The sequence below is a fragment of the Leiobunum rupestre genome, chromosome 10 (genome assembly GCF_980474605.1).
Source record: "Leiobunum rupestre chromosome 10, qqLeiRupe1.1.hap1, whole genome shotgun sequence".
Classification (NCBI taxonomy): domain Eukaryota; kingdom Metazoa; phylum Arthropoda; class Arachnida; order Opiliones; family Sclerosomatidae; genus Leiobunum; species Leiobunum rupestre.
Window position 1 is genome coordinate 30556331 of NC_143393.1, and position 265327 is coordinate 30821657.

General features: G+C 35.5%; 6 protein-coding genes and 2 long non-coding RNA genes across 13 annotated transcripts; 4 read left to right on the forward strand and 4 right to left on the reverse strand.

Annotated features, from left to right (window-relative positions):
- Nucleotides 1-22222: 22222 nt before the first annotated feature.
- Nucleotides 22223-72951, reverse strand: Wdr24 (WD repeat domain 24). 5 transcript variants are annotated; one of them, XM_090162048.1, is made up of 14 exons: nt 72869-72951; nt 66223-66329; nt 63025-63141; nt 60293-60515; nt 56433-56649; nt 51361-51562; nt 50333-50646; nt 48965-49178; nt 45760-45981; nt 37559-37621; nt 34210-34568; nt 33741-33843; nt 33433-33622; nt 22223-22459 (listed from the first exon to the last, which is right to left on the reverse strand). In XM_090162048.1, exons 2-14 carry the CDS (start codon nt 66317-66319, stop codon nt 22324-22326), a joined length of 2457 nt encoding a protein of 818 aa, XP_090018174.1. In that variant the 5' UTR covers nt 66320-66329; nt 72869-72951; the 3' UTR covers nt 22223-22323. The 5 variants fall into 5 exon arrangements, with proteins under 5 accessions (XP_090018174.1, XP_090018177.1, XP_090018175.1 ...); XM_090162051.1 differs by lacking the exon at nt 72869-72951 and adding an exon at nt 72354-72372; XM_090162049.1 differs by lacking the exon at nt 72869-72951 and adding an exon at nt 71764-72081.
- An 898-nt stretch (nt 72952-73849) lies between these two features.
- Rala (Ras-like protein A) lies at nt 73850-139326 on the forward strand. 2 transcript variants are annotated; one of them, XM_090160659.1, is made up of 5 exons: nt 73850-74073; nt 103646-103826; nt 133663-133871; nt 136829-137000; nt 138569-139326. In XM_090160659.1, exons 2-5 carry the CDS (start codon nt 103722-103724, stop codon nt 138677-138679), a joined length of 597 nt encoding a protein of 198 aa, XP_090016785.1. In that variant the 5' UTR covers nt 73850-74073; nt 103646-103721; the 3' UTR covers nt 138680-139326. The 2 variants fall into 2 exon arrangements, with proteins under 2 accessions (XP_090016785.1, XP_090016784.1); XM_090160658.1 differs by lacking the exon at nt 73850-74073 and having other exon boundaries at nt 103407-103826.
- Nucleotides 110537-111858, reverse strand: LOC149925364 (uncharacterized). Its single transcript, XM_090160820.1, has 3 exons — nt 111648-111858; nt 111131-111502; nt 110537-111069 (listed from the first exon to the last, which is right to left on the reverse strand). The coding sequence occupies exons 1-3, from the start codon at nt 111856-111858 to the stop codon at nt 110990-110992; spliced, it is 663 nt and encodes a 220-aa protein (XP_090016946.1). The 3' UTR covers nt 110537-110989.
- On the reverse strand, nt 114191-114648 carry LOC149925365 (uncharacterized). The gene is made up of 3 exons (XR_016476819.1): nt 114566-114648; nt 114341-114500; nt 114191-114251 (listed from the first exon to the last, which is right to left on the reverse strand). It is a non-coding gene; the product is annotated as an uncharacterized LOC149925365 (long non-coding RNA).
- Nucleotides 139327-146192: 6866 nt separating the features above from the next.
- Nucleotides 146193-162647, reverse strand: LOC149925366 (uncharacterized). Its single transcript, XM_090161735.1, has 18 exons — nt 161442-162647; nt 161281-161352; nt 159268-159360; nt 159105-159200; nt 158911-159033; nt 158775-158849; nt 158394-158444; nt 158278-158322; nt 156615-158225; nt 152085-152420; nt 151933-152016; nt 149420-149500; nt 149258-149353; nt 149086-149187; nt 148946-149020; nt 147954-148004; nt 147839-147883; nt 146193-147777 (listed from the first exon to the last, which is right to left on the reverse strand). Exons 1-18 carry the CDS (start codon nt 161773-161775, stop codon nt 146345-146347), a joined length of 4803 nt encoding a protein of 1600 aa, XP_090017861.1. The 5' UTR covers nt 161776-162647; the 3' UTR covers nt 146193-146344.
- Nucleotides 162648-235896: 73249 nt separating this feature from the next.
- On the forward strand, nt 235897-236841 carry LOC149925367 (uncharacterized). Its single transcript, XM_090161736.1, has one exon. It carries the CDS (start codon nt 235897-235899, stop codon nt 236839-236841), a length of 945 nt encoding a protein of 314 aa, XP_090017862.1.
- A 7099-nt stretch (nt 236842-243940) lies between these two features.
- On the forward strand, nt 243941-249237 carry LOC149925368 (uncharacterized). The gene is made up of 2 exons (XM_090161737.1): nt 243941-244661; nt 244718-249237. Exons 1-2 carry the CDS (start codon nt 243941-243943, stop codon nt 249235-249237), a joined length of 5241 nt encoding a protein of 1746 aa, XP_090017863.1.
- Nucleotides 249238-263176: 13939 nt separating this feature from the next.
- Nucleotides 263177-263936, forward strand: LOC149925369 (uncharacterized). The gene is made up of 3 exons (XR_016477097.1): nt 263177-263198; nt 263518-263622; nt 263709-263936. It is a non-coding gene; the product is annotated as an uncharacterized LOC149925369 (long non-coding RNA).
- Nucleotides 263937-265327: the final 1391 nt, after the last annotated feature.

Consider the following 265327-nt stretch of genomic DNA (forward strand, 5'->3'; position numbering starts at 1 on the left):
TTGTGATTTTATATAGAATCTTTCCGACTATATTTATGTATAAGAATTGTATTTTACCGTATTTAAAATATAGGTAAGTTGTTTTTATCGTATTTTTACCTATATTTACACATTGAAATTGTTATTATTTCAATTGGAATATCATTTTCGGCTCATCTTACACAATAGGTATATATAAATTTATAAGGTCCTCATACGGAATCACGTGTACAATTACAATACTTGACAAAGATACGTTTCTCATACTAAAACTTGAGAAAGATACGTTTCTCATACTAAAACTTGAGATATTTATTTTAACAAAATGCTTGTGATGTTGGCTAAAGCACTACTTTGGTATATAGGCACTTAATGATATTAAATGGAGTTTATAATTAATTTGATTCACTTAAACAAAACTCTTGTGACGTAGTAGAGAGAACGGTCTTTCAGACGACCTAAATTTTAGCATTTCTGAACTTTTTATATTAATTATGTTTTATTACTTATAACCATATGGATTTCAATACATTTGAAGAAGCGGGTAAAATAGTGGAAGAGTATAATGAGACGTGGTTAGATGTGCAAGACATAAGAAAGCATTTGGAAGAAATGGAAAAGCATATTGAAGAGTGGAAATTTAAGCTTGATGAAGCTAGTCAAATAGAAATTGTACTGATAAATAAAGTTAAAGATATAAAAACAGATATAATTGGATTGAAAATATTTGGAAGAGAGCAGAAAACTAGAAAGCGTGTATACAAAAGGTTCTTTTAAACGTAACTTAGTACATTAATTAAGTATTTTTAAATATTTGAATATCGGAATTGTATTTTGTTGCATTAAACGTATTGAACGCAGAGTATATACATATATATATATTTGTACATTGGAATGTAATTTAACGTATTCTTATAGCCATTTGAAATGAGCTAGTCGAGAGCTTTTTTATTTTCATTAACCCCTCACACGTCTTGTAACCAAAAATGGACCAAAACGGACCGAAAGTACCCTGGGCAATCCGCGCCTCCCAGGTAATCCACGCACGCGCGCGCGAACACTATCTTCCCGCCTAGGTTATCACTTTTTACATCATTTCAACTTATTCCGTACGATAAAACGTGATAAGATATACGTTTAAGTGTCAAAAAAAATTCTACGTTACTTTAACAACGAATATTCCATGACGTCAAAACACTCCCGCAAAGTACTTAACGATTCTATCTTATTGATTAAAATAGACACTTAATGACATTGAATGTTGTTTAAAATTAATTTCATTCTTCTTTAACAACGAATGTTCCATTACGTCAAAACACTCTTAAATTCAAATTAACCGCGCCTCCCGGGTAATCCGCGCGCGCCGCCTAGGTTATCACTTTTTACATCATTTCATCTTATTACGTACGATAAAACTGGATAAGATATACGTTCAAGTGTATTTCGAGATAAGCGGAGATAAATGAACAAGCTGGCCTGAACCCAATATGTTGATATACGAAAAAACAAATCGTCGCGAGAAATATCATAAATACATTGACTTTTTGACGATTTTACCCCCATTTCACCCCTTAAATCCCGTATCCTGACGATCCCGACGATCCCGTACCCGGGATCGGCGTCTCGCCCTCACTTTCCTTCTACTCCTATAAAATCGCTTAGAAGTATAGACATAACATGTGCACAATGTGTATTCTTACCACTGCACCTGGAATTCCTGAAAAAAATTTATATTTGAAAATGGGTTGAAAAGTCAGGGAATTTTAAAATTTAGTATAAAAGTCGGAAAATTTTAAAATATAGTATAAAACTCTAGTAATTTTGAAAATTAGTATTAACGTCCATGCAACATTGTTACGTATCTAGAGGTCTACAGGAAGGTAAGCGTTCGAAACCTTGCATCGAAAGAAATATTAATTGTAACGCTAGTGTTTAATCTAGACAGAACTCAATATTTCAGCTACTGGTGATAAGCTAGTAGTATTATATTATTTCGCTGACCGATAGGTAGGTTAAGCCACACCGCGAAGAAGTGTGGGAGGAACTTGAAAGAGCTTAAGGCTACACAGTACAAAGCTACGTGTACCCTCTCGCAAGTTTCCTCTTTACTTTTCCGAGGAGTGGCTACAACTGTCTATCAACAAAGAAAACGCGTTTTTGATCTGAATTTAAAAAATACGATCCCAGCTTGTTGCACTGGGTGAAATCTGGGAACGCCTCCATCCGCGTTGAAATTGTAAGTTCTTTCCGCACTGGTTAACGGGGTTTTCCTACGAGTTATTCAGTCTCCCCTTTCCATATAAACTTTTTGAGGTTAACGGTAATAGTTTGTGTAGGTACAATGTAGCTCGCGTGGCATGAAAGGCTTATCATCTCTCTTTTACGCGTTGTATCCCTGGTGCCTTCGGTGTTATTTAAAATTTGGTGTTCATCGAAAACGTTACTTAAAAACTGGAATATAATAATTTTCGATTGAGCCAAGAATGTATTTACTTATGATTAGGGAGAATGACAACGTTGAGGTGGTTCGCGTCCAGTTAAACAACGAAGCCGAAGAGATATTGGGCCGATATAAATTATTAAGGGGCAGCAGCTTACTTATCGATCCTTAGTGTACTGATTGGTAGCAACGCTAAAAATCATCGTACAATAATTATTCTTCTTAATTTTAAATAAATTAATTGAGCATCCGAAAATACTATTGAAAAGTTATTATTACAGAGAGTTCTTTTTACGATACTGGAAAATTGTGACATTGCGAACCTTCCAGAGGGCGAACTGTTGAATTTCGGTACTTGGACTCGTGGGAAACGTTTTGAAGCATCACACCGTCTTTAATTTAGCAACTATTTAAGGAATGTGACCAAAAGCCATACAAATTCAAGGTAAAATGTGCCGAATACTTCATCCCTACTAACCAATATTTCCTGTCTAAATGGTTAATTGTAAAAAGTAGAGTGGTTCCAACAAAGGACACCGCGACTAATATGATAATTCTGGACGCTTAAGAAAATTTAAATGTTTAAGATTACTGTAAAAACGAGCAGTGGTACCGCCAGCGGTTGGCACAAGTAGGCACATGCCTACGTTGAAAAATTTCGGGCCTACTTTTTGGGCCTCCAAATTTTGAAATAGAGCTGTATGGGCTACTAATATTTGAACCATTTACAACTATTTACAAGTAATTATTTATTTGTTCAAAATTATCCCTCCCCAGGTAGCACAATCACGTACATATTACGTGTTTTATCGAGGTTTCTAAAACTTATACGAAACACGTTTGGTAAAAGATGATCATGTCACCAGTTAGCACGTTTTTCACCACGTAGCTTTTACATTTAGATTAAAAAAGCGCCTATTAAGTTCAAATAGCATTAAGTTTGAAAACAATAACAGTGTTTTTTATTTAAATTATACCGTATTAATCAGCAATTTTGCGTGTATTCAGGAGTTATTTTTTGTGTGTATTTAGCGGTTAGTTTCCGTGAATTCAGGAATTATTTCGCGTACATTAATTTCTTTTTTTTGTGTGTCAATCGGTTATTTTTCGTTGGTCAATCGGTTATTTTGCATGCATTAATTGTTTATTTTATGAACATAAATTGGTTATTTTGTTTGCTTTCATTGGTTATTTTATGTGCATTAATAAGTTAGTTTCCGTGCATTAGTTGCCTCTTTTGGTTGCATTAATTGGTTATTTTGTGTATATTAATTGTTTGATTTGGGTACATTAATTGGTTATTTTGTGTGCAGTCATTTGTTATTTTGCGTGCATACATTAGTTGGTTTTTGTGCAATACTTGGCTAGTTTGGGTGCATTTATTGATTATTTTTTAATTATGTGATGAAACGTTACACATTACACGATGAGTTTTCGTTTAATACTAGATAGATTAAAATTTTTGGGACACAATTCACTTATTGGTTTTGTGTTATATTAATAAATACATTTTTCAATAGTGCCTATCTTAACTTTCATTCTCTCTAGGACTAGAATGCATAAGACGCGGTAAAAGATAGTTTATTGAATATCAAAAACATATGACTAAGTAATAATTTCCACCTCTTCAATGCAGTATTTCTTCAACAGATCTCCATTCCCTACAGTTCTGCCCAATTATCTTACAAAATGTGAAGGACATACGCCACGAAATTATATATTACAATTTAAGATATACTTATAGTTAATTTCATTAAATTAATGAATAGACCTCAGAAAATAATCTTTCAAAAATATATTTATAAATCGCTTTTGAAATCTTGAAATTGAGACCTTTTCAGCGTTTGAAAGTATAATATTTTCTAATGTCAATAAACAAATACCCGAAGAATTATGTAAAATTGATATAAATGGGGTAGAAATCAAAAAGGTATCAAAATATAAGTATCTAGGAATTTGGTTGGATCAAAGGTTATCCTGGACTGACCATATAAACTCGATATGCAAAAAATTAGCCTATTCTTCTTATTTAATTAGAAAATGTAAACAATTTTTCCCAAGAAGAATATTGTTTGATCTTTATTACTCGTTTTTCTTCTCGTATATTACTTATTGCACGGTTACATGGGCAAACACCACGAAAAATAATCTAGATAAAATTAAAATACTACAGAAACGAACCCTAAGATCAATTTTCAATATGAAATGGAATGCCCCAACTAAAGAATTGTATAATAAAAGTAAAATTTTAAATATTCACCAAGTTTATGAATACTCATGTATAAATTTCATCTATAAAACTATAACTAACGGTCCAAATTATTTATTTGAGTTAAAACATAATAAAACCGTGACTAGACTAGACGACTTCATTAGACCTCCTAAATGTAATATCTCTAAAAAAATTAACTCTGTATTTTACTTTGGAGTAAAACTTTACAACCAAATACGCATTGACCTAACAAAAAGCAAAACTTATCAGGCAGTAAAACGTTTAATCAAGTCAAATGTCTTAAAAAATGTATAAATATTTTTTTTTAAATAACACTGTCTTAAGTAAAAGGAATTTTTCGGAGTGTTCTTTTCTGTATAATTGTTTTTTGATATATATTATCGGTGTATTCATCAAAATGTTGTAATTTTTTCTGTTGTAATTTGTTTATTTTTTATTTTTATTTTGTTAATTGATTTTTTATATTCATGTTATAGATTTTTTATATTCATGTTATAGATTTTTTATATTCATGTTATAGATTTTTTATATTCATGTTATAGATTTTTTATATTCATGTTATAGATTTAAATGTATACCGGAGGGCTATAAATCGCTAGTCGACTTTGCCCTCCACTCCACTTTAATAACTCATTGAATAATAAAAATTAAACATTAAAAAAAAATGAAACCATCCTTCGGAACACTACGCCATAAATAAAAAACCGCTTTATATACCAAAAAAAGCTTAATACATGCAAAATAATAGATTCGAAATAATCTCTTCGTGCACGCAAAATAAGTGCTTATTACTCTAAAAATAACCTCTTATGGTATGCCAAATATCCGCTTAATACACGAAAACTAACAACATAATTTACGCCAAATAACCTATAAATACACGGAAAATATCGCTTAATACAAGGAAAATAAAAAATAAGTTAACGCAAAATAACGAAATAGTTCACGCAAAATAACGAATTAATGCACGGCAAATATCCCTAACTACGTGAAAAATAACCAATTAATGCATGCAAAATATCCAATTAGTGCACGAAAAAGAAGCGTTTGACACGAAAAATATAAAAAAATGTACTCGAAATAATATCTTAGTGCATGAAATTTAACCGGTAAATACAAGAAAAATAACTCCTTACTACACGCCAAATACCAGCTTAATACCGTATGATTTAATGTAATTTAAACTTAATAAGCGCATTGTACAATCGGTAAGTACGCATAATTTAACACTTAAAAATACCTGGTGAAATTAAAGAGCGGGTAAGGAAGGTGATAAAAATTTTGAGTAGTCAAAGTTACGCCCAAGGGAGGGTTTTTAAAAGGAACCATTCACCTCAATTACCAATCTACTGATATATTTTGCAATTATATCCGGTATAGCAGGAGCACATGTAAATCAGGCATATATTTACGTAAGCACAACGTAAAGCTTAACACTTTTCCAACCTAGTTATTTATCTACTATTTATATACGAAAAAACTACCTGTCTGTCAATCTAGTGATATATTAACCAAATCTATACGTAGGAAACACGTGTAGCGTAACACATGACTGAATAAGTGTCTTATATACTAACTTAACACGTTGAAACGACGTATATATTTTACTCAACACGGAATATAAACGATGAATACTAAATATCAACCTAATATACACGTGCTCGTGCTACCTGGGTCGTGGGCCCAACCCAGTTTTATTTCTGTAGTGGATTTGTTTACGTCGTTGGAGGGACACCCGCAACGCACCCCTTAAAATCTTTTGAAGTCCCGTATTTTAAAAATGGTCACTCTTTAGGAGCGGCAACGTATCTACAGATTTCAAAGCAATACAGTTAATAGAGTCCCAGAAAGATCGGGGTTATGATATCATTCTCAAAATGCCACAAAGCCGCAACACTAGGCGGTGGGGTGAGAAAAAAGGCCTTAATTTTTATAGTAATAGTTTTGATTCCATACAGTTATAGCTTTGCAAAATATATGGTTGAAAACAGATAACCCGAGGAAGCCATTGAGTGTCGCGGGTATGTTTCTTTATGAAATAGCTTCAGAAACTAGCCGTTCTTGCCTTTGGCTTTAAAAATATTTGGCGCCACTGTACAGGGAAATTTAAAAATTGAAGGGGTCTTCCATAAATATTGCTTTGCAGGTTATATTCCCTTTAAACTATCCTTAAAGCCATTTTAATGGAAACCGTTCCTATTTGTGAAGCTACAGTAGCTAGCTTAGATGTTAGAAGGTCTGAACGGTTTGACTTAATTTGGAATTAAGCTGAAAAGTTGCCAGAATCTTCCAGGGGCGAACCGTTAAATTTGTGGCCCTAGACTAACACTATTTGCGACATCTCCAATGAACTCAAGTGTTTCAATACTTTAAAGATATAAACTGTTAAATAAGACGTGTGAGGGGTTAATGAAAATAAAAAAGCTCTCGACTAGCTTATTTCAAATGGATATACGAATTCGTTAAATTACATTCCGATATACAAATATATATACTTGACGTTCAATACGTTTAGATAGCTTCCCAAATGTAAATATAGGTAGTAAATACTAAAAAAAACCTTTTACTCTACGTTCACTACGTTAAAATATATTTCAATACGCAAATATAGGTGGAAAGATATTACAAAAACACCTTAACTTGGCGTGCAATACGTTAAAATACTTTTCCAATACGCAAATATAGGTAAAAAGATACTATTTAAACATCTTAACTCTACTTTAAATCGGATAAAATATATTTCAGATATGCAAATACATAGAAAAATACTACAAAAACATCTAAACTCTACTTTTAATGCAACAAAATACAATTCCAATATTCAAATATTTAATTAATGTACTAAGTTACGTTTAAAAGAACCTTTTGTAAACACGAATTCATCCAATTGTTAAACATAGATTCCAGATTAGATGGTGTATGTAAGATTGGTAAGACTCTTGTCAGAAAGATGAATTCTGCTTTTAATACGTTAAAATACATTTCCAATATTTAAATATAGGTAGAAAAATACTACTTAAATCCCTTTTTAAATTTGGTAAAATACATTTCGGATATGTAAAAAAGTAGAATAACACTATAAAAATTCATTTTTTCTACTTTTAATACGGCAAAACACAACTCTGATACACAAATATATACAGAAAATACAAAAAAAAAACTCTTTACTCTACTCTAATAAAGAGTAAAACATATGTTCAGAGTCGGCTTGATTACTAAAGAGAATAACACAGACGTTTCCGGTGTAGTAACGTAGGAAGAAAAATACTACAACACGTTAAAGTATATTTCCGAATTGCCAATATAAGTAGTAAAATACTGCAAAATCTCTATACTCTACCTTCAATACGTTAAATTACATTCCAATATGTAAATATAGGAGGAAAAACACTACAAAAACATCTTTTCTTCGCGTTCAATATGTTAAAATAGATTTCTGAAATGCAAATATATGTAGTAAATACTACAAAAGCCTCTAACTCTACGTTCAATACGTTAAAATAATGGCATGCCTCCGATCGAAGAGTCCAATATCTGAAATATATTTTATCCGATTTAACACACACAAAAAATGATAATAACGAACTCCAAAATACAGATGATGGAAGAAAAATAATCTCAAACAGTGGGTCCATAAAAGTTTATTTTAATATAATTTATACATAAATTTTGTTTTGGAGTACAAATAAGAGTAGTAACCATTTACTTATTAACAAAGTTAAAGTTTTATCAAAAAGTAAGAGTTGATCTTCATAAATATTTGTAATATTTAGGTAATATAGTAATTCGACCTACGTGACTTCGGTATAAAGGTGTTTAATGATATTCAAATGGAATTTAAAATTATCCCTACCTATTCTATTTAGCTTTGTGACGTATTTTATTTTAGTTTTCTTTAAAATTAATCCTACCTATTCTATTTAGCTTTGTGACGTAGTTTACTATTTTTTTTAAATTATTAATTTTCTTATTTCCGATATGTAAATAGGTGGAAACATACTGCAATAAAATCTCTTTTTCTACTTTTAATATGGTAAAATTCAATTCCAATATGTAAATATAGGTTTTTTTGCAGTATGTTTCCACCTATTTACATATCGGAAATAGATTTGATTGGATTTTAAGTAGAGTAAAGATGTTTCTTGAGTGTAGGCTAAAAAAATATTTATGAATAAATTATATTAAAATAAACTTTGTCGCCCTTAATTTTAAGACGTTAAATGAGGATTACATAGTATTGTGAATGTTAAGACGGGGTAGAGAAGTGGGTGGAAATTTAGTACAGTCAAACGTAGGTCCAAGAGGGGGTCTAGACCCGGAATCCCCCCCTTTGCCTACGACACCAAGTTAACTGATCGAAAATTTAACGTATTCCTGGTTAGTCCCGTTAGTTAACTTTCTTCATAACCTTTTTGGGGTATGGGCACTGAAATTAAGAGAGGGTTGCATCCAGACACCCAAATCGCGAACCGGGGAGTCAGCTTTAGCAGGTATTAATCCATCCATGATATAATTAGATATCCGATTTTATCCCCTAATGGTTTACAATGTTTTCGCCACATTGAATAGCACTTCGTGGTCGGCTGCCCATAGAGTTGGAAGTGCATTTGATCTTGAATTGTGGCAACTAGGGAGGCAAGCTTGGAGTCATCTGCAGATAGGTATGTACGAGTGTCCTGGAGTTAAAGGGACTTTCAAGGTAGCAGTGAGGGGTCAAGAGTCGATTCAAAAAACGTCATCAGAGTGTAACTTTGCAGATGCGACGAACGTCGAACGAATGACGTATTTTAAATGAACTTCAACCCCCCCCCCCCCCCCACAACCCTCACTTGAAAGTCCCTTTAAGGAAGATGCATATCGAAATGGGTCCAAACAGACTCCCCTGAGGTACACCACTCACAAGGAGACGACCCGAGGTGATAATCACCGATTTGGTTCAAAGTCGGGTATAATGTACACCTCCATGTACCTTAAAAAAACTTGCAAGGGAAAAGTTGCGACGGGCTTTCGTTTTGCCATGGCAACCGAAAACGTTTTTGACAACATGATTTGGAATTATTTCCATTGAAAATAACATGGGAATCTGAAGTATTTTAAGGGTTCTCAAATTGACCAAATTGCATTTAACTTGATTAAATTTAATTTTTAAAATGAATTTAAATGTTCAATATTTTTATTTTATTAAAAGGTTTTACAGGGGGACCTTTAAAATCCTTCAGATTCCCAGGTTAATTTCAATGGAAAAATCCCAATCATGTTGTCAAAAACGTTTTTGGTTGCCATGGCAAAATGAAAGCCCGTCGCAACTTTTCCCTTGCAGGTTTTTTAAGGTACATGGAGGTGTACACTATACCCGAGTTTGAACAAAATCGGTGATTATCACCTCGGGTCGTCTCCTTGTCAGTGGAGCAGTGATGGGCGCGCTGTTCTCATTTGGAGCGAAATGGAGCGATAAAATATCTTTTTAAAAGAGTGCAAAACGGAAATGAAAGGAACGAAACTTTTTCCGCTTAAGAAGAGCGAAATTTTTATCGCTCAAAAAACGGCAAACATTTTCTCGCTCAAATATTAATAGGAGTGCGAGCTGTTCGGTTCTTTAACAAAAGTGCCCATCACTGCAGTGGAGTAATTGACTCTGAAGTTCTGCTAATGGGGTCAAAATAGTGATTCCGGGCAGTTATGAAATTCATAAGCCATTTGAGGACCTTTCATTCTAGCACTCTGAAAGGCCGATATGAGTCCCTGATGTGGAATGGTGTTCAGTGCTTTGCTAAAATCGAGGTAAATTGCATCAACTGTCTTTCCTTCGTCCAATCGGTTGTTGCAGACAGCAGATTACTGGTGCATGACCTCTTAGAACGAAATCCATTTCGGGAGAGATGTAAACGCTCCGCACAGGCCCCATGGTCGATTTATGGATTAATAAAAATAGGCAATTGCCTATGGCCCGCATTTTTCGGTAGGCCCGGTTTCGAATGTTAAGTTTATTTTCAGTTTACTTCGAAAAAATATCTACCTAGCGTCCGGAAATCTGCTAACACTAGCCTCCGCTACACGTGCCAGCTAGCTTGTTAATAGTACGATGTTAGTTATTTGAACCATAGACAAATAAAAGATTCTCCAGGACAACTATAATTTTCAAAACGCGTCTTCTCAACGTAACCTTCGACTACTAGCGCCACCTTTGGAAAAAATGGTGAAAGCGTAGAATTACGTCACTTTGGGTACAACTTACGTCACAGACTTTTTAGATAATTTTTAAACTGACGAATACCGAACGGAAAAACCAGCCGGATATTGTACCCAATTCCGGTTCATCCCCTTCCCCACCCTCAAGTGTAGGGTTACATTGTGAAGACGACAATATTAGTACGGGGTAAAGCACGGGATTGCTGTCCTGGATAATCTTTTATAGGTCTATGTTTGAACTATTCCGTACTCCAAATTTATGTGTCGGGGTGATAGTGGCACATTTCCCAAAGAGTGGTAAAACGTACCACTCAACATAATAATAATAATAATAATAATAATAATAAAGTAAACATCTGTGATATTGACCCAGGCTGATAACCCATATGAATACTAATTTACACTAATTTACTCAAAAAAAATTTCCAGATTGCACCAAGCTATTTCCAAGGTAAAATCTTATACTGCTTTGAACTTGTAAAGTGTTAATTTCCCCTTGTAATTATATAATTGTGCAAACCCCTGAATTATACATACTTCCCCGCCTCCAAAAGCTACCATTGTCAAAAATGACCCAAAGACTCTTCAAATTCCTTAAAAAAAAAAAACCGCACACGTAATAATGTTTCTTTCTTCCACCATTTGTAAAACTTCATTGTAAAATAATAATAATAATAATAATAATAATAATAATAATAATAATAATAATCAGCTAGGCTAATACCCAAGGCACCACCTTAGGCCTAAGTCATCAAGTGACTTTTAAAGCCCTTAATTCAGGTGGCCGGGTTACAATGCGTAGGAGGGTGGTGGCCAGCCCATCATGCCACGCGAGCCAACAGCTCCCTACACTAACTATTACCGTTAACCTCAACAAGCTTTTGTGGAAGAGAAAACCGAAGAGCTCGTGGGAAAACCCCTTAAACCTAAGAGATAATTATATATATTATAACGGTTCCTGCTTCCGAATCCAATATCACTACGTCATATAATTTCGGAGAGTAGCACCGTTACAACTTTATTAAACGTAGGTTATTACATTTCCATTCTTTTAAAAAAAAATAGATCAAAATTGACAAATGAAATGAATTTTATGATATTTTGATGAATTTTGGTCAATTTGATCAAAATATGTAAAAATTGATCAATTGTTATTTTCAATGAGAAAATATACGTACTGGGTTGTCAAAAACATTTTCGGTTGCCATGGCAAAACTAATGCCCATTGCATTTTTCCCCTTGGTGAAATTTCATGTTACCATAAGGTCTACATACCCACCTGGGTCAATCCATGTCAAATCACCCAAGGTCCCCACGCTACCCCCTCGATTTTAGTGAAACTCTCACCAAATTTAATTCCCGCCTGTTTAGTACGAAATCCAAAATTTCAGCTCTGTATTCAATATAGCTCTGGAGTTACTGGTTTTGAAATTTACCCCTGCCAGAGTCCACAAATAAGGTGTCATAATTGAAAATAAATGAGTAATTTATTTTATAAAAATTTTCAAAGATGCTTGATAAATCACGGTTTTTGTTCGACAGATTTATTTAAACAATTTCCCAATTCCGAACAGTAGATATTATATTGTTAATTATGACTTGTAGTAGGTAAAAAAGGGTCGGGAAACACGAAAATAGAACTAAAATTAAAAAATGACGTCACGGTGTGAAAATACGAAACTTTAATTATTGGCTTTTTTTGAAAATTGCAAAATCGAAGCCGTCTTTGGTGGCGATTTCGGGTTGGTGAGAAACTAAAATTGCAAAAAACTGTAATACCACTGGAAAGATAAGGGTTTCATATAAAACATATCAAAAATTCATTTTGTGTTTACAACTCCTTGATACTTTAAATAACTTTTAAAATAGCGGTAAAAATCTCTATATTTATGTGATAAGTGTCAGCCCTAGAACCGCTTTGGAAACATGCTACTCAATTCGCAACTAAAATCAGGCACCCTCGTTACTGATTTGCTTTTGGTTATTGTGGCGTTAACGTAAATTACAGTTACTTTTAATCAGTATGTTCATAAGTTACATAATAAGCATAAGTATGACATAGAATGATATCGGTTAATGACAGTCTCTCACAAAGTGGTTGCGTATATAATCAGCGTAACCTGAGGATTTGTAAAATGAAATTCGACACTGCCTATCCTTTTGTAGCATTATATATCAGCCAAAACATATTTAGATCTCAAATTCGAATGTAAGTTCCGTCATAAACAAAATGAATGCATATAATGCTATTGAAAAATTCAGTCCTTACCCGGTAATGATGTATATGGTCATAGAAAAATCAGATTTATCCTTAAATAATTAAGAGTTAGGAGAACAGGTGGTTTCGTACTTGTGTATATGATGTTACTTATGGTATTTTTATATAATAAGTATAATTTAGGTTAAAGTTGATTTAGAATAGTGCCCTTCTATTCTACAACACATTTCTGGCCCATTTTTAAATTTGTGTATTCCGTTCCTTTAGTACACATTGCCAGCAATTGATGGCTGTTAATTCGCTTTTCGTTTCAGGTCGCTGGAAGGTGCTGCCATCTAGAAGTACTTTATTTTTTTTTATTAGATAGAGTCCAAACTCGCTTAATAAGCATGGCTTACGTTTATGCTACGCACTCTTATTCAATCTTAACTATCCTACTAACATGGCTTAAGTTTATGTTATGCACTCTTATTCAATCTGAACTACCCTACTAGCATATGCAAACGGTTCTGCGATTAGCACAAGTAGATTATATTTAAAGCAAGTGGCGGCTTGACGTGAAGTAGCTCTTTTCTCAATAGATGTCGCTAGCGTCGAAATTAAAAAGGCGGTACTGATAAGTACCCCTCTCGATGATTGGATTGCTTGTAAATTGGTCAATAACATAAATTATAGCAATTATAAACAAAATTGTTAGATGGGATATATAATTTAGATTAAAGTTCACAAAATAGAGATAAGTTGTATAACTATAATACTCTACAATGACTTTCTGACGACGGTATTTTTTAGCTATTTCGAATTTGAGCTTCCTTTGCCATAAATAGATGGCACCACGCTCTCCAGTAAAGTCACGTTTTTCAAAGAATTGGCTAAGATTCCTGGCCATCTCTAATAACAGGGGCCTTTTCATAATACAGGTGGCAATGATATAACCGCCGGCGTTGTTAAAGACCCTGAACTAACTTCGAAGAAGACTGCCATCTGATACTACTAAGTAAAACGACAAGATTTATTCAATATTATTATTCATTGACAGAAGATGACAAAATAATATTACTTTCAAGGGTATACATAAATGACCAAAATGTACAAGAAATTAAATTAAAGGAACAGAATACACAAAATAAAAATGGGCTACGCGCTTTAGTTGAAATTTAATCAGATTCTACTGCTGCTAATCGCAGAACCGTTAGCGGGTGCTAGTAGGATAGTTCAGATTGAATAAGAGTGCTTTAGCAATGTTAAAGCGAGTACCGGCTCAAATTAAAAAAAAAACTATCAGAAGGCTCTTTTAGGTGGAAACACCTTCCAGCGACTTGAAACGAAAGGCGAATTAACAACCATCTACTGCTGGCAATGTGTACTTAAGGATCTAAATGTGTTGTAGAATAGAATGGCACTATTCTAAATCAACTTTAACCTAAATTATACTTAATATATAAAAATAACATAAGTAACATATATAATGCCACAAAAGGATAGGTAATAGTTAGTGTAGGGAGCTGTTGACTCGATCGCGTGGCTTGCAGGGCTTGCCACCAGCCTCCTACGCATTGTAACCTGAATTAATGGCTTCAAAGATCGCTTGATGACTTAGGCCTAAGGTGGTGCCTCGGGTATTAGCCTAGCTGATATTATTATTTTTTATTAGGCAGTGTCGAATTTCGTTTTACAAGTCCTCAGGTTACGCTGCTTATATACGCAACCACTTTGTGAGAGACTGTCATTAACCGATATCATTCAGTGTCATACTTATGCTTATTATGTAACTTATGAACATACTGATTAAAAGTAACTGTAGTTTACGTTAACGCCACAATAACCAAAAGCAAATCAGTAACGAGGGTGCCTGATTTTAGTTGCGAATTGAGTAGCATGTTTCCAAAGCGGTTCTAGGGCTGACACTTATCACATAAATATAGAGATTTTTACCACTATTTTAGAAGTTATTTAAAGTATCAAGGAGTTGTAAACACAAAATGAATTTTTGATATGTTTTATATGAAACCCTTATCTTTCCAGTGGTATTACAGTTTTTTGCAATTTTAGTTTCTCACCAACCCGAAATCGCCACCAAAGACGGCTTCGATTTTGCAATTTTCAAAAAAAGCCAATAATTAAAGTTTCGCATTTTCACACCGTGACGTCATTTTTTAATTTTAGTTCTATTTTCGTGTTTCCCGACCCTTTTTTACCTACTACAAGTCATAATTAACAATATAATATCTACTGTTCGGAATTGGGAAATTGTTTAAATAAATCTGTCGAACAAAAACCGTGATTTATCAAGCATCTTTGAAAATTTTTATAAAATAAATTACTCATTTATTTTCAATTATAACACCTTATTTGTGGACTCTGGCAACTGTTTTATCAAAATAAAAAAAATCATTCTGGAAAGCGAAGCCGTTCCTGAAATATAATTCGTTAAAAATGGGATTTTTGAAAGGTTTGAAATTTCGACCGCGTCCAGGGGTAAATTTCAAAACCAGTATCTCAAGAGCTATATTGAATACAGAGCTGAAATTTTGGAGTTCATACTAAACAGGCGGGAATTAAATTTGGTGAGAGTTTCACTAAAATCGGAGGGGGTAGCGTGGGGACCTTGGGTGATTTGACATGGATTGACCCATCTAGTTTCAACAAAATCGGTCATTATCACCTCGGGTAGTCCCATCGTAAGTGATTTGTATACCCCCGTACCGTAGTGAAGCGACAGTGTGTCAGAATTTAAAGCCCGGTGTACCTAGTAACAGAGACCAAACCACCGGAGGTCTATCATCATAGTGCCCTACGCCAGCGTCCACAAGCCCGAACAGGTGACAAATATAGCATAGGTAGTAGTACCCTACTACTGATGGTCGCACCTTTGACGCAAGCCACTCAACCCAGCAGAAGGTGCAACAATGGGACGACCAACCCTCACTTCGCACACAGCAGTGGGATTAAGAGTGGATGCTATGGCAACTCCAGCCTACCTACATAGGTAAAGAGTCATACCCTTTGGAGAGAGCTCCTAAAGGGGAACGACGGGCACAGCTGGCACCGGAGATCCCGGTGTGCCCCAAAAGGCCGGGAAACAGGACCATTGCGCCTCATACGGAGATCCGCCGCCCCACAGCAGGCTATCCAATCCGCCGAGACGGCCAGTTTGCACGGACCCTCTCCGTTAGCCTGAGCCGAAGCTCAGTTTCCAGCCCAAACCTGACCGAAGTCGGAGGTGGAGATAGGACCATTTGATCAGAGCTAACATCTCCCAGTGCACCACCGCCCTTATGGGTTACATTGAGTGTCTGTTTTATACTCCTGTTCCACGGAAAAACTATAAAAGCTTCCATACTACAGGAGTTATAAATTAATGTAAGGAGAAGCACAAAGGCCAAAAAAACGGCATAATGAGAAGTACAGAAAAGAAAAATAGGAAAGAGAGCCAGAAAGGCCGAAAAGGAAGGGTCGAAAGGACCCAGGTACAAATAGGGAAACTAGAGCAAAGGATTGGAGATAAAATGAGTAAAGAACGGGTTAGTACAAAGCGGAAGTGAGGGTACCAATAGTGGAGGGGTTACACAGAAAGCTCCACATATCCGGTACGTTGCTTACGTAGTTCCAACTCCCTCTTGTAGAGGGGACCATTCGGGTCGATGGATTTATGACCAGTTTTGAAAGAAGTACCACGAGTCGTATTATTAAGATGGCACGCCCTACAACATCTAGTTGCGGCCTTAAACTGTTGGTAACCATGCTCATCACCACATGAAGTACACTCTGTTAAATAAGTCTTCGGCCGTTAAGATAATGGCACTTATTTGCGATTATCTCAAAAACTATGAATGATAGCAAGTTGACACCAATTTTATTTTTAATATTTTACTAATATCTTTCATACCTATGTCTTGATTCACGTGTAGCATTTCCATAACCGCCGGAAACGCCAAATATCGTTTTTGACAACTTTTCTAATAATGATGTTACGCGCCTGAAACCTGCATTATTGGATTCACAAGGGTCGATTCATATTTAGAAAGTGTCATTGTTATCCGGTTACGTCGAATGGCTGCTAAGATATGGCCTATCGAACATTCGGGCCTCATTCGGAAAATTCTAAAATGCTCGAGGCGACCGATAAATAATATCTTATTGTTGAGGAAAAAAACCGCTTTCGTCGTTTTATTGCGGGTAACACAATAAGCATATATTGATTTAACTAGTTGTTGGAACGCTGTGGTTATATGCCGGATTAATAATATTGATTCATTAGGCATTTTAGAATTTTCCGAATGAGACCCGAATTTTCGATAGGCCATATCTTAGCAGCCGTTCAACGTAGCCGGATAACAATGACACTTTCTAAACATGAATCGACCCTTGTGAATCCGAAAATGCAGGGGCGTAGCATCATTATTAAAAAAGTTGTCAAAAACGTTATTTGGCGTTTCCGGCGGTTATGGAAATGCTACACGTGAATCAAGGTATGAAAGATATTAGTAAAATATTAAAAATAAAATTGGTTTCAACTTGCTATCATTCATAGTTTTTGAGATAACCGCAAATAAGTGCCAAAATCCCAACGGCCGAAGACTTATTTAACAGAGTGTACATAATTGAGCTGGTGCGGTACAAGTTTTTTGTGTATGCCCCAAGAGGCAACATTTGAAGCAACGAGGTACAAAAAAGTACTCTTTCTGAGGGCACATAGTCCAATCAATATGGATCTTGCGCAGTACCATTAGGGTCTTATAAAGTGCCGGAGAGCACTCAAAGACCCAATTCTTAGTACCATTGCGACCTTGCAGGCAAAACGTGGCCTCAAGGTCCGAATCAACGTACGACAAGTCGTTTTGATCAAGGATAAGGGAACTGACGTTCTCCTTTTTAATTGTCTCATCAACCCCAAATATTATTATTTTGGGGCGTGCCAAAGTCGGGTTACTAGTCTTGACAGTTTTAGTCAACTTTTTAGACTTAGAAATGGCAGTTTGCAGCTTGGTGGCGTCCTCTGCCGTGGGGCAGCGGACCACCAAACCAGTACGTCGAGGACGAATGGACTGGACAGCAATGCGGTGCTTCCAAGGAACGATCTCGGTACAAAGTGACTTCTTTAGGTCAGCAGTCGAAAGTTTGGCGTCCGTGGCTTTCACCAGGAGCACATTTTCGTTAGGAAGTAAACGAGGCTGACGGGCCTTTGGCCGAACAGAAGAAGAAGGAGTAGTACCAGAGGAGCCCGATGAAGGGGCCCCTTTACGTTTCGCAATGTCGGAAAAACGTGGTTGGGCTGTTAATAATTTGTCCACGAAGGACACATTTTCTACATTCTGAGCCGACAGGGCTGCAATTTTGCATTCCTGCTCAGCTATCAAGTCAGACATAGAGTTAAACGTGGCGCGCACCTCACGACGAAAGTCGATCGTGATGCGGCCATCTCTTTGTTCTAAAAGGAGGTCGAACGATTCCCGAAGGATCGCCAACCGTTCAAGATTGGATTGCTCCAAAGGAGCAGTAGGTACATCAGCGCCTGGCGCCGTGGGTATCAACTCGGAGATAGATGGGTTAAGAGTTTCAGTATCCATGTTTGAGAAGTGAATAATTTCATCCGCCCCGCTCTCCACCCACCATGGAGCCCAACAAGGGAATCTAGCATTGCTAGACCAGAGTTACGGGACGGATATACCCGGACCCGACTAACAATAAAGTAGCCGGAGCCCAGTTGACCTAGTCCCGAGGGACAGCCGATTGATTGATATCGGCCAATACCAACCACCTGTCTACCCCGGATTCGGAGGCCAAAGCAGTGTATTGTCTAGGGACCGTTGGGCCTTGAGTGACCGCAACTGCATCCTTTGACACAACCAACATGACCCCCCTCACCCAGGCTACAGGACGCCACCCACGGCCAACACGCGGGACTAGTTTTACGCCGGACCATAGTCGAGGTCCGCAACCTCAACGGAGGCGGCCACATTCGGTCGGTTGCCTCGACGGCGAACTGTCTGGTATGGGAAACCCTATCCAGCATAGCGCGCCGCGTCAACGACAACCTTAAGCCCCCACACACAAGGCGTGACCATTAGCGGATCAGGTCGCATTTAGTCTCAGGTTCAAGGAACACATCAGACAACTGGCGTTCGAAGACCCACCAATAGCATCAGCTTAGCCCGAAACCACTCAAGCCCCCTCACCACGACAAGGAACGACCCTTAAGGGGGCCTTATGGGTTACAATAGCGGGACCCCGACTCCCCATTTAGTGAAGCAACGTTGAAGTAGACGTTGACGGGTCGCGCGAGGTAAAAGTTGCCCGCCCCGCCACCCGTGCCCTCCGTCAAGCAAGCGCCACGGATTACGTCACTTAAACGCGTCATAGTTCGATGCTATCGGAGACTCTTCACTGAAAACGGGTCAATTCTGCATCCCGAAGCTTTAATTGGGGACACCAGGCGGAGTACCGAAAAAAAGGGACAGTTCCTTTCAAAACGGGTAGTGTGGTGACGTTAGTCATGCCTTTTTTTTACTTTTTTTAATTATTTTTTTTGGGCTTCCGTTTGAATCTCCATCTATATTATGATAAGGGACTTGCAACGGACCACGGGATATTTAAAAACCCCGTCAGTTGTAATATCATATTTATATACAGGGTCTTTTTTTTTGCTCGGAAAAGTGTTTTTTTTCAAAAACTATTTATAGTACCGATTTCAAATTTGGAAGGTCAATTCTCTATACCGGGGGACATCAGTTTGAGAAATTTGAGCGTTTTCGGTAATGTTTTTCACCAATTTTGAAAAATTATTTTTCGACCACTAGGTGCGAGATAAAAAATTTCTATTATAAAGTTGTAGGCCGTCATCGAAAACCCTTAAAAATTGTTCACTCGACGAAAAACAATTTATTTATCAGTGAAAATTCAAGCTTGAAAAATTTACAAGTTGGTGAAGCCAAATTACGATTGTTTGAAACGATAATTGAAACCGAATTACCTAATCCAGTTGAAACTTTGGTTAAAAAAACGACCGGATTTAAAAAACACGAGGCTATAGGTCAATCCTAAACATGCATTGGGTATTTAAAGGAAAACTTTGGGAGATTATTATCAGTGTTTGATAATATTTCGAACAATGCCTCGTTATTCAGTAGCTGAGCGTACCGAGATAGTTGCCATTTACTATGGAGAAGCAGCGCAAAACCTTAGAAGAGTGACTGAAATCTTCGCAGAAAGACATCCAAATGGAGCACCATCTGTAAATACAGTAAGACGAGCAATTCACGATTTCAATCAATTTGGTAACTTGCAACCTAGGTTTCGCGGATTGGGTCAACCGGATTTAGACTTCGAGAACAATGTACTCGCGTACTTTGTGACATATCCTCGTCACAGTTGCGCTAACGCCGCTGCTGATTTGGGTTGTTCTGCAAATCGTGTGTGGAAAATTCTTCGTAAGAATCGCTATCACCCATACAGAGCTACGCTCCACCAAGGACTAATTGACGGAGACCATCAAAGACGTTATGAATTTAGCAACTGGTTACTAAATGCTGTCCAAGAAGATAGACAATTTTTGCGCCATGTTTTGTTCTCCGACGAAGCGTCATCTTCTAGAGATGGGCCCTTTAATCTTCAAAACAGCCATCTTTGGTCTGACATCAACCCACATTGGGGTTTTGAATATCATCACCAGGTTCAATTTGAACGGGTCAATGTTTGGGTTGGACTTGTTGGAAACCGTTTGATTGGTCCCTTTTTCCTGCCGACGAACCTCAACGGCCAAAGGTATTTACATTTTCTACAGAACGAACTGAGTGACGCAATCGACGACCTTCCATTGGCTGAAAGACGTCAGTTGTGGTTTCAGCAAGATGGCGCCCCTCCGCATTTTTCCCGGCAAGTAACTGAGCACCTCAACAACGAGTTTCCTGAAAGGTGGATGGGGAGAAATGGTCCAGTGCATTGGCCAGCAAGGTCACCTGACCTAACACCGCTGGATTATTTTCTCTGGGGATTCGTTAAAGCAAAGGTATACGCCACGCCCATTGAAACTAGGGAGGAACTCATTAGACGAATAATCAGTGCTTGCCGAGACGTCACACCAGAAATGGTAGAGAAAGCGTTTGAGAACTTAATTGTCCGCGCACAAACCTGTGTTGCAGCCAATGGTGATATTATTGAAAATGTTTTGTAAAAATTTATGTGAATAAAATATCTGCATTTAAAAACCAAACGTGTACATTTTTTCAAGTGTGAAAACTCTACTACGTTTGTATTAGACTTGTTCCCTTTTCAATTATCGTTTCAAACAATCGTAATTTGGCTTCACCAACTTGTAAATTTTTCAAGCTCGAATTTTCACTGAAAAATAAGTTGTTTTTCGTCGAGTGAACAATTTTTAAGGGTTTTCGATGACGGCCTACAACTTTATAATAGAAATTTTTTATCTCGCACCTAGTGGTCGAAAAATAATTTTTCAAAATTGGTGAAAAACATTACCGAAAACGCTCAAATTTCTCAAACTGATGTCCCCCGGTATAGAGAATTGACCTTCCAAATTTGAAATCGGTACTATAAATAGTTTTTGAAAAAAAACACTTTTCCGAGCAAAAAAAAAGACCCTGTATATTTTATTGCGCTGGAATTAATACAATTATAAAAGTTTCTTTTAACCTCAGCGCATGTTTCCATATCAGAGTGACTGAGAAAAATCACATCACCTTTGGCAGGAGTTGAACTAACAACCTTTGGGTTACCATCCCAGCGCCATTAGCATTGGACTACCTACTTCTCCAGTCTAAGATCTAACACAACTGCAACAAACTACCAAATCACCAACCCAAGCGGTGCTTCCCTTTTATAATCTTATTTTCCAACAGGGACCCCACTACAGTTGTCTGTGGCGCCATCTACATAAGGCACATTATTTAAAGAATGACTTTGGGGAAAAAAAATCACCTACTAGAAGTAACCCCTGTTACCCCTCATAGTTGTGACTTAGCAGCTTTGGTTGGCACCACTATGTGACATGAAATGTAACACAGACAGCGGCTCTTAATTTATAATTTAGTAACTCTAGGCCTACACTTCTTCATGCACAGTTTTTTGTAATCTTAACTGAAAAATCACAGTGTGTAATATTTTCATAAAAGTAATTTATTATAACTACATATTTGTATGTAAGTTTTAAATTTTACAGGAACAGGTACTTTACTATGTTTGATTTCATTACTATAGTAATATAATAATTATATTCACATGACAGTTATATTCATTACTATAATTCTAGGTATATTCACATTTATGTCCACAGCCAGTCGGACAAGATGAATGGGTATATAACCAATCTTGCATATGCTGTAAATGCCCCCCGTGTGAGCACCCCTGACACCACACAAATACTCCACGCACAACTTCATGACTGTCAAAAAAAAGATAAATTTCATCATTAGTATGCAAATGTTAATATGTCAGAGATATTAAAAAAAATCATTATAAATGCCCAATGGAAGGGTTGGTCTAAATTTTAAACGAGTATTTAAGTTTATTATTTTTGATTTTATAGCATAATATATTTTATCTCTTAGGGGTGTCGAATATCAATTTTTGACTACCAAGTCGAGATCGAGTTTTGAAAAAATTTCTTATTGAGTTCGAGTTTGAAAAACCAAACGAGTTTTAAATTAACCCCTTTTCTAAGCCTCGAGCCCTTAACGAGTTTTAAAATTCTGTAATATTATTTAATTTCTAAGCACTATTTTCAAGTTACATTATGCTTATACCTTCCCTAACTTTTGACTGATTGATCATACAATCTCAGAGTTGTTTAGGGCCCTAGCTCTTGAACAACAAGGAACAAAAAAAAACAGTTTTAAAATTCTGAACGACTTTCCATTAAATTAAGTTAAATCACTTCATCACTTTTATCCATGATTGAAATAATAATTATTATATTAAAGTTGACAAATTGGAAGAAATATTAACTTTTATTTTGTAATGAAATTAATCAGAATTGACGAAATGACAATCGACGGAGTTCGCGTTGTATTTTATTTTATTTCTGAAACCAAAGGTAAAACTTAAAATGACACAACCAATGCTAGCTGTTTTAAACATCACAAGACAATTCAAAATTTGAAATCTGTCACATAATCCAATGAAAAGCAGTAGCATAGAAAGGTTTTTGGTGAGCCCTAATTGGTGGAGGAGTTATGACGTAATATTTTTGAAACTCGATAAGAAGAACGAAAGCTCAGCGAATTTTTCCAATTTTGATCCGAGTACTTGAACCTGATTCGAGCACTAAACTCTGTAATAACTCGAAATCGATTTAAGCGAGTGCTCGCACACCCCTACTCCTTGTCGAATTGAGTAAAAAATCATAATATTTCACATGATTGCAATAATATTTAAAATTAAAATAGCTTTTATAGGTACAAGCAACAAAAAAGGTTTGAATGCACACTTTGTTCGTAATATGCATGTTAGTTTTTATCAGTATTTATTTATTTATGTATTGATGACAAAAAAAAATTGCTCAATAAGCCTCACGTGGGCTTTTGTTTGAGCATCGCTACCGAAAGACGCAAAAAAAAGACGAAACAAACGACTATAATAAATAAGTAAATTTGAAAATAGAAGTTGAGAGTTGTCATATGCCCTTTAATATAACTACGTATGGCGCATGACGTCATTGGTCATGTGACCCAATATTGTTTTTGGTTTTAGTTCAATAAGAAAACTCTCTCTCACTGTGCCTCTCTAAGACATGAGTAATGTTTATATCTATGTATAACTAGTTTTAACTTTAAGTATTTTATTAAACCTTTTTTTTTGTAATAGTTAAATCATTAGTTTTTATTTCGCTTAACGTCAATTGCAACAAAAGCCAAGTAACGCGAGAGGAATCTTTAAAATGAAAAAAGGCAGAGACGTGGCGGCGAAACGTGTGGCGTTTGGGGAGAGAAACAATCTCTTGGGGAAGGGAATTCCAGTCATTACTAACACTACAGGAAAAATAATTTAGACGTTGAGCGGAACGAACTCGGGACTTGGGACTTGGAGAGTTTGAGAGGAACTAAGAGAGAAGATATCGTCAAAATATTTAGTTAAGTTATTATAGAAAAAATCATGAAGCAAACAGAGATCATTAACACGGTGTCGAAGATGTACAGGATCGATGCGAAGGTACTGCAATCGAGAGGGGGCAGGGAGATAAGAAATTTTGCGAGTTAGCTTAGCGAAGGCATTTGGAGCATTGGAGACGAGGGCGCCAGATTGGGGAACAGAAATCCAAGTGGGGGAGAATAAGGGAATTATATAGGGTACGAATTAGCCTAGGATAGCGGAGGAAAATATTGCGACGGACAACACCAGTAATAGAGAGAATTTTCTTAGAAATTTTGTTAGCGTGAGTCGATAATTTTAGAGAAGGATCCACAATAATGCCTAAATCGCGCTCAGAGAGAGTGGTGTTAATTGGGGCATCCCTAATAAAATATATGTGATTGGGGTAATTCCTTCCTAAGTGTAAAACGAAGCATTTGTCGGTGTTGAAAGATAACCCCTTCGAGTCAGTCCAGATAACAACAGAGGTAAGGTTAGATTGAAGACACAGACAGTCGGGAGAGGATTTGATACAATAACATGACGTGAGAATAGAAAGCTGTAGGGTTGACCTTTACAAGACTGGAAAGAGCTGCCTCAGATTTTAAGGATTTTACTGTGTCAACGACGTCCCAGAGGTCATCTAGGGATAGTAGCACTTTGACTTTGAATTTCCACAGCTGATAGTTGATACTGTTCAACTTCGTTACTGATAGTTTTGCATCTCCGCCAGTAGCCATTCTGTTGCTTAAAACAAGTTGGAGAGGGGGGAGACTAAACTACCAAACTAAAGACAACTCAAATCAGACGCAGTGTTGAACTGTAAACTGGGCCCATAACCTGAAGGATTTTACTAGGCTTACACTAAACAGAGTAAAATATTAGATTAACATGACGAACTCTTTATTCTGGAGTGAATAATAAAACAAGGTTTGACCTTATATATACATAGGATAAAAAACAAATTAGAAAATTAAGTATTCAATAGATAACGAAGATATATTTTAGATGGTTTGTTTTACGGACGCTGGCGCTCCTACGCCAACAAGATTTTATCCTCAAATTACGCAAGTGGTTAGTGTGGCCGTTGCGAGCCTTACGGTAAGAGGCAACAGGTCCAGAGATAACTGACTGGGAAGCATGTCGTTTTTTAGATTGATTTAGGCGACACCAGGCAATAGATTTAGCTTTTCTGCTTAAGGCAGAGCGGCGGTTAGGGTTACTATTACGATGCTTCGGCTTACTAAATGGTATAAAGGACGAAATCCCAGCAGTTAAGAGGGAATGAAAGGCAACCCAAGAGTCAAGGCAGTGGCGTACCGTACACGGGGTTTGCCAGATAGGTTTCCCTGGGCCCCCGACCTTTTGGGGGCCCCATCGCGATCGCGAACAAGAAGGGGTGGCCAGGGTGGGAAATGGGGAATCACGGCCAGTGGCAAAAAATTACGATATAAATAATTATTTCAACTATTCCATAATTTCATCTAAAATAAAAGTTTATAATTAAAAAAATGGGATTCAACGGCCCATGAATTTAAAAGCAGTAGGTTTAGCCATTGAGTTGGGAACATTAATCTAGAGATCCAATCAATTCATATTCTGCACCCCGCGAACCAAGTTTGGAAAATTACGAATGAGTCGTCTGATCTAAAATGATGAGAAAACTTTTTGATGTGGTGATCTTAAATTTATTTCAGGCAAACGTGATATTGGCCAAACGGGTAGAATGATAAAGTTTTCACGTCATTATAGAGCAGACGGCAGTCGCGGCACATTTGAATTTTTCAAAACTTATTTCATGAAATACCGAAATTCGAAGTTCTGATTGTACCTCTAGATTAATATTCCCAACTCAATATGTTTAGCAGACGACTTGTTGTCCAATTTCCTAAAAGCAGATGAATATACTTCTAATCTAAAACTCAAACGTCTTTGTCCCACTCGATGGTCATCAAGGGATGATTCGTTACTAGCCGTCAGGTTCCGAGGGTATTGTACTCTCCCGAGGGCACCGATCTGCGGCTGGACGTGTCCCGGCCCTGTGGGGAACAAGCACAGAGCCCGCCTTCGCCCATCTTGCCGCTAAGGTTGAAACTAGCCTCATAGTGTCTCGTTTGGACAGGGCAACGACAGCTTCCCAGGTGGAGGCCCATCTTTGTAAGGCCGGTCTCCATCCCTTAGCTGTGGTGGAAATCCCCCGAGAGGACCGCTGTGGCTTCACTTCCTACAAAGTTGATCTTCCTGGGCACCAAGCTCACCAGGCTTTGCAACCTGCTATCTGGGCGAGAGGCATCACTGTGGCGCTGCTACACCTACTACCCTGGCACTCACCACCACTCCTGACCCAACTGCGGTCTGACGCGATGTGAGTGGCCGGCGGATCCTATACTCGAGTCTGAACTCAATATGCAACAAGATCCACGCCCTCCAGGCCTATGTTGACACTCACAGACCCTTCGTGATTGCAATCTCCGAGACCAAGGCTGATGCCTCTATATCTTCTTCCGAACTATTTGGCCCAAACTTTACCGTCTATCGTAAAGACAGAAACAAGCACGGAGGGGGTGTCTGCCTTGCCATTGACAACGACTACAAGTCCTTTCCACTGGACCTAAACACCACTTTTGAGGCGGTAGCGGCGAGAGTAAATATTGGCTCCTCCTGTCTGTGTATCTGCTGTGTCTACCGATCCCCCACGGCGACGGCCGCATCCACCAAAAAACTTAATGCACTAATCACTCGACTGGCCTCCATCTCGTCTGACCTTCTACTATTGGGAGACTTCAACTTCCCTAGCATCAACTGGGGCTCCCTTACCAGCCCCTCCTCTGTTGCATCGGCCTTCATCGACGCCACGCTCGCTGCAAGCCTCACGCAATGCGTTGAGGACACAACTAGGGACACTACTGCGGGTGGGAATTTGCTCGATCTTGTCCTTGTTTCTGATACTGACCTTATTGGCCCAATCAATCATCTCCCTGGCGGCCTGGCCTCGCGGACCATGACTTCCTCCTGTTCACCGTGCGGCGAGTGCGTCCCCAACACCGCTCTACTCCGCGTATCGTACCGAATTTCAACAAGGCCGATTTTGCTGTCCTTTCGGCGGAGCTGTCCCTAATCGCTCCCCCCGATGTCATCTCCGTTCGCTGTGTGTGGGACGTCATCAAAGGCGCGATTGAAAAGGTAGTGACAGATCACGTCCCCAAGAAGAAACTCTCCTCAAGGCGGAACCTTCCTTGGGTAGGACAGTCCCTCAAACACCTCATCCGTATGACCAAGCGCCGCTATAATCGTGCCCGTCTCCATCCCTCGGCTACTAACCAACGGAAATTCGTTAGCCACCGCGCGATCATAAAATACGCCATCCGGGCTGCCCGCACGCACCACATGGACTGTGTTGCCTCCGACATCTCAGAAAACAGGCGCCAATTTTACCAACTTGTGGCCCAAAAATTTAAGTCGCACGGGATTCCCGATCTCACCTACAAAGACAAGGTCATCTCTCGACCAGAGGAGAAGGCGAGCCTCCTGGCTGTCACCTTCCAACGAACCTTCCCAGTGCACCACCTCTCATCGGTCCCCCTCCTACCTCAGAGGGCTCCTACAATGGCGCCTATTATCTTCTCTAAACCTGGTGTCAAGAGGCTGCTGCTGAAGGTAAAGCCATTTAAAGCGGCTGGCCCTGACTGTGTTCCGGCGATAGTGTTGAAAAACTGTGCCGAGGTCCTAGCCGCCCCCCTAACTTACCTCTTCCAACTGTCCTATGATGAGGGGATTATCCCTGACGACTGGAGTTCGGCTAACATCACTCCAGTACCGAATGGAGGCGACAAATCAGACCCTTCGGAGTATCGCCCTATTGCACTTCTCTCGCAGGTGCTTAAGCTAGATGAACATATCGCTACCATCACAGCCCACCTCGCCACTAACGAGGTCCTGAAGCAGTACCAACATGGTTTCAGGAGGGCGTACAGTACGGAATCCCAACTCCTCTGCTGTATGGAGGAATGGTCTGCTGGCCTCGAAAACTCTGGCAGAGTCGATATCATATTCTTGGATTTCCGGAAAGCCTTCGACTCTGTGCCCCACGAACTCCTCAAGACGAAACTTCACTCCTACGGCATAAGGGGCAAGACATTAAACTGGCTGGCCGCGTACCTGGAGACCCGCCGGTTCCGAGTAGTGATTCCGGGCGGTACTTCTGAGTGGCTTCCTGCTCCATCGGGTGTCCCCCAGGGCTCGGTCCTTGGCCCACTCCTATTTGTGGTACATATTAACGACATTGGGGACAATGTCGCCTCAACTTTGTTTATCTTCGCTGACGATGTGGCCCTATCCAGAACTATTTATACCACTCTCGACGTGACACTTCTACAGGAGAACCTCAACCGCATTCAGGACTGGAGTGAACAATGGAAGCTCCCACTGAATGCGTCCAAATGCGCCGTGTTGTCACTGCACCGATCTGGGCAGCCAGCTATAATTCCCGCTTACACTCTGGACGGCTCCTCGCTGACGGTCGTCCCCACGCATAAGTACCTAGTAGTCACGATCACCGATTCTCTAGAATATTCTACCCATATTGACCAAGTCACATCTCGAGCTGCGCGGGATCTCGGATTTGTGCGCAGGCATCTCTCGCACTGCTCCTTCTCCACCAAAGCCTTGGCTATAAAAACTTACGTCCTGCCCATCCTCGAGTATTGCTCCCCGGTTTGGTCACCACACACTGCGAGCGGCACGCACGCGCTGGAGCGCATTCAACGGCGAGCTTTCCGTTTCGCGGTCAACGTCGGATTTTCCTGGAGTGTGATCATGACCAGGGTTATGAAAAACTTTCGGTGGGATACGTTGGCTTGTCGTCGTCGGGTGAAACGCCTCACCCTAGTGAATAGCGTTATACATCGCTCAAACGGCGCCCTGGCCCCACTAACCTCTGCCATCTCGGCATGGCGCCGGGCCCCCCAGGGTGAAAAAGCAGTTTCGTACATCCTCCCTGGCCTTCGCCTCTCCGTCCGGAAACATTCCCTTCTCCCGTCTTCTCTCCGCGATTGGAACTCTCTCCCTGACTTTCTCAAAGTCGTACCTAGTCCCAAACAATTCAGGAAGGCCCTTACGACTTACCTAGACCTCTTTGTCTAGTCTCTAGCGGCTCTTTATTGGAACACTGTATAGCGTTCCTGTTTATATTCTAATTCCATATATCTATGTTACATATTTATGCGGTTTTTAAATTCTCTGTCTATCTGCTTATATATTTTTTTCCCGACCTTCTCGTATGCATTCGGTATAGTGATTCTTGTATATACCTATTGTTTGTATTACTGTGTCTTGACGTGATGGGTTTCGACCTTTTGTTGGGCAATAAAAAGAACTTAAGAACTTAAGAAAAGATATTTTGCGAGCGTTATTAAAAATTATTTTAACTGGTAAATCTCAATCTGAACAAAACGAGGCTCAATATATGAGAAAGGAAATGGAAACATTTTAGTTTGTACTGCAAGTGGTTTTACACTCAAACATTTTGACGTCTCAAAAGCTCTTCAAAATTCAGACATCGACCTTTACAAGCCAATTCGTTGCTGTTGCAAGCCCAACAAGAATTGACTGAATATCGAAACAATTTCCAAAACGCAAAGGAATCTGCAACAGAGTTAAGTCTTGACTGGGGGTTGAAGTTCGAGTTTTGCCGCAAACGCACAAAAAAAACTAAAAAATTCTTCGATGAATTATGCGAAGATGAAAGACTAACGGATGGAGAGACAAAATTTCGCATTAATGTGTTCAACATATGCCTAGATGTCGTTTGTAACCAATTGAAGAACCGATTCGCAAGTTTGAGTGATGTCATTAATAATTTTAGAGTGATTCAACCTCAAGAACTGGTAAAAATGTCGGATAACGATTTATACAAGGAAGCTCAAAAACTCGTCGAAAACTATTCTGATGACATTAGTGAAAAATTACCAGAACAATTAATAACACTCCGTTCATGTCTTAAAAAAAATATAACTGGACTTAGCTCAGTGAAACGACTAGCTGATCTTTTGTGAGTTGTAACCTTACAGTTGCAACAGCAGAGCGGTCATTTTCAAAATTGAAAATAATTAAAAATTATTTACGGAATAGTATGGGCCAAGAACGCTAAAGCAGCTTAAGTCTGTTGTCAATTGAACATGAAATCACCAATAGCTTACGAAATAACCTAGACCAAATTATAAAAACCTTCGCTTAACCAAAACTTAGTCGCAAAAAAACATTTCATTTTCAAAGATTTGTGTAGTAATAATTTTAAATCTGAATCGTTTAGAATTTAGTAATAAACTGAATTGTTTAAGTGGACCCTAATGGGTAGGTTTTAAAAACACGTAGGGGGGGGGGCTTTTTAGCGTTCAACCCTGGGCCCCACGTCAATTCGTTACGCCACTGCAACAAGGGAATTACGGGAAAACGTCAGAGACCAATCAATACGTGAAAGAAAGTCATTAAAAGCGTCATAGTTCCCTTTGTAGAAATTAGGTTTAGGTCTAAAAATGGGAGCCATACAAAGCAAAGCACAATTTAAGAAACTAATACCGTGGTCACTAGTACCCAAAGGAGAAAAAAAGATAAATGTTTGAAACCAGACCGGGGTCAGAGGAAAAAATTAAATAAAGAATATTTTCGCGGCACAGTGCACCGCCAGATCTAGTTGGGAAATTAACAAACTGGGAGAGGGAGGAATCAGTTATACAATCAAGAAAGAGTTTCGTTTGGGCACAGGCACCTACACGCGGAAAATTCTTAAGCCAGTCTATAGAGGGATAATTAAAGTCTCCTAAGAGTAATAAACTATAACGTTTCGCGTCACAATCAGAACAAAGAGCAGAGATTAAAGAAATAACATACGCGTGGTTGGGATAATGAGCATTATTTGAACAATATATAACGCAAATAACAATAGTTAAATCGGAGGTTACGACCTGGACCGCAACAGATTCGACACCATAGAGATCAGTGCCCATTGAACAGTCAATAGCAATATCATGAAAGTTAAAAGGCCGAACCCCATGAGGGCAACGAACACCCCCAATGGGGTCTTTAACACGATCGTGGAGAAACAGCAAGAAACCTGGTATGTTTAGTTCAACGCAAGAAATGACTTTGTTCCACCAAGTTTCGTTAATAGAGAAATTCTAAATTTTAGGACCAGCGAGTTAAGTTCATCAATTTTATAAGCCGATAAACCAGCAGCATTACAAAAGAGAGCATTAGAGACTCTAGGGGAAGTATCAGGGGGCAAACCTGAAGAAGGAGGAGAAAAACTAGCTATATGTTTTACTACGCTTTGTAATAAATATGACGTCATGAACTATTTGGGGCTTGGCCGACTTGTTTTTGGCGCGCATGGTTTTTGTCTTACTACTTGTCACTCACTCTCCTGCTTAGTGCGATAGCATACAGTTTTTTTTATACTACTAATAAAATAATTACTTTGTTCAAATAACAGTTGAATGCTTTATTGTAACCTATAAGCTGAATTTCCCTTACAAAACCTAAAACAGCGTCGGAGGTCCGAGGGTATAAAGAGGACAGTTGGTCCGTTAAACATTGAACGTAGGTGGGTCGACAAGGACGAAAGGCCACATGGGGATAGTTCAAAGTTGAGTTGGCTGGAGTTCCGAGAGCAGCGAGGGAAGGGGAACATCATGCACTGTATGAAGAGGCACCGTAGTAAGGAAATGATCCTGGTGAGTTCTGGAGAGGAGGTGGCGGAAAACGTGGGAAATCGGTATAGCCGGACGAAGCTATTAATACCACGCTGAGAGAGAAATCTAGCAACGTCAGCATGATCACCAGCGGAAGAGGATTCCCGGAATCCGAAGGGAAGTACGTTATGCCAGCGCGAAACGGCCAAGGCAGATTCACTGCAGGCAGTGTCAATGGCGGGAGAAATCATGGATGAAGACTTGGAAATCATTTCAGCCACTTTGGTCTTGGAGAACAATGTTGATTCCAGTTTTTTAAAAGAGTCCCGTTGAGTTAGAACAGGGATTAATTTACTTAAAACATCGTCAGCGATAGACGAGGCTTGTTGGTGAAGTAATGTAGTCAACGCTGCGTGGCGAGAGTCCAATTCAATCCTTACACTTGTAGTTTCGGCAGAAATCAAGACAGATAGGTTATTGATTTCAGTCTTGTTGGAATTTTCAACGACAGTAAATTTAGATTGGAGATCAACCACCGAGGAGTTACATCGGGAGATTTCATCATTAGTGCCGCGCAAAGTAGTTTCTAGTGCGAGGAGCCTGCTATTAGCAGATTGTTCTGAGTGGCGCAGGGATGTGTTATCCGATTTGAGGAGATCGAATTATTTCTGGAGCGTAGATTGAGTATGCTACCCTAAGCCTAAATTTAATTAAAGAAATATACTTGTATATAAATATGCTAGGTCTAACGCAGAAAAAGAATTCAAAACGAAATTGAAAAAATAGCGCGATAAAAAAATTTCATACAACTGCACGCATCAATTTTAAGCTTTCTTTCTGTGGTAACTCATAATTGCTTATCAGATCAAAGATTATAGGAACAATCAACTCTTAATGTTCTTTGTAATTTGTAACTAATAACTTTTCCGACTATTCCAACTATAGAAGATTACAGGGTGTTCCAAAATCCAAAAATAACCAGACAACTGATTAAAACCAGACAACTCTGAGAAGATGCATCACTGAATATTATATTAGTTATTAATATAGTTCTAGGTATCATACTAGAAATATTATTATGAGGCAATAGTACTTGTGGAAAAAATCCACATTTGTTTGCTCAAAAATTAAATAATTGAAAAAAATTTCACACCAAAAATAAATACATAAGAACTAATTGGAAAAACAAGGATAAGAGAAATGAACTTATTATAATGAGAGCAAAAATAATATAGACCTCTTACCCTAGATTTCAAAAACAGAGCTTTGCAATTACCCACTTCAGGCATAAGACCTTTAAAAAATCTGGCTTCATCACTTGCTGTAATAAGCTATAGTATGTTACCATCAGTGGCGTAACTAGGAACTCCGGCCCCCCCCCCCACGAAAAACAACTCGGGGCCCTTTTAAATAGCACCGATTTTAATCATAAACGTTTCCCCCCCCCCGCGCCGCGGGGTCTGCGGGAGCGCTATTTACGCCACTGGTTACCATCGTAAATTTTTCGGAGTTCCAGCTAGAAATGGGTAAATGCTGCTGATCCACCAGGCATACTGCCTCTATAAATGTAATGGAGTGATTACTCAAACAAAGTTCTTACCACACACTGCACTGAGCTGGGAATTTTTTACAATTTTGGCAAAAGAAACCACGATTTAAAGGTTTCTTGCAAGAAGCACACTGAGCTTGAATGACAGTAGATTGCTGGTTCAAACTATTAACAACTGGAATACAGCTCATTTGAATCACAGTGTTTGCAACATTCCACAGCTGGAACTGGTGTAAGAGATCTGTAAAGAAAAAGCTCTTAAACCTTAGAAATTCATTTAAGATAAATATGAAAAACAGTTGGGTACCATATTTAATAAAATAACCATAATTATTATGTAATGAAACAATCAATATTACCTATATATGAAGTTAGCCAGTGCTCTTGTATCACATCATCAATATTCTTCACAATTTTTTCACCTAACACAATTAGAGCAGACACAGCTGTTTGAACATCACCCTAAAAAAGAAATCCATATCAGGTCATTTGATGTTAAAATTGGATTCCCAAAGTTTCAGACTATCAATTAAATTACTTTTAAATTTATAATTTTCATTAGATTTTTGGGCAATTGTGGTTATTCAATTTTGCTATTATTTTTGTGACTAAGCCAACCAAAAATTTAAAAATGGGGTTGGATCTGAACCCAAAAAAAAGTAATAATAATTAGCTAGACTAACAAAATTTCCATTTGTGGTACTTAAAACTGTAGAGTAAGCTTTGAATTGAAATTTATTGAAATGCATAGTAGCACCTGATAGAAAATTTGGCGAAGGAAGGCCTCACTTTGAACTTAAAAAAAAAATAAAAAGTTGATAAATTTACCTTATCAGCAAAGAAAAATAACATTTCTTTTATTTTGTCTGAAGAATTCCAATCTGGAACTGCGAGAAGGGATGATGAAGTTAGGAACTTTGAATGTTCTTCAATATCACTGGAGGTTCCATTTTCACCATCTAGTTCTTCTTCGTCATAACTTGCAGGTGAACTTGGAACGTTTGCAATGTCTGATGGTGGCGAACAATCTCTAATTGCATGGCGAGGTTGAAAAGCCTCAGTTGGAAGATCCCAATCATGACCATTTTCCATTTGAGGTAATAGAGGATTAAATTCAAAAACTGCTAAATTATCAGTATCACCATCTCCAAAAAAGAAATCCCCTTGTACAGTGCTTGAACCCATACCTATTAAATAAAAAAAATTATATTAATTTTCATTGCAAATAATTAGAGCATTTTTGCTTAAAGGCAGACATGCAAAAATACAAGCTGCAGCAATGGGAAAATTAGGGGAAGCATTAATTTTTGCAAAAACAATACATTTATTGGAGGCACTGTTGTTATTCAACAAAATGTTGTAGTCCAGCTGTAGGCTTCTTAATCACTGTCAAAAATAGTTTATCTAACAATACCAAACCGAAACCTAATTTGAAAAAATTGTTTATTTTAAAATATTTTGAAATATAGATTGTAGATAAAATGTACTACACAATTTTTAGACATTGTATGCTTTCAAGTAATTAGATAGAAACTACCGTAATTAAAGAAAGGTCTGCTAATAAATGCTAAAGGATGAAATATAAAAATTTAGCTCCTCTTTTTTTTGAGCACCCTAGGTAACCCCTCCGGGGTGAAGTGAACTACAGCGGCCTCATTGAATTTTATATTAATTTTGGTTGCGCCTGATAGACCTTGTCACGAAGATGCCGAGGGTATTTTTTATTTTGGCCGCAAATTATTATTTATAATTGTTTAATTTAATTTTAAATTTCTAATTTTTGGGCATTTTCACGTGTTTTGTAGTATTTATTTCCGTCGTGTGTTCGCCGCATAGAAATCTCATAGGTAACTAGATAATAATCCTCCTTGGATCCGCTACTATAGCGGGAGATAGGTGACGTCATTCTCTCTGGTGACATTAAATTCTTGGCAGAACCACTCTTTGAGCTCTGATTGGCTGAGATCTGGCTATCGTCTGCCACGGCGTTTGGCCCATTTGCCAGTTACACGGCAGCATTCTAGTTACCTATGAGATTTCTATGGTTCGCCGACACCACAATTTCGGTGTCCTAACGAATTCCACGTGATATTCTATTTTTTTATAACATCAATTACAGTTGTTCATTTTCTCGGTGTTTTGTATTTTTGGGCCACAAAGTGATATTCCCGTACTTTATCAAATCTATTACAGTTTTTGTTCATTTTCTAGGTGTTTTCTATTTTTGGGCCACTTTTTTTCTGGTTGAGATTTAAAGTATATACTTGATGCGTAAGGTTTGGTACTGTCCTCTAGGTCGCGGCGTTATAGATGGCCCATCGCTTTTTTTAGTATGGAGTTGGGGAGGCGCTGCGCGCCCCCAGCGCTTGAGCGAAGTGAGTGCGCGGCGCCGTCAGGCGCCAATACGGGGAATCTCAAAGTGTGTCAGGCGCCAATACGGGGAGTTTACTAACGTCTTTTACGTGTTTTGGAAGTAATTATCTTCGTCGGAATGGGGCTGGGGCGTGTCAAAAAAGTGGTGTCGACGGATACACGACGAAAATATTTTTTAGAAAAACGTTACAAAACTCCTAAAATGACGCCTTTTTTAAAAGGTAAGTTGATTAAAAAAGTTATCATTTGCGGCCGCAAAAAAAATTGGTTTAGTAATCTACGCGTCAAAAAAAATACAAAAACACGGTAATTCCCTAAAATTACTAAATTTTTAAAATTAAGTTAATTAATTAAATTATCATTTGCGGCCCAAAAAAAATAATTTCGTAATCTACGCGTCAAGTGCTACAATCTCCGCCACAAAAAATACAAAAACACGGTAATTCCCTAAAATTACTAAATTTTTAAAATAAAGTTAATTAATTTAATTATAATTTGCGGCACAAAAAAAAATAGTTTCGTAATCTCCGCGTCAAGTCATGGAAAGCTACATTCTCCACCAAAAAAAAAACGAAATTACATGAGGCCGCTGTAGTGCAATTTTGCCCAATATTGGTAGGTAAATTAAGCAAACAGGTTAAACTGGCCCTACTCACAAGGCAGTACCTGAGGTGTTTACTGCCGATTTTGTTCAAAGTCGGACGTAATGTAGACCTATATGAGATATGAAATTTCCCAAATGTAGACGTTGCACTACCCTTTCGATTTGCCATGGCAACAGAAAATGTTTTTGACCACTTAAAACAAAAATAAGATTTTTTCCTTATTTTACCCAAAAATTCTTACAATTTTACCCCAAAAATGTACCAATTTAAATGAAATTTACCCAAATGTGGTCCAAATTACCCATTTTATGATTCTCAATTTTTTTTAAATTGAGATTTTTTTGTTTCAAGTGTTCAAAAACATTTTCGGTTGCCATATGGCAAATTGAATGGGTAGAGCAACGTCTCCTTTTGGGAAGTTTAATATCTCTACATTACGCCCGACTTCGAACAAAATCAGCCATAAACACCTCGGGTACTCTCCTTGTCAGTGGGACTGGTGGTTTGGAACTATCAGGGTTTGAGTTGGCGAAAAATAAAATTTAAAACTCCCTAAAACATTGTTGGTAGAACAAGTTCCATATCTCTTAGGGAGAAGACTCAGTCTGTTTATGTTAATATTACATTAATAGATCACGTACCCTGTCACCATCTCCAAAAAATTACCTTGGATAAACCACATAAGAAGATATACCCACATACATATTCAAATTATAATCACCAGTTAACATTAACCATTGGCCAAATTCTTAGGTTTCCGCTCAAAGAGATGACGATAGCTTTAGGGGTTAATACATGGGAACCAGATAATACAGTGGACTTCATTTGAAATCAGAGCACACTTTGTATACTTACCTCGAATCTATAGCATGGTCTAATTTGGATTAGAAGCCTAATTAGGCAACATTTCTATTAAAGCAAAGCCAGGAAGTGAAAAACTAATACAATGACTGTTTTTCATGGTGAAAAGCCAAAGGAAACATGGCACATTTCATAGCTAGAAACCAACACTGTCAGTTTCATATATTGTCTTTTGTTTTTATCCAATTTTATAATCTTCAAATATGTCAAGTATGTATAGTATAATATAGCACAGCGATATAAGCACTTTTTTTTTAATTTATGTAAAAAAAGTACACGAATAAACAAAAACAAAAATGGTTTTGGGGAAAAAGAAAAAATTAAAACAAAAAACTTGCCAGTATTTACTCGTCCAATACTAAATAGACTACTGGTGCCCTGATAATGTGTTGTCCTCTTTTCTAAAAGTCAAAATAATTTGAAATCTAACTAGGATACTGCTACAAGTAGTAGACCACCTAATTTTTTTTTTCCAAAATTTATGCCATCCGAATCAATTAGAGCTATTAAGTTAAAAAATAAAATGAGGTGCCCCTAATAGGTTTATCATTTTTATGGTAACAATATCAAGAGCCAGATATTCTGGCAAGTCTCTACAGAAAGTTGGAGTTAGTACAGTTATTCTATTCTGGTTAGGTTGTATCAGAAACCAGGATTTCATATCTCTACTTGGAATGCTTATCGCGGCAGATTTTCGTCTCGACTGAGTTTTTTTGACGTCACTATCACTATGTTAACTTAACAAACAACAACGTGAGAGGAGAGTTTGTTGTAGATGGGTTCAATAAATATAACTTCTTTATGAATAATGAGTAGTTTATTTATTTAATTAGTTAAATTAGGCATAGTTAATAATATACATTTTACATACAGTAGAGTGAACGATATAATGGCTTGGTCAGGAGTAAGACCACAAAAGAAAAATAAGAAAGGGGACGCTATGATTTTTACAGGGTTGCCAACCACTAATACTAAATATTTCCCCAATGACGTTATGGCATAGATATATTAACATTATCACACTCCCCCTCTATGACATATCAATTTGAAGTCAAATTCGTAAATTTAATAGTGTTAAACAATGACGGAAAAGAGATTTAGTTAAGGTTTTCGTAAAAAATCTGCAGCATTGTCAACTGATCTCACATAACTCACATTACATATCTTGTCATCAAATACTTTTTCACAGATGAATCGATACCGAATGTCGATATGTTTTGAACGGTGATTCTCACGGTTATTTTTAGCAAGGGCAATAGCCGATTGATTGTCACACAATACCAAAGGTTTAGTACAATTTATATTAAAATCTTTAAGATTATTAAGAATTGGCTCGAGCCATAACAGTTCAGTTAGTGCATATGTTAGCGCTACATATTCAGCCTCAGCTGTCGACTGTGCAATAGATTGTTGTTGTACCGATCTCCATGAAATTGGTGTTGAACCCATGTAGACCACAAATCCGCAATGAGAGTGTCTACTGTCTATATCCGCACCCCAATCGCTGTCACTATAGAGAATCAGTTGCGGATTATCAATATGATTATAAATCAGTCCGTAGTTTGCTGTATTCAGTACATATCGCAACAGTTGTTGCAACCGAAACCAATGAACACGACCAGGGTTAGCATTAAATTGTGATAATTTGATGACTGAATAGAGAATGTCTGGCCGAGTGCGTTGCGCTATAAATAATAAACATCCAATAAGTGCTCGATAAGGAATGTCTTGCATATCTCTTTTGTCTTCTTCTGTCGTTGGACAGTCCTTCTTTGTTAAAACCGTATTCTGTACCATCGGTAGACTGATGGACTTAAATTCCGTAATACCAAATCGTTTGCCGACGTCATTGATGTACTCAGTCTGATGCATTTTTAGTGTCCCATCATCTCGGAAGTCAAACATGACCCCAAGTAATTTCTTGAGTGGACCAAGATGTTTCAATGAATACTTTGTTGATAATAACTTGTATGCGTCCTGTATCCCTCCTGCGGTTTTAGCGAGAACAACAAGGTCGTCAACATAAACTAAAACTATCAAGCTGAGGGGTTTAAAGTAAACGCAATTCGTGCCATACAGTTTGAAGAAACCCAGTTCCTTGAAACTATTGTCCAGTTCTTTAAACCATTGCCGGCCACTTTGAGGTAAACCATAGAGCGCCCTTTTTAATTTCAAGCAATTGTGAACTGGATCTACTTTTTCATACCCCGGAATCTGTCGCATGTATACATTGTCTTCCAATGTCCCATATAGATATGCGTTAGTAACGTCCATATGTCCATGTGCCCAACCGAAACAAACCACGAACAGTGATATAAAGAGACGTATGAGTGAAAAATTTATGACGGGTGAAAATGCCTCTTCATAGTCTATACCAGGGATCTGGCCATATCCCTGGGCTACTATGCGTGCCTTAAAGCGAATTATTTCTCCTACCGAATTCTTCTTCAGGGCATACACCCATCGACATCCAATAATTCTCTCATTTGGTTTTTGAACCACTTCTGTCACTTGCCTGTCTTCTAACACCTCCATTTCTTTGTCCATCGCTTGCTTCCACTCGCGGTGTTGTGGTGAATGTATCGCTTCATCATACGACTGTGGTATCTTGACCTCAGTACAATGAGATTCGAAAATTTCAGATACATCCTGTTCTGTTATAGAAGTGATCAGTGAAGATGGTGTCAGTGTCTCCCTTGTGGAGAAATCAAACCCAAATCGTAATTCAGGTTCTTTTCCTCAAGATATTTCCGCACATCTGGTTTTGATCGCATTTGTACTCCATCCGGATCGTAATAATATATGTCTTTGCGACCAGCTGTTGCTCCGGTTTTTCGTGTTCTCAGTTGTCTTGTCCAACCGACTGGTAGACCGATAACCTCTTGAGTGTCGGGTCGTACAAAATTTGGTGGTCCAGCCGTTTCGTCACGCAGGATTTCCATTTGTATAGGTTCTGTTGCCTGAGCCATTTCCTGAGGTGGGTTGTCTTCAGTAATATCGTGTGTCGGTGTTGTGACTTCTCCACCAACACTCTCTTCCGCTGCCCAAAACATGACTTCTCTATCGTGATGAGCCACACTGACATTCTCCACCCCCAGTTTATGTTCTGCGAACTTGACGTGCTTTGTCTCCTTCACTTCGTTGGTATCTGGGAACCATATTCTGTACCCGTGTGTGTTCTTGGCGTAACCAACAAGTATACCTAGTTTTGCTCGACCATGCAGTTTGCTCTGTTGACGCTGTGATGGAATATGCATAAATACCAGACAACCTATGCGTCTCAGGAACCTTGCACTCGGTTTCTTTTCGCACCATAATTCAAGGGGCACGGTCTTTCCTAGTTTGGCATGTCAGGTACGGTTTCGGAGAACAACCGCAGTATAAAGTAACTCACCCCATAACGAATGAGGTAATTTACTGTCGTCCAGTAGCGCCCGGATTATAAATCAGTCCGTAGTTTGCTGTATTCAGTACATATCGCAACAGTTGTTGCAACCGAAACCAATGAACACGACCAGGGTTAGCATTAAATTGTGATAATTTGATGACTGAATAGAGAATGTCTGGCCGAGTGCGTTGCGCTATAAATAATAAACATCCAATAAGTGCTCGATAAGGAATGTCTTGCATATCTCTTTTGTCTTCTTCTGTCGTTGGACAGTCCTTCTTTGTTAAAACCGTATTCTGTACCATCGGTAGACTGATGGACTTAAATTCCGTAATACCAAATCGTTTGCCGACGTCATTGATGTACTCAGTCTGATGCATTTTTAGTGTCCCATCATCTCGGAAGTCAAACATGACCCCAAGTAATTTCTTGAGTGGACCAAGATGTTTCAATGAATACTTTGTTGATAATAACTTGTATGCGTCCTGTATCCCTCCTGCGGTTTTAGCGAGAACAACAAGGTCGTCAACATAAACTAAAACTATCAAGCTGAGGGGTTTAAAGTAAACGCAATTCGTGCCATACAGTTTGAAGAAACCCAGTTCCTTGAAACTATTGTCCAGTTCTTTAAACCATTGCCGGCCACTTTGAGGTAAACCATAGAGCGCCCTTTTTAATTTCAAGCAATTGTGAACTGGATCTACTTTTTCATACCCCGGAATCTGTCGCATGTATACATTGTCTTCCAATGTCCCATATAGATATGCGTTAGTAACGTCCATATGTCCATGTGCCCAACCGAAACAAACCACGAACAGTGATATAAAGAGACGTATGAGTGAAAAATTTATGACGGGTGAAAATGCCTCTTCATAGTCTATACCAGGGATCTGGCCATATCCCTGGGCTACTATGCGTGCCTTAAAGCGAATTATTTCTCCTACCGAATTCTTCTTCAGGGCATACACCCATCGACATCCAATAATTCTCTCATTTGGTTTTTGAACCACTTCTGTCACTTGCCTGTCTTCTAACACCTCCATTTCTTTGTCCATCGCTTGCTTCCACTCGCGGTGTTGTGGTGAATGTATCGCTTCATCATACGACTGTGGTATCTTGACCTCAGTACAATGAGATTCGAAAATTTCAGATACATCCTGTTCTGTTATAGAAGTGATCAGTGAAGATGGTGTCAGTGTCTCCCTTGTGGAGAAATCAAACCCAAATCGTAATTCAGGTTCTTTTCCTCAAGATATTTCCGCACATCTGGTTTTGATCGCATTTGTACTCCATCCGGATCGTAATAATATATGTCTTTGCGACCAGCTGTTGCTCCGGTTTTTCGTGTTCTCAGTTGTCTTGTCCAACCGACTGGTAGACCGATAACCTCTTGAGTGTCGGGTCGTACAAAATTTGGTGGTCCAGCCGTTTCGTCACGCAGGATTTCCATTTGTATAGGTTCTGTTGCCTGAGCCATTTCCTGAGGTGGGTTGTCTTCAGTAATATCGTGTGTCGGTGTTGTGACTTCTCCACCAACACTCTCTTCCGCTGCCCAAAACATGACTTCTCTATCGTGATGAGCCACACTGACATTCTCCACCCCCAGTTTATGTTCTGCGAACTTGACGTGCTTTGTCTCCTTCACTTCGTTGGTATCTGGGAACCATATTCTGTACCCGTGTGTGTTCTTGGCGTAACCAACAAGTATACCTAGTTTTGCTCGACCATGCAGTTTGCTCTGTTGACGCTGTGATGGAATATGCATAAATACCAGACAACCTATGCGTCTCAGGAACCTTGCACTCGGTTTCTTTTCCCACCATAATTCAAGGGGCACGGTCTTTCCTAGTTTGGCATGTCAGGTACGGTTTCGGAGAACAACCGCAGTATAAAATAACTCACCCCATAACGAATGAGGTAATTTACTGTCGTCCAGTAGCGCCCGGACTGTATTCAAGTGTTCTATTCAAGCGTTCGGCTACGCCATTCATTTGCGGCGAATAAACATTGGTACGCTCATGCTTAATACCATTTTCGTTGCAATATTTGGTAAACTGACCTGAACAATACTCCATACCATTGTCAGTTCGCAGGGCTTTAATGGTTCTCCTAGTCTGTTTTTCGACATCTGCCTTATACACCTTGAAAATATCAAAGACCTCACTTTTATTTTTCATAGTATAAAGTTTCATATAACGACTGTTGTCATCAATAAAAGTGACATAATATCTAGCTCCCCCTATCGAGGGAATCGGAGCTGGCCCCCAGACATCAGAATGGACCAATTCTAATATCTCTTTACTACGTATAGTCTTCATAGGTGGATACGTACTACGTGTACTCTTCGCTATTTGACATGATATACAAACATCCAAACTCCCTGTTTTACAGTCCAGCCCCTCTAACATTTGGTGTGCAATCATGAAATTCATATCTTCTTCATTAATGTGGCCGAGACGCTTGTGCCACAGATCTCGACCTCCTATAATATAATCATAAACAGACGATGTATGAGTTTCGAGAACTGAGTCTTTTTCCTCTGTTTCCTGTCCTTGTTCCAGTACGTGCGCTTTGACTGTATAGAAATTGTCTTTTGATAGTTGTGCCTTAAAAGCTAAGTTCCCTTTAGGAAAATAGACAGTGATACAGGCATGTTCTACGATGGCTTTGTAACCAGCCTGGTCTAACAATCTTCAAGAGAGTAAATTACGGTGCATCCCCGGTGTATATATAACACCCTTTAACTGGAAAATGTTACCTCCATCCTCATCCATCTTCAACCAAATATCTCCCTGGCCTTCCACTCTCGATTTGCCTTCACCCACGATTGCGTCTGTATTCAATTCTGAATAGTTTTCAAACCAGTGCCGTTGGTTACAAAAATGGTGAGTGGCTGCAGTGTCAATGATCCAATTACTTGACATCGTCGTAGTTGACATAAATGCTGAAGCAATAAAAGCTCCTCTTTCGGGTTTCTTTGGGTCTTTATTTTGCGATTGTTGCGTTGCCTTCTTTCAACATTGACTTTCCCGATGACCCCATACATGGCAGAAATGACATTTCCCTTTGAAATATCTATTATCTTTTGTCTTCCCATCTGCCCGTTGATTACGTATCTGCACGGCATATGCATTCGCTGCTTGCACCACCGTCGCTCCTTTTAGAGTTGTTTGACGACCATATTCTGCAGTCAATTGATTTCTGATAGTAGTAGAGACAAACTTCGTGTCATCAGCATCGTAGATGATAGACACCAGACTCTGATAAGTTTCCGGCAATGACCCAATGAGTTGGTATGAAACATCTTTATCGGTTACTGTTTCGCCAGCCTCCTCTAACTGTCTCTTGGCATAATTGATACGTCCTATGAAGGCCGGCATACATTCTCCTTCTTCATATTCTATGTTATAGAAAAGTTTCCTTAGTGTCCCAATGCGGGCACGAGATGATGGTTCATACGCCTTTCGTAGGGCTTCCCACATCCCTTCGGGTGTTGTCTCGCCATCAACTATACTCCTCACAGTGGGGTTTAAACCAAGCCCAATAGTGGCATACGCCTTTGATTTTCGAAGGTTATAGGCAGGTGGGACTTCAGTTTGGTTTACTATCTCCCATACACCTTGCCCTCTAAGAACCATCTCCATTTCATAGCGCCGATTTCTGTAGTTACTTGAGTCTAATTTCTCAACTTGGCCTTGAAACGATACTGCTCCTCCATCCGCCATTATGTCGATGACGTTCAATGCTAAGCCTAATTTAACCCTAATTCGATCCCCAGCAGAGATGCCATTTGTTGTAGATGGGTTCAATAAATATAACTTCTTTATGAATAATGAGTAGTTTATTTATTTAATTAGTTAAATTAGGCATAGTTAATAATATACATTTTACATACAGTAGAGTGAACGATATAATGGCTTGGTCAGGACATGGGCCAAATAATGATAAATCATTATTTGGCCCATGGTCAGGAGTAAGACCACAAAAGAAAAATAAGAAAGGGGACGCTATGATTTTTACAGGGTTGCCAACCACTAATACTAAATATTTCCCCAATGACGTTATGGCATAGATATATTAACATTATCACAGAGTTAACAAATGGAAATTTTTCTCCCATAGGCCGTCAGAGTGATCTTACCATACACGATACGGCAGGATAAGCATTCCAAGTAGAGGTATGGATTCCTGCAGAAACTTATTGCAAGAAAAACATTTATTTGGGTGGAAAACAAAGATAATAAAAAATTTTAGAAAATAATTTTGTTTTCTTTATGCGTATATATATATGTCTGATTGCATGTTTTGATGGTAGATTACCTAATTTCATGTTTTCAGGCCCTGAAAAAGTCTACAAGCCCGGTACAATAAAGGCCCATAACATTGTCATTCACCAGCATACCCCCCTTTAGAAATATCAGTTCAAAAGGACCACAAAAACATTTTGTACTGAGTCCCAAAAGTCTCTGCACTGTCCTGGATATTTTTGCTGTGTGGAGTTCTGTTGGTTGACTTATGGTTTGAAAAAAGACTGCAGTAGCCTCTATTATGGAAGTGGTTTTTTTGCTTCTGTCATTCATATGATTGGTCCAATTAAGATTCTGGAACTAACTTATATCATACCAAATTAATTACCGCAAACCCTTCAATGAACACAAAAGTTGTATAATACACCCCACCTCTTAAGTTTCTATATTTCTTCAATAACTGGTGCCCAATATATTTCCAATCAAAAATTATTTGAGATATTGGCACAAGTAACTTGGAACTAATGGTTTACTTAATTTTCCAAAAGTTTCCCAATTGCATTCCAATAGACAAAGGTCCATTAGATTAAAATTAATGGAAAAATAGTAAAATATTAAAGGGGCACCTCAAACTCGGGTAGTTTCATGCTGTTTATCAAATAACAAAGAACTAGGCAGAGGCGTGCCGAGGGTATATGGTGCCTGGTTTAAAATTTTATAAATACAAAAAAATATATAAATAGCTTTGATATTTTAAAGATAGGAGTGTTTTTAGCACCCACCTACATGAAGGACAGCTTGGCGCCCAGTTCAAAATGTACCCCCTGAACCCGGGTCGGTACGCCTCTGGAACTAGGTACATTATTAAAAGACCTAGTAAAAGAAGGAAAAACATTCACATTACCACTAACTATATTTGTAAGAGTACGATTATGATCTTCATCGCTATAATCAGAGTCATCCTCTGTGGCACCAGGAGTTTCACCAGGAACAGACACTGTACTTGTTGGTTGTCTGTCATTACTGCTAGGAGCCCCACTAACATGTCGACTCCCTCTATGCATTGTATTGCCACTGTTGTGCCTACTAGAATGGTGATTACTTCCATCATGAGATGTGTCAATTCCTAAGAGTAAATAAAATATACAAAAATATACTTGAAAAAATACTCTTTTTATACCATTACTATACTAGAATGCTTTTAAAACTGTTGATTATACCGATTTAAAAAAAAAGGTGCTTACTACCCTGTTGCACAGCCAGTCGTTTTAGAGTTGGGTTGTAGTAAAAGGTTGGTTTTAGTTCCAGGACCGAAAACTGACTTTAAAAGTCTTTAACGTTATAGCAAACTAAAATCATGCAGTATCAACGTATTTAGGACTTTTTAGAGTCAATTTGCCGAAACAAAGCCGACTTTAATTTGAAGTCTTTTTGCAGACTTTAAAAGGGCTTAATTTTTAAAAATGCACCATCTACTACTGCAGTGCCATCTATGGTCCCGTTTCGTAACTATCAACCCTCTAATATTTTTAATTTTAATTCGTTTTATGGTTTGATAGTGGTTGAATAGTCGTTTTCAGATCCACAACTATTTAGTGTTGGGATGCTGACGCTTCTGTTCTAGAGTTCGATTTTCGTTCAACGACCAGAAACCAACCTAATAAGTCCTATCATAGCAAGTATTTAGAGTCCGAACAATGACCTTAAATTGTAATAACTATCCTGACTTGAAATAGACATTACACATTTTTAACCCGACAAATGGTTGACTTATATCTGAGTTTATTTGCCACTTAATCTCGCAAAACTGAAAATTTGCGATTTAATAAAAACAATTTAAATATTTTTTTAAATAACTTTTTTTCTATACTCAATTTTTTCGAAAAAGATGCGATATTCTGTCTGAAAAAGGTTTGCTTTTATAAAAAGCTCTCAACTAGAGTAGGTCACATTCATGTAATTAAATATGTTACGGAGAGATATTGTTAATTATTATTATTATTAATAATGAAGATTTCTATCGTGATAAACTTGAAATACAAGTTTCAAATTTCTGTAGTGTACCATATAAGGTTGTTTTAGGGTCTGATGGTCCGTTTTACAATTTGAAAAAGACTTAACCATTCCAAACTCATGCTGTCTTTATATGTTATGTATAGGGTAATCTAAATTTACAACTATAAGTGGTCATATTTCAGTTGGCTCAATGTCGTTCGGTAGTCAGTCATGCTTCTTTTTAAAGCCAGTTAATGATCAGACTTTTAAGGTCAACCGACCAGGGGTCCAATTCTATAACTTTCCTTATGATTCGTAACGTTCAAAAATTGTCCTTAAGATTTAAATTATCCTTTTACTCAAAAAATTTTGTACTCTACTCTTATTCTTGAGACAAATTGTCCTTAAGTCCTTTATTTGGCTCATATTTCAAGATGGCCGCCCTGATAAATATTAAACATTTACATTTGGCTGTTGTATCAAATGTCAAAAAGCACCTTAGAGTGAATTTTAGTGAAAAAGAATAAAAATAATTTGATATCATTAATTAATGACTACTCTCATTTCGCGCTCTCAGGTGCTCCGAGATCGCCCAAAACCGGTCTGCCAATTTTGACAGATCAACGAATCAAGATCAAGATCGCAGCAAATTTTAGCATGTTCCTTTTAGATTTTTTGGCAAAATGGCAGACCAAGACGTGAAAATTCAAATTACTAGCAGATGAAAAAAAACAAAGCGCGGGAATATGTAGTTAAGTTTTTGATTTTCTCCTCACAGATCATAATGAAAGGATTCCCCATAAGGAGAATGGTACAAAAATTAATTGTCCTTAGCTTATCCTTGAGATAAAAATAAGGATTGGTCTTTATGTAAAGAATCCTTATTTTTAAGGAGACTTGTAAAATGAAATCTCAGTTTACCCCGAGGGCATATGTCAACCGGAATAAATCTTATTTGTTGACTTTGCCGTTAGACGGGTATTTTCAATGTCAGGCCAGCCCTGTCGTGCTACAGGGACAAGACTGAAAATACTTACACTGGTGTATCGGATCCAAAAGAGAAAGGCAATATAATTTTTTTTAGTTCAGTTAACATTTTTGAGGGAATGTGTTTGAAAAAGAATTACTCATCACATATTGGTTAGCATACCCTGGTCAGGCTTGTACTGTACACTGTTTGAGATGTAATCGGATAGTAAATACGTATAGTGATAAAAATTAATGTTGGTCAAAGAGTATCTTAACAAAACGGCGACGAAGCCCATGCAGTCTGTCTTGTGAATAGCTCTCAGTAAAGCTTTTGCGTGTGAAGAATAGTAACTGTCACACTTATGGTATAAGTAAAAAGCCTATGGGACTGCATGATATAGTTACAATTTTTTTGTTTTATATTCAGCTTTAGGAAAACATTATAGCAGGACATCTTCAAGAATATTAGTTGTTTTCTAATACTCGTGTAAACTACTTTCCAATGAAAGCTTTTTAAAAATAACTAGTTTTAAGTATAGTATTGAAACATTTTAGCAGGTTGTGTTTCTGTAGCTTAGGAAAAGGTTCTCAGTAACATTTAGATTTTAGGTCTCGTTTTAAATATTGCCTCAATTGCTCCAGGGTATGCACAAGAATAATCAAACATGATCTCTACTTATAAACTTAAGAAGTTCAACCCCACAAAAATCTAGCTGATTATCCAATGTCCCCACCTGTTCCACCGCAATACTGTTTATGTTACTTCAATTAGGGGGAAATTCATACATCAATTGTTTCACCACTCTACAACCCTGTCGCGTTTTTATATGTTTATCTCTAGTTCAATGTTGGTTCTCATCTTTTTTCCTTTATATGATATTTATGGATTTCACACCTATAGTACCTATGGTTAGAATGTAAATAAATAATTTAATAAAATAAAAGTTTGTATGAGATTTTGTAAAAAAAATTACAAAAGTGAGGATCAATCAATAACTCTTTTTATGTCTTCATCACTAGACCATGTACTGTAGAAAAACGTTCATTTCAATGTGTAAAAATGCAATTTGCCATAAACAAATTGTTAATATTTTAACTATGACTTGATTTAGTTTGATTCTGATATGGGTAATTACAAGAAATACCTTTTTCTCCATTGCTAGACCACAGTGCTTCTCCAATTGAAGGGTTATTTAAAGTGAGAATGCTGTTCAATTGGTAGTGCACTTTCAGTAATTTCCAGAACTGAGCAACATCAACTCTTCCCAGATCGGAAGCAACTGAAGCATTAATATCACATAGCTCTCCAAAGGGTTTGCTGTGAAGGACATATCTCTTAGCTGTTCTGATAAAACATTCCTGTATGAAAAGATTATCAATGTACATAGCATGATAATTATAGTATTAAGCTTTAGTCATGCTCAATAAAACCATATTTTTAATCTACATCCTGTGGTAATTCGTTACTGGCGTTTTTTTATGAGTGACTCCCAAAAAATTCATGTTGACAATGACCATCAATAAAATAGGCAACTCACATTGCTCATTAGATATTTCCAAAACCGTTTTGTTCATTGTGATATTCAATGGCTGTTATTGTTACGTCATCTCAGCAACCTCTGAGGTGACTATTATAAGAAACAGGGAATCTGTTTCGCAAATAGGTTAAACTTAATAGTGTCTGTTCCAACCACCGCTGGTGACATTAGCTGTACCATTGTGCACAGTGCAATGCATGTCAATGACATCAGGACACCACCCACATTTCACTTTTTTTATTATAAAGTGTCAAGTGAAATGGTATATAGGGATTTTTTTGTTTAAAGAATTGTGATTTTGATAGACATCTAGGTGAGTAATACTAATGGTTTTGGGATTTCCATCCCTCCATCTTTTAAGCAGTTTAATTTTTAAGTGAATTTCCCAAAAACGGTTAGGGGGAATTGATACATCAAGTATGAAAATATCTCTTGATCACTATACCGATTGGGGCCCTCATATCTCTGAACCCTTTGAGAAATCTAAACGACACACCTTTAGCTAGATAGTAAACAGCATTTGTGGAAGGCCCGTACATGAGGGGACGCCAGGGGATGCTCATCGCCCCCAATTACTGACTAAGCTTGATCATCCCCAACTCAAAGGAAAATATTAAGGCAATTTCTGCTAATTTCTTGAGTGATCGTTTTTAGGATAAAGTATTTGAGCATTCCCGAGTTTTGGTGGTTGGATACGGACTTGATAAGTGGTCACAAATTTAAATATAGCTAATATTGGCCAAGTTCATAAAATATATATCTTTGATGATGTGTAACTATAATATTACAGCTTGGTTGACTTGTTTCACGAATAAGAAAAATAACTGAATCTCACTCAGATCAATAGATGCATCGCCGATTAACTGATTAACATTGTGTATAGATGATATGCTACTAAGCATTTTTTTTGACTGATTTAAAGCATGGCAAGTCAAAATGACAGACATGCTTACCAATATAGATTTATAAACTTACACTTTCAAGTTCACAATTAGAAAAGGTCATCACATGACTGACTGCAGATCTGAACTGTTCTCCAAGGTTGGATGATTTTCGGAAGAATATAGGTAATCTTGTGGATGAATAATTAGGAATTTTATGAGGAACTATATTATCAGAAATAATTCGATCACTGACAGCATATAATATATCAGTGTTTTTGTTCAAGTTTAAGCCAACTGGAATAGCATGATCAGCTGGTCTCACTGCATCCCTAAACACATGCTGATAGAGTGTGCAATCCTTGCTAGTTGAAAGTAAAATATGAGGATCATTTCTCCATGCAAACCCTGTAAAAAATATAGTACCAAAATGCTGTTATTCTATTTTTAAAAGAGAGGTAATAAAAAATATATGTAACTTAATATAGTTTTGAACTGAAATATTTTAAGTCTATATCGAATGATCAACTCCCTGTATAGAGCACAGTATTTTGTCTGTACTTATTGTGTTGTGCCTAAGAGACATGTAATTTAGCTTTTGATTGGCTTTTGAGAGATCTCATCAAGTTGAACACACCAAAAAACATATTTATGAGCTATGATTGTTTTATTGCCATAATTTGGTAACAAGGCTCATGCATTTTTATTTAGGGAGCCCGCACAAAATCGCTCGAGCCCATTTACGCTAAAATATCAAGACGCGCGTGAAATTTAATAAGATATAAATAGAGTTTATGCTAGCGTCTATAGCGGATATACCTCGATCATTATAAAATAATTCAATTAATTAAAGTTGTTTTGCCAACCATAACCATCGAAAACCAAAGTCAGGGTACCATATGAGATAGCATACCAAATGTTGTTGACCTAAGTTGAAAACTCTCGATTTCTATAGCGGACAAACATATATACATATACAAACAAACAAACATTCATCTTTACATATTAGATTGCGAAAAAAATTTCAGCATAAGTTAGAAAAATATCACAGGTAAGCTCATGACCATCACATAGAATTTGTGGAAGGGTGGCAGACTAAAACATAAGAACAAAATTTCTTACCAGTGGCAACATCTTTGTGCTCGTTAAATGAGGCAAATGGAATATAAGGACGTCTAATGTCCCATGTGTTTATACTGAAATCAACAACCAGAGAGCTACTCGCAATATTCCATTTTCTTTGGGGTCTCCACTTAATATGTGCAACAGATGCAATAGTCTGAATGCAATGATCTAGAGTAGGTTTAATTGCCACATCCCACACCTATTTAAATAAAAATGGAAATTTTAAGTTGGCCAGATGTTTCTGTCCAATATTTATCATTTTATATCTGGTGATATCACATAAATACAGTGGCGGCGGAATAGGGGGGTACAGGGGTACATTGTACCCCCCAGATTCCACAAGGGGGTACAATGTATGTATTTGTATCCCCCAAATTGCACTCTGAAAAATATCATTTTCTAAATGCATAATGATTGTATAAAATTTTGGTTATGGAGAAACCAAATAAGCGAAACTTTTGGAGTCTAGGCAGCTCGATGTACCATTACTTCTTGGCATAAATGAAATCATTCAACGAGCTTAATACGAACTTCGTATTTTGATGATACAAACGTCTATTTGAAATTGGCAATATTAACAAACTGATTTTTTGTTTAACACTGAATACACGAAGAAAGAAAAAATAATTATATCATACAGATTATACACTCTTTTTTTTGGGGAATTTTGCTGGGCGCTTTCATGTGGAGTTTACCCCCCTTAACCCCCATTCTCAATATCCTGGGACCAAAGATCAGAGCCTAGACCCCCCACCGGTGGTTCCAGGTAATGGCAGACTAGCGGGCGGCCAAAAAGAGGGGTCGAAAAGGCCGCGAAAAAGAGTGTTATCGCGAAATATGTTTTTGAAGCGGGAGGAGGTACAACTGTGTAGTAAAACATAGTTTAGGGCTAAGAGTCACTAAACTCGCTTGTGACCGTGATATTACACTTAGCTGAGTGAATTCACAACCATCCCAACGGTGAAAATGCTTCAAGCATTTTCACCGTTGGAAATTTCAACTTTCCAACATTGGCAACTCTGCTTTGCAATGGTTTCTCAGGACGGTGTTGGCGTGGCGCCTATTTTGGTCAATTTCGTGCCACGATTCGGTTTTCTATTCAAATTAAATAAGTAGACTAGTGCAAAAGATGGGTTTACTGTGTTTACCATTTTCCAGTTATAGAAATCTGGAAACCATTAATGTAAGTTGTTCTTTATTAATTTAGCGCCTTGGGTGTTTAATAACCTACATAGTTTAAATACTATTATGTTGCTCATAAAAGTGATTAAAAATTATCTGACACTAGCGGAATTTTCACTCAAATTTGCTTAAAGGTTAACCTTTGTAACAAGTTAACAACTTAATACATTGTTTTGAAACTTCGGCGCAATCGGTATTCGAATTTAGTATAAATGAGGCATATTTTTTAAACCAGGGCAGACCACGAAATTCACGGAAAGGTATGTTTAAGCAGATTCAAAGCAGTATTAATAATCGTTATTGGCAGTACAGTAAAACTACCAATAGAGACTTGGCACTCCGTAGCTTTGGCCATGGCCGCCATTGTGGTCATATTTTTCTCCCTACTATAAAAACTATAGAAAAAAAACTGACGTAGCACTGCCAAGTCCCATTTACTACAGATCGCCCATCTACATAACCCTTACCAAAAAATAAGTTGGATTTCAGTTTGTATTTAGTTTGTATACGCATTATTAGTTGATATTCACTTGGTATTAGGTAGGCTCAAGTTGTCAGCATAATTCAAGTTACTAGTTGAAGGGGTAATAAGTTGTTATTCAGTTGGTAGGAAAATACTTCTTTTGCTAAGTTTGTAATTAGTTGGTTTTAAGTTGGTTTTACGTTTGTGATTTTATTGCAATAAGGATTGAAATGTTTTAACAAATATTTTTCTACTGGATAACTTAATAACAACTAAATGCCACAAATTATAGCTTTAAATTGCAAAGTTTTTATTAACTTTGGTTCCATCTTGAATCAACAATGATTTTATAAAACTTGAAGCACCTCTTTCAAAATTTTTCTTCAAACATTGTATAAGGTCAGTGTTATCTTTACAACATTCAGGGGGTTAAAAGGTATAAAGTCAGGTGGGGGGGGGGGGGTTGGGAAGCCTATAATCTAGGTTTAGTTGGAAATAAGTTGATTAATAAAGACGATTTAAGTTATTTTTTAGTAGGCATTTGTCCCAAATACAAACTGAAAACCAAGTGAAATACAAGTTGTCGTAAGTGGTTTTTAGCCAACTTATTTTTTTGTAAGGGAACTGTCTTTTGTCCTCCCCCCCCCCGCGTTAAAAAGTTGAACGCGTTTGCTTGTTTGTACCCCCCCTAAAAATTGGCTTCCGCCGCCACTGCATAAATAGTTAGATAAATTTACTTAACCACTGAGTATTTAAAAGCGAAAGGAGTAGCCTATATTTGAGCTACACGACTCACGATTTTCATTAAGAATAAAGCAGGGCAGCTTAATGGTGGAGATATTTGTTCCATCGCAGACCTCACTGACGGCACACTTTGTTTTAAGCCTTGACTCAAGTAAAGATATTATAACTCACATTCGTTCTTTTTTGCAATCTAATACTTTGAATTAATGAAAAATTATGCAAATATATTATCTAACAACTTCAGTGAGAAAACAAATCGGTTGTTCCTTAAATTTACATTCAAATAGTTCTTTACACTGACATTGTGAGTTAATGCACAGCTGCAATGTTAGCCAATCAAATGTTAGAGATTCAACATTGTTTGATCCGCCTTTTGTTAGAGTTCAGCTATTATAGAATGTTTCATACAGCAAGAACAGTATCATTTAATTTGGTATTTTCTAATCAACAAGTCAGAAGGTTGATAATTATAGCTAAGATGACTTATTGGAATGGAGTATTTTTTCAAGATATAGCAATATTATAAATACTACTAACAACAACATTGAGATAGTGTTAATTTCAAGTTTGTTTTAAAATTCCTCTGATAAATGAGAAAGGTTTCACACGTATTGAAAATCTGGCCTAACATTTCAGACCCAAAAGGGGAAGTACTCTGGCAGATGCCCGTAGGATTTCCAACTGATCGAATTAAATCACTGCTAAGTGAGCAAGAATGGTGTCACCCAATGTTTGGTGCAAAACAAAGCATAACTTAATAACTAAACAAAACACTTTCCTAAGTTTTCTTTGTACTTCATCTGAGTTGTTATGTGATCTAGCAGTTTAACTTAAAAAATGATAAAACTCTACCGAATCCTTTGAGCGTGTTGCTGCTTTCCTGGATCTGCGTTTGATATGTTAATTGGAGTCCCACAAAAGTGGAATATTAAATTTTTTCAGTTATTTTTTTAAAATTAAAGTTAAAAGGTTAGATTCTTATGTTATTTTTTTTTAAGGTTCAAAATTATACAGTCTTTTAGTTAAGGCTATATTGAATTTTGAAGTTCAAGAATATTTTTTTTTAAATAGCTAAAACAAACTAAATTTCGTTCACATGTTATTTTTTAATATTAAGAAATTTTTTAAAAAATTTAGCCTTAATGCAGCGATATTGCTTCGATCAAATAGAAGAGTTTTCAATCCATAGGATTCGGCTGAATGGTAATTTACCCAATTAGTTTCTACCTAATGGTACGTCCCTAAGCTCTTACATTCTGCCTCATTAGTAGAGCCTGAATATATATAAGGGAAAAATCTTTGACGCAATTGGTACGAGTATAATAGGTGACAATTTTTGCAAATAATTGTTTAGAGAATATGCATGAAAATTCAAAAGGTTTGTTGTACTATCGTTAAAATTTTATTTCGTTGTCGTTTTTTCCCTGATTTAACCGAAAATATTTATTTTAGCCTAAACAACCAATGTCACCACTGATTCCGATGAAAATTCAGAGAAAAAATAATATCATGGAAGTTACAGTTATTATCCAGTGATTAGAAAATCTTATATTTCAGAAAAGGTTTCAGTAAGTTCAAAACCTGTAATAAGTTTCATTGTTCAAGGAACAGATGCCATTTTGGATATAAAATAAATCAAGTAACTGGGAACAAAGAAACATAGCATTTGGTTGTTGGCAGCTTAAGTTACTACTTATTTCTTAGTCCCAGCCTACTATGCATTTTGTAACACCCTCAGGTGTTAGAGAATTGCTTAAGTCTTATTATATATTTCATTTCACATTACATATAGTAAATAATAAGATTTATACATTAATTATATTTAATTATAAATATTATAATGTTAATATTATTAAAAAAATATAAAATTATATTTATTTATAATACACATGACTATTTGTAAATATGGCAGAACTATTAATTGACCCACAGATAGAAATTTAATTATTGCTTGGTTAAACCAAGAATGTATTTATTTATACTCAGGGAGAATGAATATGTCGAGACTATTGACGGACACGTTGAGCCCCTAACCCTGTCACGCTAAGGGGGGGGGGGGGAGGGAAAAAGGAAGCAGTCTTTATTTTTTGCGTCCCCGCTGCAGCTTTAATCGCGTCGAAAAACGTAATTTTTAAGAACCACTGAGATTGCAATATTATTTGATTTTATTAAAGCGGAGGAGCATACCGGGGGGCCCAACGGGTGGAATTAGAGAAACGCTAAAAATAATCTCGACATATTCATTCTCCCTGAGTAAAAATAAATACATTCTTGGTTAAACTTTGCTTAAAAAATGGCTCATCATGGAAACAAAACGATAACAGTTTGTTTGTTCTCAGTCGCTAAGATATGTTCCTGAATAAATATATATTATTAATCCAAAGTCTGACATATTTTCCTATATTTCAGATGCAGCATTTTTACTGAGAGCCTTTCGTAACACATCATAGCGAGCTTCAGTGCCTTTTTGCTAATTTAACTAGCCTTTTACAACACATCCTTTGGGAACAATTTTATCCAGCCACTCTGTGAAGACTCAATACAATATTTATAAAAGAGAGATACTTATGGTAAAACAGATAGACTTAAAGCTAGCTAGTCCATGTATATCAACCAATTTAAAGAAAATAAAGTATAACCTATAGTTATTTTGTTGGCTGTATGCTATAGGGATAATTACTTTAACAGCTTTATCTCTTCCAGCTGTTGCCAACCATTTCTTTTCCTCTGGATGCCAACTGCAACTGAAGACTGGCCCATTATGCGCTGTAAATTGTCTCTCGTGTCTATCAGGTCTCCTCAAGTCCCAAAGTTGAACATTTCCATTTTCTTGAACAGCAGCAAAAACAAAATATTGGTGAGGTGAGAACTGCACATCACGAACACTCTCAGATAAACTGAAATGTTAAAACCCAAAAATTATTATCATACGCCAGAAGTGTATAATCAACCCCCTTTAGCAGAGAGTATATAAGCTTCTACCACCATGATGAAAATAGCGAATAACAGTTTTAAAATAAAGTATATATAAAAATATGATTAGCAACTAATACATAGTCATAAAAAGCAGTGCCTTTCCTTCAGCGCAATGGGGACATTTCCTGTTGCACATTTTAGTTGTGATGTAATGGATTTTCACAGGTTCCAGTCCCATAGAGGATGGAAAATTTTTTGGTTAAGAAAGAAAAAATAACTTAAGAAAACAGAAAATTACAACTTTAATACACATAAAAATTTACAGAAATTATAATTATAACCATGTTTTTATCACAAAATTAAGGTTTTAAAGACATTTTTAAAAACAAAAATGAGACCTCAAAGTCTTGTTAGAAATTTAATCTTTCAGCCACCCCATTTATCTGGGGAGAGCATATATTAGTTCTTTTGTGTCTAATTCCATTTTGACTACAGTATTTAGAAAAATACTCGGTACAAAACTCCATCCAGTTGTCTATACGAAGAAATTTAATTATTTCACCCATCTGCTTTTCAACTAATTTCCTATAATTATCAAAGCATATAAGGACATAATTCTTCCCGGCCATTGAGTAAATCATAGTATAGCGACTATGGTCATCAATAAACGAAACATATTACCTTGTTCCCCTAAGGAAGTCACAGGTGCAGGCCACCATACGTCAGAATTGATTAAATCAAGAGCTCTATGACTCTTTATATCATCTATTTTTGTGCACTGATGTGCTTTAGTGCTTTTTGTCAGCCTACAGTATACACAGGTTTAAAGTTTCCCCTTTAATGGCTCTAAGCCAACTAAGAAATCTAGATAAGACACATATTTTAGGTCATTTTCATTTAAGTGGCCAAGTCTTCTATGCCGCAACTCTATTTCTGCTGTTGAATCAGTTGTATATGCCTCGTGACTCTCTAAGTCTTCCTTTACAACTTTCGCATTTACTATATAAAGATAATCTTTAAGCTTAGCTTCAAATGCCAAATGTCCATTTGAATAATAAGCTGTAAACTTTGAATTCTTGAAAACCCCTGTAAATCCTGCCTTATCCACAGTGGCGTAGCCAGGATTCTGTTTCCGGAGGGTACACCATTGAAAAAAAGTAAAACATAAAAATATTTGTACATACGACCATACGATATTATGTTTCTACGCATGTGTGGGGTATGAATGACATCTTTCAACTGGAAAACTGACTTTGTAACCTCGTGATCTTTTTCTATCCATGCATCGCCTCTACCCACAGCTTTAGATGCCCCTCTTCTAGGGCTACGCCACAGGTTTGGATAAGTACATATGTAACAGGGTGCCTATATGGGAAACCCCGATTGGGCCTAAGCTTGTTTACAGGTTGATGCGGCGTAGGGAAGATGGCGCCACTGGTCCAATGGATTCCTTATCACTGTTCAAGGGTCAGGCGAGCGTGGGCTCTACATGGGTATAAAAGGCAGCTGCATCAAGAATTCGGGGGAGAATCGGGACTACACCTGATTATACCACTTCGATGTTAATTATCCGTTGGCTGACGCGGTTAAGTTTAAAGAAAGAATAAAGACTCTATATTGACTTAAATCAAGTTTTATTTCGATTCATACTACTGAACTCACGTAGGAAACTCCTACAACAACTACCGCTTACACATATTCACTAAACCATTCCCTACAGTTGCAAAAGTGAAGCGTTGCAGCTGTGTTTACGATCCATTCATCAGACCTTGAAGAGCTAACGTGTGCCGCTGTGAAGAAAGCATTAAAACCCTCTTAATTGTGGCTTATTATTTCCTCAAATCCATGACTTATTTTTTCCCCTTTCCTACAATCTGAGGCTTTGTGCCCTTGTCTATCACAATTAAAACTAAAATCTGAATAGTTTCGGGCTTAAAATCATTATCATTCAACTGATAAATCTGTAAAACGAGTGAATGATACGCCTCAGGGAGTGACCCGATCAACTGATAAGCAACCTCATCCTCATCTATCCTTTTCTTAGTATTCACTAATTGCCGCAACAGTAATGATAAAACTTATGAAATACCTTAAATTTGTTAGGGTTTCGCTTTTTAACCCCTTTTAATATTGGACTTTTCTACTGTTTTGCGAAACAGGGTTGCCACAAAATTATCAGATTCAAATTCCCTGATTATTCCATGTTTTCCCTGACCATTTTAAGAGCTTTTCCCTGACTTATTAAGGCCAAAATTTTTCTTTTATATTTTACTTTTATCAGAAGTTAATAAATTTAAATGGACTTATATTTCAGTAAAAAGGTTATTGCAATGTTGAAAAAATTAGCCAAACATTCAAGGAAATAAATGATAATCGTGGAATTTGTCATACATCTAGAGTTAAATTACCTTCAAAAAGTGCCCAGATAAAATTGAATTCCCTGACTTTTCCCTGAATTTTTACCAATTCTTAAAATTCCCTGACATTTCCCTGACTTTTTAGGCCCATTTTTAAATTCCCTGACTTTTCCCTGATTTCCCATTTTTCCCTGACGTGTGGCAACCCTGCGAAATTTAACTGCATTTATGGTTCATAAGCAGTGGCGTAGCTGATGGTCCGCAGGGCCCGCGGTGCAGGGGGGGCCTCGAGCTTTTGGGGGGGGGGGGGGCGCTAACCATAAAAAAATTAAAAAGTGGCGCCTTATAGAGATTTTTGCGGGGGGCCTCTGAGTTCTCAGCTACGCCACTGTTCATAAGTGGTTTTTACTAACTTTAACTTATCGTACATTTCATTCCAATATCCCAAGCAATTTTCAAATTTCAAATTTTTAGGGGTAGCTTCCCTTTTTGGTTTAGATAGTTGCAAAAAAGATTCCCTGCGCAAAACTGATGAGCTCCAAAGAGGGCGAAACTGGTCTACTGCTGGAAATTCTAGCTATTTTAATTGGTTTTTGACTCTTAAGATCTATTTGATCTGGGTTTTAGGTTTTAATTTTATCCTCCAAGACCTATTAGTCCAAATATTTCGTAAGTTTTAACATTACTTTAAATTGGTTAGGGTTTGATTATTTTGCCCCCTTTTTAACTATTGACTTTTCTACTTTTTTGGCGTAATTAAATTGCATTATATAGTCTATAGGTGGTTTTTATTAACCTCTGATTAAGGCTAGGAATGCTGGTTCAATAATGTATTCCATTATTTTTTAAATAAAACAAAATTCTACTTAATTTATAGACTCAAAGAAGTGCATAACCGAATAACACTTTGGAAATTTTACAGGCCTTCAGAAAAATTCCAAGTCCAAGCGACACCCCATCTCAAAGAAAAACCATAAAATTCACGCTCTAGTTTTGCTGTAAAGTCCTATTTTAGGGAGGCAATGGCTTAATAAAATTCGTGGGTAGAATTCTAAAAAATCAATTCCCAACCCTCTCAAACTCAATTTTCATCCTCATCCATTTGACATGATAAATAGAAAAAAGTTTTTATGCAGCTCTATGGAGAATGAAAGTTTTCGATGATTTAAGCAACTAAACTTATAAAGCATATTTACATACATGATTACATTTAGTTTAAAATATTGCATTTCAGGATAATAGCACTGAGCTTTTGGTAAAGATTTACCTGTGAAATGTGCTTGTAGCTTCTCTCTTTCGTAAATCAAAACATTTCATCGTACCATCTTGTGATCCACTCAGCAGAAGATGTGGCTCAGTAGTGTGGAATGAAACTTTATTTACAGTTCTTTTATGATCTTGAAAAATCATATCTTGTTTTGATCGTGATGTTTTGTTTATATTCCAAGTTAATACTGCTCCATTGGTTGCCGCAGTTGCCAAGATGTGATCTAAGAATTATCAGGTAGAAAAATATGGTTCATAGCCTTCCTTCCAATATTATTCTTTTATCTCCTAATCAACATTCAGTATAAATGGTTATAATACTTGTATAATATTTAGGGCTGGATTAACCAATCAAGAAAATAATCATGTGTTTTGGGCATCAAGGAAAGGGGGGAGGAGGGGGCATTGTAACCCAGCCACCTGAATTAAAGGCTTCAAAAGTCGCTTGATGGCTTACGCCTAAGGTGGTGCCTTGGGTATTAGCCTAGCTGATTATTATTAGGCAAAAGTAGGGTACAGCAACCTCATCTTGTTTTTTAATTATTTTAGGCGGATACGATAGAGTTTGTCACGTAGATAGCGTGGGTATTTTTTTTTGGCCGCAAATGATTATTTAATTTTTTAATTTAATTAAAAAATTTAATTTTTTTTTGGTATTTTCACGTTTTTTATCTTGTTTTTTAAATTATTTTAGGCGGATACGATAGTTTGTCACGTAAATAGCGTGGGTATTTTTATTTTGGCCGCAAATGATTATTTAATTTTTTAATTTAATTTAAAAAATTGAACCTCTTTGGGTATTTTAAATTTTTTTGTGGTTATTATTTTCGTCTTGTGTTCGACGACACCACGTGTTTTTCAGCCCTCGGTATTCCGGTAGTTTGTTAAAACAAAGTATTTCCAATTGGAATGCCGGTAGATTGAAGAAAAAAATTCCATGTGGTATTCCGGTTGTTTGTTCAATAAATTACAAGTTTTCTTAATTTTGGGAATTTTGGGCTATTTCTAGCTGTGCTGCCTTTTTATGGGCGCAACTGCTTGGGCCTTTTCACGATTTTTGTTATTATTTTCGTCGTGTGTTCGTATAAGTATTGGCGCCTGACGGCGCCGCACGTTCGCTACGCCACCCCAGCCCCATACTAAAAAAAACAATGGGCCTTCTATAACGCAACCTAGAGGACAGTACCTAGGCACACCCTACCAAGTATTGTTGGGCGTGAAAAAAAAATGGAGCGTATATCGCAAGACCAAGGGCAAAGTGGGGTTGCGGCCATAAAAAGGCAGCACAGCTAGAAAAAGCCCAAAATTAAGAAAACTTGTAATTTATTGAACAAACAACCGGAATTATTATTTTTTTTTCAAAATACCGGCATACCACTTGGAAATAATTTGTTTTAACAAACTACCGGAATACCAAGGGCTGAAAAACCGGTGGTGTCGTCGAACACAAGACGAAAATGTAAAATACCCAAAGAGGTTCAATTTTTAAAATTAAATAAAAAAATTAAATAATCATTTGCGGCCAAAATAAAAAATACCCACGCTATCTACGTGACAAACTCTATCGTATCCGCCTAAAATAATTAAAAAACAAGATAAAAACGTGAAAATACCCAAAAAAATTAAATTAAAAAAATTAAATAATCATTTGCGGCCAAAATAAAAAATACCCACGCTATCTACGTGACAAACTCTATCGTATCCGACTAAAATAATTAAAAAACAAGATAAAAAACGTGAAAATACCCAAAAAAATTAAATTTTTAAATTAAATTAAAAAATTAAATAATCATTTGCGGCCAAAACAAAAAATACCCACGCTATCTACGTGACAAACTCTATCGTATCCGCCTAAAATAATTAAAAAACAAGATGAGGTTGCTCTACGCTACTTCACCCTATTATTATTATTATTATTAAGGTCCCATTTCCAGACTTCCTATGGACTAGATAGAGCGAAACTGCAAATGGTGCAGCCAGTGGCGTAAATAATACTGTGCAGGTGGGCCCCCAAATAATAAGGAGCCCCAAATGATTGCTGGACAAAATAGTCCTTATGATGAGAAGGGGCCTCAAAATGAGTTTTGTAACTACAGTACCACCTAGAACAAAGTTCACTAAGCGAGCGCTCGCTTAAAGCGGCGCTTATGGGGGGGAAACGTGAGCTAGGGCTGCTGCCAGACCCCCGCTTTGCTTTAAGCGAGCGCTCGCTTAGTGAACTTTGTTCTAGGCGGTACTGTAGGTGCAACTAAACTAACTTCCGTCGATAATATTGTTCCAAAGTTTAGCAAGGCACACAAGATGGCAGTGAAACCCTCTGCGGAGCGTGTTGCGGCTCAATATCATAAAACACCTCCAAAAGCGACATAGAACCCAAAAGTGTGTCAGTATGGTATTATGTTTAATGAGAGATTGTCGTTAAGTACACAGAGGGAATGGGAGAGGGGGTTAGAAAAACGTCACAAAAATTATAAATTTTCTCCATTTCAGCGCCGCCGAGTGAGAACTTAAGTCTACAAGAGAGTAAATCGAAGAGAGAAAATCACACCAGACCATAGGCTAAATATATAGTGGCTAGAACTATTCCAACTAGCAGGTTTTGTAGTCTATTGTGAGACTAGCTCTTGGTAAATATTTTAAAGCTAGAGTAGTCACAATTTTGGGTCTATGTCGCTTTTGGTCGTATTACTTATGGAAAAATATGGTCTTATGCTATCATACAATGTAACATACCTTCAACCGCATTCCACACAACATCAGCACAGCTAAAATTCAAATTGAGATTCTTTCCAACTCTTAGATTCAGTTTCTCCACAAATTCATCATCGTCGATATTGAAGATTTTGAAAACTGTTGGAAATTTACTTAATGAAGTACGAGTATTGAAAATAAAAATTTCTTACATATTTAATGGTTTATCTGCGAGATAACAATCCTCATAAAATTGTTCAATGTTAACAAAATATTTTCTCCCTTAATTTTGATATTGTTTGGTGCAAGTACAGTTAGGGTAAATCGAATTATGTTTACTTTTACTTATCCTCCTTACTTTGGTAGCATCTCAATTAACAATAGCTTTTTCAGACAATAAATGTTGAAATTTTTTTAAATAACTCCTTAAAAGTGCTGCGAAATTGCAGTAAAATCAACTGCCTTTTACTTTTGCATAACTTACTGATAAAGAACAAGCAGTGACAAAAATTAGGACAGCACCACAAGTGGATTCCCTTTGAACAAAGTCCTGCAAACCATTTAACCAGTCGTACCACGTGTATGAGGGCACTAAGGGGCTAAAATTTTTATCCAAATTACCAATAAACTTTTTTATATTTTGACAAAAGCTTTTTTGTAACCCGAAGATGACAAATGTCACCTTCCTTTCAGGGAATTTAGTTCATGCTTATAAGTGCTGGCTGGAAAAAGTGTTAAAAATTCCTCTCCCTTCTAGTCTGAAATAAAGGTATTCCAATAGTTCTTAAATCCTGCTTGGAGCTAGCTTGGTGTAACAGGTACCAATACAGCACAGTCAATTAGATTTTGTATAGGTTTTTTAATAATTTGGTACTTGCAATTTAGAGTATGATTTTACAATATTTTTTAATCTTATACAAACTTGACAACTCACACTGAAAAATGTTAGTGAATTTGTATTTCTGTAGATTTAAGACGTGAATTTTTAATTGATTTAGGTTAAGTTCAAGAAATATTCTAGAAGCACTGAATTTCAAAATTGAAAACTAACTATTCTCTCAAGTTTTTTAGGGTACCACATTCAGAGAACAAACGTAATTACAAATATTTATAAAGTAAAATTTACATGGAATGACCAGCTAGAAACATTTAATTGTGTTGCCCTGCAGTTACTACTGCTCTTGAAACATATGCTGCCTAATATATTTAAAGCAAGTGGTCCCTTACCAAAAAATAAGTGGTCTTGTAACTTTTTAAGTTGGTTTTAAGTTGGTATTTGGAACAAATGCCAACTAAATACCAACTAAAAACCTACTTAAAAATTATAAGTAATTATCTGACCACTAAAAACCAACTTAAAAACCAACTTAAAAAAATGAGTATTTTCCAGCCAACTTAAAAACAACTTATTACCTCTTTAAATAGTTTATTAAAATATGCTGGCAACTTGAACCTACTTAAAACCAACTTAAATGTGAAAACCTACTAAATACCAACTAAAAACCAACTTAAAACCAACTTAAATGTGAAAACCAACTAAATAACAACTAAAAACCAACTTATTTTTTGGTAAGGGTATGGTACCATTAAAATGGCCACTTAATCCTACACAACTACCCAATCAAACTTAATACCAAATATATAGTTATTTAAATATTAATTAATTTTACCCTCTTACTGATCACACTTACTCCCAAAATGCAGGGCGTGTGGGGTTATTGCCCTTACCAAAAAATAAGTTGGATTTCAGTTTGTATTTAGTTTGTAGTTATTAGTTGATATTGAGTTGGTATTAAGTAGGCTCAAGTTGTCAGCATATTTCAAGTTACTATTAAAGGGGTAATAAGTTGTTATTCAGGAAAATACTGCTTTTGCTAAGTTTATAATTAGTTGGTTATTAGTAGTCAAGAAATTACATAATATTTTTAAGTTGGTTTTTAGATGTTTCCCTAGTAGGATTTAAGTTGCTTTTAAGTAGTTAAGTGTAAATTTTGATTCTGGTTTAGTTGGAAATAAGTTGATTAATAAAGAGGATTTAAGTTATTTTTAAGTAGGCATTTGTCCCAAATACAAACTGAAAACCAAGTTGAAAAACAAGTTGTCCTAAGTGGTTTTTAGCCGACTTATTTTTTGGTAAGGGTGTGATAACGTGAAATCTTTTATCAATCGCAATGAAATTACATACAGAGGTTAAATATGGTGTTCCAATAAAGCTTACTTTTTTGTATAGCTCTAAAATAATATATTTTTAACTAAAAGACCCAGATGCTTATATAGCTAGCTAAAGCTTAACCATTCCTAATTTAGTCTTACAATCCCTTAGCAAAAAATAAGTGGTCTAGGAAATACTTTAAACTCTGTATTTGAGACAAATACCAACTTAAAACCAACTAAATACCAACTTAAAACCTACTTAAAACCAACTTACAAATAATATGTCATTTTCTGACCACTAAAAACCAACTTAAAGAAAAAGGCATTTTCCCACCAACTTAAAACCAACTTATTACCAACTTAACTAGTTTACTGAAATATGCTGACCACTTAAAACCAACTTAATATTAACTTAAATGTGAATACCAACTAAATACCAACTTATTTTTTGGTAAGGGGTGGCTTCAAAGAAAACCACTTATATTGTATTTCGTATTACACCAAAAAGATTCTGTAAAGTATTGGCCCTTATTGTAGCCGCAGCTCGAAGACAAGTGTGTGTGAGTTTCTCAGTTTAACCAGTTAAGAAATTTACTCGTAACTCTTTAAAAATTACTTAATCTACTACGATTTGTTGATAATGTAGACCTGTGTACCTTTAAATATTTTAGGTTATTTTTGATCAAATAAGCTGGGTTATAAAACAGTGAATGTGTTAAATAACTTTGCCACATGCCCCATTGAAAGTTTACCATAGTTATTTAGGCCAGTTTGTAAGCTTTGGAAATCTCAACTAATCGTGCCTAGTACATTTATGTTGGAAGAACTGAGGAAAATGACATAAGAGCTGCTACATTGCTTTAAATAATTGAAAAACTGATATGACTGTAGGTAAATTAGGTTATATATTCTAACTTGTTCTTTATTCTGGCATAAATGTCTAAAATCTAATGTACTGCCAATCTACTATTGGCACATGCACTTTGAATACTTTGTTATAATATTACAACACTTTGTTTAGTTTAATTTTGCTTTACCACAGAATTATGTGCCATAAAAAATGAATGCAAGAGCTTTCATACTAACCATTTCTGCCAGCAACAACAACTTGGTTTGCTTCCCTATTAGTAGCCAATGCATTTGCAGGGCCCTCAAGAGTACAGCACATAGTTTTTGTACCCATAGCTTAGCACCTGTGAAAATAATTAAATTATCTTGAAACATCATCAGAAATTTTTTTTAAATCCATGAGATTCAAATAGAGAAAAGCAATGCATTTCAAATCGAAAAAATCAATGCGATTCAAATCAAGGAAATCAATGCAATTCAAATCAAGGAAATCAATGAGTTTCAAATCAAGGAAATCAATGTGATTTAAATTGACAAAATCAATGCAATTCAAATCTAGCTAAGAAATCAATGCGATTTAAAGCAAGTGGTGGCTCGACTTAAAGTAGCTCTTTTTTTAATAGATGTCGCTAGCGTCAAAATCAAACAGGCGGTACTTATATGTACCCTTTGTGTTGATTTAATCGTTAGTAAATTGAGCAACAACATAAATTACAGCAATTATAAACAATATTTTTACACGGGATATATAATTTATGTTAAATTCCACTAAATAGAGTATAAGTTGTCAACTATAGTACTCTACAATGGCTCTCTGACGATGTTATAATTTGGCTATTTGTAATTTTACCTTCTTTTGTCATAAATAGATGGCACCATGCTCTCCAGCAAAGCCTCGTTTTTCAAAGAATCTGATAGATTTATGCCCATTTCTAATAACAGCTAGGGGCCTTTTCATAATACAGGTGGCTATGATATAGCCACCACTTGCTTTAAATCAAGGAAATCAATGCAAAAAATTTATTCAAATTGAAAAAGCTGATTTTTGATTGATAATAAGTAAAAGGCCAAAGCTGTCCAAAGTTAAAATCAGAAAATAATTAAAGAAATTACTTAAAATTGAAATAACTTGTGTTAATGTTTAAGATAGAAAAATTGGAACAGCTTCCCCTTACCAAAACTATTTAAGTTGGTTTTAAGTTTGTATTTGAGACAAATACCAACTAAAAACCTACTTAAAAACAACTTAACACCAACTTTAAACCAACTAAAAACTTACTTAAAATGTTACTTAATAAAGACCACTTAAAGCCAACTTAAAATGTTACTTAATAAAGACCACTTAAAGCCAACTTAAAACTTACTTAAAATGTTACTTAATAAAGACCACTTAAAGCCAACTTAAAACTTACTTAAAATGTTACTTAATAAAGACCACTTAAAGCCAACTTAAAACTTACTTAAAATGTTACTTAATAAAGACCACTTAAAGCCAACTTAAAACTTACTTAAAATGTTACTTAATAAAGACCACTTAAAGCCAACTTAAAACTTACTTAAAATGTTACTTAATAAAGACCACTTAAAGCCAACTTAAAACTTACTTAAAATGTTACTTAATAAAGACCACTTAAAACCAACTTATTACCAACTTAACTAGTTTACTGAAAAATTCTGACCACTTAAAACCAACTTAATATCAACTTAAATGTGAATACCAACTAAATACCAACTAAAAACCAACTTATTTTTTGGTACGGGTCAGTAAAGACCAACAGTAGACTTGGTATTTTAAGGCCACTATACACGCGTCTCTGGATATAGTTGTTCTAAACCTGTTATATCAAACACTGATTTTATCAATCTTCACTTATGGGGACATTTTGTATAACTCTGCAAATATATCTCAACTCCGAAGGCTGCAAGTAGCTCATAATAATGGTGCCCGCTTTGTTGCAAAAAAAAGAAACGGAGCTCAGCTACTGAGAAAAGAGAACAACTAAAGTGGTTAACCCTACATCAATTATACGAAAGAAATATTATCATGTTTACGTACAGGGTCTTCAACAACAAGTGTCCCGATTACCTATATGACTTTTTTAAAATCGAATCTAAGATCCACGGGTTTCAAACACATGGCTCTCAAATAAATTTTCACGTTGATAATTTACAAACATCCCTCCGAGATGTAAGTACAAAGCACCGGGCGGTAACCGCATGGAATAATCTTAAACCGGACATGAAACAATTAAACTCGTACAAACAGTTCCGTGCTGAAGTGACTGAATTTATTTGTACTAAAATTAATTAATTTTAAATTGTGTGCCTTTTTGGGTTGTGTGTTTTTAATTTTGGACCTATTTGTAAATCAGTTTCACTGAAAGAGTTATCCAATAAAAAAGCCTTTTATTATTATTATTATTATTATTCCAAATCAGTCTTACCAAAAGGACATTTTATTGTATAAAAGTCAAGACCAATAGCAAATAGCGTAAAAAAGCAAAAAGTGGCTATTAGTGGGTAAAAGCTAAAATAAACAATTGAAAGTTTTGAAATTTTTAAACCAATTTATTTTAGTTCTAAAAATACCCTTCAAATAGCAAGAATTCTACAAAGAATATTGAAAAATTTACAAATTGTAATGCTTTAATCTGAGTCAGTCTTTCTGATAATTTTTTATAATGATATTTTTCAGTAAAACATCGTCAGCTATTTGTTGACTCATTTTAGTCAAGGCCAGAAATTTCAACTATTTTCCACACTATTTCGCACCTGAATTTTTCTACCTTGGAATACTGCTCCAAATCAAATAAAATTAATGTACAACAGGGGGTTTTTAAACTAAAAATGTTATAATAATCTTGGGGAGTTCTTCCTCCCTTACCAAAAAATAAGTTGGTTTTTAGTTGGTATTTAGTTGGTATTCACATTTAAGTTGATATTAAGTTGGTTTTAAGTGGTCAGCATATTTCAGTAAACTAGTTAAGTTGGTAATAAGTTAGTTTTAAGTTGGTGGGAAAATGCCTTTTTCTTTAAGTTGGTATTTAGTTGGATTTTAGTGGTCAGAAAATTACATATTATTTTTTAAGTTGGTTTTAAGTGGTCTATATTAAGTAACATTTTAAGTATAAGTTTTAAGTTGGCTTTAAGTGGTCTTTATTAAGTAACATTTTAAGTTGGTTTTAAGTTGGTGTTAAGTGGTTTTTAAGTAGGTTTTTAGTTGGTATTTAGTTGGTATTTGTCTCAAATACAAACTTAAAACCAACTTAAATAGTTCTTAGACCACTTATTTTTTGGTAAGGGGCTTCTACATAGTTATAGTGACTTACATTTTAATTATTTTTTCCCCTTCTCCCACAGTAGCTTAATCCTCATTAGTGTATTCATAGATCTTGTAAGGAGAAATTTGCCTTATTCAGGGTGACTACAGGAAAATCCAAAAATTTTAATAGGAAAACTAGGAAATTTGTAGTTGATTTACAGGATATTATAGTAGATTATTTGCAAAATAGAGGAAATTATAGGATAAATTCCTTTAAAATTTCCGGAAAACATAGTATTCAAGTACTTATAAAGTGAAAAGGGAATTTGGTTTAATAATTGGTTGAGCGAATTTCTAATATTTCTAAAATTATTTATTTATTTAACATCTGCTCAATAAGTCTTCAAAAATGAGGACAGGCTTTTGTTTGAGCATCGATACATGCAAGAGACACGAAGAATGTAACAAAATATTTTATTACAATTTTGGGGATAGAAATAATTGCTTGGGGAAGAGAGTTCCAATCATTGATGACACTTAAGTGATTTTCGCTGAGTGGAACAAATTTGGGGCTTGGAAAAGAAATCATCAAAATTTACAGTTAGATTAATATAAAAAAATCATGGAGTAAACAAAGGTCAATAACACTGTGACGCAGATGGACAGTGTCAATACTAAGGAAACGCAGCATATCGTGAAGGACTGGAAGAGTTGAAATTTTGTGGAGAAGCTTCGCAAAAGCATTCCAAGCTTTTTGGAGAGCGAGGAGGTCTGATTGAAGGGGGTGGGGGCGCCCCAGACAGGGGAACAAAAATAAAAATGAGGGAGAACCAAGGAATTATAAATAGTTTGGAAAAGCTTGGGAGAGCGAAAAAAAAAAAGATTGCGACAAACAACACCGGTAATAGAACGAACCTTCTTCGATATTTTGTTAACATGACTAGAAAATTTCGAGCAAGGATCAACAATAACTCCCAAGTCCCGCTCAGAGAGAGTAGTTTTTAGGGGGACATCCTTGATTTCATTATATATACATGATTGGGGTTATTCCTGCCAAGGTGTAGAACAGAACATTTATCGATGTTGAAATATAGCTCCTTCCAATCAGCCCAATCAATAACGGCATCCAGATCAGATTGAAGACACAGACAGTGGGATATGGCCTTGATACCAGGGCCGTATTAAGGCATGTGCCAAGTGTGCCATGGCACAGGGGCCCCCAAGGTTAGGGGCCCCCATCTTCGAAATAAATGTCTCTATTGGCATTTTAAGTTTATAACCACATTGCTGTTAATAGAGTCAAAAAGTAAGGTTTGAAATTTTTTAGGGGCCCCAAATTCTATTTTGCACAGGGACCCCAATATTATTAATCCAGCCCTGCTTGATACAATTAAATAATATAAGTGTCATCGCCAAAAAGGGCAACGAACGCATAATGAACGTTAGGGAGGAAGTTAATTAACATATTTAACAAAAGGGGGGCAAGAAAAGAGCCTTGAAGGACACCACAGTGGACATCGGCCCAATCAGAAACTTCACCGTGGACCATGACACACTGTTTGCGAGAAGAAAGGTAATCCGCGAGCCAAGAAAGTGAATCATTGGAGACACACAAAAGAATAGCGGCAAGGGGAAGTGAATCAAATGCCTTAGCAAAATCAAGAAAAATAAAATCCATCAAGCCAACTAGGCCAATGGTTAATAGCAAACAAGTGCTTGGAGAGACAAGAGCGTTTCAAAAGAAATCCATGAGGAAACTACTGAGTTGCTCATGAGCTAAGAGTTCAGACAATTTAGGAGCTTAATTGGTTTAAAACAAAAATTAGACGAAAGTTGGTGGCGAGATCAAGGGGACCCTTTTTATGGATTGGGAGTGATAATCCTCTCTTTCCAGAAATGAGGCAAAGCGCAGTTCAAAAATGAGTACTAAATGAGAAGACAATTTTGTAGACTTCAAGTAGATATCAAAAAACAATTTCAACAGGTGAAGTTAAAAAAATTCCACAAATATAGGAAAAATGTGGAGTTATAGGAAGACATTGAAAATATAGGAAAAATTATAAAATATAGGCAGTGTAGTCACCCTGCTCTAGACCTTTACAATATCATCTTCATAAAGGTTATTGCATCCCCTCACCCGCAGACACCCATGGCCATATCATTTATAAGTTACAGAAACCATTTTATAAGAAAAAAAATCACCTTGAAAATAAATTTAATTTTAATTGTAACTTAATTAATAATATAATATAATTAATATAATAGGCAATTTAAATGAAAAGAGACTTAAAACCGTTTTAAGTCTCTTTTCATTTAGTTTTTCACAATGTGCTTCTCTTCACTTCTATAGGCAATTTAAATATTCCTCCCTCTCCCCTAAATTGCATATAGCAAATGCCAAACCCCCTTTAATCATAATAATAACTTCGAAAATCAAACCTTTAGGTTTGTTCTACCTGTAGAAAACTAATCATACTATTATAACTGAGAAAACAATTACTAAATTGGTAGTGTACCTAAAAATTATTGATAATTTAGGTTCTGGTATAGAATTACAGTATGTGACATGACATTTCAGCAACTCCTCCGAGCAACATCATAAGCAGCATAATATATATACGAGTATGACATTTTTCATTCTCCTATTGAAAATGTTTCAAATTACAGCCTGTGCATATAAATCATAACTTGGGTAATTCCTGACAAATCTGTTAGTTGTTACTAGTCCTTGGAACTGTTAGGTAACGATGCAAGAGAAATTAACTTAAGTTTATAGAGCTCCTAAATGGGGCTCAGTCAAGGAGACCCTGAACCCCAAACCCAATATAACAATATTGGATGTATTAAAACCTATTGAAAAGTACTTAAAAAAATGAAACTATACGCTGCTAACAAAATATTGTAAAAACATACACATTTAGTCTGAAGATAGTTACACATAAAATTGAGAATAAGAAATAGTATTGTTGAAACAATTGTTTTATTGTCAGATACCCTATTATCTCAAAATACATTTGAAATGTAATGAATAGCCAAAACAATCTGAAGCAGTATTCACATATAACTAGTCTAGAGTCATGACATTACACCTTATTCACTACTCAACTTTAAATGAGCAATTAGTGGATCCTAAATTCATTTAGCACATTAAAATAGGTCTGATATACTTCAACAATGTAAAGGAACTGTCACGCGCAAAAACGTTTTTTTGACATTTAAGAATTGTGGAATGTAAGTGAACTCTACCTAAGAGCCAATGTCAAGCAAGTCTTTCCTATTTGGAAAAATTATTTTTTTGATTTAATCAATAACAATAACAATAATCTACTAATAGAAATGTACTAAAAAGGGAATCCAAGTAAGAAAGGAGTTAATTTAACATGGAGTTAACTTAACATAGACATTTTTTCCTATGTTATTATAATAATGTAGGCATTGGGAAGCACTTGTGATTTCTAATTGCTTTCAAACGTCACTTATCTCGACTTGCTTGACTTTTGCCCTAAGACAGCCTTAATGCTAGCAGCCTCCATGACTATAAGTACAAAACCTATTTTTAATTAAAATAAAGGTAAGAAAAATTTTAACATTAGTTAATAACGGGAATAAATTCAAACTTACTGTACACTTTCCAAATGAAAAATCCCAAAAAACATACTTAAGTACAATTAGATACACGATGAGCTGCTTACAATTTGTATGAAAACTATGAATTAAAAGTTCAAAGCAGCGAATCCTGAGGAAATGAGGAATCAAATTGTTAGAGCTATAACAGTTCTACAGTTGGTTTAGGGATGGCGCTACGTTTTCTGGGATCAGCTAGGGGTGCGTCAAGTTGACAAGAAAATTTTCTTATAGTTCTTCTACTTCTTCTTCTTAATGACTGCACCAAAGTTGCCAGAGGCTGCTTATAAGCGCTCAGAGGGGTGACGTAAATAGTTTTGTAACTGGAATAAAAAAAATTAAAGCTAGAACGCTTCAAAATCGTAAAAATTTGGCAAGTCTTACGTATTGGTTTTAGCTTATGCTACTTTTGCTTTTAGTCATATTCTGAACTGCTTTTGATATTTTAAATGGCTTTTTTTGACTAAAGTACAGCCAGTTTCAATAAAAAATCAGGAACACATTTGTTTGTAAAACAATCTATTAAATATATCTTATGTTAAAAGAAGTAATAACTAAATTGAAAAATCGTCTGCCAAACGCACAACGGCTTCAGCCTTAGCCGCTGTTAAACTTAACGTGGCAGATATTTGAAATTAATTGATACACCATCAATATGAAAGTTCGTTATCGCTTTTATTCTACTGTAAATTTGTATTCGAAGACCGATATCAATTTATTGTTTTAAACTACGTTAACGCAATCTTACCAATCTTGCAAGAACATAGACGTCATTCGTTTTTACTATCAGTCTTAAAATTTGTCAAGTTCGCCAAATTGCATGTTTTCTTGCAAGATATTTTGTCAACTTGAAGAGCCTTTTAAATTAGAGCCCTAAGTTAAGGTTGACGTCACGGCAACCTTCTTTTCCGTTTCCAAATCCGGCTGTGCAAGGAGTATATTAGTAAAAATGTAACATCCTTTTGTACAGCCCAGGCCAAAGGCGCCACTCCCACTTCGGGTCGGGCACGAGATTCTTGTAAATTCGTCTGTTATTCACTATTAGGCCTAGGAGTAAGTGTAATTGTATTTTTAATTTAGGCTAGCACCGTTAAGACTATAGTATAAAATTGAAAGAAATTATCTGTGTAAAAATTAATCGTGAATTGTGTTTTATTAATAAATAATTGAGGTGCATCTGTTTGTGGAGTTACCTGACTGTGGTGAATATATTTTACATTTATATTATTAATTTTTGAAATATTGCCGTTTTCGAAAATAAGTTTGGGTTGTTGGCAACTGCAAATAGGCGATTGATTATAGTAACTACTGAAAAATATAAGTACTCTTTGAGTTATTTCATTTAACCCGAAATTACAAGTTTCCTGTACACACTGTCTTTACATGGTTTTAACCTTAAGACATCTCTGGGTGTACCAGAGTTCCCCATAAAGAAGAAAAAAGTAGAATTATTCCAAAATTATTTTCAAATTCCTATGTTATCAGTGCTATGATGTTAGATTTTTGAAATGTATTTTCTGGGTAGAAGTATCCATCTCTTACTTCTAATGTTATTTGCTTGAACATCTACGCTGATTTTTTAAAATAAATTGTTAATTTTTAACATAATCACATTGGAAATATATGATTTATAAATAAGTAAATATCTCTACATAGTGTAATTTTTACATTTGATACCATTAGCCAGAGTAATACACGCAGTATTTTTTGAGTCGTGATGTATTGTTTGCTTCTGTTTCTTTGGAAATTATTTTAGACCTGGCTCAATTTTTATTGTCAAGATGGATACTTTTCTTGTATGAGATATATTTATAATATAATATGATTTGTTTAAAATTGGCCTACACATATTTTGAAAACCTAATCAGTCGCACTTTACCTAAGGGTGCTAGCTTGAACCTCTAAACCCTTTAAGAAGAACATCCTACATATTTACTCATTTTACCCTCTACCTTCAATATATGTCAAATTAAAAATATATTGCACAATTTCCGAAATTCATGTTAAATATTTAGCTTACAGCTCATGGGGCAAATATATATTGCAAAATTTATTTTAAATTGACAAGGGTGTCCAATTCTCTATAGTGTTGATATGATTTTTAATAAAGGTTTTAGATAACTTTCATTATTTGCAACCTTTCAAGATAAAGTTTATCATTTCTTTGTTTGGTTTTATTTGGTGATTATTATCAGAGAGATTACTCCAAACTATATAATGAGTGAATTATTCATCTTCCTAAAAATTATTAATATAAAATGCTTAGGAAGACTACTTTTTATAAAACTAAATATCGCGGCTAGTGCCGTCATCCGGTGCAAGATTTAACTACTATTCTTAAAATCAAGGGGCTAACCACTCTTAGAAAGTCTGTACACCGGATTACGCTTAGATTAGCACTGCCAAAGGCAGGGACTTAAAGATTACGCGTAATCCCATTAGTACAGTCAAAGGTACGGCTCTGTACACCGATTACACGGAGTGATCATCCCCTCGCTTAAAATCTATAAAATAGGTTGTTGGTCGTTTCTAATGTATGATGTTATTCTCTTGAAACTTGTACCTTTGTAGGTTTTATAATTTTTTTCGGAAATTGCCTTCCTAGACTCAGATCGTAGAAAAGGTAATAAAATTTTTCGGAATCCATTGTAGAATCTGGGTTAAATCCATAAACACCTCCCTTTCCGTGACCCGTGATGACAAATATGGTGATACATAATCTGTAATTTTTGTATTCTTATTTCTGGAGCTCGCCGTTGTGGCCCTTCAAATGCCGAAATAGGCGCGAGAGTTTTTTCTGCAAAGGTCGGATTTGTTTATAGGTCAACGACTGACCTTCCACCTTAGTAACATTTTTTTTTTGGGCGTCGAATAGTCCGTATTTTTAACGAGTAATTTATTTACACCAATCCCGTGTTACAAAACGTGGAAAGAGAAAATAAAAAATTTAATTTGTATGTTTCTTTAATGATATCCCTTCGCTTAACGAACACATATTTGTAAAACAAGTTTTTAAGAGATCCAGCAAATAACAAATCGAATATTCAAAATTTCCAATCGTTGTCATTGTCTGATTTGTCTCATTGAATGCCGTGAAATTGCTTCTGCGGGGCTGCTACAAATTAGGGAATTTGAAAATTGCTCTTAAAGTAGGGAAATTTTTAAGAATTTATGAAAAATCAGGGAATTAAATTTAATTTATGGAGGTAATTTTAATGTGGTTCCGTGATAAATTATGATATTATTTTATTCGTTATGTTTCCCACAAAAAAGCTGTTGGTTATAAAAATATGGCAAACTATTTGATTTTCGAAAACGGAATGGCCTCTTTGCAATAAGACCGAACTAATACTAGTGGAATTTTTCTCTCGCGCGGTATATAACCACATTCGTGGGAAATTCGTGCCCAATGAAGCTTACAAAGGTACTGTGTTTCCTTTCAATGGATGCACACTACCTACGTGAATAATTGCGTAGGTAGTGATGGATGGATACTTGTCTCGCGAGAGATATATTACGATTTACGAACACCTGAAATAATTAAAATTTGCTTTTGCTTCAGCGTTGCCAGGTCCTAAAAATCAAATTATCATTCCAAGGACAGGAAACTATCGATTCACAAAAAAAATATCCTACGCTTAAAAATAGGCGGTAAATTTGAATGGTCGAAGTTATATTTCAGATTAAATTTTAAATAATGCTTAAATCAAGTCTATTGATAATATCTTGACTAAATAGAAAATGGATATCAAAAGCTGTAATTATAGCCTTTTTCAGCTATAATTAGATTATTATATTATCGGGAGTAACGAACTATATCATACACCGATGAAATTATCGAACATAACTAGACCCAAAATTATTAATTATGTAAATGATGTGGTTATGGATTACGATGATAACGAGGCAAGTAGTTAAGCCTTGTCTTTTTACTACCGCCATTTTAACTTCACAGGAAGGTTGATTAAAATTTCCACGCGTGTTCCACTGGAAAATATATCAGTGGCGCTCCAACACAATCGGACGCAGATCTATGACTCTCAGTGCCGTCTTTCCTATTGGGCAAAAAGGGCACTGTCCTAGGGCCCCAAGATTCTGGAGGGCCCCAGTTTTCAAATTGGGAAATGTAAAAGAAATTTTAATAAAAAACATGATTTTAACGTTGCTCGAAAGTCCTATACTTCGTATTTAGTCGCGTCTATAACCAGGGTAAATCTAAAACGAATAAAGACTTTTGGTTGTTAGTATTTTTAAATTCAGAAGAAGCTTCTTCTTTAGTAACCTTTAGTAGGTTAAATGAAACTATTTGAACCGATAGTTGTAGAATAGAGCGACGACGGACTTCGCACTGGAGGTTAGAAACTTAGGTAAAGACGGCCCTGATGACACTAGAGCCCTTTGTCACGCTGTCGAAGGGAGTGATAAAGCAAAAGTCTTTTCTTTCTTTAAACAATGACTTCGTAATAGTCGCTTCTATAAAACCAAAGATTAAACAGACATCGTACCCTAGATTCGAAATAACTGTCTCGCGCAGGTTCACCACCGTTAACTCAATTCTTGCCGGAACTCCGAAAAATTCAGCTCCATAGTTACCATGGTAACCAACTATATTATCTTTGATAAAACCTTTTAACTTCTCAACGGACAATTAAAAGATTATCCAGGACAGCAGCTGTTATCCTCTCCAAAACGCGTCTTCTCAACGTAACCATGGACTACTAGCGCAACCTTTTGAAAAAATGTTGCAAATGCAGAATTAGACTTTTCACTTTACATAGAGCCACGTAGCGGCCAACGCGAGAAGCTTTTTAACGGCTCGATTTTCGTCTGCTAAGCAGACGCATTGTGATTTATCGTCTGCTCAGCAAACGTATTCAGTATTTTATGAGCTCTAAGTAAAGTGAAAAGGCTAATTCTGCATTTGCGACATTTTTTCAAAAGGTTGCGCTAGTATCCATTCTAACTTGGGTATAAATTATCTTCCGTTTTCGTGGGAGCTTATGCATTTTTAGTCTAGTCTCAAATTTTATTCCATTTGTCGCGAATCCAGCTGCATAATGTTATTTAAAAAATTAACCACGGTTAGATTAACGAATACGGAACAGAAAACAAGCCGGGTATTGTACCTAAATTCGGTTCATCCCCTATCAAAGTTGAGGGTTACGTTGAGGTGACGAAATTTTTAGTATTATCTTACATTTCATTTGTCTATGGCTTCTCCCACTACGTAGCCAAAGTGGAATCTGTGGAAAATATTTTCGTTTAGTCGGTTACAAGATAAACCTGCCTAACAAAAGAAGACATACCCAAGTCAATTACGTTCGGCATTAACTTTAGAGTTCTATGCATTTTTTTTGTAAAACGTTAGTTGAGTGATGGACGATAATGGAGGACAAGGCTTACACATGGTTTTTGCGTCAATGCTTAATGCTAGCCCTCTCGACACTTTACAGTTTTGAAAATAATCCCTTATTTCTGCACCGCTTTAATTCCAAGAAGCAAGGACCATATAAAGAGTAGCTAGCTCGTCCAGACACTTTTAATAAGTTTGGGCAGGAATCCATACCTCTACTGGGAATGCTTATCTGCCGTATCGCGTATGGTAAGATCACTCTAACGGCTTTGGCCCCGCCTACGATATATAAATTCCCCTCTGCGCGCGCTCTCCTCTCACGTTGTTGTATGTTAAGTTAACATAGTGACGTCAAAAAAACCGTCAGCCACATCGAGACGAAAATCTGGCGCGATAAGCATTACAAGTAGAGGTATGGATTCCTGGTTTGGGTTTTAAATATCGTTCAGCTGCTCAACAAGTAATAAAGGTGATTTTATTTAAATCGAAATTTTAAAAAATTACTCAATTTAGTATTAGTTAGTTTGTCAAACGAACATAAAAGTTAAAAATATGATTTCAAATAAAAATCAACTATCCTGGCTGTAACTTCATACGCGTGTAATGAAAATATTTAATAGTTGTTTTATAAAATAAAAAGTGGTCTTGCCCACCAATTTAAAATGTTGCTCTTACGTCACAAGACAAAGCTTTATTAGTATATTGTTCGCACACGCGATTTGCACGCGCGATAGAACAACCTATATTCTTCTGGCGCTCGTAGACTTGTAAAAGTAAGAGACTGACGTAAGAGCCTTATTGAAACAAGAAGGCCACGTTATTTTATATAAAGAACTATTGTAGTGTCGTCTGATATTTATCACCGATAAAATTTCGAAGGTTTCTAAATTATACTCCCTTCTGTCCAACCAGGATTGACAGGTTTTTACTAGGGTTGAAAAACTCAATAAAATAATAAAGTATTTTTGGTTTTTATGAATTACGTCAAAGGTATATTAATATATCTACCAGCACTTAGAAAATTGGGAATTTGAAAATAAATCTAAGTCCAGGAATTTAAAAAAAATAGTAGAAAGCTCAGGGAATTTAAAGGTGGCAAATAGAAAACGTTCACAAAAATATAGGTTAAGAATTAACTAATTTTGGTTTAAAATTATAGTAAGTGCGCATGAGGTAATAAATTGTTCGGAATTGTCATACAGCTTTGAAAATTGAAACACACTTACCCTGAATTATACTTCAAAATAGTGAAAAATATTTAAAAAAAAATTATTATTGGTTCGGTTTATATATGCAATTAAACCAATTTGGTGGCGAAATCGTGTTAGTATGAGATTGATAAAATTAGCGAATAAGTAGATTAGGCCATGAGATTAATTGGCGATTTCAAATAACCCATATTTATATGCACCGCATCTCGACTACTCATCTCCTTAAAATGGAAAAAAAAAAGTTTCTAACTCCGGTGGTAAAGGGGGTAAAGTTGCGAATTTTTCTGGAATGATACTTCGTATATTAAAACTGGATATATACCGACTTTCAATTTTGATTAATAATAATTTCGTTTTTGCTTAAGCCGGTTTATGAAAATATTTGAAAAATACCGAGATTCAGAGGTAGTAACGGCGATATTTCTTATTTCCATCGCAACGACTATTATGCCCAATTCCACGAGTTTCAAATCGGGCTATAGGGACTTGGCAGCATGACGTAGGTAATACGTCACCCATGGTTTTTCCAATTTGAGAAAAGAAGCATACCAGCATGGCGGGCATAGTCAAAGGTAGGCCGTGACGTTATGTTGTCAAGTCCCTATTATTGTGCTCGGTCTGTAGGGAACTCGTAATTTTTTATCGCTTGTGGTGTCTTAATTAATTTTGTAAAACGTAAAAGTGAATCGAAGCTTATAGTTTTTTAATTATTAAAGGGAACGACCAAGCTTTTCCAACTATCGCCTTATTTGCATATAAAAAAATAGTTTTTGGCCCAAAAAGTTGAAACGCAAAATAACGCCAAGTATTTAGGTTTGAATTTTCGCCGCCATCTTAAGATGTATCGGCAGCGCCGGCACAACCTTAGTGAGCGATTTGCGAACTATCCTAATTTTTTTAAATCGCGCAATTTAGGCTTGGGTCTTGTAAAACTGGAACGCGTCACGTATGCAAAATATAAAAACCAGATCTTTCGCGTCTTCAGCAGCGCGCGCATTTATATTGTTTTTCAATTTTAATCAAACAAGGAGCGTCTCACCGATTTCTCACCAGGTGTCGCAGCGGACACGCGCTTTTCAATTTCCTGAAATTTCTTTATTGTATTAAAAATTAACCGCTTAATATTTTTTGATGCGGTTTTCGCCATAAATTTTAGTTTTTAACGGGATATAGGGTATTATAACTGGTCAAAGCTTGACCTTTGCCCTTTAACGTCTTTATCATTAATTACAAATGCAATGGCTTCAAAGGAAAAGATTTGATGTCCGAAATATAGATTTTATACATTTTTATATTATTATTTTTAACAAAAGTCCTTTATTAATTAAATTTATATTAGTTCAAATTTCTGTCAATTCATAAAAATAACAAATATTTAATAAATGAAATTTTTATAGTCCAAGGATTTTTTTAGTTTTTAGCAACTATGCTAATTTTTAGATAGTATTCGCGAGTAAAAACTAATATTTGTTCCCATATAGAAGTTGGTAGTATTGGTTAAAATTCAATTATAAAAGTTAAAACGCCATTTAAACAAAAATCGCCGAAAAAAGTTTTAAGTATTACTGTACGAAATATCATTCCAGAAAAATTCATAACTTTACCCCCTTTACCACCGGAGTTAAAAGCGTTTTTCCGTGAGTTGTCGAGATGCGGTGTATCTTAAGACCAAGTAATTTGAAATCGCCAGTAAATCTCATACTAGCACGATCTCGGTAACAATTGGTTAAATTGCTTATAAAAATCGCTCCAATAAGAATGTTGTAAAAATGTTTTTCACTATTATATAGTATAGTTCAGTGTATCAATTTTCAGAGCTGTATGACAATTCCGAACAATTAGGGTGTTTGTAATTATCATGCGCTCCCAGAATAACTCAATCAAAATCTCCGAAATGGCCAGTGAAAAGTCAGGGAATTTGAATTTTATAAAATCGTGGAAACACTGTGTAAATACCACTGATGTTTTTAATTCCATGGTTATTATCATTTCAAATAAGTAAATATTATTTTGCTGTGCAATTTAAAGCAACTGTCGGCGCTATCATGGCCACCTGTATTATGATAAGGCCCTAGTTATTAGAGATGGCAATGAATCTATCCGATTCTTCTAAAATAAACGACTTTACTGGAGAGCGTGGTGACATCTATTAATGGCACAGGACACTAATATTCAAAATTGTGAAACAATAACGTCATCGGAGAACCATTGTAGTGTATTTTAATTAGACAACTTATACTTTACTTACAATTGTTAGAGGACTTAAACCTAAATTATATATTCCATATAAAATATTTTGTAAATAAAATACTATTTAAAAGTAATTGTCAATTTTAAAAACGAGCCAATCAACACGAGGCTTACTTTTATGTCCCGCCTTTTGGGTCCAAATGTAGCTTAAGTATTTTGTTTTGATTTCTACGCTAGTGACAGCTGTTGAAAAAAGAGATAGTACACCAAAGGAAGAACTATCCAGCGAGGGGCGCTCTCTCTCTCTCGAGATTTGTACACCTGATTTCAGATTCGTGAATTCCTCTTTTTTGGAACTTAGTGAATTCCTGTATTTCGACTTAAAACTGAATTTTTGTGAGAATTCAAAGAATCAAAATGAATTCACAAAATAAATGTGAATTCAGCTGAAACCCGTAAAATTTTAAGTGAATTCAGCAGAATTCGGTAATTTTTGAAGTGAACTCACTGAATTCGTCAGTCCCGAGTGAATACACGGAATTCATCAGTTTCAAGTGAATAAACTGAATTCATCTACGAATTAGTTAGTTTTAAGTGAATTCTTAAATAAAGTAGATTTTTCCTTTTGAATTCACTGAATTCATAAATTTTTAGCAAATGAGTTCACTGAATTCATCGAATTTTGCAGGTGAATTCACCGATTTGAGATAGTCGCAAGGTAAATTGACCGAATTTGTCGATTTTACGCTAAAATTTCGGGTGTACGTAAGATAGGCACTATTCAAATCTTAAATTTTTAACAGAATATTCTCAAGAAAACATTTATTGCGTGAAATCAAATACAGAGTGGTCAGTTATGTTTCGGCTAGATAGCAATTTGATTTACATAAAATATTTTGCTTAAAAATGTCACATTTTTCTCTTTGATTTCCGAGATGTCGCTGGACGTGTAAAAATTTTATTTGCAACCACTTGGGAAAGAAATAAACGATTGTCTTGAAACACAGGCCACGAAATAGTGTATCTGTAGTATTTTATATCATAAAACCCGTTTGATCGCATTTCAGTAGGTTGCAATTCAAAGTTGGACTTTAAACATACCAATTACATAACACACCCAAGCCTTTATTCGAGCCTTTATCGATTTTCTTTGTGGCCGTTTTCTTATACTTAGGAACAACTGGGGCTTCTGGTAGCGAATACTCCCGTTTTTCCCCGGTTCCCGTCAAATAAGAAAAGCCCAGGACTAATCCTATTAGCAATTCAGAATCCTCGCATTTTTGGAACACAGTCCATTCGCCTATTTTAATTGCATGATGCTTTTCAATGGTAGATTTTGATTTATCTTGAAAGTTTGTTGTTCGATAATTGTTGATTTTTGTAGCTACTCTACGGAGGCGATCACTACTTAATTTATTTTCAGTGTTGCTTAATAGCCAGCAGAGATATGATTTTCGAACTATAATTTTCCGACCAATTTTCGTGATTAATTTAACAATTGGACTATTTATTGGGAGAGCGGCTTCCTTACAATTTAATTCTAGAGAGTAATCTTTTAGATCTGCACCTCCATCCGATAAAAGCATGCAAGATCTTCTCTAATATCATCATTTGCTGAAGATATATCATTGTCCATGTTTGACTGCAAAGTCGCACTTACAAGGAGAGTACCCGAGGTGTTTATTGCCGATTTAGTTCAAAGTCGGCCGTAATGTGGACCTATATGAGATATGAAATTTCCCAAAAGGAGACGTTGCACTACCCATTAGATTTGCCATGGCAACCGAAAATGTTTTTGACCACTTACAACCAAAATAAGATTTTTCCCTTATTTTACCAAAAATTTGTTACAAATTTACCCTAAAAATGTTTCAATTTACCCAAACTTGATGAAATTTACCTAAATGTGGTCCAAATTACACATTTCGTGATTTTCAAAATTTTTCAAAATTTTCGTAGGACCCTGTGAAACCGAGAAAATCCCATGCTTTTTTAAATGGAGATTTTATTGTTTTGAGTGATCAAAAACATTTTCGGTTGCTATAGCAAAACGAATGGGTAGTGCAACGTCTCCTTTTGGGAAATTTCATATCTCATATAGGTCTACATTACGCCCGACTTTGAACAAAATCGGCAATAAACACCTCGGGTACTCTCCTTGTTAGTTCAATATCATCTTGTTCTACACTTTTGGTTAATACCGAGGTTCAGTGTCGTAGGAACGACAGGGGGGTACAGGGGTATAAGACTATTGACTAAACTAAAGTTACGAAAGACTAACATAAATTCAGGTCAAATGCATAATGAGAAGCGACCACCTAGAAATGATAGAAATCTTATGTCTAATCAGCTACTCGATTCAGTTGGTCACACGAAACAAATAATTTTAAACTGATTTTAGCCACTGTCAGAACAATATAAGTTACTAAGTTACCATTTTCAAACAGATTTCTGCGCACTGGTTGGTGAAGGAACGCGAAAACGGTTTGGCGTTTAGTTATAGTGAGTAAGAGACTATTGATATTTTTAATCCTTGATTTGTTTAGTATATTTAAAAATGATTACACTATATACCTACGCCTATTATTAAATAATATTTTTTCTTCCGGCTTTTTAGTACACGTAAATACCCTGGCCCCTATTGAAACTTGAGTGTCCTAATGAAGTGTAAAACGGGGTTTTTCTGGAAAAAAACGGGCTATGCATAGTTTCGACACCTTATCCATTCGCTCTCTCTCTCTCTTCAGTCAGATGCCGGGTAAACATGACAGCACGGACTTTGCTACCTAGGGGACAGTTTTAGCCAATGTTCGTAAAAAATGTTTATCGCACTATATGTTCTCAACTGATAAGAAAAAAATAACAGAATTTCCAAGAATTCAACGCCGAATTCAGTGAATTGAAGCCATATTTTAAGGAATTCGCGTGATTTTTTACCGAATTCGCGGAATTTTTTAACGAAATGAAATAAAACTTTGGAATTCACGTGAAATTACAAACTTTTTTCGAATTCATTGGGATTTCACAAATTTTAATGAATGTTGAAGGAATTCATTTATATTTTTACGGAATTCATATATATTTTTACAGAATTCATATAATGCTTCAAGGAATTTCGAGGGGAATTCTCGTATATTTTAAAGAATTCACGTAATTTGTAACGAATTCATATGAATTATAAGAAATTTAAAAAACTTAACTTGAATTCCTGGAATGCATGAATAAATATACAGAATTCAAGTATTATCTGTAGGGAATTCTCATTGAATTCATCTAGAGATGTACACCAGATTCGCGAGTTAGCAGCCCTTCGCTATCCAGTGTTATGTTGTTATATAGACGCCCCGTCCCATTTCAAACTCTATCTTCATTTTAGGTCTAGAGCGACATCTCTTGAAAGAAATACGAAACATTATTCATAGGTAAATTATTATTATTAATTATTATAAATATGTTATATTTCAGTAATATTAATTACATTTCATTTGTATTATTTCGTTATTTTTAATTTTCATATAATATAATTTTAATCCATTAAAATTAATAAGAAAATTTAGTATTTGTGAGTATACTCACAAGTATTGTCAGTTGCGGTTTAAGAAAGGCAAAATATCTAGTGCATTTGGCGGAAAGATACCTACGGTAAAACGGAGGCGGAATTTCGAATTTAATACTTTAGATTTCGGTCAATAGATGGAGGCATCTGAGTCTTACAAAATATAAAAAAATTGTAGAACTGGCGTTTTATAAAACCCACACAGTGATTCACTAGGAAATATTACGCATTGTAACCCAGCCACCTGAATTAATGGCTTCAAAAGTCGCTTGATGACTTAGGCCTAAGGTGGTGCCTTGGGTATTAGCCTAGCTGATTATTACCATAGTAGTAGTTTTATTTAAAACATAGAGTTTCTAAGTCATGAAGTAGCAGCTTTTTTAAAATTTAACAATTTATAATAAACCATGGCTAAAAGTTTTAATATTTATAGAGCTTATGTTCAAACTACTCTTTTTATGGTCTTTGTAAAAGGGCAAAAAACTGCGATGGTGAACGTCGACGGGAAAAACTCGTGTTAGGCTTAATGGATAATTTTTGCGTCTTAAAGCAAGTGGCGGCTCTATCATTTCCACGTGTATTATGAAAAGGCCCCTGTTATTAGAGAAGGCCATGAATCTATCCGATTCTTCGAAAAACACGACTTTACTGGAGAGCGTGGTTCCATCTATTATTGTCAAAGGAAGCAAAAATTTAAAATAGCCAAATGATAACGTCGTCAGAGTACCATTGTAGAGTATTATAGTTAGACCACTTATTCTCTATTTAGTGGAACTTAACCTAAATTATATATCCTATTTAAAAATATTGTTTAGAATTTATGTTCAGTCGCGTAGCCACAAAATAAATGTTACCCCCTCAAATGAAATTTTTATTGCCCCCCACCTGCCCCCTCAATTTAATCCATACCCCTTCAAAGAATATTCTCTGCCCTTCATCTTTATTAATTTTTTAAACTTCTATTCGTTGAAATTTTCCTTTTGGACCACTTGTCTTTGCCTAAGGCTTAGATCATTATTTATAGCTAACTATTTCTTAATAAAATACAAGTTGTAAAATGGTCTGCTTCAGAAAGCAAAGTATTTTTTTTGTTGAACACCAAAAACATTTCACGGTGCCACTTATGTTGATTTTTCGAAATTAGGTAACGAAAAAATGTGCCCCCTCACTAAAAGCTACTGCCCCCTTAACGAAATTTTTCTGGCTACGGGCCTGTTTATGTTATTGACCAATTTACCAAGGATCGAATCAACGCCTATTTGATTTCGACGCTAGCGACGTCTATTGAAAAAAGAGCTACTTCACTTCGACCGTCCCTTGCTTTAAAGCAACTGTCGGCTCTATCATTGCCACCTGTATTATTAAAAGGCCCCTGTTATTAGAGATGGCCATGAATCTATTCGAATCTTCGAAAAAAATGACTTTCGTGATTAATGGGAACGGAAGCTAAAATTCAAAATATCGAAAAAATAACGTCGCCAGAGAGACATTATAAAGTATTATATTTAGACCACTTACTCTACTTAGTTAACTTTAACCTAAATTACATATCCCATATAAGATATATTGTAAACAATTACTATAATTGAAGTTATTGACGAATTTAAAAACGAGCCAATTAACCTTTATGTCCCGCCCTTTGGGTCAAAATGTAGCTTCAGCATCTTGTTTTGATTTCGACGCTAGCGACATCTGTTGAAAACAGAGCTACTTCACGTTGAGCGGCACTTACTTTAAGCCTGAAGGAGATCTCTTACGTTGACGCTTGCTATCGCGACTTTTTGGCATGTAGAAATTTTAAAATTCAGGGTCGGGCAAAAAAAATCGTTTTTTTTTTCGGAAAAAAAATAAAAAAATGCGATGTAAACGATAATTATCCGATTTTATCATAATTATCCTATTTTTTCAAAAAAAAAAAAATCGGCGCCTTTTTAACCGCATTTATGTACGAAATTGTCCGATGTGAGTCGTCAAATTTCTATGTGGAGTAAAACTATACTTTTGTTTCTCCCTATAAATAAAAATGACACTTTGAACTCTTATCCCTCACTCTGAAATGAGACTAATTAAATAGCAAACAATTTAAAATTTATGTAAAATTCAATTTGGATAGTTGTAAATATATACTGCTTACAACCTGTAATTATTGCTTTGAAATTAAACTCGTTGAGTTGGATTTTGTAGTACATGTGTCGCCAACTTCATTTAATTTTAAATTTTTTAATTTTAAAGTTATCATGATTTTTTCGTCGGATAATTATCGATAATTATTAACCAATCCTGTTAAAATCAAGGATAATTAGCTTTTATAATGATAATAACGAGCCTAGTTGACTTGAGTTTGAATTGTAGATCTATAATTATAGTTTGTATTGTAGATGTGCTAACCGACCGACCGAAAATATTTAATTCAGCGATTCCCTTTTCGCCACGTGGGGGGGAAGGAAAAATATAAGTGCTATATTGAAGCGCTTCCTACATGGAAATGAAAACTGAACCGGTTCCAAATTGTGCCTTACGTTCTCCCCCTATTCTTGGTAGCACCATGTATCTCGGAAATTAAGCTGATTTAAACGACCTCCAACTTCTCGCTCTATCTGTATCATCGTAATTGTCCCGAGCGCTGGAACTAATTTGAAATTGTCCGCTTGGGGGAGACGACAACTTTCCCCTCTACGCCGCGTTAATTCACTTAATTGGCTATCGTAATTACAGCCCGCCATCTAGCTGCACGTGCTTGAATTAACTCGTAATTTCACTTGAAAAACAACCCTTCTTCGCCTTCCTTTGCTCGGCCTAATTGGCTGAAATATCGCCTGACAAATCTTGAGGAAAATTTCATTTCCGAATACTGGTGTACTTTTAGTTTCCTTCATAACTCCATGAACCATAATGCATCTCTATAATAAACCATAATGCAGCTCTATAATAAACCATAAAGCATCTCTATAATAAAATATAATGCATCTCTATAATAAACCGTAAAGTATTTCTATAATAAACCATAATGCAGCTCTATAATAAAACTTAAAGCATCTCTATAATAAAACATAATGCATCTCTATAATAAACCGTAAAGTATTTCTATAATAAACCATAATGCAGCTCTATAATAAACCATAATGATCTCTATAATAAAACATAATGCATCTCTATAATAAACCATAATGTATCTCTATAATAACCATAATGTATCTCTATAATAACCATAATGTATCTCTATAATAAACCATAATGTATCTCTATAATAAACCATAATGTATCTCTATAATAAACCATAATGTATCTCTCTAATAAACCATAATGTATCTCTATAATAAACCATAATGTATCTCTATAATAAACCATAATGCATCTTTTTAATAAACCATAATGCATCTTTATAATAAACCATAATGCATCTTTATAATGAACCATAATGCATCTCTATAATAAACCATAATGCATCTCTATAATAAACTATAATGCATCTCTATAATAAACTATAATGCATCTCTATAATAAATTATAATGCATCTCTATAATAAGCCATAATGCATCCCTATAATAAGCCATAATGCATCTTTTTAATAAACCATAATGCATCTTTATAATAAACCATAATGCATCTTTATAATGAACCATAATGCATCTCTATAATAAACCATAATGCATCTCTATAATAAACTATAATGCATCTCTATAATAAATTATAATGCATCTCTATAATAAGCCATAATGCATCCCTATAATAAGCCATAATGCATCCCTATAATAAGCCATAATGCATCCCTATAATAAGCCATAATGCATCCCTATAATAAGCCATAATGCATCCCTATAATAAGCCATAATGCATCCCTATAATAAGCCATAATGCATCCCTATAATAAGCCATAATGCATCCCTATAATAAGCCATAATGCATCCCTATAATAAGCCATAATGCATCCCTATAATAAGCCATAATGCATCCCTATAATAAGCCATAATGCATCCCTATAATAAGCCATAATGCATCCCTATAATAAGCCATAATTATATGCATCCCTATAATAAGCCATAATTATATGCATCCCTATAATAAGCCATAATACATCTCTATAATAAACCATAAAGCATCTCTATAATAAACCATAATGCATCTCTATAATAAACCATAATGAATCTCTATAATAAACCATAATGTATCCCAATAATAAACCATAATGTATCCCAATAATAAACCATAATGTATCCCAATAATAAACCATAATGTATTCCAAAAAATAAACCATAAATACAAGTTAATATTAAAAATATGATACTCTGACCCTATTAACTGTCGTAAATTTTTGTCATTCTCCCTAAATAAAATAAATACACTATGGTTGTGATTAAATATAATTGCTGTAAACCGCTCGATCTCGACCTTCAAAAAATTGCCGTCTTTTAAATTGGAAATTTAAAAAAATTGCGGAATTTAGTGTATACTCAATAATTTCATTGATTTTAAAATAAGTTCACCTTTCTAGTCTACTTTAAAAATTTAAAAAAGTAACAGTGTGATGTAACCTTCTCGATACAAGGGTTTAGTGTAATCTAGCGGTACCGCTATTGAGCGTATGGGAATATTTAATATTATTCTTATTGTTAAATAACTATTACCATAAATGTATGATATTGTAACATAAGTGTGACACTTCCTATTCTTCACAAGCAAAAGCTTTACTGGGAGCTATTCACAAGACAGACTGCATTACGGGCTTCGTCGCCGTTTTGCTAACGCGTCACACGTAGCCTTTGACAGCGCCTCGCTGTGGGATATTTTCTTCTTGTGATGACGTCATTCCGTTACTAGCTCTCAGTAAAATATTCCCCAAAGCGACAAGCGCATGGAAAAATATTATAGACTTATGCTTTTACGAGTAGTCTAAGGTAACATAATTTAATTTTGAATCCAGTTGCTTATATCTCGGGTGAACCGAAAATATGTAGCCCTAGCTAAGCTGAATCTGTAATCAGTTATTACGAAATCACTAATACAGTGAAAGTTACAGGCTTTAGGGTTGTAAATGGTTTTCAATAAATTTATTTAATGATTTTTATCATTTTCTGACTGTTAAACGTGTTGTGTGCTGACAAATTGATTAATAGTGCGAGTAAACTCCATTTTAAATTAATTTTAATTAAATTAAATTTCAAATTAAGTTCAAGTTAGTTTGCTCTGATTTGACATTGCTAGATAGTCTAGTTTTGTAATTTAAATCAATGTTTTTTTAAAATAACCTTGACAGGATTGTATACTAACTACGGCAATCAGTCAAGTGGGATTGTATATTTAATCATCCGTCATCTCGATTGGCAAAACACGTTGCAACCTAATGTTGGCCAATATTGGGTTGTAGGGGTCGGTTCCAGTTGGAAATTTACTTCCTAAAGGTCATTAACATTGAATTTGTAATCTCATTGGGTAATATTAAAAAAAAAATATTTCATACAATATTTTTTGACAGTGGTTGACAAAGTATTTCGCAAATAAAAGATGTAATGTTATTTTATTTCTCGATAAATAATCATGAATAAAACACTAGAAAGTTGTTCTTTTTGATAAATTATTATCGATGGATATTTTAATGCTCGTAATTGGCATCTATGATCTAGCATTTTACCTCTAAATAGTTCTTGAGAAATTATTTTCTGTCGTGTTCTATAGATACTTTGTGATATTATTTGTGTTTGGTGCTATCAATAATGGATTTATTTATGTGGTTAGCGCTTTCACCTCGCACCAAGAGGAGCTGGGTTCGATCCCTTTGTAAAAACTCAGAACCACTCCTTCCGCGTAGAGTGCGCAAGTCAGGGTGGTTGATTTAAATCCGATTTTTTTTTATTTTTTTTTTATTGATTTTTTAAGGCTAAATAATTTGAGTGCAGCGATAACGTAAACTATATTTTAAATTAATCTTTATTAAATTGAATTACTAATAATAATAAAATTGAATTGAATTTGTGACACTTTCAAATATATGAATAAGAATTAGGGTCAGGTTGTCTAGGGGTATTAAATGATCCTAAAATAAAGTGTCAGCATTAGAGATAATACACACGTGGTTTAATGAAACGATCAAATTAATATTACGTTGGTAACCAAGTACAAATATAAAAGTTATTGCCCCACTAATGAAGACAGTTTATGGAACATGGCTCTTGTTTAAACGTGTTGTTCCTGGGCTCCATAACGAAACGCGGAACGCGATACATTAATGCGTAAACTATTCGGACGCGAATTAAAGTTGTCGCCGACACATTACTCGTTTCGTTTACCGCGAAACAGTAAGATGGAAAATCACGAACTGGGGGACCGGCGAGCCGATCGCCATTGTCACGAAGGAGCGAGAGGACAAGTTGTGGTCATCTTCGGGTCGAGAGAACAAGAGAGAGAAGGTTTACGCACGTGGCCCTATTTAAGATCTTCGTGTGCCATCGCTACTACGGGACAAAGAATATAAAGCCCAGGAATGGAAAGTGTAATCTTATTGGGTGCGGGTCTCGGTTGACGGAGGAACTTCCGGTAATAGAAATTATCGTCTGCTCTAAATTCTTCGGCGTGCAATAGTGAAAGGCCTAGGTGTAGTGAGATCCTTCTTGGTAGTGACTAGTGAGTAACTGACTACAATCAAAATAATGTCGGAAGTTAATGGTAAATACATGAGTTATTTTTAAAATATACTTACATTTACTTATAAATATTTTTTTTAACTTAGATGTGAGTGCTGCTTGTAAAATTGCATTAAAATGCACTCTCAACATGATGGATATTCATGCTAATGACTACAGTAATTTAAATGCTGTGTCTAATTTCTTAAAAGAATTGTTTATTTTGAATAATGAAGCCATTTCCTTGTCATTATTTAATTTTTTTTATTCTCTTCTCACTGAAGAGATTAAGTCTAGTAAAAGTCGGGAGGACTATTTTCTTCAAACACACAAAGTATGTTTAAACGAAGAAGTGAAATTAAGGTTAAAGTCTATTTTGGAAAACTTTGATACATTCAAACAGATGTCATGTAATTGCCAAAAATTTTGTCAAAATCTTCTTTTGCAAGACTTTTTCCAGAAGCTAATGTTAGAAATGAGAATTGGGGTTGCACAATCAGTTTCAAAAAGTAAAAAGCAAGAAGAAAAAGAAATAAAAATCAGGGAAGAACTAAATCTACCTTTAGAGAAATGGAATTCAAATTGTTCAGCAAAACCAAATAAAAATTTGGATACATTGCACTATGTTGCAGGGTTTATCTTGAAAAGGCTGTCTGAGAAAAAGTGCCCCCAAAATATTATCAAAGTATTAATTAAGGATAAAAATGCTACTGACTGTGATACGTCAAATGAAAAGGTAACTGAAAACTTCGAAGAGTGGACTCGTGCGCTAGACAGAGGCAAATTAATGATAGCTACTGATGAGTGCTTAAACTTTTTTATGAAAATGAAAGACATTTGTGATAATTTTTATACATACGACCTATCAAAACTGAGAGGTGAAAAAATTAAAGATCAAGCAAAGTTAGCAATAGAACAAGAACTAATGGTTGATTGGCAACAATTAACCAATGGAGACATCAAATGGTTCACCAAAGTGATAGATGTTTTTCTTAATACTAGAGGAAAAGTTCTCGTTAAAGATGTCAAAGAGAACTTTCAATTTGATAATAAAGAATCAATTAGAAGAAAATTTTCATTAAGGAAAGCGCTTAAAGAAAATTCAAAACAAGGAAAGGAAAACTCCCCAATTAAAAAAGTTCCTAAATTACACTCCCCAATTAAAAAAGTTCCTAAATTAAATGGGCCATGTGTAAAACCACCACCATCAACAAGTACAAACTTGTCAGCTACTTGTAGCCAATATGTTGAAAGCACAAAAAATGATTATAGTTTTCTAAATGCTGACCCAGATGCAGATCTGTTCCTCCAATATATTTAATAAGTTCCTCAATGCAATAAATTTTTTTACAAATTATGAATTCAGTTTTGTATTCCCACCAATTGCTTCTAGGACCAGTCCTTTTAGTGATTTAAGTTTATCAATATTACATTGATATTGCCATACAGATGGATTACTATTTCTTCCACCCGCAGCCCTGTGACGCCCAAACTCTTGTTCTAAAACATCTTGGTTTAAATGTTGAGTTAGGACATATGAAGCTCCCTTGTTGATTAGGAATTTAACGATTGACGATGTTGATAGAGCTGGTATTTAAAAAAAAATAAAGTTAAAATAAAATCTTTACACATTATTAATAATAACGTACCTGTCATTTTCAGTCCCTCGATAGTTTCACGAGTGAGTAACATGTTTAATCTTTCTGACTTGGAAAAATCACCTGGTCTGGCAAAAACTTCTTTTTCCCAATTATTCAAATAATCCACAAAGTCAAGTTCTAACCACTAAGAGAGGGAGATAAAAAAATTGTTTCAGTGTTTATGTTAGTAAGTACAATATATTTAATAAAAATTACCTTTAATCTAATATCATCCCCTGAACGATAAGGTGCTTTATCTTCTTTTAAGTATCGAGACGCTTCTGTGCAGTTCTTTACATTACACAAGTCAAAGAATTTATTAAAAATTCTCAAAAATGCTACGGTTTCTTTATATTTTTCTTTGTCCTTTTTATACACCACCTCTATTGCAGAAGCAACAGTTTCACTTAGGACCTGTGTTGCATAAGATACCTGAGAAAGAGTAAAATTATAGTAATATCATTTGAGTATAATTATTATCTTTGTTGTTACCTTCATTTTAGCTTGATTAGTCAGAAAAACATGAGAGTAGGTTAACTTTGGTACATGCTTAAACTCTCCTTTGTCTCTTAGTAGTGTGTAATACAACTTAAAAATAACTTTTGCGTTAATGTGTTCTCCATTTTTCCACATTTTTCTTGTATGAGAAAACAATGCATTTCTAACTGTCTTCATTAAATGTGGTGCATCCGATAAGAAATAAATTGGGCGATCCTCATCCAGGGAGTATAAATTATGGGTAAAATGAACATTTTCATTTGCTTCACCAAAATGCGTGCGGCACATTCTAAAAAATTTCCTGTTTGTTGAAGCTCCGTCAGCAACTATGGCAAGAATTCTGAAGCCATAGGCTTCCAGTCTCCTAATTGCTTCCCAAATTATGGAATATAAAGCACTAGATGTGGCGGTTGTTGTTGGAAAGTGGGCGAAAGGAATTTTAAAACTCGTTGTAATCCCTCTAAGCATCAGTTGGAGAACATGAGTAGCAAGTGGGGGAGTGGAAGAACCTTTCTCATTTTGTTCAATGTCGTCGAGCTTATTATGTTCTGGTGAAATGTCTTTAAACCCAGTTAGCAATCCAGTATTCTTATGGCAAACCAAATCTGGTTTTACATCAGCTTCATCTACGAGTAATACAAAGTATTTTTGATGTTCTTCAAGTTCATGAAGCCCCGTTTCTTTAACCATTTCAATCAATTTTTCAGTGTTAAATCCACTGGCATTATCTACAGTATGGCTGTGGTTGTAAAGTGTTCTTGTTGTAGGCATTGGTATGATCTTGGATTTTCTCATAATTTCATACGCTGCTTTGGACTTGTTTTTCATGTAGCAACACCAATTTAAAAATCCACGATCCCACCTCATGCCGTACTTTGAAGTTGTCATTGTTTTAATCTGTTCTTTCAACACAATAGAAGTAAATGAATCTTCCTCCTCCATTTGAAGTTTTGCTCTACATAAATTTTCAATTAACTGTCTCTTTTTTTCTGTTTTTCTTATCTCTATAACTTTCTTTGTAGAAATCTTCACAGCGGTTTTGGCTCTTAAACTTTTAGCAGCAGCCCGAAGCCTCATTTGTCTTAAAGTTCTTCTATAGGCAGTACACTCTGAGCAACGTTTCTGAGTTTTATTAAACTTGAGGAAACGTGCGCAGCTTGTACTATGAACTGATTTAAGTCTATCATTGTAGAAGCCTTTTTTTCTGCTCCTTTTTTTCTCACATGTACTCTTTATCCTAAAACATTCTACCAAATCTTTATCTGTATTTCCAAGACACAATTTAAATTCATCCACTTTACTTAAAAGGTTCGTAATATCAGCGTTACACGTAATATCAAAATTTTGGCAAATTTTTTCAGCAGGAAAATTGGTGCCCAAAACATTAATGCCAAAGTGAAATTTTGGTTCAAAATCAAATATACACTCTACCACTTTCAGATGGTTATGATGTTTTGAAAAAATTACAGTCATATCGGATATTTCCATAGCCCAACCTGAAGGTGGTAATAAAGTAGCAGCTCCCATGTTGACATTCGAATGAACCGCTGGAATCTTTAAATTAAAAAAACTCAGTTTACATATTTGTTAAATATAATAAATTAATTTAGCTTATCCTACCTCTAATTTCCGAGTAGTAGTACTAGTTAAGTCTTCTATGAATAGTTCTTTGCGTTTCCAACGTAGCGATTTATTCTTAGGTGTGTCAGTAACAGTTAGGTTTGATGAAGTGATTGTTTCATCATCACCTTGGTTTGATGGCGTAGGTGTTTTGTTAGAACTGCTACTTGGCAATGTTGGAGTTTTAAACATGCTTGGAGTTAAAACATCTCTCAGCGGAATGGGATCTGGATTATCAGGGGTTGGCCCTTGAAATCCATGGAAATGTCTAGAGCAAATGTGACTCCATTTACTGATGCTTGCAATTGAAAGATCTTTCCTCCCACAGGCTAAAATCCATTTTGAACAACGCTCAGGTTCAGTTTTTGGAGAAGGAAATTTTATGAAGAAAACTCCTGGTGCTCCATTCACTGTTTTTGTTTTAGGATTCTCTGTAGATTTGCAGGGCCCATAATAGCAATTTTTTACCATTATGACTGAATAAAATGAATGAATTAATTAATACTGTTAAATACGTACAAAAAATTATTTTAAACAATAATTCTCACTTTTTGGGTGATGTCCAAAAACTATTTGTTATCATTTAACGTAATACAATGATAGTAGTAAAAAATCAGTTTTAATTGTAAAAACATTACAGAGATAATAGTAGAAAATTACAATTATAAGGTTAATTATAATAATAAAATAATTTGATATTAAGAACCGCTGTGTTAAAAAAACTGTAACGTCTTACACTAGCAGACCGCACGAAACATCAGAAACCGTTTTAAAAACTAGCCAATCAAGTAAACCGGAAATAAGCCCGTCAACCTAGCCTGCCTTTGGAGACGAGCAACAAAAAAATTGCACTAGAGGGAGCTACACTTTCCATTCCTGGGCTTTATATTCTTTGTACGGGATCTAAAACAGTCTTCCCAAAACTCGAGAGTTGCTACAGGTGAAGCAATACTCCGCGAGAGTCGAACGCGCACTTGGGGAAAACCATGGCCAACCGATGTATTAAAACACGGGGGACACCCATAAATATGTATAAAGTTCAATATACGAATTATTTTCGTTACACATTTTCTCTGACCTGAAATTTGTAAAGAACATGCTCTTGTACATTTTCATAAATACATTGAAGTATAATAGTGATTTAAATCAAATAATTTTTTAAATCGCGATTTAAATTAGACAACCCTGGTGCATGTTATCTCACCATAATAACTTGTTGAGGTTAGCGGTAATAGTAAGTGTAGGGAGCTGTTGGCTCGCGTGTAACCCGGCCACCTGAATTAAGGCATTAAAAGTCGCTCGATGATATGGTGATTATGATAATTAATTTTAATAATCATAAAATGTTGAAGTTATTTTAAGCTTTTATAATTCGTGGTTTGTCAGTATGCCCTTCCCCTTATCCGTCAATCAATTCAGGTCGGTATCTCATTGGTTCCCTAAAACGGACTAGGGGTGCACCGATATGAGTACAGCCGATATGGGCCGATACCGGTATTAGAAAAATATTTTCAGAAAAACATACAAAAATAGGAAAATTCTTGATTAACTAAGGATAATATTTAATTTGATTGGCCGCGCCACGTACTCCAGAAGTTAGATCATACTTTTTTTAGACAGGGGGTTACGAGTGTAAACCAATAAAAAACAATGATATGCTCTTGTAAATATTTTTTCACGAAAATTTTTAATTAAATGGTATGACAGTGTACTGAACCGCCTTTTACAATGATTTTATCTTATACACTACTGTTGTGATAGATAACGATATTGGAAAAATAAACCGATATATCGGTGCATCCCTAAAACGGACGACTTCGAACGCCATTAAATTGCAATGTGGTGCTGTCAGTTCTGTTTTAAGACGTTTGTAGGCCCTATTTCTCAGAAGAAATATTTTAATTGACTTTTTTATACTCATTAATTTCCGTGGACCCAATTGAAATTCCGTAGGCCCTGGGCAAAGTGCCCATTGGATAAAACAGCCCTGGGTAAAGTTTTTCTTTCCCTTCTTTGGGGCCGTTGAGAAACTAGACCATAAGGACCCTCGCCCTCAAGAGTAAATAAAAAGTTTGTCGTATCCTAGACTTTAAAATTAAATGAACTATATTTAATTTGAAATACCGGATGTTCCGTGTTCTGTTATTTCGTAGCGTAGAAAATATAGAAGAGGGATAGCAGCTATAGCTTTGGTGAAACCAAAATAAAAAGATCTCGAGGTTCTAAAGCCGAGGGCCGGAATCCATACCTCTACTTGGATGCTTATCCTGCCGTATCGCGTATGGTAAGAGCACTCTGACGGCTTTGGCCCCGCCTACGAGATAAAAATCGCCTCTGCGCGCTCCCGTCTCACGTAGTTGTTTGTTAAGCTGGTTTCACACTCGACGGAAAATATGCCGGAAAGACGATAATAAACGCAGAGCTGAAAATTGATTCCCATTCGATATACCGCTAACGTTCAACTTTACGCTGCTAATTTTCCGTCGTGTGGGAAACCAGCTTTAAGTTAACATAGTGACGTCAAAAAACCGTCAGCCACATCGAGACGAAAATCTGCCGCGATAAGCATTCCTAGTAGAGGTATGGATTCCTGCTGAGGGTTGACATAAAAACAAATATGGAAAGGCCTCTTACAGTTAGTATTATCGTGAAGTTGTCATTACTATAGACTGAGGTTTGTGTCTTCCCCTTGACGTCGCGGCCGTCGCCCCATCAGACCCTGTCTTGGGCCACGAGAAAAACATTTGAAACTTTACTTTTTAATTTTTATTCATTTAATCGTTGCGTATGAAAGCCCGTGTAATTTAGTTCGCCAATTCTGGCCACTAGGCTCTCTTGTATCTGGGAAAAGTCAGGTAAATATCAAGGAAATTCTAAAAAATTGTGAAATATCTAGGAAATTCCCATAATCTAGTAAACAAGTCAGGGAAATATCAAGGAAATTCTAAACAATTGTGAAATACAATCGGTGAAATATCTAGGAAATTCCCATAATCTAGTAAACAAGTCAGGGAAATATCCAGTAAATTCTAATATTTAGAAAACAAATCAGGGAAAAATCCAGTTAATTCTAATATTTTAGAAAACAAATCGGAAATATCCAGTTAATTCTAATATTTTAGAAAACAAATCAGGGAAATATCCAGTTAATTCTAATATTTTAGAAAACAAATCAGGGAAATATCCAGTTAATTCTAATATTTTTGAAAACAAATCAGGGAAAAATCCAGTTAATTATAATATTTTAGAAAACAAATCAGGGAGATATCCAGTTAATTCTAATATTTTAGAAAACAAATCATTGAGATATCCAGTTAATTCTAATATTTTAGAAAACAAATCAGGGAAATATCCAGTTAATTCTAATATTTTAGAAAACAAATCAGGGAAATATCCAGTTAATTCTAAAATTTTAGAAAACAAATCAGGGAAAATCCAGTTAATTCTAATATTTTAGAAAACAAATCAGGGAAATATCCAGTTAATTCTAATATTTTAGAAAACAAATCGGGGAAATATCCAGTTAATTCTAATATTTTAGGAAACAAATCAGGGAAATATCCAGTTAAGTCTAATATTTTTGAAAACAAATCAGGGAAATATCCAGTTAAGTCTAATATTTTTGAAAACAAATCAGGGAAATATCCAGTTAAGTCTAATATTTTAGAAAACAAATCAGGGAAAATCCAGTTAATTCTAATATTTTAGAAAACCAATCAGGGAAATATCCAGTTAATTCTAATATTTTTGAAAACAAATCAGGGAAAAATCCAGTTAATTATAATATTTTAGAAAACAAATCAGGGAGATATCCAGTTAATTCTAATATTTTAGAAAACAAATCATTGAGATATCCAGTTAATTCTAATATTTTAGAAAACAAATCAGGGAAATATCCAGTTAATTCTAATATTTTAGAAAACAAATCAGGGAAATATCCAGTTAATTCTAAAATTTTAGAAAACAAATCAGGGAAAATCCAGTTAATTCTAATATTTTAGAAAACAAATCAGGGAAATATCCAGTAAATTCTAATAATTTAGTAAACAAATCAGGTAAATATCCAGTAAATTCTAATATTTAGAAAACAAATCAGGGAAATATCCAGTTAAGTCTAATATTTTTGAAAACAAATCAGGGAAATATCCAGTTAAGTCTAATATTTTAGAAAACAAATCAGGGAAAATCCAGTTAATTCTAATATTTTAGAAAACCAATCAGGGAAATATCCAGTTAATTCTAATATTTTTGAAAACAAATCAGGGAAAAATCCAGTTAATTATAATATTTTAGAAAACAAATCAGGGAGATATCCAGTTAATTCTAATATTTTAGAAAACAAATCATTGAGATATCCAGTTAATTCTAATATTTTAGAAAACAAATCAGGGAAATATCCAGTTAATTCTAATATTTTAGAAAACAAATCAGGGAAATATCCAGTTAATTCTAAAATTTTAGAAAACAAATCAGGGAAAATCCAGTTAATTCTAATATTTTAGAAAACAAATCAGGGAAATATCCAGTAAATTCTAATAATTTAGTAAACAAATCAGGGAAATATCCAGTAAATTCTAATATTTAGAAAACAAATCAGGGAAATATCCAGTTAAGTCTAATATTTTTGAAAACAAATCAGGGAAATATCCAGTTAAGTCTAATATTTTAGAAAACAAATCAGGGAAATATCCAGTTAATTCTAAAATTTTAGAAAACAAATCAGGGAAAATCCAGTTAATTCTAATATTTTAGAAAACAAATCAGGGAAATATCCAGTTAATTCTAATATTTTAGAAAACAAATCGGGGAAATATCCAGTTAATTCTAATATTTTAGGAAACAAATCAGGGAAATATCCAGTTAAGTCTAATATTTTTGAAAACAAATCAGGGAAATATCCAGTTAAGTCTAATATTTTTGAAAACAAATCAGGGAAATATCCAGTTAAGTCTAATATTTTAGAAAACAAATCAGGGAAAATCCAGTTAATTCTAATATTTTAGAAAACCAATCAGGGAAATATCCAGTTAATTCTAATATTTTAGAAAACAAATCGGGGAAAAATCCAGTTAATTCTAATATTTTAGAAAACAAATCAGGGAAATATCCAGTTAATTCTAATATTTTAGAAAACAAATCAGGGAAATATCCAGTTAATTCTAATATTTTTGAAAACAAATCAGGGAAAAATCCAGTTAATTATAATATTTTAGAAAAAAAATCATTGAGATATCCAGTTAATTCTAATATTTTAGAAAACAAATCAGGGAAATATCCAGTTAATTCTAATATTTTAGAAAACAAATCAGGGAAATATCCAGTTAATTCTAAAATTTTAGAAAACAAATCAGGGAAAATCCAGTTAATTCTAATATTTTAGAAAACAAATCAGGGAAATATCCAGTTAATTCTAATATTTTAGAAAACAAATCGGGGAAATATCCAGTTAATTCTAATATTTTAGGAAACAAATCAGGGAAATATCCAGTTAAGTCTAATATTTTTGAAAACAAATCAGGGAAATATCCAGTTAAGTCTAATATTTTTGAAAACAAATCAGGGAAATATCCAGTTAAGTCTAATATTTTAGAAAACAAATCAGGGAAAATCCAGTTAATTCTAATATTTTAGAAAACCAATCAGGGAAATATCCAGTTAATTCTAATATTTTAGAAAACAAATCGGGGAAAAATCCAGTTAATTCTAATATTTTAGAAAACAAATCAGGGAAATATCCAGTTAATTCTAATATTTTAGAAAACAAATCGGGGAAATATCCAGATAATTCTAATATTTTAGTCAAATATCCCGGAAGTTCCTATATATTATGGAAATATAAGAGAGATGCCCATAGTTTAGTAAACAAATCGGGGAAATATCTAGTTAATTATAATATTTTTTTAAACAAATAAGGGAAATATCCAGTTAATTCTAATATTTTAGTAAACAAGCGATGGAAATATCGGTAGGAAAATTTTGAAACCTGCAAATGTCGTGTCCACCTTACTTAATCTGTCATCTCACTAAATATTCAAGTAATTGTTGACGTTTGATTCGCTAATGCCGGTAGTATAAACTGCGTGAGAAAGTTTATAGACCTTTTGTTCGTGATTTCCTCTGTTTTAACCACAATTACGTGGCGCCACCTGGGGTAAACATTGGATCAGGGCTGTGTATTTTAAATCAAGTAACTTTTTTAAACAAAAATTGAGGTATCATAGATGATAAATTGAATGGGATAATGGAAATGTACGAAAGTAGGTTATCTAGTTATGTAATTTCAAATTTATTAATTTATAATTAAATATTTAATTAAGGTTAATTGAAATTTTAGTTTAAATTTCCTCTTCACTCGAATTATTAATCAAATTGTTGAGAAAAAAAAACAAAAAATAGTTTTAAATCAAATCGAGAACTAAGTAAAATAAGAATAATCAGCTATGTTAATACACTAGGCATCACCTTAGGCCTAGTGCTACAAGCTGGGATCGAACCAGGCTCCTCTTGCTGCGAGGCGAAAGTGCTACCTGTCCCAAAATTCCTGCCATCATTGTTTAATGTTAATTTATAAATGCTACTAGGAAATTTACATTCAATTTTACTTCATTGTTGATTCGTATACAACGTTTATACGATAAATTCTTCGTTTGATAGTTCTTTCAACTATATTTAACTATTAACTATCGTAAACATACCTACGACCAGGATCTGGTTAGGGAAAAATTATTTACGAATATCCAGATTAAGCCGAATTTTTGCCTTGTACATAAATTGTCAGTCAATACGATCTTCCTTCAATCTTTGTTTTCGCTAAACCAGTTTTTTTTTCGCCCACATATTTCCCCGTACAATATTTCTTTATGTTCCATTATTTTAAACTATATATATACAACTTTGTCCGAAATTTTCCTCAAATTTCGTTATCCCCTCGCATTATTAAAGCGATCGTTTCAAAACTCAGCTACGAACGGCGTTAGGTCTTCCCGCTGCCCAAGTTGATCGCATTTACGTAATTTAGGATATATTTTTTTTTTTATTGAAGCTAATTCAGCGTTGCCAGACGTACGATAATTATCGCACATCGAAATATTTTGGGCATACTATAATTTTCATGGCGTACGATATCGTACCATTATTTCTATAATTCTGCCTCAATGTACGATAATTTTTAAATTTTTTGAAAAACCTACGAACTATTTCAATTTTATTATTCATTTATATAACTTCTACTTAAAAATGAATGATATTCATTTATATAACTATACATTTTCTGCCGAACGTGCTGCGTAGTCCCGAGTGCGAGTTTATTACTCCTAGCTGTCAAATTTTTTTTTAAACATTTTTAAGCAATATTAAGTTCATTTAATAATGATAATAGGCATTTGGTTTATTTCCCAGAAATAAAACTCCTGTAGTGCTTTCAAAAAAATCATCTAAATTCAACGCAATAGTTCTTTTTATAAAATAACCTTGGCCATCTTATTGAAATGTTGCCTCCCCGATTCGGCTGTGGATCCGTTTTCTCTCCCACTAAAGAGTTTATGAACTCATTCTTAGGCATTGGCTGAACTATTCCAGGGCAACATTTCAACAAGATGGGCAAGCGTAAAGACATTTTATAAAATCAACTATTACGTATGAATTCAAATTTAGCGTCGAAAAGAAGAAACGATAATCTTTTGGCCTAGAGCGATAATTTAATATTTTCGATCTGGCAACCCTGGAATCTATTTTCATTTGTATTGTGTCGTTCCAATCCGCTCAACCGACGCCGCGAGGGGGGGTGCGATGGTTGCGGAAGATCTGTTGCCATTGACGACGGCGCCACAGTACCCCCGTTCGATGCGAAGGCGACGAACGTGTCGTTCTCTCTGGCGTTTATTCTCGGCGAGCGCGCGCGCAGTAATTCAACGAAACCCATTTGGTTCGGCATTCTTCGGGGTGTTGTCGGGCGACAATACCACCGTACCTTTTTAAGGCCGTGAGAGTGAATATTCGCCGTTCGAACGTTGTTAATCGGTGTTCCGAAGTGTCCGCGAAGATGAGTCAAAACGAAGCTGATCGCGAACACGCCGTGGCTCTTTTCAGAATCTGTTGTCCGGTGAACTGCGTCTCGGCCGTCCGCGATTTGGGTCAGAAGAAGAGCAACGCGTCGACGGGAGCCATGTCCAAAGGCAAGAGCAGCCAGCCGGCCCTCCACAAGGTCATCATGGTGGGCAGCGGGGGCGTCGGCAAGTCCGCTCTCACTTTGCAGTTCATGTACGACGAGGTGAGTCACTCTCTCTCTATCTCTATATTACTGGCTAGCCTTCATTTTTCAGGGTTGCCACAGTACCCGGAAAAACTGTAATTCCGGGAATAGTCAGGGAATTAGAATATGAGTCCAAAAGTCGCGGAATTTGAATATTAATCTAAAAGTCAGGGAATTTTTAATATTAGTCATAAAATTAGTCAGGGAATTTTAAAAATAACTCTTAAGATAAGGAAAGGTCAGGGAATTTTAAAAACACTCGTAAGATTAGGGAAGGTCAGGCAATTTTAAAAATCACTCTTAAAATTAAGGAAAAGTCAGGGAATTTTAAAAATTAATCTTAAAATTAGTGAAAAGTCCGGGAATTTTAAAATTTAGTCTTAAAATTAGGGAAAATTCTGGAGATTTAGCTTAGGTTATAAATAGGAAACCTTTATTAAAGTAAAGGTTAAAAATACTAAATTTTTGGAACAAAATAAGGCAATTGAAATCTGGAAAAGTAAAACAATTTCAATCTGAAAAACTTTGGCAACCCTGTTATTTTATCACGTCTTTCTATAACTTCCTATAATTATGCTAGTTTAATATTTGGGGGTTCGTACTTGACCCGTTGCAATTACCTGTTTTGAGTTAGATGGCAATCTTAACTACAAAATACGTCACGCGGATTCGAACCAAAGCCGTAAGAAATAGTCGCTCAAACAAACACCAAACCCAATTCCCTTATACAAACTCACTGTTTTTCTCTTCGTAAGTATTTGAACCTTACGTTTTGTCCGTAGCTTCGGCCTAAAACTATTCTATGTTTTGCAAAGATATCTCCTTTATATCTGCTATAAAATATGTGGGGCTTTTCCGTGGTCACACCGCTATAGACGCTGTCACAGTTTTGATTTTCCGACGTAGCGGTTTCCGAACGATCGATAACGTAAATTTTGGTAAACCAACGGCTGAAAATGCCGTTGTCGCCCTTGACGTCTGTTCTCTCTTAAACTGCAAACGCTTTTAACGAGCTATTTTAGAAATTGCGCTTATTCGGGGTAATTTCCGGTAAATGTTTTTTTTTAAACCAAGGGTCATAAGCGTGATACCCACAAGGCTCCGTCGAAATTTTTCAAAAAACGAAGTTAATTCGCCCAGAAAAATGCACAATCCAATTTTTTTATGAAAATGACCATTTAAATTTTAAAACATTTTAGATCTTCTATTTAACAATGAAATAAAAAAATCAATTTTATATCGGCTTAATATAAATTTGTACGAATTCTATTCCTTTTGCTTAGGAGGGTTTTGGTTTAATAATTTTTTTAAATCGAGCTTGAAATAGTTATATTATTATAAAGTTTAATTAACTTGGATTTTTTTCAAAGAATTGATTTATTTTAAGATTTAACGGGTTAACGTTTTAGATAAATCGTTTGTTTTAAGTGGGAAAAGTTTAAGTATTTTGTTCAAATTGCTAAAATCTTGACGAATTTGATTAATATAATATTAAAATATGATTATTTAAAATGCGTTCAGTGTTAGAGTTAACCGTTGTTTCCAAATTGCAGCTTACGTTGAATTGGTTAGCTTTCCTAAATTTCTTGAATAACCATTTTTATTTCTGCGAGGAAAGTGAAAAACGCGGTGTTTTGATAATTCGTGAAACAGTTTCTCGAGCTTATAATTTGTTTAAGAAGGAAGAAATGAATGTTTTCTGATTTTAGGGATATGGAAATTATGCCCAATTTTATACGGTTTAATGTTTTAGAAAATTATTTACGTATTTGGAACGGGCCGTTTCGTTTTAATCGATTCTGTGTTGCGCGCGTGTCTATTTGGAAGTCGAAATCTGACAGACCTGTCACTTGTAAGGGGCGTTTTTTAAAGTTTTTAATTACGAGAATTAGATGTGCTTCTTTTTTGTTAATCTTAAAAACCAAAACCACCGTTTTTTGTATTGAACCTGGTTTAAATTAATTTAAAATAAATTTTTGCTTCTGTAAATACTAAAATGTAAGTGTATAACCTCCCAGTTCATTTCCAAGTTTTTAATATATTTAAATATTTGAATCTGTGAAGTAGCGGTACTTTTTACTAGTTATTAAATTTGACATATTTTACCATGGAACAGAATTTCAAAATTTATGATTTATGATTAACCAAAAATTATAGAAAAAGGTAACAAAATATATTAAAATACACACATTTTTTTTTAAATATGCACTTTACATTTTCTGTTGAAGGCAGAATTGGATAAAAATGTTTATTAAGAAAACAGGGTTGCCATGGTACCTGGAAAACCTGGAATTTCCGGAAAAGTCAGGGAATTTCAAAAATTAGTCTAAAAATCAGGGAAATGTCAGGGAATTTAATTTCGGTTACATATAGGGCACTCTTATTAAAATATAGGTGAAAAATACCAAATGTTGGCACAAAATAAGTCAGGGAAAATCTCCGGAGATGGTCAGGGAAAACCTGAAAAAGTCGGGGAATTTGATGGTGAAACAACTAGCTGTGGCAACCCTGTAAAACGTTTTAATAAAACGACTTGGTTTAAACCAACCAACATTCGTCTTTCCATAAAAATTGGTTGAGGTTAACGGTAACAGTTAGTGTAGGGAGCTGTTGGCTCGCGTGTCATGAAGGGCTAGCCACCACCCTCCAACGCCTTGTAACCCGGCCACCTGAATTAATGGCTTTAAAAGTCGCTTGATGACTTAGGCTTAAGGTGGTAACTTGGGTATTAGCAAGAATTGATTCAGGATTCTTGGTATTAGCTTAGCTGATTTTTATAATTGCCATTTTATTTTTGGGTATTTGTGAAACCAAATTGTCTTTTTAGCAATCATATTTTTTTAAAGTTTTCTGCTAATTCTTTAGTTTAGTTCTTTAGTTCTTTATTAGCTCAACAAAAGGTCAGAGACCCATCACCTCAAGACAGTGGGAAATGAGATATGTACAGTCAATAAGCAAAAACAATATACATACAACGAAAAAGGGTAATAAAATTGTGAAATAAAATAGCTTGAGAGATTATGGACACTTACATTGTTAGTCATAGAGTTCTAACTGTGATATGTTACTAGTAAAGAGAATAGCAAAATGATATCACATTGTTATTTCAATAATATTAGTACGTGTATTTTCTATTTAAAAATAGTTAACATTGTTATTTCTAATAGAGCTCTGTGGGTGTAGTCCAACCAGATACAAATCAAATCATTTTCATTTTAGTTTTAAAACAATGTAATACATAATTGGTTGTTGGGCTAAGTCAACAGAGTGACTTGTGAGCGTTCTATCCCTAGGCTACGAACTACCTCCATGACTTCTACGATGAAGTCGGTGATAAAGTTTCATTTTACCCAGTTATTGGTATAAATCATAAACTGACCTATTAGATAAATAGTACTGAGTTGGCTGATTTAAATCATTTATTTAAATCTTAGTGTATTTAAATGGATGAATAAAATATGGCAAAAATTAGGTTCTTGAAATATTAAAATACAAAGAATCTGAAATAAAATATTAAATTTAAATAAGGTTTTATTTAATTCAAGATTAGCTAACTTATAAAAGTAAAATATCCGTTAATTATACAGAAAATCCGATTTAAATAAAAATAAATAAAAAAGTGCCAACCCTGATAATATCGAATTTCCCAATCATTGTTACTGTGAAGTTACATGTTTCAAACAAATAGAATTAGCGGTATAAGAAAATTTCTTTCGAAGATTGATTTTTATTTTCTTCTGCTATGCGTAAACACAACCAATTTTGAACCGAAGTATAAACATTTTTGAATTTTTTTAAGACATTTATTTTATTAAAGATAAATCTTAATTTTAATTACTAATTGAAAACTAATATTAGTTTAGTTGGTTCCGACTTTGGTAAATTTTTATAAATACATTAATGTGTGATTTAATACAATTATTTTGAAATATGGCGCTTTAAATCAAAATTGATTTCAATCAAAACTGATTTAAATCAAAATTGATTTAAATCGGACAACCCTATCTCTTGGTAAGGTCATTACACTTGAATTTGAATCGACCACTTAATGCTATCGAAGGCGGAAATCAAGAGCGTTCATTGATTAGGGAAATAAATCGGTAACTGACGAGGCAGTGAAATCTGTTCTATATTCGGGAAGGACTGTAACCATGAACGCGACACCTTGTTTCCTAACCTAAACACACTTGCGTGACGTCACTGGGGCAGAGATGGGCGCACTCTCAGCTCAAAAGAGTGGGAGAGCTATTTTTGAGCGCGAGCGCCACTCTCGGCTGAAAAAAGAGAAGAGCGCGAGTGCGAGCTCCACTTTCGGATAAAAAAAGAGAAGATCGCGATGGCGAGCTCACTCTCGCATATAAAAAGAGAAGAGCGCGAGCGTGAGCTCCACGGTCGGATATAGAAAGAGAAGAGCGCGAGCGTGAGCTCCACGGTCGGATATAGAAAGAGAAGAGCGCGAGCGCGAGCTTCACTTTCGGATATAGAAAGAGAAGAGCGTGAGTGCGAGCTCCACGTTCGGATATAAAAAGAGAAGAGCGCGAGCGTGAGCTCCACGGTCGGATATAGAAAGAGAAGAGCGCGAGCGTGAGCTCCACGGTCGGATATAGAAAGAGAAGAGCGCGAGCGTGAGCTCCACGGTCGGATATAGAAAGAGAAGAGCGCGAGCGCGAGCTTCACTTTCGGATATAGAAAGAGAAGAGCGTGAGTGCGAGCTCCACGTTCGGATATAAAAAGAGAAGAGCGCGAGCGTGAGCTCAACTCTCAGGTATAAAAAGAGAAGAGCGTGAGTTCAGCTCTCGGATAAAAAAGAGAAGAGTACGAGCTCCGTTCTCTTAAAAAAAAGAGGGCGAGTTCGAGCCTGCCTTTGATAAGAGGTTGCCAGGTCGGACCAATCCGACCATCGAACCGTCGGAGATGATGGCGGTTTTTCTTTCTCTGACCACAGCCAACTCGCGCAATAGCGGCCAGCCCAATCAGGGAAATTCGTTGAGTCTGGAAGCGCTTCAATAATTAAATATAATTTTTTTGATTAAACGAAAACATACGGTGCTTTAGCACCTGGAAATATATGGGGAATTTCCAGGAGAAAACCGGGAAATATCAGTGAAATTAATTTTCCAAATGTTGTTTAAACCCTGTATAACCAGCTGTTCTGCAAAAAAATGAGAAGAGCACGAGCTCAAGCTTCGGCCAAAAAAGAGAAGAGTGTGAGCGCGAGCTCAAGCTTCGGCCAAAAAAGAGAAGAGTGTGAGCGCGAGCTCAAGCTTCTGAGAAAAAAAAGAGAAGAGCGCGAGTGCGAGCTCCAACATCTGACTCTAAAGAGAGGAGTGTGAGCTCTGAAAATTTGGTTTTTGCCCATCTCTGCACTGGGGAGATTCGAGTTCAATGTTGAATCAAGCTTCGCGAGACACAAATAGCCGTTATACCATAACAGGGTCCATACAGACCTGGAAAACTTTGAAATCCTGGAAATGTCAGGGAATTCCATTGTCGACAAAAAAGTCGGGGAAACTCCTTTTTTTTTTGGCAAAATCAGGGAAATTTATGAGGGTTCAGAAAGTTTGCTCTAATAAATACAAATTTACATCAATAAGTTTTTTCTTTAAAGATTTGACTTCATTACTTATTTTATTTTATAATATTGAACCAATTTAACTTATATGACTTATATGAAATGAATTACTCTGTAAACCTTAGTTTTATTTTATCTTGTAACCTAAAAGTTAACCAAATATGCAGCTTAATTATTTTAACTAGTACCTCTGTTCCTACAGACCTACCTTTTATATCATCGGTTATTTTTGTTTATACCATAAGTAATATAAATCTATTAGTATGACTCATACGCATTCGCTATTGACAAAACTTATTCGCTAACGAAAACTCCGGCAGCGCCCCCTATCCACACTGCGTGTAACTGTATAGTGGTGATCAGCATTCAGCAAATAGTGGTGTGCTACTGATGAGATGGTGGTATTATATACGTTTTAACAGCGAATTAGTGTTTTCTTGGTAAGTAGGATTGAATGTCAAGTTTAAAGACATAATGTTTGGTTCTAATTATATACTGTCATTAAGATTTGAAGTCCTTTTGGATTTACTTAAAACATTGTTAGAATAGGCCTTGGAGCAATATTGTTCAAATAAAAGATGACATCTCAAAAAGGTATGCTAACATTTAATTGGTATTCTATTATATTATCCTATTTTAACCTTTATTTATTCCATAATAGTGAATCTCACCATGGTTGAAATTTGGAAATACATTGGGGAAAAGCCAAGAGCCTTAGAAGAAGGAGAACGGATGTTTAGAGAAAGCCCAAAAGGATCAAAATGGGAACAAAATGGAGAAAGTTGCTCGGGCCAAATTTTCGTGGCTTAAAAAAGTACAAGTATTGGAATATGGCCTCTTAATTAACTTAAATAATCCATTTCTAGCTTTTAGTCCAGATGGATTATACATGGAAAATGGAGAGATAAAATTACTCGAGATTAAGAAGAAAATATCAATTGAAGATGCTGTCGCTCAAAACAAATTTAACTTCTTGAAAATTGGAAAAGACGGAATTTATTTACCAACTAACGATTGTAGAAGCTACTATGCACAAATTCAGCTTGGCCTTTATGTGTTAAACATAAAAACATGCTCATTTTTCTTGTATTCTCCCAAGGGCTATCTTTTAATTGATATTCAAAGAGACGAAGATTATTTGAAACAAAACATAGTCAAATTGTGCAATTTTTATTTCAAATTATATTTACCATTACTAGTCAAGAGTAAGTGATTTTTAAAACAAAAAAGTTCCTATTTTGTACTGTGCCAATTAGTATTATATAAGAAAAGTAAAATGAATTTGATCAATTAATGTTATAAATGAATTTTTACTTGAAGTCTTATTTATAATAAAAGATTTTTAAACTTATTTGATAAAAATTAATAAAATAATCATCATCGTCATTAAATAAGATTTAAACTTAGTCATCAAATTTATCATCTGCTAGAATTGGTTTTAGTAAATTTACTAATCCACATATGACCTTCAGAATTTCGTCACAGTAGGGAACTAAATCAAGGTCAAATTTATCATTTAAAATTTTAAATAATTTGATTCTTTGAATGGCTATCTCCACGTGAACACGAGCTGATGCAATTTTTTTGATTTTTTACACTTTCTTCCTTACTAAACTGTTATTTTTCTCAAAAATGGAGGGATGTGTAGAGCTATGCCATTGGCCGCACATTCATCTTCAATAAGGAAGCCTAAATTTAAGTTGAATGAGTTTTAAAATATTTTTTTAGCATATTACACTTTTATGCATACCTTTGTCAACCATAATTCCATCAATAAATTGTTCACAAAGATTTATGACCCCACTCTCAATGGTGACTTCCTTGTCGCTTACTTTTCCACCCCAGGGGTCGCTAACGAGCGTGATCATGCCAGAAGGTGAAATTCCAATGAGAATTTTTATTGTGTTAGTTCCTTTATAATGGATGTAGGTTGCCACTCTGTCGTGAAATGTGTTGGGCTTCATCATAGGTACTTCTGAGCAGTCCAACACAATGCGAGTATTATTAAACTCTTTAAAACATTTAGGAAAGTTACTTCTGATATTTTCCATATCCGGCCAAAAGATAAATTTCTTCAAAACTTCAGCAAGGGCACAAAGGGTTCTTTTGAAATATGTTGAAACTGTTCGATTCGAAATGACAAATAATGAAGCCAAAGCGTCAAATGTCAAATTTGACTTAAGCTTCATTAGGGTTAACAGCACCCTATATTTCACAGGCATTAGAAAATTAGAGCTTGCTCTGGTTTTCAAGCCCTAAAACCTCACTTGAAAGGCTTTCAAATAGTTCTTTCCCAATGCCAGTAAGAGACACAAAATCAGCATTTTTCATTCCATTGCTTGAAATTCCAACTCTTGACCCAGCAAAATACTTTCCATGGTCCAAATAAACTTGAACACCAATAGACGCATTTATTACTCTAGATGGTTTGTGAGATTGGTCCTTTCCTTGAGCTTCAGTTGTTACTTCAGATAGCATAGCTAAGTTTGATAATGACAAAAACTTTATCATCCGGAGCTGGTTCACTTGCGCTTTTAACAACTTTTGGAGCAATGGAATCTGTTATTGGTGATGTTGAACATAGAACTGCTTGATTTAAAATTAAATTTGTGTTATTATTCTATTTATTATTTCACAAAAGTTTACCATAAAATAAGAATACCTTTAGAACGCTTTACGTAACGTTGAGCTCGTTCTTTTAATCTAACTTCGGTTGATTCTTTAATTGGCTTACATGGCAATTTTTGGGAGGGAATGGCGTTACATTTCAAACGTCTTCTTACAGATCTACCATCTATTGATGAGTTTTTCGATTAATTTATTTTAAAAAAATTAATATTATTTGCATCTCACCATTTCTTTCCAAGAAGTCATCAGCTGTAAAATGGGCGCTACAAATCTGAGCCCACTTACTAGGCCTTTTCCCCGACTTTATCTTTGTTAACCATACATTTAAAAGTTTCTTACAACTTGGGAATTTATGAAATGATAATCCTGGCTTTGGTTCTTAACTATTTTCTTCAGTTTTACGTTTTTTAAGCGCAGTATTATTGCAAAAAGGGACCGCACAACTTCTCCCACCTCTAGCGTTAATGTGAACCGCCATATTTCTTGGATTTGTTTTGATTTGGATCACCACTATACGCTGGAAAACCAAGCTGCAGGGGTAGCGACGGCAGCGCCACCTATACCCGTTTCGCTAGCGAATAGGATTATCAAAACCATTATTTTGAAAATTTAGTAGTTTGTGTGGCTTTATTATTTTTCAAATGTAGCTAATCGGATAATAATGGGAATTTGATAAACTCCATTATATTAATAGGCTTTTCTATCAAGTAACATTGGCCTTCTTGTTTAGATGTATCGGGCGCGTTCCTCGTGACGTAGAAGTGACGTTCAACAAAGATAGCCAATAGACGTTAGCATAAACTCTATATCTTATTCAACTTGTTAAAAAGTTCCACGCGCTCTTTAATATTTTAGCGTAAATGGGCTCGAGCGATTTCGCGCGTGCTCCCTGAAAAAAAAATGCGCGAGCCTTTTATCAGAGAGGGTAAAGTCGCTTCGCTACTGAGAGGCGTCTCTCGTTCAAAAATCCGTATTTATTTTTTTCGGCGAAAATGCCCATAGGATCCGAACGTTTGATGGCGCTGCAAGCGTATCCGGAAGTCCTAGCGCGCGATTCAATATTCAGTTTAGTACGACGCAAAAATTGATTCGTTTTTAATTTACATTTTAAGTAGTTTTTAAATGTTTTAAATATGCCTGGACCATTGTGTTCCGCCGTAAATTGTTCTAATACGAAAAATAAGAATTCTCGATTATCATTTTTCAAGTTTCCAAGGGAAAAAGAACGGTGAATACGCGTTTTTTACATAGATTTATTTTTACTTTAACTTTCTTATTGAAATTTCAGTTCCCTATCATAGTTGGATAATGTAAAAAACGAGAATCTGACAAATAAAACAACGGAATACCTACACTTTAACCATAGGTTTTGCTCTAATCATTTCACTGACGAGTTTTATGAATATTAAAACTAAAAATAGTCTAATAGCATCAGCTGTGCCAACAATATTTTATTAACACTACTCATTTTCCAGTACAGTTAGTGAAGTATAAAGAAAAACATCTAAGGGTTCTTAATGTGGTTTAAAAAAATTACTGACAATTAATATACTAAAATGTATAGCATATCCATACGCGACATATGAACATGGGTTGGAAGAAAGCGCGTTGGTCACAAACGCATCACAACCAATTTCAGAGGAAAACACATTGAATGTTCTAGATGAACATAATTACACTTTGTCCAGCAGTATTTCATGCGAAAATTCAGAAAATGGTAATTGAAATTTGAAACTGTCTATCTTAATAATAAATAATTTTAATAAATTACATTACTTTAGTTGTTAATCACAATGGTAAAAGAACTTTAGATTTAAACACGCAATTGTCATCATCTTCTAAACACATTCGAACAGAGCATATGCAATTCAATTGAAAGTCCAAATCTACTTAAACAAAATGTCCTTAGCTATATATCAGGATATCTAATCCATCGCTGTTTTTCCAACCACCAATGCTCCTCTTGCCTCAGCCAACTCAAAAAGAACAATCCAATTATTGATCCTACAAATGTGCTCTCCTTCTTCAAGTTTTTCAAAACAACAAAGAACTCTTCTTTTGGTAGCCTTATAGTACCTACTGACAATTTTTTAAAGTTTATTACAGAAACAAATGAGGTATTTGATACTATAGCTTTAAACTACTATCTCACATGCCAAATGTCAAAAGAGCGTATGGAAAAATGTCCGACTGTATTTCAAAACATGATAAGTTTCTTCGTTGAGTTTTGCATGCACAGTGCCCTGAAAAAACAAGATCTCGATCATGATTACAAAAAGACACAGAAAAGACTGGACAGGAAATTGATGAAGATACAGCACTAAACTCATACCTCATATTCGTCTTTTTTGAACTACTTCGAAGCTTTATCTTATATATTTATTTCTTATTTATTTTCATTAAGTTATTTGATCTTATTTCATTTCCAATATATTAATTTCTATTGTTATTGTTGTTAGGCCTTGGCTATTTATGTTTCCCATTATTTTAGGCTGTTAAAAAGAATTGACACTTCAATATTCAAATATAATATTTAAAAATAATTAGTTGTACTTACTTGCGTCATAAATTCACATGAAACAACCATTTCACATTTTATTTAAATTTTTTAGTATCAGAAATAAGAAAATAATCGGTGCCATATTGCGGATGTAACAAAAATCTTCTAAAAAAATTTAAGTAACGACACCCTGTAGCACCCTGGTAGTGGGATCCTGAACTTCATTTGTAATTTCTTCTATTCGCGCATGCGTCAAAAACTGGTAACGAAATTTTAACATTGCGGGAATAGGAAGAGACGCCTCTCAGTAGCGAAGCGACTTTACCCTCTCTGCTTTTATGCTAAAATATTAAAGATCGCGTTGAACATTTTAACCAGTTGAATAAGACATTAATTAAAATTCGACGAGTCGTCCTTTTTATAAAGATCTAACCTTCAAAACTGAACTGAACTTCTACGTATCTCGTGACGAAAGCGATACATTAAAACAAGTTCGGCAAGTATAATGACTTAATAGAAAGGCTTATTATTATTACGTTCTTTAACACTGTCCCCTTTTCGGTAGTTTTGAAATTTAATTGCTAGATTAAGCAACTAATTCGGGGTTGTTAGTCGCGCGTCAGTTTTCCCGCAAGGTATTTTGAACCTCGTTTGGAAATTCTGGATAATAGGCGCGTAAATAAACCTTTTCTCGGACTGTCTTGCCCCCTGTTGGAAAATGCTGCCCGATCTATGCATAGAAAACTCAACTGTTCTATGTCAGGGAAAGACCAGGGAATTTAAAAATGGGCCTTAAAATTCAGGGAAAGATCTAGTAATTTTAAGAATTTGTAAAAATTCAGGAATTAAATTTTATCTTGACACATTTTGAAGGTAATTTTACTCTAGTTCCATTACAAATTCTCTGAATATTATTTAGTTTCCTTGAAAGTTTTATTTTTTTAACGTTGCAATAACCTATGTACTGTAAAATAAGTTGATTTCAATTTATTAACTTCTGGTATTAGTAAAATGTATTGTCTAATTTTGTCCTTAAAAGTCAGGGAAAATCTCTTAAAATGGTTAGGGAATAGTCAGGAAATTTTAATCTGAAAATATTGCGGCAACCCTGTTTGAATTCGGTTTCGAGTTCCGTGCTTGAAATGAAACGAAATGACAGTAGAGCGGGAAATAATTAAAAACCCACCAAGGGTAACGCGCCCGTTTAAAATGTCTTCCTGCAAAAATAAACCCACGTGGCCTCCTAATAAGGGTCAAAAATCTCTGGCAGGCGGGTATCCCCGATGTTCCCGCGAAGGTCGAATGGTTCCTCCTTTCTTCGCGGTTCCTCTGGCGTGGCTGTCTGCGTTCGACTCTTCGCGGGTTGAGCGCCAAATTATGCGCGTCTCTGCGAAAGTTATTTTTAGATGTTTGCCTTCGAGGGTTTATACTGCCGCTCTTATAATATTAGCTACCGTTTTCACCGTCTACAAAATGCTCTAGAAGCGTATTAGGATTCAATTACAACTGTTTCAATTTACCAATGTAGTTGATTTTGCAGTTGTTTTTCGTTAATTATTTTTTTTTGGCGAAATATTAATTGGCTTAATTTTTCGCCCATATTTCAGAATAGCCAGGGAATTTGAAAATGGGTCTAAAAGTCGAGGAATTTGAAAATGGGTCTAAAAGTTAGGCAGGGTTGTTGATGTTTTTGATTTTAATCGATTTTTTTTATTAATTTTTAGGTTTTTGTCACTTTTTAAAAGCAATATATAAGCTTATTGATATAATTATTATTTTTGTATAAATAATATTCAATAGTAGACAGTTTTATCATGTCAAAAAAATATTTATTCCAAGAAATAAGTATATTTGTATCACAGGAGTAACCTTGAGAAGTAAAACTAAACAGTGTGAAAAATAAGGTACTATCACAGGCCAATCGCCAGTTTGAAAATTAGCTGGGCCAGTTTAAAAATTAAATGCCCTGGTGACCACTTAAAAGTTTTTCCCTACAAGATTTATAGTTCTTTATTTAACACTCCAAAATTTTGAAATACCCATAATAACTAACCTACTAAGCCTATGCCCTAGCACATATTGTCAAGAGTAGATAATTTGACCATAAATTATGGAAGCCTGATTTTTAAGGTTAAAAATGGTAAGTGGCCAGTGGCAGTTTTTTAATTAAACTACCTAGGCTCTACTGGCCACAGGTCCAGTTTAAAACAATTCCTTATTTTTCAGCCTGGGAGAGTCCATTATTTTCAAAAAACCAAAAATGAGGTGGGTGTGGTAGTGATAGGTAATAGTGTAATATAATGAAAAATAAAATGTAATAATTCAATAGTAAATCTCTCATTTATGGAAATTTAATACCTTTTAAACAATCTTTTATAGGGACAGATTTAAAAAAAAATCATTTGATTAAAATCGCTGATTTAAATCAAACAACCCTGAAGTTAGGAAATTTGAAAATGGGTCTAAAAATCGGGGAATTTGAAAATGGATCTAAAAGTCGGGGAATTTGAAAATGGGTCTAAAAGTCGGGGAATTTGAAAATGGGTCTAAAAATCGGGGAATTTGAAAATGGGTCTAAAAATCGGGGAATTTGAAAATGGGTCTAAAAATCGGGGAATTTGAAAATGGGTCTAAAAATCGGGGAATTTGAAAATGGGTCTAAAAGTCGGGGAATTTGAAAATGGGTCTAAAAGTCGGGGAATTTGAAAATGGGTCTAAAAATCGGGGAATTTGAAAATGGGTCTAAAAGTCGGGGAATTTGAAAATGGGTCTAAAAGTCGGGGAATTTGAAAATGGGTCTAAAAATCGGGGAATTTGAAAATGGGTCTAAAAGTCGGGGAATTTGAAAATGGGTCTAAAAGTCGGGGAATTTGAAAATGGGTCTAAAAGTCGGGGAATTTGCGAATGGGTCTAAAAGTCGGGAAATTTGAAAATGGGTCTAAAAGTTAGGGAATTTGAAAATGGGTCTAAAAGTTAGGGAATTTGAAAAAGGGTCTAAAAGTCCAAGAAATTTGAAAGTGGTTAAAAAGTCCAAGAAATTTGAAAGTGGTTAAAAAGTCCAAGAAATTTGAAAGTGGTTAAAAAGTCCAAGAAATTTGAAAGTGGTTAAAAAGTCCAAGAAATTTGAAAGTGGTTAAAAAGTCACCTGAATTGAAGGGGTTAAAAGTCGCTAGCTGGCTTTGGCCTATGCAGTGCTGGTGTGGGTATTAGTTGATTATTATTATTCTTAAACTTTTTAAATGAGAAAATCTGGTGTACCTTTGGAAAAAAATGGATTACTCGATTTCTTAAAATGAAAAAAATTCAAAAAGATTTCTGTATCATAAAGAAAAACGTGAAATTAAAAAAATTTCGGAAATAAGCGTAAAAAAAATGGTCATAAAAATCTAGAAATCTTTCATGCATATCTTAAAAATAAGACTATTTCGAAATCATAAGATAACTGGGAATCGAAAGAAATTTTCAATCGTCGGATAAATATTTGGCAATCAGCGAAAATCGTGAAAATCATGGCTTCGGGGAAAAGTTAGGGAATTTGAAATTGACCACAAACATTCAGGGAAAAATCAGGCAATTTGAAATTGACCACAAAAAATCAAGATAATATATTTTTTAAAGAGGTATTAAAAATTCATATTAATTATTTTTCCAAGATTTAACCTCATTCATTTATTCTACAAAAATGTCCGGGCAGAATTTGGCCAACTCTTTAGGGAAATTAATTCCGGAAATTTTGTACGAATCCTCATTATCCTCTTTCACTCAGTGCCAACAAATTTGTTCCATACCTTAAAATTATAATATCGAAAAATCACACGCCGAAAGTATTTCGTAATTATCTCGGAAAATGAATCACAAAAAGTGAAAATGTAAATTGAACGTGTACCTTTACCTTTTCCCAGCGGGTAATGAGGAAGAAATTACGGGTTTCAATGGATGGACACGCTTACTGATGACGGGATTGCATCTTCCAAAAAACTGCGCTGAACGCGTTGATTGACCCCGTTCGTCCCGTGACTAATGCAATAACGTACAACAGCGTTTACTTTTTTTTAACACTGAGATTAGTATCTTAAGCGAGTAGCCGTTCACATAATATTGCTTCATTCAAAAACATTCTCAAATCTCAACGCTTTTTCAGTGTTACCTAATGGACACTTTGGACAAAGGCAAAAAGATTGGATAATTTTAATATAATAAATAATAATCAGCTAGGCTACTACCCAAGGCACCACCATAGGCCTAAGTCATCAAGCGACTTTTAAAGCCATTAATTCAGGTGGCCGGGTTACAATGCGTTGGAGGGTGGTGGCAAGTCCTTCATGCCACGCGAGCCAACACTAACTAATATTGCGCGTAAACCGCTAGAAACTAGTTTTATTTAAAATTTTCAAACTATTAATTTAAAAGTAGTGTCATTATACTTTAATTTGCCATAAAACAGGATAAATTTATAAATAATCTTTAATCTGAAACCGTCACTCTGGTATATCATTTTTACGAATTTTTCATATGTTGTTTGCTAAATGCATTAAAATCCAGGACCGAAAACCCACTATTTTTCCAAACTAAGGGCCTGGGTTTCAACCAACGAAGTATACTTCTATTAGCCTAGCTGATGATGATTATTATTATTATTATTATTATTATTAATAATAATAATCTAGGCACTACCCGGTTTTTTATGTCCAGTAGTCACGGCTCTCTTGGGACCCGGAATTATTATTTATTTTATCGGGGCCCGGAATTATTTTTTTATGGGAGCCCTGAACTATTACTTTTTTATGGTGGCCCTGAATTATTACTTTTTTTATGGGAGCCTTGATATATTACTTTTTTATGGTGGCCCTGAATTATTACTATTTAACGAGGGCCCAGAATTATTACTATTTAACGAGGGCCCAGAATTATTACTATTTAACGAGTGCCCAGAATTATTCCTTTTTTACGGGACCCGGAATGATTATTCTTATGGCGGCCCGGAATTATTACTTTTTTATGGAGGCCCTGAATTATTTCTAGGGGGACCCTGACTGATTATTCTTATGGCGGCCTGAAATTATTACTTTTTTTGGGGCCCGGAATGATTACTTTTTTATCAGGGCCCGGGTTTTTTTTATATATATCTCTCCCTAGTAAACGGAATAATATTTGAGAAATCTGAGGTGGAGTTTGGGATAAGTGTCGTTCACGCTTCGCGGTTCCTTACGCACCGATTCCACGCTACTCGCGGCCCACACAATCGGCTGTTGTTCTGGCGCACCATAACGCCGTTTCTTTTGCCCCAGTGACTCCGAACCTCTATTTTCAGCATTTTTATTTTAAGGCCGCGATAATAATAATAATGTTTGTTAACGGGGAAAAGTGGGAAAATCGGGGGGAAATTATCAGACCGTTCAAGAATTCCTCGGAGTCAGCGAGCTTTCTACCAAACGGAATTTCTCAACTAATGACAGTGACACGACATACGAGACTAGCAAGACGAAGAGAGGTCGCGTCGTGCTGGTCGGCGGATGATGGACGTGCGTCGATGTATCACCTGTCCCCTTTTTATTAAGATTTGTTGGTACCCCTCCCACGTATACCGGTTCCGGTTCGGGGGCTGAGTTTTGATAAGGGCAGGGTTTAGCGTAATCTTCTTTGATGGAATCGTCTTAAAATAAACTCGGAGATTAGCAACTGCTACAGATTTGTCAATCAATATCCCTTCATAACAACATGTTGAGATTAATGGTAATAGTTTGTGCAGGAAGCCGTTGGCTCGCGTGGCAGTTAGGAGCAACAAGCACAGCACCCCACACATGGAGAACGCAACCTGTCAAAAGTCGTGAATTTTCTTGTGTACATTTTTCATTGGTTAGACGCTTTAGTGCCTGCTGCCTCGGAAGGGGAAAATTCGAAAATTGTCTCGCCCACCGCCCGTAAAACGTTCAGCGTGAAGGTTCATCCAGTGAAATTTGTACACAACACTGCGTTAGCGTGTTTAAAGGCTAGCTGCGTTCACCTTGTGTTTGTTGCTCCTAGGTGGTACCTCCCTACGCGTTGTAACCTGATTTAAAGGCATTCAATGACTGGAGCCTGAGGTGGTGCCTGGCTAATAATAATTATAATTATTATTATAAAAACGGTAAATTTCTTGGTCCACCAGTAATTTTTACTGTTATTAAAGGAAGTATGTACTTCCATGTTTATGGTGGATCAAGGAATTTGGCATTTATGCTACGGCTGCTACCAGGTTTCACGACACCTAGGCATGATTGGCGCAGGTGGTGGCGCTTGTTAGCGGGCGAATTTTGGATTTATTTCATACTCCTTTTACGTTAGCGCTCTTTAATTTTTCAGTTGTATAAATTTGGACGAGTTGGCTTAGTTTATTACTGCTTTCATTCCGCCCTGCGTTGTATCGTTTAAACCAGCCACTTTTTAAACTTGGTCCAAAGGATTTTAGAATCCTTTTAATCCATTAAAGCATAAGTAACATAATTTTCAGAAGTATGCGCGCTTCCAAAACTTAAAATAACGATTTGAATAACCTTTTCAGTTAAAAGATTTTTTTAAGAGTAATATAAAGTGTTTAGACATTATCACTAGTACAAAGTTAAAGGCTAGTTTGACTAATCCTACGCATTAAAACATTAATTATAAAGAAAAACCACTTGCTTAGTACTGTTCAAATATTTTAATTGTATATTTTCAATAAAATATTTTAACAGTACTACGCAATAGTGGTTTTTCTTTATAATTAATGTTATCACTAGTGGCTTGTACAAACCTTTTACCCTGAACATTAATCAACAAAACTAACAGCGTTCCTGGTGAAAAACACGTGACCTTTGTTTGATCCGCTACCTAACATCCATGACTTGGTGACTCGCGCGAGTAAAAATTAATTTTGAAAGCTATATTAGTCATTTACTCGTCACAACAATTTAGTTTTATATATAGAAAAAGAATAACAACCTAAAATGTTCCGCTCAGCTTGCCCTTACCAAAACAAGGGTTTTATTTAAGTTTGAATAAATAATAAGTATAAAATAAACCAAAATAGTTTTGTAGTATGCAAATGTAACGTGTTTTAGTCTTTAATTATATAATGTATTTAAAACAAAAATTCACACTCAAATAAAACTTAATTAACCGTAAAATATGGCAGATTCTGCCGCTTTATATAAATCATAGATTTTAGATTTAAAAATAAATATTTAGGTTTATCAAGAAATAATAACAAACGTCCTTGAACCATTATCCCCCACAGCAAAAGGTTATTTAAGTATCCCCTTTCACTAAAAATAGGCTATTTAACATCAATTTTCATAACAGCGGCTATTGCCACTTTCCAAAGAGGGCCTTTATAACGTAGTTACACTCGATTTCAACCCACACCAACAATAGAATAAAACAGCCTATAATTTCGAACGGGAACTGACGTCGTGCATCAGGACTTAATATTCCAATAAAGCCCCATTGTTCCCATTTCCGGTGCGTGCTTGTTGTTGTTATTGCATTTCGCCATAGGTCAAATTACATTTAAAAGTTAATACGTATTGCGTAACTATGTTAAAACGTTTTTAGGGCCCCCTCACGATCGCACAAATAAAATAAAATAGTGTTGTTAATTTTCCGAATCATTTAGTTTTGTACGAAAATTATTCAACTTATATTGGAGCCTCGGTCCCGTGAGTCCCACACATTTCTCCATTCACACGGAGCAACTAGTGTTTTATGTATCTTCCCATTGCGCCGAATCCCATTCGACCGAATTCCGCCAATGGTTTTGATGAAATTAGCCCAAATAGAAGCCAGGCGCGCCCTAGCAAATTGTAAAAAAAGAGGCACCCTCGAAAAACGGAAAAACCAAGGCGGGGCAGGGCCCTGCCTTTGAAAAAAGCCCTGGCCCGACTACACCACTGTTGTCTTTCCAGCCTTAAGTTTCGCTGGCATCTGGCTACTGTCATAAAAGAGGAATGCTTACTATATCATTTACTTTTTTCATTTCCTTCGAATCTGAAACAGTATCTACTTTCAAAAAATGATCGTAGATGGACATGTCTTTATAAATAAAGCACTCGGTCGTGTACTCGTGAAATGGCGTATAATATTCCCGCGATGAAAAAGGCTGGTACGCAACGTTTGATCCATTTGGTAGTTGTAAGTTGAGCCGCGACTTTTACTAACAACTCGTAAGTCCCTGAGTTTCGCCAACCGCTTTTTGGTTGTGAGCACAAAGTGGTTTTTAATTTTTTTAAATCGACTTTACAAGCTTTATGTTTAAATGACATATAATTAAATGTTAATTAATTCGTCGTTCCTCCAAATACACTCGTAGTCTGCTGGCGTCTCGTAAAGAATATCTTTCATCCACAAGAAATCGTCTCGCGGATTTAAATAATTTAATTCTCCTCTCCCACCGCCTTCGAAGTTGCTTCCTAGCGTTAACTGAGTTACAAAACGTCGTAAAATCTTCAAAATATAGGGAATCACACGGGGAGTACAACATTTGAAAGTTTTGCATACGGAATTTTGAATCTCGAAGTTATTTCAGAAATCAAAAATGGATTTTGTGGTTTCAGAGCACGATTTTCGCGTACATTTATAATTTTTTGTCAGATTTCGAGATTTGTTAATTAATTTTCTCCTAGAGTGTACTGAATTTTTACGAATGTAAAACTAAGCTTGCGTTAAACGTTTCACTCAAATCGGTTAACTGAACTAAATCTACCGAGTTCAATGTTTATAGCAAAATCTGTTGTCAGTTTGATTAAATTAAGTATATTATAGTAAAGATTAAAGAAAATATTCTAAACAAAATTACGATGTTTTTAAACTCTGGTAACAATAAAGCCACTCCACTGATCTATGCGTAACTTACTTGGTCTCTACCCGGAACCAGCTTGTTTGAAATGTCAGCTTCTATTCGCGTCGTCACAATCGCGTGATTTATATTAGGGCCGGAAGCGGCTGCCACCATGTATTCAGTGTTTCACCCTGACGTTGCGCCAACCGATCATTGTTCTCACTTCCACTGACGAAGAACAGTTGGCCCGTCTATGAGACATTTGGGAGCTCGCTTCTTCAAATGGAGTCTTAAAACGTTTAGAAATTTGGGGCCAGTAATTTGAATACAAATCCACAATTCACACACTGCCGAATTTATACTACGAGTTTATGGAGTGAGCGATTTAGCAGAGTCATATTTGCAGTGTCACCAAAATGTCACTTTTTCCGTAAAAGTGCCGGCCAGTGCCAACAGAGCGTTATCTGATTTAAATCAAGTGATTTTTTTTATAAAATCTTGGATTTAAATCGCCTATAATACTTACATGTGTTAAAAATTTAATAAAAAAGTGACAGTTCTTTTAACGTTTTTAGCATTATTAATTAGGTATCTTCCCATTGCGCCGAATCCCATTCGACCGAATTCCCATTAGACCGAATTCCGCCAATGTTTTTGATGAAATTAGCCCAAAGGCGGGTTTTGTATTTTTCTAATCGACCGACGCAATATTCACAATTGAGCGACCGCAAAAAAAAATAGTTTTTCTTTCTACTCCTTTTGATTTTTTATGGAAGCGTTTTAATATATTTTTAAGTCTGTTGGAATCGATTTTTTGGTCTTCTTTTAATTAAATGTTTTTTATTAATACTATAAAATTTGAAGTATTTTTGTGAAAACGTAATACCTTTATGGTACGCTCAATTCGCAGTTTGTTGAAATGGAACGTATAGCAAATAGAGGTGGATTTGTCTACTTGCATAACGAGAATTTATTTAGGCTTTTTAAATGCAAAGGCCAGTTAGGTTAGGTTAGGTAACACTGCATGCTGTTCTGACAGATGCTGAAACGGATAAAACCGAATCCTAAACCCGGAGAAATGCGGGTTTTTCAGTCGAATGGGACAATCCCATTAGACCGAATCCTAAATCCGCCAAAGTGCGGCTTTTTCGGTCGAATGGGATTTTATAAAATGTCTTTACGCTTACCCAACTTGTTAAAATGTTGCCCTGGAATAGTTCAGCCAATGCCTAAGAATGAGTTCATAAGAGAAAACGGATCCACAGCTGAATCGGGGAGGCAACATTTCAACAAGATGGCCAAGGTTATTTTATATAAAATAATTATTATAATTATCAACCATTGTTTTAAAAAAAAAATATTTATAAACCTTATCGTATTTTGAAAATGTACAAAGTTGGCTCTCTATCATTGTCAATTTAGTTTTTAAATAGTAGTTAAATTTAGTTTTTAAATAGTAGTTAAATTTAGTTTTTAAATAGTAGTTAAATTTAGTTTTTAAATAGTAGTTAAATTTAGTTTTTAAATAGTAGTTAAATTTAGTTTTTAAATAGTAGTTAAATTTAGTTTTTAAATAGTAGTTAAATTTAGTTTTTAAATAGTAGTTAAATTTAGTTTTTAAATAGTAGTTAAATTTAGTTTTTAAATAGTAGTTAAATTTAGTTTTTAAATAGTAGTTAAATTTAGTTTTTAAATAGTAGTTAAATTTAGTTTTTAAATAGTAGTTAAATTTAGTTTTTAAATAGTAGTTAAATTTAGTTTTTAAATAGTAGTTAAATTTAGTTTTTAAATAGTAGTTAAATTTAGTTTTTAAATAGTAGTTAAATTTAGTTTTTAAATAGTAGTTAAATTTAGTTTTTAAATAGTAGTTAAATTTAGTTTTTAAATAGTAGTTAAATTTAGTTTTTAAATAGTAGTTAAATTTAGTTTTTAAATAGTAGTTAAATTTAGTTTTTAAATAGTAGTTAAATTTAGTTTTTAAATAGTAGTTAAATTTAGTTTTTAAATAGTAGTTAAATTTAGTTTTTAAATAGTAGTTAAATTTAGTTTTTAAATAGTAGTTAAATTTAGTTTTTAAATAGTAGTTAAATTTAGTTTTTAAATAGTAGTTAAATTAGTTTTTAAATAGTAGTTAAATTTAGTTTTTAAATAGTAGTTAAATTTAGTTTTTAAATAGTTAAATTTAGTTTTTAAATAGTAGTTAAACTTAGTTTTTAAATAGTAGTTAAACTTAGTTTTTAAATAGTAGTTAAATTTAGTTTTTAAATTGTAATTAAATTTAGTTTTTAAATTGTAATTAAATTTAGTTTTTAAATTGTAATTAAATTTAGTTTTTAAATTGCAGTTAAATTTCAGTTAACATTACCATTTTACTCAAATTATGAATCAATTTGTCAAGAAAAAGAGCAATAAAAAGTTTAAAAATTATTAAAATCAGTTAAAAGCAATAAAAACCAGATTTAAAGAAGGAAATAGTTTAAAATATGGTTAATAGTACCTTTAGTGGATAATAAAGGAATAAAAGCTAAAAACAAGTAGTGTGAAATTTTCAAACTATTTATTTTAGAGTAAGTCCTCACGTATAACTTTTACGACTTTTTATATAAAAATTATAATCTACTATAGACTGTTAGTTTTCGCCTTGGACTATCGGCCGAAGTACCACGTAATGGTTTTTAATAAAGAAATATATTTTAGTTTTCCCAAACGTTGTTGGTCTTTTTTACCTTTTCGCTGTTGTTTAATGGTAATTTACTTAATTATCAGAATCGTAGCAAATTCACTCTTACTACCACGAAAAATTGAAAGCTTCGAAGTATACGAAGATGCCTTTAAAATCATTGTCTTAAGTCCCTCATTAAATTCTTGATACGAAGATGAAGTAATTCTCGTTTGGCGAGGTTTCTTTTGTCGCCTCTACGCCATTTCTGAGTTTATCACAATGATGTTGTTCTTTTGTTTCCTCTTCTCAATGGTGACCCACTTTGTGTCGCCGAGCCCACAAAGTTACCTAGTATATTCTCCACTTCGGCATTGATGCCAAGCGAAAATCTTAAAAATATAGTTTTTATTTTGAGAATTAACCTTTGCAGGCAAAAACGACCGGTGAATTAAAATATGAACTAGGAAAATTCTGGTTTCAGCAAATATTTTCGAATTTATCTCGTTATTTGGGAAAACACCACGAAATGTTTTTAAACCCCGTCTTAAATCTACATTCATTTTTGATATACAGATGGAAATCTGTACTATTTTTTAAATATGTTAAGAAGTTGTTGAAAAATAATGGAGGAATTGCCACTTTTCGTTTGTTTTTGAGAACCATACCAATATCAGTTTAACCGATGAGAGCCGTGAAGAGATTCTCAACGATTGGCACGACGAAATGTTTCAGATATTTACAAAACTCAAAAATAATTTGCCCCGAATATCAATATCCTCGAAAGATTTGATGAAATTTTCTTAACTCAAAAATTATTCGTCACGAATCTAAATAAGATCGAAATGGTTAAAATTGACTAAACTCGAAAATGGTCTAGAATCTTAAAATTGAAAATTCCCGATTTCAATGGCTGATTTTAATCTAACTATTTAAAAACAATATTGATACAGGAAATATGTATCAGTGAGTGACTCATGAAAAAATTTCACTTCAAAGTCAATTGAATTATTTAAGTTTCATATGGATTGGTTTATTTTACCGTTATATGCGAATCATCAATGAATTTTAGCAGAAGAAATAATTACGAGTGTAAACGATTAAAAAAAATTTAAAAGTGCACATGAATATTGATTTAACCATTTAAAATTTCCGACTGATTTTGGACACGTTTATTAGTTTGTCATTAGAGTCTAGCCAATTTACAATGCAGGAGTCTTAATTAAAACCTCTGAATATGGTAACAAATTAATTTTTGTAAGGTTTTTTGTCTAGCCAATTTACAATGCAGGAGTCTTAATTATAACCTCTGAATGGGATAAATTAATTTTTGTAAAGTTATTTTTTTGTCTAGCCAATTTACAAGGCAGGAGTCTTAATTATAACCTCTGAATAGGATAAATTAATTTTTGTAAAGTTATTTTTTTGTCTAGCCAATTTACAATGCAGGAGTCTTAATTATAACCTCTGAATAGGATAAATTAATTTTTGTAAAGTTATTTTTTTGTCTAGCCAATTTACAATGCAGGAGTCTTAATTATAACCTCTGAATAGGATAAATTAATTTTTGTAAAGTTATTTTTTGTCTAGCCAATTTACAAGGCAGGAGTCTTAATTATAACCTCTGAATATAATAACAAATTAATTTTTTAAAGTAATTTTTTTTAAAAAGAAGATTTTTAATATATTCTACTGCTGGACCTAGGTCGCGATTTATACAATTATTTTTAACATTGGCTTTTTTAATATAATAAGCTTCAGTGATAGTTAATTCTAGTGGTTTTTGCAAGATTTTAAAAGTTTACAGGTTTCGAAATTAATTTTTTGTTCTGGGTCTACATCGGCGGAATGTTCTTTAGCGCGTTTTTTAAAACTTATCTTTCCTGTCAACGTACACTTTTCCACAGATGCAATGTAGCACCTTTTAGGGATTTTAAATAATTAGCCAATTTTAATAGGTTTGAATGCAATCCAAAGTATTATTTAATTTGTTAGCTATTTTTGACGATAATTTAGAGTAGAAGGAAATACACATCACTGGTCTTTTTTGGTCAAAAGGTTTCGACCTTGTGCGTTTCAAAATTTTGGATTAAAAATAGGCAACTCTGCTATCAAATAATAAATTTGCGTTACGAATGATATAACAATATTCTAGACTGTAACAAGGTTTATTTTAAGTTGCTTTATACAGATAATAATTTTTAAAAACATATGAAGATCGTTACTTTAAAATAATTTATATTGGTTGTATAAAAACGCGAAAATAAGTTTTATAACAGTTTTTTTTTACACAATTTTTCTTCCTTTGGAAACTTTTGGCGTCGTTCGGTAGAAAAAAAAATTGTAAGAAAAGAATTTTAGCTTTTCTACCCACAATGTGTTTTTCTAGAAATATCGTAGTTTTGGTAAATGTCTAGCGTGAGCCAAATTACTTTATCTCTTGAATAAAAGTCGCTTGGCAGATGTTGCTTTATTTCGGGCTACTATGCGTAGGCTCGCCATTTTATAGTTAATAATAGAATCCGGTACAGCTGTACCCAATTGCTTTTTCCGAGTGTATGTATACGTATTTTTGAAATAGCTTCATTCTTTGTTATAAATTTGCTATAAAAAAAACTAAAGTTATATGCCTAGCACTCCGTATGATATTATTTACATAGGTTTGAGATTAATTTAATAAAAAAAAAGTTTTTTCTGGAATTTGCAACAAAGTTTAATTTTTGTTAAATTTTTCAGTAGATCTCAAAACTGTAAAAGATATTATAAATATAGAGGGCCTAATCTTTAGTTTCTTAGGGAATTTACAACAAAGTTTAATTTTTTATTCAATTTTTACAGTAAATCTCAAAACTGTAAAAATAAATATGGAAGGCTAAATCTTTAGTTTTTTCGGGAATTTGCAACAAAGTTTAATTTTTTGTTAAATGTTTTACAGTAGATTTCAAAACTGTAAAAGATATTATAAATATGGAGGGCTAAATCTTTAGTTGTTTACGGAATCGGCAAGAAAGTTTAAAGATTTAGCCCTCCATATTTATGATATTATTTACATAGTGTTGAGAACTACTGTAAAAAATTAGACCAGACGAAATTACGTTAAAATTGAATTTCCCCTCAATTTATATTTGGAAAATTGTAAATAAACTGAATGTTTTATGGGGTTGTTTACCTATAATTTAACGCTAAAAATCAACACCCCCATCCCTACAAAGGGTAACATCGGCTCCCACGGGCCACCCCCTAAATTACGTCACTAATTGTCAAACACCTCATAGCCTTAAAATTATTACTTTTCTCTCAAAAATTAAGCCTATTTATTGTTTTAAATCTAATCATACTATTATAAAGAGAGAAACAAGTACTAAATTGCTAGTATGAATTAAATTAATTGATAGTTTGGTATCGAATTATAATGTAACGTATGAAACCGGAATCCATACCTCTACTTGGAATGCTTATCGCGGCAGATTTTCGTCTCGGTTTTTTTGACATCACTATGTGAACTTAACAAACACCACGTGAGTGTGTAGCGCGCGCAGAAATGGATTTTTTCTCTCGTAGGCGGGGCCATAGCCGTCTGCCGTCAGAGTGATCTTACCATACACGCTACGGCAGGATAAGCATTCCAAGTAGAGCTATGGATTCCTGATTGAAACCATAGTTGTAAATGATGTTTTACTGCTAAGGTTAAAAATAAAGATATCGGGGAATTCCCGAGTATACCTACGATTTGTAACGCGTTTACCTAATAACGTTTTATAAGATTTGTAACGCATTTACTTAATAATGTTTTAATTATTTGAACAACTCGTTTAATAGTCAATCATTTTTCTGACGTGAAATATGCCACGATGACTTTCTTTGTCTGAAGTGTCTGGCTGAGCAGCTCGCCAGCGGCAATCTTCGATCTGGGAAATCTGCCGCAGGCTAATTCTGTCGCGGGGCTATTTTTAGCCCTTCGCGTTTAGCTCGTAAACCTTTCCTCCCGCTGAGTGGAATCGATAAATCGCGCTCTCTCTCTCTCAATTTCGTGCCGCTCCTCCAAGACTCTCGGCGGAGTTCATTCAATCCAAGATAGCTGATTATTATTATTATAATTTTTTTATCAATTATTTTCGCTGGAATGTCTTGATATTAGTAAGATTAATTTAAAAAATTATAAAAGCACTCATTATATGCACAGTGTTTTAAAAGGTTATGCAAAAATTTTAAGGAGTTGCAGGGGGGAGTTGAGAAGTATGCCTGTTTCTTTCACATTTTCCTACTATGAGTTAAAAGAGCGCCAGACAGCTTCAAAGGTGGCCTACTATCCCCTGGAAGTAGGCTGCAACAAGCGCCAAACCAAGCAGTAGGACTTAAAATACTGTTGAAGTTTACTTTTTAACGCTGGTTACCTCGATTTGTTTACAAAGTCCTTTTTTATCTATCACACGAACCCAAACCTTAATGTTCGCGTTTCCCTGCTGCTTGTTTTTGCGCTGGTTGCAGCCTACTTCCAGGGGCTAGTAGGCCACACTTTGAAGCTCTTTTACCTCATCGTGGGAAAATGGTAAAAAACGGGTATACTTCTCAACTCACCCCCTAACATTTTTGCATCCAACTTTGAAACACCCTGTATTTATATTTTGGATAGTGACGAGATGAAAATTATAAACGATGAATTTTTATTATTTTTAACTTGCTGAATTTTACAAAGCGTATTTTCCTTTGATGACTTTTTTTTACCGAACTAGTAAATTTTAAAATTTGTTATATCCATTTATTTATTTTGAGGGCTTACAAGTCGCCAATTGACTTAGGCCTCAAAATTGAGTACATTTTAAAATTTTATCAACAAATTGAAATTCGATTGAAAACCATCGTAGTCGAAGTTTCCCCCTTGAACTAGAGGGGGGATTAAAAACGTCACCCGTGTTGTGCTTAAATCGAGTCTGAAGACGTTAGTTTTAGTGTTGTAAGTCGGAAAAATTTCCGTACGTTTCCGAAAAATATAAAAAAAAAGTTTTCATTCCATGATTAGTCCAATATATTGTTTTCAAATTAAATAAAGCGGCATTTTCGCCTCATTTTTTCGAATCTAAAAGTAAAACTAAACCTCTAGACTAGTTTAAACTGATTAACAATGTAACACTATTAATGTTTTGTAGTATGTTTACTGATATTAGACATTTTATATCGATAAAAAGTTAAAAACCTTTAAATAGTAATTTGTTTCAAATTTTTATTTTTCCGGAAAATTAACAACATTAGTTTTACTGAACCAAGAGCCAGATTAACACTATTGGGGTCAAAGTAGAATTTGGGGCCCCTAAAAAAATGCAGACCTTACTTTTTAACGCCAATGTTGGTTATAAATATAAAATGAATATAGAATGGAAAAACATTTAGGGGGGGGGCACTAACCCAGTGTGCCCTGTGCCATGGTACTTAATACCGGGTCAATTTGATTGAAGATAAAGGGGAGTATCATACCAGCAGACCGTGTAGGTGGATTAGGGGAAACTATAAATCTTTTCAACATATTTATTTATACTTAGAGAAATATTACTACATTCCTGTTAAACCTATGAGCCAATAGAAGCAGAACGTCTCACTCGTATCGCTGTGGTCACTGAACTAGTAGCGGCGCCCAACGGAAAATATTTGAAAAGCGGAACTAAGCCAGTTGGTAACAAGCCAAGTGTGGCATTTTTGAATCGCTTTCTAAACAACCAATTTTATTACGTAAATTAAAAATAAGAGTATGAAATTGCTTAATTAATGTCCATAAAATATTATTAGTTCAAGAATTTTATTAGTTTATCTGTAGTTAAATTGCGAAACCAGAACCAAGATTTCGTCAAGTAGTAGATGGCGGTACTATTCATAGTCAAATCTATCTGGAAACTTGTTACCAGCTATTTTTTAAAGGACCTTACCAGCGTTTAAAAATATCTGTACCACGTGATAGCAGATTCCACTAGTCATGTTTCCAACCTTATTTCCTGAGCTCGACCGTGAGCCGGTGTAGTTGTTTAACCCCTCTCGCGTATTGAGCCATGTTCCGCTTTTATTGGCACATGTTCTAACGTACGTTGACGAAGTTTTAAATAAGCCCTAAAAGTACGGATGTACGTATTCTAATAACGTAATAAAACGGGTGGTATGCGCGAGCACTTCTCACACAAAAGACTTCCTGGATACTGTTGCGCCGGTGTCTCATTTCCTTTTGAAGAGCGAACATTTTATGGCGAAATGCTCAATTTTCCTATTTACTAGACTAAAAAAATTACCTTGCACGTTTCTCAATTTCCAGAATCGTTGCAACATCCCCTTTTTACGTACTACACCGTAAATTTCACTGAAAATTAACATTTATACTAAAACAAGATGGTACAAGCCGTAACACAAGTTTCGTAGACGATGTTCCATAGATGGCGGCTAAATTGTAACTTGTCATGTTTTATTGTAATTTTCCTAGTGAACCGGACAACAATATTAATAATAGTGCTAGCAGTGTCGATTGATATATTATTAGCATTTCTTACCCTAACGGTTTCATAGATATCAAATGCCCAATATTTGGTCACCCGATTGCCCTAATTGAGATTACGGCCAGGCCCGGGCGGCTAACCGGCGCTCGCTAGTCAGATCGGGGCCTAAGAGGAAAAATAATAATGCTCGCCTCAAGGTCCGCATCACGAAGACATAAATAATAGGCAGTGTATTGTATTTAGTGTACAAAAAAACTGTTATTTTACTACTCTGATAATTGAGTTTCATTTCAAAATAAATTATTGGTGGGCCTTTTTAAGTAATTAAACGTAATAAAACTATTTTACGCAGTTCTGTTATTTAACATTAGTTTCGATATCACTATTTATTTCAAATACTTCACAAAAATAACTTAGAAGAATTTCTAAATATGTATGGAAGAATATAATAAAATAAATAAATACTCAGCTAGGCTAATACCCAAGTCACCACCTAAGGCCTAAGTCATCAAGCGACTTTTAAAGCCATTAATTCAGGTGGCCGGGTTACAATGCGTAGGAGGGTTGTTAATGCGACGCGAGGCAACAGCTCCCTACACTCACTATTACCGTTAACCTCGACAAGTTTTTATGGAAGGGGAAACCAAAGAGCTCGGGGAAAAAACCCTTAAACCAGTGGGGAGAGAACAGGCAAACTCAACGCGGAAGGAGTTGTTTTTTTTTTTAAATGATTTTATCATATATAATCAGCTAGGCACCACCTTAGGCCTAAGTCATCAAGCGACTTTTGAAGCCATTAATTCAGGTGGCCGGGTTACAATGCGTAGGAGGGTGGTGGCAAGCCCTTCATGCCACGAAATCGAGCCAACAGCTCCCTACACTAACTATTACCGTTAACCTCGACAAGTTTTTATGGAAGGGGAAACCGAAGAACTCGGGGAAAAACCCCTTAAACCAGTGGGGAGAGAACTTGCAAACTCAACGCAGAAGGAGTTGTTCCGAGTTTTCACCCAGTGCCACAAGCTGGGATCGAACCCGGCTCCTCTTGCTGCGAGGCGAAAGTGCTAACCACTCCACCATCCCAACTACTAGCTAGTCTAGCCCTGATGAAGGCACTCGCGTGGTGAGATAGTGGTACCCAATACCGATAGAAAGACGTTTTAAATTAATTACTCTATATTATAGTTGTAGGATAAATCTTTAAATACATATTTTTAATTTGTTTCAGTTCGTTGAAGATTACGAACCAACTAAAGCCGACTCCTACCGGAAGAAGGTTTTGCTGGATGGCGAAGAAGGCCAAATTGACATCCTGGACACAGCGGGCCAAGAAGATTACGCCGCGATCAGAGACAACTACTTCCGTTCGGGGGAGGGCTTCCTGTGTGTCTTTTCCATCACGGAACAAGAGAGCTTCTCAGCCACAGCAGATTTTAGGTTTCTAAATTTTCTCTTGAAGCGCCAAGCTTTCCCAAGTTTCGGCCTGTTTCCTTTCTTAAAGTTGTACAACACCCCAATTGTGTGATAGCTCGTAGCGTCGTAGGCAACGTCATAACTAAGCCCCGCCTTGAAAGGGCCGCCATGACATAACACAGATCACGAGGCAAAACCATTGAGTTGAGAATAATATAGAGCCTCAGAACGGATTTTCTCCATAGTCTTTAAGCTTAGCATTAGAGGATAGCGCCGCCGATCAAACGCCGCCGCCGCCGATTATTTAGATAACGCCGAAACGCCGCCGCCGCCGCCGCCACCGAAACAATTTCATTTCGCCGCCGAATTAATTTCCATTATTAAAGTATAATAATTACGTTTTGAGATCTAAACTACATAGTGCTACGATTCCTAGGCTGTTGGGTGCACCGTACTAGCGTTATAAAATTAAAAATAATTATTAATTTCCAAAAGATCTGGCACCACTGCACCGCGTGCACCAAGATTTCTTGCAGCAGATAGCTGGGATAGGAGAGAGAGAAACGAAAACGGCTTTGGAGTTGCCTCGCCTCGTATTTTGTAATAAGTACAGAAACGTATCAGCTGCATTGGCTGCATTCAGCAATAACTATTCTATTACATTTTAAAAATTCCTTTGATACAAAGATAAAATAATGTGTGATAATAGACTGAAATGCGCGGGGAAAAACCGGATTTGGGGGGATGAAATTTATGCGGTAGAGGGCTGGCTCGTTGGTTGTCTGTACGATAATGGCGGCGCCCAGCAAAAGTTTCTAAAAAGAGTGTATAGCCGGGAGTAGTGGCTCACTCCTGTAATCCCAGGCGTCCGGGAGGCAGAGTTTATGGATGGCCGTGTGAGGACGACCACTAATCCCCCAACGGGTGGTTGTCATACTTCCGCCACGGGTGTCCCAACCCTATCCCCAAGTATCCCCCCGTTGGCGTGGCCGTAACACATATCTCGCACCTGATTAATCAAATGGACGAGCGGACTGAATTGTCCCACCCGTTACAATCGCTCATAACGAGCTTCTAAAAAAAAAACAGTGTATAGGTAATAATACTAGTGAAATGGTAGTAAATTAGTACAGTATTGTTATTACTAGCGTAAATGTTTTAGTTTAATAGTATCATATGTGACATAGTTACTCATAAGTGTGCCTCTGTTTAACATATCTGTATTAAAAATTTAAATGAAACCTTGTTTCACAGCCACCAAAGACTATATAAAGCTACGCGTAACTTTACATAGTCTTTGACAGCCACCAAAGAAAATACAGCACTAACGTCGCGTAAAACTGGTTTTAACTTCCTTCCCCCCTACGCGAGAACTAGTTTTGATGACGATAAAACCGTCATCGACTGGGAAGTGACGTCAATAACGTCATATCCTTGCAACAAGGTATCATTATGAAAAAATTCTTTCAGGCTCACTTATGATTAAATAAGTTAAATCTGATAGTATGTAACCAAAGTTACCTCTTCTTTGTTTTGGAAACAAGTGGTTCCTATTTTAATAAAAAACATTCTATTAAACATGTATTTTTTTAAATGTGTTTAACAATTTAAGTTCTAGCGGTCTATTAAAAGGCTGGCGCTATTTCTGAGGGAGGGGGGCATTTTTTCCCCTTATGCGCCGCCGCCGCCGAACTAATTATCGTTCCCGCCGCCGCCGTTGACAATTGGTTCGGCGCTATGCTCTACTTAGCATTAGTGGCAACGGGACTGAAAATCAAGGAACTTTATCAAAGTACGCCTGGCGCCTTCTGTTGACAAGATTAAACAGCCTTTGACAGATCAATAATGTCTCGTGGATTTGCATGCGCGCGCAGTCTGGCGCGAGACGAGAATGCATTGTAGAAGGTAAATGATAAAGTTCCTTGATTTTCAGTCCCGTTGCCACTTATGGAAAGCTTAAAGCCTATGGAGAAAATCCGCTCTAGGGCTCTATATTATTCTAAACTCAATGGCCAAAACGCCACACGATCCTGCCAAATAAGCACGTGACCGTCATGGGTGTTTTAATTTATGCTCTACTACGGTAACAAACACTAGCAAGCTACGGATTAATATGTAAGACAATCACATTACCAAATACGATAAATCATTCCAGAATAGCTATTTTCGTTTCAAAATCGGTGCCACTTGATTTCAACGCGGACACCCTACCAACAGAGCCACTCGGCGGAAGACGCAAAAACCATTTCACGCTGGTTAATACCGACGCTCGCGCTGCTTGGCGCGAGCTAGTAGCCATGGTTACACGCGGGAATCGGATGACGCTAGTCGTTGTTCGCCAAAGTTTCAAAAGAGGGCACTGCTGTCGCCCAAACGCCAAGAAATCTAAACTTTAAAAATTAATAGGTGTTTCTATAAAATACCGAAGGTCATGTGACAATGTTTTGTCTACATCACTTAGCTGTAGCTCTTGAAGGTAGAGAGCACGCGCTTCGGAATCTGAAACACGCATGCAAATCACGCGTGCAAATCCCGCATGCTAGTAAAGCACTGAAATAACTGGCGCTCGTGACGCAGATTAAAACATTTTATAAAATAAAAGTGGTCTTGCCCAACTTGTTAAAATGTTGCTCTTTCGTCACAAGACCGAGCTTTATTAGTATTTTCTTCGCACGAGCGATTTGCAAGGACGATAGAAAAAGCAATATTCCTCTGGATTGTAGCGCGCGCTCGTAGACTCATGAAAGTAAGATCCTGTGACGTAAGAGCAACATTTAAACAAGAAGGCCACGTTACTTTATAAAAAGAACTATTTGTATGGTTTTATTTTATAGAAACAACAATTACAAAACAGCCCGTGAATATTTTTAACTCCCGTCTTCGCCATAAAAATAACTTTTTCCCTGGGGTACTGTCCAAAGCTTGGCGTTTACCGTTTAGATGTAATATTACTGGTTGTTAATGTATTTTTCGTTTTAAAGGGAACAAATTTTAAGGGTGAAAGGCGACGACAATATTCCGTTTCTATTAGTGGGAAACAAGGCGGATCTGGAGAAAAGACAAGTGTCGAGAGCCGAGGCGGAAGAGCGAGCCGCTCAATGGGGAGTTCCATACGTTGAGACTTCGGCCAAAACTAGAGAAAACGTTGACAAAGTATGTTTCCGAAACAACCGGCGTTTTCATTTAAATCATTGATTTTAATGGATAACGCGAAAAAAAAGTAGTTTCTGAACTAATACGCTATAAATGTAAAATTTTGTTAGGGATGCACCGATATAGGTACAGCCGATATATCAGCTATTCGTGGCCGATAACATCGGGGGTAATATTGTACGATACATCGGGCGATATTAACAAAGTTATCTAACATAACAGTAGTGTATATGATAAAATCATTGTAAAAGACGGTTCAGTACACTGTCATACCATTTTATTCTAATTTTGCATGGAAAAAAGTTTGCAATCTGCATTTCCGAATGTTTCTTTTCATTTTACGTGATACCCATTTGCTATCACAAATCCAATATCGTTGTTTTTATTTGTTTACACTCGTAACCCCATGTCTAAAAACAAGTATGATCTAGCTTCTGAAGTCTGGCGTACGTGGCGCAGCCAATCAAATATAATATTATCATAAATTAGTTAATCGATAATTTTCTTATTTTTTAATGTTTTTCTGAAAATATTTTTCTAATACTGGTATCGGCCAATATCGGCTTAAGCGAAACGATATGGACCGATACCGGTATTAGAAAAATAGGCTGATATATCGGTGCATCCCTAAATATTGTTACATAAGTGTTACACTTCCTATTCTTCACATGCAAAGGTTTTACTGAGGGCTGTTCACAAAACAAACTGCATTACGGGCTTCGTCGCCGTTTTGCGTCCGCTTGCTAACGCGTCACAAGTATGCAGGGCTTGCCACCACCCTCCTACGCATTGTAACCCGGCCACCTGAATTAATGGCTTCAAAAGTCGCTTGATGACTTAGGCCTAAGGTGGTGCCTTGGGTATTAGCCTAGCTGATTATTATCCTTTGGTAGCGCCTCGCTAGAGGGAGATTTTCTTCTTGTGATGACGTTACTAGCTCTCAGTAAAATATTCTCCAAAGTGACAAACTTATGCAATAATGTTATATATTTATGGTAATACCAATTCACAGAAAAGTAAATTACAAGTTATAATTAAATGCTGAAGATGGCGCTACACAACACTAGGCATCTTTCTGATTTTATTTAATTATAATTGTTCCTCATTATCTCACGTCAAAAGTCACCATTATAACTTTCCACGAAAATCCCATTCGAATTGGTGGAAAAGTCGGAAGAATTTGAAAATAGGGATAAAAGTCAGTTAATTTAATTTTGGTTACGTGTAGAAAATTTTTACTAAAACAAAAGTTTGGAAAATTGAATATGAAAAATACTGTGGCAACCCTGCGTTATTGCAAATATCACAGGTTTAATATTTTAATTCACACTACACAAAATGTAGTACTTGTAAATGAAAGAGAAAAAGACGTAAGAGCTACGTCAAAACGAAAAGTTCATATTACTTTACAATTGTATTTTCATTGCCAATAGAAAACGTTTAGCTAAATATAGGTTAAGAATGGCCAAATTTTGGTTTAAAATAAATTTCTGAAAAGGTCTGGGAATTTGAGTTTGTGTTGAAGTAGAAATGCTTTTGAAATTTGGTTACCGTCTTTTTCTTTGTAGGTGTTTTACGATCTTATGAGAGAAATCAAGAATCGAAAATTAGCCGAGAGTAAATCAACGAATGGTCCGAAGAAGCCGGGGAAAGGAAAGAGAAAGTGCATCATTCTATAGTGCTAGGCCGTGTTTAAATTATTTCAATCGGAATTCCACCCAATTACATAAACTTAGCTCTCCCTCGGCCTTCTAACCCATCAACCAACCAACCAACCAACCGACCATCCCACTTATCTGTTCAATCCAGCTAAATTAGCTCGTAGCACCTATCCAATTCCCCTCACTTAGACTTCAGAAACGGAGCAGAACGTTCAATGATCATCTGCCTATACTTACGAGTAATCAGAACTGGCGCGTTTTTTGTAAAATAAATTTATATAAAGTGGATTTTTAAGAAAACGTCAAAAATTTGATAAAAAAGGGTTAATAATAAAGAATAATAAATTAATTAATAAAATTACTCGAAGCGTTGTTGACATTTTCGTACAAAAGACTGCCTATTTATAGTATAAGAAAAGTAACATATTTTAGGCACGCGTGTATTTCGGACTCGGGTATTGTTTTCAACTTCGATTCCCGATTCACATTTAGAAATGTTCACCTATGAAAAGTGCTGGTACTAAATTGAAAAACCAAACATCTTAAGGACCATAATTTGTCATTTGTTCATTGTACATAATTTGATTATATATATTGATATATGTTTGCTTCCTTTTTTTTGTAAAATGGGCAATGTTATTAAATTTTGTTGCTTGTGCCAAGTATGTCTAGTGAATTTTATTCATAAGGGTATGCTTACGAATAGGGCATAGCTCCGATTTGATTTTTGAAGCTTTGTTTTTCGCCAAAATATGATAATTATGGTATATATTCCTCACATTTCCTTACAGTCATCCTAACAAACTCGTTATAATAATCAGCTAGGCTAATGCGCAAGTTATCTAGCGACCTTTAATAACCTTTTTTCAGGTTATATATATTTTGTTAAAACAATTCTACGTTACTAGTTGTAGCGGTTTTAATGATTAAATTAGCCAAGAACCAAATTGCTTATCACTTGAGTTAGGGTCACACTAGACCTTAAAACCAATTTTATTTCGGTTTGTAAGTTGTTTTTGAACCAAAAAATTGAGAAACTCGCTATGAAAACTTGTTTCAAGCGGCAGTGTGATAAAGCTTTAGCTTAGTTTCTACAAGAGCGCGTCATAATGTATTTTTCTTTATGTGAGTAAAAACGTTTGTAACTCCCAAAGTTTTGGATTACTCGAAGAGTACGCTCAGTTTACTCTAAGAGTACGCTGAGATTACTCGAAGAGTACGCTCAGTTTACTCTAAGAGTACGCTGAGAATACTCGAAGAGTACGCCAACATAACCGTTATGTTTATGGGAAGCGTGTACACAGTGGTCAGCCCCTCTTAAGAACATAATGAAAAGGGATAATAAAGCTAAACCCTAAACAAATTTGAAGAATTTTAAAAACTTACTAATAGCTCGTACCGATAGGTCTTCGAGCGGATGAAAACGCGAAACTCGGACCAAATAGATCTTCGAGTGAATAATTAAATAAAATAAAATAGCCAGAAAATCCAACGGTAGACCGGTTTCGTCCTATTTGGGACTCGTCAGTACCGTGCGGGAAATCTGGCTTGCGACTATAACACCGAATAGAGAAACTAAGCCTAAATATTAAAAATTTCAAAACGAGCCGAATAGGGGGAGAGTGGTGGAGATTATTATATACGTAATGTTAAGTTAAAAGGAACCACCTATGGACTGCATTGTACAGGATGAAAAATTGGTGAATAAGTAGATAAGTCCATAATGAAAAGGGATAATAAAGCTAAACCCTAAACAAATTTGAAGAATTTTAAAAACTTACTAATATCTCGTACCGATAGGTCTTCGAGCGGATGAAAACGCGAAACTCGGACCAAATAGATCTTCGAGTGAATAATTAAATAAAATAAAATAAAATAAAACTCGTTTTGAAATTTTTAATATTTAGGCTTAGTTTCTCTATTCGGTGTTATAGTCGCAAGCCAGATTTCCCGCACGGTACTGACGAGTCCCAAATAGGACGAAACCGGTCTACCGTTGGATTTTCTGGCTATTTTATTTTATTTTATTTTATTTTATTTAATTATTCACTCGATGATCTATTTGGTCCGAGTTTCGCGTTTTCATCCGCTCGAAGACCTATCGGTACGAGCTATTAGTAAGTTTTTAAAATTCTTCAAATTTGTTTAGGGTTTAGCTTTATTATCCCTTTTCATTATGGACTTATCTACTTATTCACCAATTTTTCAGCCCCTCTTAAGAACCTTCGTGAGAATTGCGTATGTCGAGAAACTAAAAGATATTAATTATTGGCCATTGGTAGAGTTTTCCAAGCCCTTTGCAACGTTTCGAAATGAGCCCTCATAATTAGCATTTTAATTTTAAAAAATGTAAGTATTTTTAGCCAAAATATAAATTAGAATAAACGTTAGAATCCGAACCCTGGTCATTTTCCTATATTGCCTAATAAATAACTCGGCCCTACCCAAAATAGTTTTTGTCATTAATTCTTTTGGCAAAAACATTTTCTCTATTTTTCCCTTTTTAAATATTCAAATATTTGGTTCAATATGGGTACGTTATTACCATCATTGCGATTTCTTCAGTTATCGTCACAAAAAAGGTATGTCGTAGTTTTGTCCGAACACAATTATTGTCGTCGTGTACTCTGCCGTAAATTAACTACCGAAATCTATTAGAATGGAAATGAATGAATCACAATTTCACCAGAATATTTAGTCAAATTATCATAATGTATTACAGATATTTAACATTAAGTATTTTTAATCGTTTCATTGTTTAACGCAAAACGAATTATTTAATAAGTTATATCATGGACTAATTAACACAGGGACACCCCGTTTCCATGTTATAAGAGTAGTATCGCTCTGTAGCTTTGGGCTATGGCCGCCATTTTGAGGGCAGTTTTTTATCTATAGGAAAAAGCATGGGTGACGTCGACATACTTCACGGCGATATTACTCTATAGGGAGCTCCGAAAGACCCTTGTTAAATGCTCTTCCTCTTTTTATCCCCCCCCCCCCCCGACAGAATTTTACTCGGGTCAAAACATCACAGAAAGGAAACGGCTACCGCCATCTAGTATATAGTTTTCAATATCATCTAAGAATTTGGACCCCTGTCCAGGCGGACGTCAACTGTCGCTGGCTGCGCTCCTCAAAGTCAGAGTTCTTGGATGTCGAGTTGCGCCAGCTCTTCTTTTACGAACTCCATGCCATGGCCGGCGATTCCGTGGTCATATATACCGACGGCTCCCTCCAGGACGTATCCAGCTGTGCCGGCGCCAGCTTCTGCATTCCTGATCGCGATGTCGCTCGTCCGTTCGTTGTGGATCCGGGCCACCCGATTAACACGGTGGAGCTCTTTGCCATTAATCAAGCGGTGGCTTTCGCTCGCAGTGAAGGTCTCGGGAACATTGTCGTATGCTCCGACTCCCAATCGGCCTTGGCTATGATTTTGGGGGACGGCCCTGACCCTCAAGTGCTACGTTTCCGGAGCCTCTGTCACGGTTACCCCGGGCGTGTTAAACTATTGTGGTGTCCGGCTCATTCCGGTATCCCAGGGAACGAGATGGCGTACAAATGTGCCACAGTAGCGGCTATCGACCATGCTGCGCGGCCGATGGTTTTTTGCCTCGCACCAAAATCTACCTTAAAACACGGGTTTCGGTTCTGGTTACGGACTCTTGGCAGGTTTCATGGAACCACTTTGTTTCGGCTCGGGGCGTCGGGTGGTACAAGACTGATCCGTCACGGGACTGTATTGCGGGTCTTCGGTTGCCACGTTGGCAAGACTCGTTAGTAGCACGTGTTAACTGTGAACGGCTTCCAACTGCTGCGGTGCTTTTCCGTTTTCGCTTAAGAACGTCTTCGGTGTGTCGCTCCGGTCAGTGCGCGGCGATAGAGACGCTTCACCACATTCCTTTTAAATGTCGGGCGGCTAGCGGTCCCCGCCATTTGTTTTTGGCGTCGCTTACGGCAGGTGACTTTCTCCACTCTGTATCGGGTCTCCGTATGGCCTTTTCTCGAGGTGTACTACCGATTATTTCGGACGTGTGTAATCTGCTCCGCGCCGTGGGCATTCGTTAACTTTGCCGGGTACAATAGTTTGGTTTTTGGTTTGTGTATTTATCTTCTTATCGCTGTTTGTATATACTTTCAATTTGTAGTCTAATTCTGTATGATGCACATGGTGTAAAGGCCTCCGCTGCCATATACACCAATAAAGTCTTTCTTATTTTTGAAAAAAAAAATAAGAATTTGGAAAAAAATAGCAGACGGTTCTATCTCGGTTTTTACAACGGTCTTTTTTTTCCGCGACAATACATTTTATGATAGTTTTTTAGCATTAGATAATATTTTATGGGGAAAAATGAAAAACTCTGTGTATGTAAATCGTGTAAAAGTGATTCAAGATACAGCATATGAGTGGAGTATGTTTTATACCATTCCCTAAACCCTAAATCATCATCATCTACAAAATAAAACCAATATTACAATAAAGAAATTCGGAAATTGATAGCGATAAAAAGGCTGTTTATTAATCCTTGGTAAACACTTACCAGAAATAAAATTGTCATCCAATTATCTTTGTCCCTTTTTTAGGTGAATAAATGAACATCGTTTCATAAGTTAATGAAGAAAAATTCATTTTCTATTTAGTTCAAATTGAGAAGGGCAATTCAAGCTAATTTAAATCCGAAAAACGAAACTGTACGCGCCACAACATGGTAGTCACATTGACAAGGTTTATGACTTGTTCACCCCCCCCCCCTTTCCACCTTCCCGTTTGACCCTAGTTTTCCGTTAGTTCTTAACTATACCGCCAGAGCGCACATTTAACAATCGCCCGAAGCAAATATTCGGGAACAGGGTGTCCCTGTGTTAATTAGTCCATGGTTATATACAACCTATAAAAATCACTTAAAAGGTGTTTTCGCTACAGTTCTCCAAAAGCAGATAAATAGGCGACGGTATATAATGGTCCGTCTGCTATTTTCACTTCTAATCTCTATAAATAGCACAACTGGCAGGGTTGTACATAAGGATATTTTTTTAGTAGTCAGCCTGACTAGTGAGCCTCCTATCTTATATTATATTAGTAGTGACTGATTAGTGGGGGTATAAAACAAGGAGAGCCAACATTTTGCTTTACCGGTCAGAATTAAAATAGGAATTTAATATCACTTGAGTTACATGACTTTGGCCGATCACAATTTATTTAAAATTGATGAATGATGAATTTATGATACGCCTTATTCGCCATTATTGAAGAAAAAATTTCACTAGTCAAATTGACTAGTGAGCCCCCAGATTTCGATTAATTTTAGAAGTCAAGAGCATTTATTTTAGTAGTCAAATTCCGTGACTAGTTCCTTATGTCCAGCCCTGGCCACTGGTCTTTGATTTTGACGGAGGATTACATTTCGTTAAGAAGAACAAATTTAAACTCCAGTGAAGGATAAGTATTTCATTTTATTAATCTCTACCATGAATATCGAACTGCAATAGGTTGTCTGGCAAAATTATTTTGAAAGGTAACGTTTTAGAAATTTTTCAATTTTCATTGTCAAGGGTTGGGCGAAATTTATTATGAAAATTTTTAATTCTTTTCGACTCAACGAAAAAAGGTAAAAGTATTAGCTACCAAGTCTAGGTGGCGTAACGGCGCAAGCTTCTCCGAGGTTGCGCCTAAGATCTAGCGTCTGCTACAGACAAATTAAAACCATTGAACCATTAAACCATGCCAAAATTATATTTAAATGCTAGTATCATTATTTTTAAAGCCAAATTTACGAATAACGAAGATTATCTGATTATCCACGGATTTGGTAGTAGTGCCTGTATTGAACTATGAGTAATCTTTTCACCGGTTAAAACACGCAATCCCAGAAACACTTTTCGGATCGAATCAACTATAAATTCCAGCCTCCTGACTGGCTTATGAACGATGTTCTTGTTTGAAATGAATAGAGTAATATCGGCGTGACTTATGTCGACGTCTCCCAGGTTTTTTTCCTATAGATTAAAAACTGCCGTCAAAATGGCGGCCATAGCTAACGTGACAATTTTTATTTTCACTCAAAACGGGGCACTATACAGGTTACCACTTCCTAAGCTAAACAGACCGCGATACGCAAAAATCAGTAACGAATTGCAATGAAAAACAATCGCAAATCACGTCAGACGGCGCAAGCAGGGCCGGATTAAGACTTTATGGGGCCCTAGGCCCAAGTTAATTTTGTTGCCCCCCTTTCAATAGCGAGCGAAGCGAGCTAGGCGCTTCCTCAATTTATAATTGAGAAATGGAAGGAAAATTCATTTTTCTGCCAGATTTAGTATGTCGTCAGACGTCAAAGGCCTAGACGGCGGTCCGTCAGAGAATGTGACAATCTAACATTTTTGGTTCATAGGGGTGGACGCATTTACTAAAATAACAAATGATTAAAGTTTTGTACTTTAATTTTTTTCGAACCCTCTTGGTGCGGGTGGGGGGCGAGGTTAAGTTGCCCGCAACGCCACCCGCGCTGCGTCAAGCAAGCGCCAAGGATTACTTCACTTAACGCGTGATAGTTCGATTCTATCGAAAACTCTTCATTGAAAATGGGACAATTCTGCGTCCCGAAGCTTTCAGAGGGGACACCGGGACGGAGTACCGAAAAATGGACAGTCCCGTTCAAAACGGGACGTATGGTCACGCTAGTCATAGCCCAAAGCCACAGAGCGATACTACTCGATACAAAAATCCATAAATTAACATAATCTATTTTAATTGGTTTTAGGCTATACAGGGTGTCCACTTAAAAATGAACCAGGGCGAATATCTGAAAATCGGTTTTATTTACGAATTTGACATTTCCAGGTCACATAGTGTGTGTAGGGGGAACACCTACTATGAAAATGTCGATGACCTTGAACTATGTCTTCAAGGTCATTATCTCAAGAACCGTAAGTGTCAGAAAGTTGGTTCCAATTAGAAAAGTATTCCCTGTCACGTTTTAGGTCTAACTAGCTTTGACCCGATTGTATTTGACCAATAGGTGGTCGAGAAAATTGTTACTAAAATCACAAAGGTCGTAAAAGGGAAAATTGAAAGAAAGCGCTAATAACTAGTAAACAACGCTCTATGTGACCTGAAAATTTCAAATTCGTACCTAAAACAGATTTTGAGATATTCTCTCTGGTTCTTTTTTTAGTGGACACCCTGTATACAGGGTGTTTTAAAAGTGTATGCAAAACTTTTAAGGAGTTGTAGGGAGTAAGTTGAGAAGTATGCCTGTTTTTCCCCATTTTCCTACTATGAGTTAAAAGAGCGTCAGAGAGCTTCAAAGTGTGGCCTACTAGCTCCTGGAAGTAGGCTACAGCAAGCACAAAACTAAGCAGCCATTGTTTTCTGCAAAATGGCTTGACAAAAATTTGGTAATCAATCGCCAAAGTGTATTTCGTTCATTTATTATAGCCAATATTGGCGACCAAAATTATTCGGCAGCTGACCACCTTTCTGAGGTATGCGTTAAGAACATATTCCAAGTATACAATATTTTCCGAATTGTATAGATCATTCCAAACAGAACTGGCGGTGCACGAAGAAATATTTATTTCATAACGTCACCATTTTAATAATTTTTTTACAACACACTTTCACTGCAAATACTAAAGCTGTTTTAAGTCCAATTTATGCAAATTATTACTACCATGCGAAATTCAATTATCTGAATCTTTGCCATGCATTCTCCGCATGTGTCGCTTCAGGTCACCTTTCTGACTCATGCGTCTATGACACACTGAACATTCAAAGGGTTTCTCCCCAGTATGTATACGTAAGTGGACAGTTAAATAACCAGTTTTAGAAAACACTTTCTTACAAAATTTACATTCGTGAAGATTAACATTGTGTTTAGCCTTCTTATGAATACTAAGAGCAAGTACCGATTTAAAACTGGCTTCGCAAAAATCACACTTATTGGGATGTGTTCCTATGTGATTTTCCATGTGTTTCATCAAATTAAGTTTAGTTGTATATGTTTTATCACAAACACCGCAAGGATAATATTTTACAATTTGGTCACCTGTATGATATCTCATATGCTTTTTAAGATGCTCGGGTTGTGTAAATCGTTTATCACAAACTTGGCACTGGTGCGGTTTTTCACCAGTGTGACATAACATGTGACGCTTTAAATGACAAGAATATTTAAATAGCGAACCGCACAAATTGCACAAATACGATCTTTCTTTGTGAGTAAGTTGATGAATTTTAAAACTGCGATCAGTTGCAAAGAATTTTTCACAAATATCGCATTTCAAAGGTCTTTCAACGGCATGCGTCTGCATGTGATTTTTCAAACGAGAAGGAAATAAAAATCGTTTTTGACAAACGTTGCATTTATAAGGCAAAGTTTCTAAATGGCGCAATTTATGACGCTTAAGTCTGAGCTGAGAAGGAAAGCATGAACCACATGTATCACACAAATACTCGTTTGAACTGGTATGCAATAGCATATGTTCTTTTAAAGAACGGAGGTGTTTAAATTGTTTTGCGCACACTTGGCACTGGTGATAGTTTTGCGCATTAGATTTTTCTCCGCGGTGAGATTTCATATGCTGCTTGAAACTTACTCGACCTTTGAAAGATTTTTGGCAACGGGGACATTGATAAGACTGTAAATGTAATTTGATGTGAGACCTCAGATTTAGTTTACTTGAAAATGTCTTTTTACAAATTTCACACTGATACGGTTCGTCATCGTTATGCTTCCGCATGTGTTTTTCCAAAACGCTTGCACGTGAAAACGAATGCTCACAAATATTGCACGTGCATTTTCGTTTTTCATCGTCATGTTTCAAAACGTCACAACCTTGTTCTTCTTCACTAAGAGATTCAGTTTCAAGCGCTTCGCACGGGCTAGTGTTTTCAAAAATCTGCTCCAAGACTTCGACCCTGGAGCAGGCTGGTTTCGTATAATGTATTACAATATTTATCTCAGTCAGAATGGCTCCATCACCATGAACATTTTGTTCGTGAGCGACCCAAGATTCAGTACTTCGAAAACTTATTCCGCATTCAAAACACTGGTGGTAAGTCGTCCCTCGAATGAACATATCCGAATCAGTTTGAATACCAACTGAACTGGTCACTACACAAAGGACAATTAGCCTTTGTAAGTTTTGTATGTTTCGTCAACTTCACCTACATACCAATAATCTTAGCTCTGTTTAACTTTTTAGCCACAGTTGTGTTCCCTGAAATTTCAGTATTTAGGTATTAAGTTTAACAGATGAGATACTAGTACACTCATCACAAAATTAATACCTGGAGCTTTTTCGAACGGCTGTGCCTTGTTTGCGCAGATAAACATCACTTCTGAAATTTATTTCAGTTAGTTTCAAGTGTACCAGTAAGACCTTAGCTATTTGCTACTATTTTTCTATGCGTGGTGTAGAACAAGTGCAATATTGGGATACCTTTGAAGTTATCAATAGCGAAAATTATAATAGGAAAAGTGGTTTAAAAAAACGTTTTGAATTTTGCTAGTCTTAAGGTCCTTGCGGATTTACAAGTATTCTCGGTGGCCCTGATCAATGAAAATAGAGAAAGCTGAAAAGTAATTTAGTATTCGGCTTTTCAAGCCCATTTCAATTCTGATCGGGCAGAAATAATTTTAATTTATTTTGTTCGGGTCGCGCTTTACCTTTGGTACAAAATAATCGGGAACTGGTCCGGTCGGGCTCATTTTTTCACATCATCTGTTACGGTCACTCAGATTTATCTTTAGTTAAACTGGGTTGCGTTACCCGTAAGTTTGCAGTTACGGATTAGCCTTTTAAGTGCACATTAATTCCTAACAATTCTGATGGAAAATATTATTTAAAGTATCGATAATGATCAGGAAGATTTAAGTGACATATCGGAAGTTTTCAAAAATGGCAATTTAAATCTTAAAACCATTTGTTCCTTTGGGATTTGCATTTGGCAGTTGTTATATATCAGTCGGTAATTGGCCGGGTCAGATTGGGCCTGACTAATTTTTTTTAGATCGGGATCGGCCCGACTCGTCTCTTCCCGAAAGCAATTGTAGAAGGTAAGTTCTTCGTCTGAAACAAACCTTATGGCTGTTCCAAACAACCATGTATTAGTTATCTGAACATAATTACAAAATTTCACTGTATTGAAAGAGTGCAATAACGGATTTGTTCTGTGGAATTGCCCTTTATAAGCTGCTAATTTTAGTTTTTGACCCTGGCCAATATGGCACAATTTCAAGTCAATTGTTCATGAATTTCGCTCAAAATGTTAAAATATACCTGGGTCTTTCCGGGTGTTTTGGAAAACCTTTCCATTAGTTTTACAAGATTTCCTTGACTTGATTGAACATTGACCTATGAAAGGAAAATTGCATCAGGAAAACGTCAGTTTCTTTATGGAAAAATTCGATAATTTGTACCAGTATTAATGTTTTTGATAAAGGTAGTTGGCAAAGCCTTTTGACGCAAACATCCGTTGATGCCTGGTGACACAGACAGCGAGGGTTCAAGAAAGGGAATGTCTATAAGAATATCATTTATATTATTAGCATTATTAGTTAAAAGAAAATTTATAAAAATAATCGAAAATACTACTAGGAGTTATAACGGTAATTTCCGAATCATTGGAGTTTTCTTCACCCTTAGCTATTTTCCCGCGATCAGCAACTTCGGACTGAGATGGGATGTCTATAAATATATATTTCAACCTATTAGCATCCTAAATCAAAAAAGCCCGTATTATGTGAAGCATACCAGCAGTTATAACGGTAAAATCAGTATAGTTGGCATTATCTTGACTCAAAGAAGGTCTATCTTTAGACAGAGATGGGATATCTTTGAAATTTTAAAAAGCAATTCAAATTACATAAAAATGTTTGTTTTTCAGTAATGTCACAATTACAATAAGTATTAATTATATCAATAAAACATTTTTACGAAAACTAGCTGATTTTTTACCTGTGTACAGCCGCACGTGTTTAGTTAAACTTGGCCCGTACTCTACATTAAGCTTTGTCTCCAATAGAAGTTCACTTACCTTAAGTGCTCCTTTGTTAACCATCTTAATGTTATTTTTCGCGGAACCAGATCAGTTTAGTGATGACAAATTCTATAACATATTCAGTGTACGTTGGAACTAATCGGGGTTTCTTAAATGTAGTTTCTGTTAAGCCTATTTCCCGAGTGGGTGTCTTCCCTCGACACGTCTTCATTAGCCAGCCAATGAATTTGAATTATAGAAGTTTATTTTTAATCAAGGAATACCAGAGTGACTGAGAAAAATCCCATCACACCGGGTAGGAATCATCTCATTGTAACGAATTTGAAGTTTCACATTCGGCGTAGTTTACGCCTCGCCCGTTTCTCGACCAGCTTTCGAAGTTCATAGACATTCCACGTGTATACATAATTTTCTTGTTCTATTTATGATCCAATCGCAACATCATTTAGTTACATGGTTCAGGTTTCTACTATCGGCATAAGTGGATAATATACATAAGTATGGCACATAATTCCGTTAATGATAGTCTGTCGTAAAGCGATTGCGAAATAGGAAGTTTCCGAACAGGAAACTCTTCCATTCCTACTCTTTCCCTTGGCAAAATAGTTGGTTAGTTTGATGGCGATAAATACGAGCGTACACGCGTTTAGGTTTGAAATTCGGAAAAAAACTAACTCCTGAAATGGGGCTAGTGTTAATAATAGTTATTTTTATCTTCCGATTGAATAATTCCTCATTATTTTCCAAAGGTAAGCGTTATTTACACTGTTGAAAGTATTTCAATGTTCAATAGGCCTTGGCTGCCGGTGGACCGTCGGCGATTTTCCGGGGTTCCTCCAAATACTAGGAGCAATTCACGTAGAGTTGTCAGTCCGTCGGGGTTTACGTTGTCAACTTGTCATTGGCGAAATAGACTATCATTAAAAAAATTCTTTGGGGTAATGGGAAGTGTCATACTTATGTTTAATATCCACTTATACTATCGGGTTTAGCAAGGTCGCGTAATTGGTAACAGTTAATGTCTTATTGCTTAGCTCTTAAATTATAGTTCTTTACCCGCCCCATCGGAGCTTTGGGCTATGAGAATCGTTGGGCAATGAAAAGATCTTACAATAAATTAACGTGATCTTCTCGTTACATGTAGCTATTTCGTCACTGTCTATTACCTTTTCAAGTCAAATTACGCTTGCTAAGTCTTTACTAATATATCAATCTTTTGACGTAAGAACAACATCTTATATTTCTACATTTTATTCAGCTTATTTTAGAGAAATATCTATTTGTGATTATAGAAGTTTTTCTTTTAATCTATTTGTGATATGAAAATATTTTTTAATAGCTCCAACGTTGTCTTTGCGTGCACTTTTGCCATTCCTTAACAATATTCAATATTAATGCCTGAAATCCGCTGTATGTATAGTTAATGAGTACAACCATGAATGTGTTCATGAATCATTTCAACCATGAATATCGAACTGCAATAGGCAGTCTGGCCTCAGTCGCTAGGATGGGAGGGGCTTAGTTATTATGACGTTGGTCCCGCGCCGCAACTCAAAAATTGTATTGAAGGGAATCGTTTCACTATAGCTTCAGTACCAAGGCTTAGCACGTAAGAATATTAATAATAAATTCCTTTATTTATGATTATTAAATGATTTGGTTAAAGTACAGGTATTTTCTAAGAATCACCAGTCATTTTCTTCGCCGGTTAAATGGCGCAATTCCTGAAACGTTTTGTGGATTGAGTCAACGACAAACGCCTGCCTCCTGATTGGCTGAAGTGAATACGTAAAGACCCAGATGGTAGTAAGGGTAATGATATAGTTAGATATTCATGGTTGAAATGAATACATTCATGATACAACCTTTATTATACGTAGGCATTTTAAAATCATTGGCAAATTTCGCATCGCCTGTAATTCGAGGAAGCCTCGTTTTCCCATTCTCGTTTTTAAATATTTAGATAATAAGTGTGAAACTTTACTCAAAACCATTGAATACATTGCATATTTGAAGTCAAAAGGTCATACTTTCCGCGGATTGATACAAGCCTAAGGTGAGAACCGTCTTACTAAGTCGAGGGCGTTCTGAAAAGAAACGGCGACTCATTCGACCGACTCTAAGTTATTCAAATTTAAACACAGTGATATTAAAAAGGTCGATTCAGAAGACCATCTACCTCTACGTCGTAACGTCGTCCAATTACCTCAAGCTTAGGGAAAACAAAGGATACCTTTCTGATTTTACCATATTAGATAAAATATACCTGGAGTTATAACGCTAAAATCTTTATTTCCTTGATGGAAAGAGGTCGTTTCAACATGGACATCTTTAGACATGGATAGAATTCCTTTAAATATTTAAATTAATTTGTTAGTATTTTAAATCAAATTATATTCGATATTAGATAACGTATACCGGGAGTTACAGCCGTTAAATTCTTATTATGGACATTATCTTTATTTGTGGCACTTTGGGAATCTTTAGAACAATGCGGTGTCTCTGGACTCTCGTGACTCTTTGAAGAAGCTTCGGGATAACGCCTTGGTCGGGACTGCGTACGCAAATCCGATTTAGAGAATTTACCAAAATCAGGAGAACTAAGTTCGCTATCCAGGAAAATTGATTCTCTAAAATCTCGGTTATGGTCGTTACAGTTCGAGGAAAAACTGCGCTGCAAAAGCAAGTCTTCGTCTGGAGGCTCAAGTTTCAGAGACGAACCGAAGTTGGGAAGACGCGCCATTTCTTGAAAGCCTTTAATTTATTGAAATGCTCCGAAGTATCTGAAATTAAGAACAATTAAATATTAATTAAGTTTTATTGCATTGTGAAAATAACTTTATAAACTACACGGTGTAGTTTTAACTTTTTATATCGTTGTCAGACGGCAGACCCAGAGTTTCAGTCGCGATGTTAGAGATCCTCGAAGCTAGGAGCAACAAACGTAGCACACCACACAAGGAGAACGCACAGTGGCGCCGATCCCATGGGGGCGGCGGGGCCAAAGCCCCCATTGGTAAAACCACCGATGTTAAAGGCCGTTTACTTTTAAGCATCCGTAGCAAGAAAGTTTTGCCAGCAGCCTCATTCCAAGTTTATTAGTGAGCTTCGGCCCCCATTGGTAAAAAAAGCGATCGGCGCCGATGAGAACGCAACCCGTCAAAAGTCTTCTATTTTCTTGTGTACAATTTTCATTGGTTAAGCGCCAGCTGGCGTCGGAAGGGAAAAATTCGGAAATTGTCTTCCCCCTTTCCGTATGAAATTTGTACACAACACTACGTTAGCTTGTTTAAAGGCTAGTTGCATTCTCCTTGTGTTTGTTGCTCCTAGCTCGAAGTCACTTCGCTTTAAGGTCCACAGAATCGTTTTAAAAAGTCTAGTCAAATTTAAGGTAGGTCCTCCCTTTCCGTCACGTGATTCCAACATACCTCCGCGATTCTGTAGCATCAAAATTAAAAAACAATTCTTTTTCGTAGGCTCCCCACACGCGCTCACTATGACGACGAGTCAAAGTGGACGTATTAGGCCTAATGACATAGTCTGAACCAAACATCTATCAGGCTAGCAGTATATAGCGTCACTAGAGGTAGTGAAACGAGGTGCGATATGTCCCTGCCTGATCCATAGTTACCAGAAAAAAAAAACCATCTTAATACAATAATAAATAAAAAAATATTATGATGAGGGTGACACACGGTGTGGTTCGCGGCAAGTGATGCGGCTAAATTATAGAAATGGTTCTCGGTAAAACTAAAAAATTAACATGCGGAACATGGGGAACTGACACACTAACGTAAAAATCAGAAGAAAATCAGATAACTACACAGCTTTGCCATAAAGGTATTTATTTATTTATTTTCGAGGTAAATAGGGGTATATGGGGCAATGTCAAAGTACCGCGATTCTCGTTTTTTTTAAATCGCTTTATGTACGGATTTCAATTTTGTAGGTAATTTAGCTTTTCAGTGTGCCTTTTCTTAACTTGTAGTGAAAAGATGGTTCCTATTATTCCACTATATCCATCTGAAATGACCATGTGCATATCTACAAGACTACAACCCACGATCGACTACGAAGAATTTGCAACTGTTTACTACCTATTTATTTATTTATTCTTACTGTGAAATACGTTGCGGATTAACCAATAGGCTGAGTATGCTAGGGTAAAGAAGCTTGCTTCATGGTATGGGAGGGGGCAGGGTAAGTTGGGGCCCTACTAAAGCTTAGCATAAGGGCCCGGCTAATAGTTAGTCGGACACTGGCGAAGGGTACAGGGTTTTTTACAGTTAAACATCCATTACATTAAAGGAAGTTACTTAATCTATTTCCCAATTTAATTTAAGCGTTATTCAGTGGCGTAGCTAGAAAAAATTATCAATAATTCAAAATGGAAAAATTGCAGTGCACACAACGATCATTTTCGGGCCTTGGTACTATAAATTAAATTTGAGTACCTGGAATTAACCCAAGCTGGAAATGCCGATTTCTATCCTCATGAGTCCCACATTATCCTCAAGTTTCATTCGTAAGCTTATAGAGGGGAGATATTTAAAAAACGATGAAAATAGTAAAAAGTGTAAATTTGTACTAACCTCCGAAGAATTTAAACTTCTGGGTTACGGAATTACGCTATTTTATTTTATTTCTCTAAGTATATATACTAATCATTCTTAAAACATAACATACGAAATTACGATTACTGCAAGATATAGCAACTCATACCGTTCTTCTTGTGGATAATTATGCGACGCGTTTGAACTGGCAGCTGTCTGTAACAGTATTATCCCATGAATAAAATCCACTCGAGACTTTGTTTGTACCAAACGTGGGCGCCACCATAGCTACCATTACTGCACCGAGTCAGTTCGTGAAAATTTTAATTAATTCAAGGAAATTTAACTTTACGTTCAGCCGATTTAGATAAATAGTGACTTTTATATCCAACTATACAGCAAGAAGACATATTGGAAAGGCTTATATATTTGAACTGTTTTTGAGTGGTTACTATATAGATATTTTAATAGTAGTTTTTTAGGAAAACGTACAATAAACAATTTAAAGATTCAAATTTGTTGATTAAGTAAAAGCCATATTGATATAACACGAACATACATGGATTAACAACAAAATATTATGTAGTTTTAATAAACAATACCAAATTGCCATAAAACAGACTGTCGTTAGCCCCAAGGGGTATCTGAGCATGCGCTAGCCTTTTTTCAATTGCAACCCTAGATAATCTTACTATCATCCTGCATTCCTTGTGTATTTTTCAAATGTCGAGCGATTAGCTGGATTGTAGTTTAAATATCTAACTTAGGTAACTCATATGACGGGAGCATATTCCAAAATCAATCATTATTTTATGTGGAATATTTATTCAGCCCCTCATTATTATAATATTTAATTGCTATACTTTGGTTTATTAAAATTATTTAAAAACAATTCTGATAAAAATTAAGAAATAAGGACAAAATTATAAAATTGAGATTATCATGATTACCATAATAATGCAAGATGGCAAAATATACTGCCTACTAATAAACTACTATAATACAGAGCTCCCTAAAATGGTGGCCTCCAAGTTTTGTCGCAAAAAGAAGTTCATAAACTAGTAGCTAATGTTACCTAAAGTGGTTAGCATAACAATGCAAAGATTTCAAATTAATTAGAAAATATTTAAAAACCACCGCTTAATATTTTTAACGCGGTTTTCGTCTACAGACATTGTTTTGCACCAAAATGTGGCAATCCCTGACCAGCAACAGTTGTCATAAGAGGTTTCTTAGTTGGCAATGTAAATGGTACAGTAGGGAAAGGACGATTTAATTCAGTATATCCGAGCCAAAAGGCAAATTTTATGTATGAAGCTAAGACGAGCTACGCAAATAAAACATTTTTAAAATGAAATAATAAAATATTGCAATATCGTTATTTCACTACATGCAATGGATTCTTTAGAAAAGTACATAATAAAAATCCTTTATACTTAATAGGGAGAAGGCGATATCACAGAAGCCTGTAGGACGATTGTATAAAGGGATATATTTAATAAAATCACCACCTACCTACCAACTGCTGAAGATATTAGAGAAATGTTATAGAAACCAATTTATCCTTGCTCTTTTGTTTTGATGACCATAGGCTAAGTAACTACGTCACTGCATTACTTTAAATTTAAAAGCAGACTGGATAGGTTATAGCGCTCGTATTGTTTGCACAATTGAAAACATACATTCGATCATTCAAAAATTAAATTAACAATGTTAAAATGTTAAGGAACGCGAGATAAACTTTGTTCAATTGTTTAAGCAACAGATACGTGATATTTCAGGATGTCACACTTTTCCTTAACTGTACCTAGGATTTCATTACGGGGAGGGCTTAAACTGTGCATCCTCTTTTGAACTTGAAAAACACTTACATTTTGCACCCCATCCTTGAGATTTGAAAGATATGTTAAGTTTTGCATATCATCCTTTATCCATTTCAGGGAGGTTTTAAGTCAATCTCCCCTTAAATACGTCCTTGTTGGTTTAATGAGTGTAAAATTTATTTGCACATTTCCCAGGGCTACAAAAATTTAGACAATTTGTTCATGGACCGAAACGGCCGCATTCCAATTTGAAGAAATGATTTTATTTATAATGGCAAAATTTTAATTACTTTTTACAATACACATTAGACACTACAAATACAAAATTTATTTTAAAGCAGATTCAGTGGCGTAACTAGGCCAATGCAACCAATGCGGGGCAATGGTCGGAGCTCACTTTATTTATTGGGATCCAAAACTTCTACCGCCAACTGTGATGAGTGAACTTTCAGCGAACTATTTTCCCGTTTTGCATTGGAACCCAATTGTTTTTGCCACTAAATCGATTTCTACCAAACTAAAAAATTAATTTCGGGTTAAAATTTCACAACTACAAAGTGATTTACCACTTCAATTATCTGAATCTTTACCATGCATTCTCTGCATGTGTCTCTTCAGATCACTTTTCTGATTCATGCGCCTATGACACACAGAACATTCATAGGGTTTCTCCCCAGTATGCATACGCAAGTGGACAGTTAAATAACTAGATTTAGCAAACACTTTCTTACAAAATTTACATTCGTGGAGATTAACATTGTGTTTAGCTTTTTTATGAATACTTAGAGCAAGTACCGATTTAAAACTGGCTTCACAAAAATCACACGTATTGGGATGATTTCTAATGTGATTTTCCATGTGTTTAATTAAATTCAGTTTAGTTGTATATGTTTTGTCACAAACATTACATGGATAATGTGTTCCAATTTTAATACACTTTGCACTTGCAAAATGGCTTTTCTGATGTTGTTTTAGATTGTCAGAATGTTCGAAACGTTTATTGCAAACATTGCATTTATGTGGTTCTTGCTGCGTGTGCCTATTCATGTGTCGCTTTAGGCCATAGTATGTGACGAAACGTTCCTTACATAAGTCACACGCGAATGGGTTGTCACCAGTGTGATACTTCATGTGTGTTTTAAGATGTACAGATTGTGCAAATCGTTTATCACACACTTCACACTGATGTGGCTTTTCACCAGTGTGACATAACATATGTCGCTTTAAATGACAAGAATATTTAAAAAGTGACCCACATAAATTGCACAAATACGATCTCTCCTGATGAGTTAATTGATGAATTTTAAGACTGCGATCAGTTGCAAAGAATTTTTCGCAAATATCGCATTTCAAAGGTCTTTCAACGGCATGCGTCTGCATGTGGTTTCTCAAACGATTAGGAAATAAAAATCGTTTATGACACACGTTACATTCATAAGGCAAAGTTTCTAAATGGCATAATTTATGACGTTTAAGTCTGAGCTGAGAAGGAAAGCATGAACCACATGTATCACACAAATATTCGTTTGAACTGGTATGCAATAACACATGTTCTTTGAAAGAATGGCGGTGTTTAAATTGTTTTGCGCACACTTGGCACTTGTAGTATTTTTGCGCTTTAGATTTTTCTCGATGGTGAGATTTCATATGCTGCTTGAGACTTACTCGACCTTTGAAAGATTTTTGGCAACGGGTACATTGATAAGATTGTAAATGTAATTTGATGTGAGACCTCAGATTTAGTTTACTTGCAAATGACTTTTTACAAATTTCACACTGATACGGTTCGTCATCGTTATGCTTCCGCGTGTGTTTTTCCAAAACGCTTGCACGAGAAAACGAATGCTCACAAATATTGCACGTGTATTTTCGTTTTTCATCGTCATGTTTCAAAACGTCACAACCTTGTTTTCCTTCACTAAGAGATTCAGTTTCAAGCGCTTCACACGGGCTAGTGTTTTCAAAAATCTGCTCCGAGGCTTCGACCCCGGAGGAGGCTGGTTTCGTATAATGTATTACAATATTTATCTCAGTCAGAATGGCTCCATCACCATGAACATTTTGTTCGTGAGCCACCCAAGATTCAATACTTCGAAAACTTATTCCGCATTCAAAGCACTGGTGGTAAGTGGTCCCTCGAATTAACATATCCGAATCAGTTTGAATACCAACTGAACTGGTCACTACACAAAGGACAATTAGCGTGGGTAAGTTTCGTCAACTTCAGCTACATACCAATAATCTTAGCTCTGTTTATCTTCTTAGTCACAGTTGCGTTCCCTGAAATTTCAGTATTTAGGTATTAACAAATAACAGAAGTGAAACTAATACACCCCTGACAAAATTAATACCTGCAGATTTTTCGCATGGTAGTACCTTGCTGGCGCAGATAAACATCACTTCTGAAATTTCAATTAGTCTTTAAGTGTACTAGCCTACAAAATAAGTGCTTAAATATAAGATCGTTTCAAGGGGGCATCAAAGCATTAAGACATTTGCTACTATTTCTTGGTCGGTGGGGTATCAGTGAAATGACCTATAGAGAGCTAAGCAAAATTGTAAAAGTAAATTTATATTAACGAGTATAGGAAGGAAATTTATGGAAAATGTTATTAGTTTAAAGGTTTTCTATGAACGTTCATAGCTTTTGTTGTTGTGGAATGCCCTCTATAAGCCTCTGACTTTCTAGTATTATTGGAACATTTGACTCAAATGTTAGAAATATACAGTACCTGGGTCTTTCCGGTTGTTTTGGAAAACCTTTCCATTAGTTTTACGAGATTTCCTTGACTTGGTTGAACCCTGACCTATGAATGGAAAATTGCATCAGTAAAAAGTTTCTTTATGGTAAAATTGGATAATTTCTACCAGTATATGTTTTTTTCATAACAGCAGTTTCAACTAATGATTCATTCGGGCTAAGTTGAGAATATTGCAATGCCTCTTGCCCACATCCGTTGTTCGGCGACGACACAGACAGAGAGGGAATATCTAATATAATATATTTTACATTAGTAACATTCTAAATTAAAAGAAAATGTATGGAAATAATCATAAAATACTAGTAGGAGTTATAATGGTTAATTCCAAATCAGTGGTGTTTTCTTTGCTCGTAGCTTTTTTTCGGCAATTAGTAGCTTCAGACTGGGGTGAGATGTCTATAAATATATATATTTTAACTTACGATGTATACTAAATAGAAAAATCATATTATGTAAAGAATACCAGGAGTTACAACGGTAAAATCAGTATATTTGACATTATCTTGACTCAAAGATTTAGTTCCAGTATTCTCATTTTTAGATGGAGATGGGATATCTACGAAATATTTTAATGGACAATTACTTTAATAAAATTTGTTTTCGACAATATCGTCAGAAGTTTATAATAAAACCACTTCTGTTGGAAGTATGAAAGCTCCTCTAGCCGCCCAGCAGTGGATAGTGCTTAAGCCACCTTAATCTTATTAGCTTTAAAATATGTATAATTTGTTTGAAGAGAGCGATGTCAAAGAATAGTCTCCGCTATTATTATCATCTTCCTATACAATTAATGCATTCTAATAATATTCACAACCGAAACGAGTCTAGGTGTCGCTAGGCATTGTGGTATCGTCTATGACATACCGTCTGCTATTATCAAATTAGATAAAATTACCTAAATCTGGGCGTCGAAATTACTTTTTGTTAAAATGGAGGAAACACAAAACAGAGTAAAAGGCTAATATGAACCTTTCATAGCTTCTACTTCACGCATAATACCCCTCTAATACGCGTAATTACGAACCATTAAAAGGCAACGCAAGTGGCCATATGGGGGCGCTTGATTTGGAACAATCTTTTCTTCTACAAGTCGTAAGTTGGTTTTCCAAGGACGAATTTATACCGCGCGGAAACCCTATTCTCCTTTGTATAGTCACGTGGTGCAATTTCGCTCTCTTTCGCTAATTTCGAACCGAGGATTTTAGGCTTAGCTTAATTTATTTATTATGGAGAAAAGAACTGAGTTAAATTCCGAGAGTTTGACGTTGACATTTTCGATTTCATTATGTTTTAAAAAAAATTATTTGCCAATTGAATATTTTCAATTATGGAGGTTGAAACATTAGGCCTTGGACGCGGTATATCTCTGCCGCTAGCCTCACACACTTGGCCCTATATCCCGTCTCCCTTAACAATCTCCAAATCATTTTAACCCGACAGAATATTTATCTTTGTTTTATTACATTTTTTTTGGATAAAGGATCCGATTTGTTGGATTTTGCTATCACATAGGTACCGCGAGATGGGCATTTATACAAAATAAATTCGGCAAATATGGTTCTGCTTTTTTTTACAGAGGGAAAGGCTATGACAGATAGCGCATGCGCCGTCTTTTTTTTATCTATAAGATAATTTACCCCCTGCATGGCCACTTGCGTTGCCCTTTAAAGGTTCGTATGCTACTGGCTGCCAAACGCTTGTTTTCAATTTGAAAAAGCATGCGTGACGTATTATATCTACGCCATGCTGCACGTTTTAAGGTATTAAACCGAAACTGAAGTGATTCAAATTTAACCAAAGTTAAACTGAACTCAAGTACTAAAAATACCCCAATATATACTGCAGTAGAAAACTGACGAGTTTCGCTTGTAAATGTCACCGTAGTCATACTGGTCGGGCGTTTCGTCATAATCGAAAGTCTGGTTTACGGATTTACTTTCGTCGACCACGTGACACCGACGTCAACCATGTTCGTTGACCATTGCCTTTAGCCTTCATAAAAATCCCCGCCTGCCGACCGAGTTTTAAAATAAATAAATGAAAGCTCGTTCAAAATTGTCTCTGCTGAAAGTTCAACTAGAAAACCTAGAAATTCAAAAGGTGTCTGCTATTTCTTAACATATTCAGTTTACGGATATTAAGGCAGACGGCGCTATATTTCCTAAGCTCGAAGCCTATAGGCATCGTGTGTAGTTTAAATTTTGGTAAGAAATATCGCTACCTAGAAACAGTTTTAAACGAATACGCGAAAGTTTTCTGCTCATTCAAATTTATAACGATACAACAGCTGAAATTTTCGGTATAGAAACATTTAAATACAAAAATCGATTGCTATTTCCTCACACATTTAGTTGACAGGCATTAAAGCAGATGGCGCTTCTTTCTTTAAGTAGCTCGATAAACTGATACGCTTTATACAGGTCAAAACTCCGTTTTTCTATAAACTTCTGATATTAACATGTTGGATGAAGAATACCTGGAGTTATAACAGTGAAATCAGCCAAGTTGTCTTTTTCTTGATTTAAAGATGTGGTTTCAGTGTGCTCATCTTTACTCATGGATAGGACAGGATTTATATTATATGTTATTGTTAGTATTTGAAATCAAAATATAATATATTTATAAGATAAAGCATACCGGGAGTAGTAACAGATAATTCCTTATAAATGACATTATCTCGATTTGTTGTACTTTGGGAATCTTTAGAACAATGAGGTGTCTCTTGATTATCGTGACTCTTTGAAGACACACCGGAAACTTCGGGATAACGCCTTAGTCGGGACTGTGTACCCAAATCCGATTTACAGAATTTACCAAAATCGGGAGAATTAAGTTCGCTGTCCCAAATCATTGATTCTCCAAAATCTCGATTAGGGTCGTTACAGTCCGCGGAAAAATCGCGGTTCAAAAGCAAGTCTTCGTCTGGAGGCTCAAGTTTCAGAAACGATCCGAAGTTGGGAAGACGCGCCATTTCTTGATAGCCTTTAACATATGATCATAATTTCACATAAAATATATGCCATGAAGGTTTTTTCTTTAAAGAAACCTTGTTCATAGGATATAACATAAATTACGTACTTCCAACTCCTGGACGTCATCAACTTTAGGAATAGGAAAAATAAATTAAGAATTTGGCTTTGACAATTTACATTTTATCTCGTGAGATTTTGTTACCATAGTAATATTTTCAATAGCGAAAGCAATGTAAGAATTTTATATTAATTGTATGTAAAATAGATAAATTTAAGAAGAAAGAAAAATTAATGTAAGACATCGCAAATATAGTTTATAATCTACACAATGAAAATTTAACATTTAACAGTTTGCCAGCGGAAATGTCCCAGTGGCTTTAAAACCGAAGCTTGTCTGCGCTCTTCGCGAGTCTTCCTTACTTTATCTGATGTTAAATGGTCTAGGCCCATTGAAATACTATTGCGTATACCATCTAACATAAAATGAAGTACAGATGGACCCTCGAAAGGTGCAGGCAAGCACAAACTTTTTTTGCGTGCAGCTGACAAGAGTTACCCGTGATGCCAACAGTTACTATTTAGCCCAGATCGAGTATTGGTACAACTAAAATATATAGATTACTAGATCTGAATAAAAACAGAAATGTTCATTACAGGCGCGGAGGGTAAAGTAAACTTTTAACAATTGGTATGGGGGAGGGCCCGGTCAGTAGGGCCCTTATTAAAGCGCGGCTAGTAGTTAATCAGCGAGGGGACATATAATATTAATGTTTTTTTTTCACCAGTAAAACACCCTATAGCGAATTTAGTTAATTAATCGTTAAAACGAAACCTTTGGAACTCTTTCTATCGACATTATAGTGCAATAATTTTAGTACACATCAAGAATTTTTAGTTATTTTAAGGGCGATAATTTCCTAATTTGGCGCTAAACTGGTTAAAACTGTAAAATGTTAATTTTAGTTTTAGGCCCAAATGGATTTAACAGTTATTGAAATTTAATACTTATATTGTAAATACAATTTCTAAAAGTTTACGGCCATTTCCCTTCAGCCCCGTTCTTAATAATCATCGTGGGTGCATGTATAAACCCCACCTGCTAACATCGTTAAATTAACTATATCTACTGAAGTATTAATTTCCGAAAATAATTTTAACAGCAATAGATTAGATTCCTTGCAAAAAATGCTATAGCACAATCAAAACATATATATAGGAGGGGGCACTATTCTTAAAAATAGCCGAGTTTATTGCCAATGTGCACTTTAAAAGAGCACGATATTTATTAAATTGATAATTTTCTGGCTTTTATATCAGGATTATTCAACTTTAGCTGTTTGCATTATAATTTGCTTTTCAGGGGTCTTGCACCGCCAATTTCTAATTTCATGAGTCCCTCGTTATCCTTAAAGTTTATTCGTTAGCTTACAGAAGGTTGATCTTTCAAACTTATGTAAGTTACTATAAAGTGTAAAATTCTACTAACCTCACGTTAATTTAAACTTCTGGATTATGAAACAACGATATTTTATATTAATTCAGCAATATTTAATGAACATTATTAATTATTACAGTAATGGTAAATCTTAATATCCGTCAACCTAATTTACGATTCCTCCATGATAAAGCTACTCGTAGCTTTACTCGAGTGGATAATTAAGCGACTTCTTTGAAAATGGCAGCTGTCCATAGAATGAACACAAATGGTGTCGGCTTTAGGCCTTTGACACCCACTCAGAACCAATTAATAAACTACCAAAATGGACAGCTGCAATTACAAGTCTCACAGATTTTTATTGGTGCCTTATTAGCGTCTCTAGCAACCTTTATTTACGATCAGTGTAACGAGAACGCAGAGTAACTTTCCCTTTCAAGGCGATAAAATTTTCAACTTTGAAGCAATTTTTACCTTTTTATCCCAACTGTAGAAACAATCATATTTACATCAACATTTTACATTAGTAACCTTGGGAAAAGTTGTATTAGATTTTTTCGAAATAATGATCCCTGTAAGGTCTACGTATAGAAACCCTAGCGCCATCTACATTTTAAATAGCAAACTATATACTTTTCATTTAACTCTAATATGGTATCTTTTTTTAGTTCCTGACCAGCTTTTGGAGCGAAAGTACGTGCAGAGTTTCATCTCATTACTTTCTCTAGTTTAGTGTTCTTTTTCCCCTATGACCTTAAGTAATTTTTAACTATCTATTTAGTTTCTCTAATCCCTGACCGGTTAGTTTTCATCGCCTCCGTTCTTCTGTGTTTTCCGTCAGTGTTTTTCGGTTGTCCCAAATTTTCAAAATGGCTGCCTCTTCGGCAGATGCCGCATAAAGTTGCATAAATGTCTTGACGTCGGCTTTATGAAGGTAGGAGGTCGGAGTCATCACGGACATTCAATATAAAGGACGAGTCACTGAATGGAGTCACCCATGTTTTTTATTCTCGCCTTACTTGTCCCAAAATCTGGCAGTACTGAAACAACCCGGCCACCTGTTTAAAGGCATTAAAAGTCGCAAGATGACTTGGGTATTAGCCTAGCTGATTATTTATTAATATTTCTCAGTTAAAAGGAGAGTCGATGTAAACAAACAAAATGGCGGAGCCGAGTTTTATTTAGGCGAGCTTTTACCTAGGAATATGAATGACCCGTATACTATTGTCTTTAATCCTACCCTTGCTCAAAGATATTAATTCACTAAGGCGGTGAAAGATGGCGACACAATGTGAGTCGTGGTATTTCGTGGCGTTAATTAAATCTGAGAGAGGGGGTTACATAAGAAGGGAAAGGGAAAGAGGAGGGAGATTCGAATTCAGAATGGAACCCTTTGTCTTTAATTAATCACAAAATCTCTATTTAACACAATAATATAAACGTAATACACAAAATGGGGGAAATTTTAATATATTTTCTTTATAGCGAGGGAAATAAATCTTTAATTTTCATGATGGTTAGGCCACCACGACTATACCATTATTTTCTTTACTCAATGTTATGAGCGGGGGATTTTAATCGTAACGAAAAAATACACTCTGACCATAGACTCTTTAACAAAACTATCTCTTACGGTTTTCCATGGGATCGGTTCCGGTGGTCTTAAACTCGGGCATCCTATGGCTCTAAGGAAGCGGGGACACAAACAAATAAACAATGAACACTAAATAATAAATACTACAATTAAAGATTCTACAATTAAACAATGGCAAATAATTAACACAAAGATGATAAAGGCGAGGGTAAAGCGCGAACGAAAAAGGTAATCCTAACTATATAAATACACGAAACGGAATGAGCTCTCAACTCGAGGGGACCTATCTTTAACCTCTCTCCGAACAATAGCGAGGGGGGTTATCCCCTCTTCTAAAAATGATTCTCTACGTTTCACTGGCTATTTCATATTTAGACCATGGGTATTCTACAAGGGGGGGGGGGATTTTGATAAATTTCTACTTATCACTTGATTCTCTTCATGGCTGCTCTTCGATTTACGGGATTCCGGATTACGGGGTTCCGAATTACGCAAAACCCACGCACACACGTTTTCTTTGGAGGGGCTCGACGGAGGATTTCTTTTTTTGGGGTGACAGTTCCTAACTGTCAATTCGTCTCGCTGACGGCACGGATGCCCGGATTACGGTACGGATCTCCGGATGACGACGACGAACTTCTTACAAGCGGGCGTAGGTACTTCGGGTTTCGGTCTGAAACGTCGGTCTCGGTCACCTGGGTTTCTTCTCTCGGTACGGCTAGATATTGGATGATCAACAGGTGATTTGAGGGTGTTAAGGGCATTAAATTTCCCGGGTTCATGATCGTCTTGGATTATGCTCTTCTGGTCGGAATGCCCTGGATAGAGGTCATCTAGGTGGTTGGCTATCAGGGTCTCGTCCACGACTTTACGCGAGGGATTCAGCGAGGGGTTATTTTATTTCAAGTTAAGTTAATAGGGATATCCGGGCACGACTTCATCGCGCATTCTTTTATAGTTCTTCCGACATGACATGGTCTCGCTCTTGCTCGAGAATCAGAATTCAGAAGTCTTCGGCTTCTGTCTCCGGGTTTTGTTCCGGGGATTATGGGGTGGGGTTGTAACAAAAGCAACTGGTGACCTTCCATTTGATGTGGATCATTGGTGCACCTATGACTCGTGTCCTGTGATGGGACGGATGACGTCGCTTGACCTATAGGAAAGTTCGCTCGGGATTAGAAGGGGGGAGGGATTTCAGGGTGTCTCGAGGTTACCTTCATTTTTGTCTCCAAGCGGAAACGTGCGGGTGCCTTTTCGACCTTGTGGCGACGGCCTTGGAAAAAGCGTGCCTTTGTTGGGATCTTGCTACCTGTTGGTGGGCTTGAGGCTCGCGAACATGATAATGGTTCCATGGAATCGCTGTGAGCTGAGGGGATATTACTGGTCTAGTTAGGAAAGTTTTGGGAAAAACCTGGGACGGGACGGCTCGGAATGTATTGCACCATGGTCTTGTGACAGCGATAAAACACTTTCATTATCGAGGTATTTAATTTTAGTCTTGCTGAACGCAGGGATTTAGTTTATAATTTGTTATAAGAGAACGGTTTAATTAATTAGCTTAATTTTATATTTTATAGCGGGGGTAAGTCAAATTCTATTATCTGTATAAATTGTATTTAATTCGCGTGGAGTTCAAAAGTTATTTAAGTTTTTAGTTAAACATTGGCTTTAATTATATTTAACGACGGCGGTTAGTTTTTATTAAATCGATCTTTGAATTCTAAGACATTTGATACATGGGGCTTTACGAAAATTTAACAATAATTATCAATATAGATGGTCAAGAGTGCGAGGGAAAATGTAATGACAAAAGGTAAAAAATGCTTAAAAAAGTGAGTATGCGGGGGAAGACTAACCTGATGGGTTACAGACTCGCGTTTTATGAAGAGCAAGGAAAAAGTTTTTTGTACCATTTTCAAAACCTAAAAAAAACATTTAGGTAAAGAATTGATCGCCAGGTAGAAACAGATGAATATAATAAACCATTTATAAGAGATTGTAGTGTAATTTTTACCTCTCCGAGGGGACAAAGTCCCCTAGGAGGGGTTTTACAATCATCGTGTCTGTGTGTGTGTCTGTCTGTGTGCGCGCGAACGCGTTACCGGGGGCAAAGTCCAATAGTCGTGAAATCGTTGTTAAAGGTTGGCAAAACCACCGTCTGACGTTGAGCGTTAACGGGTAAAGTCGCGGTTGCGTAGGGTGCGGTTTAGTGGTTTTTATCTCTCCGAGGGGACAAAGTCCCCTAGGAGGGGTTATACAACCACCGTGTCTGTCTGTGGGTCTGTCAGGCCTGCGAACGCGTTCGCATTTTCGGTGCAAAGTGTAATCACTGCGTACGCAGTTTCTCGAGATCTCTGCGTACGCAGTTTCTCGAGATCTCTGCGTTCGCAGTTTCTCGAAGGGTTGGCAAAACCACCGTGTGACGGTAAGCGTTAGCGGATTCATTTGCGTTTTGGTTTGGATGGTGTTTTTTCCCTCACCGTCGTGACGGTTTGGTGCTTTACGTTTTTGTAGTGTTTATACGTAGGTTGTGAGTGTTGAATTTGTTGTATTTGTGTTCTGATGGTTGTGCATGTTGAGTCTGTTTTGCTTATATGGGCGTTTTCTCTCCAACTTCTTCTTAAGGACTTTGGGACGGACCGAGTGCTGAGTGTAATGCTACCTCTCAACGTCCAATGGCAGGGTTTCCACCAGTTGTACACGGTATTCGTCTTAGTATCAATTTGCGATCGCATCGGGCGGGATTTGAACCCGAGACCTCCTGCTTGACAGGCGGACGTTCTACCACAGAACCACCGACACTTGTTACGCCTTATTGAAAATTAGACCTTCAGCTTTATCGGAAGCGTATTTAATAGAGTACGAAATTTTGGTTTAATTGAAATAGAATTGAAATTGAAATTATTGCATCGAAAAAATTCTAATTAGCGTTTCTCTATTGATTAAAAACAAATTCGCCACCCTGGTTTCGAACCCAGACCATTCGGCTTGGCAGTCGAGCGCTCTACCACAGAACCACCGATAGCTCCTTAGGTTCACTGAAATTAAGACACGCATCGTAAGCATAATATTTAATAAAGTCTTTTTTTATTAATGAATTTATGAAGGCCTAATCTGGTTTTTTTAAAGGTTAAATCTTGTTTTAGCGCAGTCAGCCGAGATAAGAGGGTTAAAGGGTAGACCCTGTGGGTGGTCCACTTTGTTAGTTTTTTTGTTATTTATTTACGGGTATTTTTAACGAGCTATATATAGTTGTGTTAATTCAAAGGAGATAATTTAACGTTAATTGCTTTAAGAGCTGGCGGTTAGTCAAGTGGCTCTCTGTGCTTTGTTGATGGTAAAGTTTTTGCTTCTTGTAAATATATTTGGTGTGGATATTTGGATATCTACGATTTCTAACGCAGTCAATCATTTCCTGGGTGTGCGAGTCATTATATGATATTGGAAATTGGACGGCATTGGTCTTTTTCATGCGGTATGTGTCACAACGTCAACTGGAAGTCTACGAGCGTTGAAATAAAATGAGCGTTAAAGATGCGGCAAGTATTTCGTAAGCGAGAAAAATACAAATACCATCTGTAGATATTTCTTTCATTAAAATTTGCTTAGTATTATATTCAACTGATAAACATGTACTGTAAAAAGGGTTAAATTCAATTGTGCATTGTTTTAGTAAGTCTAACTCGCTGTTGTAACTACTTAATTTATAATATTCTGAATAAATTAAACTCGATTGTTTCGTCTCAATTATTTAAATTAAAATTCAAATTTTATACCGGGCAGGGTTTGAACCGAGAATACGTTTTTCGTAAATAACTCTGAATTGCGGAGATATCTTTGGGGGTCGTGTCGAGAAATTAATAACACTAGGGACCATTCTTCCGAGGAGAGGTATATTTTGGCTTGCCAACTTGTTTTCGTTAACGCTCGCGTCGTTTCGGTTTCAGCTCAGTTGTAATGGGAATTTGTTGCAATGTTTATGTGTATGTAGGAATGTTGAGTTCGTTTGTTATGGCGGTTTTGAGTGTTGAATTTGCGTCTTTTCTCTCCAACTTCTTCTTATTGACTTTTTGGGACGGACTGAGTGCTGAGGGTTATGATAAACGTCTCAACGTCCAAATGGCAGGGTTATCAATTCTTTACGGTATTTGTCTTGTATCAATTTGCGATCGCATCAGGCGGGATTTGAACCCGAGACCTCCTGATTGACAGGCGGACGTTCTACCACAGAACCACCGACAGTTATTACGCTTGATCGAAAATTAGACCCTCAGCTTTATCGGAAGCGTTTATTACAAATTAACAGAGTATTAAATTTTGGTTGTTACTAAATAGAACGAAATTTCGTGTTCCATTTAAATTATTGCATCGAAGTAATTCTAATGTAGCGTATTCTCTGTTGATTAAAAACGAAATCACCGACCAGGTTTCGAACCCGAGCTCTCCTGCGTGGCAGGTGATTGTTCTACCATAGAACCACAGATACATGGTACTCTTCATTGAAAATTATAAACTCAGCTTATTGGAAGAGTATATTAATGGTTTTTAAAGTCTACATTTTTTACGTATGAAATTTTAAAGGTGAAATCTTGTTTCGGATACGCTTTTTTGTTGTGTTTTTTTAACTGATCCCGATTACGTTCTTTTTTGTCTAATCTTTGGTATTGTTGGTTTTTTCTGTCTTATATTTGTATCTACTATTTTTAAATTTTATTTCCTTTTTCCCGCAAAATCGTCCAGTCTTAGAGGAACCTTTCAGAGCATAAGTCATGCCCAAAAGCTTATCCGGTTTCATTATAATAACGTGAAAAATCGTACTTGTGAATGGTAAGGTGTTGCGCTTCTTGATATTATATTTTATATTGCTTGATTTCTAAATATCTGAACTAATTTATTGCTTGACTGCGTTATAATATTTATCTATGAATTATTTTGATTCTAAAGTCTGATTGCTTGACTGCGTTATAATATTTTTCTATGAGTTTTGTTTCTGAAGTCTGATTGATTGGGTTGTTATTGTGTATTTTTTTATTCGTTATTTTTATTTTTTGATACTATAATATTTTAAACTGGATATAGTATAACGTTAATTCTGCGTATTTCGAATGTGCGTGATGTGGAGGGTATTTTTACGTTTTATTAGGTTCAGGTTTTTTTAATTTTAAATATCTTTCGTTTTATTTGTATTTTATTTCGTTTTTTTCAGTCGTATATTTTTATCGAGTTGTATACATCGTGCGCTTACACTTATGTTGGTCTGGTTTTTAACTGGGTCGTCATTACTTCGTTATTTATTTTAAACGTTTTCTCGACTGATTAAGATGTTTAATTTGAAATAAAATGAGCGTTAAAGATGCGGCAAGTATTTCGTAAGCGAGAAAAATACAAATACCCTCTGTAGATATTTCTTTCATTAAAATTGGCTTCGTATTATATTTAACTGATAAACTTGTACCGTAAATAGGGTTAAATTCAATTGTGCATTGTTTTAGTACGTCTAACTCGCTGTTGTAACTACTTAATTTATAATATTCTGAATAAATTATACTCGGTTGTTTCGTCTCAATTATTTTAATTAAAATTAAAATTTTATACTGGGCGGGATTGAACTGGGATTACGTTTTTAGTAAATAACTCGGAATTGCGGAGATATATTTTTTAAAGTCATCTCGAAAAATTAATACCGCTAGGGACAATTCTTCCGAGGAGAGGTATATTTTGGCTTGCCAACTTGTTTTAAATTACTTTGCGTATGAATGCTCCACATGTTTGAACACACATTAGGCTTTGACTTTTCCGTTGCGATCTCTTTTTTTCTATCGGTTGGATTACTCTTTTCAACATTTAAGACCCCCGAAGGTACTCCACCCTCGACTTTGTTCGCCAACTTCCTTCGTGACCATCGTCCAGTACTATTGGAACGCGCTGAGTCTTTTCGCCTCCTCGTCCGGCTGGTCCAGTACATCAAACTTTGGGCGCCCAGCCCCTCAAGGTGTATTCTGCTGAGCGCCTCCTTCATGAGGTTGCATTAGCCACGATTCCTATTACTACGGGGTCCCTTCGGCATCCCCCGTGGTGGGATTTATCTTGTACGGCAAAGGTCAAGTTTATTCAGGCGACCCGCCTCCGAGCCCGGTGTTGCAGGATCACATTCCCGACAAGAGGCTGGTTCATGAAGGTTTCCTGGCTACCAGACGATCTGTCATTTACTCTCGGCTTCACACCACTTAAACGGGTCACCTTGTACCGGTATCTCGGGTCTTTTCAACGTTCGCCTCTCTTGGTCTCACAACATCGCAGCTCTACGAACGTCCTCGTTGTGCGGTGTCGGCGCCTCGTTGGTTTTCGGGTCAAACAACCCTGCGTATTCTATTCAGTCATTTTATCCACTCTCAGCTGAACTTCTCGAGCCCACTTGCTACGTGGGACAAAATTCAAAAAGCTGCGTTTTGCGCTATTCTGGGGACTCCGAATTCAACGCCATCTCCCTGATGGAGGCAGACGCGGGCATCTCACCGTTGTGGATTTGGTGGGCCCAGATGGATCTGTTCACCCTCGCTCCATGTGAAACTGCGGACAAACATGTATGCTATTCAAATGGCTCTCTCATACGCGTCAGCGCATCTCGACGGCTATCTAGTTATCTGCCCCACTCCCGTAGTGCGCACACCAACTATGCAAGCGGTTTCTTGATCCGGTCGATACAAATATCCATGGTATGTGTGATAGTTACATTGGTACATTCAAACTCTTGTGGTGTCACGCTCGCGTTGTGGTCTCGCGAGTGTCACTTGTTTGGTGCGGCCTACGAAAGCTGATTTCATTCGTCCTTCTTCTCTGTCGAATATTAAGAGGTCCGACGTTCGAACAAACGGATCCTTCGTGTACTCAGCTCTGGTGGTCCCATCCCGACCCAGGGCCCTTACGAGTCACGAAATCTTTACCAAACTCTCGAGCTATCTTGAACGTCAAGCTTGTGCGGCGTGATGACACGTTGCTGGCGAGGCTCAGATGCGACCGACAAGCAACAAAAGCCACTCTTTACATGGTTCATCTAAATCCCACAGACACCTGCGGCCTGTCCCACTGCGGGATTCAGTAAGATGCTCCCCACGTTTTATTTGACTGCAATACACACCAGGGTCGTCGGGTTTCTCTTCATCGTGTTCTTCGGAACCATGTTTTCCCTGAGACACTACTGGATGTCCTAACGGCTGCTGTCCATAAGGGCCCACCGGATATTGTTTCGGTTACTTGTACCATCTTGCACTGGGCCATTCGTACTTAATTGGATTATCCGCAGGGTTGTCAGCTTAACCGTACCGTCTTTTACTATTATCATTGTATTTATTTTAAATTTCAATTTTATTATTTTAATTATTAGCTTCGAAATAAATACAATCACCATCTTTAGTTTTAGCGTATTTTTTTGAATCAGAATTCTGTAGATGTAGGAAATTTCATTGATCGGGCATCACTGTTTACTACTCCTCCATGATCACGAATAAACCGTAAAAAAAGTGATGTTGTAAAATAATTTTAAAACGAGACCTAAAATTTCAGAGCGGGATTCCTCACGCACTGAAAAAGATCGTGTGTTTAGCAGTTTACCCCCTTCTTTGTATGTTTTTGTTGGTCACCCCTTATCGGCTGGCATCACGGTGTTGATAATTACGCGACTTCTTTGAACTGGCTATTCTCCGAGGCCTAGTTCCAGAAATAAAAATATAATCTGAGCTTAATTTATGTTGAAAATTAGTCATCGAAGATTTTTATTTATGATATTCTTGTTTTTAGTGCTTATTTTATTGGCTTCCTATTAGCCAATTTGCACAGGTTCAGAGTCACTTGGGCATAAAATGCGATGGTGCACACCTTTCTAATTGGAACCAAGTCTCTAAGCCCAACGGTTCTCGAGATAGATTTAAAATGACCTTCAGGACATGGTTCAAGGTCATTGAGTTTTGTACCAGCTGATGACCCCTTGCGCGTGCTAAACGATCTGAAAATATCAAATACCTAGGGAAAATATCTGTTCAATTATTTGCTCTGGATCATTTTTAGTTTCACATCGAATATATCTTCGAAGTGACACTATTGCTATGGACGGAATGTCGTTAAGTGTTTGTTTGGCGTGGAAAAGCGACGACACGGTAGATGGAGCTGCGAAAAATAATTTTTCATATAATTTATATTTTCGGCGGCACCGGGACTCGAACCCAGATAGCCACTGGCCGCGTAATCTCCAAAAACCGACGCCTTTACCAAGCTGTTCTCTGGAATTTATCCTCGGAACTTCTAGTCGTTTTTAGCGACGCGAGGGGATTTGGCTAGTTAAGTTGTCGTAATTGTCCTTCCTTTTTCCGCGTTATTTTACGTATATTTATGGCGTTTAAGGTCAAGTGAACCTCAAACTTCGCCTTCCCACCCAACCCAGTGGCTTTGCACGAAGGGTGATACGGTCGTGGCGGGAAGTTTGAATTACAGTGTAGGGCTACACAACTTTTACCGATGGCCAGTTTCAGGTCTGTCAGGTAAACAGGGGGCACAATTTTGACCCCCCTTTAATAACAATACGCACTCTTCGCAGTCAACTCTTTAACTTAGGATGGTACTTTTTATATCAAACGATAGAACGCGCAGTGCCGTTTGATGCGCACGCAGATTTGCCGTTAATTTCCGCCCCCTCCGACTAACCCCCTTAAAGGGAGAGTGACCGGAAAAAAAGTTGGTCTCATTCGATAGTACAATAAGTCTGCTTTGCTAGAATCGCACATGTTAAAATCAATGGGCTAGCACTTTGGCTAGGGCTTTTGCAACAGGCCCTTAAGCTGCAAAGTATGCGACCATGGGGACAGAATCTCCGTCTTGCCATATTCTTAGTACATAAATACATTCTTGCAATAATATGATTCATGCAGTTGTTAAATATCAGTTCTAAGTAAATACCAATTTACTCCCCGAGATAATATAAAATTCGAGAAATTACATTAATGGGTATTTTTTTATAATAAATTCCGAATTTACATGACTTTTGGTGCCTAAACTACCCAAATGTTTGATATAAATTTCCTTAAATAAACACATTTGATTTCCAGTTTAAAAATTTCTTTAAATCATATTTCCACTAATTTCAATAGTTTAAAATAATTATGTTTGTCGTGTTTTGCTTACCTATTACACCTTTGATACTTTTCATCTATCTAACGATAAGAAATCAAATGGCCTCAACAGCTTTTGTATTGGTTTGCCCACCCGGGTATCCCGAGGGTGGGCGGTGGCCACTCTTTAACATAGGATGGTAAATTGTATATCGAACGATAGGAAATCAAATGGCCTCAACAGCTTTTGTATTGGTTTCCCTACCTGTGTCTTCTAAGGGTGTATAGGTTTGTCCACTCTAATACACTGATGTGGAACTAATATTACGGCCTTGGCCGACTCGTTTAGTGTACACCCTGTAATCAAAAACGCGACCAAGTAAAATAAAATCAAGTGATTTTGGTTCAAAGTAAAAAATTAAGCTTTATTGTGAAGACCGATCACATTTTTTATTCAATAACACTATGCAGCGGTCCATATTGCTGAAGTCTTTTGTCTCGAAGTAGTCGCAGCTGTATCTTCAACAGAACGATGTTTCTTTTAATACTGTTCGTGAGACACGTAAATATGCCTAAAGAAAAATAGTTCCACTATTAGGAATTTAAAAAGGTTAAAGTTAAACGAAATCGCGCAGTGCGAGGTACCGCAATTTGCTGAAAAATTAGGAGAATTCAAATATCGATGGTACGAGTTTGGGTGGCGCGATAGGTAGGCAGCTGCCTGGTGATATTCATGAAGAAAAGGATCTAGGTACCATCAAAATTAACATTTATCAATGAGAGTGGCAGCATTGATATTTGATCTCTACAAGATGGCGAAATATGTGACATACGAAGTTCAAATTATTACACTAGTCAACCCTTAAAGCAAGTGGCGGCTCTATCATTGCCACCTGTGTAATGAAACGGCCCCTGATATTAGAGATGGCCATGAATCTTTCCGAATGTTCGAAAAACGCGACTTTACTGGAGAGCGTGGTGCCATCTATTTATGTAATATGTAAAAGGAAGCTAAAATTTAAAATAACCAAATGATGATGTAGTCAGAGAGCCATTGTAGAGTATTATAGTTTGACAACTTTTACTCTATTTAATGGGCTTTAACCTAAATTATACATCCCATTTAAAAATATTGTTCATAATTGCTGTAATTTATGTTAGTGACCAGTTTACAAACGATCCAATCAACGCGAGGGGTACCTTTAAATACCGCCTTTTTGATTTTGAAGCTAGCAACATCTAATCAAAAACGAGCTACATGTACTTCACGTCAAGCCGCCACTTGCTTTATTAACGAAACTGTTAAAATAATTAAAGATACTTAAATAACGTACCATATTTAACATAATCCTCCATAAGTATGTGTATCAGATTTATAGCCCGGTGTACAGCAAACAGATTGCACACGACCAGAGATCCTCATCAATATGCCCTACGCCAACGTCCACAGTCCGGATAGGTGACAAAACAGCCAAGGCAGCGAGAGAACCCTACCTCTGACGGTCGCACCTTTGACGCAAGCCACTCAACCCAGCAGAAGGGGCAGCAATGGGTGGACCAATCCCCACTTAGCACACGGCGGTGGGATTAAGAGTGGATGCTGTAGCAACTCCAGCCGACACCCTACCTACGTAGGTAAAGAGTCAAACCCTTTGGAGAGAGCTCCTAAAGGGTAACGACGAGCACACTGCAGCCCAAGTAACCCGGCACAGCTGGCACCGGAGATCCCGGTGTGACTCCAAAAGGCCGGGAAACAGGACCGCCGTGCCCTCATACGGAGGCCCGCCGCCCCACAGCAGGCTACCCAATCCGCCGAGGCGGCCAGTTTGCACGGACCCTCTCCGTTAGCCTGAGCCGAAGCTCAGTATCCAGCCCAAACCTGACCGAAGTCGGAGGTGGAGATAGGACCATTTGATCAGAGCTAACATCTCCCAGTGCGCCACCGCCCTTATGGGTTACAAGAGCCGATCTCCGATTCCCCGGTAAAGCCACCAGTTATTGCACACTCTAACCCATTGAGGGCCTCTATCCGGGGGCAAACAAACCGGCGTGCTTTTGATTTTCCCAATAATAGCAGAGGAATACGACAAACGTGTGCTAGATTAAAAAAAATGTGGTGCTACAAACTCAAATCCGGTTGCCCCTGGCTAGAGAGGGGTCGGAGGAGTGGGGGAATGAAAAATAAATAACATCGACCCAACGCGAGCTTTGCACTGGAATGTTAGCTCGTGGAACATCCTTTACCGAAGCTACTTATTTAATCCATATGCATAATTATGTTACATATGAATAATTATGTTACATATGAATAATTATGTTACATATGAATAATTATGTTACATATGAATAATTATGTTACATATGAATAATTATGTTACATATGAATAATTATGTTACATATGAATAATTATGTTACATATGAATAATTATGTTACATTTGAATAATTATGTTACATATGAATAATTATGTTACATATGAATAATTATGTTACATATGAATAATTATGTTAGATATGAATAATTATGTTACATATGAATAATTATGTTACATATGAATAATTATGTGACATTTGAATAATTATGTTACATTGAATAATTATGTTACATATGAATAATTATGTTACATATGAATAATTATGTTACATATGAATAATTATGGTACATATGAATAATTATAGTATATACGAATAATTATGTTACATACGAATAATTATGTTACATATGAATAATTATGTTACATATGAATAATTATGTTGCATATGAATAATTATGTTACATATGAATAATTATGTTACATATGAATAATTATGTTACATATGAATAATTATGTTACATATGAATAATTATGTTACATATGAATAATTATGTTACATATGAATAATTATGTTACTTATGAATAATTATGTTACATATGAATAATTATGTTACTTATGAGTAATTATGTTACATATGAATAATTAAGTTACTTATGAGTAATTATGTTACATATGAATAATTATGTTTCTTATAAATAATTATGTTACATATGAATAATTATGTCACTTATGAGTAATTATGTTACATATGAATAATTATGTTACTTATGAGTAATTTTGTTACATATGAATAATTATGTTACTTATGAATAATTATGTTACTTATGAATAATTATGTTACATATGAATAATTATGTTACATATGAATAATTATGTTACATATGAATAATTATGTTCCTTATGAATAATTATGTTACATATGAATAATTATGTTACATATGAATAATTATGTTACATATGAATAATTATGTTACATGTGAATAATTATGTTACATGTGAATAATTATGTTACATATGAATAATTATGTTACATATGAATAATTATGTTACATATGAATAATTATGTTACATATGAATAATTATGTTACATATGAATAATTATGTTACTTATGAATAATTATGTTACTTATGAATAATTGTTACATATGAATAATTATGTTACTTATGAGTAATTATGTTACATATGCATAATTATGTTACACACGAATAATTATGTTACTTATGAATAATTGTTACATATGAATAATTATGTTACTTATGAGTAATTATGTTACATATGGATAATTATGTTACACATGAATAATTATGTTACATATGAATAATTATGTCACTTATGAGTAATTATGTTACATATGAATAATTATGTCACTTATGAGTAATTATGTTACATATGAATAATTATGTTACTTATGAATAATTATGTTACATATGAATAATTATGTTACATATGAGTATTTATGTTACATATGAATAATTATGTTGCTTATGAGTATTTATGTTACATATGAATAATTATGTTACTTATGAGTAATTATGTTACATATGAATAATTATGTTACTTATGAGTAATTATGTTACATATGAATAATTATGTTACTTATGAGTAATTATGTTACATATGAATAATTTTGTTACTTATGAGTAATTATGTTACATACGAATAATTATGTTACATATGAATAATTATGTTACATATGAATAATTATGTTACATATGAATAATTATGTTACATATGAATAATTATGTTACATATGAATAATTATGTTACGTATGAATAATTATGTTACATATGAATAATTATGTTACATATGAATAATTATGTTACATATGAATAATTATGTTACATATGAATAATTATGTTACTTATGAATAATTATGTTACATATGAATAATTATGTTACTTATGAGTAATTATGTTACATATGAATAATTAAGTTACTTATGAGTAATTATGTTACATATGAATAATTATGTTTCTTATAAATAATTATGTTACATATGAATAATTATGTCACTTATGAGTAATTATGTTACATATGAATAATTATGTTACTTATGAGTAATTTTGTTACATATGAATAATTATGTTACTTATGAATAATTATGTTACTTATGAATAATTATGTTACATATGAATAATTATGTTACATATGAATAATTATGTTACATATGAATAATTATGTTCCTTATGAATAATTATGTTACATATGAATAATTATGTTACATATGAATAATTATGTTACATATGAATAATTATGTTACATATGAATAATTATGTTACATGTGAATAATTATGTTACATATGAATAATTATGTTACATATGAATAATTATGTTACATATGAATAATTATGTTACATATGAATAATTATGTTACATATGAATAATTATGTTACATATTAATAATTATGTTACATATGAATAATTATGTTACTTATGAATAACTATGTTACTTATGAATAATTGTTACATATGAATAATTATGTTACTTATGAGTAATTATGTTACATATGAATAATTAAGTTACTTATGAGTAATTATGTTACATATGAATAATTATGTTTCTTATAAATAATTATGTTACATATGAATAATTATGTCACTTATGAGTAATTATGTTACATATGAATAATTATGTTACTTATGAGTAATTTTGTTACATATGAATAATTATGTTACTTATGAATAATTATGTTACTTATGAATAATTATGTTACATATGAATAATTATGTTACATATGAATAATTATGTTACATATGAATAATTATGTTCCTTATGAATAATTATGTTACATATGAATAATTATGTTACATATGAATAATTATGTTACATGTGAATAATTATGTTACATGTGAATAATTATGTTACATATGAATAATTATGTTACATATGAATAATTATGTTACATATGAATAATTATGTTACATATGAATAATTATGTTACATATGAATAATTATGTTACTTATGAATAATTATGTTACTTATGAATAATTGTTACATATGAATAATTATGTTACTTATGAGTAATTATGTTACATATGGATAATTATGTTACACATGAATAATTATGTTACATATGAATAATTATGTCACTTATGAGTAATTATGTTACATATGAATAATTATGTTACTTATGAATAATTATGTTACATATGAATAATTATGTTACATATGAGTATTTATGTTACATATGAATAATTATGTTGCTTATGAGTATTTATGTTACATATGAATAATTATGTTACTTATGAGTAATTATGTTACATATGAATAATTATGTTACTTATGAGTAATTATGTTACATATGAATAATTATGTTACTTATGAGTAATTATGTTACATATGAATAATTTTGTTACTTATGAGTAATTATGTTACATACGAATAATTATGTTACATATGAATAATTATGTTACATATGAATAATTATGTTACATATGAATAATTATGTTACATATGAATAATTATGTTACATATGAATAATTATGTTACGTATGAATAATTATGTTACATATGAATAATTATGTTACATATGAATAATTATGTTACATATGAATAATTATGTTACATATGAATAATTATGTTACTTATGAATAATTATGTTACATATGAATAATTATGTTACTTATGAGTAATTATGTTACATATGAATAATTATGTTTCTTATAAATAATTATGTTACATATGAATAATTATGTCACTTACGAGTAATTATGTTACATATGAATAATTATGTTACTTATGAATAATTATGTTACTTATGAATAATTATGTTCCTTATGAATAATTATGTTACATATGAATAATTATGTTACATATGAATAATTATGTTACATATGAATAATTATGTTACATATGAATAATTATGTTACATGTGAATAATTATGTTACATATGAATAATTATGTTACATATGAATAATTATGTTACATATGAATAATTATGTTACATATGAATAATTATGTTACATATGAATAATTATGTTACATATGAATAATTATGTTACATATGAATAATTATGTTACTTATGAATAATTATGTTACTTATGAATAATTGTTACATATGAATAATTATGTTACTTATGAGTAATTATGTTACATATGCATAATTATGTTACACATGAATAATTATGTTACTTATGAATAATTGTTACATATGAATAATTATGTTACTTATGAGTAATTATGTTACATATGCATAATTATGTTACACATGAATAATTATGTTACTTATGAATAATTGTTACATATGAATAATTATGTTACTTATGAGTAATTATGTTACATATGCATAATTATGTTACACATGAATAATTATGTTACATATGAATAATTATGTCACTTATGAGTAATTATGTTACATATGAATAATTATGTCACTTATGAGTAATTATGTTACATATGAATAATTATGTTACATATGAATAATTATGTTACTTATGAATAATTATGTTACATATGAGTATTTATGTTACATATGAATAATTATGTTGCTTATGAGTATTTATGTTACATATGAATAATTATGTTACTTATGAGTAATTATGTTACATATGAATAATTATGTTACTTATGAGTAATTATGTTACATATGAATAATTATGTTACTTATGAGTAATTATGTTACATATGAATAATTTTGTTACTTATGAGTAATTATGTTACATATGAATAATTATGTTACATATGAATAATCATGTTACATATGAATAATTATGTTACATATGAATAATTATGTTACATGTGAATAATTATTTTACTTATGAATAATTATGTTACATATGAATAATTATGTTACTTATGAGTAATTATGTTACATATGAATAATTATGTTACTTATGAGTAATTATGTTACTTATGAATAATTATGTTACATATGAATAATTATGTTACTTATGAGTAATTATGTTACATATGAATAATTATGTTACATATGAATAATTATGTTACATATGAATAATTATGTTACATATGAATAATTATGTTACTTATGAATAATTATTTTACTTATGAATAATTATGTTACATATGAATAATTATGTTACTTATGAGTAATTATGTTACATATGAATAATTATGTTACATATGAATAATTATGTTACATATTAATAATTATGTTACATATGAATAATTATGTTACATATGAATAATTATGTTACATATGAATATTTATGTTACTTAAGAGTATTTATGTTACTTATGAGTAATTATGTTACATATGAATAATTATGTTACTTATGAGTAATTATGTTACATATGAATAATTATGTCACTTATGAGTAATTATGTTACATATGAATAATTATGTTACATATGAATAATTATGTTACTTATGAATAATTATGTTACATATGAGTATTTATGTTACATATGAATAATTATGTTGCTTATGAGTATTTATGTTACATATGAATAATTATGTTACTTATGAGTAATTATGTTACATATGAATAATTATGTTACTTATGAGTAATTATGTTACATATGAATAATTATGTTACTTATGAGTAATTATGTTACATATGAATAATTTTGTTACTTATGAGTAATTATGTTACATATGAATAATTATGTTACATATGAATAATCATGTTACATATGAATAATTATGTTACATATGAATAATTATGTTACATGTGAATAATTATTTTACTTATGAATAATTATGTTACATATGAATAATTATGTTACTTATGAGTAATTATGCTACATATGAATAATTATGTTACTTATGAGTAATTATGTTACTTATGAATAATTATGTTACATATGAATAATTATGTTACTTATGAGTAATTTTGTTACATATGAATAATTATGTTACATATGAATAATTATGTTACATATGAATAATTATGTTACATATGAATAATTATGTTACTTATGAATAATTATTTTACTTATGAATAATTATGTTACATATGAATAATTATGTTACTTATGAGTAATTATGTTACATATGAATAATTCTGTTACATATGAATAATTATGTTACATATTAATAATTATGTTACATATGAATAATTATGTTACATATGAATAATTATGTTACATATGAATATTTATGTTACTTAAGAGTATTTATGTTACTTATGAGTAATTATGTTACATATGAATAATTATGTTACTTATGTTGTAATTATGTTACATATGAATAATTATGTTACTTATGAGTAATTATGTTACATATGAATAATTATGTTACTTATGAGTAATTTTGTTACATATGAATAATTATGTTACATATGAATAATTATGTTACATATGAATAATTATGTTACATATGAATAATTATGTTACTTATGAATAATTATTTTACTTATGAATAATTATGTTACATATGAATAATTATGTTACTTATGAGTAATTATGTTACATATGAATAATTCTGTTACATATGAATAATTATGTTACATATTAATAATTATGTTACATATGAATAATTATGTTACATATGAATAATTATGTTACATATGAATATTTATGTTACTTAAGAGTATTTATGTTACTTATGAGTAATTATGTTACATATGAATAATTATGTTACTTATGAGTAATTATGTTACATATGAATAATTATGTTACTTATGAGTAATTATGTTACATATGAATAATTTTGTTACTTATGAGTAATTATGTTACATATGAATAATTATGTTACATATGAATAATCATGTTACATATGAATAATTATTTTACTTATGAATAATTATGTTACATATGAATAATTATGTTACTTATGAATAATTATGTTACATATGAATAATTATGTTACTTATGAGTAATTATGTTACATATGAATAATTATGTTACTTATGAGTAATTATGTTACTTATGAATAATTATGTTACATATGAATAATTATGTTACTTATGAGTAATTTTGTTACATATGAATAATTATGTTACATATGAATAATTATGTTACATATGAATAATTATGTTACATATGAATAATTATGTTACTTATGAATAATTATTTTACTTATGAATAATTATGTTACATATGAATAATTATGTTACTTATGAGTAATTATGTTACATATGAATAATTCTGTTACATATGAATAATTATGTTACATATTAATAATTATGTTACATATGAATAATTATGTTACATATGAATAATTATGTTACATATGAATATTTATGTTACTTAAGAGTATTTATGTTACTTATGAGTAATTATGTTACATATGAATAATTATGTTACTTATGAGTAATTATGTTACATATGAATAATTATGTTACTTATGAGTAATTATGTTACATATGAATAATTATGTTACTTATGAGTAATTATGTTTCATATGAATAATTATGTTACTTATGAGTAATTATGTTACATATGAATAATTATGTTACAAATGATGTACCTAATGGCGCCACTCAAACTTCTAATTTTCCTGCAAATTTCATTACTACCAGATAGGAGCATCAAACACAACACCACACACAAGGAGAACGCAATCCGTCAAAAGTCATGGATTTTCTTGTGTACATTTTTCATTGGCTATATGCTTTAGCGCCTGCTGCCGTCGGAAGGGGAAAATTCGGAAATTGTCTTCCCCCCCCGCCCGTAAAACGTTCAGCGTAAAGGCTCGTGACGCTCGTCCAATGAAATTCCTACACAACCCTTCGTTAGCGTGTTTAAAGGCTAGCTGCGTTCTCCTTGTGTTTGTTGCTCCTAGCTACCATGCAGCGACACTCATCAATAAGCCTTTCTATAAAGTCATTACACTTGCCGAACTTGTTTTAATGTATTGCTTTCGTCACGAGGTACGTAGGAGTTCAGTTCAGTTTTGAAGGTTAGATCTAAAAAGGGCGACTCGTCGAATTTTAATTAGGCCTAATGTCTTATTCAACTTGTTATTAAAATGTTCCACGCGCTCTTTAATATTTTAGCGTAAAAGGCTCGTACATTTTTATTATTTCGGGGAGCACGCGTGAAATCGCTCGTGCTCATTTACGCTAAAATATCAAGACACGCGTTTAGCTTTTTAAGAAGTTGAATAAGACATAAATAGAGTTTATGCTAGCATCTATTGGCTTTCATAGTGAAACGTCACTTCTACGTCACGAGGAACGCGCCCAATACATCTAAACAATAGAACTTTATAGAAAGGCCTATTTAACAGTTATCAAACCACTGAACTACATTCTACATTCAACATAATTTTAAAGTACGACTTTGTGAGTCGACGAAATTTTCATCTTAAAGTGTAATTTCGTTTGCACAAAATGCTTTTTCGAATTTATGCTTAAATTTATTTTACACTGACATAAAAGACGACAAAAAATTTAATATATTTTTATTAAACCACGCGATTTGCTCACGAAGTGTGCGAGTATAATAGCTTTGTGGGATATAAATCAAGCATGAAATAGCGTTATATAATCTTCTTGAAAGGTTTAACCGGTTTAACTAGGTATTCATACACCTTTTGTGTTATGTGATTCCGCGTTCAGAATTTTAGAATTTTTCAAGCCAATATTTATAGAAGAATGTACGTATCAGATTCAGATCTAAGAGTGCGTCAATACCGAGAAGTGTCTGGAATTTAAAAGCTATAGAGAGCATTGAGTTGGGAATATAGCACTTGTTAAATTGTTAATAATGAGCCTGACGGGGTTAGATTAAAAACTCACTAGTAGAAGGAAAGTAAGGGCGAGGCTCCGACCCCGGGGACGGGGTCAGGTTCGGGATCGGGGTCCGGGATTTAAGGGGTGAAATGGGGGTAAAATCGTCGAAAAGTCAATGTATTTAGGGTATTTCTCGCGACGATTTGTTTTTTCGTATATCAACATATTGTGTCCAGGCCAACTTGTTCATTTATCTACGCTTATCTCGAAAGATACTTGAACGTATATCTTATCAAGTTTTATCGTACGGAATAAGTTGAAATGATGTAAAAATTGATAACCTAGGCGACGCGTGCGCAGATTACCCCGGGGGACGCGGTTAATTTGAATTTAAGAGTGTTTTGACGTCATGGAATATTCGTTGTTAAAGTAGAATGGAAATATTTTTAAACTTCATTTTAATATCATTGTAGTACGCTTGACACTTGAACCAATCTCACGAGTATTTCTTAAAACGAATATCTCGATCGCGTTTTATCGTACGAAATAAGTGGAAATTATGTAAGTTGTATGATTGATAACCTAGGCAGGAAGATAGCGCGCGCGTGCGCGGATTACCTGGGAGGCGCGGATTGCCCGGGCGCGCGGTTAATTTGAATTTAAAACATGGATTCCCTCTCCGAAATAATTCATGTACCCAAAATTGGACCGCAAGTTTTTTTCTTTTAGGGGAATCTCTATGGGAGTTTAACATTACAATAAAGCTAATAGGTCCAGTTTGGGGTACTTTTGGTCCGAAATGGGGTACATAGGGCCGAAAATGGTGACTTTGGTCGTTTTAAGGGTACTTTTGTTCTATTTTGGTCCATTTTTGGGTACATCAGAAAAGAAGTTGGAAAAACGAAGAGCCTTATTTTTTTTCCACCCATCTCCAAACTCCAAAAATTTATTGCTTTAATTTATTTATCGCTTCCGTAGGTATAAAATAAGATAAAAACCACTTACCTATATTTTAATTACGGTAAATTAAAAATACTTAATTAGTGTACTAAGTTACGTTTAAAAGAACCTTTTGTAACAATTCCAATATGTAAATATAGGTATAAGGATTGAAAAAATACTTAAAGTGGTTTTACTGATAAACTCTAAAGGAATTTAACTTTAAAGGGTATCTTACAGAGCATAGCGCCGAACCAATTTTCAACGGCGGCGGCGGGAACGATAATTAGTTCGGCGGCGGCGCGGCGCGCCGATTTTCAGAAAATAATCGGCGGCGTTGAAAAAAATCGGCGGCGGCGGCGCCTAAGGGGAAAAACTGCCCCCCCCCTCAGAAATAGCGCCAGCCTTTTAATAGACCGCTAGAACTTAAATTGCTAAACACATTTAAAAAAATACATGTTTAATAGAATGTATTTTATTAAAATAGGAACCACTTGTTTCCAAAACAAAGAAGAGGTAACTTTGGTTACATACTATCAGATGTAACTTATTTAAACATAAGTGTGCCTGAAAGAATTTTTTCATAATGATACCTTGTTGCAAGGATATGACGTTATTGACGTCACTTCCCAGTCGATGACGGTTTTATCGTCATCAAAACTAGTTCTCGCGTAGGGGGGAAGGAAGTTAAAACCAGTTTTACGCGACGTTAGTGCTGTATTTTCTTTGGTGGCTGTCAAAGACTATATAAAGTTACGCGTAGTTTTATATAGTCTTTGGTGGCTGTGAAACAAGGTCTCATTTAAATTTTTAATACAGATATGTTAAACAGAGGCACACTTATGAGTAACTATGTCACATATGATACTATTAAACTAAAACATTTACGCTAGTAATAACAATACTGTACTAATTTACTACCATTTCACTAGTATTATTATCTATACACTCTTTTTAGAAACTTTTGCTAGGCACCGCCATTATTGTACAGGCAACCAACGAGCCAGCCCTCTACCGCATAAATTTCATCCCCCAAATCCGGTTTTTCCCCGCGCATTTAAGTCTATTATCACAAATTATTTTATCTTTGTATCAAAATGTAATAGAATAGTTATTGCTGAATGCAGCCAATGCAGCTGATACGTTTCTGTACTTATTACAAAATACGAGGCGAGGCAACTCCAAAGCCGTTTTCGTTTCTCTCTCTCCTATCCCCGCTATCTGCTGCAGAAAATCTTGGTGCGCGCGGTGCAGTGGTGCCAGATCTTTTGGAAATTATTAATTATTTTTAATTTTATAACGCTAGTACGGTGCACCCAACAGCCTAGGAATTGTAGCACTACCAAAAGAAAAATCTATGTAGTTTAGATCTCAAAACGTAATTATTATACTTTATTAATGGAAATTAATTCGGCGGCGAAATTAAAATGTTTCGGCGGCGGCGGCGGAGCCGCCGAAATTAAATTTATCGGCGGCGGCGTTTCGGCGTTATCTAAATAATCGGCGGCGGCGGCGTTTGATCGGCGGCACTATCCTCTAGTATCTTAGATTATTGTTTTTAATTTTATTCAAGTTGAAAACGTATTAAGAGTCCTTCAAAGTACTATAAAAGGATTTTATTTACGAACTTAATTCATATTTTCTTCAAACTTTCAATTCGCTTTTATTACTATTTAAATACGGTAAAATATAATTCTTATACACAAATATAGTCAGAAAGATACTATAAAACACTAAAATTAAAATTAAATTAAATTTGTGTGGATAAGATTTGTAAATATCATTTTGAAACTAATAACTTTCACGCTTTATTTAAGTCAAGCCAATAAAACAATTACCTATATTTTAAATACGGTAAAATATAAATACATTTCCGATATGTAAATAGGTAGAATAACACTATGAAAAGTTCCTTTTTCTTCTTTTAATACGACAACACACAACTCTGATACGCAAATATATAAAGAAAATATAAAAAAAAATTTACTCTACGTTCGATACGTTAAAATACATTTCCGATACACAAATATAGATAAAGAAATACTATAAAATGTAAAAAGGTAGAAAAATACTTCACATTAACCATTATGAATTTAAGCTTACAACATCCTTCACTTATAGAGCATAACATATATGTTCAGAGTTAACTTGTTTCCTCGTTATCTTTATCGCATGTGTTTTAAATAGCGTATGGAATAAGTTAAGAATGTACTGAAATGCTGTATGTTTAAACCTCGTAGAATAAAGAGTAAAACATATGTTCAGAGTCGGCTTGATTACTAAAGCGAATAACACAGAGACGTTTCCGGTGTAGTCACGTAGGAAGAAAAATACTACAACACTCTCTATACTCTACATTCAACACGTTAAAATATACTTCCGAAATGCCAATATAGGTAGTAAAATACTACAAAATCTCTATACTTTACCTTCAATACGTTAAATTACATTCCAATATGTAAATATAGGAGGAAAAATACTACAAAAGCCTCTTTTCTTGGCGTTCAATATGTTAAAAAAGATTTCTGAAATGCAAATGTAGGTAGTAAATACTACAAAATCTCTATACTCTACCTTCAATACGTTAAATTACATTCCAATATGTAAATATAGGTAGTAAATACTACAAAAGCCTCTTTTCTTGGCGTTCAATATGTTAAAATAGATTTCTGAAATGCAAATATAGGTAGTAATTACTACAAAAGCCTCTTACTCTACGTTCAATACGTTAAATTAATGATATGCCTCCGATCGAATCGTTCATTTTTTCCTATTTAAATATACGCATATAAATTAGAATTGCTTCTAGTGTTCGGCAGTCGATTAATTTTTATCCACAAATTTTCCGATTTATTTAAAAAACGTTGGTAAAAAGAATATCATTTTAACTTATTTAATTGTGTTTTTTACCCAACCAAGCATTTATTTGAATAAAAGTGGTATTTATTTAAATAACCAATAGTTAAATAAAAATTGTTAAATGTTTAAATAATCGAAAGTGAACAAGCCTATTTTTTAAATAAAACAAACAGACTTTAGAGTTGATAAGATTTGTAAATATCATTTGAAACTAATAATTTTCACGCTTTATTTAAGTCAAGCAATTACATTTTTAAAAATGAAAGAAGTTAAACAATATAAAAATTTGTAAATATTGTAAATATTTTTAGGTAATAAAGAAATTAAGAAATGTTTTAATTAAAATATCTTTCATTTTCTACTACATTTTTAAAAATGAAAGAAGTTTAACAATATAATTATTCTAATATAATTTCAAAATCAGGTATTATTTAAAGTACAAATGCATAATTTAGAGAAGCAATTCTTATTTAAATACTTTTATTTAATTAATTTGTGTATCTGAAATGTATTTATTGAAAAATAAGTGGGTTTTACTATTTATCACGGTTTTATATATATATATATATATATATATTGGAATTGTTACAAAAGGTTCTTTTAAACGTAACTTAGTACATTAATTAATTTTGGAAGTTCAAAACGTATTAAGAGCCCTTCAGAGTACTATAAAAGGATTTCATTTACAAACTAAATTAATATTTTCTTCAAACTTTCAATTCGTTATAATTGGTCGGTGCCCCATTTCACATTTCAGACGTCGACGGAGGCTCGGGACACCATGAGGGCGAGGGCGCGGACGCTGGGGCACGGGCGCCACCCGCGTCTCAATGTCTGACTATCATCTCGCAGTTCCATACTGGGCTATTTGACCATCAAAATGACCAAATACACGTATATTTGAACATTTCCTTGACTACATGACTGAAAAATTGTTTAAAGCTCCATCTACTTGGTTACAAAATTTGTTAAATACTTGGCTTTAAGGCCATCTAAATTAAAGTTAGAAGAAGCTAGACAAAGAGAAATTGTTCTGAAAAATAAAATTAAAGATATAAAAACTAACCAATAGTATTTCGAATACCAAATAATTCGACGTATTTGTTTTTGAAATAACTAAATAGTTTGCATATTTGTCAAAAAAAAAACTAAAAAAGTAATTGAAATTACTATTAATTTTACTTGCAATAGTAAAATACTAAACCAAATGTATAATTTATATTTTATTTTACTTTATTTAATAAATTTAAACTATAATACTAAACTTTTTCAAAAAAAACTTTTACAAACAAAATTTAAAATACACATTTTTAAAATTTAACTACACCAGCTCCAAGTCAGCTAGCGACTTTTTTTTTAAGTAACTACTAACTACAATTAAAATCAAAGGATCTGCTATATTTTTCATGCTTTGAAAACAATTCATTAAAATCTCGAGTTTTTAAATATATGTAAAACACGAAGGAGCAGATCTTTTATCACAAATTTTCAAAAATTATATTTAATTTAGTTTATAATAATATAGGGAACTCAAAAATTAAAAAACGAAAAATCAAAAAAATTACTTACTTCAACCTTTCTCCCAGTTATTAGTTTCGTTTTAAACTTGGTTTACGTTTTAGTTTTACTTTGCTATTCTAGAAAATTCCAAAATTCCTTTAGAGTTTATCAGTAAAACCACTTACTTTAAGTATTTTTTTTAATTAGTTCGGTCTAATAGTAGATTACGCACCTATAATCCATGATGTTTTCATTTAAATTCAAATTATAACGAATTGAAAGTTTGAAGAAAATATTAATTTAGTTTGTAAATGAAATCCTTTTATAGTACTCTGAAGGGCTCTTAATACGTTTTGAACTTCCAAAATAAATTAATGTACTAAGTTACGTTTAAAAGAACCTTTTGTAACAATTCCAATATATATATATATAAAACCGTGATAAATAGTAAAACCCACTTATTTTTCAATAAATACATTTCAGATACACAAATTAATTAAATAAAAGTATTTAAATAAGAATTGCTTCACTAAATTATGCATTTGTACTTTAAATAATACCTGATTTTGAAATTATATTAGAATAATTATATTGTTAAACTTCTTTCATTTTTAAAAATGTAGTAGAAAATGAAAGATATTTTAATTAAAACATTTCTTAATTTCTTTATTACCTAAAAATATTTACAATATTTAAAATTTTTTATATTGTTTAACTTCTTTCATTTTTAAAAATGTAATTGCTTGACTTAAATAAAGCGTGAAAATTATTAGTTTCAAATGATATTTACAAATCTTATCAACTCTAAAGTCTGTTTGTTTTATTTAAAAAATAGGCTTGTTCACTTTCGATTATTTAAACATTTAACAATTTTTATTTAACTATTGGTTATTTAAATAAATACCACTTTTATTCAAATAAATGCTTGGTTGGGTAAAAAACACAATTAAATAAGTTAAAATGATATTCTTTTTACCAACGTTTTTTAAATAAATCGAAAAATTTGTGGATAAAAATTAATCGACTGCCGAACACTAGAAGCAATTCTAATTTAAATGCGTATATTTAAATAGGAAAAAATGAACGATTCGATCGGAGGCATATCATTAATTTAACGTATTGAACGTAGAGTAAGAGGCTTTTGTAGTAATTACTACCTATATTTGCATTTCAGAAATCTATTTTAACATATTGAACGCCAAGAAAAGAGGCTTTTGTAGTATTTACTACCTATATTTGCATTTCAGAAATCTATTTTAACATATTGAACGCCAAGAAAAGAGGCTTTTGTAGTATTTACTACCTATATTTACATATTGGAATGTAATTTAACGTATTGAAGGTAGAGTATAGAGATTTTGTAGTATTTACTACCTACATTTGCATTTCAGAAATCTTTTTTAACATATTGAACGCCAAGAAAAGAGGCTTTTGTAGTATTTACTACCTATATTTGCATTTCAGAAATCTATTTTAACATATTGAACGCCAAGAAAAGAGGCTTTTGTAGTATTTACTACCTATATTTACATATTGGAATGTAATTTAACGTATTGAAGGTAAAGTATAGAGATTTTGTAGTATTTTACTACCTATATTGGCATTTCGGAAGTATATTTTAACGTGTTGAATGTAGAGTATAGAGAGTGTTGTAGTATTTTTCTTCCTACGTGACTACACCGGAAACGTCTATGTGTTATTCGCTTTAGTAATCAAGCCGACTCTGAACATATGTTTTACTCTTTATTCTACGAGGTTTAAACATACAGCATTTCAGTACATTCTTAACTTATTCCATACGCTATTTAAAACACATGCGATAAAGATAACGAGGAAACAAGTTAACTCTGAACATATATGTTATGCTCTATACGTGAAGGATGTTGTAAGCTTAAATTCATAATGGTTAATGTGTAGTATTTTTCTACCTTTTTACATTTTATAGTATTTCTTTATCTATATTTGTGTATCGGAAATGTATTTTAACGTATCGAACGTAGAGTAAATTTTTTTTTATATTTTCTTTATATATTTGCGTATCAGAGTTGTGTGTTGTCGTATTAAAAGAAGAAAAAGGAACTTTTCATAGTGTTATTCTACCTATTTACATATCGGAAATGTATTTATATTTTACCGTATTTAAAATATAGGTAATTGTTTTTATTGGCTTGACTTAAATAAAGCGTGAAAGTTATTAGTTTCAAAATGATATTTACAAATCTTATCCACACAAATTTAATTTAATTTTAATTTTAGTGTTTTATAGTATCTTTCTGACTATATTTGTGTATAAGAATTATATTTTACCGTATTTAAATAGTAATAAAAGCGAATTGAAAGTTTGAAGAAAATATGAATTAAGTTCGTAAATAAAATCCTTTTATAGTACTTTGAAGGACTCTTAATACGTTTTCAACTTGAATAAAATTAAAAACAATAATCTAAGATACCTTTATAGTTAAATTCCTTTAGAGTTTATCAGTAAAACCACTTTAAGTATTTTTTCAATCCTTATACCTATATTTACATATTTAATTTACCGTAATTAAAATATAGGTAAGTGGTTTTTATCTTATTTTATACCTACGGAAGGGATAAATAAATTATAGCAATAAATTTTTGGAGTTTGGAGATGGGTGGAAAAAAAATAAGGCTCTTCGTTTTTCCAACTGCTTTTCTGATGTACCCAAAAATGGACCAAAATAGACCAAAAGTACCCTTAAAACGACCAAAGTCACCATTTTCGGCCCTATGTACCCCATTTCGGACCAAAAGTACCCCAAACTGGATCTATTAGCTTTATTTTAATGTTAAACTCCCAGAGATTCCCCTAAAAGAAAAAAACTTGCGGTCCAATTTTGGGTACATGAATTATTTCGGAGAGGGAATCCATGTTTTAAATTCAAATTAACCGCGCGCCCGGGCAATCCGCGCCTGCCAGGTAATGCGCGCACGCGCGCGCTATCTTCCTGCCTAGGTTATCAATCATACAACTTACATAATTTCCACTTATTTCGTACGATAAAACGCGATCGAGATATTCGTTTTAAGAAATACTCGTGAGATTGGTTCAAGTGTCAAGCGTACTACAATGATATTAAAATGAAGTTTAAAAATATTTCCATTCTACTTTAACAACGAATATTCCATGACGTCAAAACACTCTTAAATTCAAATTAACCGCGTCCCCCGGGGTAATCTGCGCACGCGTCGCCTAGGTTATCAATTTTTACATCATTTCAACTTATTCCGTACGATAAAACTTGATAAGATATACGTTCAAGTATCTTTCGAGATAAGCGTAGATAAATGAACAAGTTGGCCTGGACACAATATGTTGATATACGGGAAAACAAATCGTCGCGAGAAATACCCTAAATACATTGACTTTTCGATGATTTTACCCCCATTTCACCCCTTAAATTCCGGACCCCGATCCCGAACCTGACCCCGTCCCCGGGGTCGGAGCCTCGCCCTTACTTTCCTTCTACTCTCACTTTAATTATCATGACTGTCTATCAAGTTTCCACGACTAGAAGTGCCTTACAAGCTCCTGTTACATTTCTTTCAGTGCGCGCCCCTGCCGGGGATGGCATGTATCTCAATATATATATATATATATATATATATAGCGTTGAGGAGGGATGTGTGGTCTTCCGTAGCGAGTAGTTGGCCAAGCATTATTAGTATTACTTTTCCGTTCATCCTGTCGTTTTGAAAAAGCAGGGCCAGCGAGTGGGTGAATTAGGGATGGTTGGATAGGTGTTAGGTGGTTTAGTAATTGAAACCGTAGCATGGGGTCTCTTAATCGGTGTGCAGGGGGAGTTGCCTGGTATGATAGTTGGATGAAAGTTTTGTTCTAAAAGCATTGGAGTAGAATTGTTGTGGTAGTTTTGTGGTCGTCCGTGTATTTGAAAGGTCAATTGTCCAGGAGCTGGTCCGTTTTCTGTAGGTGCAGCATTGCTGGTATTGCTCTTGTTTGGTAACTGGTAGGGTTGACATAGTGTAGATCAGATTTGATCAGTGTATGGGGTTCTGGTGTCGTCGAAATCAAGTCAGCGATGTAAAGCTGTGAAAGATTCGCATTAGAAACCGTTGAAGTCGAGGTGGAAGTAGATGAATGAACTTTTTAACAATACCCAGCAGTGGGTTATGATCCGTTCGTACAGTGATCTTGGAGCCGGCGACATAAAAGTTAAAATGTTCACAAGCAAACAAAATGGCGAGCATCTTCTTTTCAATCTGTGCATAAATGCACTGTGCTGGGGTGAGAGACGTAGATGCGTACTCTACTGGCTGCCAAAAGGAAATCGTCTGTTGAGATGTGCACGTCAGGGAACTTTGCAACAGGAAATAGGTTTCAGAGGGTTTGTTGGCATACTTCGGATCTTGCAACGAGCGCATAAGGATACCGCATGTAGCGACAGCGTCCAAAGGGTGTGACAAAAGTACGGAAATGATAACTTTCTGCGGTAAGTTTGATATGCCAAAAAGCCAAGGACAGTAAATATACCACTTAGGGATGCGAATATTTCTTGAGTTGGTGGTACAGGAAAAGAATGTCGCTTTACAGATCCATTCAATGTGCGAGGATCCAGACAGATCCACACGGAACCATCTGATTTTGGGGTTACGACCACAGGGTGAAACCAGTCTGAAGGTCCCGTAACCGGAACAATAACCCCAATTTGTTACAAGCGTTGTGGTTCGAGTCTGACTGGTACACGAAAAGCACGCGGAACTTGATGAACGGCGCATATATTACAGGCATAGGGTAGTCTTTAAGTTCAATATGATGCTTGCCTGGCAATTTACCGATATTGAGTGATATTGAGAGACGATTTCGTCTGTCGAGTGATCAATGTCCTGGGTTGGTTGATTCGTTGGAACCGAAAACAGACTGGATATCAGTTTTTTAGGCAGAGGGTCCAGTGGATGGTGGTGGTGCTGTATGATTCCCAGTTGAATAGCAGCAGAGACGCCAAGGATGGCAACCTGGTCATCAAGGGTAACGTAAAAAGGAAAGACATTCGTGGCAGTATATGACGTGCAAGAAATGTCCAGTACGTCCAGCATAGAGACTGGGTGACCCGAATATGCCATGACCGTGTAGACTGGAGGCCAGAGCTGTTGGGTTGAGAATAGAGATTCTTATAACTTACGTGGGATTATATTAACTTGGGAACCAGTGTCAATTTTGAATCTTGCAGGAGTGTCAAAGAGATAGATATCGTCATAGATGTCACGTTGTGTGTGCGGGGCAAGGGTGAGGCCGTAACATACATATTCGTGATATGGATCGTCCTGGTCTGATGCTGTTTGTATTGCAATTTGGTCCTCTTATGAGTCACTTTCTTGAAATCATGTACGAACCGAAACGGTTATCATTAGTCGGTGGCGTCACCTATCTTTTAAAGAAAATATAATATTTTAAATGTCGTCTGCTTATATTCGTTTCACGCTAGTGGTAGATAGCGCCACTAGTTTAAATTATTCTCACCGCTAACTTGCTGTAGATAACGCCACCTGATAACTGTTTTGATTCATACATGATAACTGTTTTGCTTCGTACATGATAACTGTTTTGCTTCGTACATGATTTCCAAAAAGTGCCCCCAGCCAACAAATACAAATTGTGGCTCTAGAAGTACTAAATTCCCAACTCAATGATTGAGAGGTCCTCTTGGCTAACAGCACGGAACATATTTGTTTCTTTGAATATTTTAACAATTGATGCACGTGATTCAATTAAACTCATTTTTTGTGATTATATAGAAATATAAGCCGTAAGTAAAGGTGAAACACATCATAGAGACCGGGAAAATGATTTTTGAAATATTGTCAATTGGATTTGAAACCGAACCGGAACGTTTGACTAGGATTTTAGGTGGTGTAATCTCTTGACTGGTTAGCTTTTGATTTTTTCCGCAGCTAATATTGTTTTTCGATTTAATTTCATTTTCTCTTGTGGTGTCTCTTCTTTGCGTCGTCCAGCATTCTTTCACTTCATTGGATGTAGAGTTTGGACTTTTCTAAATATAAATATGAATATTCAATTAATGAAAACCTACTCTGCAATAGGCTATACAATTTGCGCTTCCAACCGCGATAGCTGATGTGATATTTGATCTGATATCATCACGATTTTTTTCAACTGTATCAAAATCAGCTTAACACATTTTTTATAGGCCGTTTTCCGGGCCAATATAGCCTATCGCCTGAAAGCGGCTATTTTGTGACAGCTAATTTGGCTTGTTTTTCCTGACGCATACGGTTAAGGTCAAAATAGCCGTGACTTAACCGCTCACTATTTTCGGCCGTTTTCTGGGCTTCGAAATTAACAAGCCAAAATATTTGCCAGCTAGGAGCAACAAAAACAAAGATAACGCAGCTAGCCTTTAAACACGCTAACGCAGTATTATGTACAAATTTCATTGGACGAGCCTTAACGTGGAACGTTTTACAGAAAGGGGGAAGACAATTGCCGAATTTCCCCTTCCAACGGCAGCGTCTAAAAATCTGTACCCCAGAAAATGCACCACTTTCAACGGGCTGCGTTCTCCTTGTGTGGAGTGCTGTGTTTGTTTCTCTTAGCTGCTAGTTAGTTTTAAGCTATTTTACCCCGTTCCGGGCTTTTTCTTTGGTCAGGCGAAAATAGACTTCGCCTTTACTTTATGACTGAATTAGCCTTTCAGTGTTTAGGCTGGATTTTCGTCTGCTAAGCAGACGCTTTGTGATTTATCGCGTGCTTAGCAGGCGAAAATCCAGCATTTCATGAGTTCCATGGCTCTATGGAAACTGAAAGGCTGAAAATATTTTGGTTTAATAAATCACTTAACTCTGATGTTTAGGATATTTTAAATTTGAAAAATAATAATATTATTACCTATTTTAAACAATTAAAACGTTTATATTACAATTTGTTTTAACATTTATAATTTGAGAAAATTTTCCCGGGTGGCATTCTAATAGGGGCGACGAAGAAATCTTCTTATATCCATATCAAATCACGAAATATTTAATTTTTTTTTATAAAATAAGGCAGTTTGACTAGGGGCATAAAAGAGATGTTACATTTGTGTTCTGAGTTCAATTTGAGGTGCTTTGACATATTGCCCCGGGCTAAGCTCTGTTTACTCCGGTCCTGTGTGTGTATAAATTACAAACCTGCTCGTCGTTCTTGCAGCGGTAATACGAATTTGCCATAATGAATTCAATCAAGGAAAGAAACACCAGTATCTGGCAGCCAAGCAGCCAAATGTCGAGTCCCGTAATGTAGTTGACCCTCGGTAGATTACTTTTCGACGAGTCCATTTGTGTGGCCAGAGTGAGTAAAGCAGTGACACCCAGGGTCACGCGACCTGGAACGGCGGTCACTTCCAGCCAGAAGGACACAAATGACAAACTGACCACAAGAAAACTTGGAATGTACGTGTTGATCGCGGTTGACGTCAAAAAACGCGAGAAACGAAATATCACGAGCAACGCTGTCGTGTTTCCTGTTCAGTTATATAAAAGAAACGCTTTTACAATTTATCTCTAGTAGCAAAAAAATGAAAAACTATATCTACGCATGGATTAAATAGTAGAGGATGTTCAACGAGCGAAAAACACAAAAATACCCTGTATCGTAGCCACATGGCGGCGCCTGATTTTCAAAAAAAAAACCGGCTTGCTTTTGATATTCCCCATAATAGCAGACGAATACGACAAACGCGGGCGATATTTTAAAACCAAAAATAGGTGGCGCAACAAACTCATATCCGGTTACCTTTGACTAGAGAGGGGTTGAAGGAGTGGGCGAATGAAAAATAAATTACATCGACCCAACGCGAGCTTTGCACTGGGATGTTAGCTCGTGGAAGCCTCTGGTGGAACATCCTTTAGCGAAGCTACTTATTTAATCCATGATCTGCGTATACGTGACAAACAGGGAACACAGATTAAATATTGAACCCCACTTTTAACTCTTGCGCAGAAGCGGCTGAACTACTTTTTCGTTAACTATAGTACTATTAGCAAACAAATTTGAGTTGGAATATCCCTGTTCGTTAATTAGTCCATGCATTTACTTAAAAGTAGAGATAAAAACAAAAGACGTTTTAGATCAAGCTGTAAAATTTACGGGGAACTAAATTACTAATTATTTTTGAGAAATAGAACCGTCCATTATTTTATGGAATAAATACTCGTCATGCTCATATTGGACTTTTAAATAATATCTATTGTTAGTACAGGTAACTCCGAACACTTTTCGCTTTAAAAAACAACATATTGGATTGATCAAATTCGCCAAGAAAGATTTAATTTAATAGCTTAGATATCGAGGAATGTGGCTTAAAACCCCTTAAAGGGGAATTGTCACTTAAAACAAAATTTACGAGGTTTTTTAACAGAATGATAGAAAATATATTAATGATTATGTCCCTGAAATTTTATAGTTATTGGAAAAGTATTTAAAAAGTTCCGCTACTTTTTCCGCAACCTACATCGAACGTCTCCAAAAATTTCAAAAATCGCGATTGAACCTACGCGCAGCGCCAAAAGAATGAAGCGGCAAAAATTTGAGAAAGTGCGGCATTTTAAAAACACGAGTACTACAACCTACGAGTATAACTCGGTTGAAAAGCCAAGGAGGCTGTCGTAGCAGACGACAGTTCCGACCGAAAAACGATAAAACCGGGGAAAATAATATTTCGTTCACGAGATGGCGCTGCAGGTAGGTTCAACCAAGCGGTTCTAAGATTCTCGAGTCGGGGGGATAAAACTTGAAATTTGGTTGCTAATAATAAATAAAATACTGGAAATATTAAAATGAAATGTTTTGTATAACCATTTTCGGACGTCCTCTATCTATTTAAATGGTTTTTAACTAATTTTTGGGTGGTGACAATTCCCCTTTAAGGTTAGAGATAATAATTTTGAAAAGTTACGGGATTGAATAGCGCTTGACCCTAACTAATCGACTTTAGATAATGGGATTCATTTGATGCAGGTTCACTTCATAGGGCCTGGTAAATAAGGTTACATGATAGAGAGTCCGTATCTCAAATTATTTCAAAGTTTGATTCTAATGTTTTTTAAATGAAGTGAAATTCGTAAATCGGAACACTCAGTAATGTGAATAATTCACACTTAATTTTAAATAATAATTAAGACGGAATCGTATAAAATCTTTCGAAAACGCCTTTAAAAATCATCTTTGGCATACGTACTTGTAAACCACGCCAAAATATTTCCTTGATAGTATGCCTATGACCTTTAAAGCAAAAACGAAAAAAACTAAGGTCTTATAGCGAAGAGTTTTGGCGTCGGCTCGATGATTGCAGCGGGAAAATACAGATTGTTAATGCGTACCAACAGCTCAGGTTTGTGAAAATGTTATCCTTTTAAATAGCTTTTTAAAGGTTTGAATATTTTAAAAATAGGGACTATAGGTCATAGGTACAAATATCCAAACTGATATTTTAATACCTACCTATACGTAAGTAGCCCAATGGGATGGAGAAGTGGTTAGCACTCTCGCCTCGCAGCAAGAGGAGCCGGGTTCGATCCCAACTTGTGGGACTGGATAAAAACTCGGAACAACTTCTTCTGCGTTCAGTTTGCTCGTTCTCTTGCCACTAGTTAAAGGGATTTTCCCGCGAGCTCTATGGTTTCCCCTTACCATAAAAACTTGTTGAGGTTAACGGTAATAGTAAGTGTAGGGAGCTGTTGGCTCGTGTGGCCTGAAGGGCTTGCCATCACCCTCCTACGCATTGTAACCCGACCACCTAAATTAATATGGCTATAAAAGTAGCTCGATGACTTAGGCCTAAGGTGGTGCCTTGGGTATTAGCCTAGTTGATTTATTATTATTAATTACCTTAATTTGTTCGGAGTTAGCCAGCAAACCCAGCTTTGCGAAAATTCAGTTTATTTAAAATTTGGCTAACTTTGAAAATTGGAAGTTTATGTGTAAGTGTTTTCATTTTCTCAATGCTTACAAATAACTAAGTTATCCAAGGATTTATAAAATATGTTCGGAGCCACATCCTACCCTAATTCGTCATACGATGTTATTATAAATTGTAAATTCCATGAAGATATGTTTTAAAAAGTTTTATGAAAATGTCACTGAACAAGGAGAGTAAAAAATGTTAATTGTAACCTTAATTAAGGGCATTGAAAGTCGCTCGATAACTTTGGCTTAAAGGGAATATAACTTCTGGTATTTCTGTCGCCCTCCGAGGGTTCCAATATTTTCCGCTGCCTCCCATGGCTTTTCACACTTGCGGCGCTGATAATCGCTGATTGTGAAGGGAATAAAGGAAATTGATGGGGGTCTACCATAAAGAACGCGTTGGAGGTTCTATTCCCTTTAAGGTGGTGTCTTGGATATTAGCCTAGCTGACAATTCACGTACTCGAAAAGTAAGCTCCCTTCCCCTAAAAAAGAGGAACACAACCCTGATTGGTTCCCTAAAACTGAAGTCTTCTCAAATGCAAGTTCGGCTTACCACTGGTATATCTTCTATGAAGATAGGTAGTTTCCGGGCTCATCACATAGAACCGAGTCGTCGTTAGATTTTTATACGTTAAAATATTACGCCTACTCGCAATTTGTAGGCCCTCGAAGGCGTCTTTGAACCACTTTAAATGAGCTTCCGAATCCCTGCTGTCAACTAATGAAAAAAAATCAAAGGCATATGCGTCTATAGGCTAAACTTTAAGAAATACTTACGTACATAAAAGGTTCACAGAATCGCTTGAAAAACTCGGGCCTAATTTCAGATAGCTAATCCCCTTTCCTCCCGTGACTCAAATGATTCTGTGACCTTTAATTGCCACTTCTTGTAAAGAGGAAATCTTGTGCATTTTTCGTGCCTTACTGTAACGTCAGTCTCGAGGGGTCGGACATTTACCAAGATCCCGTACACTTTGTCTAAAATCGCAAAATCTTTTAACTCTCGCTATGGTAAATTAACATTGAAATCACAAAATCACTTCAAAAAGTAATGATAAAATCGCCAAAATCTCTATTAAATCCCGTACAAAATAATGGCAAGTGTCCGACCCCTCGGTCATTCTAACACTCTAGTGCAACTCGAATATAAGTTTCTGCTTCATTAGAAGCTAAAATGGAGATAATCACTTTGGTAATGGTAAAATTACGTTACCGGTAAATTTACCAATTACTTTCATAAAGCAAAAAACACCCAAAAATATTTTGTTAAACTTCAAATAAAAGAAGAAACAATTACATTTTACATTGGACCAGAAAACCAAATCATTTTCCTGTTAAAGACTCCGAATTCCCGGCACTGTGATTTTACGTTCCATACATTTAAATGTATTTCTAAGGGGTTATCTAGGAGGTTTCTCTAAGGTTAACGTAACCTAAGGCTATGGTAAAATTAAAATACTATTTTAATAATTATTGTGACATCAAACCATTATTTTGATTAAATAAAAAAGTTAATGGTAAATTTACCGGTAATTTTACCAGTAAATTTACCGTTTTTATTTTTACCGGTAAATTGACAGCACTAGTCTGTTGGGGTGTCTGTGTGTGTGTCTGCATGTTGTTCACTGCGGAAACGCGTTCGCACTCCCGGGGCAAAATTCAGTCACCGCGTTCGCAGTTTTTGAGATTTGGCAAAACGTTTGCTAAAATGCCTTTATTTCCAAAACCCCGTATCCCTTTTTTTGCGGTTTGCGTGCATAGTTATGCAATTTTTATTTTTGGAAATACGAAAGCGTTTTTCTCATTGCGTGTGTTTGCACGTGTATCGTCGTGTTGTGTGCTGTGTTTGTATCGTGTTCTTTAATGATATGTGTTTTTGTATAAACTAGTTAGCAACTTTCCAACGGCTTTGTTGGCTTGTCGTGGTGAGCCCACGAAGTTTTTATAAGTGCTTTCCCTTATAATTTTTGTTTTCGCTTTAATTTATTTTTCCGTATATATTTGATTGTTTAAGACCTATAATACAATGGGTTGGTTTTCGTCTTTAAATAGTTTGTCACACGTATAAATTTTACGTTTCGTAAGCGTTCTTAATAATTGATAATTTTGTATTTTGTATTTCTCACTTTTGTTGCTTTGTTCATTTAATGACGTTTTTGGTCTAAAGTTGGTTTCTATTATATGGATATTTAAAATTTGTTTCAGGCAACAACATTTGTAATATTTATTTCAATTATAACAAGAAATATTCCACCGGTCGGGATAGAATCGGGATTACGTTTTAGGAGGACTCTCTGAATATGGAGGTATGTCGTTAAGTGCTGTGTCCAGTAGTTAATATGCCCAAAGGCAAACTCTTTCGAGAAGAGGTATATTTTGGCTTGTCAACTTGTTAAAACTTAATTTAGCATTATCGTTACTTTAACTTTTTACGATTATGGAATCTGTTATTTCAATGCGAGTTCCACTCACCAACATTAATTTTTATCAATTTATATAAAAAATAAAATAATTAGTATGTTTAAAAATACACGGTACAAATCCAAGTTACTTTAGAGAGAGTATGAAGTAGTATATTGAATCACTTTTAGTGTTTAACACAAACCACAAATTGAAAATAAAATATTCACGTGTTAACCCGGTTATTTAATGTTTAGGGTGAAATGTCTGTAGGAGCTTCTATATCTACCAATAAATACCAATTTTGTAAGCGTGCACCTTTCTTAATGGGGCGTTTCTCCTTGCTTAAAGCTACCAGGTTCTTCTAAGGAATTAACTGCGTAAACTTGGGAAAATTCCTCTCGTAATATATCCGGGCGCAGATTTGATTGATTGTGAAATGTGGATTTCAAATAAAATTTTAATTTATACTAGCTTTAATAGATAATTCATAAGTGAACGTACGAAACTGAATTTCCAGTGTGCACACTTGCGTGTCCAGAGGAAAATAATGGAAATCCATGTGGCAGCTCACGGTTAATGTGTAACTACAAGGGAATAAAAAAAGGAATTATATATTATTGGTTGAATGAGAAAAAAACTAAAGTTATTGAGTTGAAGCTTCCTTTCGATCGATTCTCATTGCGAAATACACGTCCGATTGGAATAACATACTTCACGCAAATCGATTTCGATTAAATTTTAAACATTAAAATAAAAGACCACTTTCTACGTCCTGAAAAAACCCGAGTTTTAAAATTTCACTTGTTGCCAGAGATATTTGAGCAGGTTACGCCAAAAAGTCTAAAAATTTATGTTATTTTACGTATGAAGCTTTTCAATTCATCATGTAATAATAATATTAATGATAATAAAAATCAGATCGGCTAATACCCAAGGCACCACCTTAGGCCTAAGTCATTTAGCGACTTTTAAAGCCATTAATTCGGGTGGCCGGGTTCCAATGCGTAGGTTAACTATAACCGTTAACCTCAACAAGTTTCTATGGGAAGGGGGAAACTGAAGAGCTCGAGACAAAACGCCTTAAACCAGTGGGGTGGCGTAGTGGTTAGCGTTTTTGCTTTGAAGCAAGAAGACCCAGGGTCAATGCCTATTTGGGACACTGGTTAAAAACTAGGAACAACTACTTCGGCATTGAGTTTGCGAATTCTCTAACCACTGTTTAAGGGGGTTTCCAATAAATGAGGTTGACTTGCTTGGCGTGTAGGTCTTACTTCCCTCCTACGAAATGCAGCCTGGACACCTGGTAGAAGGACAGTGAAAGTCGCTAGCTAACTTGGGCCCAAGGTTCGTAAAAATGCTCGATTTGGGCCTATGTTGGTGCTTTTTACCTCTCCGAGGGGACTTTGTACCCTAGGAGGGGTTATACAACCACCGTGTCTGTCTGTCTATCTGTGGGTCTGCCTGTCAGTCCTGCGAACGCGTTCGCATTTTCGGGGCAAAGGGTATAGGCATAGTTTAGAGAATACAGAGGCTTTGCTGCTTACATTTGAGCTATTTTTATCTGACTACTTCGATTCATTAACTTCTAGTACTAGACTACTATTTATACATTTATTAACTTACACACGAAAGTGATAAACAAGTCCTCCAGGCATAATTCTGTAGACTGAATTTAAATGTTTTTCATAAATGGTCGTTCTAATATCTTTACAAACACTGAAATAGAAGATGGGCCTCCATAAACATTTCGACACGCTCCCAGGTATCAGTTGCTTTCTTTTGATGTCAATATTGCTCATGTTCAAAAAGGGATCCTTCCAGATTTGGTTTAGAGTTACTTGACATTTAAAATCCTAAAAAATATTGAGTATATTATATGAACTCACAATGCCGCACATGCCACTACACGGCACTAAACTATCGTACACTACATTACGGTAAATGAAACTTCAAAACACTACACTGCACTATAGTACATTATATACAACTACACTAGACTGAAATGCATTACTTTACACTATAGTACCGAACACTGCATTCCAGTATAAGAAATGTTACCACACTTCATTGCACTACAGTACAATATATTAAACTGCACTACACTACACTACAGTACACTACACTACAATACATTACAATATATTACATTAGAATCAATGTCTCCAAAACCGTGTGGGAAATTATTCAGTTCACGATCAAGGTCACGGTTTTATCTTTTGAATGGTGATTTCTATTTCTCATTAGCTACATGTAGGTCATTACATGTACGTTTCAAATGTTGTCTAAAGGCCAACTTCGGACATTTTTGGGCAAAAATAAAATATAATTTCAATCTGGACTAGGCGTTCTTGATATAGTTGAATTATTGGTTATTTGTAAATTTGTGCTCTGAAAATTTATTGAAATAGTTCGTTACTGTATTGTTAAGAATTTAAATTAAGTATTTAACATAAATTGTAATAACGACGTGAAAAAATCCAGAAGGGTATTGCTGTGATGAAATAAACGAAATTGGTATTTAAGAGTATCCATATGTATCATAATATACATGTATATGATCATATTATAAATGTATACAAGTAGTACTGAAAACTACTCCAGATTTTACTTAAGATATAGTTATTTACCATATTAGTTTCGTCCAACTCAAACAAATCAATTATAACAAATTGTAATCCAACTTCGATTGGTTTTTCTGTAAAATATAATACTCTTGGAATTCAAATTATTTACGAAATATATGAAAAACGGGTTCACCAGGAAATTGTTAGTTGCCTATATTATCTATGTTTTTTAAATATACTATAAAATTTACTAATATAAAATAAACTTCCAAAGACCTTAGGCCGATTAAATAATTAATTAAATAATTTATCCATATTTTGTTTCCTGAAATTAGGATTATAGGGTTGCACACACATATAGGGTTTATATCCAATAATCTTTAAAATGTTAATTGTAAATGACCAACTTTGCTTGTTTCTCTCAATTTTTCTTGGTTCATTAAAATCATTTTAATAATAAAGTGACTTCCAATGTTTTGATTTTACTATTTTCCAAATAATGCAAATATAAATATTGGAATTTAACCTTTTTAATATTATCTAACCGCTTTCACACACACGTTTTCTGATCAGACTGTGGGTTGAGGCCCAGGGGCGGCGCCAGGAGATTTTTCTCAATTGTGGGCCCCCAGTTCCTCAATTAGGGGCCCCCTATAAATTGACTTAAGAATTATGTGAAAACAAACCCCTCACGCCGTCCCTTCCGAGGCCAAATATCGTTCACTTCATTTTGTTCACTTGTTTTTTACGTAGAAAATCGCGTTCGCCGTATTTCTATCGTGGTCAGTGGCGTCGTCAGGATTTCAAAACTGGTGGCCCTAAAGCTATAAACCCTGATCCGGGCCATCCAAATAGGTTTGGAAAGTTAGAACATCGAGGCCAACTAGGCAAAATGAAATTCTTGATGCCCTTTTTTATGTAGCATTTTTTTAATAAAATCGAAGAACCTTTTCACAAATGAATCGTAGAAATTCATTAGGAGGTGCTTTTCGAAAATTTTATGTGACGCTTCAGAAATGTTTCAGGTGGCTCAAGCACCGTCGAAATTACCTTAGCGACGCCACTGATAATGGTTTAATGGGCGAGGGGAATGGCGAACGCTAGCCGCAGATTACTGGTTTGATTATCAGTTAAAATCAGGAATTTATGCTTGATCTACTAAACCGATTTCGATGTTATCTACGACACAGGAACAATATACATATAATACCCATGTTAAGTAAAGAGGTACCACCTATTTATAAAAATATTAAGAATATTTTATTTTGTATAGTAATTTAAAATAAAATAATGTTGAAATAACTTATTTACGGTGTGAGTAATTAATTTTTGAAGTTACTCCAGACGCGGAATTAATATAAGAAATTATTGTGGCAATCTAAATATATATATGTTCAATTTAGCAAGAGAAGGCGAAACGTTTCTACCAAGCTAGCGTTGGATGCTCTGAGCCAAATCCGAAAATCTCCTTATACGATCCGAGTTACGCTTCACCCGTTTTGACCCCCTTTTCAGATATGACTTTTCACAGTGATTGGATCATATTTTTTGATCCAATTACGTTATAATATTAATATTATTTTTTATTTGCTTTATACAGCTTAAAAATCTTCAAAAAAGGGTCAAAGGATCAATCTTCAGACTTGAGAAATAACATTACTCATCATCTGAAGAATCGAAAATATTGTCTTCATTGTTATTCTCGTGTACCAGTGGATCAGAAGATTTTTTTTGACATTTCAATTTCGCCAATTTAAATAAAGTTAAGGCCTTTTCACACGAGTCAACTTTTTGACCCAACTAGATGAGTCAACTTTGAGTTGAGTCAACTAGTTGGTTCGTTTGAATAAAGGTTCGATGAGTTGATCCACCAAAAAAGTTCGCGATCCCATTTTGCTGACTCAGCATTTGGATTTGAAAAGCTGGCTCGTGTTAAAAGTTCTTTAATCAACTCTGAGAATAGTTGGTGGGGACATGGCCTGGTATTTTGCGTATCAAAGACCTTCCTACGCGCGATATTAGCTCATTTACTGATTTAAGATTTTGGAATCGTTGAAGCGGTTAAAGTCACTATTTTAGGGAAAAAAAATCGATTTGTGTATTTCAAGTGGACTGGTTTCACATAAATATATGCCATTTCAGATCTCTAAGAAGCTAGCGAAAGGGATGAAACGTTACTTCAAATATCAGTCTTCCATATATTCCAATGACAAGGAATTCTGCTTTTATAGTATCGCCAAGATTAGTCGAGAAAAGGGGAAAACCTTCTATAAATTCACATTTTTATTTGATTTTACACGACTCGCCAGGTTATATTATTCGTCGTTTGCGCAACAACTTCCCCGTCCAAAGATTAAGCGTACACCTTGGGGTGGGTTTTGTCCATTTCGACCCAGTAAATAGACGAGTAACTCGAAAATTTGGGTCTTTGGGACACGAAATACAAGCGCAATTTTCATATTTACCTCAAAAACATAAATGTTCTACTGACAATTCGATATTCTCTAATGCCTCATGTGAAATGTGTCAACAGAGCAGGGGAGCGGGGAAGCGGTCCCACCAGCTTTTCTCAAAGTTGACAAACTTTGATTAAGTTGGCGAAATCGAAATTTCGAAGAGAAGTGTTTCATCCCCTTCTGAATGAAACCCTCTTCACTGCGCCCAAGTGTGATTTTCACTGCGGGCGATTGAAAAGTTCAGTGAAGTTCTTTGCCCAATGGATCATGATTGGCTTCTTAGGAACGGATAATTTAACGCATTATGGAGCTTATAAATAAAACCGATATCACGAGGCTGTTAACAGATCAATTGTAATTCGAAGTTTTGTAAATGTCACAAAAATGTGTTATGAACTATACGCGCTAGGGTGTTTCATTTTTCCGAAGATGTGATTTTCTTATGACTTTGCTTACGCCCCAAGTCTCAGTGATGTAAAAGATATATACGCCAAATTTCAAGAAGATTGGATAATATTTAGGGGTTGCACACATTCATCACTTTTATCACTAGTTAGGGCTCATCATCAGTACTGTGTAGGTATCTTGAGAGCGACTTACATCCCGATCTTGAAGCTAAGCCTAATATTAAATAAATATCAGTCCATCGGTGATTAGTATTCACTTTCACTATCATATAATATCATCTACATCCCCCCCCCTTTCGACTATCTGTTGCTTTGGCGCGTGTTTTGAAATTTGTTTAATATTAGGCCTAACTTCAAGATCGGTTCGGAAGTCACTCACCAGATACACAGCACTGATGAGCCCCAACTAGGGTGAAGCTGGTCTACTGTTGGATTTTCTGGCTTTTTAAGTATTTTTTTTTATACTTTTTCATTTGAAGGCCTATGTGATCCGAGTTTCGCGCTTTTGATTTTTGCTTGCAGACCTATCGGCCCGAGTATTTCTCATAGTTTTTTAATGTTTCCAAATTTGTTAGGGTTTAGCTTTCTTGTCCTCTTTTTTGATGGACTTTTTATAATTTGACGTCTTGTTATACCAAATTTTAGTCCATCGGTGGTTCGCAGTGCCGTAGCGTGGGGTGGAAATAGGGCAATAGGGGTCAAGGCCCCGGCCAGCTTAGAACAAGAGGTACAAATTACTATTGACCATTACATTAAAGAGTTCGCGTTGCAAAAATAAACACGCAGAATAAAATTTTAATTTTTAAACGACTTAAATTTTTTGGGCAATTAACGGATCAACAGAGTATCACAGAATTTTTACCGATTTTTTGCCGACATGTAGTTGCAAAGAAAGCGGCCGGCGAATTTAGGGTTGGCCCCGGGTGGAATAAATTCACACTACGCCACTGGTGGTTCATACTCACTTTGATTAATATAACACATGTTTTGCCTATCATACTATCTATTAATCTTAGTGTCTAGTTTTAATATTATTTTAAGTTTGTGATTTCTAGTTTTCCCAATAAAAGTAATTAACATTGAAAAATCGTATTTTTTGCCTACTTTCATAAAACTGATCAAAGTGTGCAACCTCTAAATATTATCCAATCTTCTTGAAATTTGGCATATATATCTTTTACATCACTAAGACTAGGGGCATAAGCAAAGTCTGCAAATATTTAACAATATATTTTTGACTCACAAAATGAAACACCCTAATACGCGCAAATAACAATGAACACAATATTTTAGATTCTTCAGATGAAGAGTAAATTTATAGTTCTCAAACTCTGAAGATATAGCCTTTGACCTTTTTGTGAAGATCTTTACGCTATATAAAGCAAATAAAAAATACTATAGGAGTCAAAATTATTACATTTTCTCTAGCTAAACATTTTTTACAACGCGGAACTTAAATTTTCATATTTTAATAAGTAGTCTATGTGACTAGAGCTATTAAGATTATACATTGACTCGTAATTTGGGCGATAATTCGAATTGATTCTCATGTACCTGACCATGAAACTCGACTTAAATTTATTTTGTAATTTGATATTAATGGTAAAATTTTTAATAATTGATCTTGTACTTTAATTACCTTGGTTGCGATTGGATCCTTAGGAGATTTTAGCATTTTGCTCAGAGCATCAATCGCTACCTTTGTAGGTACATTTGACTTTCTTTTGCTAAATTCAACGTACACATATCTAGATTTCCACTATAATATCTTATATAAATTCCTTGTCTGAGGTAACCTCAAAAATTAATTACTCACGCCATAATTAAGTAATTAATTTATTTCAACATTTTGAGGCTTAAAATTTATCTTGAAATAAGCACTATACGAAATTAAAATTCTTAATTTTTTAAGTTATTTTATTATTATTTGGGATTTTCATTAAAACACGATTATTTACATATATCAATGCATTATGAGTAATATGTGAATGCCCAGATTGATATCTATCCTGTGGCGCAGAGATAATCGAAATCGGTTAAGTAGATCCAGCATAACTTACTGATAACCAAACCACTAATCGGCCGCTCATCGAACCACGATAGAAATGCGATTGTCTTCTTAAAATCATTCGTTCTACATGGCTAAATCGAAAAACATTTGTACGCGAAACCTACAAAATGAATAAAATGTTAGCGTCTTTGTGAGCCTCGGCCCACGGACAAGAAGTATTTTAGTGGACCCTCCCTACACAATATAATCCTAGCGCAAATGCAAGCCGTACAGCAGCCGATTTCAAAAATGGCTTTAAATTTTACCAATGTAATCCAGAGTATAATTGTCGTCACCCCAGCATAAAGCAGGTTTTCGATTCTTCCAGTCAATTGTGTCAGCTTCTAACTTCCTAAATATAAATAAACTATGAGTTCATATAACTTCACTAACGTTGGGCGTGCGCATGTGAATTCGATACCTCATACCGAGAGAAGGTTTTCGACTGTAAGTCGGGAATCCGAGAAAACGTTATGGCAACCTTTAGGCAATACCCCAGGAAGGTATCAACCAGCCGGTTTCTTGAGCACAAACAAAAGGTCAAAATTTAAGACCTTTCAAAATTTTGAACTTGGGTGACCGGGAAATTCCTTATGGAATTTTATATTTAAATTTCATTAGTACCAAAGGGTCCCCCCTTTCCAAAATTTTGAAATTTGGTCATACCCATGTCAAACCGTGGGTAAAAGTAGTCAATCGAAGTTAAAATTGGATAAAATGGAAAAAACTGGCCAGTTTGAAACGGAAGTGGTCAATATGGTCAAAAGTGGTCAGTTTGGGATGGGATCGTCCAAAATGGATAAACCAGCCAGTTTGAACCGGAAGTTGTCAATATGGTCAAAAATGGTCAGTTTGGGTTGGGAGCATCCCGAATGGGAAAAAAATGGTCAGGTTCACAATGGACAAAAATAGTCATTTCATGTGGAAATTAATCAGAATTAGTGCTCGGAATTGCTTATTCATTATCCACAAATTTTTCGATTTATTTAAAAAACGTTGGTAAAAAGAATATCATTTTAACTTATTTAATTATGTTTTTTACGCAACCAAGAATTTATTTGAATAAAAGTGGCATTTATTTAAATAATTGTTTGTTTTATTTAAATAATAGGCTTATTCACTTTCGATTATTTAAACATTTTACAATTTTTATTCAACTATTGGTTATTTAAATAAATATTATTTAAATAGCGCCGAGCTTATTTTATTCATGGATAAAAATTAATCGAAATCCGAGCACTAGTCAGAATGAATAAAATTGCGCTTGTTGAGGTTAGAACTTTGATAAGCAATAAAAGCTGGAGGTCAAATTATAAAAATAGCGAATTGAAGCTTTAACGGGTCAACTGACAGCATCTGACAGGTGAAATTGAAACTAGAACAATTAAATTAACTACTAAACGAGTTGCCCCATACTCATCAAAACAAATGTAGTATCTGTTTTAAGCAAATGGATTTCAGTATTTGCAATATAACATTTACGTTTTGAATGTTTCACTTACAAACCCTTTTTGCGAATAATTTCCAATTCATTTAGCAGTTAAGTAGCTAACAGAGAGCCTAATGTATTTTATTGAACGGATTGAAAATGAAATGTAATATTCAAAACAACTAATGCTGATTGTTTTCAAAATAAAAATGCGTCATGCACAAAACCAATGAAAAGTGGCTACAACATATGAAAAACCCATCTTCGCAATCTGTCATTTCACAGTTGGTAGGGTGAAGAAAACCTCGTTATCATTATGAAACTTATTTACATTATCAATACAACCACATTTTCCCCAAATACACTTTAACATTGAGTTAAATTTAGGAGACTGAATTTGATTAAAAATTAATGAATGCATATTAAGAATGTTGATTCGGTTCCCCAAGTCAATGTCCAATTCATTAATAGAAATTCGATTGGCGAATTTCATGCGTAGTATTTTGTATTGCCGGAAGAAATACGCATCCTTATGGTTAGAAATCTGTGGTTGTTCCAGCTGGCAATAATTCTATCTCGCAGTTGCTGGTTTCCTTTAAAATTTTTAGATTACATACTCACTGATTATTTATTAGCGCATTTAAACTAAAATCAAAATGATGATTTACTTCTGTGTCTAGTCCAGGAGACCAACACCAATAAATTTGGGTTTGGCCAAGGTTTGGCGTCAAACAAAACTTTACTCAGAGCCTGGCTTTCTCTTTATCCATTTTCCTTGATTTGGACGCGATCACGTAGAGATTTTTGAAGGTTTGTATTGCGTCATCGAAATCGTTTTGTACTCTAGCTGGGTCCGAAACTTTCTTCTGGTTCTTGTAGGCAAATAAAAAAGGGTATAAAAATGTACCATCCATGGAAATCAAAGGCTGGATAGTGTAGGAGTGTGTTACTTTGTTGTTCGGCGAGTTTTCTTTTTGGTTCAAGCTCATAGGAAAACCCAGTTTGTTCGGTGTTGAAAACAAAACGAGATTCAATTGAGCCGGTAAACAATCCGATTCTTTTTTTGGAAACCATTAAGTCAACTTTTATTCGCCTTGAAATTTAATCCAATTAGTTTAACTTCAACCACTCCCCATCTGCGAAAGTCCAAACCCTTCACTGTGTAGGAGTTAACCCTAGCTTACTGAAACTTATCAAAGAATATTGCCTTCAACTTGGTCAAATTTCTCAGAAACTTTTTCACATTGATCCAAGTACTGCCTCCTATCTTTTGATGGAATTCGCATGCTTGAGTTTGGGGTATTTTCTTTTTGTTTGTTCTCAGTTTCTAGTTTTAGCAGCATCATAGAACGCAAGCGCTTTTTGTATGTAATCAATGGAAACAGGCTCCTCCCCTTCCATATAAAATTTCTTCCATTCTTGGGACAAACTTTGGCTTAAACTTTGTGATGCATCAGATGATTCATCATACTCCACCACATCTTCATATTGTATTTAACAAAATTCTTCGTCGACAAAATCCAAAGTTTTATCTTTTATGATGTCATTGGAGAAAATAAAATCCATTCACAGTGGAAAAATTTGCTCTGCTTTTTGAATGTCTGATGCGGAAGTTGGTGGTGATGGGGCAGGAAATACTTCATTTGTCATTTTCATTATGTTGGTAACAATGTTCAATATAAATATTTTGTAAAAGTGCCATGTTAACATTTAGTCCCGGCCTCAAAAAATGGAACCTTTTCCAAACTCCTTTTATTTATATTTTAGTTCGTGTATTAAAAAATGGCACCTTTTCCAAAATATTGCTATTTAAATTTTGTTCCTGCCACAAAAAAGCCACCTTTTCCAAAATATTGCTATTTAAATTTTGTTCCTGCCACAAAAAAGCCACCTTTTCCAACATATTGCTATTTAAATTTTGTTCCTGCCACAAAAAATGGCACCTCTTCCAACATATTGCTATTTAATTTTTTTTCCTGCCACAAAAATGGCACCTTTTCCAAAATATTGCTATTTAAATTTTGTTCCTGCCACAAAAAATGGCACCTCTTCCAAAATATTGCTATTTAAATTTTGTTCCTGCCACAAAAAATGGCACCTCTTCCAAAATATTGCTATTTAAACTTTGTTCCTGCCACAACAAATGGCACCTTTTCCAAAATATTGCTATTTAAATTTTGTTCCTGCCACAAAAAATGGCACCTCTTCCAAAATATTGCTATTTAAATTTTGTTCCTGCCACAAAAATGGCACCTTTTCCAAAATATTGCTAATTGAAATTTTCAAACAAATTTAAAAAATACTTGCGGTGGGTAGATAAATCTGACCTATTTTTGTTTTGAATGGCATCTCTTCCAAAATATTGCTATTTAAATTTTGTTCCTGCCACAAAAAATGGCACCTCTTCCAAAATATTGCTATTTAAATTTTGTTCCTGCCACAAAAAATGGCACCTTTTCCAAAATATTGCTATTTAAATTTTGTTCCTGCCACAAAAAATGGCACCTCTTCCAAAATATTGCTATTTAAATTTTGTTCCTGCCACAAAAAATGACAGCTTTTCCAAAATATTGCTATTTAAATTTTGTTCCTGCCACAAAAATGGCACCTTTTGAAACATATTGCTATTTAAATTTTGTTCCTGCCACAAAAATGGCACCTTTTCCAAAATATTTCTAATTGAAATTTTCAAACAAATTTAAAAAATACTTGCGGTGGGTAGATAAATCTGTACTATTTTTGTTTTGAATGGCACCTCTTTCAAAATATTGCTATTTAAATTTTGTTCCTGCCACAAAAAATGGCACCTCTTCCAAAATATTGCTATTTAAATTTTGTTCCTGCCACAAAAATGGCACCTTTTCCAACATATTGCTATTTAAATTTTGTTCCTGCCACAAAAAATGGCACCTCTTCCAAAATATTGCTATTTAAATTTTGTTCCTGCCACAAAAATGGCACCTTTTCCAACATATTGCTATTTACATTTTGTTCCTGCCACAAAAATGGCACCTTTTCCAAAATATTGCTAATTGAAATTTTCAAACAAATTTAAAAAATACTTGCGGTGGGTAGATAAATCTGTACTATTTTTGTTTTGAATGGCACCTCTTCCAAAATATTGCTATTTAAATTTTGTTCCTGCCACAAAAAATGGCACCTCTTCCAAAATATTGCTATTTAAATTTTGTTCCTGCCACAAAAATGGCACCTTTTCCAAAATATTGCTATTTAAATTTTGTTCCTGCCACAAAAATGGCACCTTTTCCAAAATATTGCTATTTAAATTTTGTTCCTGCCAAAAAATGGCACCTTTTCCAAAATATTGCTATTTAAATTTTGTTCCTGCCACAAAAAATGGCACCTCTTCCAAAATATTGCTATTTAAATTTTGTTCCTGCCACAAAAATGGCACCTTTTCCAACATATTGCTATTTAAATTTTGTTCCTGCCACAAAAATGGCACCTTTTCCAAAATATTGCTATTTAAATTTTGTTCCTGCCACAAAAAATGGCACCTTTTCCAAAATATTGCTATTTAAATTTTGTTCCTGCCACAAAAAATGGCACCTCTTCCAAAATATTGCTATTTAAACTTTGTTCCTGCCACAAAAAATGGCACCTTTTCCAAAATATTGCTAATTGAAATTTTCAAACAAATTTAAAAAATACTTGCGGTGGGTAGATAAATCTGTACTATTTTTGTTTTGAACACCAGTGTTTTTGGGGATTTAGGAACAGTCCTACCAAAGCAACAACAACAAATTCTTTTGAATCTTGACTTTGATTTTCATGTTTTAAAATTACCACTCTTGATTCAGTCAGCCTGTGTATCTCATAGATAACAGTAGTAGTATAGGACACTCGTATTTGCAAAATGTGAATATTTAGAACTGATTGTTATTAATTTATCATTTTTCTACACTTTAGACACTCCCATCGCAAACTGTCTATTTTTGTCCATTAAGGACACTCCCATCGCAAAGTGACAATTTTTGCCATTGTGGGCAATCCAAACGCAAACTGTCAATTTTTGACCATAATGACCACTCTCGGTTCAACCTGGCCAGTTTTGTTCATTTTAACCGATTTTAAATTTGAATTACCATTTTTACCCACTTTAGATTTTAAAAGGTCATAAAACTCGACCTTTTGACTGTGCTGAAGAGACCGGCCGGCTGATGCCTTCCCGGGGAATGGTCGAGATGTTTTCTCGGATCCCTGACTTACAGTAGAAAACTTTCCCTTGATAGACTAAATAAAGAAGTTAACTACGTCGTGGAGGGATATCTGTTGGACCTACGAGCGTGATATTTAGGCGCCAAGGACATTTTGACACTGCAAATTTATATGCCGATGCTTTTAGGGGCAAAATATTTTTCTTTAACTGAAGTGACAATTTTTGCCATTGTGGGCAATCCAAACGCAAACTGTCAATTTTTGACCATAATGACCACTCTCGGTTCAACCTGGCCAGTTTTGTTCATTTTAACCGATTTTAAATTTGAATTACCATTTTTACCCACTTTAGATTTTAAAAGGTCATAAAACTCGACCTTTTGACTGTGCTGAAGAGACCGGCCGGCTGATGCCTTCCCGGGGAATGGTCGAGATGTTTTCTCGGATCCCTGACTTACAGTAGAAAACTTTCCCTTGATAGACTAAATAAAGAAGTTAACTACGTCGTGGAGGGATATCTGTTGGACCTACGAGCGTGATATTTAGGCGCCAAGGACATTTTGACACTGCAAATTTATATGCCGATGCTTTTAGGGGCAAAATATTTTTCTTTAACTGAAGTCCGAGAGCGAAAGGGAAATTTTTGTAAGTATGATTATTATTTAGCCTGTAATTTATTTTGTGTTATTAACTTTGTTTACACCTCTTTTTCCTTGATTAGCATTGATTTTTGGTGTGAAGTCCTGGTTACATGGTACATTTTACATAAATATAGAGAAGCTTCGATATCCGTATTGAGTTCATCGGTCTTTTAAGCAAAAAAATTATGGAACCAAACCCAACATATTTTAAAACTAAATCAACCCAAGCCAATCTAACTTAACTCGAAAAACCTGACATAACGCGAAAATCACGCCAATCTTTCAAAATGTGTATTATTGTCTATTTTTATTGTCTATTTTTAAAATAATATAATTGATGTATTTCATTCAACTTTTTCAAACCCTAATTTGAAATAGTCAGTTTTCGTATATTCTTTGGAATTCTTTTGTGTAAACAAACAATTCATAAAAAATAATTTTCAGAAATTAATTTTAAATTTTTTGTTCGCAGTCACACTAAACGTTATTAACTTTCACTTAACTATCTTCTGTATTATAAGATATAATAATAATAATAATAATAATAATAATAATCAGCTAGGCTAATACCCAAGGCGCCACCTTAGGCCTAAGTCGTCAAGCGACTTTTGAAGCCTTTAATTCAGGTGGCCGGGTTACAATGCGTATATATCTTGAAATGAAGCCGTATGCCAAGTTAAACACTAATACTTAGGCCTATTTATAAAAAAAATATTATTTTATATTTATACAAATAAAATGCATATATTTTGAAAATATTAGTTAAACATGTTAATTTAAGTGAAATTAAATTGAGATTTAAACATACGAGTGCTTCGTTATATTTTACAAATCACAGTAGAAATGGTAGATTTAAATGCTAATTTTTCATTATCCTTGATCGGTGCTCGTTAAATTGACATTTTCCTATGCCTTTATAATCAATTTGCTGCCCAAAAATTCATTTTAATAAAGCTGTGTCCTTTTTTCCACCGCAGATTTAACTCGAACCGATCGATTCAGTAAATTAAGGGTTCGAAGTACCTCATTCAAATACGCATAATCTCTGGACCTCGTGACAAATGGTGTGGTTAAAATCGAAAAATTATGAATACTTTAAAGTTATTACTTACATCACAGAAAACAGTAATGTGAATGAAAATAGAACACCTCTTTTACACATCACCAATTACTGAAACTGTACTTTTGAATAAAAGAAAGATTATATTTAAGTGGAATGCAACATTTGATGTATTTTATTTCGTAAAATATTGCATCTATCATCAATAGTGGTAACTTTAGACGCGTCGGTACTAAGGTGAAGATATTTGAGCAAGTGCAACTTTAGGAACAAAAGATTCAAGCTGTTTTAGATATAGCTCGATTGAAAGTGTAAATATATGCTAAAATAAAGAGCTATTGTGTTATGATAAATGTAAAAGTAAACTAAATCAATATTATAGATTTTTCATAAACCCTCCACAAGATTGGTGGCCTAACATGTATGAAATATATAATGACATTCATATTTTTATTTAAAATGGTTTGTGTGATAGTTGTCACGATTATTCGCGTTCTTCGTGGCTGACTTTGATTGCTGTTCATTATTTTACTTATATTAAATTGAATTAAGGTATATGTTTATTGAGCATGCATCTACAGATTCAAAGTTTTACCCTTATTTCAGAACGTTGTTTTCCGGGAAGCGTTGACTCCAATGATTTTACTGCCTATTATCGATTATATTATTATCTACTCTGCCATCCGCAGTGCTGTCAGGTTAAAAGGCTTAAAGTTTTAAAAATAACCTATCGCAAAAACAATTTATATTGATTTAAAGTGTGGGCGCTACCATTTTGTGCCTAGATACAACAAGAAAAATCGTATTGAAGGTCGAGCTTTTGTATACCGGATGTTTCAATTTTATCGATGAGGCCATTATTCTTAAAAACTATCATTTTAGAAATTTTAAATTTTCAGGCTTTATTCATTGGTCGGAAACTCTAAAAATCGGAAAACATTTCTTAATTTTTGTTTTCACCGGTAGGTGGTAGACACAAATTTTCAATGGAAAGGTTTTAACGCATACTTTGAAGCTCAGAATTAAAATTGGTTCTGTTGAAATAGTCTTATTTTTCATTAGGTTTTAAGAGCACGAAGGAAACAAGTTGATATTACCCAAATAAAATTTTTGTGGCTAACAAGTATGTCTGTTACGTATCAGCACTCAATAACACATTTTAAATTAAAAGGTTCGAAGATTTTTTTGAAATATTTAACCATTATGAATGCGATTCACTAATTGTTCCATCGGCGGCCATAGTATATCACGAAATGACTATTGGATCTTATCCTGAGCTATACTACAGCAAGTTTCAATGATTCACTGGCGCAAATCCAGCGGTGTCAGGTCTGGGGATCTTGGAGGTCATTGCACGTGACCATTCTTGCCAATCCATCACTGACGGAAATCGGTGGTTAGATATTCGAGAACGTCACAACGCTGTTGATGTGTTGGTGCATCGTCATGCTCTAACCAAAGTCGTCGGTAATTGTTTGTAATCCAACACGTTTGCATCTTCGTTTTGAAGGAAAGCTAAGACGATTTGGAATAATACGATTGCCCACCAGAACTGCTCAAACGTTTAGTTTAAATTCTTCTTGGTGGTGGTGGTGAGTGAATCCGCAGTGACCGGGGACGTCGTTCCACATGTGGTTGTTTTGTTGTTTGAATGGACCATTTCTCGTAAGCAGCATTCATAGTGTTGTAAATGTCATTTTTAATCTCCTCTGCTCGAAGAAGGCGCCACTCTCTAGAGGAGCCTGGTACATCTTCTTCGTGCGAGATGCGCAATTGCCATTAATGCGTCGTAGAGCATCTCGCCACTAATGATATAACAGGATTAAGCATGTCTTTAACTATCTATAAAACTAGTGTCATTATTAAATAGTAAACAGTATTTAAATATTATTAACAACTGCCAGACCACAGCCCTTCTTTATATGGTGTCAGAAGTAAAAGATAAGAAATATAAGTGATCCCGTTTTGCAATAAAACTGAACCAGTTACACTAAAACTGAACCAGTTACAAAATTCATATTGGCGTTGTATACTTCCATCGGGAAGTTCTTGATGAAAGGTGGCATGATACGTATGGAAGTTGTTACGATGTAGGTCAAACAAACCAAGGCCGTCCCCTTCCATGTATTTGTTTCGATGCCTCAGAGATACTTTCTTGATCGAATTGAAACACCCTGTAAGGCTATGGTGACCGACATTAGAGTAGTCTGTTAACAATTTTCGCAAGTGACGTCTTGTTTCCGATACGTGAAATGAACTAGTTGACAAAATGTGTTGATCTAGTCTATGTTCCGTTCAGCGTTGCCAGATCGAAAATCTTAAATTATCGTCTCTAGGCCAAAATATTATAGTTTTTTCTGGAAAATTATCGCCCATTTCTCTTTGTCGCTAAATTTGAATTCATACATAATTACGTTGAATTTAGATGATTTTTTTGAAAGCACTACAGGAGTTTTATTTCAGGAAAATAAACCAAATGCCTATTATCATTATTAAATGAATTTAATATTGTTTAAAAATGTTAAAACATTTTTTGACAGCTAGGAGTAATAAACTCGCTTTCGGGACTACGCAGCACGTTCGGTAGAAAATATATATAATTCACTTTTAAGTAGAAGTTCTATAAATGAATAATTAAATTTAAATAGTTCCTAGGTTTTTAAAAAAAATTATTAATTATTGTACATTATCGTACGTTGAGGCAGGATTATCGAAATAATGGTACGATATCGTACGCCCTGAAAATTCTAGTACGCCCTAAAACTTTCGATGGAATTATCTCACTGTGTGATAATTATCGTACGTCTGGCAACGCTTGATTGCCATTGCATTTCCGTTTAAGTATTTGCCGCTCAACTATTTCCCTCCATGTGACATAAATTTTATCATTCTCACCCATTCCATACAATTACTGAAATTGATAAGTATCGAGACCCCAGGGAAAATCCGACAACCACCATTCCCGAATTTGAAAATGATTTTTCAAAATACGTGAAAGAATACCGGCGAAAAGCAAAACGCGCTAACTTTCAATACGTGAAAGAAAACCAAAAAATAATACGGTTTGCGAAGAGCAAAACTCGAAAGAATACCGAAAAATAATACGGTAAAGAATACGGGCGAAAAGCAAAACTCGCTAACTTTCAATACGCGAAAGAAAACCGAAAAATAATACGGTAAACAATACGGGTGAAAAGCAAAACTCGGTAACTTTCAATACGCTAAAGAATACCGAAAAATAATACGGTAAAGAATACGGGTGAAAAGCAAAACTCGCTAACTTTCAATACGCGAAAGAATACAAAAAAATAATACGGTACGCGAAAAGCAAAACTCGAAAGAATACCGAAAAATAATATGGTAAATAATACGGGAGAAAAGCAAAACTCGGTAACTTTCAATACGCGAAAGATAACCGAAAAATAATACGGTAAACAATACGGGTGAAAAGCAAAACTCGGTAACTTTCAATACGCGAAAGAAAACCGAAAAATAATACGGTAAACAATACGGGTGAAAAGCAAAACTCGGTAACTTTCAATACGCTAAAGAATACCGAAAAATAATACGGTAAAGAATACGGGCGAAAAGCAAAACTCGCTAACTTTCAATACGCGAAAGAAAAACGAAAAATAATACGGGTGAAAGGCAAAACTCGGTAACTTTCAATACGCGAAAGAAAACCGAAAAATAATACGGTAAACAATACGGGTGAAAAGCAAAACTCGCTACCTTTCAATACGCGAAAGAATACCGAAAAATAATACGGTAAAGAATACGGGCGAAAAGCAAAACTCGCTAACTTTCAATACGCGAAAGAAAACCGAAAAATAATACGGTAAACAATACGGGTGAAAAGCAAAACTCGGTAACTTTCAATACGCGAAAGAAAACCGAAAAATAATACGGTAAACAATACGGGTGAAAAGCAAAACTCGGTAACTTTCAATACGCGAAAGAATACCGAAAAATAATACGGTAAAGAATACGGGCGAAAAGCAAAACTCGCTAACTTTCAATACGCGAAAGAAAACCGAAAAATAATACGGTAAACAATACGGGTGAAAAGCAAAACTCGGTAACTTTCAATACGCGAAAGAATACCGAAAAATAATACGGTAAAGAATACGGGCGAAAAGCAAAACTCGCTAACTTTCAATACGCGAAAGAAAACCGAAAAATAATACGGTAAACAATACGGGTGAAAAGCAAAACTCGGTAACTTTCAATACGCGAAAGAAAACCGAAAAATAATACGGTAAACAATACGGGTGAAAAGCAAAACTCGGTAACTTTCAATACGCGAAAGAATACCGAAAAATAATACGGTAAACAATACGGGTGAAAAGCAAAACTCGGTAACTTTCAATACGCGAAAGAAAACCGAAAAATAATACGGTAAACAATACGGGTGAAAAGCAAAACTCGGTAACTTTCAATACGCGAAAGAATACCGAAAAATAATACGGTAAAGAATACGGGCGAAAAGCAAAACTCGCTAACTTTCAATACGCGAAAGAATACAAAAAAATAATACGGTACGCGAAAAGCAAAACTCGAAAGAATACCGAAAAATAATATGGTAAATAATACGGGAGAAAAGCAAAACTCGGTAACTTTCAATACGCGAAAGAAAACCGAAAAATAATACGGTAAACAATACGGGTGAAAAGCAAAACTCGGTAACTTTCAATACGCGAAAGAAAACCGAAAAATAATACGGTAAACAATACGGGTGAAAAGCAAAACTCGGTAACTTTCAATACGCGAAAGAATACCGAAAAATAATACGGTAAAGAATACGGGCGAAAAGCAAAACTCGCTAACTTTCAATACGCGAAAGAAAACCGAAAAATAATACGGTAAACAATACGGGTGAAAAGCAAAACTCGGTAACTTTCAATACGCTAAAGAATACCGAAAAATAATAAGGTAAAGAATACGGGCGAAAAGCAAAACTCGCTAACTTTCAATACGCGAAAGAAAAACGAAAAATAATACGGGTGAAAGGCAAAACTCGGTAACTTTCAATACGCGAAAGAAAACCGAAAAATAATACGGTAAACAATACGGGTGAAAAGCAAAACTCGGTAAATTTCAATACGCGAAAGAAAACCGAAAAATAATACGGTAAACAATACGGGTGAAAAGCAAAACTCGCTAACTTTCAATACGCGAAAGAATACAAAAAAATAATACGGTACGCGAAAAGCAAAACTCGAAACAATACCGAAAAATAATATGGTAAATAATACGGGAGAAAAGCAAAACTCGGTAACTTTCAATACGCGAAAGAAAACCGAAAAATAATACGGTAAACAATACGGGTGAAAAGCAAAACTCGGTAACTTTCAATACGCGAAAGAAAACCGAAAAATAATACGGTAAACAATACGGGTGAAAAGCAAAACTCGGTAACTTTCAATACGCGAAAGAATACCGAAAAATAATACGGTAAAGAATACGGGCGAAAAGCAAAACTCGCTAACTTTCAATACGCGAAAGAAAACCGAAAAATAATACGGTAAACAATACGGGTGAAAAGCAAAACTCGGTAACTTTCAATACGCGAAAGAATACCGAAAAATAATACGGTAAAGAAAACGGGCGAAAAGCAAAACTCGCTAACTTTCAATACGCGAAAGAAAAACGAAAAATAATACGGGTGAAAGGCAAAACTCGGTAACTTTCAATACACGAAAGAATACCGAAAAATAATATGGTAAATAATACGGGTGAAAAGCAAAACTCGCTAATTTTCAATACGCGAAAGAAAACCGAAAAGCAATACGGTACGCGAAAAGAAAAACTCGAAAGAATACCGAAAAATAATACGGTAAAGAATACGAGCGAAAAGCAAAACTCTCTACCTTTCAATACGCGAAAGAATACCGAAAAATTGTACGGTAAAGAATACGGGTGAAAAGCAAAACTCAGTAGCTCGCCAACTTTCAATACGCGAAAGAAAGCCAAAAAGTAATACGGTACGCGAAAAGCAAAACTCGAAAGAATACCGAAAAATAATACGGTAAAGAATACGGGCGAAAAGAAAAACTCGCTACCTTTCAATACGCGAAAGAAAACCGAAAAGTAATACGGTACGCGAAAAGCAAAACTCGAAAGAATACCGAAAAATAATACCTTAAAAAAACGGGCGAAAAGCAAAACTCGCTAACATTCAATACGCGAAAGAATACCGAAAAAGAATACGGTAAAAAATAATTGTTGGCCGGGGACTAATTAGCGGCTGCGGGAGGGCGAAAAGGAGGGGACAACCGGAACGGGTTCAAGAAAGAGCGAGAGACCGAAAGTGAGGGTTGAGTAAAGTTAGGGGACGGTCGTCGATCGGTCCACGGAAGCCACAAACACACAAAAATTGAGGATTATTTATAAGATATTATCAACTAGCATATTTCCGCCAGCTTGCCTCTTAATATGACCCAGAAGTCACTTCCTGATATGCTTTATCATGCTGAGACCTGTATTTCCGACGAGGGATAAATTATGAAGACCCGCTACCCCCGGAATTCAATAGAATGGCGGATCAGAAGCTACCATCGATTTGGTTCATGCGAATCGGAAGAGACACCTGTGAGAACAACCGATTGAGAACACCTATCCAGTTACCCACGAATCTATTGAAGAGCTAGATCAGTCATACAAGTAGATTGCTAGTAAACCGTTATGCGGAACCGTGTCAAACTCTTTGCTAAGATCCAGAAAAAGACATCTACAGCGTATCCAGAATCAAGTCATTAAGTCCAATCATTGGCTGCTGCGAGTAGTAGATGCTCGATTTGAAACCAGTAAATTCCAATACGGTGCCCACAATGACGGGAATTAGCTTAAAAAATATTAAAAAAATTTCACCTTTGACCTTGAAAATAACCTTTTACCCTCACCTTTGACCTATAACCACAACCCTTGACCTTTGGTCTATAACCTTGACAAGTTTGGTCCTGATCACGTGATATCCGCCTGAGATAAACTACGTCATTAACCACCTAAACAAAAGTTTATTAAAATATTATTTTTGACCTTGACCTAATTTCTAATTTTGTTATCATTACATTTTTAAACTGTTCGTGATTTCATCGGAAGAATACACGTGATAAATCTAACTCAAACAGAGAAACAAAATGATTTTAATAGTTGGGTGATGCGTACTAGAAGTTTGATAAGAAAACGATAATTGTCTTTCATTCAAAAGCCAGACGCGATGGGTAAAAGAAAGACGTCTCCGCATACGGTCTCTTTAAAAGTAAAAGTACCAAAGAAAGCTTAAAGAATAAAAATGTAAAACTATTTATGGAAAAACCGGAGGGTACATGTGATTCTCTCATTACTAACCGATGTTATTTTGACCCACCTTGCCGTAATCACTAATTTAATGATTTCGGTAAAATGTAATAATAATCAGCTAGGCCTAAGTCATCAAGCGACTTTTAAAGCCATTAATCCAGGTGGCCGGGTTACAATGCGTATGAGGGTGGTGGCAAGCCCTTCATGCCACGCGAGCCAACAGCTCCCTACACTAACTATTACCTTTAACCTCGACAAGTTTTTATGGAATGGGAAACCGAATAACTCGGGGGAAAACCCCTTAACCAGTGGGGAAAGAACTTGCAAACTCAACGCGGATGGAGTAGTTCTGAGTTTTCACCCAGTGTCACAAGTTGAGATCGAACCCGGCTCCTCTTGTTTCGAGGCGAAAGTGCTGACCACTCCGCCAACCCACCTATGTTGGATATGAGAGGAAATAAACCTAACCGTCAGAGGCTTTAAACATCATTTAATGACTTATTTATCTTGTAATAAAATAAATGAAACATCGGATGTATGCGAATTTATGGAAGTAAATGAGACTCCCAATTATACGGATGAAGATGAAGTGACAGATGATCAAATTATCGATTATCTTAACGAGTTTATTGTAAGATGTAAAGAACTACCGAAGCGTGATGAAATGACATGGAATCGTCGTTAAAATCAACAGTCATCGAAGAAACTCTAAACTCAAAATACCGACTGACGAGCAATTGGAAGCTCTTGTTTATTTTCAAGAATATTGTAAAAATTATCAAATTTTAATTCCTTATAGTGAAAATATCGGGGAAACGTCTACCGAAGCATTGGAAAATATTGAAAGAGCTTGTAAAAAGATTGCAAAAATATAAATAAACTTTCTTTCTATGGAATTCATTGTTATTTTTTTTCAACATACAGAAAAATATACCCCCCAATTCTTTCCCTAACATGTTAAGATTCAGAGTGGTAGATCGGTAGCGTGGTTCGATTCCTGGTCCTTCCATTCAAACTATCACGCTGAATCTTTTATCAATATGAAGAGTTGTCTATCCAATGGATCATTATAAAACAAACCATGACAAGTTTCGTTGTTTTCCTACCTTCGAACGCATTAACCGATGTTTATCCCGAAAACACATCTTCTTCATTCAAATGGGTGTGTTGTTTATCCGAGATTCTCTTGCCGGACAAGTATTCAAATATAACGAAGGGTTATCAGATATTATTATACCCGAAGATAATCGATGGGATTATCTAAAAATTGAGACTCCACTCAAACGCTACGAGGGGGATATAGAAAAAATAAAAAAACCATTCAAATATCACTCCAAAATAATATAATTAATGAGTTCGTTGAAAGTATGGAGATGAATCAAATGCCTAGTCAAAACGGACCACAGTGACGAGCTAAGAACGCTAGGCCTAACGTCGTCCGCTAATATTGGGCACGTGTTTAGTACTTGGATAGAAATCTTTCCAATTCTTGACACTAAGGCGCTACAAGCGGCACTGCCGTAAAAGCACCAAGCACGCCATTAGATTTCGGGCCCAGTTATTATTCGTCCAAGATACAACCCTTCCTATATGAAGCTCATAGAGACGATTCTGGTAACGTTTTACCACTCTCTCTGCACCATCAACTCAAAAACGAGTTGCAACAAGCGACGAATAAATTATTATTATTTATGAATTACATTACTGGCCGACATACAAGAGGCTTTTACCGGGCCACTCACCGATATTTTCTATATTCACACGCCGGAATTCCAAGAAAATGTCATAAGTAGTCACTCACCGCTTAAGGTTTGGGAAGAAAAATTTACTTCCAACGACGACTCGGTTGAACCTCCAAATTGGGAAATTGATAGCTATACTTTTGGAAGAAATTACTACGAGGCTAGTACAGACCAGGGTTGGACATAAGGCACTTGTCACGGCATTTGACTACTAAAATAAATGATCTGACTACTAAAATTAGTCGAAATCTGGGGCTCACTAGGCAATTTGACTAGTGAAAAATTTACCTAAATATTCATAAACAATGGCGAATATGGCGTACCATAAATTCTTCATTCATAAATCCCCTTTTATTTAAAATTGTGATCGGATAAAGTCATGTAACTCAAGTGATAATAAACTCCTATTTCTTGTTTTTAAACCCCCCCCCCCCCCCGTCAGTGACTACTAAAATAAATTAAGATAGGAGGCTCACTAGTCAGGTTTACTACAAAAAAGTATCCTTATGTCCAACCCTGCAAAAAAGGCCATATAACGTTTCTTATGTAATTCCTCTTGAACGTTGTCTAAGGTATGGATTACAAAATATCAGAAAATTTTCGCATGGTTTATAATTGACAAAAAACTCATGAGTTATAGCTTTCCTAAAGCATGTTTTCTGAGAGCACTAATAGCATCCATTCCTAAATTTTTCGAAATTGGCTAACGTGTCTCTATATTTTCGTAAGAAATATTTTCCGACGAAAAAAACTATGCCCACGTAGGAAAAAACTCGCCACGAAGTACACATCACGCGACGAATTAAACACTACGCTACGAAGTAAACATGGCGCTACGAAGTAAACATCGCGCTACGAAGTAAACACTACGCTTCGAAGTAAACATCACGCTACGAAGTAAACATCACGCTACGAAGTAAACATCGCGCAAAGAAGTAAACATCGCGCAACGAAGTAAACACTACGCTACGAAGTAAACATCACGCTACGTATGAAACATTTCTCCACATACGTGATAAGCATTCGGTTTCGAGGTACATAGAATACAATATATACAACAGTATTTGCTTAATTTTGGCCGAAACAGCGTTCTATACTTGATGCTATTCGATTTTTATATTGCGCACGTGTTCAAAATTTGGCTGGAAATCTTTCCAGTATTGCTCACCGTGGCACTACAAGCAGCGTCTCACGTAGAAAGCGCGCAATTTAAATTAGGGTCCATTAGTTTAGTTTTCCAAGGTCTCTATGATCCTTTTCGTATAATAAATATCTTTGGCTAATAATACAATCTGCTCTAAATATACAGTGTGTTCCCTAAATGGTGGTAGGACCGAACGTCTACGGGTTCTACAGATTATTTATAAGATGAAAATGTTCTTTAACATTTTTTTCCGATTTAGGCCACCATTTCGAAGTTACGAAACGATTGATGTATGGACGACCGCTTAATTTAACATTACATTTTAATACCTTAATGTAAATTAGCTGTTTCATTCGAAGAAATCGGCACGCGGCCGAAATAAAACAATATTTCTCGGCGAACGTAACTTTTGATGAATCATTTTGTTGGGACGCGAACGCGCAATTTTTTCGTTACCATGGCGATTATTTATTTCTTTTAGGAAATAAGGGAAAACAAACTTTACTACACCTATTTAAAAATTAAATCAGATAATAGCCATGGTAAGGAAAAAATAGCTCGTTCAAGTCCCAATAAAATGATTTTGTAGTGAGATTTTTTTTATTTCGGCCGCGTGCCGATGTCCCCGAATGAAACAGCTAATTTACGTTAAGGTATTAAAATGTTATGTTAAATTAAGTTGTCGTCCATACAACGATTGTTTCGTAACTTCGAAACGGTGGCCGAAATCGGAAAAATGCCATAGAACATTTTCGTCTGAAAATAATCTGTAGAACCCGCGTTTTTGCTACAGCGTTTACCTTTCTTACGTACAAATCAGATATAATTCATTAAAACTAAGACCCCGGGCGAGGCCGGGTATTAAAGCTAGTAAATAATAAAATAATACATCATTGGAAGGTACATAATCTAATTTTTAATTAATTTAAGTTATTTTTAGCTGTTTTATTGAAGATGTATTGTCTAACATAAATAATGCGTCTCATAGTTTTAGCGTTTCGGCTAGCATTTTGTGATATGGTTAGGTTATTTTTACATATAAATAAATTGTTTTTGTGCTTTACTGCTAGTTATAACCTAATTGGGCACTCATTTGTTTGTTTTGTCATAGTTTGTTTTGTTTGTTTCAGTGGGATGTTTTGGTGTCACATTTAACGATGTCGTGAGTGTTGTGTCGTCAAAATGACCAGCAAGTGTGGTATATGTGATGAGGAAGTGACTGCATCGAGTCCTGATGTTTCTAAAGTGGGTAAAAAAGGGATAGTTTCCCTTTAAAAAGCCAGTAAAGAGAGGGGTGACGGCAAAATCAGCCAACTAGCCAATGTGACTTCACTTCTCGTCACTATCCCAATGCCTTATAGACACTCATATATATGCACAAACATGGTCATAGCAACATATTTTCCCATTAAAATGATCTAGGTCTTCTTTAATTAAGTGTGAGGAACATGGTCAGTGGGCCCACAAGTATATATTCTAAAATGAGTATCTGTGCTATTTAGACGTCCAGTACTCATTATGTGTACATAATGGTGCATATTTCGGCCAATACGTTGACTGGGAATGGTGAGAAATTGAAAGATTCATTAGTCAACAGTTGTCGCAAAACTTCAGATTTCACGCTCAACACTGAAATTGCTTTAACATTGGAAGGAAAATGTGAATTTAATGCTCTACAACCCTATGTCCGGCATTTAATTTTTGGGTGCATCGTTGAAGGGTTATCCGGTCAAGAAACGTGACTGAGTAAAACCTGTAGCACATTTAATTAGCTTTCATTGTGTATAGAGTTACAATGTCGCTAGGACGCATAGTGTCCGAGATATAAGTGAAAAACCGAAAAATGGGACCTTCAAACCCCGTCCTCCCCCCCGGCTCAAGGGCTACGGGCGGGGACTTTTGATATGTTCACCTCCTAACTAGTCCAAACAAAGTTCCCAACATTTCCCTCTATACCAATTTTTGAGCATTCGTTGACTATCCTACTGAGACTCACGTTCTAAAATAAATTTGCATTGTCAAATAAAAGAAGCAAGTTTATTGGAAAAAATAGTTGAAATTCAGGTTGAGCTTTTCTGGAGTCTTTGCCTAACTCTTCTAGGCTTGGTATGGGTTTTAAAAACGCTGGTGGAATAACCCACTACGACGATTTGTTCCATTTTCGAAAAGCGATCACTTATTGGTCATTTTCCCCAACCTTTTACTTTTCTAAATTACTCATAATTTAACTTCATCCGCACAAACCGAGCGAGTTTATAAATTTCAATAAAGCTACATTGGGCTGACTAAAATTCCGACGCAAAAATTCCTTCTCAATTTCAAGGTTTTCCATTGGCTTAAATAAATATGTTACTAGCCAATAGTGTGACTCCGAAAGTTACTAGGATGAATAAAAAGGTTAAAATCTAACGTAGTCCACCTTTTTACTGGTTCGTGGTGAAACAAACCGTTAAAGAAGATTTGTGAATAGAATAAAGGTACAGTGGCATACTTATGAGTAATTATGTTACATATGCTTCAAGTGTAAGACGTAAAATTGCATTTCAAATTCATTGGCTCGAGGTTTGACGCGAAAAGAATGCGTCGTCATGGTAACAAATAGGTGATCTTCCCGCGCAAAAAAAGGCTTTTAAAACAATGGTTTTAAAAACCTCAATTTGTTATCGTACTTAATATTTTGAAGTAAGTATAGTGTTCTTCGCGAAAGAAGTGTAGTGATACCTAATTTCCGGTATTTGTATGGTTATAAAAGAGATAATCAGGTAAGCTAATAATATAATAACCATGACTAGGCTTAATGACGAGTTTCCGTCGAATGAGGGTAGCAGGGTGCGAGAGTTTTTCTCGTGAGTTTTCCCGCTTTAAGACCCGCCCGTTTCTAGGAGCTTCATTACGGCCGTAAAAATCTTCCTTAGACTTTCCAAGTGTATACCGAGGTGTATACCTATATAAGTTCCTGATAATACTAATCAAATATATATGAAGTCATATAAACTCTAAGCCTGGAGTTTAATTCTTAATTAAGTTAAAATCTTTAAATATTTGAATGAATAGAATCTGGAACTGTAGAATTTTCCCTTTACTTAGTGGGGTGGTGGAGTGGTTAGCACTTTCGCCTCGCAGCAAGAGGAGCCGGGTTCGATCCCAGCTTGTGGCACTGGGTGAAAACTCAGAACAACTCCTTCTGCGTTGAGTTTGCAAGTTCTCTCCCCACTGGTTTAAGGGGTTTTCCCCCGAGTTCTTCGGTTTCCCCTTCCATAAAAACTTGTTGAGGTGAACGGTAATAGTAAGTGTAGGGAGCTGTTGGCTCATGTTGCATGAAGGGCTTGCCACCCCCCTCCTACGCATTGCAGGCCGGTAACCTGAATTAATGGCTATAAAAGTCGCTTGATGACTTAGGCATAAGGTGTTGCCTAGCTGATAATTATTATTATTAATTTTTTTAAATTTTATTTCAAAGAAGTAAAAAATTATATTATACATCAATAATGTACAACTCAATTTAGCAGTATTCCTTTTCATATTCTGTGAGACACATTCCATGAAAACATGTACCCTGAAAACCAGAAATAAAATTTAATAAATAAACTGTATCGATACGAAATTGGCTGCCTGATGAGTTCCAAATAGAACGAAACAGGTCTACCGTTGAAATTTCTGGCTATATTTATTTTTAATTATTACTCGAAGATCTATTTGATCCGAGTTTCGCGTTTTTTGTTTGCTCGAAGTACTATTGGTACGAGTAATTAGTAAGTTTTTTAAATTTCTTCAAATTTGTTTAGGATTTAGCTATATTTTCCCCTTTTATTATGGACTAATTTACTTTTTCGCGTATTTAATCTGCCTCAAGGCAAAACCTAGTAAAAGCCAATTTTGGAATCATTTGCGTTAGCAGTTAATCAAAGTAGAATTTTTTTTCCTACTGTAAAATTACTAAGACCACCAATGAGCTATAACAGTAGCAGTAAGTATCAGTTACATTGCCATAAGAAATATTATAAATCGAAATAGAAAACTTTAAAAAATCGAGTTAACTAGGTTTTTTCATGAGACAACCTAAATTTTCGGGGTAATCTATTGAGCTACTCAATTTATTAATGATAGACCAGAAAGATTAAACGGAGAAAACCTAACTTAACTAGATTTAAAATTGTACCTCGGCCTTCTGGCCTTCTAAGCAAAAACACATTTTAAAAATAATTAATTGCTTTTTTAATATTGAAAGGCAAATTTTAAATTATTTAAGAAAAAGTTGAAATTTAAGTTTTTTTTCTCCATTATAATAGTAAAAATAGTTTTGTAAATGGTACACGCTATTCACCTTCTCATTGAGGTTGACGTCAGTTTGACGATAGCATTCTTTCCCGTTTTGTTTCAGGTGAGGTTCACCAATTATGCAGATGAAACCGCAGGTTCCCTGACATTCGGACTAAAAAAAGTAATTTTCATATATAGGGAAAGTGGCGCAGGAAATCTAGGAAGCTGGGACACAGTATCTATTTTAAGGTTTCGTTCTGGCGGTGTTGAATATCTGTTTATACATTTGGTCCCATGGATAGATAGTCAATATATAGATTTAGTAAATATATAGTCAATTTATAGATTTAGTAAATATATAGTAAATTTATAGCTCTAGGAAATAGATAGTCAATTTATAGATTTATTAAATATATAGTCAATTTATAGTCTAGTAAATATATAATCAATTTATAGATCTAGTAAATAGATAGTCAATCGATACACCTAGCAAATGGATAGTCAATAGATACACCTAATAAGTAGATAGTCAATAGATACACCTAGTAAGTAGATAGTCAATAGATACACCTAGTAATTAGATAGTCAAGAGATAGATCTAGTAAATAGATAGTCAAGAGATAGATCTAGTAAATAGATAGTCAAGCGATAGATCTAGTATATAGATAGTCAATAGATACACCTAGTAAATAGATGGTCAATAGAGAAATCTTGTAAATAGATGGTCAATAGATAGATCTAATAAATAGATAGTCAATAGATACACCTAGTAAGTAGATAGTCAAGAGAGGCTTGCCAACTTGTTTTTAAGAGTGTAGTGGGTTTAAAAATGGGGGTATAAAAACCAGAAGTACAGCCAACATTTCACTTTACCGTCAGAATTAAAATATGAGCTTATTATCACTTGAGTTACATGACTTTGGCCTATCACCATTTTTTTCACGACTTAGAGTCTTTGACTAGTTTAAAATATTTTCATTGATAATATCATAAAATGACGCATTAATTTGAGATATACATTAATTCTGAATCAGAACTTGCTTGAGGTGCAGTGGACTATTTCGCTTATTGGGTCGTCTTTCGAAAGCTTCAAACCACGAATTTAATACTGGGAAAGGGTCACAGTTGGTTACAGATACTTTATTTATTGTACATGGGTAACAGCCTAACAGTAACAGGACTCCCTATAAGCGTTATATCGGTGTGTTTGTTTTTAAATAAAATGGGATAGATGAATGATACGCCATATTGTTACGATATATGATATGTAAATAAATGTTAAAAAATATGTTTTAAATAAACGGTACTCCCGACCTTCACCCGGTTTAGTTTCCGTACTCAGGGGGACGTAGCCTCAATATTCGAATATAAAGCGATGCCCAGATCGATTTAGGTGAGAAGGTTTTCCCGTTTCAACACGGACTTGGATAAACGAACTAGAGACAGGGCCTAATGTCTTGCCTAGTTACTAAAATGGGGTTAAAGAGTGTGGTCTAAACCGGGATTAAGTCGTTGTTAGTACCCTAACCTAAAAAGAGGTGTCGTTAACTTAACAATATTCGCCTTTATGAATATTTAGATAAATATTTCACTAGTCAAATTGACTAGTGAGCCCCCAGATTTCGATTAATTTTCGTAGTCAGAGCATTTATTATAGTAGTCAAATGCCGTGACTAGTGCATTATGTCCAACCCTGGACAGCACACTGTTCGTCTCGTGATTCCTGGACGAAAAACCACTTCTCTCCGCCTTTCAACATGTAAAGGCACCCCTCTTATCCTCGATTGCAAGCCCTCTATCCGCGAAAGCGTGGAATATATTCCCGAAATCATGAAATCATCGGCTATAGCCGCGACCACATATTATCTGTTAACTTGTATAAATTATCAGCATTACTTTGACACATACATTATGTGGTACAGCACTCCAGTGTAGTTTTCTGCATACACTTTCGGGGGTTTCCTGGCTACCAACTCTATGTACTGAAAATACAAAAGGTAATGACATATTGAATCTGGCTAGAAGTGGCAGTGTTAATTACAAATCACCCTTTCCCCAAAAACAACGTATTTATTTATTCGTTAGGGAGAAAGACTACTTTGAGACGATTTTTAGCCTTGCTACGAATTGGTCCAAACTAACTCCTTCCTAAAAATCAAATCTCATTACCTCCCGAAAAGTCCACCAACGCGACTGCCAGTAACGCATGATGCCTGGTGGAAATGCGACCATTATGTACGCGAATCCCGAATTTAAAATAAGTATATTCTGGATCCTACGCACGATATATAATAGGCATTGGCTACTGTTGCTATGATCTAATTCATTTGAGAATGACCACGCCTACCAAATACGCCGTTTATTTAAAACGTATTAAATGTAATATAGAATACCATAAGTAACATAATAAACATAAGGATGGCACAGAACGAATTGGGTTAATGATAGTCGGTCGTGGAGTGATTGCGAAATAGGAAGTTTCCGAACAGGAAACTCGTCGCTTCATATTCTTTCCGTTGGCCAAATAGTTGGTTAGTTTGATGGCGAGAAAACCGAGCGTACACGCGTTTAGGTTTGAAATCCGAAAAACACTAACCTCTGAAATGGAGCCAGTGTTTATAATAGTTATTTTTATCTTCAGATTCAATAATTCATCATTATTTTCCAAAAGTAAGCGTTAGTCACACTTTTGAAAGCATTTCAATTTTCAATAGGCCTTGGCTGGTCCACGGTAAGACACTCTTCGAACTCGGTGTACACTGCCGTACCTTTGACAGTGCTAAATGGAACTCGCGAACTCTTGAAAATATGTACCTTTAACAGTGCTAAATGCGCGAACTCGGTGTACAGATTATCTGAGACTGTGTTACCCTCGGTCGAAAAGGCGGCTGGTGGACCGTTGGCGATTTTCCGGGCTTCCGCCAAATACTAGTACTTTCTAATACTAAAATGATCAAAGAAACGTACTACTACCAATATAAACTCTGAAATAACAAATTCAACAAATATTATCGTAACTTTGGCTTCGTCATAAAAGCACTTAGGAGTTTGTGAACTCCATTCTTTTTCAGTGAAAAATAAATGGGATTTATTCAACTAAACAGTTAAGAGAACAATCTCAAAACAACAATAGGGAGTTGGCGCGTATACGTCACAAAACGTTAAAATTACGAAAATAGCGACATCGGTGGCGGTCGTCAGAAATATTTTATTAAAAAGGCGCCATTATGGTATACTTCATTTATGGCGGCCGTTTCGTGTGGGTTTAAATATAAATGGTTCAAAGGTGTTACATTTCGGGCGATTTAAAAATTAAAAATGAGAAAGTTAGTTTCCATAGAATTCCTAAAGTAATCGTTAATCAGTGTCAAAAGACAAAAACTTTGTCGGAACGTAGACGAAACCTTTGGATTTCTAGTCTAAGGCTTAAGGGAAATTTAAAAGTTGGAGATCAAATGAGAATATACTCAAAGAATTTCTCCTCAGGTATGTGTATAAACTACTTTTGCATAATTTTTTTTGATTAATTTCTATTATGAATGGTTTTTAGGAGTCCCAGCTTCTCTTTTTGATTATAAAAATCCTGATTGGCTGCCAAATACAAACCTAAGCATTAGCTCTTGTGAAAGGAAAAAGAAAGGTAAAATTTAACTTTTATAATAATTATTCTGAATTTTAATTGTTCGCTTAATATTGTAGAAACTAATCCAGATGGTACACTAGACGTACTAACAAACACGGCTATGGACATTGAAGGTCGCAACCATATTTCTTCCGAATCCCACGAGAACACAAGTGTAAATCCTTTAAATTCGACTGAATTAATTCCAAATTCAAATAGCGAGAATGGAAATTCTTCTATTGATGATTTCTCAGACTCTGGGGTATCATTTAACACTTCAAACGACAGTAGTTCTTTGAAAATATTTCATGAAATTGAAGTCCAAACTGTAGACAGCTCTTTTTAAAAAAAACCAAAAATGCACGCAACCAGACAGATAGTACCAGAGCGGTTGATTTCTGAATGCAAACTACGGACAAAGTTTTGGTGGATGCGAGTACTCAGACCTTTATTCGAGTCTGTGATAAAGTTATTTTGGAGGCTACACAAGTTGAATTAAAGGAAGCTTAATTGATTTTAGAAGAATTAAGAGCCAAGATACAATGTCAGGAAAGCCTATTAACTAGCTATAGAGATGAAATGAAAATGAAAATGGAAAGCCTAGAAGCTATGAAACGAGAAATAGATTTGAGAAGCCTTGCGGAGTATGCTTTCGTTGAAAATAACCCTAAAGTAAAGCATTACACTGGGTTAGAAACCTTTTATTACTTGATGGATATATATGATGAAGTGAAACCTTATCTTGTCAAGAATTCTAAACTATCTGGTTTCCAACAGTGCATTTTGACATTAATGAAGTTAAGACTGGGTTTCACCAATCGAGAGTTAGCCTATAGATTTAATGTTTCAGAACGGACAGCTGGGAGGATTTTCTACAATACTTTAGACGCTTTATCAGTAAGACTAGCTAGGTATATTTTTTGGCCAGATAGAGATATTTTACAGGCAACTATGCCAATGTCTTTTAGAGAGCACTTTTGTACCAAAGTAGCCGTAATAATCGATTGTTTCGAAGTGTTTAATGAAAAGCCTTCAAGTGTTATTGGACAAGCGGAAACGTGGTCGAATTATGAACACCACAACACTGTTAAATTTATGATAGGCATTACCCCCCAAGGTACCATTAACTTTATATCAAAGGGATGGGGAGGCAGAGTTAGTGACAAATATCTCACAGAAAGCTCTGGTTTCCTAGATAAATTTTCCCCTGGTGATGTTGTTTTAGCCGATAGGGGGTTTAACATTCAGGAATCTGTAGGACTGTACTATGCGACTGTTAAATTACCAACCTTTGCCAGAAATAAAAAACAAGTAGACCCGGAAGATATAGAAAGTACTCGAAAAATTGCGAACGTTCGTATCCACGTGGAGAGAGTAATAGGTCACATTCGACAAAAGTATTCCATTTTACATAGTACGGTGCCAGTTGAGCTCTTACACGGTAGCCCCGGAGAAGATTTAGGTAGCATAGACAAAATAGCCATAGTAGCGTGTGCACTTGTGAACCTCTGCCCTTCGGTTATTCCGATAGAATAAAAACACAAGGTTAATTTATCCTGCCAATGTTTTAATGACCAAAAAATTGTACTATTTTCAATGAAGAATTGATTAAAATTATTTTTTTTACCAGTTTTTCGCTTTGCGAGGGTTCTTTTAATCTTTGCGCAATAAGGACAGTACCATTTTTCTTTTTGGGCGGTGGTTTATCCATTTTAAGGCATGCAGTATGGAACCAACTGATTTTACAGTTTTCACTGTCACAAGCAATCATTTCTGTACCTATATCTTTACCCCTGCAATAACACCACTCTTCGTCAGTTTGGGTAGTGTTTTGGATTGTCTTTACATGGGCTAAGAATTGTTGCCATTTTAATGCAAGGATTGGCCAAAGGGGACCCTGGACGTGACATACTAGGTGATTTTGTGGGGCTGACTAGGTTTGATGACAAATCCGAATTATCACGTGGATTATTCAATGAGGTAGATGCCTTTATAGGGCTTACTAGAGTAGTCAACAAATTAGAACTATTACATGGGTTACTAATTCGAATAGATGATTTTAAAGGAGTGACTAGAGTGGGTGTACTATGACATGGATTATTCATTTGGATAGAGGATTTTATATTAGTCACCAGAGTAGATGTACTACTACTTGGGCTATTCATTTGAATAGAGAATTTCGGACAAGTGACTAGAGTAGGCATACATGAAATATTCATTTCAGTTTCAGGAGATAACTTTATAGGGCTAACTAAAGTGTCAGTACTTGGGTTATTCATTCCGGCACTAACAAGAGATTTATTTCCTACGGTAGTGGAACTTAAAGCAGCGCTTTCTTTTTTAGTGAAGAAATGGTCTAACAACTCTGGTAATATTGCACAACTAAAACATTTTTCAGCTTTAGAAACTGCGGCTTCCCAAAACTGTTCATCCGGGAAAATTCGTTCAATGTGGTAATCCATTTTTGACCAAACACAAAAGTCGGCATATAACGATTTCGTCAAAAATATCTGGGCCTGCACCTGGTAATAATATCCGTGCGTTCTTTGTAACCTGTATCCATCTTCTGTTTCCTCGAGGCACGTAGTTTTAATTTTTTCTTTGACGGATTTGTCTTTTAAACTAAATGGGCATTTCAATTCTAACACTCCTTTTCCACAACAATCACAGTGAAGAATTCCATCTGGTGAGGCCCCTAGAAAGGGATACTTCTCGTGTAGCCATAAACCTGATTTGTCGCAACTAAGATTTTGGTGTTTCTCTTTTTGATAATTAAATATGCGTTTCAAGCCACATTTTCATTTTGAATCCCCCATTTCGTGGCTTCGGTTGAAAAGCGGCGAGTTGCGGGATAACATATTGTCTCAATCAAAGACACTGATGGCATTGCTGGGTAAGTATGACAGGCACTTTTCAAATTCGACGCAGTTATCCTCCCAGAGCGAACCCTTTGCCAAAATGAATTTTTGGCTTGATCTCTGGTTTCTTTTTCTACCCTAACAATTTGTTCTTGACTAACTTCCAAATTAATTTTTTCACTTTCAATTAAAAGCTCGTCAAATGGTAGGTCCACCTTATCTTCCGCAAACAAACTAGGTAAATGAACTGGGTACATTTTGTCGAGGCACTTTGGAATAAAATTCTCGTAGTAATCAGGTAGTAAACGGAATATCGCAGCTCTATTGTCTTTCTCAAAAAAGCGGTTATTTCGCCATTTGAAATGTTCGTAATCCATACAGGGAGTTTCGGTTTTCTTCTTAATATTGGTTTTTGGTGGCTTGCTTGTTTTGTCATTGTCATCAAGAGATTCATCCAATAGTCGCTGTTTCGCTTTGGCCGAAGTGAGTTTCAGTTCAATCACGGGACCATATTTCACCTCCTTGGCAGTGGGTACTTTCCAGTATGCTTTTTTCCCTGTCACTGTTACTACTTCTTTGTAATGAACTGAATACTCGACGTAAAACAGCAAAGCAGCAACGTGTGTGCAGCATTCATCTAATCCTGCCATGCAGGTACAATGAGCCGATTGAATAACACCATTCATGCCAGCAATAAACCCAGTTTTCAGGAGTGTTTCTCTTAGTCGTTGAGAGTGTAATACCTGTAATGATAATTTACTTATAGAACCTTCCAGAGCCAGAAAACATATAAAAATTAGATACTTACTCGGCCTTTAACAACAACATAGTCCGAATGGTCGAATGTTTTGACACAGACGTTTTGAACAAATCCGCAAACGAACTGATCATAGACTAAGAGACTTTTGTAGTTCTTGAGTGGAGCATGTGTATAAGCCGAAACGCCACAAATCAAGTAGTTGAAAATGTCTGGGTAATGAACCATAGGTAACATACCTAACCCTTGGCTAGAATTTTCGCTAATAACTAACACACAATCTTTCTTTTTTAATTTATATGGATCCATCCCATTTATACACTGAACTTTTTCCAAATATCGTTCTTTAACATTTAGTGGTAAAGAATCCAAGTATTCTTTACTAGAAACTTTATTTTTAGATTTTAACTTACTCATTTTACGCACCAAATTTTATCGAACTCATAAAACGGTCGGCATTATGGCATATTTTTGAAAGTTTTAACGATAGATGGCGCTTTCCTTTAATACGTTACCACCTTATAAGCAGACGACAAATAGTTCCTCCCCCCCCCCCCAGTGCCAACTCCCTATTGTATCTCCTTTTGCAGTAGTAGAACTTGTAGAAGTCTAGGCTAGTTAGTCTTTTAAATGGAAATTATTGAAAACATTGTTTTCCTGAGGCCCTTATCCTGAACCGACAGCTCGTTAACAATTATTGGGCTTAGAATTTATTTCACTTGTAAACTGACAATTGTGAGTGCTAATGGGAATTTAAAAATTATTCCTGTTTACTAATGGATGATGCGTTCAAAAAATGAAATTTAGTATGCTCATAATAACAAATTTTATCCTCACATGAAACCATGATGTTTAAGAAACATTTTCCTATTAAAATAAAGCTCATGGTTGAAAAGTATATACATGATTTTTATTTAATTTAAACCAAGAATAAATTCAGATACCCAAGAGTGTGGGACTGCAGAGATTCTAAGCTCCACGCTCGCATACTTTTCAGCGAAAGTTCGTCTGCTATCTATTTTTTTTTACACTTGTACGCAAGGGGATCGAGCGCATTCGCGTTTTTGCCCGGCGTTCCTTTTGAGAACTCGCTAGCTCTTTCTACCGCGCGAGTGACGTAGCTGGTTGACGGTTTTCCCGTAGACACGGAGAGTAGGGTGTCTTATAAGTACCGTGAAGTTTGTCTGTCATGGGTTAAAAAAAAACTGTGCAAAAATGTGGTGAAATTGCATAATCTTGGGAGAATGTGAAAGAATATAAATATGTTGGAATTATTTTTGGGTTTTTCAATTATTGTGGTCGGACGTGGTCAGAAGAAAGAACTATATTTTTTAATAAAACTTTTATTACAATAAAAAATAGGAACATTTTAATATTGAAAAGGCACATTTTGAAATTCATTAAAAAATTATTATATTGTTCCGTTTAAATTTGTCAACCGAACAAAAAGGCTACTTATTTTTTTAGTTTTCTTATCTTTTTTCCTGTCTTGGGCCTCAGTAATACTTTTTGAATTTAAATATTTAATTCTAGTTCTCATTTTTAAATAACAAAAAACAATCTCTCTTGGATATTTTGAAAATAATGGCATACGTTCATTAGTTAGGTTATTGATAAAAATTTAAATCTTAATTTCCTTTCCAACTTTACCTTAAAACTATAACTTTTACAATTTCACTATTAATTTATAATAATATTAGGAATAGGCCCTATGCTATAAGCTTATAAAAGTTCTGGGTTTAATGTCAGCTAATACTGGAAGTTTTAATAAATTAGAGAATATAATACTTACAGAAATTTATATAAAGTACCAAAAACAAGTTAAAATTGAAGGGAAACGACCGCACGTAATTTTCTATACCGCATTTTTTCTGGTTTCTTTTATTAGGAATTCGACTGATTTCTCTCCTCTCTTCGCGCTCTACTACCCTCCTCGCGGCTTGTTTCTGGTTTCCTGTCAACCAGCGACGTCACTGAAGGTGGGCCGATAGTTGCCAAGCCCCCCAACGTACCCGCTGAAGCGCTTCTCTACAGACCCCGTCGAAAGAGCTAACCTTATTATACCAAGAACGTATATATGTATACGAACGTTGAACGATCAAATTGGCGCCTGGTGCCAAGATGCAATCGGTTACAGAATAACTCCACCCAAAAAAACGCGTGCGGCGCGCGCTAAAGATAAAAACCGTTTCTAGTTAAAGCGCCCGCTGCACGCGGATTTTAGGGCGGAGTTATTCTGTAACCGATTAAAGCATGGCCCAAGCGATGCCTTTTGTTCAACGTTCTTATACATATATACGTTCTTGATTATACGCAGTATTTTACCAACCTTGACTTGTGCGTGCCATCTATTAGGCGCTAAGGAAACTATACGATCTTAAACTATTTATTTTCGGGTCAAATCTGGAGTACGGGTATATGGACATTGAGCTGAAGAAAGAATTCCGTAACAATGGTTGAAATAGCTTCTATTTTTCTTTTTACTCTGGGATTGAGACGCGATAGATTTAGGATACGGATTTTACTTAAATCAGAACAATTGCTTTTAATGAGCACAGCAGGGAGGTTACATTTAAAATATAAGAAAGTCCGTTATAGATTAATTTTTCTCTTTTTTTCAATTCGGAAGCCACTCCAACGAAGACTTTTTCTCTACTTAAAAACTTAAAAAGGTTCACGAGCTGCCTCCTCGCTCTTCTGCTCTCACCCACGATACGCGCGCTCGAGCTATCCAGCAAAAAAAAATATGCAATACATTTTTAAACAATAAACAATAATTCTTTACAATGGTCATGCAAAATATGCCTATTTGACGCTGAAATCCACATTACATTATTTCAGTAAAATTAACAATCAAAATGTATTTACTTTTGTTTTATACCTTCAAAGCTATGGTTATCCACCTTAAGCCTTGGTTCCGCAATTCGATGAAAATATACGTGGCGAGTTCTCGAGATAATTATAGAAAAGCTGCCTTCTCGACTATTAATTAAAACTAAACTGGTATTCAAATCTGTTAATCCATTAGCGTCAGTGTGAGAAATAAGGCACTATCCGAGGCCAATCGCCAGTTTAAAAATTAGCGGGGCCAGTTTAAAAATTAAATGCTCGGGGTGTTAGTGGCCCTAGTGACCACTTATTTAATTCAAAGTTTTTCCCTTCAAGATTTTAGTTCGTTAAATTATGAAAGCCTGATTTTGAAGGTTAAAATTGGTAAATGGCCAGTGGTAAAGTGGTGAAATCGAAAAAACCAAAACAAATTTCAAGAAGCGAGAAGAGCAAAGTCGTTTTATTGTTGCGGCTCTCGTCGTGTTTACTGGACCGCTACTGACCTTGTATCGGACCTGGAGGGGATACGTGCATGCTCAAGGTATTTCCCTAACTTCCCTTAAGCTACTTTCTTTTCTTTCTATTGTCCATTCAACTTTATCTCAATTTCTGATCCATTCCTCCCGAATCTATCTGATTATGGTCTACTATCTTCTTGAGTAAACGAATTGATTTTGAAAGATTTTTTCCTCCAGAAAAACGTTTCTTGTCAATAAAACCAATTTTGAGAAAATTTATAAATTCAAATATGTAGCTTTTTAATTTTAAATTTGTGGCCCTTTTAATATAAATATGTGGCCCCTCTCAGAAATGCAGGGGGCTAAAGGCCACTTCAGCCCACCCTTAGCGCAGCTACTGTTACTTTTCCCACACGTAAACAATTTTACAGGCCTATAACACAAATTCTGCATTGTTTAATAAAATTGCCAAAGTCAACAGCTGTGTGTTTTCAATAAAATTCAAATTTATAACCTTTTAATTCATGAACTGAACGATAGATGTCCATACATGGCGCTGGTGGTTAAAATTTCCAACCTTTTTTATGCATTGAGTGTCCAGTCTATGTATCGCAGCTTATATAGTTTTTGGTCCGGGTATATGCTGCAACGAGACCGGTCATCACGCTGAGGCAACCCAGTCATCAGGCCGAGACACTCCAGCCATCACGCCGAGGCACTCCAGCCACCACGCCGAGGCAATTCAACCATCAAACCTTTGGCAACCCAGTCATCACGCCAAGGCAACCCAGTAATCAGGCTGAGGTAATCCAACCATCACGCCGAGGCAATCCAACCATCACGCCGAGGCAATCCAACCATCAAGCCTAGGCAATCCAGCCATCACGCTGCGGCAATTCAGCCATCACGCCGTGTTGAATAAATTTAATGTTTATCTTTTTTAATTAAGAGTATAATTAATTGCTTAACAATTAATATTAATTTCATAAATGTATAATGGAATTTGGTTTAAAATCGGTTGTGGAAATTTTGTATAATGTATTTTGTATTTTTTCTTTCAAATGTATTTTCCCATTGCGTTTACTTCAATATCCGGCCGAGAGAAATTCCATCTTTGGTGACCAGTATGAATTCCCCCCTTTCTCGAATCCTCAGCAGCGACGGAAAGTTTTGTACTTTCTGGTTTAGAACTGGTTTCGGGAAAGCCGAGGCGCCGCTGGAGTTGGGGTTTTTACTCGTCTGGATATTGAGCCCCTAAAAAGGGGGAGTGTATTTTTTGGTTACTGTCTCTTGGATATCATCACGAGTGGCTGTACCCTTGAAAGTTCGCGAACCCTTCTCGGAATTTGCTTGTACGCGGTACTTTCCCTTAAGTTTTTTGTACAGTCGCGATTTGTAGTTAATACTAATTTTCTTCATTAATAAAGTTGTTATTTTATTAATCCTCGTATCCCCTTATTACGTCTACTTAATATTTCGCACTCACTCGCCCTACCACGTATACCCGAACCCAGTAATTTGAATTTGCCCCTTTAGATGTTTCAGTCCGTCTAAAGTATAGTCTAAGGCTCTCCCACCCTGCTATTTCGGCGCTTTATTCCACACGTTTATGGTGCCGAGAACCCGGGATAAGTACGGTCGGTTTACGCGGAGAGCCGTTGGCTAGTACCGGACAATCGGAAATATCGGAACATTCGGATAGTGAAGGACAATCGGTTAAAATTATCGGTAAAATGCCTAACGAACTAGACAAACAAACGCGAAAACGCGAAACCATTCGTAGTTTAACGACGCGTATTATAAATTCTGTAAACGATGAACTTGATCGTGACGACCCGGACACAGACGTTCTAGAAGGAGCCATTCAGCAGCTGAAAGCCAAAGAAAATTTCCTACTACAAGTGGACGCTCAGCTCGAGGATTTGGTCGACGAAGAGAATTTCGATCAAGAGATCCAGGATGCCTTAATATTTCAAGAGAAGCTGATCAGCGTTAAATCCGGCGCCAAATTGTTTCTGGATAAAACAAAGGAGGAGACGCCCGTTCGAGAAGTACAACGTACCGCCAAAGTTAAATTGCCGCAATTAGAGATCACCAAATTCAAAGGTGAGCCCCACGCTTGGAGCCATTTCTGGAGTCTCTTCGAGTCCACCATTCATAAGAACAAGGAACTACGGAGCGCTGACAAATTCTTCTACCTTTGGTCGTATTTGGAAGGTCCCGCCGCGATGACGATCGCCGGTTTCAAGTTATCGGACGCCAACTACGAGCCAGCCATCAAACGCCTTAAAGAACGCTACGGTGACAAGAAAGCAATAATCGCCGCTCATCTCGATGCTCTACTCGCTCTAAATCCCGTCAGTCGAGCGACGGATTTAGTCGCGCTAAGGAACCTGTACGACACTGCGAGGTTCAAATCAGCAGTTTGGAAGCGCTCGGTGTGGAAAGCGACACGTACGGAGGTGGATTGTTAATGGCGATATTAACAAAAAGAATACCGGAATAACTAGCCTTGCAGTTCAGTCGAACTCACGAATCAGAAGAGGAATGGAAACTGAAAGACCTTCTCCAGTTCCTGCGTAAAGAAATTTCAAGTCGAGAGAAAGCGCGCGCCATGAGTCGGCGGAATCCGGATCCAGTCGCCAGCTCCTCCGCCAGCCAGCCCAGCAGTTACCGTAGCGATCGTTGGAGGGACAGTCGTTCGGATCACCGCAGCGTTAAGCCTAGCCCGCCGTCGCTAGCCGCCCTTAACACCGGGATCGAAGTCAAAACCTGCGTCTTCTGCGACAAAACCACGCACAGTAACTTCGATTGCCCGCTCACGAAGGAAGAGAGAACCACCGCCGTTATTAAGAAGAGACGCTGCTTAATTTGCTTAAGAGAGAGACATCAAGCGAGAGACTGCCGAGCCAGAAATAAGAACTGTGGGAAATGCGGAAGGAGGCATCACACCACGCTTTGCGACCCTGCAGAGAAGCCGTCTACGGAGGATCAAAGAAATATCACATCCGACCTGCCAAAAGACGCCCAAGATACAACGGCATTGCTGTCATCAGCCGCTTCAGGACTAGCCAGGGGACCCGTACTTTTGCAGACCGCAAAAGCCTTAGTAGACAGCCCAGATAAAGTCACCACTCTTCAGCTACGTTGTCTGCTAGACAGCGGAAGTCACCTTTCCTTCATCAAGGAAGAACTATCTCGTCAATTGAAACTATCAGTCGTCGGCCACGAAACACTCAACATCCACAGTTTCGGAAGTGAGAAGCCCGTCCGCGTCTCACGTCGAAAGGTGAAGCTCGAATTAAGGAGCGTTCACAACCCCGTGAAACGCGTAATCATAGAGGCCGTCGAAACTCCTGAACTTTGCGGTGCCGTGTTTTCAGTCCCGTCTTCGGAAGTCGCGAAAGATTCGAGAGATAATCACGCGGTAGACATTTTAATCGGATCCGATTATTTTTGGGAAGTTGCGTCCGGAAAAACTGATCGACTTGGAAGCGCGCTCGTCGCCATGGAAACCATTTTTGGATGGACGGTACAAGGACCCACTCTAGTTTCGTCTTCTCTCATCGGAGTTAACACTGTCGCGGTTATGCGGGTGGCAACGGAAGATCCACTTTCAACCCAGCTACGAGCATTTTGGGAGATGGACTCCATTGGAATACGGGATGCGCAGCAAACGGAAAAAGCGAAGAGTTTCGTCGTCGAAGATTTCGAAAAATCAATCACGTTTAAAAACGGACGATATTCTGTCCCGCTACCGTGGAAAGAAATGAAGAAGTCGTTGGGAGATAACTTCGCCGTAGCCAGAAAAAGAACCACCACCTTAGTTCAGAAACTCAAAGCCGATCCGGAATCATTTCTGAAGTACGACGCTATTATTCAAGAACAGCTGGGGGCAGATATCATAGAAAAGGTGGATATTACAAAAGAATGCGTCGGTCCAGTCTTCTATCTACCGCACAGGAGCGTACTTCGAGATCAGAGCGTGACCACCAAGCTGAGAATCGTACTCGATGGATCATCTGGCAAGCCGTCGCTAAACGACGGTCTGGAAATCGGACCAAATATGAATCCTGACATGTTTGACGTCCTTATTCGATTCAGGGAATGGAGGATAGTATTTACTGGAGACGTCGAAAAAGCGTTTCTTCAGATCGCAATCAATGAAGAAGATCGAGATGCCCTGCGGTTCCTGTGGGTGGAGAGTGCTGATGATCCTAGAAAACCCAAGTTCCAGACTTACCGCTTCACGAGAGTCGCCTTTGGTCTCCGGCCCAGTCCGTTCCTGTTAGCTGCCACGATTCATTTCCACGCGGAGAAATATCGTCAGGAGAAACCCGCAATTTGCCAGATGCTCAACGACAGTCTATACGTGGACGACCTTCTTTCCGGAGCGGATCAAATAGACACCACCTTCGAGCTCTCCACCGGCGCCGCCGAAGTACTACGGGATGCAGGGATGAATCTAAGGAAGTTCAAGAGCAACTCAGCCGAGTTACGTCATCTTTGGGGAGATCACTTTCAAGATGAAAGAAACGAGGTTTTCCTCTCCGGATCAACAGAATTAAAAGTCCTTGGCCTTTGGTGGAACGACCAAACAGATTGTTTGCATTACAACGTTGATTCTCTTCTCGAATTCTTGGTCAAGAAAGAAAACACCAAGCGATGGATGCTGCGAGCCGTTTCCAGAATCTTCGATCCTCTCGGATTTTTGGCTCCGTATACCATCCAGGTAAAAATGCTGTTTCAAGTCTTGTGGACGTGGAAGAAACCGGAAGATAGCGAAAAGGAGAAGCCGTGCCCCCTCGAGTGGGACGATCAGCTACCCCCCGAACTAGCAAAGCAGTTTGAAGCCTGGACCAGAGAGTTGGCGGACCTACGGAAAATCAGCATTCCCCGTTTCTATTACGTCGGAACGAACGAAAGCTCAGCGTCGTACACCGAACTCCACTGCTTTGTCGACGCGTCTATTCGCGCCTTTGCTGCCGTAGTATATTTGCGGTTCGAAGAAACTTCCGAACGTGTAGGAACCGTTCTCGTCGCCTCAAAAACAAGAGTCGCGCCGCTGAAAAAATTGACTCTGCCGCGACTGGAACTCATGGGAGCAGTACTAGGAGTGAGACTCGTCGCTCATCTATTGAAAACATTCAGCAAGCCTCCCAGTGCAGTCAAGTATTGGACAGATTCAACTATAGCCTTGAATTGGATCCAGAAGGAGCCAGGTCACTTACGACCGTTCGAAGGAAATCGAGTTAGAGAAATTCAGTCCCTTTCCAACCCGCAAAACTGGCGCCATTGCAAGGGAGTAGAGAATCCAGCAGACGTACCATCCCGAGGTCAGAGCATCGACGCCCTCGCCAATAACGGACTCTGGTGGAAAGGACCGAGTTGGCTTAGTTTAAGCCGGGAGCATCAACCTAACACGCCGCTGAAGGATCTCGACGTTGACAGAGCAGCCACCGAAGAGGGGCTGAGAGCAGTGTACAAATCCGTTTCATCCGCCGTCGCCGCTGTGGAAAAAACGCCCGCCCCCCTATTTGAGCTAAAGAATTTCAGTTCCCTGATGAAGCTATACAGAAACACCGCGTGGTTCGTCCGGTTCACAAAGTACCTCCGGGAACCAAAGAACGTACGCTCAGGACCACTGACCGCCAAGGAGATTTCAAACGCCGAGCGTATTTGGATTCTACAAGCGCAAAGAGAAAGCTACCCAGAAGAGGTCGCTAACCTAACCATCAAGGAGTCGCTGAACCGAGATTCGAAGATCCTGTCCTTGACACCCAGCCTGAACGAAGACGGCCTACTAATCGTTGGAGGAAGGATACCACCTACCGAGACGTTAACGTATAGCGAGCGCCATCCATTCATCCTGCCCAGTCAACATTATCTTTCGGAATTAATTGCGCGGTATCATCATAATCGGCTACAGCATGCGGGAATAAACGAAACTCTAGTTGACATTCGAGAACGGATTTGGATTGTCAAGGGCCGGCAACTAATTGGTCGTGTTATCCACGCGTGTAACGTGTGTAAGTTATTTCGCGCTAAACCATCAGTGGCGGAAATGGCTCCGTTGCCTGTATCGCGTACGACACCCGCCGCACCATTCCAAGTTTGCGGCACGGACTTTGCCGGACCACTCTACACGCGCAACGGGGATAAATGTTACATAGCCCTTTTCACTTGCGGCGTTACTCGCGCTATACATCTAGAGCTTGTGAGCAGTCTATCTACGGAAAACTTTATGCTAGCCTTTAGACGATTCGTGGCGCGTCGTGGAATCCCTCATCAGATGTTTTCCGATAACGCGAAAACCTTTAAACGCGCGGATTCGGACTTGCGAAAACTCGCGGAAAATATTCATCAACCTACAGTCACGAATTATTTAGCGGAGCACCGTATCACCTGGCATTACATCGTGGATCGAGCAGCGCATTCGGGAGGATTCTGGGAGCGTCTCGTCCAATCCGTAAAAAATTCCCTCCGAAGAGTTCTGGGACGAGCCAATCTCAACTACGAGCAGCTAGAGACTACCTTGGCAGAGATCGAGGCCACAATCAATTCCCGGCCTCTCAGTTGCGTCTACGCGGAAGCCGGAGAACCAGCCCCTCTCACTCCGGCTAACTTCTTGACCGGAGACCGTCTCACAGCTTTGCCATCACGAGTATTCTCCAAGCAAAAGGAGCCCAATTCTACTGAGAGAGCGCTAAAACTACGATGGAAGCACCATCAAAGCCTTCAGGATCAATTCTGGTCACGTTGGAAAAAGGACTACCTCCTGGAATTACGCAACGCTCATCATCGCACCAAATTGCACCCAACCAAAGAGCTCAAAGTCAACGACGTCGTCTTAATCGAGGAAGACAAACTTCCAAGACTTTCGTGGAAAATGGCAATCGTCGAAAAGCCATTCCCTGGACGCCTCGACGGTGTGGTAAGATCATGCCTTCTTAGATTACCCAATGGTACTAAACTTAAACGACCAGTGAAAATGTTATACAACTTAGAACTTTCGGGCACCGATCCCTAATACTTTCACTACGTTCAACGCGGGGGAGCGTGTTGAATAAATTTAATGTTTATCTTTTTTAATTAAGAGTATAATTAATTGCTTAACAATTAATATTAATTTCATAAATGTATAATGGAATTTGGTTTAAAATCGGTTGTGGAAATTTTGTATAATGTATTTTGTATTTTTTCTTTCAAATGTATTTTCCCATTGCGTTTACTTCAATATCCGGCCGAGAGAAATTCCATCTTTGGTGACCAGTATGAATTCCCCCCTTTCTCGAATCCTCAGCAGCGACGGAAAGTTTTGTACTTTCTGGTTTAGAACTGGTTTCGGGAAAGCCGAGGCGCCGCTGGAGTTGGGGTTTTTACTCGTCTGGATATTGAGCCCCTAAAAAGGGGGAGTGTATTTTTTGGTTACTGTCTCTTGGATATCATCACGAGTGGCTGTACCCTTGAAAGTTCGCGAACCCTTCTCGGAATTTGCTTCTACGCGGTACTTTCCCTTAAGTTTTTTGTACAGTCGCGATTTGTAGTTAATACTAATTTTCTTCATTAATAAAGTTGTTATTTTATTAATCCTCGTATCCCCTTATTACGTCGACTTAATATTTCGCACTGTCTCGCCCTACCACGTATACCCGAACCCAGTAATTTGAATTTGCCCCTTTAGATGTTTCAGTCCGTCTAAAGTATAGTCTAAGGCTCTCCCACCCTGCTATTTCGGCGCTTTATTCCACACGCCGAGACAATCCAACCATAACTCCGAGGCAATCCAACCATCACGCCGAGGCAATCCAACGATCACGCCGAGGCAATCCAACCATCACGCTGCGGCAATTCAGCCATCACGCCGAGACAATCCAACCATAACTCCGAGGCAATCCAACCATCACGCCGAGGCAATCCAATCATCACGCCGAGGCAATCCAGCCATCACGCTGCGGCAATCCAGCCACCACGCCGAGGCAACCAAGTCGTCAGGCCGAGACTGTTGGAAATACTGTGTTTTTCCTTTTTTTATTGTATACATGTACATGTATGCCACATATTGACCTTGTATGGATTTTGGAAGTTCGGCCGTACCGTCCGGCGATTGTAACCCCCCGCTAGGGGGATTTTTGAAAAAAAGAAAAAGAAACTCGAGCGATCGAGTAGTAGCAGTTTTTCTCTCGAAAGACACGGTTGCGTTTTGTTTAAAAATAAAGTTGTTGTTAAAATTTATATCTAAGTCCCACTCATACCCGAAAATGATAGTTATTTCAGAGACAATCCCGTCGTCAGGCCGCGACCATTCAGTCTACACGCCGAGGCAATCCAACCATAAAGACGAGGCAACCTAGTCATCACGCCGAGGCAACCAAGCAAACGTGGAATGACCTACGCTACATCGGCGATCCGGACCGTTTAAGTATTACTCGTTATGCCGATAGATTTCACCCATACGCCGGATAGTTAGTATAAACGAACATTTAATCGCGTAAATAGAGTTTATGAAAGTTATGAAAATTTTAAAATGGCTACAGCATAAGACAAGCTTGCGCGGCTCTCGTTGAAAAGAGATCTTCTTAAAACAGCGATAGAAAAATTACTAGTGGCAATTGGTCAGCAGTTAGCGATAAATCCAAGCGATTTATCTGAACTGGAAAGTACCTTAGCGATTTTGAATCAGAAAAATGGACTTTTGAAAATACAAAAAGAAGTGTTCGTCTGACACTTTGCTTAACTTAAGGGGTGTTGAAAAATGGGTTTTGAAATTATCTGTTCCTTTTTTGTTAACTTGATTTTAAATTGTGTTCAGTTGAATTTCTAAATTGCGTTAGAAATTCTAACCAGTGCTTATGAGAGATTTTTTGTGTAATTTTGTTATAACAATTTTGTATTTGCGCGTGTTTTCAATGTTCGGGTTCTCGTTTGTGACATTTCTGTTCTGCGCGTATATTTCAGTGTATTTTTTATGGAATTCGCTATTTTCGGGCTTTTACTATATTTTGTTTTTGAAATGGAAAACGGAAAGCTTTGGGGATTTTGGGCTGGCGCCATCCTTGCTGGCGCGAAGAGCCATTGTGTGAATTTCGGGGAAAATTTGTAAATCCATGTTGGGACATTGACGAGCGGCCGTTGAGAGAGAATTCAAATCTCAGTGGTCAGCTAGTTTTGGAATGTCGTCAGGGCCAAGAAAGTGCAGGAAGACGCTCGGTTTCCCAATTCTCGGAAACCAGGGTTTTTCTTGTGGGGAAATTTGGAGGGACGAAAAGAAGAACTTTTTCGTCAGTTGAGGTTTAAAATTCGATGCGAGCAACAACCGCGCTTGTTCTTTGCTCTGGGAAAATATTAAGATTTTGTATGTAAACCCTTCTCAAACTCAAGTGTTTATAATCCTTTTTTTTTTCATTACTATTATTAAACGATTTTGTATTCAAATCCGACTTAATTCAATTTTAATTATTCCGAAAATATAAGCTGCGATAAGGTTATCGTTTTTTCAGTCGGCGGTAACTATTAATTTATTAGCTCTCCCCTTCGGTTCGACCCGGGTCTGTTAAATTATTATAAGGGGGGAAGAATACAGTAAAAGCCTCTTTTTCGTTCAAGCTGAACGTTTCTGTTTTAACCATTACATAATCGAATTATATTTTTCTAATTAGGCGGAACCTTCCTCTAGTGCTTAAAATAATTTTGATAATTCTTATATTAATAGTTAACGAGATATGAGGTCCTAACTAAAGGGTAGTTTGGGCGCTTGCCCAACTTGTTTAGCTCCGGGGGGTCCGAATTTAAACGTAATAACTTAATTATTTTTAAATTTAAAATTGACAAAATTATTTTAAGCACTAAACAAGTGGCTGTTCTACACCTAAATATTAGTTTTATAAGTAAAAATACAAAATTAAAAGAGTTCAGCTTGAAATAGCGCGAAACTAGACAATGGCCACTGTAGTCTTCCCCCTTAACTTCTGGATTTAATGGTGGATCATCGTTGATAATCCATTATTTTTGTTTTATCTTCTTTTTTCAAAATCCATGCAGGCTAATTTCGGTAGCATTAGCTTGCGAAATGTGCCGTTGAACCGTAATGTTGTCAATTTCTGGGAAATCGGTTCGAAACAATCTAAATTTAGCTTCAAGAGGTTGGGGAAGTTGCTCATCCCAATTCAGTTTTAGCTGCCACTTTTCCTGTAACATCAGTTTCGCTCGAACGGTCCCAGAGGATCGAATATCCTTGCTGTATCCCAAAGAATCGTACGTTTAGTGATTGAACTTCTTGACGCTGGAGAAGTAACCATAAACGAGAAATAATCAGCCGAAGGAGTCCAATATAGGCCGAGAGTCTTTACTGGTTCGTCGTTCTCGATGCATAGTGGCTTTTGTAAATCCTTCATGTTGGCTGGTAGTGTATCCAATAATGCAGCTTCATTCGACGCCCATTTCCTTATTTCAAATCCTGCTTGAGATATAGCTTGAATGATTTCTTACTGAAGTTTTAAAACGTTCTCAATCGTTTCGTCTCCTCACATTAGATCGTTCATGTAGAAGTTATTTTGTAAAGACGAAGATGCCAACGGAAGTGTCTCTTTAACGTCTTGGCCGAGTTGCTTCAAGACTTTAGTTGCTATAGGTATGGTGCTGATGCGGTTCCATATGTAACCGTTAGAAAACGGTATTCGAGCAAGGGTTCGTGTGAGTTGTTTCGCCAAACAATTCTTTGAAGATCGGAGTCGTCTGGATGTACTCTAATTTGACGAAACATTTTGGCAAGGTCTGCTTTCATTACAATGTGATGTTGACGAAAGCGAATAAGGAGGTTGAGCAAATTATCTTGAAGTTTTGGCCCCACTTGCAGATGATCGTTTAGTTAAACTCCAGTTGTAGATTTGGCAGAGGCGTCGAACACCACACGAACTTTTGTGGTGGTACTGTCTTCTTTGAATACCGCATGATGAGGCACGTAGAAAGTTGGATTCGTTTCGATTTTTATTTCAATCGAGGGAATGAGTTCCATATGTCCCAGGGCAATGTATTCACCCATGAACTTGCGGTACTCCTCATAGAGATTCGGGTTAGCACGTAGATGTCGTTCTAAGTTAGAGAATCGACGGATTGCCATTTGTTTAGAATCTCCAAGTTTTGTTGCATCGTTTATCTTTGCCCCTGTAGCACGAAGGGGTCGGATCTGGGTCGAATTTTAGTCGAAGAGTCTTTTTTAGGTCCAAGACCAAAAACCGACTAAAAAAGTCCTTACGAGATATATTGAAAATTTCTATAATGTACTAAAAAAGGTTGGTTTATGGTCAGATTGACGACTGTATTTTATGGACCATATTCCGACCTTAAAACGACTTACTTAGCAATTTCAAACACACGGCAACTGCGCTTCGCCATCTAGCGAGGAGCAGGGGAAAGAAATAGCTGACGGTACCATTGTTCGCGTGTGTCTCATTGTCTCATCGTTCACCGCACCATCATGGTTAATTAATAATAAGTTTTTCACTTTCTATATGCGCTTTGGTTAAAAGTTTAGTTATTGATAGAATTACTAAGGGTATTATCTTTGATAAAGGTAAGTAGTTCCTTTGTCAATCCGTTTTAATTACTATACGAGTTAAGAATTCATTTAGTTATTAAGCCTTGGCTATTGGTTTTGCCTACGCACATTGTCACATGTTCTTAGATATTTTGATAGCCAAGTTAAATGTTATTATAGGTATAGAATACAGATAAGCTTGATAAAATTTAAATATGTCAAAACGCGCAGCGTATAAAGAGGAGTCAGGTGTTAGTGCTAGGCAAAGAAGAAGGATAAGAGCGAATTACCTAAGGGATATATTAGATCAGGCTTCGCATGTAAGTGATAACTCCGACGATGATGACCGTAATGTAGCTGGTAATGCAGTTCTTCAAAATGATCCCCCAGAAGTTTTATTAAACCAAGGACAAGAAAACGAAGCTTCAGGAGAAAATAGTCCCAATGATCCAGACTTTTCAGATTCAAGCCAACCTGATTTTGATTCTGACCCGGATTATAATAGTAGCTCCACTGACAGTGATGAAGATGATTTTGGTACAAACATTGGCTCGGATGTACGAAATTGGGCGTTGAACCATAATGTAAATCATGACACATTGAATGATCTGCTTTTTATACTAAGAAACAATGGGCACGATTTACCGTCAGACTCCAGAACGTTACTGAAAACACCGAGGGAAGCCAAGGTTTCAATAATAGAAGGTGGTGAGTTTTGGTACGTGGGATTTCAAAATGGATTAGCTGAATTCATTAAAGATAATCCTCATTATCAACATGAGCTATCATTTGCTATTAATATCGATGGGCTTCCCCTATTTAAAAGCTCTGCAAATCATTTTTGGCCAATACTCTCTTCTATTTTTAATTTTCACCAAGGTACCATTGGAAAACCCTTCATTGTTGGGGTATTTTATGGGGAAAAAAAAACCTGGAAATCTCGAGGAATATTTGGGACCTCTCGTATCCGAATTGGAAGACCTGGATAGAGATGGATTTAAAGACAATGACCATACATACATATGTAATTTAAAGGGGCCATTTATTTTAGACACCCCAGCACGAGCATTAATTAAAAACACAAAAGGACATACAGGCTACCACTCCGGCGACAAATGCACCAATAATGGGCTTCGGTATAATAGACGAACAGTTTTCTCAGTTGAAGACGAAACCATGAATGAAGTGACGTTACGGTCAGACCAATCATTTAGAAACGAAGACGATGAACAACATCATTTAGCGGGAGGTCCAACGCCACTGACCAGGCTTAACATTGATATGGTACGCCAATTTCCTTTGGACTACATGCATTTAATATGCCAAGGAGTAACGAAAAAAATGGTAGTTAATTGGATTAGCGGTCCATTGGCCGTCAGACTTAGTAATCAAATGATTATTTCATTTTCGGATAAGCTACAAGAGAGTCGCTGCTATATTCCTTCTGAGTTTGCGCGTAAACCAAGATCCTTAAAGCACATTGATAGGTATAAAGCAACTGAATTGCGGCAATTTCTTCTTTACACTGGACCGATAACCATTTCCGACTGCTCCATTGCGCTGTATACATTTTAGCCCACCCTGAATTTTACAAGTCGCATTCACAGTATGCCAACGAACTTTTAAATTTATTCATTTCGACGTCCAGGAATATCTATGGACTAGAATTTTTAGTAATGAATGTCCATGCACTGTCACATATGGCCATGGATGTAAATTTATTCGGAAGGCTAGATGCTTATAGCGCTTTTTCATTTGAGAACCATTTGCAGTTTATAAAGAAAATGTTAAGAGCCCCAAATAAACCTCTCCAACAATTAATTAAGAGAAGCGGTGAAAAAGCAAACCTTGTGGTTCCCTTTAAGCCGAAATCAGTTATTTTGAAAAGGCCGTTTGAGTCAGATAATCCAAATTTACCACCAGGTGTTGTTTCCTATAAAAAATTGCAAACACCAAAATTTGTCATATCTTCCCTATCTGACGGAAATAGCTGGTACAAAGTACAATCTGGTGAGGTAGTGGTAGTACGAGAAATATACCAAACTCGAGATAAAGAAATATTTGTCCAGTGTAACGTTTGTACACATCAAAATGACTTGTTCGTGTACCCTCTGAAATCATCTCTATTAGGTATCTTTATCGGCAAACTATCAAAAGAAAACCATACATACCCATATACATTTTTAAAGCAAAAGCGTTTGCGGATGCCTAACAATATCGCTAGTTTACATAACATAATTCCATTAATTCACGATGCCTGAACTGAACATGCAAATTTATCCATTAACTTAATTTATCAGATATTGATACATATATAATTATCTTTCTTAAATTTTTTACTCTAATATTTTCCTTATTAATTTTATTTTGGTTTTCCATGTAAATTACTGGTCAAATTACTTTTCAACCTCTCGTTATAACGTTTTCATACTAGACATTATGGTTTTAATCAGAAGTAAATGAAGAGAAGTTATTAAATAGACCAAAATTTTAAAAGGTATTTTCCTTAACGTGGGGATATCACAATCCATCGGAATCTAACCCCCCCCCCCCTTCAGTTCCCACCAAAAATTACACTATTGAACTGTGGGTATCCAAATTCGAATTACACGTCCACCTCCTAGTTGCTAGATGGCGATAGTGCAACTATGAGAGCGCAAAATTTGAAAACGTCAATTAAAGGGAAATCCCATGCATTTAGTATAAGAGATATAACACCCTGATAACTTCCGTTCATTTGCTTCTGTTTCAATGTATTAACATTTAAATCTACGTTTGTATATAGATGTTCGCTGTAGTTCACTTCATAAGCGACAACACTGTTAATGTAGTTCCTCAATCGTGGTGCATAAACAAAAAACTTTGTTATTGGCCCATGCATTTAAAATTAGGAGAAGTCTCAAAATTAGTTCAAAAGCAGAAATTACCAGATAAAAAAAATGGGAAAAATTGGAAATTAAATTACTTACGCCAACCCCAAGTATGTATATCTTAATTATTGCAAATTCGACAACTTAGAACAATGATTTATCCCATCGCAGTTGATAGTCTTGAAAAAGCAAGAGAAAAGTGCAAACGTGCAGAAGACACATCTGATTTAGCTACAGATGTTGATCTCGGAAAGGGCAAAAGAAAAGTTAAAACAAATAAAAAGTTTCTAATCAGTGATGACGACGAAGAAAGTGACAAAGGAGATGAAGGTGAACTTTCCGACAAAAATGACAAAAATATGTCCGACTCAAATGGTTCGTTTCGCTCATTTCTATCACGTAAACAAAAAATAACTAATTAATATTTCCCATTATAATTTTTAAATCGTAGAAGACGTTTTGGGAACAAAATTAAACAAAAACAAAGTGTTGAGAAAAAAACGATCTGGTACATATGTTGCAATTATATTTTAGTTTCCTGTGTCTGAAATTTAATTTTATGTATTTCCTATAGTTTCCGAAACGAGAAATGTTACAAAGAAAAGAAAATTACCAATTACCACTAGAACTAAATTTTTGATGCCGAATCCACCAGCACCCTTCAAAAGTAATTTCTTTGTGAAATGACGGATTCAATTAGGTATTTCTATAAATAACCTAAAATTTTAAAACCATATTTACTTAACAGATGTGAATCAAGGAAAGACTTCAAGCAATGTTTCTGAAAATCAAATGCCTGTATTCTCTTCAGTGTTTCAAAATAATAGTCAAACAGGTAGAAAATACTTTTCATAATTTTTTACGGACTTTTTAAATGCTGACTGAAAAAATTAATCAAATAGTGAGCGGTGGACAGGAAGATTCACTGTACGATTACCATGGTAATCGTACGGTGAATCTTCCTGTAGAGTCACACGTATGTGATTCTTCAAAGTTCTTTTCACATTGAATTTCTGTTGGAGATAGTATTCTTCGAGGCGGGATGTCTTCTAGCTCCCAAAGATGTTTCAAATCTGCTTCCATTGTACAATTTTGGATTTCCTACAATGACCAGATTTGCAGTCATTGCTTTGATGACCGGTTCGTAAGCAATTGAAACAGTACATGGCACTCCTCATGACCATGTTCCAACGCTCGTCCGAAGACCATCCCCTATTTATATAAAAATAGGTTCCTTTGACCGAGACCGTGGCGGTATCTATGCCACGATTCCGGCATATATACTTTTAAAAAAGAGCGCGTCCTTTAGTCTCTAACAAATAGTTAGTATTAACGAAGATTAAATCGCGTAATTAAATAACTAACTAAAACGTGGATTATTGCGTACAGCTAGAATGCTGACCCTTATATTCAATTAACATGGACTTAACCCCATTTAATTTTAATTTCCAAGGTTAAATATTGAGGTTTACACCATTCTATATTTTTCCCCATAAAGTTATATCAGAAATACATGAACCGAAATTATCAGCGTCCTATTCCTCTAACACGGGAGGCAAGTTCCCCGTTTTCCCCCACCTTAGTGGCCGGATGTCATCTTCCCCTTCTCGAAAAGAGAACCTCCTCACTCCCGCGGCGAAGGTTTGAATACGCTACCTGGCGACGGCCGAGTGAAACTTTCTCGAAAAACAAATAAATAAAATATGATGCTGGGGAAAAATTATAAGTGCATCATGTGTCAGTGAAAGAAAAGCTGTGACTATTAGAAGAAACGTTCAAGGAGAGAATAGCTCAAACAAATATCATCGTGATCAGTTGCTATTAATTAATGATGCCCAGTTAACGACTAATAAAAACTAGACTAACTTGACTACGTTAAGAATTATACACAATAAATATTTGTATTATTTTGTTAAAATAATTGTACTTGTTTTATTTGAAATATAAAACTAAATAGCAACGTAAAGGTAGCGTTGCTCGTAAACGAAATCATCATTTTTATTTCTTATTTCTACTAGTTATTTTCTCGTGGTTTATTTCAGTGTCTTCTTCTTCCGTAGCCTTCTGTTTCTTTGGTCTTCCCATGGACTAATATTATTTGGTACTGCAAGCCTAAATATTTTTATCGGGGTTTCATATATCTTATTTCTTAAGTAGCTCCATTAAGTAATTTGTATATTTTCTTATTCTAATAAAACTAAGTATTTCTCTGTTCTTTCATACATGAATGGTATGTTAAGATTAGCTAAAAAGGTTTTTAATTCATCTACTTTTTTCATTTTGGACAGCTGCTCCAGCTACCGCCTTCCACAGTTCCACAGTGGAACTTCCACTGACCTCTATCAAATATAAAACACGGGACGGCTAAGCCTAGGTTTGCAGACCACGTTTCTCACGATTTTCTTCGATGAAATAATTTATCTTAGCCTCACTAGATTTCGGTCTAGTTACCCGTGGTGCATTCGAAATTTTCCCTGTAGTCGCGGGAGGAGGAAAATTAACAAGGCCTCGCTATTTAACCCTCCCCTGTCGCACGGGGAAATTGCCCACAATAAAAAGGAGGTCGTTGTTAATTTCGGTTCATGGATTTCGGGTTATATTTAATAATTTAGTGGTGGCCACCTATTTTACTTTTATTAATGCCAGTGTTATTAATTTTCATGATTTAATTAAATGTGTTCTACTTTGGCATACCTCTAAAATCCGGTTTTTATCATTTTTAATCCGTTAATCCAAATTCCCCATAAACACTTTTAATTCTTTACCACTAACCCCCAAAAGTTAAGCGAGATAGCCTGGAACCTATTTTTATTAAATGTGAAGGTTAGGATAAATTGATAAGGTTATTGAGCCTAACGTGCTCTCTTTTACATACGCGTCCCTTTTTTTCCTAATGCCCTCCTTTACGATCCGAATGTTTTATTTTTAATTTATAATCATTTGCCCCTTTAGAATAGGCTTAATTTTAAATAATGATTCCTCTACAAGCTGTGGGCGATGTTTGAGGTGGTAGTCCCATTGCTGCTCCTTTTGGAGAGTTGTTTGGCTTGCGTCCCCGGTGCGACTGTTAGCAGTAGGGTTCTCTTACTGCTCGTGGCTATTTCGTCACCGGTCTGGGCTGTTGACGCTGGCATAGAGCATATTATGATGAGACTAGACTACCGGTGATATAGGATGATTGATATCCCAGGTGCACCGGTACATAAATACTGACCCAATGTCCAACTATGTATATGTCACGGAAAATATCCGATACATCAAATGACCTATTTATTCTTAGTTCTCTTTCCCGTACACAACCACTCAAAAGCCTAAACTTTACACCTTTTTTTTGGAGTTTTATCCTCTTAATCCAGAATAGTAACTTCCTTTAATTGCAGCTTTGATATATTTTTATTGTTATGAAAATAAACTCTTACATTTCATTATCAGTGTATTATCTCAAATAGGCCAAATGTACATAAGCTACAAGACATCGAAGAAATATCCAACAGACATATACCTATGTATCTAACTAGATGAAGAAGTTAAGTCTATAATAAAGATGTTTAACAAGCGATATATTGCAGCATTTTTACCATTCAAAGATATAAAACATTTAAGAAAAATATTTGACTGTCGCGCGTTTGAATTTAAAGTTATTTCAGTTAATTCGTGAAACTTAATTACTAAATTATTGTACCCAATTTGATAGCCGTAAGCTATTATAAAATATTAAAATAAACTTTTTTAATTTTAAGTAGAGGCAATCAACTATATTGGCGGGCATCCAGTTAAGGCGTCAACAACTCCTCCGATCAACATCGACACTGGAGCTGCCAAAACTCCTAAAATTCCACCAAGAGCTTTCCTACAAAAAGGCCAAATATTAACAATAATAATCATTAATTATAATAATAATAACTAATAAAAAGGTCATTAGAGACACACTTTATTGCGATGTAAAAAGCCCTAAAAAATTCAGTCACTGTGATTTCGACGACTTAGTACATTTGTCTGAATGGTGTTTCAAAAGTGTTTCACCCTAACCAACTCTAATTAAGATTCCACGATAGTGGAATCTTTATAAGGGGCCAACATGCTTCTCCATTTATTAATGCTATCAAAAACGTAAGCTTTTTTGTTCACTTTTAAATTTTAAGCGATTTTCATGCCCAAGATTCAGTATGAGGGAGGCTAGCGATAGCTTAACGAGTTTGTTATTACTGTCCACTTAAAATATAAAACACTTCATAATCGCAATACATTGCATGGTTTATTCGACAGTAGGTAAAATCCTACCGAAGGCTTTGCTTTATTGAAACATTTTTGACATGACGGCTTTACTTATCGGCTGGGAAGTTCATGAGCAACCCTGTTCCAAAGTTTGAAAATAAAATTTTTGGTCGGTACCGCCTTAAAAGTTTTAAATCTTCTCAGTGTTAATAAACGTATTATTTGTAAATAAATTTGGTTGTGGTGCATTAAATTATACATAAAGAATTATTTAAAAAATAAAATAACCATAATCTTGTGTAAATTAATTGTAATCAACATTTAAAAACTTAAGCCTTTGCACCCCTGTAATAAGGTAATAGCTAAATTATACAACTTTCTTATATAATAATTAACCATTCTGGATCGATTAGTTTTTACATATTTAATGTTAGCTATCACATAGTACTAACTATTATTACTAAACATTTTTATTAAAGTTGATGGTTTATTTGGTTGAGCTGCTTTGAAAAGAACGGATGATTCGCTGTTTTCAAAGTACATTTTGGCCAATAACTTTTTATTATTTAGCTTTTAGGTTGTATTATTGTTCAATCTCATTCAAGGGTTCACTTAAAGCCCTAATTTATAAATCAGTAGTTTATTTAGTGAAATTGTAACTCCAAAAGTAAGTTTTGCGGTGGTCTCCTTGAAAAGTAGCGGAACAATCACAGTTTTCAAAGTAAATTTTGGCAATAACTTTTTATTATTTTGCTTTTAGGTTCTATTATTGTTCACTCTCATTCAAGGGTTCACTTAAAGCCCTAATTTATAAAGCAGTAGTTTATTTAGTGAAATTGTTACTCCAAAAGTAAGTTTTGCAGTGGTGTCTTTGAAAGGAACGGATGATTAGCTGCTTTCCAAGTACATTTTGGCCATAACTTTTTATTATTTAGCTTTTAGGTTGTATTATTGTTCAATCTCATTCAAGGGTTCACTTAAAGCCCTAATTTATAAAGCAGTAGTTCATTTAGTGAAATTGTTACTCCAAAAGTAAGTTTTGCAGTGGTGTCTTTGAAAGGAACGGATGATTAGCTGCTTTCCAAGTACATTTTGGCCATAACTTTTTTATTATTTAGCTTTTAGGTTGTATTATTGTTCAATCTCATTCAAGGGTTCACTTAAAGCCCTAATTTATAAATCAGTAGTTTATTTAGTGAAATTGTTACTCCAAAAGTAAGTTTTGCGGTGGTCTCTTTGAAAAGTAGCGGAAAAATCACAGTTTTCAAAGTAAATTTTGGCAATAACTTTTTATTATTTTGCTTTTAGGTTGTATTATTGTTCACTCTCATTCAAGGGTTCACTTAAAGCCCTAATTTATAAAGCAGTAGTTTATTTAGTGAAATTGTTACTCCAAAAGTAAGTTTTGCAGTGGTGTCTTTGAAAGGAACGGATGGTTAGCTGCTTTCAAAGTACATTTTGGCCATAACTTTTTATTATTCTGCTTTTAGGTTATATTATTGTTCAATCTCATTCAAGGGTTTACATAGTCCTAATTCATAAAGCAGTAGTTTATTTAGTCAAATTGTAACTCCAAAAGTAAGTTCACTTTGGCCCATTACATTTTATTATTTTTCACTCTCAGTCAAGGGTTCACTGAAAGCTCAAATTTATAAAGCGATAATTTATTGAAATGCATTAATAAATTAATGTAGAGCTTTCAAAATTAAAATAGCAGAAAATATGTATGGTTTGCAATATTTTTTTTGTAATTCACAATTGTATGTATTTCATATTTTAAATTATTAAATAAAGTTTCACTGAAAATTTTAAATTTACTGTGAATAAATTATTTTTAAAATTAAATAGTAATTAACGTCCCTAAGACGTCGTTGCTGGCGCAAAATTAATCCCAAAATAAAACCCCAGATGAACTATTAAAAATCCAGCTGACATCCCTAGGATTGTTCTAGAGGCCAGGGATGTCCATAGGCTCTAGACAAACCGGACATTTGGGCGTCTGTACGGTGTGCCACGGCCAATTTTGATTTCGCGCTGCCGCGCTATAGCGGCCATAACAATCGCCGTGTTTTTGCCAAATAAGATTTTTCCCGCCAGGGAGAAGTAGCGCTAGAACTCCTCACATATTTTCTCTTTTTATTGCCGCCTTCCAGTGCAATCAGCTGTTATTCTTCAAAGAAAAAGTCGTTTTTTCCCAGGTTTTATATTTTTATTTTATTAACGAAAGAGTAAATTAATATTTTAGTTATATTTAAATTATAATTTAGCTTTGAAATATTTTTAATACTCTATTTATATTCTACGACAATAAAAATAAAAAATGTGTATCTCCGGCTCTGCGCCGGCAGATGTGGTCAACACCTTATCACGGTAATGCGTAATTATGAATAGTATTTTTTATAAAACCAATAATTCAAATATTTTAAATTAGGTAATTATTTACCTACATCTTTAAAATAATGTTGTTGATAATTATTCTTGATATTAAATAGATATATTTTTAGTATAGTTGTAAAGTGAATCTTTGAATAACAAAGTAAATGTTACTGAAGTTTGTATTCTTTTCTAGATATTGGCTTATATACAAGCTCTTTTACTTTTTCATGCTTAGCAGAAATTGTGCGCGTTATGTTATCCATAACCGGAGGGACTATTTTCTGACAGACTATTCCTGCAATTAATTTGGCAGGTTCTGGATCACAACTATAAAATAGTGGACAGAGTTCGTGCTTTGGCAAAATGCATTTCTCAAGTTCATCGTAAACACCTTGAGACCCGCAAATGTTGCACAAAGGTGACTATTCTTGATACAATTAATATGAATGCACGACTTGGATATTTAAGATTTCCTCTATCTTGGTTTTTAATCAAATCCAATAGTGGAGAGCTGTGACATGGCTGGGAAATGTTTACAACGCAGCAGCCACAAAATTTCTTCTTTTGTAATTCCCTCAAAAGTCAAAACATACCCAGCTAAGTATGCTTCACAGGCTAATTTTAAAGTAGAACATTGAGTTTCAGGAGTGATCAAAAGGGCATCTAAAATATTTTTATAGTCTTCAGGAATTTGATTGTCGGACAATTTAGAAGGTCTTGTATCACACCAAGGAGATGGCTTTTGTAACTTCCGTTTCACCATTAATTTTTCCAACGTATCTATTCAGTGCCATCTTTGATTGGAGCTTGAGGAAACCATTTTTCCTTGAAAATTCGTAACCTTTAATTAACCTGTAATTTTAGGTTTTGACGCCAAATTTTTGATTGCAAGTTATTTATGGTGACTTTTATTGAGTTTTTATATTTCTACAATTTCTTTTTCGATTTCATCTTCAGCCACCTCAGAAATATTTTTTCCTGAAGAACTTGCACTAGCACTTTCAACATGACTGATAAATATTTTTTTAAATAAAGATACAAACCTGAAATATAATCGTCGTCCTTGAAATGTAGATTACATCTTTACCATTTTCACTCATTTGTAAATCTTTTCATTTAATGATTTTTAACCATAATAACCGAAGATTTTCATTGCTTGGGAACTCGTGAAAAGACAAATCTGTCATATTTTTTGTATTTGAGGTACAAGACGGTATGGTTTCATATTTATATACGTTTTATTATTAATAACAATAAATCAAAAATTACCGAGACGTTTCTAAGCCCGATTTTCAAAAATGGCGCCTTGTATCAATTACGCGTCTCTTTATATGAAATTCTCCCCTCTTTGACTAAAAAACATTTCCTTTAATTAGTTTAGTTTATCTGGCAATTTTACCCGAACATAATTCTAAAACATGTCATTTTCATTTCATTTATGCCAACGTGTTTTTTCCGAAAAAATTATGTTATTACGAGAGAAAACGTTTTTTCCGGATTTAATTCGAGTCCCCCGCCTTTGCCTGTAATAAAATTTACATATTTTGTGAGGAGACGTAGCGCCCTAGCGGGACAATTTTCTTTCGCTTATTTACATGGGATTTGAAAATTTTGTTATGGCCGCTATTGCGCGGCAGCGCGAAATCAAAGTTGGCCGTGGGTGTGCTAACGTCCGACCGACAGTGATGTCAAGTCGCCAAAATTGAAATTTCCCTCACAGGGACTTAAAACTTCCCTTTTTGACCAAAATTTTCCCAAGTTTCATTGTTAGCTTTCAGAAAGTGATATTTAACACATAGCGCCTTCTAGGTAACCAATATTAAACTATAATTTATATATTTATAATTTTCTATTTATCTAAATACATGTCATTGCTTTATATGTAATAGAATAATTAGCTGAAAAACAGTACGTTATTACACGAAATAACGATTTTTTTACTTTTCCCCATTAGTTTAATCAACAGAGTTAGATGACTAGAAACTAGAAATTATTAGATTAGGCCTAATTATAATTGTTATATAATTTATCACACTGCACGCGACCACAGTCACCATTCCGAGGGGAAGACGAGTCCTCGATAATAAACGAAAAAGTGGAAAGCCAAATTGCAGGGGTGCCAG

What these genes read in the sequence shown, in the direction of transcription:
- Wdr24 (XM_090162048.1), bottom strand. Translation starts at nt 66,319, where the DNA reads ATGGGTACAAAAACTATGTGCTGTACTCTTGAGGGCCCTGCAAATGCA. An exon ending in GCACAAAGATGTTGCCACTG is followed by an intron (nt 50,647 to 51,360) that starts GTAAGAAATTTT and finishes TATTTTTTACAG; the next exon opens with GGTTTGCATGGAGAAATGAT. An exon ending in CTGGCTAACTTCATATATAG is followed by an intron (nt 33,623 to 33,740) that starts GTAATATTGATT and finishes TTTTCTTTACAG; the next exon opens with ATCTCTTACACCAGTTCCAG.
- Rala (XM_090160658.1), top strand. Translation starts at nt 103,599, where the DNA reads ATGAGTCAAAACGAAGCTGATCGCGAACACGCCGTGGCTCTTTTCAGA. An exon ending in TCAGCCACAGCAGATTTTAG is followed by an intron (nt 133,872 to 136,828) that starts GTTTCTAAATTT and finishes TTCGTTTTAAAG; the next exon opens with GGAACAAATTTTAAGGGTGA. An exon ending in CTAGAGAAAACGTTGACAAA is followed by an intron (nt 137,001 to 138,568) that starts GTATGTTTCCGA and finishes TTTTCTTTGTAG; the next exon opens with GTGTTTTACGATCTTATGAG.
- LOC149925364 (XM_090160820.1), bottom strand. Translation starts at nt 111,858, where the DNA reads ATGCTATCTGAAGTAACAACTGAAGCTCAAGGAAAGGACCAATCTCAC. An exon ending in ACTATTTGAAAGCCTTTCAA is followed by an intron (nt 111,503 to 111,647) that starts GTGAGGTTTTAG and finishes CGAATCGAACAG; the next exon opens with TTTCAACATATTTCAAAAGA. An exon ending in TGGAATTATGGTTGACAAAG is followed by an intron (nt 111,070 to 111,130) that starts GTATGCATAAAA and finishes ACTTAAATTTAG; the next exon opens with GCTTCCTTATTGAAGATGAA.
- LOC149925366 (XM_090161735.1), bottom strand. Translation starts at nt 161,775, where the DNA reads ATGGCGCGTCTTCCCAACTTCGGATCGTTTCTGAAACTTGAGCCTCCA. An exon ending in TTTTACCGTTATAACTGCTG is followed by an intron (nt 149,354 to 149,419) that starts GTATGCTTCACA and finishes ATATATTTATAG; the next exon opens with ACATCCCATCTCAGTCCGAA. An exon ending in TACCGTTATAACTCCTAGTA is followed by an intron (nt 149,188 to 149,257) that starts GTATTTTCGATT and finishes ATATTCTTATAG; the next exon opens with ACATTCCCTTTCTTGAACCC.
- LOC149925367 (XM_090161736.1), top strand. Translation starts at nt 235,897, where the DNA reads ATGGAAAGCCTAGAAGCTATGAAACGAGAAATAGATTTGAGAAGCCTT.
- LOC149925368 (XM_090161737.1), top strand. Translation starts at nt 243,941, where the DNA reads ATGCCTAACGAACTAGACAAACAAACGCGAAAACGCGAAACCATTCGT. An exon ending in CTCGGTGTGGAAAGCGACAC is followed by an intron (nt 244,662 to 244,717) that starts GTACGGAGGTGG and finishes CGGAATAACTAG; the next exon opens with CCTTGCAGTTCAGTCGAACT.